Raw genomic sequence first — 253,515 nt, forward strand, 5'->3', positions numbered from 1 at the left:
CTCTAGAATCGGGAAATGCCATCGCGATTGGAGATTTTTCGGAAAACTATTCCTATGTAGTTCAAGACGAGGTTCAAGGCTTTCATTGGGAAAATTCCCAGGCTACTCTCCTAATTTTCAAAATGTTATCTATTTTTCTGATGGTTGCGCCGGGCAGTACAAAAATAAATTTAATTTTTCTAATCTGAGTCATCACAAAGAAGATTTCGGGATAAATGCAGAGTGGCATTTTTTTGCAACCTCCCACGGTAAAGGCCCGTGTGATGGTATTGGGGGAACGGTGAAGAGGCTAACAGCTAAAACTAGCCTTCAACGCCCGGTAACAGGTCAAATATTAACACCGAAGGACATGTTTGATTTCTGCGTTTCTGCATTTGAAAACATTTCTTTTTTCTACGTTTCCAATGAGGAAATAACTGATAAGGGGATATTTTTGGAAGAAAGGTTTTCCAGGGCAGTAACAATTAAAGGTACCCGTCGTTTCCATAAATTTGTTCCTTTAAACAAAACCCAAATTCAAGCTGCACCCTTATCTTTGATGGACGAAATGAAAACTTTCAATATTTTGTGTTCTGTGGATGAATCTAGCGAAGCTGAAGAGGAAATAACAAAGGACACATTTATTGCTTGCTCATATGGGAGGAAATGTTATATTGCAATAGTGAAGGAATGATCTAATGAATGTGGAGACTATTTTATTTAATTTATGTACCCACCATTTAATTCCTCGAATTATTATTGGCCACATATTACAGACGAATGCTGGGTTTTACCAGAAAACATACTATGTAAAATAGAAAACCCTAAATTATCACTATTATCTAGGTTAAAATACTCAATAAAACACGCCGATGTAGTGAAAGTAGAGTTAGCATTTGGAAAAAAGTCAGTTTGATTAATTTCTATTAAAAACCAAAATTAAAAAATTATTTTTTTGAGTAAATTTTACATTTCAGGGGCTATACATATTTATTAATATCTCAAGAACTAGAAATAATACTTTGTGTTTTCATAATTTTCGGGTAAATAAGTAAAATCTAATTTAAAACCGCAGTTAAGAGCAAAGGTCAAAGGTCAATTTATATGATCGTTATAATTTCACTTTTAGAAATAAATATTTTAATGTTTGGCCCTGGTTTCAGATTCTATACGCATTTCTCTTTAAAATGGTTCTACAATTATGAAAATCGAACCATAATTGAGCAAGTTATGCTCTGGTCAAGTTTAGGGGTCAAGGTCATTTCTGAAAATGGCGATGGTCAGTATCTCTGAAACCGCTGGTCCGATTTACAAATAAATCGAGAAATCTGTTTGTAGGATATTGAAAACCCCCTACACCAAATTCCATTGAAATCGGCCGAGATTGGGTTGGCAAGGGGGGTCCATTTGTCATGGAATGACCCCCTAAGTACATTTTTACGCCAAAAGGTATTTTTTCACGTTTTTATAGATTAAATATGATATAATAAATATCAGTTGATAGTTTTTATTGAATTAAAAAACCAAAAATTAGAAATTATTAAATTATAAAGCACAAAAAATTACGTAACAATATCAACCCAATTAGATTGCCATTTTGAAATTTTAAGATCACGTGGTACAAACGACCTTGCAAGACTCCCTCGGAGTCTCTCGAGCTGATTGATACGCGGGGAGAAATAAAATGCACTGTGGAAGGGTATCGAAAACCTGTCCTCTTAATTTACTGTCCATGGGCTACTGCTACCAAAGTGTTTTTCCCCGGAACAGGAGACATTTTAGAGTGTTTATATTCCGACAACTCCGTAAACTATTGACAGCTTCAATAGAAGCAGTGGTTGTTTATTCCGTTTGAATGTGTTTGCCACATTGTGTTCTTTGCTTAAATTTTCTGTTTTCATAGGCTTGAAATTTTAAACAATTCTCATATATTGTCATATTTTTGGTAAGCAAGAGGTTTTTTTAATAAACCAGTTATCGCAATACATTTGTGCTTTGATAATAGAAGTTTGCCTTTTTTTCAAAAAAATTAGTTTGTTACCTGGATAAAGCTTATTTTGGATTGTAATTACCGATTTCTTGGGGACGAACAGTGTTCCAAATTATGGTTTTGTTATTTTTAAACGTAAACGTTACATCTTTCAAAAACAATGAATCTTCTTTTCGTTGTTGACTTACGGAAAAGTAAGTGATCTATTAATAATAAAAAAAAATAATCAGCTATGCTAATTCCCAAGGCACCACCTTAGGCCTAAGTCATCAATCAAATATGAATTGGCATCACTAAAAAGCAAATAGAAATGACCTTAAAAATGTAGCTTGAGTTTTTGATATGTTGATTGCCTTATGACTGAAGACTTTATTTAAGTGACTTGAAATGCATTCTTTCCAGTAAAGTTAACTTACCACTATTTAAAACCATGTACATTTACGGTTTAAAGCCACCTTTTCAATTGGAATGGTGAAAAATATTGAACTACTACTTTTAATATTAAGGTTTGTTATTTTTTTCTAGCGCTTTCGCCTCGCAGCTAGAGGAGCCGAGTTCGATCCCAGCTTGTGGCACTGGGTGAAAACTCGGAACTACTCCTTCTGCGTTGAGTTTGCAAGTTCTCCCCCCAGTGGTTAAAGGGGTTTTTCCCCGAGTTCTTCGGTTTACTCTTTCCATAAAAACTTGTAGAGGTTAACGTTAATCGTTAGTATAGGGAGCTGTTGGCTCGCGTGGCATGAAGGGCTTGCCACCACCCTCGTACGCATTGTAACCCGGCCACCTGAATTAATAGGAATTAAAAGTGGCTAGATGACTTAGGCCTAAGGTGGTGCCTTGGGTATTAGCCTAGCTGATTATTATTATTAACCAATTTTTTTAATTTTACAAATTTGGGAGTTTTGATAAGTCTATAGAATTAAAGAGGTGAATTCCTTTATAAAAATAGAGTTTAGTTTGTCATTTGTACGAGGTAATGTTGTTTTGGCTATTTCCAAGAATAGCACCATTCAAATAATTTTTGCACTGATTGTTTTTTTTTTATATCTTTACGATGCCAGAAATTTATCGGCGTTAAAATTTTTCTACACATAGTAATTATTATTTTTGTATAATTTTTAAAATTTTACCAGTAGTAACCCGTTTTGAACGAAATGAAGTTGTTTCTTTTGTTGTCGCTTGTCCGGTTGCATCGGAGAAATAAATTTTACCATCGGATCTTTCCATGTCAATTGCTACGATTTCACTAGCTACGATGTCAGTTAGTGGGGTTTTTATATGCACCTACGATGATTATAGAGAATAGATTTGAGGGCGCCTCTCGCTTTGGTTCCTATATTTTCTCTGTGAAGTCCGTTTTTAACGGAAAAATACCGGTTTTGTTGTAGTCGCGTGTCCGGCTGCATCGTAAATGTTTCGACTTTCGTGTTTGTGCCGCATCCGGTTCAGAGTTGGCAGGTTACATTAAGTTAGAAAATTTAAAGAAGTTATTAAAAAATAACCATTAGTTTCCGCCGAAAAAATTTCGTACCAATCAATTCTTGGCATCGTAAAGATATCAAAAAAATTAACGGAACAAAAATTATTCGTACGACGCTATTCTTGGAAATTTCCGTTGGTTTATAACCTTTTTTAAGGAAATCGTCATACAATTGATGGACGAAAATATTCCTAGCCCTTGCTCAAAGATATTAATTCACCAAGGCGGAGGGAATATGGCGACAAAATGCGAGTCGTGGCCTTTCGTGGCGTGAATTAAATCCGAGAGAAGGGGTTACATACGGGGAGAAGAAATAAAAGAAAAATGGGAGGGAGATTCGAATTCAGAATGGAAACCCTTTGTCCTTAATCAATCACAAAATCTTTATTTAACACTTATAACCAAAACCCTACCTAACCTTTCCTCGGACAATAGCGAGGGCTGCACCTTTCTTAGGCACCTTTCTTAGACATTTTCTCTCTACGTTTAAACAGTTATTACAGACTTGACCCTGGGTATTCTACAAAGGGGGGGAAACGAAATTTGGTACTTAACACTTGATTTTCTTCGTGGCTGCTCTTCGATTTACGGGATTCCGGGTTACGGGGTTCCGGATAACGCAAGACACACGCACACGCGTTTTCTTGGAGGGGCTCGACGGGGGACTTTTTGTTTCGCGATGACAGTTCCAAACTGTCAGTTCGTCTCGCTTACGGCACGGATGCCCGGATTACGGTAACTAACGAGCCGGATTACGGTAGGGATGTCCGGATGACGACGACGAACTTCTTACAAGCGGCGTAGGTACTTCGGGTTTCGATCTAGAACATCTGGCTAGGCGAGGGGTTGGATCTCATATCGTCGGATGCTGACTCTCGGAATCATCGGAAGATCGGTGATCATCGGCGCATTAACTCGTTCGAGGGGACTCATAAAACGGCTCTGGTTGTCTGTACGAAGATTTAGTTTCATCGGAATTAACTTTTTGTGATATAGAGGGGTCTGACGGTCGAGACCACGCATAGATTTAGCGGACGGTCATTACGGACTTGGGCTCCGGAAGTTCATCCAGGATCCTGGAGTGTTCTGTCGAGATAATCCAAACTTCTTCCGAGAATCTAAAATTCTCTCTGAGAGTATCCAAACTCTTCCTTTTTGGGGCTCTGTCTCTTGGTTTTGTTCCGCGGATTGTGGGCGGAATTGCAACTAAAATCAACTGGTGACCTCCCATTTTACGTGGGTCATTGGTGTACTTAAGACTCGTGTCTAGTCATGTGGTGGTGACGTTGTCCGATTTACGAAAGGTCGCTTGGGATTGCGGGGGGGGTGATGCTAGAGAGTCTCGATGTGTATGATTTTCTGTCTCCAAGCGGAAACGTCCGGGCGCCCTCTCGACCCTGTGGCGACGGCCTTGGAAAACGAGCACTTTTTGTTGGGTTATCGCTACCTGGTAGTGGGTCAGAGGCTCGCGAACTTGACAAGTTTCCCATGAGATCGCTGTTAGCTGAGGGGATATTATTGGTCTAGTTTGGAAAGTTGTTGGGAAAAAATCTGGTTCGAGATGGCTCGGAAGGTATTGCACCACGGTAATACGACGAAGGGAAATACGCCAATTAGCTCTATAATGCGAGGGCTCTAATCTTAGTATTGCTGAAGGCGGGAACTTCGTTTATAATTTATTTTAAGAGAACGGTTTAATTGATTAACTTAATTTTTATATTTAAGGGTAGGTTAGACCAGATCCTATGAGCTATGTAAATTATACAGGATTCCTATGTACCAATCATAAATTATTTAAGTTCTTAAGTTTAGGTTAATTTTAATCATTTCTAACTCGCGGGGGTTATTATTATGTATTAGATCTTAATATTATAAGACGTTTGGTATATTGTACGTTATGAGGGGTTAAGAATATCCATTAAAATTTATTAAATTAATACAAAACACTATGTTCAAGACAAGATTGGTCTGACGCGGGGGCTTTGAGAATCGGTAGTCAGAGTGCGGGGGAAAATGTAATAACAAAAGTAAATAACACACAGAAAAATAAAAAAGATATATAAGTATGCAAGGGAAAATTAAACTGAAGGGTTACAGCTTTTAATAGTTTTTGATTTGGAAGACCGTATACAAAATCATATTATACTGGAATACATCAAATAGTGGTTTTTAGAGATTTATATAAAAATAATAACATGTTATAGTTAAATATTTTTTCGACTTTTAACAGATTAAATTTTTGGAAAATAGGCGCTGTGTGTGCCAAGTATGGAGCTCTGTCTAAAATTCGAATTGCTACTACCTTCTTTATATTTTAGTGATTATTAATGACGCGTAATACTATAGAAAATCATCCATGATTTTGCCCCAAAATATAAATACTTAAGGATATTTTATTGGACAGAAAATTGACCGTATTGAGTTGTATGTTCCAAGTTAGATGCTCGTATTTAGCTTCCGATACGTTTTTACGATCAACACTATCTATATTGATATTTTGAGCAATTAATATGCTTATTTTGGGTTGTAATTAACATGTATACAGTTTTTTCTGTGTTGATTTGTTCTCGCGTATAATATTTCAAGAATCAAGATTTTTATCCGATTGGAGAGTGTCCTCTGTGTAGAAGGGTAAATGATTTTCTGTGTCTACATATGCCAAGTCATTTATAAAAAGATTAAATAACAGCGGGGATAAAATCGACCCTTCTGGTACTCCACAAGTTACAATTCGCTTAAATGAGTTAAAGGTATTATTAAAACTTTGCACGGAGATGTGCAAAGTTTTCTAGTCCATCTGAAAACATTGTGTGGTTGTACAATTTACGTTAGTTACAGCCGAAAATGACGTGTAGGCACAAACAAGTCACTTACTCCAGTACTCATTCAGGCCAATTTCGGTCCGTCACAAATTAAGATCTAACTGCTTTTTAAAAAACACCGATTTGCTCTTTTTGGTGGATAAATTGTTTTCTCAGAATTTGTGAATTTTTAAAAAAGTCCAACATTTTAAAAATCTTTGAATTTTTATTTTGGGATTCGTTTCGAGAATTTGGAAGATTTGTGTAAAATTTAGAATTAAAAAAATTAACAGAACCTTTTTGTGGATTTTGTATTTTTGTATGTATTGTTCATTGTGATATCCTCGGCATATATAACGATCAGTGGCATGAGAAGAAAGAATGTTTTAGTCTCTTCTGCAATCTAAGATATACCACAAACGTGCTTACAACCTACTCTCGATTTACATATACCACGCCAGTAGATGATTTCATTTCTCTCCCTCCCCCCCCCCCAACATCCTATTTTGTCTGAAAGGAAACTTTGCTTTTAATGTACGATTCCATTTATTTTATTTATTATTATTTCATTTCCAGGTTCATCTGTTAAAAATACTTAAGCATACGGTAACCAAATGTAATGATGCCGGGTAATTGCATTTTCTTGCTTGTGAGAGGTGTAGAATAGGCGCTGCTCCACGTCCTCTGCATACTAGCCATGTTATAGCTAGTTTAGTTTTTCACTCGAAGATCTATTTGGTCAGAGTTTCCGTTTCGCGTCTTTTTGTTCGCTCGAAGACCTATCGGTACGAGCTATTAGTAGAGTTTTTAAATTTCTTCAAATTTGTTTAGGGTTTAGCTTTTTTATCCCTTTTCATAATGGACTAATCTACTTATTCGCGAATTATATAATCCTTTACAATGCAGTCCATAGTGGTTCCTTTTAACTTAACAATGTTATAGCTCATACAATGTTTGCACTTGAGATCCAACCTTCCCCTTGGACGTTTCTATGCCAGTACTATATTTTAACCTCTCCTCGAACACTTCGGGTTCACTTTATCACAATGCAAAGGCTTAGTTTATTTTTTCTTCAAAAACTTTAATAGGGAAGTTTTTAGCGAATTGGTAGGCCACGTTGCTACTGCCATCTATCAGCGAATTCCTCAAAAAGTATACCCTCTTATAAATAATTTATTATTTAAACGTAATTTAACTCGAAGAAAATAACACTTTTTAAATGTATAATCTAATCCAAACTAATTTACCTATATTTTAAAAGATTGTATTTTATAAGAAAAATTCAAATATTTTAAAAAAATCACAACCGTTTTTATTGAAAAGAAATTATGTTTATTATTATGTAATTTAAATTTTTCAAATTAAGAACGGTATTTAAAACAAGTAACGGCTCTTAGAAAACCCCGTAGGTGCTTTAACTTAGTACACCAAAAACACCATCAAGAGAAGGACCCTGTCGTAATTGAATTGGGAATAGTACCGCTAGAATGACAATTCCAATCTGCCTTACGCGAAACAAATTTTTCAAAATTGAGAACTCTATCATTTGTCGTTGGCGCCATCCGCTGTTAGCGGTGGGAACTGTATACTATACAATTGAATTAATAGTACTAATGTACTTTGAAAGTGATAGAAGGCGCCACCCGTATAATGATAGAATTGACGGCTGAGTGCGCCGACTCGAAATTTCAGAATTTGTTTCGTGAAACCACGACTCCCGAACGCGCTTATGTCATTCTAGCGGTACTATTCCCAATTCAATGATCGTGACATTTAGGAGCAACAAACACAAGGAGAACGCAGCTAGCCTTCAAACACGCTAACGAAGGGTTGTGTACGAATTTCATTGGACGAGCGTCACGAGCCTTTACGCTGAACGTTTTACGGGCGGGGGTTGAGACAATTTCAGAATTTTCCCCTTCCGACGGCAGCAGGCGCTAAAGCGTCTAGCCAATGAAAACTGTACACAAGAAAATCCACGACTTTTGACGGCTTGCGTTCTCCTTGTGTGGGGTGTTGTGTTTGTTGCTCCTAGGTGACATATTTTAAAGCTCCGTCGATTTCTTTTAACTTTAAAAAATACTTAATCCACTACAACCTCTGTTGATAAATCCAAAGTAGGTTTGCACCTTTTCAAATTACAAATTTGTTCGACAGGAAAAATGTTTCAAAAACTTACGATTAAAGTTTGACGTTAAGCCTTAGTCATAAGACTACGAACGTGTTAAATACGAGAGACTAGTATTTGAACAGCGACGACGACTGCCCCGCTGAAAATATGCCACTTTTATTTAGTCCACGTTCGTAAACTTTCAGCGAATCGGGCCTAATAGACTAGGCCAGACGCAGCGTCGAAAACGACATCTATCGTACCATCCTGGTACTACACTAGAACCGCCACTTGCTTTGAAGTAAAATAGGTTGTAAAGGACCAAAACAAAAGGATTTTTAATTATACATTTATTATTAATTCGAACAAGAGGTCTTTAATCTTCTGACTAGTTTATATTCCACAGCCTCTAGTGTATTTTGACAAGATTTTACCTTTACATTTGTTTTCCCATCCGACCCTGAAAAGAATTACACCGGTTAAGTGGTCGCAGTTCAAATTTGACTAGTTTCCCGCTCGAGCTCCAGGAATATTAAAGAATATGATTGTCTGGATAGCAGGAGATGGTCGGTTTTCAATCAGATTTTTGCATCGCCGGTGTCACCTTTTAAGAGTCTTGGTATTTTAGCTTTTAATGAAGCTATCGGTTGTGTACCTAACGCCAAGAGCTTTTGAAGGGGTAAGACTACTTAAGAATCATATTACTACCTGTTAATGACGTCTCTAAAGACTAAAATATGATACTTAAACTCAAGCTAATAGAATGGTCTATGCTTACGACCTTACCCAGTTTTGCAACTGACCTATGACGTCAGTCATCTCCTATCAACCCTTCCCTAATTCTTTATTTTGTTAATCTTATGTTTTCGCCCTCCTCTGATGTACTGTATCACCTATCCTACATTTTTATTACCATTTTTCATCATTTTTATTACTCATTTTTTCTTTTCTTATTATCCTGTATAACTGCCTACAAGCAGTAAATAAATAAATAAATAAATTTAGACTTCTTTCTCGTGAAAAGTAGTACGCATATAGTTATTTTACAAGCCGATAGATGGTGGTGCGGTTACTTAAACCCACTTCAAAATGAGAAAATTGCGCCGGTTTTGATGTGAAAATAAAGCAAGAAAAAATAGTATGGCACTGAAAAATAACATACCAAGCAGATAGGCCTTGTTGTTTCCCAACCAATCTGACGCATCGGACATCATCCGCTATGTTGTCGTCAGTCAATTCTAATGGTAAAACCAATTGCAATTTAATATATTAATTTTTTAAAAGCGATATTACTTCGGCAATTAATGCGGCATCCCTTTCCGGTTCCAGAGGTAGAACACCAATATCGGTCATTTATCTGCAAAATATCGAAACCACGACTCTTTTTCTAATTAACGTTGTTGCAGAGATTAAAATTGTAAACAAACATTTGGACAATTAATCACTAATTCAGTTAGTTAAGGAGCTAAAAAGGATTAATAGCTATTTAGAAACGCTCCACTGCGCGTGATAATGGAAACCAAGAGTAGGTGATCAAACTTTTTTGCGTCGACGCGTGTTTGCCCTATATGGAAAAGCAGCCATTGCACTGTCTTCAGCCCAAATGGCAGAAACCACATAAATAGTTCAGGCTCTGCGGATTAATACTACCTAGAGAATAACTGTACCGTTGTTTAAACTGAATTCTAGAGTAAAACTAAACACTTGCTACATGTAGATGGAAGCATAATTTTCTACTAAGAGAAGTTCCCCCAAATCATCTAACACCCAAGTCCTAACGTTAAAAGTAGAAGTACACCTTCAATGGCTATTAATAAATAGTTTATAAATAATTAAGAAATAAACTAGCTTATTTAATTCGTGAAATTCGACCAAAACTCTGTTTATGATAATAAGTAGTAACTAAGGTTTCCAAGCTTATCAAGATTATTCAACTATCCTATAAGATTGGATATCGGACACTTTTGGCCGCCGTCGCCGCCACAAATTAAGATACGACTCTCCCTCCCTTCCACCACTTTTATCGTTCTTGCATGCAAGCGCCATCTAGGTGATTCAAATTGTTAGATAATTAAATTAAAAAATATAGTTATACGATTTATTTAAAGAATGTTCGATTTTTATTTTGGGTTATAAAAGTACATTAAAAGTACATTAATTTGATAAATTACTTTCGGGATTAATAGACCTCACTAGGAGCCGCTAGAGGTGGAGGACTATAAAGATCTTATTCCGCTATAAAAAAAAATGTTATCCTTGGTTTTTCCTAAAGTTTTTTTATTTGGTTGATCGAAACATTTTTTCCCTGATATTTGTTAGTTTTTCAAACTTTTCAATCTTATTCACAGTTGGGAAAGCGATTTAAAAATGTTCCTGATCCTGATCAATATCCAACCTTATAGTTGAATAATATTTTTATTTTCATAAGTAACATAATAACAATAAGTTTGACACTTCCTATTGCTTTAATGCTAATTTTCTAACCGAACCTTTTTTCGGCACTGATACTCTCTTCAAGCTGTGACTTGGACTCGCGACTTACCGTTTTGGAGAGCACGTTCTGGAGTGGCGAGGGGCTTTGGCTTTGTTTAGAAGCGCGCGCGCGAATCATGGGTGATAAAAAAACCATGAGCGTCGAGTAAAACATTTTAGCCTAATATTCCGCATATCTATTGGATATTTCGGCTTAGCGGAAATCTCGCATATTTTAGACACTAGATGGCTCTGTGCTGAGAAAACATCTTGATTACGCAATAACTAAGAAAATCAGTTTGGTTGTAAATCTCGATAATTGTCATACTTATTGTTTTTATGTTACTTATGGTATTATATTATTAGAATTTAATTATCACAATTTATCTATACTTCGAAAGAACGACTGTGTTGAGACGATTTCGATCGTGGCTCCCATTCCCCCTCATGCTCGAAGAGTAAGCCCCTCCCCCGCTAACCAAAATAAAATGTCATTGGTTACTTCAAACGGACGTCTTTCAACGCGATTAAAACGCACCAGCGTTGCTAGATCGAAAATCTGAAATTATCGCACATTTCTTTTTGGCGATAAATTTTCAATTTATACATAAATGCTTTGAATTTAGATGATTTTTTTTTAAAGCACAATAGGAGTTTTATTTCAGGGAAATAAACAAAATGCCTATTATCAATATTAACTGAACTTAATATGTTTAAAAATGTATAGGAAAATGTGGTAATAGCTAGGAGTAATAAACTCACACTCTGGACTACGCAGCATATTAATTAATAATAATAATAATAATAATATTATTAATTTTTAAGTAGAAGTTACATAAATTAATAATACAATTTAAATCGTTCGTAAGGTTTTCAAAAAATCTAAAAATTATCGTACGTTGAGGCAGAATTATCGAAATAATGCTACGATATCCGTTTATTCCCATTCGACCGAAATCCCATTCGACCGAATCCCATTCGACCGAAAGAATTTTAAAATGTAGCCCAATTGGCGGGGTGATTTGGTATTTTATTTATAAGGTATGTACTATCGAAGATCTATGTTAAGGTTAGGTTAGGTTAGGTTAGGTTAGGTTAGAGTTGGTTAAGTTTACTATTTCAGTTTTGGTTCAGTTACTTTTCTTGACTAGGTGAAGATAAAAATATAATTCATGCTCATTCCAAAAGCCAATTTATATAGCAACGTTCGTTCGAATGGGACACATAAAAACGCACGTTTCGGCGGAATTCGGTCGAATGGTACACCTCAAAAACCGCCTTCGGTCGAATGGGATTTCGGTCGAATGAGACTAAAGCACGATATCGGCCTAAAAATGTCGATGAAATTATCGCACTGTGCTATAATTGCCGTACGTCTGGCAACGCCGAAACGCACGCGTGTGACGTTATTTTCTTCCCCCATCTCGTGGCGGCAGTAAATTAGACCATGATACCTGTTGATAATCGCCACATATTCATTCTCCCGACAGTAGATATAAAACCAAATTTAGAGAGGTTAATCAGGGCGCTCTTGAAGGTCAGGAGTATCTAGACGAACGTGAATTTAATTCCTTTAAAATCTATTAAACCTGCTTTCACTTTGACTGCTAAAGAAAACATTTTTAACACATTTTAGAAATATTTGTTAAATCCGAACACATGACAAAAATAAAAAAGTGTTTAACCAACACTAAGACGTGATCATTCTCTAAAGACAAACATTTGTTTTCGTGTACCCTGTTTTACTTCAAATGTATTTACGATTGCTAAAACGCACGTTGCTAAAAAAGGAACAATATGCCATAATTATTTATCGATTTGATGAGCAGAAAAGTTGTATTATTCAGTATTTTTATTTAAACGCTTTAGATATTATTATTTAAACAGTGGCGTAGACAAGGTGGGGGGGGGTTCTAGTCCTAACCCCCCTTGGGCGTAACTTTGGTTGTACTAAAAATTCACCCCATTCTCGACCCGTCTCAGGTACTTAACATAGTTTGAATCCCTCCCTTGGAGGATTTCTGGCTGCGCCACTGTATGTAAACGCAGGAATCCATAACGCTACTTGGAATGAGTATCTCCCCATATCCCCTGTGGTATTTTGTGGCGGAACATTGTGGGAGGGGCTAAAAACGCTTATACCGCCTTAAATGACGTCAAATTCAGTGACAAACAAAGGCTTATAAGCTCCGCCTACTATGTTCCGCCACAACGGCGGGGAGTCGAAGCCGTTATTCATTCCAAGTAGCGTTATGGATTCCTGGTAAACGCTATAGGTATTATGCTAAGTGTCACATTAGCTCGACAGAAATATGGCATCTTGAAGTTGTAGAAGGTGCCGACTCCAAAGTATAAACGTGAAAAGAACACTGAACGTTGTCGTTCAAACTTCTAGAGCGCTCTGCTCAACCTCTCTAAATTATTAGTTATCATCTGTTATAATTATCACCTGAAAGAGTCCGTGATCACGGCTGCCATCATAGTTTGGTTTCCCAGTAAGGCCGGAATTGAAAGTACTCTCAGCGTATGCGAGACACACCACTAAGTAAATACATAGATAACACTTAGTAAACAAGAAATTTTCCTACGAGGAACATTTGAAACTAGATCTGAACGATTCAAATTCGCTCAAATGATACCAATAACAAAAACGTTTTGACTTACAATTTGCTACAGTTTTCCTGTTGAACCCATACTTGTTAACGAGTTCTTTAGCCAGTTCACATCTTTTGTAAACTTTGCAATCCATTGATCCAAGCGCAAATATTAGAAGAAGACACGAGGTGTAACGCGTGTGTTTCATAGTTCTCTCGCTCATAAACTGGTTGATAAATCACCATGCTAACACTTTTTTATATATAGACGCTAGTAATGATATATTTGATAATGACAATCAGATGCTATCGTCAGAAAATGGTTTTTCCTATTGGGTAAATATAAATACTCTCATTTCGTATTGTACTCACCTCTTGACAACTAGTGTCATTCAGTTTGCAGACAATACAAATACCGCATTGCCATTTTCCATCAGCGAAGAGTAATCGAACTATAAAAATCCATTATCCCTGGGGTAAATTGCTCGCCTATTCCATAATTTTTGGCCTACCCACTTTACCTATCATTGCGTGGTTTCAATTGAAGAATTGTAATTGTTTTGTCAACTGTCCGTCCATTGAAAAATACCAAATAAAAATTGTAATGTTTGAAAATATTTCGAAAATTATCAACGTTCAAATAAATTTTAAGACAGCTAGGATAGCTTCCAAAACAATTCAATTTAACAATATACTTTTTAATATTAAAAATACACACTACAATATTAGTCAACATAGTATGTCAATAGAATATGATGCCAAATGTTTAACGAAAATGTCAACGTATTATTACACAATTTATTTAAAGTGATGTTCATAAATTTTCGGCAGCTCAAGCTTTATTATACCATCAATACAATACAATTTCGAATGAGCACATATTACTTATTATTATTACATATTAAAATAAGTGTACTTTTACGAAACATTTTAAGTAATTAGAAAAAGATGTGAAGGAGTTTCTGTACTTATATATTTAAATGCGACATGTTCTAGAAAAATAAAGTCCACAGTATACTTTTCGATATTAAAACTATGTGCCGCGTGCTGACCTGAAACGTACAGCGTCATCTAAATTTAAATTATAAATCACAGTCTTGTAATGATACATGTCTAATTTACGGTCGTCGTACCGGATCGAAACATTTTCCAATTACTCTGCTTAAGTAAAGGGCAGATGAAAATTACCAAAATGAAGTTAAATACTTCAAGCGAGATCAACCTCGCAAAATTCAGTTTCACGGGTCCAGGGTAAATATAGAACAGGTAGTGCGGAGATTCCATTCGTTAAAATACGTAATGGCGCTCACGTTCAGTGTTGATGAAAAGGCTCTGTTGTTGTAGTCCTTTAAATAACGGAGCTTAGTTCATTATGGATCTTAAGCATTAACAACCATAATCACCCGGTCAATGTTTTATGAAAAATAATTCAATCAACCTGTACATTAAATTATTAAGCGCACTATTACAACCTAAGTGTAAATTTTACAAAAATATCAACCACCTTGTACAATTACTCACTCAATTACCCTGTCCTTCAACATAATCCGGGAAGTAATTCTTTACAGCCAAAGAGTAACTTTACCACAAATAAATTATTACAACGTTATAACAATCATCCTGTTCATTAGGAACAATTTTTCAATCACATTGTACATTAACTTGATAATATGAAGCGAAAAGAGAACCGATACACTTAATTCGATACGTTAAGCAAATAAGAAAAGAGGTTTTAAAATCGAAATCATCATATACAGGCCATTTTGATGCTGATTCCCAAATAAATCCAGTGCCCAAAGAATTTCTATCGTTAGTGAATATGAAAATTTATGGTCCAATTATAATAGATCCAACTAATAATGAACCTCATCAATAAGTTATGGGAATATCTCAGAGCCCTGCTTGGTTTCAATATCGTAAAAAATACACCAGAGGGAACTTCCACTAGACATGAACGAAACCGTGAAACGCCAATAACTAATTACTTACCACTGATGCTTCATTGGGCCGCTAGAAAAAGAAAGCTAGTCGACAAGATTCATAAACTAGGACTTGGAATATCATACGACCGAGTTCTGCAGATCTCATCTGAATTCAGCGAAGAAGCGTCGTGCGTCAACAATCCACCAACGAAAGTGGCCCTCAAACGACACGCCAACCGTGGCCTTTAACAGGCTGTCATACATGGAGCAAGAGCTCTTCCTCGAGGCCAAACCTACCTTCCCTGAAGAGAATGGCTGGCAAAAGTTCTCCCAAGGGAAATAGATCCCAGTATGGTCAGCTCTTCCAGAGCATCCAAAATTGGCTGTGAAATTTTACACTGTTAGTGTAAAACTTGTTGACTACGAAAACACTGATGAATAAATTGTATTTGTTGTACTTTTTTTATATTATTTTACCTCTGATTTTGTGCTGTGGGGCTCACTTAAAATGTATGGCGTATTACTATGCAACAATTACTGAAATGCTTGTTGACGTCTAAGACTTAAAAATTCTTTGAAATTTTAACCTTAGCTCAGTTGGATTTTCAAAAGACTAAAATTAACCTATAACATAATGAAATAGTAACCATCTTGGATTCAAGATGGTGGATGATCGAGATAAGAGTTTTTCTTGTGGGTTGTGAAAGCAACTAGCAATTAAACCTCTACTTGAGCTGTTAAAAGGAAGAAAATGGAATTTTCAACGGATTTTCCGTGCAGGGGTTAAATTTAAAATACGCCATCTTGGATTCAATATGGTGGACGTAAACGAAAAAATATGCAATGCATCTTAACACTTAAGAATGTAAAAACCGCAACAATTTTGTCGAAAGCTTAATTTACAGTTCCAAAAGAAATTAAAATGTGAATTTTCGCACATAAAATGGGCGACATCTTGGATTCAAGATGGCGGACATTTGACCATGCAGGCTAAAAAGTATCTCCTATATTTATAGTACATATGTGGAAAGTTTCATGCTTTTATCACAAAGTGAAGTATTCTGCATATGGAGATATCCGTCCTACTAATATTGATAATAGATCTTTTTACATACAATCCCTAGTCGGATATTTTATCAGAATACTTCACTCGGTGATAAAAGCATGAAACTTTCCACATATGTGCTAATAATATAGGAGATAACTTTTAGCCTGTATATCCAACTGTCCGCCATCATGAATCCAAGATGGCTGCCATTTTAAGTGGAAAAATCAACATTTTATTTTTTTAGGAAATATAAATTAAGCTTTCGACAAAGTTATAGCAGTATATACATTTTTAAGTGTTAAGATACATTGAATATTTTTCCGTTTTCGTCCGCCATATTGAATCCATTTTCTTACTCTGAACAGCTGAAGTAGAGATTTAACTGCTAAATGTAGTTTCTTTCACAAATCACAAGAAAAACTCCTAACTCGATCATAAAACATTTCATAAATATAAGGAACTAAGCCTTAGTTTGAAACTTCTCCGCACTCGAAAATCTCGTATATCACGCTGGGTTGGTACAATTTTGCCAATGGTCGAAAAAACCGCGGTTTTTTTCTAGGAAAAAACCGGGTGGAAAACACTAGATTTTTCCGCGGTTTTTCCACCTATTGTTTTCCTGTTAAAAACCGTGTGGAAAATCGTACTTCCATGGTTTTTTCCACCTCTAGTGGCAAAATTCAATAAAAAATAAATAATAAAAGCAGTATATTCTTCTATTCTATTAACTCTTCTTCTGGCTTTTCTTCATATCTCTTATTTGCAATGACCAAATTAGTCACTTAATAGATATATCAATGATTAATTTAGCACGAAAAGAGTTTTTTCCGGTTTTTTCCAGATTTTCCCACATGTCCCGGCAAAAAAGGTTTTTGCCAACCCTGATAACACGGTTCAGGTCAGATGACGCCTAGCGAATAGTTGAACATAATTCTTGGGGAGCTTCGTATTTAAGCCACGCCTACCGTGTCAAAATAAAGGAATAGTGAGTCCTCTTAGATTCTTTGGTATTTATATTAATATAAAATTGCTATATAACTATTTTGGAGCGTACAAACGTACTTGGTAGTTTAATCGGTTTCTCCTCCTTATTTGGGCCTTCTTCAACTTTTAAAACGAAAATAATCCGATACTCGGAAAACCAAGTCGCTTCCCCTTTATCATTTAATGAGAAGTATCGCCGTTCGCGTGCAAGTACTAAAGCTGAAGAGACAGAGTTCGACATTAAAAAACTCACTTGACCCCACCGAGATCGACGTTTGCGGGGCGGCCACTGCGAGCACATAGCGAAGCTTCTCTCTCTTCCTTTTTTGAAATGCTCTTAAGTAATTGTAAACCCATTTAGTCACCAACGATTTATGACTGAGTGTCCCAAGTGAGAACCATTTCCATTATTATTTTATTTTAAGCGTTGTTTGATTGTTGTATCCCCTCTTCGGCAAGTGTTTGTGTTCCCCATCGGTGATGTTTGTGCGCGGCGTTGACATCCAATAGCGCACCAAGGATCCAACAAAGACCAAATAGTGCCACTATACACATAGTTTGTATAAAGGACTCATAAACGCGGGGTGAGATGCGGACTCGGTTCTTTAAAAATTAAAAAAGATGCGTGGGTGATTTGTGAGTGGCTAACTTGGAAATGGTGGCGTGACTGCAGGGTTACTAGAAAAAGGATCCAAATTGGTGCAAAAAGAGAGAAGGTCGTGGCGCAACGAGAGAGTGGAGACCCCGTGAAACTCTGCCTCTCTTAACGAAGACGAATGTGAGCGGACTGAATGGCAGACGCCGATTCTAGAAAGAAACTAGCAAAAGTCGCGTGTGACGCGCAAAAGTAACGAGGAGTGTGGTCTTGAGTTCAAGTGCAGGTGTGCGTAAAATGCAACCTTTCCCTTAAAAAGGGCATCGCCTCAGCGCCCCATCAGTTGGAAGATCATGAATGTTCCACCATCACAATAGTCGAACTGGACAAAGGACTAATATGTTGTAAATATAATGTCAATAATCACTAATGTCCCATTACCTGTATGTTATACATATTGCATGATCAATAGTGTATTTAAGCCACGATGGGAAGTACTTCCAATTATGTTTGTTTACGCAACGTTTAATTTCAATTTTAACTTTAATTTTTATTATTAAATACTTCGGTAATCTCATATCCTCGTTTTCAGTTTATTCCTCCCTCTAGACTAAAACTGACCCATGCTTAAGTTTACTTCGCTAACTTCAATACCAGTGGTGGTAACGCCAATGGTAACCTGGGATTAAATATAAACAGTGTGTAACGCTTTTTGTAAATGATATTTAGTGTCGGCTTGAAAGAGAGTTCCCGTATGTTTGATTGGTTGGGACACGCTCGCAGTGGCGTAGCTAGGGGGGGTGGTCCGCCCCGGGTGCCACCCGTTTGGGCGTGATTTGGGGGTAACACCAACCGTGAAAAAAATAAAAATTTACCCAAACTAGAGACTAGTAAGTAGCACACCATGATATCCACCCTGGGTGTCACCCATGCTAGCTACGCCACTGCACGCTCGCAGTCTATAGGTTATGAGTCGGTATTAAAATCGTCACCATATTTAGCGTACTCGAGTATGAATATCTCGCTCATTTAACGAAATATGTAGATATCGTTCATAGTAAAAAATAAGATTACCTATGATATATATTGTTCTCCCAACGCAATTTTTGAATGATAGTTTCTTTCGCAAATGACCGTAGAATTTATAACGTGGTTAAAAATTGATAAATTTCAGCCAAGTGCTTTTAGTCTTAGGAAGTGTTTAGTAAATAGAATTTGTCTTTTGGAAATAATTGGCGATAAGCAACTCTCAACTGGAATGTGTTGCCAATGGGGTCCTGATTTTGAAAGAAAGAGTTTTCCGCGAACATATGAGTTGATCATGTCTTAAAATGGCCACCATTTGGTCTATTCTTGTGTTTTTGGGAATAGCTCTACTCCAAAGTTCATCAAGTCATTTCCGCAATTAATAAAAGCATCTATTTTTCGACAGTTGCTCCACAATGGCTCGGTATAGCACGTTTTGATTTACTAATGTTGTAGACCTTACAATTTCAAAAAGAATGGTATATGGCATGTTATAGAACGACAGCGCCATCCAGCGGCGGTAAAATTATAATTCTTCAAAATTTTACATATTTTTAGAAACAAATTGCGTATAACAGCATTATTTGTTTTGCTCATTAAACATCAATATATACATGATTAGTTTAATAATGTTCTAGTGTTATTTTTGTTATTATAAAACAACTTTTTAACAAGTGAACACTTGATGGAAAATTTAGTTTCTTAATACTACCAGAAGTACATGAACCAAAGTTATCGAATAGCTAACTTAGGTTCATATACTTCTGATACAACTTTATTCAAGGTCAACGATTTTGGATTCCTTTTTTTGGTTAAATTTTATTTATTCCCAGAAGAAGGTTCCAAAAGCGTTTCAAACTTGCTGGCAGATAATTATATCCTCCAATTAGAATATCTTCTACAGATGGATAAGACTCGTAGTTGGATACTTGAAGTTTGATGTGGACCTCTATTATAATTTTTCTCGCTGTTTCAACTATCCTTAGTCGTCCTTCGTTCTGGTCAAGCTTTTTGTCTTTGTACCATTGATCGTTGACGATGGTCTCCATCGTACCTTTAAATCAGAGTATGCTTCCTTTTCCGCGTGCTCCAGTGATAACAATGCTATTGCCGAAATTTTCAATTAATTTGTTTTTAAAATGTTTCTCAGTCATATTATTTACATTATCTGGAAAGTAGGAATTAAATTGACTGTAGATCTCCGTACAAAAATTGACCGACATCAGTAGATTCTACAAGCTAAGTACAAAGCTTCTGAAATGCTTCGGTCAGGCCATTTTACAAAGGTCTTCTCGGACGTCCTTTCGCTTCTCGCGGAAGCCGGGAAGCATGCTGTATGCTATCTTGCTTCTTCGGATATTGTAGAACCCACTCTACGGTAAACTTCTTCGCTCCATTGGATCCGTACACCTTTTTTTTTCAATCGACTCTTTTATTTCAAGAGTTGCTACCAGTCGGGCTGATAGAGTTCTTGAATTTGTTTTTTTTTATTTCACACTTTTTCGTGCCAAAAAGGCAGTCTTCCTAGAAACTGAAAGTGGTTTTTACTGCTCTTGCTATCTTTTTCACTTTCCTGGGCCTCTCAAAATTAAGCTAATCTTTATTTATTTTTATAAGTACGGCGACAATTAGAATGTACACGAATTTAAGTTTTACCATTTAAAATCTCCTCTACTTTTGCTGTCACTGATAATACCTTAAATGCCTTTTTGGTGACTTTAATAACATCGTCATCTACCAGAGGTTCATTACATAATATACACGACACGTTCATGATTAGTCATTCGCGAAAAATCAACATTTATTATAACAAAAATGTTTACTTTATTCGGTCGACTTTATACAGAATACTGGCTGTTTCTTTTGTCAGTGGGAGCCATTTTTCATTACGCATGGTTTTAAACCATACGAATAACTGCTCAAATGCTAACATTTCGTTAAATATGGTTAAAAGTTATAATTCAAAACATTAAAAACCAAGAACGCGATACGTTTATTTGAAAGTTACAAAAACTATACCGATAAATTTAAGAACAATTTCATCCACGTGACTTTGGTTTGGAGGACTCAACGTAAATGGAATGTCCTATTAGATGCCTCAGGAGCAATTTCACCGCGAACTTTACATCAACGATCCCTCAAATAAAGCCTTACAATCAGGTACATAATATTATTACTAAAATTTGTTTAATAAAATCGTGGTATTTAAAAAAATATATTACATTTCGCACGGAATAATAATAATAAAAGTTTTGTTTACGATGTATATTGATATCATAAACTATATGTTATAGACTGAAAGACGCGCTCCTTTTTAAATATATATATATGCCGGAATCGTGACATAGATACCGCCACGGTCTCGGTCAAAGGAACCTCTATTTTTATATAGATAGGCGAGGCTCGATGAGTCAAATCTGAAAGTAAAACTTTGTCTCTCCTCTCTGTTATAAAGTTTATCTCCCTTCAGTCTTTGTTGTAAATAAAAGCATTCTGTTATATCGTAACTCGCTCTTTCAAACTTTCATTTAACTCATGTAGTTTTCTAACAATAAACTATATATATTGATATCGTAAACTATATATATTGATATCGTAAACTATATATATTGATATCATAAACTATATATATTGATATCGTAAACTATATATATATTGATATCGTAAACTATATATATTGATATCATAAACTATATATATTGATATCGTAAACTGTATATATATTGATATCGTAAACTATATATATTGATATCGTAAACCATATATATTGATATCGTAAACTATATATATTGATATCGTAAACTATATATATTGATATCGTAAACTATATATTTGATATCGTAAACTATATATATTGATATCGTAAACTATATATATTGATATCGTAAACTATATATATTGATATCGTAAACTATATATATTGATATCGTAAACTATATATATTGATATCGTAAACTATATATATTGATATCGTAAACTATATATATTGATATCGTAAACTATATATATTGATATCGTAAACTATATATATTGATATCGTAAACTATATATATTGATATCGTAAACTATATATATTGATATCGTAAACTATATATATTGATATCGTAAACTATATATATTGATATCGTAAACTATATATATTGATATCGTAAACTATATATATTGATATCGTAAACTATATATATTGATATCGTAAACTATATATATTGATATCGTAAACTATATATATTGATATCGTAAACTATATATATTGATATCGTAAACTATATATATTGATATCGTAAACTATATATATTGATATCGTAAACTATATATATTGATATCGTAAACTATATATATTGATATCGTAAACTATATATATTGATATCGTAAACTATATATATTGATATCGTAAACTATATATATTGATATCGTAAACTATATATATTGATATCGTAAACTATATATATTCATATCGCAAACTATATATATTGATATCGTAAACTATATATATTGATATCATAAACTATATATATATATATTCATATCGTAAACTATATATATTGATATCGTAAACTATATATATTGATATCGTAAACTATATATATTGATATCGTAAACTATATATATATTGATATCGTAAACTATATAATTTGATATCGTAAACTATATATATATTGATATCGTAAACTATATATATTGATATCGTAAACTATATATATTGATATCGTAAACTATATATATTGATATCGTAAACTATATATATTGATATCGTAAACTATATATATTGATATCGTAAACTATATATATTGATATCGTAAACTATATATATTGATATCGTAAACTATATATATTGATATCGTAAACTATATATATCGATATCGTAAACTATATATATCGATATCGTAAACTATATATATTGATATCGTAAACTATATATATTGATATCGTAAACTATATATATTGATATCGTAAACTATATATATTGATATCGTAAACTATATATATTGATATCGTAAACTATATATATTGATATCGTAAACTATATATATTGATATCGTAAACTATATATATTGATATCGTAAACTATATATATTGATATCGTAAACTATATATTTTGATATCGTAAACTATATATATATTGATATCGTAAACTATATATTTTGATATCGTAAACTATATATATTGATATCGTAAACTATATATATATTGATATCGTAAACTATATATATTGATATCGTAAACTCGTAAACTATATATATTGATATCGTAAACTATATATATTGATATCGTAAACTATATATATTGATATCGTAAACTATATATATTCATATCGCAAACTATATATATTGATATCGTAAACTATATATATTGATATCATAAACTATATATATATATTCATATCGTAAACTATATATATTGATATCGTAAACTATATATATTGATATCGTAAACTATATAATTTGATATCGTAAACTATATATATATTGATATCGTAAACTATATATTTTGATATCGTAAACTATATATATTGATTTCGTTAACTATATATATTGATATCGTAAACTATATATATTGATATCGTAAACTATATATATTGATATCGTAAACTATATATATTGATATCGTAAACTATATATATTGATATCATAAACTATATATATTGATATCGGAAACTATATATATTGATGTTTAATGAACAAAATAAATATTGCTTAAATGAATATGCTATTTGTTTTCTAAAAATGTGTTCATCAATTTTGCAGAATTATAATTTTAATAATTAGGCCTAAGTAATCAAGCAACAATAACGTTTACTTTGTTAAAAAAAAACAATTAATAATTGAATCGGAATATAAAATTGACTATTATAAACATTATCTTCGTTTCTGAAGGTAATTATTTTCGGATTTGAGATCTAAATGTTTTTTTTTTATTTATCGCCATCACACTGGCCTGACAGTAGTTTTTTAGTTTTACTAACGATTAAAGTATAATAATAATAATAATAACGATTTATTGAACATACTAGGAGAAAGTATTACATCATTCAACGAAAATTCTTGACAACAAAATACTAGAAAAAAATTCATACAAAATAAAAAGTCACCCAAAAAAATAAAGTAACGACATTTTAATTTAGCCACACCTTTATTCAGTTTAGTGAGTCTCGTTTTGAAGGTTATCTTTGAGGAAAGCACTTTAATGGACGAAAATAAATCATTCCAAGCGTTTATAACTCGTTGAGTGAAAAATCCAAGTCGGGTGCTGCTAAACACCGTTCCTTGAATATTTCACGAGAGTTTCCTTGAAAAACTGAGATGTATTAATACCATAGAGACCATGAACCATCTTGCAAACTTCAGGCAAGTCGTTAACTAATCTCTGGTTCATTGATCATCTTTGTGGCTTAACGTTGTATTCTTTCGAGTTTTTCAATGTCTTTCACGAAATTTGAATTCCAAAAGATTTGAATTAAGATGGAGAATGAGCGCCTCAGTCGAAATAACATGTGGTTGGTGCGAGCTGCAATAGCTGAACAGTGGCCAGGAAAATTAAGCTCCTTAGAAATTTAAACGCAAAGATCCCTCGTGGTCAATTTACTATGAATAGCTTTCCCAAGAGACGTATGAATATCACCAAGTTTTATAGTTCCCAAGTGCGAGAGACCCGCCTTTTCTTGGTGAAATGACATGGAATTCTAGATGGAACACTTTTTAGCGCCGTAGTGTCTTCTTGTCCGCAATGAGTTTTAAAAAACGAATTTTTGAAGTTCAAAGGCAATTCATTGATATAATCAAAAACAGCAGGGACCCCAGAACGGAGCCCCGGGGAACTCCACTTTTCACTGATCACCATTCAGAGTACGCTCCATATACGTAAATTAGCGATCCAGTTTATCAGTAGAGCTAGAAGCCCAATGTGGCGTAATTTTACATACAACAACGAATGAGATACGAAGTCGAAAGCCTTTTGGAAGTCTAAGAAGACCACATCGAAACCATGTCCGTTATCAATCGCCTAAACTACCTCCTCGTAAAACATCAAGAGATTCGTGAAACAACACCTCCTAGCTAGAAAGCCGTGTTGATCATCTGATAATAAAAAATTCACACAGGATACACAGGGCCGGCGTTACTGCGAGGCAAGTGAGGCGCCTAGCAGAGATGGGGAAAAAAATATTTGTTGAATAACGAATAAAATAAATCTTTTTTAGTTGTTGTTTATAAATAACATTGCAATTAATGTAATCGAATAAAAGTATTTGAAATAAATTTACTAAAATATTTTTTTTAAACAGTTTATAAATAAAAAGTTCAAAATAACTGTTTAATCATTTCAAATAAATTTATTTTGGAAATAAAACAGGACTTAAATATTTTTTCATCAAATATTTTCGGTTTGCGTAGCTTACAAATAGATCGTCGAAAATAACATTTAACGCGAATTAATCAATCCATCTTGTTATAAATATTTGTTCAATATTCTTCATAATTAATACTCTTAATAATGAGTTGATTTTTACGCCAAGCTTTAATGTCTCTTCTTGTAATCTAGAAGACATAAAAGAAAAAACACAAATAGTTTTACGTTATTCCATATGAATATACGAAGTTTGAATAAAAATTTTGAAGAATTAATTGTTCTGCTAGAAGGTCTACAATTTGGTCCTGATGTTATTATACTGAAACTTTTAAGATAGAAAATATTAATAAATTTAATTTATATGGCTATTGTGTTGTATGTTCAGATACGTATTTGAATAGGAATGACGGAGTTGTCATTTATGTAAAAGATGACCTTAAATTCGAAAAAAGATATACAAATCTCGTGTGCAACAGCCTTGTGTGTAAATATTAATTTACCGAATAATCAAATGTATAAAATAGTTGCAGTATACAGATCTCACAACAATAATATTGATAATTTTATTAATGACATTAGTGTTAAATTACCACCATTGGCAAACAATAATAATCTAATCTGGATAGGTGATATAAATATTGACATTCTGTCTGATGATAGAGTGACTCTGGATTATATGACATCATTATATGAACGGGGTCTACAATTATATATAAATAAACCTACTAGAGTTACAGAAACCACTAGTTCGTGTATAGACCATTTATTTGTGAAAAAAGAGACAATATAGAAATTCAAACGGTGGTTAACGAAACTAAAATGACCGACCACTATCCTATTCTCGCAAATATACCTCTCGTGGAAAGTCTGAGATAAAATTAACCAAGTATTGGGAAACTACCCACGTTAATTACGAAAAATTATTAGATGATGTAAAAAAAGAAAATTGGTCTACGATTTTTCAAGAAAATGATGTGAATGAAGCAGCTGATAAATTTATATCCCTTTTTAGAAAATATGTTGAGATATGTACTAAAAAATTAAAAACTAAATGTACTCATAAAAAAATTAAAATTAAACCATGGATTACTCTGGGTTTAATTACCGCTATAAAAGAAAGAGACAATATGGCTAAAAAATTAAAAATTGAACCGTTTAATGAAGGGTTAAGAAGAAACTATAAATAAAATTACATCACTGATAAAAACGGTAAAATTCAACTATTTTAAAAATAAAATTGAAACAAATAATGGTGACTCTAAGCTAATATGGAGAACGATAAATGATGCTACCATAAAAAAAACCCAAGAAGCAATAGTTAAGGAGGCAGCGAATTTATTTAATGAATATTTTTCATCGGTGGGTCCAACTCTCGCGAAGAAAATACTAGACAAGAATCAAAATATTAATGTCAACGGAAATGAAAATAATAATTCCGCTATTATAAATCCCCAAAGTCTATTTTTGAAACCTTTTATTCCGAAAGATATTGTAAATATAATTACTATGCTGAAAATACCCATTCAAATGGTATAGATAATATAGATGTTAAAACATTAAAATTATGTAAAGATTTAATAGCGCCACCTCTTTCATACATTTGGAATTTATCTATGTTAAATGGAATACTCCCCGATATACAGGGTGTCTTCCTTTGATCGGCCCAGGCATTTTTCTAAAAAAATATACCTTCTAGAAATGTGAAATTTTCAGTATGTACTCACTCGGTGGAGATCGTTGTTATTTGCATGACGGTGCACCTCCTCGCCAGGAACGACATGTGGTGCAATACCTCAATACCGAGTTCCATGAGCGTTGGATTGAGAAGAATGGTCCAGTTCGATGGCCTCCTAGGTCCCCAGATTTGACACCGCTGGACCTGTGGTGATTCGTCAAGGAGGAAGTATACAAGACGCCAGTCACTAGCGAAGACGGCATTGCCGTGCAATGGGGTAACGCGGCCGCGGTAATGAACACTTTCCCGCCTGGCTCCTCCCATGAAGACAATTTATACAATCTTTAAGTGTTTTTTTTACTTTTGTGTTTAAATTTTTGTAAAGAATATTTGTCCGGTTTGATCTCGACAGTAAACTTAATTTCGTGATGCAAAGACGCGTTGTAATGTAATAACTGTAAAAATTCAATGTTTTAAAATAATAAATAATCCAACATTTAGAAGTATCATTGGTGACGAAAGAAGAAATTTTATAGAGAGAAGTTTCGCTACAAAGATTTTATATTGAAAATTTAAAAAAAAAGATGTGGGGAAAATAAAATTTTACACCGGTTTTCAATCTGATGAAGACTTTCAGGATATATAAAAATTCTAAGAGAATGATCTTAAAAACTTGCAGTTTTATAACAGTGCAAAAAAGTATTAACGTAAGAAACCTAGGAATTATTTAAATCAGGGTTTATCAGGATTTTAAAAACCAACTGTGTTTAGAATTGTGCCGAATTATAGCCGGAGGAAGACTAGGGTATAGCTTTGGTATTAGTTATATCAGGGTTTGTGGAGAGAGGGTTGATAGACTCCGATTTTTTCCCATAGTATAGCTTTGATAACGCCATTGGAAAATATAGATGGCGCTGTCATCGCTATGTAGCCCCTTTGAAATGTCGACCACTTCTCTGCAGCACATAGAAGTATAGCGGTGAAGCTCATTCGCTATCTTATTTCCAAAACCACGTATCTTTGCACAAATTGTTTTAAAAGATACGTGGTTTTGGAAATAAAGTAGCGCACTGATGTTTTGTAGCTATAATTGCGAGTTTACAGATTAGATTTTTAAAGTTAAATTAGAATATTGATTTGAATTTATGGAAAAATGTTATGTAAGAAAACTTAAAAAAACTTATTTGAAATTTCCGATGTCATTTTACCACTATTTAAAGACAACTAAATTAAAAAACTAAAGCACAGCACCGATAAAAATCATTGTTCATAAAACTATTTACCGCCTGCAAATTCGTAAAATTTATAAAAAAAAAAAGTATCGCTTACTGATAAAATGGAGTAGAGTCGAAGACGCAAAAAATCTTTCTTGATATGACGAAAGCAGAGAGCTGATGTCGAGCCCCTAAACATAGCGCTCGCTGCGCCTTCTGGCGCAGACTAAGAATATTAAAGAGTACAAAAATCGGAGTCTATCAACCATCTCTCCACAAACCCCGGTTATATGTGGGTCACTTGTATGGATTTTCTACACAATAGAATGACACGTATACCAATCTGGAATTATCGTATTATTTTTTATGAGTTTATGCCTGAAAGCTTTCGTCTATTGTATCCAACAATTAGGTGTCTTATTGACTGTACCGAGTTATTCATTGAAAAGCCTAATCATTACACAATCCAGTGTGATCGACAGTGAGTCCTTTTGATCGAAGTGCTTTGATCGACATTCAAAAGTCGGTTCCTATATGATCGAATTAAATTAAATTAAAACTCGTTGATTGTTTAAAGAACATTTATAATTGGCGCCTATAACGCCGACGCTCCTCAAACCCCATTCTCTATAATCACGATGATTGTATACAAAAATCCCACCTACTTACATTGTAACTTTAGAGATCCCACCTACTGACATCTTAACTAGTTAAATCCCACCTACGGACATCTTTTTTAGTGAAATCTCACCTACGGACATAGTAACTCGTGAAATCCCACAAACTTACATCGTAACTTAAGAGATCCCACCTACGGACATAGTAACTCGTGAAATCCCACAAACTTACATCGTAACTTAAGAGATCCCACCTACTGACATCTTAACTAGTTAAATCCCACCTACGGACATCGTATCTAGTGAAATCTCACCTACGGACATAGTAACTAGTGAAATCCCCCAAACTTACATCGTAACTTAAGAGATCCCACCTACGGACATAGTAACTCGTGAAATCCCACAAACTTACATCGTAACTTAAGAGATCCCACCTACTGACATCTTAACTAGTTAAATCCCACCTACGGACATCGTATCTAGTGAAATCTCACCTACGGACATAGTAACTAGTGAAATCCCCCAAACTTACATCGTAACTTAAGAGATCCCACCTACTGACATCGTAACTAGTGAACTCCCAACTACGGACATCAAGTCTAGTGAAATCTCACCTACGGACATAGTAACTCGTGAAATCCCCCAAACTTACATCGTAACTTAAGAGATCCCACCTACTGACATCGTAACTAGTGAAATCCCACCTACGGACATCTTTTTTAGTGAAATTCCACCTACGGACATCGTGTCTAGTGAAATCCCACCTACAGACATCGTATTTAGTAAAATCTCACCTACGGACATCGTAACTCGTGAAATCCCACCTACTTATATCGTAACTTAAGAGATCCCACCTACAGACATCGTAACTTAAGAGATCCCACCTACAGACATCGTAACTTGTGAAATCCCACCTAATGACATCGTATTTAGTGAAATCCCATCTACGGACATCGCATTTAGTAAAATTTCACCTACGAACATCGTAGCTCGTGAAATCCCACCTACTTATATCGTAACTTTAGATCCTACCTACTGACATCGTAACTAGTGAAATCCCACCTACTGACATCGTAACTAGTGAAATCCCAACTACGGACATCGTGTCTAGTGAAATCCCACCTACGGACATCGTATTTAGTAAAATCTCACCTACGGACATCGTAACTCGTGAAATCCCACCTACTTATATCGTAACTTAGGAGATCCCACCTACTTACATCGTAACTTAAGAGATCCCAACTACTGACATCGTAACTAGTGAACTCCCAACTACGGACATCAAGTCTAGTGAAATCCCACCTACGGACATCGTGTCTAGTGAAATCCCACCTACGGACATCGTATTTAGTAAAATCCCACCTACGGACATCGTAACTCGTGAAATCCCACCTACTTACATCGTAACTTAAGAGATCCCACCTACTGACATCGTAACTAGTGAAATCCCACCTACTAACATCGTAACTAGTGAAATCCCACCTACTAACATCGTAACTAGTGAAATCCCACCTACGGACATCGTGTCTAGTGAAATCCCACCTACGGACATCGTAACTAGTGAACTCCCAACTACGGACATCGTGTCTAGTGAAATCCCACCTACGGACATCGTAACTAGTGAACTCCCAACTACGGACATCGTGTCTAGTGAAATCCCACCTACGGACATCGTATTTAGTAAAATCCCACCTACGGACATCGTATTTAGTAAAATCCCACCTACGGACATCGTAACTCGTGAAATCCCACCTACTTACATCGTATCTAGTGAAATCCCTCATACTAACATCGTAACTAGTGAAATCCCACCTACTGACATCGTCACTAGTGGTATCCCACCTACGGGCATCGTAACTAGTGAAATCCAACCTATTGACATCGTATATAGTGAAATCTCAGCTACTGACATCCACACCATTAAACTTAAACACTTAAAAAATGGTTTTAAAATTGTTTTTACCTAACCTAACTTAACCTAACCTTACCTGCAACTTTTGAACTTTTCTCAAACATGTCGGTAAGAAAATGATATTGATAAGAAAGGTCTACTACGGACAATATTGCTTTTGTCGATTAAATAATCACGCTTAAAAAAACGTTTCGATCAAATATGAAACTCAATTTTGATCAAAAGGACCCTCTGTCGATCATTTGGTACTCGATCAAATGTAATAATAATCTAATAATCAGCTAGGCTAATACCAAAGGCATGACGTTAGGCCTAGGTCATCGAGCGTCTTTTAAAGCCATTAATTCAGGTGGCCGGGTTAAAATGCGTAGGAGGGTGGTGGCAAGTTCAACTAAACAAAAATTTTATCATTAATGTAAATGGCGATTTAATAGATAATTTGAAAAATTGGAGCAGTCAATACATTTGCACCCAGGACGACCTGATACCGTTCATGCTGTCCAGTGAATTTGTCTCCCCTGCAGGTTCTCTTATCATTAGTTTTCGGAGATTTTCGACTACGGAAAACATTTTTATAATGTGTTTTACGGGGGAGTCTAAAAATGTACCTAACGATATAAAATGTCAGCGGGAAGCCTGCATAGATACATGTTTTAAGCGAATACCATTAGTAGTATAGTTAGGGATACTTGTCTCGTAAGCGATATGCTATATATTTCTCATTGAAGTTCAGTTTTCATATTTACTTTCCTGAGAAAACTACCAAGGTTGATCGGATCCATATTGCTCATTGGCTTTTCCAAATCGCCATGCACAAAATTGCGTTAATGGTCAGCCTGCAACTGATGTTTTATATCAGGGCTGCCCAGTATTCCGTTTTTAGTGATCCCCATTTTCAAGGTCGAGTGTAGTTTGATTAGTTGTTATGGGATATCCTTCGGTCGTTATTCTATGCTGAACCTATTGCGGATAATATAAAATTTCAACAAAATCCCCAGTTTTGATGACCCCCGGAAGAGCCAGCAATCGTTCTAAAGAGTCTTCCCTCTTACCGCAAAAAAAAACCAAAAGTGTTACGCAGGGGAAGGCGAACCATAAACTCTCCGTTCAGCTAAAAGCATTCTTGATTGTTAATTTGTTATACCGTGAGCAACATCCAGGTAATAGCAATCACACCTAAAGGTTCCACTGAGCCAAGGAAAGCTTATAGAAGAGAAGTCAACGATTAACATAGTTAAAGCGTTGAACCTCACCGTAGGAAATCTTTGTTTTGAATTCATTTGATGGTGTGTAATATCATTTAACATTATGTAAAAGGAAGTATGCTAAGAGTCATTTTAATCAATATTAAAGCCTTTATTACAAAACTACCGACTCTAACTCATTATCACTACACTTTAGCTTTGGCACAATTTTAAAAGTTGAAGTTTATTACTACTACTCTTATACACCAGTGCTATTAATTAATACAGTTTACAGTTTGTATGATTTGAAGTATTACATAACAGTACATAGTTCATTTCATTACCGCAAAAAAAACATAATCACATTGGAATAAACTTCGACTTTTTTCTGAATTCATTATTTAAGAGGTACATGTAGTCCAATTATAAAGGAATCGAGGAAAATCCGTAATTTTATTCTTAGCTCTGGCAACCCTAATGGCTTCCTCGTATTTAGCGAAAACACCGCGGTATGCCTGACAAATAATAAAAACGGTCACGTTTTATCGCCAAATTCATTGCGATATGAATGAATAGACGTACCACAAAAATGTCATTAATATTTTATTGGAAAACCCTTTATTTTGTGATGTGGCCAGAAGTATTTTTAAACTATTAAACTAATGACAACAAAAAATATTTAACCAAATTCCGCGAGTTAATTAGAAACCAGATATAATAAATTTCACTATCCCCGGGCCAGGAATAGATAATGACACCTTTGAGTTACTTCGTTTCAGCGTCTTGCTTAGAGGTTTTGATTAAAAAATATCATGTTTCTTACGACACTGGCTCTTCGATTTAAGTTTAAAAAGACTTCATGATGGAATCGTGACAAACTAAAACTTAATAGAAATAATTTAAAAATCAAATATAACTATTGCACAATTTAGTGTTGTTAATTTTCCGGAAAAATAAAATGCGGAAAAATTTCCGGAAAATTTTCCGCAAATCGGAAAAATAAAAAAATAAAACTGAAATTACATTTCAAGGATATTTAATGTTTTTAACTTTTTATCGATATAAAATGTCTAATATCAGTAAACCTACTACAAAACATTAATAGTGTTACATTGTTAATCAGTTTAAACTAGTCTATATGTTTAATTTTACTTTCAGATTCGAAAAAATGAGGAGAAAAAGCCGCTTCATTTAAATTTGCAAACAATATATTAGACTAATCATAGGATGAAACCTTTTTTATTTTTTTCGGAAAAATGTGGAAAATTTTCCGGAAAAAAGGCCTCGGTCATTTTCTGGAAAATTTTCCGAGCGGGAAATTTTCCGACTTACAACACTAGCACAATTTAATTTGAAAATGTATTTAACTGTGTAATAGTGGTGTCTAATTTAAAATTATTGCAACTCTGTACAAGTGAGCCGGTAAAATTCGTCGAAGAACTATAAACGTATAAAATTTAAAATATCATCAAGTACTTAGGTAGCTTCGTTAATAGCATTTAATTACTGGTGTTTAATGCTATTTTTACAAACATTACTGTACAAGTGATGTTTGTATACAAAAATTTATGATTTCCACTTTTTCCCTAAATTTGGAATTAAACATATTTTAATAGGCAAAACGTTTCTAACGGGCAAAAGAATACCTATGAAAAAAATAATGGGCATTAATGAATATATTGCTAATTAAATTTTAAGATTTTCGCTAAGCTGAATTTCGATAAATATGTTTTAAAATTATAGCCTTTGCGAAGAAAAACCACGCCACATGGGACCATAGTTTGAGCCCCGGTTAAAATACAAATTATTTCGAGCTCGAGTTGGTCCCATTTCATGATTCACATTACTTGGAGCTCGAGCCCGAGCCCATACTAAAAATTAACGTACTAAGAGCTCAACCTTGAGCCCGACATCATACTTGAACTCGAACTCGAAACTGATTTTGGTAGTTTTCATATCTGAGGTGAGCGATTACGATTGAGCCCGAGCCCGAGACCGATTTGAATAGTGTTTTCGTATCCGAGGATGAGCACGATCTCCTTCCAATTCGCGATATTGTTTAGCCCTAACCCCACGTTCAAAATTTATTTTGGCAAAAAAAGAGTTAGAAGCTAACGCGGCATGACCTCCTACACTGAGAGAAAAATTCGTAGTTTTAACTGGAAAATAATACAGAAACGTCTTGTAAACTATTTATTCAGGAAAGTGCTGTAAAATCTACAATTTTTCTGTAGTGTTGACATGAAAGAATAGCATGAGTTACATGTTTTTACGAAACACTGGTTTCTTCGGTACATATTGCAGGAAATTCCAGTAAGATTACTTTACACGTTGTCAAACTGTATTTATTACGGGTTTTAGTCATGTAAATCGAACCTGTAAAAATCACAGGTGTGCCCGTTTATTCAAAACACTGGAAGCTTCAGTATATATTGCAGTGGATTACAGTAAGATTGTTTAGCAGGTTTTCAAACTGTATTTATTACGGGTTTTAGGTTTGTATATGGAACCTGTAACAATAACAGGTCCGCCCGTATATTCAAAACACCGGAAGCTTCAGTAAATATTGCAGTGAATTCCAGTAAGATTAATTTACAGGTTGTGAAACTGTAATTAATAACGGTTTTTATTGTATCTTAGAACCTGAAAAAATTACAAGAGTGTTCATTTCCCAAAAACAGTGCTCTCGATTCTACATATATTCCAGTAAATTACATTAATTCAGTTTCTCAGGTTGGAAGACTAAAAAACAAGCATTAATTTATTAAGTGCAGTGGCGATATAGCTTTGACTCCTAGTAATCGTAGCACGGGTTTTGAAGGAGTTAATAATCAGCTAAGCTAATACCCTATAGGCACCACTACAGGCCTAAGTCATCTAGCGACTTATAAGGCCTTTTGACCAGTGGCCGGGTTATATTACGTAGGAGGGTGGTGGCAGGCCCTTCAAGCCACGCGAGCTAACCGTCAGCTCCCTACACGTACTATTATACCGTTAACCTCGGCAAGTTTTTATGGAAAGGGGAATCCGAAGATCTCGGTGGAAAACCCCTTAAACCAGTAGGGAGAGAACTTGCAAACTCTACGCGGAAGGAATGCACTTTGGTTCCGGATTTTCACCCAGTGCCACAAGTTGGGATCGAACCCGGCTGCGAGGTGAAAGTGCTAACCACTCAGCCACCCAATAGAGTTGCGTATCTCTCTTCGCTATACCTAAAAACTACCTCTGTGCCTCATTTCGACGGTCGTCAGAAACATCGAGTGGGTACAAATAGGTAATGCTGTTAAAGCTACGAGAGCAAAAGTTCTAGCAGACGATTGATACACAGTTTACCCTCTTAGCAGACGCTAAGACTTGAGCATCGCTGCACTACCATAGACTCGTTTCAATGGTGAATAAAAAAGCGACTTCATACTCTATGTTATTATAGTGTTACAAGCACGTGTCGCAATCACGAATATTCGTTTTTTCACCACTTCTTACGTGTGTAGCTTCTTCTAGAGTCGAATTTACTTAATTCTGAAAGTCTTTACTGTTCTGTGATGTAATGTAATACGAAAGAAAGTAACTTCAAAGGGAGAAATATATTTCCATAAATTTCCGCATTGGTTTTAAAACTTGTATTGTCAGTAACGTCTGCTTGAACGCCACCTTTTACTATTTGCGCCTGCCGCTAAAAGAGGGCGTAGCCCTAGTTTTCATTTGCAATTGTTAAATAAATTTATGTTTGTGACGTCAAGAATAACGAAAAATATCAGAAAAAGTATCAGATTACCTTTCGGTCCTAAGTTAAACAACGGGATTCAACAGACTGTAGATTTTATATAGCAGCTCGCCCGTTATCAGTTTTATTTTTTAGCCAGTTCAAAAAAATCCTTATTTTAGCTCCTGATTGCGTGGTTTCCAGCATTAAGTCGGCAACACAGACCTTACTTGGCTGCAGGGTTTGAAATAAACACAGGGCAAAAAGCATTGGACTAGTCTGATAACTTTTCAAAATCTTAGGGGGTCATTGAACATTTGTCTGATAACCTTTTCGATAAACTGGGAACATTTTTTTTTACAAAATAAAATTATTAACAATTATAGGCATGTAGATAGGAGTCGCCAGTCAAGTAGGAGTTCTGTTAAACTCGAGTTTTTTATTCCCACCCTCCAACACAGCCTCCCCGGGCCGCCATCCCTCTCTCTTTAGCACAGACTCACAGAGAGGATAGACTGACAAAACTATCAACTCGGTACTTCCTCATTATTTTGGTAAATAATTATATTATTATTATTTAATATTTTTGGTTTTATAGAAAAAAAAGGTTCCCAGTTTATCGAAAAGTTATCGTACAAATGTCCAATGACTCCCTTAAGATTTTGAAAAGATATCGGACATTTGCGAAATGTGACAAGTGAGTGTGCTTATTTCATGCCCTGCGCCTTATCAAAGGTTCAAATGTTTTTTATTTTGCCCATAGAGATAGAAAAGAAATAGAGGGAAGATTACCGCGTTAAGGCACCCCTGTTTTTGACCGGGAAAATTCATCCCCCCCCCCCCCACGCGCATGAATGAAAGCGGAGATGCGCAGAATTTGCAACGCCATCTATCCTTCCTTTGTTTACATCAAAGACAGTTGATTTTCCAAAAGGCATATGTATTTCATTTCACCGCGCGTCGATGGCGCCACGTAATCTGCCCATCTCATGGCTTCCTACTTTGGAGAAAAGTGGGTCGGCACTCGCGGTCAACTTCGCCATATACATTAGGGCCTCTATTTATTTATTATCTATGATTTTGCCTAATAAAATACACCTTTTTGAAACAGGGTGGCTCCAGTGGCAGCGCAGCAACTCAATTATAACTTTACAAAAAATTTTAAAAAAATTTGAAAAAAGGAATTTACATGGGAAATTAGTAATGGAATCGTGAAGGATTTTTCATGCCACGGTCAACTAATTTCTGTTCTCGCTGCACTCGCACGTGCAGCTAGAGCAGATCTAAGTTTTCCGAGGCCATGCACAAATTCATCCACGCTTTTGAAGTTGGCTGTGGCCATGCACAAATCATAGCCGTCTGTAATACAGGCCATATTATGAACATTTATTTTTTTTTTCCAATCTGGCTCTTGGCTTCCGCATTTTATAACCGCCAGATGTCGGTAATATGGAGAAAAAACCATCCGCGTGACGTTAGCTTGCTAGTCAACAACTGCATTTAAACGGTGGCGCGTGTGATTTTTCAAACGTTTTAATTCATCAAGCTAAGGCTTATTTGTTCACTTTCTATGATAACGTTACGCGTGTAATGAAATTGATCTGCTTTTATTTAGTTCCCCCATGGTTCATTATTGTTTGATAAAAAATTGCTTGTCGACTAAAAAGCAAACTGACGCCGATTTAACTAAAGTTAGTTTCACAAATTTCCTTAAAATGAAAAACTTCGACGGAAATGGGAACCGACAATTTTCGAGAAGATTCCTAATGACAATGCAAATAAACCAGTTACCTTGAATTTAGACGAACCTCAGCGTATTTGTAGTAAGCATTTCTTAGTTAAAATTTTGTACAAGCATGCGCTGGGATATATTGTGATAATACTCACTCTATTAACTTGTTTAATATTGTTAAAATCAAACATGTTAACTGATACAGTATTTTGTGATGTATTCACAATCAAAAATGTTTTAAATGATAAAGTACTTGGTTATATTTTCATAATTACATGATATTTTAAGGCTTAGGGTGAAACAAAATGTTAACTTTTAAAATTCCCGCTTCTTATTTTCCCCATATTACCGCCATTTGTTGGGTTTCAAAAAATCGTAATGTCGTGAAATATACTAACATCATCCTGTAGAATTTTCAGCTTTATATTTGGTTAAAAAATCAGCTTTTAGTGCTAAAATTGCCATTTCAGTTTAGTAGAAATTACAAGAGGTTTTCCTATAAAAACCAACAAAAGGTTTTCGGTGAAATATAATATCACCGTCCTGTAGAATTTTCAGCTTCATATTTGGTTAAAAAATCAGCTTTTAGTGCTAAAATTGCAATTTCAGTTTAGTAGAAATTACAAGAGGTTTTCCTATAAAAACCACCAGATGTTTTCGGTGAAATATAATATCACCGTCCTGTAGAATTTACAGCTTTATATTTGGTTAAAAAACAGCTTTTAGTGCTAAAATTGTAATTTCGGTTTAGTAGAAATTACAAGAGGTTTTCCTATAAAAACCACCAGATGTTTTCGGTGAAATATAATATCACCGTCCGGTAGAATTTGCAGCTTTATATTTAGTTAAAAAAACAGTTTTTAATGCTAAAATTACAATTTTGTTTTATTGGAAATTACAATTGTAAAAATTATCAGATATAATCGATAAAGCAATTTTACAGGATAATACTTCAAATATACAGTACAATCCTGGCTACTCCAGTTGCCAGGATTTCCTGTAGTTTCAACTAGACAAATTTCTCTCAGTGTACGACTGTCTTCCAGGTGTGCCAGTGATGCTGGAATGGAGCTCGAAAACCCTAATTGGGCTATTTGATAAATAAAATGTGCGAAGAAAAATCGGGTTGAGCAACTCTATAGAGTTCAGAGCTGTCGAAAGGTTTTAATTATATCGTGTTTAGCAGAGCTACAATATAGTGATCCCGAGCTTGAGCTTGTCTGAGAATTTTGATCGCCGGTCAGATCGGGGCCAACTCAAATTGAGGGCCAAAGTGGGAAAATTTGGCATTAATGGGAAATGAGGCCAACACGATTGCATAGCCGGTGGGGCCAACTACTAGCCAGTCCCGGTCCGGCCCGGTTCATGATGATGACTACAAAAGGGATCTTGAAGGCGAACTATTAGCATTGGAGTTGAAGCGCAAATTGTTAGCAAGATGCGGTCCCTAAGCTAATATTGGATATCGCTTCCAAGAAAATGAAAATAGTGTTGAAAGAAAAGCACTTGAAAGAAAAATGGTAGTCAATGATCTTCTAAAACCCACGCCTTTAAGCGAAATAAGAAACTTTAATCAAGCTAAATCCATACTACGTATTGGAAATTAAAATGAAAGTACCGTTCTCAATGAAAAATCCGAGGAAAAACCCAGTCATGAGAGTATCCCAACAACAATTTTCAAATCTAATTGCACTCTATAACTTTAAAAAATTACCCAAACTACCTATCCAAAGTGCTCCACTGCTTAGTAATGATATTGAGGAAACCCGCGCAAGGAATTAGAAAGAGTAAAGAGAGAGACAAGAGAGTTGGAATCTCATTATTCTCATGTGAGGAAAACACCATCAATTGTAAATTGATATTAAAGATGCAAATGTTAAAGAAATCAAGGTGCTGGTTAAAGAATTGAAGAAAAAAACTATTCTTACCGTGCGAACCATTTTCACCAAACATCAATGAAGAAAAAGGTACGATGGACAAACGAATTACTCTCTATATGGCATTCACATTGCGATATTTTGGCCTAAGGGCATATGTCTTCCTGAAGGATATCTTGAAATTTCCCTTGCCATCCATTACTACTTTACAGAAGTAGGTATCATCTATTGATTTAACTCAGGGTACCTCGAATGATGTATTAAGAATTATGAAGAAAGGTTGACGGAAAATGAGAAGGTATGAGCATTAGCTTTGATGAAGTAAAATTCAAGACAATGTACGAATATGACCTGAAGAAAGCTAAAATTGTAGGACCCTTTTCCCAAATGCAAGTTGTACTCGCTCGTGATCTTTTTGGGAAATGGATGCAACTAATTTACTTGTAATTTAACCAAAACAATTCGAAAAACATTATTTTCTCACTTATACAGATCTTTTCAACGTTGGCTACAGACTCTTTTTCGCGTATTTTCTCATCCTTCGCACAGTCCATAGGTGGTTTCTTCTAACTTAACTTACAGCAGGGTCTTTGGAGGGAACTTGGCCTCCGGGTTGAATCATCGAGATTAAAAACCTTGATAACTATCCACCAACAGTCAATCCTGAATCAAAGATTATTTTTTTTGCTAATGTTACCCACTTACTGAGTAACTCATGATACTCACGACGACGCAGTAAAACTATTCAGAAAAATATCAGGCATTAAACAACCTACCACCAAGCAACAATATATCCAACTACAATACAATTTACACCTAGTCATATAACAAATTCTCAAATGTTAACTCAAAAAAATGAACTCATAGGATTGGAATTTGTTGCAGGATTGGGGGAAAAAATTTCTTTCAAAATATCCTGAACAATCTTAGGCTGATCACATTTATTGCGTTCCTTCTTGAATTAGTCAGCTGTCCTCCGGAGGCTTAACTCAACCTTCCGCTTATTTCTCGAGTTTAAAGCGTATCATCAAGATAACATATGAAAAAAATCTAATGTCAAAACTCACAAATTTAATTCAATTTGAAATTCCAGAGTTCCATAAAGAAATTATTCATAGCAACATTTAAGTCCGTACATTTAATCAAATTAAATATCCCAATAAGATTTCAATTGCTAAAAAGAGTGAAACAAACAATCACAAAGAAACTGATGAAGGCAGGATGAGATTTAAGAAAATGAAGAAGATTGTAACGTAGAAGTGTGCAAACCTTAATTAGAGTTCATTTCTCAAATGTTCCTACTAGTAAAATTTTATAATGTTTATTTATCTTGCAAATGTATTTTAACTTGTGATATTTTGGCAAAAGAGTTTCTCTTTCGTCCATATATATAATATATATATATATTTCATTCTTATAAAAAATATATTACTTTTACAAAATATATTATATATTAAAATAAAAATTATATATTAAAGTATATCATGTATTAAAATATACAGGGTGTTTCAAAAGGTTATACAAAAATTTTAAGGAGTTGTAGGGGTGAATTGAGAAGTATGCCTGTTTTTTTCCCATTTTCCTAGGATGAGTTAAAGAGCGCCAGAGAGCTTCAAAGTGTGGCCCCTGGAAGTAGGCTGTAACAAGCGCAAAACCAAGCAGCAGGGAAATGCGAACATTGAGGTTTGAGTTCGTGTGATATGTAAAAAGGACATTGTAAACAAATCGAGGTAGCCAGCGTAAAAACGAAAACTTAAACAGTATTTAAAGTCGTGATGGATCGGGATTTCTCATCACTTTCAAACTGGCGGCTATTCATTTCGTGTATGGACTAGCGGATGGCCATGCTTTGGCTGCTCAACGTATCTACCAGGACAGGTACCCGAACCGGCGCATCCCCGTGCTTGTTGCAGCCTACTTCCACGGGCTAGTAGGCCCCACTTTGAAGCTCTGGCGCTCTTTTAACTCATCGTGGGAAAATGGAAAAAACAGGTATAATTCTCAACTCACCCTGTATATTATGTATTTAAATATATATTATATATTAAAAAATAAATTAAATATTTAAAATATATTAATTTTCCTTAATGTGTTTCAATAGAAAACTTTGTGTGCTTCCGATCTTTTTCCGAACCGAGTGACGTCACATTTCCTCTAGAGTAACAGCCAATCGCTAAGCATTTGGCATAATAGACCCCTCACATTTTCTCACTTTCAGCGCGTGCACATGCACGTTTTAATTTAAAAATCATTGTTAGTCTTATCTTCGCCTCGAACGCATCTGTGCCAAAGAAACGCCGCCTATTTTCAATACAAAACGTTACATTTCACCTTTTCGTTCGTTGTCTACGCTAGAGTAATTATGAAGCTGATCAATTACACATCTATTTATGAATTATGGCCATGGTTGTGAAAATTTAAATCCTAAATTTGGATAATTTAAAATATTTTTTAAAAAAGAAGTATTATCGAAAGAACTTTGATTGACTTGTCTACTGCGATTATATATTTTTTGCCCTTAAGCCACTCAATAGAAATATCATTCCATAATCTTGAAAATTATATTTCTTCTTTGATTTAATGAAGGACGCTACTAATTAGCAAATACGCTTAAGTAAAACATTCACGTACAAAAAGAGGTAATTTAGTACATTTTCCCGAAAACATCCTGTTAGAATTAAACGGCTTTAAAATATTATTTCAAACTAATGGTTTTAGTCTCTGCACGTTAAAATTGCACCTATATACTTTCTTAAACTAATAAATTTAATGTTAAAGAAAATTACGCAATAGCCAAAATTTTCTATAAGTTTAAAATGTTTCGGGGCCCCTTAGAATGATGCAATTTAAAGACCATTTCAGCCTCCGTCACAATAGGGGTACAAAGTTTTACCAGATGGAACTAAAAGTCTGAAACCTAGAAATTTGTCGAATTTTCCATGAGTTGAAAGTTTGTTTACAGACTTTGATCTTAAAATAATACCTGTCAAATAAAGGTACAAGGAAATAGCAGACGAATTTTGAACTTTACTGTTTTTATTTCAACTATTGCACAAACATAATTTTGAATGAGCAGACAGCTTTAACGCTTTCACGCTTTTCCTTTAAGACTCAGTTGGTATGTGGCGATACGTCATGGTTTAAATGGAACTGGAATGAGGTCTGTTCGATACCGTTCCAGTAAACTACGAACGCACAGCCGACAAGGGAATCGATCTTCGACCCGTCGGTGTAGAGTTCGTAGAAGGTATTAGTAGGGTCGCTAGTATTGCATGGATGACCTAGCCGGCTAGCTATATCGTATCGAAGAGCTCGAACTTTGCTTCTTTGAGCAGTTAGCTGTGGGTTACACCACGGGACAGATTTGAACCGGCGACCAGTTTTTGGACACATATGCAAGTCACGAACCTGACGCGCGGTGGTGGTATAAGTAGATACGAAAGATTCCAAATCCACCGTAGAAGAGAGAGGAAGAGTATCTAGCGGAAGGAAAGCCTCCTTGGCCGAAGCCTCAAAGGCAACCCAATCCACTCCTTTTAGGTTATACTGGTGTTTACGGTATTTGTCATCCAGCGGAGGAACGGTAGAAGTTCCTATTGACCATGATAAATAGCGGGGGTCACTGAGCGAAGGCTCCACCAAAACCGCCCATTTAGTAATAAGTGGGGCGAGGTCGTTGGATACTATAGTTAGGTCGATCCAGCTGGAATGATCATTGTGGAAAAAGATTGGATTAGAGTTTTATTCGTTTTGTATATAAAAGGTCCGTTTGATTTAGAAATTCTACAACGGTATCCCCACGGTTATCAGTCGTCGGGGAGCCCCAAAGATCATGTTTGGCGTTAAAATCTCCACAAATGCATTGTTTAGAGGTTTTATAAGTGCGGATTAGCTCGGTTACTCTGTTCAAAATCGGACCAATATATTAATATCACTGTAGAGGACCACTAAGTCAAAAATAAGGTTAATTATAGCTATACCACGTTTAGTTTCTGCTTCGTGACAGAGGCGACAGGTTAGGGGAAATCCCATAACCTTCGAATCTCTGACCATTGGTTCCGGGAAGACCAGAATATCGATTTTATGATTAAGGACGCACTCCCGAGCTGCAGCTGTGGCAGCCCGGCAATGCGCCAGATTAATCTGGGCGCAAGAAATCATAGAAAGTACCTAAGAAAAGATTGATGGAGAACCTCCTATACAGTTGGTTGATCATAATCAGTGCGTAATTTTCGCAGTTCGACTTCTCGTTTAAAGAGTGGGCAGTTCGAATCTATGGATTGATGGGTGGTTCGGTATTTCGTACCATTGGTTTTGTTGTGTTCCGCGCAAGCACGGCAACACTTTGTTTTGGACTGACAGTCCTTGTAGGAGTGTTCCTCTAAATAGTTAGTGCAAAATTGGGTCGCGGAACCCTTCAGGGGACAGTCTTTCTGTTGGTGACCGACCAAACAACATTTAAAGCATTTGGGTACGTAAAAATATTCCTTAATTGGATAGTTGGTCCATCCAATAAAGAGTTTCCCCTTGTCCATGAGGACCTTGTAGACCTCCGGAGTAACTTCGAGTACCCAATTTGTTGATTTTTTACAATTTCCGTAGAGAGGGTACTTGGCTGCAAGATCCAGTGGATCTAAATCTGCTTTATACCGAGTATTAAACGTTATCAGTGTTAGCGGTTTATTTTTTGGAACGTGCTAGTGTGAAATTAAATGCATTTATCAAGTCAAGGCCATAGATAACGATTTGTTTACTAGAACATCATTTACGCGATTTATGTATAACATAATTAATATTTTTCACTTTCACCATATAATGACCAACGGCCAATGCTTCGATGGTATATCCTAATAACGAAGAGATTTTCAAGTATACAGTCTATTTTAGCGCCTTTTTCCTCAAATGAAATGTACTTAATAATATAAGCAAGCCATTTTTATTTATGTTATTGAGATTTAGATCTATTTGGGTGGGGTGGTGACGTGAAGTAATAATATTATAAACTACAAATTCCACTATTTAATTTTGTTCCGTTTTAATTTAATAGTTGTTTAAAACATGACTGATACTTCATGGTATTCTTGATTTTATTAAAAACAGTTAAAATTTACATGTTTCCGAAGCTTTCGGGTTCGAGACCCCTCGTCAAGCGGTATTTTGAAAACTGAATAATTTTACAGATTGAATTACAAATTGTGGAATTTTCGATACAGAGATTAACATTTCTCATACAAATAAGTTTTTTATGATTTAATTTTTAGGTCTCCCCAATTTTTAATACAAATTTTACCCTTGTCTAAATTTAATTCTCCCATATTTTTAATTGCTACTGCCTCTTTAAAATCTCTTTTAAAATAATGTTGTTCTTTAAAAAAAATATCACCGTTATCAAAATCCATATTATGCCCTTTTGTCGCCCATATATGGATTTTGATAACGGTGATATTGTTTTTAAAGAACAACATTATTTTAAAAGAGATTTTAAAGAGGCAGTAGCAATTAAAAATATGGGAGAATTAAATTTAGACAAGGGTAAAATTTGTATTAAAAATTGGGGAGACCTAAAAATTAAATCATAAAAAACTTATTTGTATGAGAAATGTTAATCTCTGTATCGAAAATTCCACAATTTGTAATTCAATCTGTAAAATTATTCAGTTTTCAAAATACCGCTTGACGAGGGGTCTCGAACCCGAAAGCTTCGGAAACATGTAAATTTTAACTGTTTTTAATAAAATCAAGAATACCATGAAGTATCAGTCATGTTTTAAACAACTATTAAATTAATATTTTAAACCATGGTAAATAAAAATTTTAACTTATACGATTGTTCCGTTTTAGTTAAATATTAAGCGGTAATTATATACAAAGAAGGGGTTCTCGAACAAGGAGTAATCGAAATTATGAATCATACATTAAATTTAAATATGGCACCCCAAAAGAGGGTTATTTATGTCCTCTTTTTTGCCATGCCGACTATTTTAATTGGCATTTTAGACTATTATATATAGTGCTGTTTAAATGGCACGTATAAAATTTGTACTGCCGCGCAAATTATGCCGTAATACAAGTTCTTTAACTGTTTGAAATTTACAAGTCAATTTTTAAAGCTTTATTATCAACACCCAACTGTCCGTTGATTGAAAGTGCGCGCGAATCGCGGTATTTTTCTTCGTTCTGAGATTTTTCGACGGCCTTCTGGGGTTTCCCCTCGCTTCCTCTCCTCAACCACGAACAGAAGACGCGTTCCAACTCGATGCAGGGTGCTTCGTAGAACAGCCTCAAAAACACGGACAGTATGTGACTGGCGATCATTGTCCCGAAAAAACCCCACACCTGAAAATAATATGGCATTACGTTATAAAAGGTATTGAAATCGTCCGCTCAAAAAGCAGGGTCGACCCATTAGTAACGCGTAGGAAAAATGTTAGTGCTTACCCGTTGGCTGTTCGTAAAATCTTCGTTTCCCAATCTGGTCAAGCCATAAACTTGGTAAATTAAAGGATGAACCACGTATATCAAGTAGGAAATTTTGACCAGTGGCTGGAATCCTGGCCATGAAAGTAATTCGTTCACGTAACCTGATATTAAGAGATTTAATTAGGAAAATCTAATTTAAATCTTAATTTTTCATTAATATCGTACTTCCTTTTCCGACGTAGCAAGAGAAGACAACCCAGGCCAGACAAACACCCCAAACTGTCCTCTGGGATGCTGAGAACATTATGGCTTCGACCATGCTGTACGGAACGTCGTTGTTCCACGGATAGACTGCGTAAACTACCGTAACACCGATAGCAAAAGCCGCAATCCATCCCAATACAGCGTAACACTGCCAGAAAATATATGCACCAAAATTATCTTAGTTATCTAATTATCAATATTAACAATAATTAGAAATCAAACCGGAGCCGTATTATCTCCTTAAAAGAATTCAAAACTCGATAAACTGAAGACGAGACGAACACGACTCATACGCTTTTGTTATAATAGGCAATATTGGGCTTTGCTTGTAGTGCTGATATTGTACCATGCTCAGCAATTCTTAATCTTAAGTCCTATTCACGGATCGAGCTGCTCCGTCTGAATGCACAAACAAACGCTTTTGTTGGCTAAGGTTTAAACGATTCTCGATTTTTATGGTCTTGGCAAGCAACTAATATTAAACTAAAATTAAATGATAATACCAATTTGGAATACCGTTATTAATGTAAATTGACATATATGTAATAGAAAATAAACTTTTAAACAATTCTTCGCCCATACATAAACCAAAATTATTTTAGTTATAATTTCCAAGGTTTTATTACTAATCCTAATTTTAAATAAGAAGAACGAGTAGGAACCTTGAGACATTGTAGGCTGAAACAACCACAAAACCAAGCAGCAGGGAAACGCGAACATTAAGGTTTGGTTCCGTGGGATAGGTAAAAAAGGACTTTGTAAACAAATCGAGGTAACTAGCGTAAAAAAAGTAAACTTAAACAGTATTCAAAGTCCCTGCTGCCTGGTTTTGCGCTTGTTGCAGCCTACTTCTAGGGGCTAGTAGGCCACACTTTGAAGCTCTCTGGCGCTCTTTTAACTCATCGTAGGAAAATGGGGAAAAAACAGGCATACTTATCAACTCACCCCTACAACTCCTTAAAATGTTTACATATCCTTTTGAAACACCCTGTATATATAGATACAATGGAAATATATTTACGTTTGATAAAGTGACCTTTTTGTTCCGAGCAAGATACGTTCCCAGGAACAGTCCGACGGCGTATATTCCCAGATGGACGTGCGGTTTGACGTATACGTAACTGCCGTACTCTAAGAAAGCCCTGCGTCAGAAACGAAAACCTTTATCCGTCAATTTGTTCGAGCCACACGTGAACTGTGAACTTACTCCACGTCCACAAATGCCAAAACCGCCCCCGGAGGGAACTCTTTGATGTAAGTGATTAGTCCACTAGAAAATACACACCCGAACATCATGAGACCGAGAAACACCATTCCGTACGTCGACTTCCTGCAAAGATCCGTCACGATTATTTGAGGATGATTTGCAATATTTCAGGTGATTATTTCTTCATGATTTTATGATAAACGTTGCGTGAGATTACAGTAATTCATAGACTCCCGCTCGATGGAGTCATAATAGAATCCTATTTGCCTGCTCTAGGGTGTGCTGACTTACACCCCTTACCAACGTTTTACATCACGTTGTAAATTGTAATTTAAAATTTGTCGAAATTAAATTGCAGGGAAATATTGAACCGAGCTGCGATTGTGAACTTTAAAGATAACTTTGTTAAGGCTAATTTAGCCTTGAATCGTGACATCTAATTACCTAATCAACTTACCAAAACAATTTTAAGCATTAGTTAAAGATAAATATATAAATCAAAGACGCTTGCTTGGAAATATAAATCCAAATTTGAAGAAGCGATTTCCAAACCAATTTAGCGTGTTGGCTTTCTTCGCGATAATTTTTTTTATTCTTGAGCAAAAGGTCGATTAGTTGATGAAAATTAATATTGAATCCAGAAGAACGCTGTGGTTACTCGTCATATCGACATGGAGCCTTGGAGGGTGAGTTTAAAAAAAGAGGATTACTTGAATAGTATAAAGAAGTAAATAAGTGCGATGATGAAACACTGCATGTCGACTGCCAGATACCAAAAATGTCCCAGGCACTGAAATAGAAGAAGATGTAAGAAAAAATAAATGTTAATGTTTAGTCTTCTAAAGCTACAACTGGTACAATTTAAGCTTCTAAGAACGTTCCAGTCTTCCAAGCAGACGGTCACGAACTAACATTTTTTTATAAAGAACGTTTTGGCAGCGTTCTTACATGTTGGGTCGATGGCATCCAATTATTGATGAATAAAAAGTTCCACCACGAATGCCTTATACACATATCAACTTTATCTCCTATGATTTCTTTGTAGTCTGGCCCGCTGCCCACCAGTGGAAGCACAATCACTATTCCGGTCGCAACAACCATCATTGGTAGAAACCTTAAATTTTTGCGCAATATTAAAAAAAATATTTAATAGTTTAATAATCTCAATATCTCGTAAAAACTAGTCTTTTCCTATTGGAGCCTGCTAAATTAGTTTTAGTAGGAAACTATACAGGGTCTTTTTTTTTGCTCGGAAAAGTGTTTTTTTTCAAAAACTATTTATAGTACCGATTTCAAATTTGGAAGGTCAATTCTCTATACCGGGGGACATCAGTTTGAGAAATTTGAGCGTTTTCGGTAATGTTTTTCACCAATTTTGAAAAATTATTTTTCGACCACTAGGTGCGAGATAAAAAATTTCTATTATAAAGTTGTAGGCCGTCATCGAAAACCCTTAAAAATTGTTCACTCGACGAAAAACAACTTATTTATCAGTGAAAATTCGAGCTTGAAAAATTTACAAGTTGGTGAAACCAAATTACGATTGTTTGAAACGATAATTGAAAAGGGAACAAGTCTAATACAAACGTAGTAGAGTTTTCACACTTGAAAAAATGTACACGTTTGGTTTTTAAATGCAGATATTTTATTCACATAAATTTTTACAAAACATTTTCAATAATATCACCATTCGCTGCAACACAGGTTTGTGCGCGGACAATTAAGTTCTCAAACGCTTTCTCTACCATTTCTGGTGTGACGTCTCGGCAAGCACTGATTATTCGTCTAATGAGTTCCTCCCTAGTTTCAATGGGCGTGGCGTATACCTTTGCTTTAACGAATCCCCAGAGAAAATAATCCAGCGGTGTTAGGTCAGGTGACCTTGCTGGCCAATGCACTGGACCATTTCTCCCTATCCACCTTTCAGGAAACTCGTTGTTGAGGTGCTCAGTTACTTGCCGGGAAAAATGCGGAGGGGCGCCATCTTGCTGAAACCACAACTGACGTCTTTCAGCCAATGGAAGGTCGTCGATTGCGTCACTCAGTTCGTTCTGTAGAAAATGTAAATACCTTTGGCCGTTGAGGTTCGTCGGCAGGAAAAAGGGACCAATCAAACGGTTTCCAACAAGTCCAACCCAAACATTGACCCGTTCAAATTGAACCTGGTGATGATATTCAAAACCCCAATGTGGGTTGATGTCAGACCAAAGATGGCTGTTTTGATGATTAAAGGGCCCATCTCTAGAAAATGACGCTTCGTCGGCGAACAAAACATGGCGCAAAAATTGTCTATCTTCTTGGACAGCATTTAGTAACCAGTTGCTAAATTCATAACGTCTTTGATGGTCTCCGTCAATTAGTCCTTGGTGGAGCGTAGCTCTGTATGGGTGATAGCGATTCTTACGAAGAATTTTCCACACACGATTTGCAGAACAACCCAAATCAGCAGCGGCGTTAGCGCAACTGTGACGAGGATATGCCACAAAGTACGCGAGTACATTGTTCTCGAAGTCTAAATCCGGTTGACCCAATCCGCGAAACCTAGGTTGCAAGTTACCAAATTGATTGATATCGTGAATTGCTCGTCTTACTGTATTTACAGATGGTGCTCCATTTGGATGTCTTTCTGCGAAGATTTCAGTCACTCTTCTAAGGTTTTGCGCTGCTTCTCCATAGTAAATGGCAACTATCTCGGTACGCTCAGCTACTGAATAACGAGGCATTGTTCGAAATATTATCAAACACTGATAATAATCTCCCAAAGTTTTCGTTTAAATACCCAATGCATGTTTAGGATTGACCTATAGCCTCGTGTTTTTTAAATCCGGTCGTTTTTTTAACCAAAGTTTCAACTGGATTAGGTAATTCGGTTTCAATTATCGTTTCAAACAATCGTAATTTGGCTTCACCAACTTGTAAATTTTTCAAGCTCGAATTTTCACTGATAAATAAATTGTTTTTCGTCGAGTGAACAATTTTTAAGGGTTTTCGATGACGGCCTACAACTTTATAATAGAAATTTTTTATCTCGCACCTAGTGGTCGAAAAATAATTTTTCAAAATTGGTGAAAAACATTACCGAAAACGCTCAAATTTCTCAAACTGATGTCCCCCGGTATAGAGAATTGACCTTCCAAATTTGAAATCGGTACTATAAATAGTTTTTGAAAAAAAACACTTTTCCGAGCAAAAAAAAAGACCCTGTATATACGAATGCACTTGGACTGTGTATGATGATTATCATCGAAACGGTCTTGGTTTATACTAAACTAGGGTCGATTCAGCATTACACCTTGTTTAAGTACTTATTAACCATGGAAATTTCTAATGGCTGAACTAGACTAGTTTCCTTAAGAACTTGAAAAATTTTCCAAAATCTTCAGTGATAGCTAATCGTGGTTTCTTAAATTCATTTTCTGGTAAGTCTATTTTCCAAATATATGCCTTCATTTTCTTTCCGTGGCGCGGTTTCTTAGTCAATGAATTAGAAAAAACGCGCAACGTCATACAATCACGTTGTTTAAATTCTCACCGTTTTCCCAGAAGCATTCCTGGTAACGGATATGCAGGTATTCCAAGTGGATACCAGGGATCGAAGCTAGCTTTGGCCTCGGCATCGGCCTCGGTGCCAAGTCGAACATTTTTAAACCCTCAAGATTTTAGACCCTTGTTCGATCCTTTTAGGGCCCAGGATCGAACCGAACCTCGGACTCGGCCTCGGCCCGAGTGAGTTTCAGCTAATCAGCTAACTAGGCTAATACCCAAGGCACCACCTTAGGCCTAAGTCATCAAGCGACTTTTAAAGCCATTAATTCAGGTGGGCGGGTTATAATGAGTAGGAGGGTGGTGGAAAGCCTTTCAACAGCTCCCTACACTAACTAACCTCAACAAGGTTTTGGACTCTTGTTTGATATTAGGTCACCTGCATTATATTAGTCTCGCTCGTGTAAGCATTGTTACAGAAAACGGCTCTTTTTACAACTTCATTTGGAAGAAATTTAACCAATAGGCGGTGCTTTGCAAATCACTTTTACCTATCCCAACCGGGGATTGAATGCCCACGTAAATTAATTTCCTCCCATGACTTAAAAATAATGGTATTTTTCAAACAAACAGTCAAGAAACCCGAGAGTGTAATTTGGTTAATAGCCCGTCGCTTTCACCGGATGTACCACCAAAACGAGTAGCTATCAAAACACACATTGTGTTAAGAATCATTGTTTATCATACCTCCATATCCTGCGCAGAAGTACCATAAAGGGATTGTACGATCGATTCTGGTCGAATTTCGTGACTAGTTGGTACGCTATCAAGGTGCCCCTAAAAATAGTTTTAAAATTAAAATATTTAGAGCTTGATACAGGTACTAAAGTGAGTGAGTGCAATATTGGCCAAATAAATTATTGAACCCGAGTCATACGCAAAAACTTGCATCACCCGCCAGCGGTCCTACCGAGAAAATCACGAAATTCTTCTACCCAAATAAAGGCACGTACGTAAAATTACTAGGTTTTATTAATATATGGGTGGTAATCTTTGCAATACGGAACACGGTGGCGCTGCTCTAAAAGAGGCAAGCGCACATCTTAGATTCGGGTCCATTTGTTTATTTGTCAAAGCCACAAAGATCTTACGTAATAAAGAAAAATGATTCCAAGGACATGAAGGCCCCCGCAATGGCAGAGAAGAAGAAATCCTTCCTCATGGTCAGTACATTAATCGGTTCCCCTGATAAAGAACAATGCGCATAAAAACGGGATAAAGAAGACACGCACCATCCACAAATTTACACAGACTACACTCATAAAGAATCGAGAACAAACGTTTTGCACGTTGGGGTCTTTGAACCCTATTTCTAACGAGGGCAACAACCAAGCCTTGGCTGAAATGGCAATACTACGCCTCTAGGTTAAATGGGGGTATTCTCGTTATGTCTTCAATCTCATTCGTCTTTATTAAACCATTCCTAGCGTTAGAGAAATGGCTGCCCCATTTTCTAAATTTCTCGTGAATAACACCTATGCAGCAAGTGCATCGCGGATCTTGGTAGCGCCTCTAGATGGTAAACTTGTAACTTCTAAGTTCTGGAAATATTCCATCTTTCTACCCCCCTACCCTCTGTTGCGTTTCTTTTTTTAAAATCGTAATACCCTTAAGTACACCAATAGGCCATTTATTATTTGCCCTTGCCACCGTAACTTTCTACTGATAAATTAGCAGAGAAATTTTAGATAATCTATAAATTGCAAGTTTATTATTCTGTGTGTAATTCATTAGTCAGCCAAATTTAGATCCATCCAATTCAAGAATGCACGAAGAATGTCGGTTGGTGGCGGTTAATTCCTTACCAAACGTGTTTAGATGTCAAATTCTTAAAGCAAGTGTCGGCTCGAAGTGAAATAACTCTTTTTTCAACATATGTCACTAACGTCCAAATCAAAAGAAGATAGTTTAGCTACATTTTGACCCAAAGGGCGGGACATAAAAGTACCCCTCGCGTTGATTGGCTCGTTTGTAAATTTGACAGTACTTCAATTATTGTAATATTTAACAATATATTTTATACGGGATAAATAATTTAGGTTAAAGTCCACCAAGTGTAGTATAAGTTGTCTAATTATAATACTCCACAATGATTTTGTGACGACGTTATTTTCCGCTATTTTGAGTTAAGCTTCCTCTGCCAGTAAAGTCGGTTTTCGAAGAATCTGATAGATTCATTGCCTTCTCTAATAAAATGGGCCTTTTCATAATACAGGTGGCAATAGAAGAGCCGGCAGGTGCTTTAAAATTTGCCTCTATAGAAGAACTGAGAAATTACTATAATCGATTTTGCTTTCCCATTCAAAATTGTATCATTCTTTTTTCAAAGTTTTTTTTAAGTTTCGCTAAACGTCAGCTTCGATATGTATAATAAATTATTATTGTAATATAGTTGGGCTTCAAAATGTAAAATAACTTATTATTGTAATATAGTTGGGCTTCAAAATGTAAAATAAATTATTATTGTAATATAGTTGGGCTTCAAAATGTAAAATAAATTATTATTGTAATATAGTTGGGCTTCAAAATGTAAAATAAATTATTATTGTAATATAGTTGGGCTTCAAAATGTAAAATAAATTATTATTGTAATATAGTTGGGCTTCAAAATGTAAAATAAATTATTATTCTAATAAAGTTGGCCTCCAAAATGTATAATAAATTATTATTGTAATATAGTTGGGCTTCAAATTGTAAAATAAATTATTATTGTAATATAGTGGGGCTTCAAAATGTAAAATAAATTATTAAATTGTATTATAGTTGGGCTTCAAAATGTAAAATAAATTATTATAGTAATATGCTTAAGTATATAGTTGGTCAACTTACGGACGAAGTTTTTGTTGATAATGGCATAACCATGTCCAAGGACAACCCAAGTCATGGATAAGTATCTGATGCCGTTCATGCAGTCGAAGGAATGTTCCTCCGCCGGTTTAGTGTTCATTAATTTTCGGAAATTTGTAACTATTGAAAACGATTCCAGAAAGCCTTGCATGTAGGTCTCTAAAAATTAAAATGCAATATTTTAAATTTTTTTTTAATTTTTAACGTAACGAAAGAGTTGGAAGCAAACTCTTACTTTTTTGTTTTTGGGTCTCTTCGTCAGAACAGTGTGCTTGGATTTCACATATTACAGTTGCCACAACGCACACCAAAATTATTGACAAAAATATAGCTCTGCAACGAGTAATTTACAAGTTATATTTCCTCTACTTATTCGTCGCCATTACCGCCATTTCCCCTCACAATAGCAGCAATTCTCTTTTGAATATTAGAGTACGACAGTTTAATAAAACTCATTTATCAGATACATTTTTAAACAAACCATTGTATGCAGTGGAATAACGATATCTTATTTGATTTTGTAAATTTTCCATTGACAATTTTACTATATTTTGAAATCTACTTTCTTAGCTATACATACAAAAAACAATGCTATTGAAAATAATATGCCAATGTACAATCAACTAGGTGTAAAATCATAGTGGTGGCCATATTTTGAAGCGAAATAAAATCCATACACTTACAAAATGACTTTCTGTAAAAAGTTCACTTGAAGGGGCTCAAGCACTTCGCATCCATCTACGACGATGTTCGTTTTCAGCTTGGTTGCAGCTGAATAAATTACAAAAATAAATACGCGTACAAAATATTAAAACTTGACATCGGAATCTGACGATGATTTTACACTCGACAGAGAATTTACCAAAAGCGATTAATCAAATGCACGGCCTTTTACGTCTTGATTCAATTCAAACCTGAACTATTAAACCAGGCAATATAGTCTAAATATCAGCCAAATTCGAAAAACAATTTGAGCATTTCCAGGAATGTAATTTGGACGTTAAGTGGTGAACCATTGTGTCCAGCCAGAGCATTCGCCGCCATCTTGGAAAATGACCGACAAATCCTTAGGTTTAAGTATGTTTCACCTTATATTTTTCTATCCATTTACCGTGATGATCAATGATCATCAGGGTACCTGAAACATTTGTTTCAATTAAAACTATCTATTTGATCTGTCAATTATTGCTGAACCCATTATCTGAAATTATGGGACACCCAAATATGAACTATGAAACCGCCTTCAAGCAAAAAGGAATTCATTGTGGCATATTCTAAATCTTATTTAAAATCTTTTCTAATTTTTCCGAGCTTTTTATATAAAGTCTGAGCAATATTAACAAATAAAGAATCTCTAACGCTTATATAAAATGCATTGGACAAAAGCTATTTTGTAAACCGTAATTTATATTAAACGTTGTTAGGAACTAGAATAGTAAGGTTTCTTATTAAATAATTACTGCGAGAAAAATTCAAAATTAACTTTGTGCATTTGCAAAAAAGTTATTTCTTACCGAAATCAATCATTAGAGTAAAATCCTCCAGCGTGCATCCTGATGGAATGCACACTCCGTATTTCACTCCAGATGCATACGCACCAAACAAGTACTTGTTAATCTCTTGCATCACCTGTAACATGTTAATTATTAATTACCAATAAATTACTCAGCAATTTTAATTATATTAAGTTATTATAAACAATAAAGGACAATTAAGTAATGCGGAATCTCATAAATGTTGACTACAAGTATTTCAGATGAAAATTGCCATAAGTTTCTACATTAAAAAGCCACAGAACCATTTGAATGTTGATAGGGAAGCTTCATAATCACATGTTTTGAGATGCCTGAAGGTATGCGTGAGTCACGTGACGGAAGGGGAGGAGTAACCTGCATTCGACAAGAATTTTCAAAAGATTCTGTGACCCTTTAAGGTTTTCTTCGACAAATCCCTAATTTTACTTTACATTTATAATAATGCTAAATGTTTTTAAAAGATACTCGCTTCACGCAGGTCACCCTTTTGATTGGCTATTTAGAAAATGCCGAATTAAATGGTACTACAAGCCTTCATAAGCACAACCATAATAGCCACTGCTTGCACAAAATGGCGGTGCTCCCAATGTCTATACTTGCATTGCCGATTCACCTACATTCAAGTTTTGTAATATGTGTGGATGTATAATTCTTGGTAACAATCCCGAAAATATTTCCTTACCTCGGTTTTAAAGGTTGCGTTAATGTTTCTGAAGACCGTCTCGAAAATCTTTAACTTTTTAGGCTTGGGCGGCAGCGGAGGTGACATAAGAATCATGCAGTAGCGACCAGTTTGAGGTGGACGTCTACCGTTGCTATTATCGGGTATTTTCACTCCGAGGCATTGGTGATACGATCCCAACTGGTTCGCTGTTCCCGAGAGCATACCAGCCCCGGGTTTCCCGGTGGCATCCAGCACTAATGAAAAATTGGAATACATTTTATAAAGTTAAAATACGTAAAAGAAGGCAGATTTATTATTGGAGCACAAAGTTTACGTACTGCCAGGCAGGGCCGTAACCAGGGGGGGGGGGGGCACGGCCCATTATTGGAGCACAAAGTTTACGTACTGCCAGGCAGGGCCGTAACCAGGGGGGGGGGCACGGCCCATTATTGGAGCACAAAGTTTACGTACTGCCAGGCAGGGCCGTAACCAGGGGGGGGGGCACGGCCCATTATTGGAGCACAAGGTTTACGTACTGCCAGGCAGGGGGGGCGGGCCGTGCCCCCCCTGAAACGTATGGTTGTATGTACAATTTATTTTTATTTTTTTGTTTACATTGCGTGCCCTCCCCCCCCCCCCCTGATATCAAATCCTGGTTACGGTGCTGCTGCCAGGTAAGAAAATTTCTGACACCCCTCAAAAACATTTACTATAAAGTACTTGAAGATTCCTAATTCTCTCTTCCGTAGTAGCGCTACTGTAAGCGGCAGTGGCGACAGAATAGGAAGTACAGAGGTACGTTCCCCCCCCCCCTAATTGTACTACCAAAAATTTCATCAATCATATTTTCATTTAAATTTTCTAATACATTCGAATTATAGAAAAAATTCGGTAAAGGTGAGAACATAAAGAATAAATGTCTGAACAAAGCCATTTCACCGATTTAAGTTGTTGTGTGGTAAAACAGAGTACGCGACGAGAGTCACAGAGTAACTGTTTGGACAATAGTAAGAAATAATTTTAGATTTTTTACAGCGCTGGGTGCTCTCTCGAGCTTTAACTTTTGTACCCTACCAAATATTTGCAGACTGCCGCCACTGGTAAGCAGCAAAGATTTTACTCCAACCTATTCCGTAAATTAATCCTGAAGTATGAAAATCCGCACTATTCATGCCATTACAGTATCTACTATAGATTTGACAGAAGGTAATTTAAAATCCCGTCATTTCTTCCTCATTTCTTGGTCGGAGGTTTACTATTAGACTCGTAACACAAGGGTGTCATTGCTCTCTATTCGGTGGGACTATTATTTCCCGAAGAGTCTCGAGATTGGCCGCATCGGATTATAAGCCGCAATTTCAGTTTAATAGAAGGCCAGGCGTATTTACTCGAAACATACAACAAATGGGGAGAACTACAGGACCTTTACGCCAGTGCGGCGACATTATTTTCCAACTTGATATTAATGAGGAGCTAATCAGACTAGGAGTTCGATAGCTGTTTCGTTGTAAACCAAAGGGTTACGTCGTGTTGATTGTGTGTTGAGTAGAAGCGTGGCAGGCAAAAGGAAACTTCCTGTGTTAAAATAACTAACATACTTTTCAAAGCAATGATCAAATTTGCTGTCACTTTAATTAAGTTCGTTAATCTTATTAATGGTAGTATAATCTGTATTGAAACCTGAAGGTAGTAATTTTGGTGCCAATAACTTAATTTCAAATACATATTTCACACACTTCAATCATCTACAGTATGACTACAGACATTTTTCCCAAGTTTACGCAGTAATTTGTTCAGGAGAATCAAATTTGGACGGATTTAGGAGGAGAGCCTGTCGAAAAGGCACAGGTGTCCGAACTTCACACCAGGCAGTAGAATTAAGAGTCTCCTACATATTTTCAACCCTAGTGTACCATCACCAACGGACCAAGTGGCAGAAAACGTGAAATTCGTTAATGCCTCATCAAAAGGTGATCTACAAATCGTATGGAAATTCAAACCTTCAAGTACAATAAGTCGGACTAACATAGTCGAAAACGTAAAACAGGGACCTTCAAAGTTTACTCACAAATGGGTTATAACCATGTTCATGTATGTATGACATTTTTATTACTCCACGCGCATTATCTAAATAAATTACGTTCCTGTGGTCAGATTTTCTCTTTAATTTTCTGCCCTGGCTTTGAGAACTCAATCATTTAAAGTCTGTTCACAAAATTTTTGCCCAACACAAGCTGTTCCGTGTTGGCAAACGTTTCAGAGCTGACGTCTATCGACGCGATTGAATCAGACATCATATTGCAATTTCAAATTCCACTACATAGCTAAACTAATAAAGGACAGTTCTTGTACATAATTAAGAGATTAAAATAATTAAAAACCACTACTGTATTGTATATTAGCCTGACGACGACGCTGGTGTTGGCGTCGAAACGGCCGTTGCTGTTTGTAATAAAACCTTTAAATTGTACAATAGTCGTTTTTACCCCTAGGAGGGGTTATACAATCACCGTGTCTGTCTGTCTGTCTGTCAACCTGCGAACGCGTTCGCATTTTCGGGGCAAAGGGTAATCATTGCGTACGCAGTTTTTCGAAGGGTTGGCAAAACCACCGTGTGACGGTGAGCGTTAACGGATCGATTTGCGGCTGGGTTTGGTTAGGTTAGTCGTTTTTCGTCAACGGTCACCGGATATTTCGTTATTGTTATGTTAATGTGTAGGTCGTGAATTTTGAGTTCGTATTGTGAATGTGGTGGGTGTTGAGTTTGTGTTATGATTGTTGTGGATGTTGAGCTCGTGTTATGACGATTGTGGGTGTTGAGTCTGCTGTGTTTGTATGGGCGTTTTCTCTCCAACTTCCTCTTAACGACTTTGCGACGGACCGAGTGCTGAGTGTTATGCCAGGGTTTCAACTAGTTGTACACGGTATTCAGCTTAGTTTCAATTTGCGATTTTTTGGTGCAGGCCGGGAATCGAACCCGGGTCTGCCTCGTGCAAGAGATGTACTCTAACCACCCAGCCACCAACGCTTGTAAACTTACGGTGTTTTTCTAAAAAACAGCTTTGGCGAATGTCCTTTACAAAGTTATAACGTTAGGTACTATAATTTATTGTACATCTTATATTTAATTAAATATTTATAAATTATATTAATCTTATATTTAATTAAATATTTATAAATTATATTAATCTTATATTTAATTAAATATTTATAAATTATATTATTCTTATATTTAATGAAATATTTATGAATTATATTAATCTTATATTTAATGAAATATTTTAGTATTTTAATGTAAAATTTGATCGTGATCAGGAATTGATCTCGGGTCGCATTGTAACAATGCGGATAGTTTACCGCCGAGCCATTGACTTCCTTGGAAAACATATTAAAGTAAAGGAACAATTATGATAAGGCGGGTTTTTTTTACTAAACGGATTAATACAATATCTGTATATATTGTTTATTGAACTTTGTTTGTTTATTCTTTGGTACGGTTTTTTGTTTTGTTTTAAATTTTTGTTAAATTCTTAACAAAATTTCGTTAAAACCCAAAAAGTAGTTCATTGTTACCTTTTAATAACGCTTAGAAAAAGGATAATTATTCAAAACTCCCACGGAAACTATATCAAAGTAATAATATAGCGCCACCGTGTGGGGAACTATCAATTAAACCGGTTAAAAAATATAATCTCTTCAATTTTTCGAACTTTAGTCAAATCTCGACGGGTCAAAAAATACCCAAAATAAAGGTATATAAAGCCGTTGCCGTCAATATAGAAGAAATAGTCTTTCTTTGTTCTTGGCTGTCAGACGAACTACTACAGGACGGGGTCCTGGTGTCGGTAAAACGTTATGAGGTAACTTTGCGGTTTTAATTAGTATGTTCGGTCTTCGGTCAAGAAAAGAGTTAAATTGTGTTTCGCGTTTGGAACGTGAGTGAATGGACTTAAGTGTATGAACAGTGCGTGTTTAAGACTGAAAGTGTTAAAGTAATTGTGAACTAACTCAAGTCAGCTGTAAGATAAAATTGATTGTTATTATTTTTTGAATTGGAATAACCTAATTATACCCTTGTAATTATCAACTCAACCTGTGAGGGTAATTAAGTAGATTGGAAGTAATTAGTAGATAACAGCTCTCAGCTGTTAATTTAGACAGAGTTTATAGTTAGGTAGTTTGAATTTAGTTAAAATTACTCAGTATAATTTATGATATTTACTTAAGTGTAAGTGTGTTTTGGTTTATGTTTCAATCACGATGAACTAAGACAAATCTAGTCTTAGACACTTGAGTACCAGTTCTGTACAATTTCGTAGAAGTGATATATATTGTTGTGTCATTGATGAAAGTTAAATCTAGAACGTTCCATAGAATGTTCTGAATAAAAATAAACATTTATAATTTTGCATAATTATGGTTGCCATTTTATTTTCTAATCACTCGCCCACAACATTACAGTTCTGACAATCCCGAAACAAATAAATTTTCGATATAACGGCGACGGGAAATTATTCTCGTAAATTTATCGCGCGGCCTTAGGGAATATTCTTTTAACAAAATATCGATAATCTATCGTTTAATTTAAATCGGCCCGATTCCGTTAAAATTATAAACCAAAAAGCGAACGGTCGTTATAATACCCTCTGTAGATATTTCTTTCATTAAAATTTGCTTTGTATTATATCAACTGATAAACTTGTACTGTAAAAAGGGTTTAATTCAATTGTGCATTGTTATAGTACGTCTAACTCACTGTTGTAACTAATTAACTTATGATATTCTGAATAAATTAAAATTGGTCGTTTCGTCTCAACTATTTTAATTATAATTAAAATTTTATACCGGGCGGGATAGAACTGGGGTAACATTTTTAACAAAACTCTAAATTGCGGAGATATATCTTTAAGGGTTATCTCGAAATTAATACCACTAGGGGCAATTCTTCCGAGGAGAGGTATATTTTGGCTTGCCAACTTGTTAATTATTTTAATCTCCACTGAATACGAAAATGGTGTCCCTTATGTTTATTTTAAAATAATGTAAAAAAAATTGCAGATCCAAATTTGACCGAAAATTACAATCCAAAATGTGTGGCATTTTGCCTAACTACAATGTATGATAATAATAATTATAATCAGCTAGGCTAATACCCTTGGCACCACCTTAGGCCCAAGTCATCTAGCAACGTTTAATACGTTAAACAGGTGGCCCGGCAGTGGCGTAGCGTACACGGGGTTTGCCAGACAGGTTTCCCTGGGCCCCGACCTTTTGGGGGCCCCACCGTGATCGCGAACAAGGGGTACGTTCAGTAACGCTCATCAGAAACATCGATGAGTAATCGATGCCAACATTTTGTTACTGTACGATTTTTCGCGTTTCCGATTTGACGTCACGATGGGCATCCGATGCTCATCAAAAAAACCATCTCGGAGATAAAGTTTTTTTGATGTCTTGACGTCAAACGCGTCGGTGTTTACAGTTTAGCTGGCGGAGGAGTTAAAATTATACAACTGTAGTTTTAATCAACAATTCTACTGGTTTGGTCAAAGGCCTATCTTTTAATAGGAATGCCTCAGCTACTGCAATGACCGTTTTCACTTTTTTAATAAAAGGCTGATCGTTGCAACAATAAAGAATATTATCGTCAACAATTTCGTCATTTACCAACTCATTAATTATTGAAAATAATATTTTTCACTTCCTCTGATTTTTGGGCCTCGTAACATTTATAGCCGGCATCTTTTAGGCAGCGCTGACTAGAAATAACACCGTTCAGTAACTTCGTACGTCACTATGACGACAAGCGCTCATCAAGTTAATAACGAATTTTGCCAGATTCGCGTTACTGAACGTACCCAAGAAGGGGTGGCCGGGTGGGAATCGCTGCCAGTGGCAAAAAAAATTAGGGTAAAAATAATTATTTCAATTATTCCATAATTTCATTTAAAATAAAAGCTTATAATTAAAATAAATGGCTTCAACGGCCTATGAATTTCAAGGCAGTAGGTTTAGCCATTGAGTTGGGAATATTAATCTAGAGATCCAATCAAATCTACTCCACACGAAACAAGTTTTGAAAAATTAAGAATGTGCCGTTTGCTATAAAATGACGGGAAAACTTTATCATTCGACCCGTGGCGTCATCCGCTTTTTATGTGGGGATCTTAAATCTTTTTGCCGGCAAACGCGATAGATGGCCACACGGGCTTGCTCGTAATTTTAGAGCAGACGGCAGTCACGGCACATTCGAATTTTTCCAAAACTTGTTTCGCGAAATACCGAAATCCGAAGTCCTGATTGGACCTCTAGATTAATATTCCCAACCAGGCTTGGCAATAAGCGGTGGTCACTGGGTCAAAGACCAGTTTATTAATTGCTCGGACCAGTTTTTTTATTCAAAAACTAGGGGTTCACTGGTTCTTAGGACCATTTTATGAATTCCACCTTAGAATTATGAAAATTGAACTTGGACCAGTTTAATAATTGCTAGTCAATCGGAGACTGGAAGTTCAGTAACTTATCAACCTGAAAGTTCAAAGCAAATCTGATTGTACTGTGATATTTTTCAATTTTTGTGATGTTAAATTAAAGTTAACTATTTTTAACAATTAAGTAAAAATATTTACTAATACTTACGACGTTAGATTAAGCCTGGGAGGGCCTTGTGTTACTGTGTAAACAATTTCTTCTAATATTGGGACAAACGCATTGAGCTAGTAAAAAACAAGAGCATGGGGTCACTGGCCCAAGGACCACTTAAATAATGGTTAAAGTAGGGGTCCGAAGGTCACAAGGGCCAGTGTAGAAAAAACCTTATTTTCAAGAATGTTCCCAACTCAATGGGTTTAGCAGACGTAAAATTTTCATCGCCATCCAAACTTATTTCGAAATATAAATATCCTAGTTCTTTCGATGTAATCATAATTTTAACCAAATTACCTAAAATATGAAACGTTTAGAATTTAGTAATAGTCTGAACTTGTTTAAGTTGACCTTTATGGGTGTGTTTTAAAAACACGTAGGGTGGGGGCCTACTTTTCACGTTCAACCCTGGGCCCCACGTCAGTTCGCTACACACTGCTACATACAAATATCGTGGCAATAATGTGAACCATTTGCTGTAAATTGTATCAGGTGGTCCACTTTATTCCTTAGTTCGCTGTCTATATTACTTTTTTGAATAATACGTAGAAAAATGGTTCATTATGAAAAATGTAAAATTGAAATTAAGACTTATACCTCAATGTTGCTAAAAAAAATACACCTTGCCTTTTACTGTCGGAAATCATAGGTTTAATATCTTTCGCCGCTGAGGTTTCGGGCTAAATTGGAGAGTTACTTTCGGTTGGGGAGGAATTTGATAATGACGTAGCCGCCGGCCACTTAACGAAGCCGATTTCTTTTATCCTACATTACGAGATATTATTTGTACCGACTTACTGGAAAATAAAACTGATCTTCGTAAAAATATTTTATATTAGCTTCTTTATTTTCAAGAGTTACTTTATGAACAAAATTTAAGGAAACACTACCCTTGTTACGAAAAAGTAAATTCATTACAACAAATAAAGTAAAATAAGTAAATAAAGATAAAGTAAGTTAGTATAGAAAAGTAAGTATTTAAAGTAAAGGAAAGTAACTAAATATATATATTGAAAGAAGTAAGAAAATTAGTTCCTACAAATAGCTCTTGGGAAACCCATTCAAGGTCTATTTTTCTAGCGTAACCGTATGGACAACTTTCTCATCATGACTCATTTGGTTAATTTTCGGGCAACACATAGTAACCATTACCTAGCATTTCATGTGATGTATTTCCATTTCCCAGCCAAAAGTGAGCCCTTGTAAAGGGATACCGGAAGGCCATTTTGGTATTATTGAGAAGCAACTATTTCAATTTCCAACGCGAGAAGCTCGTTAGTTGAAAAAAATGTCTTCTGCTAGCGTTAAAATGGGAAACGGTTGATTCTTCTGTATGAGTAAAACAATTAGCTGAAACTAATGGGTAGTTTCAATGTGACGTATTGATTACGAAATAAACAAAAAGACGCGTTTTCCTATTTCTAAGGTAAGAGCGAAAGCAAAGGTCAATTGGACGTCCGAGGCCACAGCTTCTATCTCTTGGAGTTGATTCCTGCCCGAGGTAATGCCACTTTTCACGTCTTCTACGAAAACGCAGAAAGGTAGCCTTGACTTAAAAAACGAATTAGTCTTTTGATGAGGCATTATGTAAATACGAAGTTTAAAAGGCATAGCCAGAAAAAGCCTTGATTAAAAAAGCGTAATTTCTCTAATGTGGCATAAAAAAAATTCCACTTCCAGTCTCAAACATAATTATTTAAAGAAAACGATTTAACTTTTGAAATATATTTTTAACGATTAAAATATATCTCGAATTAAGAGTTCTTATTTTAGGAAAGGGAGTGTCAATTTCCCCCTTTAATGATGATATATTAAATAAATGAAATAAATAATACCCAAGGCACCACCTTAGGCCTAAGTCATCAAGAGACTTCTAAAGCCATTTATTCAGGTGGCCGGGTTACAATACGTAGGAAAGTGATGGCAAGCCCTTCATGTCACGCGAGCCAACAGCTCACTACACTTACTATTACCGTTAACCTCTACAAATTTTTATGAAATGGGGAAAACCCCTTCTTCTACCAGTGGGGAGAGAACTTCCAAACTCAACGCGGCAGGAATTGTTCCACGTTTTCACCCACGATCATAGGCTCTGTCATACATATAGAAGAGCAATAATAATTATTTAAAATACAAGCCCCGTAGTTGGCAAAGAACATTTCGGGATAAGAAATTTGTTGACGAATAATTTTAAAGTTAGTTACGGAAAATGTATCAATAATTTAGGAACATTTATTCGCGGTAAGTTAACTTCACTGTGCATGTTACGAGAGATATTTCTGTTCCAGTGGTATAATTGCTTTGGTTTCTCTGGAAATGTGTGCTGTAAAAATACCTGGGTCATTTATTTTAATAAGAATTGTTCTTATATTTTCCGATCTGGATTCCAACAAAGAGGGTGATTAATATGTTATTCTAGGTTGTAGCCAGCCCTGCCGCAGTAGCCAATCCTCATCGACCCTAGCATGACTATCACATTTTCCCTTTGCAAGTTTTCATAGAAATGGGAACCATATTTCAGAGTAGTAAACCCCGACAGGGAGAGCTCTTACAAACACTTCACGAAAGCAGTAGTTCGGGATTTTTACCCAGTGCCACACTGGAGCAAGGGTTTTGTGATGACCATACAGCTTCTGTGTCTCAATCAGCGTTAAAAATAAACATAGTTTAATCGAACTAATACACTGGTTTCAATTTTTTCGTAAAAAAGGGGTTATTGTATGCAATTTTAATCTATTTCTAACGCGCCAGTGTATTCTGTCTTAGAAGGATACGGTACAAATACAAAAACTGTAACAATGTTATTGTTAATTTGAGAATATAGTTAATGTTACCAAAGGTAAATAGAGAATGAAAGCCTGAGACTGATCGCGCATTCAATCTTTAACTAAGGTTGACATGTTCTAATGAGCTTAAGAAAATTTTCCATTTTATCCCAAAAGGTAAGAAGGACAGCCAATGCGAAATGTTTCGACCCAAAATATAGACAGCAACAGCCAGCCATGTATCATTTTCTCTTTCATTTTTACAATGACAACGAGTATACATTTATCAACTATCGAGTTTCATCTAATTTTCTTTCTATAGCTATGCCTTTGATTGAAGATCTTTTCGATGATAATTTTTAGGATCAAAGATCGAATGTTTGGGGATAAATGGCGTTTGTTTCTAGTTTTCAAATAGTTCTAAATTCAAATATCACAATAGCGCATACGGCGGTTGTGCATTAAGATTTTTTAATCATAATGCTTCCAAAAATGAAGTGGGAAATTGACGAGGACTAACTAAAATATAGTATTAGAACTTAATTTAAGAAATGTGAAGATTTCAAGCAATAAAATGGGCAAATAACCAGCTTGTGGTTCACCGATCGCCGAAATTAACTTGCCGCTCGCCGTTGGCGTAAAGGAAAACGCTCATTACCAATTGAGATTTCATCTAATTAAGGTAAATTTCCGAGACATTGCGTGTCTATGTCTCGCTAGAGGATTCAGTACCCCAAAACTTTGCAGAATTGTTCTCAATGTACAAAGTGCACGAATCGGTATAATGATTTGCCCTCTTCCCTATTATTATTATTATTATTATTTTGGTCCGAGGACCACTGATGTTTTCGTATATTTTATAGGTTTTTTTATTTTCTTTCTGTTTTTCCTCGGATCGCTGAAACAATAAATATAAAAATGTTCGCGTATATGCGTGGAATCAGTCGCATTCGCGAATTCTATAAGTTGAAATAATCCATATCAAGAACAAGGTTAAGTTATTTAATTTTTATATCTCGGGGAATTTCATAATGGAGAAGTAGCAGCGCCAGCAACAGGCCGGGGTAGGCCTGGGCCTACTTGAAATTTTGATAGGGGCCTCCAAAAGTCATCTTGAGGGGCCTCCAAAATTTAATAAATGGGCCTCCAAATTATTTAATATCAGAAAATTCTGTAATTTGTTTGAGAAATAATTTATTTATTTATTAATTTTCCAATATTCAACGCGAGGGATTCGCTTAACGACACTGCTGTTTTTATTCCTTTCAAAGGTACGAGTAACTTTTCTTTGACAGTAGTTTATTTTTTAGTTTTAATTTTTGGCGAGCGCTACTATATCCAAATTGTATCTTTAATTTTCTATTTACAAAAAAATGGTTCTTAAACTTACTTTACTTACAAGGAGAGTACCCGAGGTGTTTATTGCCGATTTAGTTCAAAGTCGGCCGTAATGTGGACCTATATGAGATATGAAATTTGCCAAAAGGAGACGTTGCACTACCCATTCGATTTACCATGGCAACCAAAATAAGATTTTACCCTTATTTTATTCAAAAAATGTTTCAATTTACCCAAACTTGATGAAATTTACCTAAATGTGGTCCAAATTACACATTTCGGGATTTTAAAATTTTTTCAAAATTTTCGTGAAACCGAGAAAATCCCATGCTTTTTTAAATGGAGATTTTATTGTTTTAAGTGATCAAAAACATTTTCGGTTGCTATAGCAAAACGAATGGGTAGTGCAACGTCTCCTTTTGGGAAATTTCATATCTCATATAGGTCTACACTACGCCCGACTTTGAACAAAATCGGCAATAAACACCTCGGGTACTCTCCTTGTTAGTGTACCTATGCACATTCATTTTCGTAAAGTTGTAAGTGCTTATGTAAGGGATGTACATGCGAAGTACCGAAGGAATTAATGTAATTTGATAGACTTGAATTCAGTCATAGAAATAAGTTAAATAACCACTCATTTGTTAAGTGTTATTGGTCCTAATTTTTTCGTCGCGTACCCATTTTACCCAAATATTGCACCACTTGCTTAAAATAAATTAAATAATCCACGTGGACGGATTTAAAATAATTGTGGTGGGGGGACCTCCATAATTTTGGGCGGCCTCCAAGTGATTGGCCTACCTCCCCCAAAATCCTGGCGCCGCTACTGAATGGGTGCGTTTAGTGTGTGCCTTAACCAACGAGAGGGAGAGAGGGGGCTTATTGGAGGCCCCCTACGACAGAGGGCCCCCCCCCCCCCCACGTACTTCATTGCACGGCTGCGGAGATACAGTGAAGGCCCGTCCACACTATCCTTTTTCTGCGCGGCTCGCTGCTTAGCTTGAAACGGGAGAATAGCATGTTAGTTTCGCAACTCGTCCACACTTAAATTCGTTCGATTTTAGCTCGAAAAATTTCACCCAATAAGCGTCTAGCCTATGCTCACGTGTCTCACGTGGTACTTTTTGACGTCACTAATCCTTTCTGGAATGTATAGACGTCGGCTTTTTGGCTGTTTTACTATCGTGTAATATAAAGATGGACAAAAATTGCAATTAATGAGGAAAATTTAATAAATGAAGTGAAAGGGTTCTCCGAACTTTGGAACACCAACTTCTGAGCGTACTGCAAACCGGCGCCATTTTGGATCCGTGGTCGACACCAAAAATAGTGACGTCATTGTGGAGCGATGTAATTGGATAATTGGACGCGTACCATGCAAAAATGTTTGACTAGCCAAAGATTTCGAGTGAGATCGTGACGACTAGCGAAGTTGCTTCTATTGTGTATAAAGACTATAAAAAAATGTTTGATGCGTAAGAAACGTGAGAAGCTGCTGAAGCACGCGCGCGATCTTAGATGCGATTTCCTCATAGTGTGGACGGGCCTTGAGAGGGAACGCCTTCACCCGTGTTGAATCGGGGGGGGGGGTGCAATCGGATTGCGGATAATTATAGAAATAAATAATTCAAAAATTTTATAATCTTACTTTCGAAAGGCCACAATTTCATATCTCTGATGGCGAATAACGCCTTCATGAGCGAAGACATACAGTCGACGCTCAAATCAATATCCCCACTTTGCCTGATGGCCATTGGAATGGCCCATTTTATGCCAGCTTCGATGGTGTCTTTCATATTTTTTTCAATGTCTAGTAACTTTCGATAGGCGACCTCTTCGGACACTTCCGTTTTAGGCTTGGGCAGCTGACTGAGTCTCTCGCCATTGATAAAGATCACGCAATACGCGCATAGAAAACACAGAAAAGGCGCTAACTTCGCGAACGACATTTTGCTGGTGCAAACCGACTCGCGGTTTCTAAATTGAAATAAACCGAGAGTTGGGTTACGTCAATTTTTATGTTTCCTATGAAAGGGACTACTCTTAAACGTCTTCAACGAAGAGCTTTGATTGGTTCCTTACTTTGATGTAGTTTTAACTCTTTCGGGGCTGTTACCTCGCCTCCGATTTTTTACATGTTTAATATTCGGTGGAAGTATCAAGTTCGTCAATTTGTCATTTTCAAGGACAACTTCAATTCCGAATAATTTAGTTCTTCGATACGTAATGGAGATAGTGCTTCAAATTGGCATTCGCTTCTAATTGTCAAAGGTACCGTCGAGAAGAAAATCAATTCGTTACATTTACGTTTTCAACTCTTTTGATGTAAGTTATTTTAGAAACAAAATTAGTAAAGTAGTTCGTCTCCCGGTTATGCTAACCCAAACAGCCCCGCGAGAAGGAAAACTATAATCGGGAACAATTATCAAAATTCATATTAACAATTTAACCTTCGATAACAAGTCTGGTTTGGCGTTAAATGTTTAAAACTTCCATTAAGATAGTGCACTCTTAGAAATTACCATAAATTTAACGGTCAAATTACTGGCAGCTAGCATAATGCATTCAATTTCCAACCAAACCGTAGATTTCACATTCATAATGCAGTCAATTTCCAATAAAAACGTAGATTTTACTTTTATAATGCCTTTAATTTCCAATCAAATCGTAGATTTCACATTCATAATGCATTTAATTTCCAATCAAACCGTAGATTTCACATTCATTATGCATATAATTTCCAATCGAACCGTAGATTTCACATTCAAAATGCATTTAATTTCCAATCAAACCGTATATTTCACATTCATAATGCATTTAATTTCCAATCAAACAGTAGATTTCACATTAATAATGAATTCAATTCCCAATACAACCGTATATAGATTTCACATTCATAATGCATTCAATTTCCAATCAAACCGTAGATTTCACATTCATAATGCATTTATTTTTCCAATCAAACCGTAGATTTCACATTCATAATGCATTTAATTTCCAATCAAACAGTAGATTTCACATTCATAATGCATTCAATTACCAATACAACCGTAAATTTCACATTCATAATGCATTAAATATCCAATCAAACCGCTTAAATAAAAACTATAAACCCGTGAATTTGGTTTTTTATGAAACAATTTTCAATCAAACAGCCGTTTCTGATTAGTTTCCACCTTGGCCCATACGTTTTGGGATAGTTACCTTCCTTACCTTCATATGTTTTCGTTTCGAGTCAGTCTAGCTCTGGACAAGATGTCCACCCCTGCGAAGACTCTTGGTAAATCCTTCTCTGATTGAACCGTTTATTAATTATTTACGGTAAAGTGGATTTTAAACTATCTTTTATAGAAAGTGGGATTTACTGTAGTTTCAATTGACAATTAAATCAACTGTACCAATCTGTTACATATTTCAAATATGAACCTTATTCTCTAAATTGCCTCGTATATAACAAATAAAACCAGTATGTCAACTATGATATTTCCAAAACATAAAAAAATGAGAGCCAAGACTGTCGGCAGAAGCAAATAGCCACAGTTACAGAAGAAGTTTAGTCTGAAAATAAAATAATTGTTTTATTTTTCACAGAGGGTCTCGTAATAATTACCAGATCTCTACTTTTAACAATAAGCCCTTTTAATCTCCAATCGTTCATTTAATAGACTAACCTCTTATTTAAAAACATATCTACCTTAGTTCCTAGTACTTCAAATAATTAAATTAGAGAAAAAGTAAAAAGGACAGACAAATGAAGAGAATGGGGTCGGGGGGGGGGGGGCAATTATATTGCCGCATCTGGTGAAGCAATGTTGTTTGGCGGAAATGTATATTTAATTTTTTTAAATTAAAAACTAATGAGGGCTTAGCACTACAAAACGGGCATCCCAGCCCCATAATTATATTACATCGTTGGGCCATCTTAAATCATTCCTAGTAACATAGTAACTAGTGAAATAGTAATTATTGACCACGTGATCCCAAATAGCAGCAGATATTCTACGCTACCCGTAAGCCTCACAAAACTAAATTTTATTTTATTTTTAATATTATGTTTCATTTCCACCACAATTTTATTTATATTTATTACAGTACTGAAATATATAATATTGGGCAAAATTGAACTACAGCGGCCTCAAGTATTTTGTTTTTTTTTGGCGGATAATGTAGCACTTGACGCGTAGATTACGAAGTGATTTTTTTGGACCGCAAATGATAATTTTTTTAATTAACTTAATTTTAAAAAAGTAGTAATTTTAGGGGATTAGTAACATTTTTCTTAAAAATAGTTCCATCGTTTATCCGCCGACACCCCTTTTTAGGCGCACCAGCCCCATACTGAGCATTGACGGCGCCGCGCACTCACTTCGCTCAAGCGCTGGGGGCGTGCGGCGCCTCCCCAACCCCATACTAAAAAAACCGATGGGCCATCTATAACGCAACCTAGAGGACAGTATCAAGCCTTACACATCAAGTATTTAATTTTAAATAGTCAATTCAATTCAATTCAAAGTATTTTATTTTTATGAGTTAAGTAGTAGTCTTAGTCGATAATTCAAAATAACGGTCAAAAACGCCGCCGATCAGTTTAGTAAAATATTTTCGGCGGCATAATAGTCGGCCATTTTCGGTATCGAGATACAGGACGGAAGGCAGGCAAGGCTGCCAGATTTCGATAGACCGAAAACGGCCAACTCTCTCAAATGTTTTCGTTTTCAAAACGAAAAGGAAAAACGTGAAAAGGCCCAAAAAAGTGCAAGCTTAAATTAAAACCTGAAAATAAGCGTTTGTGGCCCAAAAATATAAAACACCTAGAAAATGTACAAAATTTTAAAAGATTTTATAAACTACTGGAATATCACGTGGAAATTATTAGGACACCGAAACTGTGGTGTCGGCGAACACACGACGGAAATAAATACAACGAAACACGTGAAAATGCCCAAAAATGTTAAATTTTTTAAATTAAATTAAAAAATTAAATAATCATTTGCGGCCAAAATAAAAAATACCCTCAGCATCTACGTGACAAGGTCTATCAGGTGCAACCAAAATGATTTAATATTCAATGAGGCCGCTGTAGGGGTCGGAGTGTGCAATAACTGGTGGCTTTACCGGGGAGTCGGGGTCCGGCTCTTGTAACCCGTAAGGCCGGTGGCGCACTGGGAGATGTTAGCTCCGTCCAAAGGGTCCTATCTCCAACCTCCGACTTCGGTCAGGTGTGGGCTGGATACTGGGCTTCGGCCCAGGCTAATGGAGAGGGGCCGGGCAAACTGGCCACCTCGGCGGATTGCGTGGCCTGCTGTGGGGCTGCGGGCCTCCGTATGAGGGCACGGCGGACCCATCTCCTGGCCTTTTGGGTTCCCACCGGGATCTCCGGTGCCAGCTGTGCCGGGTTATGCGGGCTGCTGTGTGCCCGCCGTTCCCCTTTAGGAGCTCTTTCCAATGGGCTTGGCTCCCTGCCTTTCTAGGTGGGGTGTCGGCCGGCGTTGCTAGAGCATCCGTTCTCTATCCCACTGCTGTGTGCGAAGTGGCGAGCTGGTCGTCCCATTGTTGCCCCTTCTGCTGGGTTGAGCGGCTTGCGTCGAAGGTGCGACCATCAGTAGTGGGGTTCTGCTACCCATGCTGGTTTTGTCACCTGTCCGGGCTTGTGGACGCTGGCGTAGGGCATTCTGATCATAGGCCTCCGGTGGTGTGGTTCTTTTCTTACCGGTACACCGGGCTATAAATTCTGACAACATGTAGTTCACTTCACCCTAATATTGAACCAATATATTACCGGGAGCTATTATTTCATTTGGCAAAATAAATATGTATTCAGCCATTGTAGTAAATAAAATACATCTTCAGTAGTTTTACGTTACTTTATTTTCCGTTGTCCTAGTTAGTAAAGAATAGACAATTAATTATAAGAACATATATGATTCTGCCGGCGCTTGAAAATTGTCAAAACTGAATATCTAGGCGCTAAAATGAATATCCGGCCTTTCTATTAATAGGCTTAACTTAAAATTACATACCACCACTTTCCTTCCACTCCTGTTCAAAAGTTCACTTTGTTTAGAACTATAGGCGCCCTAAATTAAAGTTAAATTAGTATGGAAATGTATTTTAAAATAATAATCACAATAATTACATACATTTTCCAAATCCACACTGCGAAGACCGCACAGTGAAGTAATCCAATTATCCAACGTGTTGTGTAAAACTGTAAATAGTACCGGAAATGGGAAATGAAGATATATATCAGGCATAGAGATTGAAAATAAGTAGAGGCCCAGCCAGGGGAAAAAAAGAGCTTCGTTCTGTTATGGAAAGATTTCGTCCAACTTCAATAGAACTGTTTAATTTTTTACACCAAACTGGATTGAAGAATTAAAAAAATAGCAATACCCTCAGTTACTAAATTTTGCCATGACAGTTTTTGCATACGATTTCTTGAGTCTTACCACATCCCAACCCTCTCCAAGAATGGATAAACAAAATCGGTCCAATCTGGCTTCACAGCTGAAAGTTTTAACTACATTGAAAATGAGAGTGACAAATCAGATCATCAACTTTTAATAGCATTAGCTATTGATGAACGGTCAATCAAGAAACATACTGAATGGACAGGAAATGAGTTTTCCGGATTCGTAAACTCAAGACACTGACGAAATTGCAAAATCAGCCCTTGCATTTATGACTCTGGCTATTAACGACCATTGGAAAGTCCCCATAGGATACTTGTAAATATAAGACTAAGAAAAATCAGCAGATACATCAACGATAGTCAAAAGAAGCAGTTCGAATAAAACTTTCCACAAGAATCCTTTTCCAAGGACAATTTTGTATGCAATGCCAGTCTATCAGAAATATATTATTACGATTGATAGTTGTATTTAATCTTGAAAAATAGCGGTAAATTTATCCTTTTTCTCTCGAAATATCGACGTTGTTTACATTCTGCAAGGACGTCATAGAGCCCAGCTGGTTGCCATAAAGGGAGTTTAGTTTCTTAGATGGCCGTTTGTGGCGCCACGTGTTTTCTTCCCTATAACGCATAGCTCGCGAAGGGGGATAGCACCGCGGAACAAACCATCAGATTTCATTGGGCCTCTACTTATTTTCTATCTCTATGATATCAGGCATTGCCATTTTTTTCGAGCAGTGTTGCTAGGTTTAGAGGTCGGCAGTCGACTAATTTTTATCCATGAATAAAATAAGGTCGGCTATATTTAAATAATATTTATTTAAATAACCAATATATTGAATAAAAATTGTAAAATGTTTAAATAATCGAAATTGAATAAGCCTATTATTTAAATTAAACAAACAATTATTTAAATAAATACCACTTTTATTCAAATAAATGCTTGGTTGCGTAAAAAAACATAATTAAATAAATTAAAATGATATTCTTTTTACCAACGTTTTTTAAATAAATCGGAAAATTTGTGGATAATGAATAAACAATTCCGAACACTAGGTAGGTTACAATGTTAGATTGGCAGTGCTGTTCAAGCTCGATTTAGAAACTTTCAGTCGTGTTCTAAATGAATTTTAGAAGTTTGGAACGTAATTTTTGTATTTTAGAGAGCGCTGCACGCGTCAACTGTAGCAGAGCATGTATTAAATAGTTTCTAGAACAATCCTAAATGGACAAACTAAAATTAGAACTGCCCAAAATGACAGTGCACTTATAGATTTCTATATAGGCTTCGGGCTTAGAAAAGATAGCGTGATCTACTTTATTACAGGTCAACTATTTGTTAAAGAAACTATAGCAGACGACTTTTGAATATGAATATTCTTAAGCTGAGACGTTCAGCTTTTATATCAAGATAATTTTGAATGAGCAGGCAGCTTTCACATATTCGATTTAAAACTCAGTCGGTAATCGGCGATACTTCTGACCAAAGTTTAAACTACGCACGAAGCCTATAGTAAAGCCCAGTTTTATCAACATAAATACGGTAGAACTACAAACTAAAAGGGCCAAGAGATTTGTTACGAAAATACCGATTAATTTCTAGAATATAAACGTTGGCAGCTATAGCTGTAAAGTTTATTTGTCGTAAAAACTGAAAAACATAACTTTTGATTTAAGCGCAAAAAATCTGTCACTATTATAAACTTGGTCTTGTGTCAGGATTGATTCTGGCGAGCCTAATTATGAGCTAGAGTTATTCAATGGTTATCTAAGAACAAACTATTTGCCGCGATTGGCGTGGCCGTGCTAAGGGTTATTCATTTTAAAACACGCGCCGTCAAGACTACCAATAAAATAAGCACGCGTTGTTAAGGCTACCAGAGGAATAAACATCCGTCGTCTGCTTAGAGGACCCCTAGCTGGGTCACGCATTCGTGGCGAAAAGAGAATTCTTTGATCCCCATTCTACCATTATCATAATAAGTTTGAGAACGTTGATTATGAGGTCACTAACCTCCCCTTTTTGGATGGCGTCACCATTTTGTTTATATCAAAATATTTGAGATTTTTTTGGCACTAGTAAGCCAAATGTTTTCTATAAAATACGGCAGGTCACGTGTAAATGTTTTCTACGTTTATAGTTATTGAAGATAGAGAGCGCGCGCTCGACTTGATAAAGATTTTGATGCTTGAAGTCCACGTGCGAAACGGGCCAATTATGTATTAAAAAGCTTAAGCCCTTGACGTAGAGAAAAAATGTTTTATACTTTATTTTTTTTATGGTTTTATTATATGGAAACGCCTATTGAAACATAAATTGTTATTTCAATAGATGTTTCTATAAAATAAAATGAAGACAAGACACAGCCTTAATAGTATGTTCTTCGCACGTGCGATTTCACGCGCCCTAGAAAAACCTACATTCCTCGGGTCTGAAGCGCGCACTCTTAGACTTGTCAAACTAAGAGACTGTGACGTACGAGTCACATTTAAACAAGAAGGCCACGTTATTTTATAAAAATATCTATTAATGTTCTTACAAAACATAAGCTTATAGTTTCCTTTAAACCATTTTGCTCGACGTTTGAGTGTTTTATTTAATGTGGCGTTACCGTAGAAAAACAGTTTCCCACCACACTGAGAGAAATTTGTCTAGTTGAAACTACAGGAAATCCTGGCAACTGGAGTAGCCAGGATTGTACTGTATATTCGAAGTATTATCTTGTAAAATTGCGTTATCGATTATATCTGATAATTTTTACAGGACAACCTCTTGTAATTTCCAATAAAAGAAAATTGTAATTTTAGCACTAAAATCTGGTTTTTTTTTAACCAAATATTAAGCTGCAAATTCTACAGGACGGTGATATTATATTTCACCGAAAACATCTGGTGGTTTTTATAGGAAAACATCTCGTAATTTCCACTAAACTGAAATTGCAATTTTAGCACTAAAAGCTGTTTCTTTAACCAAATATAAAGCTACAAATTCTACAGGACGGTGTTAGTATATTTCACGGCATTACGATTTTATGAAACCCAACAGATGGCGGTAATATGGGGAAAATAAGAAGCGGGAATTTTACAAAATAATATTTTGTTTCACCGTAAGCCTTGAAATGTCATGTAATTATGAAAATATAACCAAGTACTTTATCATTTAAAACATTTTTAATTGTGAAAATATCACAAAATACTTTGTCAATTAACATATTTGATTTTAACAATTTTAATCAAGTGAATAAAGTGAGTATTATCACAATATAACACAGCGCATGCTTGTACAAAATTTTAACTAGGAAATGCTTACTACAAATACGCTGAGGTTCGTCTAAATTAAAGGTAACTGGTTTATTTGCATTGTCATTAGGAATCTTCTTCAAAATTGTCGGTTCCCATTTCCGTCGAAGTTTTTCATTTTAAGGAAATTTGTGAAACAAACTTTAGTTAAAGCAGCGTCAGTTTGCTTTTTAGTCGACAAGCAATTTTTGATCAAATGAAAGAAGCACACTCACTTATCACTGACAGGACACTTGACTTTCTCCAATAAATTTCGCAAAAGTCCCATATCTTTTCAAAATCTTAAGGGAGTCATTGGACATTTGTACGATAACTTTTCGATAAACTGGGAACCTTTTTTTTCTATAAAACCAAAAATATTAAACAATTATTTACCAAAATACTGAGGAAGTACCGAGTTGATAGTTTTGTCAGTCTATCCTCTCTGTGAGTCTGTGCTAAAGAGAGATGGATGGCGGCCCGGGGAGGCTGTGTTGGAGGGTGGGAATAAAAAAACTCGAGTTTAACAGAACTATTATTTGACTTAAAAAGGTTCCCAGTTTATCGAAAAGGTTATCAGAAAAATGTTCCATGACCCCCTAAGATTTTGAATAGTTATCAGACTAGTCCAATGCTTTTGCCCTGTGTTTATTTCAAACCCTGCAGAAAAGTAAGGTCACTAGGTCTGTGTTGCCAACTTAATGCTGGAAACCACGGAATCAGGAACTAAAATAAGGATTTTTTTGAACTGGCTTAAAAATAAAACTGATAACGGGCGAGCCGCTATATAAAATCTACAGTCTGTTGAATCCCGTTGTTTAACTTAGGACCGAAAGGTAATCTGAAAACTAGGGCTACGCCCTCTTTTAGCGGCAGACGCAAATAGTAAAAGGTGGCGTTTAAGCAGACGTTACTGACCATACAAGTTTTAAAACCAATGCGGAAATTTATGGAAATATATTTTTTTCCCTCTGAAGTTACTTTCTTTAGTATTACATTACATCACAGAACAGTAAAGACTTTCAGAATTAAGTATTTTCGACTCTAGCAGAAGCTACACACGTAAGAAGTGGCGAAAAAACGAATATTCGTGATTCCGACACGTGCTTGTAACACTATAATAACATAGAGTATGAAGTCGCAATTTATTCACTATCGAAACGAGTCTAGGTTGTGCAGCGATGTTCAAGTCGTAGCGTCTGCTAAGAGGGTAAACTGTGTATCAATCGTCTGCTAGGACTTTTGCTCTCGTAGCATTAACTGCATAACCTATTTGTACCCACTCGATGTTTCTGACGACCGTCGAAATGAGGCACAGAGGTAGTTTTTAGGTATAGCGAAAAGAGATACGCAACTCTGTGGGGTGGCTGAGTGGTTAGCACTTTCACCTCGCAGCCGGGTTCAATCCCAGCTTGTTGCACTGGGTGAAAATCCGGGACCAAAGTGCACTCCTTCCGCGTAGAGTTTGCAAGTTCTCTCCCTACTGGTTTAAGGGGTTTTCCACCGAGATCTTCGGATTCCCCTTTCCATAAAAACTTGCCGAGGTTAACGGTATAATAGTACGTGTAGGGAGCTGACGGTTAGCTCGCGTGGCTTGAAGGGCCTGCCACCACCCTCCTACGTAATATAACCCGGCCACTGGTCAAAAGGCCTTATAAGTCGCTAGATGACTTAGGCCTGTAGTGGTGCCTATAGGGTATTAGCTTAGCTGATTATTAACTCCTTCAAAACCCGTGCTACGATTACTAGGAGTCAAAGCTAATTTCCACTGCACTTAATAAATTAATGCTTGTTTTTTAGTCGTCCAACCTGTAAAACTGAATTAATGTAATTTACTGGAATATATGTAGAATCGAGAGCACTGTTTTTGGGAAATGAACACTTGTAATTTTTTCAGGTTCTAAGATACAATAAAAACCGGTATTAATTTCAGTTTCACAACCTGTAAAATAATCTTACTGGAATTCACTGCAATATTTACTGAAGCTTCCGGTGTTTTGAATAAACGGGCGCACCTGTGATTTTTACAGGTTCGATTTACATGACTAAAACCCGTAATAAATACAGTTTGACAACCTGTAAAGCAATCTTACGGGAATTTCCTGCAATATGTACCGAAGAAACCAGTGTTTCGTAAAAACATGTAACTCCTGCTATTCTTTCATGTTAACACTACAGAAAAACTATACATTTTACAGCACTTTCCTGAATAAATAGTTTACAAGACGTTTCTGTATTATTTTCCAGTTAAAACTACGAATTTTTCTCTCAGTGCAGCTCTAAGATTTAAAATTTATTTCAATGGTGAACACTTTTATTTAATGTTGCGTTATTGTAAAGTTAAACAAGTTGGCAAGCCAAAATATATCTATTCTCGGAAGAATTGTCCCTAGTGGTATTAATTTCTCGAGACGACCCTTAAAGATATCTCCGCAATTCAGAGTTATTTACTAATTTTAAAATTTTAAATTTAATTAAAATAATTGAGACGAAACAACAGAGTTTAGTTTATTCAGAATAATATAAATTAAGTAGTTACAACAGCGAGTTAGACGTACTAAAACAATGTACAATTGAATTTAACCCTATTTACCGAACAAGTTTATCAGTTAAATATAATACGAAGCAAATTTTAATGAAAGAAATATCTACAGAGGGTATTTGTATTTTTCTCGCTTACGAAACGCTCATTTTATTTCAACACTCGCACTTGATGAAGATACCGTAGAGTAGCTATATTCGACATCCGGTAGTGGACGACTCTTGACACATACCGCATGAAAAAGACCAATACCGTCCAATTTCCAATATCATATAATGACTCGCACACCCAGGAAATCAATGACTGCATTAGGAATCGTAGATGTCCAAATATCCACACCAATAAAAAATGTATTAACAAGAAGCGAAAAACTTACCATTCATTCACAAAGCACAGAAAGCCACTTGACTAAAGGACAGCTCGTATATCAATAAATGACCGTAGACGGAATAGTTAGGGCTATTTATAAATAAAAACAAACGAACCCAATTAAAGAACTGCATTAAACATCTTAATCAGTCGAGAAAACGTTTAAATTAAATTACAAAGTAATGACGACCCAGTTAAAAACCAGACCAACATAAGTGTAAGAGCACGATGTATATACAACTCGATATTTTCTTCATAAATGAACCATTACGCTAAACACACAATATATAATAATATATAATATTAACTCCATCGATCAGGCTTCAAAGAAAAAATAACCGGCAGAAAAATATAACGCAATCAAGCCACAAATTCCTTCAAAAATTTAGAAACCAAACAATAGAAAATGTAATTATGGCAAGAAGTGCGACACCTTACCATTAACTAACAGGAATTTTCGACGTTATTATAATGAAACCGGATAAGCTAAAGAACACGACGTACACACTATAAAGTTTCTTCCAAAACGGGACGTTTTCGTGGGAATAAATCTCAAAAAACAAAAGATAAAAATATAAAATCAAAGAATAGACAAAAAAAAACATTATATCGATCAGTAAAAATAACATACGACCATATTTTATTAAAAAAAAGCGTATCCGAAAAAATAAACCTACTGACAATAAAAGAGTTTAACAACGTCATTGAATAATATATTACAGATTTATACCACAACGTAAAGGGAATCAATAACACAGCGGCAACGAATCAAAGTCCTAAAACCGCGCTCCCGGTTCAATTCCCGACGAAATAAAAACAAGTTCACAAAAATTAAAAAACAAAGTTCAATAAACAATATCCACAGATATTGTATTCATCATACATGGGCAAAACTCCGGAGGGACACTCCGGAGTCCCGGAGGGAATTGAAAACCCTCCGATATATGTCGGAGGTTAGAGGGTAGAAGCCATCCCTCTTGTAATAAGAATAGAGGGCGGAGGTCAGAAAATGGAGGGGCTGCATTTTATTGAGGAGGGTTGAGGGTATAAGAGAGAAGGGTGTCTATCCGGTGATTGAGAATTTCATTCTCAATCACCGGATAGACACAAAGAGCTTGGCTCCCGCCGTTCACCCGCGCCTATCCCGTTCCTCCCCCACCCGCGCCTCTCTCTCAATCACCAGAATTTCCAATCACCAGAATTTCTAATCACCAGAATTTCTATTCACCAGATTCTCCCGTTCACGGGTTGCTTTCCCCCAACCCCCCATTCACTGGATACTTTATCTCTCGTTCACCAGCTCCTTTCCCCCATTGCGTTCACCCCTTCTAATCACCAGTTGCTTTCCCCCATCTCTAGGCAATAAAAACAACCATAATTGTTATCTCTCATACTATCGAACCCAATCGCTAGAAATTGGCTTTTTCCCCATTCGCTATAAATCGCAGCAGTTTGCCAGAATTAGTTTTATCTCTCCGAAATAATTAATGTACCCAAAATTGGACCGCCAGTTTATTATTCTTTTTAGGGGAATCTCTATGGGAGTTTAACATTACAATAAAGCTAAAAGGTCCAGTTTGGGGTACATTTGGTCCGAAATGGGGTACATAGGGCCGAAAATGGTGACTTTGGTCGTTTTTGGGGTACATTTGGTCCATTTTGGTCCATTTTTGGGTACATCCCTGCTTTCCCCCATCCCCATTCTCCAAAATTAGTTTTCCTCGCGCAGATATCTGGAGATTAGATTTTTACCCGTTTGCTTATCGCTTCAGAACTCCTTAATTTTCTAATCTCTAGGCAATAAAAACAAGTTATTTACATTTAATTTTTTATTTTAGAACTTTGTTTTACATGTTAGTAGGTACTATCAGATATTCCATTAGATGGTTATCTTGTACATTACACAATTAAAACAAATTAAAGTAGTTAAGTTTACAGGCATTTAAATGGGGTGAAACGATCTCCTGCAACTTAATTTAATTAAAAGTTCTAACTCACGTATTTGTAGTGTTTAGCAGCAGTATCGTCTTCTTCTTCTTCTTCAGGTACAGGTGAGATGTATTTGTCAGCGACCGTAGTTGCTTTTGGCGTCGGTGGAATGTCCCATTCTAGCGAGATGTACTTTTTTTCCGATGGTGAATTATCCCTCGACGGACAGTGTGGAAAGAATCTGGCATGTTCCCATTCTGGTACGTCTCCTGATTCCCATCCTTCTAATACGCCGTGGCATTTGTAACATCGTACTTCATCGCCCCGCTGAATATAGTAGAATCCAGCCTTCGCTAGTTGCTCCTTAGTAACGTGGGGATTTTTCCAGTGACGAAAAGTTTCAAGTCGATACACTTCGATGTCCATAGCTGATCTAGACCAAATACGTTCTATAGTTTCAAATGATACATTCTCTAAGCCTACATTTACCCCTAAGTCTACTAAACCTAATTTTATCAATATGGTTTAATTTCTACGCTAAAATTCTCAATATAAACGCTTTTTTCAATATGCAAATTGTTTTAAATATGTCTAAAAATATAGTCTATTACAAAGAAAAAAATAGTTACTTACTTACTTTACGGGTAGAAATCCATTGTCGAGCTGTAGAAAAGACTGAGCGATCCGTCAGCAGGTCTTTACTCGTCAATGCGCCGTAGAGAAATGACGCATGGAAAATTAATTTATTCCTATCTTGTTGAGAATAATTCATCACGTGATCTAAACTTCAAATAACCCTCAAATTCTATTGGCTGTCTCTCTCTGACAGTTTAAACTGCCTCTAATGATTGACGACACATATTAACCCACTTGAGTATTTGGAAAAAACCCTTTGCTACTCGAAGGAGAGTTTTGGAAATACCACGTTGACGATATCAAAATCGAGCTCTCACTTGAAAATGTTTACGGAAAACAATCCTCTTGGAAAATTGAGTTACGTAGAAGATTGCTAAAAAATGGCTAAGTGTTATGTTTTTTTCAATAACGAGTCTTATTTTTACATTTTAAAGTATTTATTAAGAGTGAAAAATCCCATGACTACACTGACGGCATATCTTAAGTGCCGGTGGAAAAAAATCCATTGCTCAAAGTTCAGTTATCTTATTAAACGTGCGCGTGCACAGAAAAATGAACGAGTCACGTGATAGTAACTTAATTTCTACGCTAATCTTACCCCTACTAGGCCTAATTTCTGTCTAATACATTTCCAATATATATATATATAAAAGAATGCCTAAAAATTTCATTTTAAATATAATAAAATAGCCTAGCTGATTATTATTATTATTATTATAACTTACTTTTCAGCGTGACCTTCAATGACTATTCCCAATGCTAAGACTCTTTATTGAGATAACGAAAACTTTTAGTATACTATTAATACCATTTTGTGAACTACAGTGAAAAAAGTTACAATTTTACGGTAGAAACGTTTTCAAAATACCATTCTCATTTTAAACGCTTTTTCAATAACTTAATTGTCTAAAATATATACTCTACAACAAAAACAAAATAGTAAATTACTTTCTACGCTAATCTTGGCCTAAAAAAAAAGCAAAATACTAAATTTAATTTTTAACTCTAATTCAGATTCCTACCTGGTAAGCCTAAATTTGATATACTAAGTATAATATGCCTTAAAGTTCAAATACTGTCTAATACAATAAATATTCATGAAAAATTCTTACTTTGTATGTACAATGAACGCTCCAAAAGGCTGAAAATGTAACATGGGACAAGACAGAATTTCTACACAAACCTTTCCGATTGTATCGTCAAATAAAACAAAGTTCAGCTATCTTATCAATGGTACGCGCGCGCTCGCTCGGAAAAATGAACAAGTCACGTGAGAATCGGTACGTCACGAGCCCCTATGCATAAATGTTAGGGCGTCTTACTACCATTAGATCTAATCGCACTAGCACATTCTCGAAAAATAAACCAGTTCTTGGGAATAAGAGACGGTTTTTTTTATCAAAGATAAGCCAATTTATAGTTTATTGTATGAAAATATTAATTAATTCGGAAATATATTCGATGCTTACTGTTTTTTTATAAGAATACGCTGAAATACATTTTCCAATACGTCAAAAATTAAAGCTAGACCTAAAAACCTGTAAAGTGTAAATAGTTAAGACTAAATTTCTAACCCTAACCCATGAAAGTACATTTTCCATAAATCATATCCTAACATGAATGCATTTGTTAAGAATACATGGTTTTTTTTAAAAAAATACGCTAATTAATTTCGTAAAACAAGCATAGATTTTAGTTAGCCCTTCCTCCAAAATGTCCAATAGAGCTAGTACATTCTCGATAAATATACATGTTCTTGTGGGAATAAGAGACGTTTTTTATCAAAGTAAGCCAAGTTTAAAGCTTATTGTCATTGGTTCCATAACAAAAACCATATTGTAACGTGATAATGGCTGCTCACTAATCCCAATTCCATGTGAAACTCTTCCAGTTTCTTTAAGTTCCTTTTGAGTTACAAAATAGGGTTTTAGAAATAGATTTTTCCTATTTCATTAAATATAAGTATTAAAATTAGAATTGCTTCATTAAATTATGCATTTGTACTGTACTGTACACAATACCTGCATTTGAAATTGTATAACATAAAAACACAGTTTTTAAAAAAAATATATCAAGGTTTTCAATTCAGTTAAAAATAATTAAATTAGTTGTATTGTGTTTATATTTTTAACTTAATTGCATTGATGTTTTAAAAGCAAACCTCGGGCCTAAGAAACAGGCAAAGTGTAAATTGCTAAGACTAAATTTCTAACTCTAATAATGTGTAAATCAATTATACAATTATCTATTCATAAGTGTTAGAGACTTTATTACAATGAAATAAAACCATGTAGAAATGTATATGTTATAAATTTAAGAAAACTCAAACATTCTGTTTTAAATCAACAATTTTATTATTCTTTCTTATCATTTTTTTTATACAACCATTTGTTTTTATATAGATAACCTGAGGACGGCTATAATATGAACATATACCTAAAAAAAATCGGGAATTAAACAAAAACAACCTTAAGTTTACTATTTTTATATATTCACACGTCCTCAATTATGCAAATTTTATATAAACATTTCGACTATACATATTTCATAATTAATATTTACATAAATAATTATTTTTTATATAAAATCGTACAATTCTATCAGAACTTAAACCGGAAGATTCAGGCATATAATTTCCAAAAACACAAACTACATTTGGAGTACTAATATTTATACTCACACAATTATATTTCGTACTAACAATTTCACCATCTTTTAAACTTTCAAATACTGCCAAGTGTTCGTCGCATATTTTTGTACTTCTCAAGGTGTTAAAGAAAAAGTGGTTCACACCAGAGCAAACTTTTTTCAATTGAAAAAGCATTTCACTCCCCGAAACTGTCACTTGCTGACAATGTACAAAATTGGGCTTACGGGATTTCAAGTAATTTAACATCCACGATTTTCCTTCATTTCCATCTTTTCCTATTACAAATATTATTTTTCTGTCTGAGAGAATTAAATGTTCCAATAAACTTTTTTGCCATGGTCTAAGTTCTATATCTTTGTTTATTCGTTTAGGGGTTTTCATTTGTTCCACCCAAGCACTTGTCAAATTTCCAAAGAGATGCGATGGTAGTCCAGATCGAGCAACGGCTTCTGCGCGGACTCGTTGTTTATCAATTTCCGCTTCTACTTTGCCTAAGTTTACTTTGTGTGGGCTTATACTGCAACGTCTAATATGTCGACTCAGTTGTGATTTAAACGATTTATTGCACGTTGTACACGATGTACGTTTACATTTATGGGTTCTTAATCTATAGCTACGTATTCGTTTCTCGCAACTTGGACACTGAATATATTTGTTTCGACCCATTTTGAATATATTCAAAGGAGACAAACACGTACGTTTTACTCGAACCGAGTTTATTCATAAACTGTTATCGATTTTTGTGGGATCTCCGTATATAAAGTATAAAATGTGGGTTCTGAGGGTAGAAATAATATCAGCCCTATTTTGATTTTCTTCCAAATTAAGTGTTTCAGATAACGTTTACTTATTCAACACCTTCATTCCATTTTTTTTACATTAATTTGATATAACCTTGTATCTTCCAACAATTCAGTTTTATGCTATGTACAATTCCCTTATTCATTACATCATTCCAAATTTAGCCTAATTCATACACTGGCGTTGATCTTCTGAAATGGATATTCCAATAAAAACCTTTTCTTATATCATCGCTTCTAATTAATCTGAATGTTGTCAATATAAAAAACATCATATGCTTTATTTAAATATAAAGAATAAACACTGGTTAGGTTAAGGTTAGAGTGAAATGGAATAATTAAGTAAATAAGCATAAATTTTAGATCGCCTTTCCTCCAAAATATCTAATAGCTCTAGTACATTCTCGATAAATATACAAGTTCTTGTGAATAAGAGACGTTTTTTATCAAATAATCATAGACTAAAAACTTTGCTCAACGAAAAACTAAATAACGATAAATAATGTACAATTAATTTATTAAATAACGAGAAAATGTCTTATGGTAATAAAAAAAATAAAACAAGCGATTAATTAAAAGTAAATTATTATCAATTTGATGATTGTTTAAGGATATCGATTATGATCAATGTTTGTACTACAGTGTTCATATCCGAAATGAAGTTAAATGAAATAATTTCGTAAACAAGCATAAATGTTAGATCGCCCTTCCTCCAAAATGTCCAATAGAGCTAGTACATTCTCGATAAATATACATGTTCTTGGAGGAATAAGAGACGTTTTTTTTTCAAAGTAAGCCAAGTTTAAAGCTTATTGTCATTGGTTCCATAACAAAAACCACATTATAACGTAATAATGGTTACCTCTATCTGTAAACTTATCAAGATAAGAAATGGCATATAACTAGATAATTATGTATTAATTTTTTAATTAGTTAAGAATCATTAATTTTAGTTGGTCTATATTTATTATGCAATAATAAAATATATTTATTTATTTTTCAAATTATTAAGTATATATTTAATCATAGACTAATGTTGACTTATAACCCTAACTTAATAATTTAAGCAATTCTTTCTCTCTCTCTCTCTCTCTCTTAAAGAAATCTTATTGTAATAAGCTTAAAAATTTAGGAATAAACTTATATTATAGGATGAAGAAAAGTCAATAGACATTTATTTGTAAATTATTCGCAATTTTATTTATTTATTTATTTATAAAACGAACTACAGTTCGGTCTCTGGGAGGCTTAGGGTAATGACAGCATCCCATGAAATCGAACTCCACGCACTCCTCCTGTCGTCGGCTGCTCTTTAGCCCTCTTCTTCCACAGTACGTACAACGAAGATGGGGCGGGAAATCCGTTATCAGATGCCCGGGGATGTGTTTGGAATAGACATTACCATGACGAAAAATTACACTCCTTTGATAATGCTAGCACTCTCTGCCCCAGCAAAGGAAGAGTCCTCCGCCTCTTACAGTCAATTCTTCTGTACATTCGTCACAATGAAAGCAAATCATAGATTCAGTTGTCGTACCGACGTACTCTTCTCCGGATGCCAATTTTATGGAAATATGGTCCATTTACTATACAAATAGAAAAAATAAAATATAGAAAAAAGGCAAATTTTACATATATGGAAATATGGTCCATTTAATATACAAATAGAAAAAAGGCAAATTTTACATAAATTAATTCAAATTTAAATTCATGGTATTAATTTTTAATTCTACCATAAATTATACTGCCAAGAAAAAAGAGAGAGATAAAAGTATATTTACCAAGTTTTGTTTCTACGTTTCTAGAGAGACTAGAAGAATGAATAAATTTGGAGAGCAGTATCGGTTTTTATACTAATTCATAAACACATTTCGTAACTTGAGAAATATATTTAAAAATAAAACTGGTATTGAGATGATTGGAAACTTTTTTTAAATATATTTCTCAAGTTACGAAATGTGTTTATGAATTAGTATAAAAACCGATACTGCTCTCCAAATTTATTCATTCTTCTAGTCTCTCTAGAAACGTAGAAACAAAACTTGGTAAATATACTTTTATCTCTCTCTTTTTTCTTGGCAGTATAATTTATGGTAGAATTAAAAATTAATACCATGAATTTAAATTTGAATTAATTTATGTAAAATTTGCCTTTTTTCTATTTGTATATTAAATGGACCATATTTCCATATATGTAAAATTTGCCTTTTTTCTATATTTTATTTTTTCTATTTGTATAGTAAATGGACCATATTTCCATAAAATTGGCATCCGGAGAAGAGTACGTCGGTACGACAACTGAATCTATGATTTGCTTTCATTGTGACGAATGTACAGAAGAATTGACTGTAAGAGGCGGAGGACTCTTCCTTTGCTGGGGCAGAGAGTGCTAGCATTATCAAAGGAGTGTAATTTTTCGTCATGGTAATGTCTATTCCAAACACATCCCCGGGCATCTGATAACGGATTTCCCGCCCCATCTTCGTTGTACGTACTGTGGAAGAAGAGGGCTAAAGAGCAGCCGACGACAGGAGTAGTGCGTGGAGTTCGATTTCATGGGATGCTGTCATTACCCTAAGCCTCCCAGAGACCGAACTGTAGTTCGTTTTATAAATAAATAAATAAATAAAATTGCGAATAATTTACAAATAAATGTCTATTGACTTTTCTTCATCCTATAATATAAGTTTATTCCTAAATTTTTAAGCTTATTACAATAAGATTTCTTTAAGAGAGAGAGAGAGAGAGAGAAAGAATTGCTTAAATTATTAAGTTAGGGTTATAAGTCAACATTAGTCTATGATTAAATATATCCTTAATAATTTGAAAAATAAATAAATATATTTTATTATTGCATAATAAATATAGACCAACTAAAATTAATGATTCTTAACTAATTAAAAAATTAATACATAATTATCTAGTTATATGCCATTTCTTATCTTGATAAGTTTACAGATAGAGGTAACCATTATTACGTTATAATGTGGTTTTTGTTATGGAACCAATGACAATAAGCTTTAAACTTGGCTTACTTTGAAAAAAAACGTCTCTTATTCCTCCAAGAACATGTATATTTATCGAGAATGTACTAGCTCTATTGGACATTTTGGAGGAAGGGCGATCTAACATTTATGCTTGTTTACGAAATTATTTCATTTAACTTCATTTCGGATATGAACACTGTAGTACAAACATTGATCATAATCGATATCCTTAAACAATCATCAAATTGATAATAATTTACTTTTAATTAATCGCTTGTTTTATTTTTTTTATTACCATAAGACATTTTCTCGTTATTTAATAAATTAATTGTACATTATTTATCGTTATTTAGTTTTTCGTTGAGCAAAGTTTTTAGTCTATGATTATTTGATAAAAAACGTCTCTTATTCACAAGAACTTGTATATTTATCGAGAATGTACTAGAGCTATTAGATATTTTGGAGGAAAGGCGATCTAAAATTTATGCTTATTTACTTAATTATTCCATTTCACTCTAACCTTAACCTAACCAGTGTTTATTCTTTATATTTAAATAAAGCATATGATGTTTTTTATATTGACAACATTCAGATTAATTAGAAGCGATGATATAAGAAAAGGTTTTTATTGGAATATCCATTTCAGAAGATCAACGCCAGTGTATGAATTAGGCTAAATTTGGAATGATGTAATGAATAAGGGAATTGTACATAGCATAAAACTGAATTGTTGGAAGATACAAGGTTATATCAAATTAATGTAAAAAAAATGGAATGAAGGTGTTGAATAAGTAAACGTTATCTGAAACACTTAATTTGGAAGAAAATCAAAATAGGGCTGATATTATTTCTACCCTCAGAACCCACATTTTATACTTTATATACGGAGATCCCACAAAAATCGATAACAGTTTATGAATAAACTCGGTTCGAGTAAAACGTACGTGTTTGTCTCCTTTGAATATATTCAAAATGGGTCGAAACAAATATATTCAGTGTCCAAGTTGCGAGAAACGAATACGTAGCTATAGATTAAGAACCCATAAATGTAAACGTACATCGTGTACAACGTGCAATAAATCGTTTAAATCACAACTGAGTCGACATATTAGACGTTGCAGTATAAGCCCACACAAAGTAAACTTAGGCAAAGTAGAAGCGGAAATTGATAAACAACGAGTCCGCGCAGAAGCCGTTGCTCGATCTGGACTACCATCGCATCTCTTTGGAAATTTGACAAGTGCTTGGGTGGAACAAATGAAAACCCCTAAACGAATAAACAAAGATATAGAACTTAGACCATGGCAAAAAAGTTTATTGGAACATTTAATTCTCTCAGACAGAAAAATAATATTTGTAATAGGAAAAGATGGAAATGAAGGAAAATCGTGGATGTTAAATTACTTGAAATCCCGTAAGCCCAATTTTGTACATTGTCAGCAAGTGACAGTTTCGGGGAGTGAAATGCTTTTTCAATTGAAAAAAGTTTGCTCTGGTGTGAACCACTTTTTCTTTAACACCTTGAGAAGTACAAAAATATGCGACGAACACTTGGCAGTATTTGAAAGTTTAAAAGATGGTGAAATTGTTAGTACGAAATATAATTGTGTGAGTATAAATATTAGTACTCCAAATGTAGTTTGTGTTTTTGGAAATTATATGCCTGAATCTTCCGGTTTAAGTTCTGATAGAATTGTACGATTTTATATAAAAAATAATTATTTATGTAAATATTAATTATGAAATATGTATAGTCGAAATGTTTATATAAAATTTGCATAATTGAGGACGTGTGAATATATAAAAATAGTAAACTTAAGGTTGTTTTTGTTTAATTCCCGATTTTTTTTAGGTATATGTTCATATTATAGCCGTCCTCAGGTTATCTATATAAAAACAAATGGTTGTATAAAAAAAATGATAAGAAAGAATAATAAAATTGTTGATTTAAAACAGAATGTTTGAGTTTTCTTAAATTTATAACATATACATTTCTACATGGTTTTATTTCATTGTAATAAAGTCTCTAACACTTATGAATAGATAATTGTATAATTGATTTACACATTATTAGAGTTAGAAATTTAGTCTTAGCAATTTACACTTTGCCTGTTTCTTAGGCCCGAGGTTTGCTTTTAAAACATCAATGCAATTAAGTTAAAAATATAAACACAATACAACTAATTTAATTATTTTTAACTGAATTGAAAACCTTGATATATTTTTTTTAAAAACTGTGTTTTTATGTTATACAATTTCAAATGCAGGTATTGTGTACAGTACAGTACAAATGCATAATTTAATGAAGCAATTCTAATTTTAATACTTATATTTAATGAAATAGGAAAAATCTATTTCTAAAACCCTATTTTGTAACTCAAAAGGAACTTAAAGAAACTGGAAGAGTTTCACATGGAATTGGGATTAGTGAGCAGCCATTATCACGTTACAATATGGTTTTTGTTATGGAACCAATGACAATAAGCTTTAAACTTGGCTTACTTTGATAAAAAACGTCTCTTATTCCCACAAGAACATGTATATTTATCGAGAATGTACTAGCTCTATTGGACATTTTGGAGGAAGGGCTAACTAAAATCTATGCTTGTTTTACGAAATTAATTAGCGTATTTTTTTAAAAAAAACCATGTATTCTTAACAAATGCATTCATGTTAGGATATGATTTATGGAAAATGTACTTTCATGGGTTAGGGTTAGAAATTTAGTCTTAACTATTTACACTTTACAGGTTTTTAGGTCTAGCTTTAATTTTTGACGTATTGGAAAATGTATTTCAGCGTATTCTTATAAAAAAACAGTAAGCATCGAATATATTTCCGAATTAATTAATATTTTCATACAATAAACTATAAATTGGCTTATCTTTGATAAAAAAAACCGTCTCTTATTCCCAAGAACTGGTTTATTTTTCGAGAATGTGCTAGTGCGATTAGATCTAATGGTAGTAAGACGCCCTAACATTTATGCATAGGGGCTCGTGACGTACCGATTCTCACGTGACTTGTTCATTTTTCCGAGCGAGCGCGCGCGTACCATTGATAAGATAGCTGAACTTTGTTTTATTTGACGATACAATCGGAAAGGTTTGTGTAGAAATTCTGTCTTGTCCCATGTTACATTTTCAGCCTTTTGGAGCGTTCATTGTACATACAAAGTAAGAATTTTTCATGAATATTTATTGTATTAGACAGTATTTGAACTTTAAGGCATATTATACTTAGTATATCAAATTTAGGCTTACCAGGTAGGAATCTGAATTAGAGTTAAAAATTAAATTTAGTATTTTGCTTTTTTTTTTAGGCCAAGATTAGCGTAGAAAGTAATTTACTATTTTGTTTTTGTTGTAGAGTATATATTTTAGACAATTAAGTTATTGAAAAAGCGTTTAAAATGAGAATGGTATTTTGAAAACGTTTCTACCGTAAAATTGTAACTTTTTTCACTGTAGTTCACAAAATGGTATTAATAGTATACTAAAAGTTTTCGTTATCTCAATAAAGAGTCTTAGCATTGGGAATAGTCATTGAAGGTCACGCTGAAAAGTAAGTTATAATAATAATAATAATAATCAGCTAGGCTATTTTATTATATTTAAAATGAAATTTTTAGGCATTCTTTTATATATATATATATTGGAAATGTATTAGACAGAAATTAGGCCTAGTAGGGGTAAGATTAGCGTAGAAATTAAGTTACTATCACGTGACTCGTTCATTTTTCTGTGCACGCGCACGTTTAATAAGATAACTGAACTTTGAGCAATGGATTTTTTTCCACCGGCACTTAAGATATGCCGTCAGTGTAGTCATGGGATTTTTCACTCTTAATAAATACTTTAAAATGTAAAAATAAGACTCGTTATTGAAAAAAACATAACACTTAGCCATTTTTTAGCAATCTTCTACGTAACTCAATTTTCCAAGAGGATTGTTTTCCGTAAACATTTTCAAGTGAGAGCTCGATTTTGATATCGTCAACGTGGTATTTCCAAAACTCTCCTTCGAGTAGCAAAGGGTTTTTTCCAAATACTCAAGTGGGTTAATATGTGTCGTCAATCATTAGAGGCAGTTTAAACTGTCAGAGAGAGACAGCCAATAGAATTTGAGGGTTATTTGAAGTTTAGATCACGTGATGAATTATTCTCAACAAGATAGGAATAAATTAATTTTCCATGCGTCATTTCTCTACGGCGCATTGACGAGTAAAGACCTGCTGACGGATCGCTCAGTCTTTTCTACAGCTCGACAATGGATTTCTACCCGTAAAGTAAGTAAGTAACTATTTTTTTCTTTGTAATAGACTATATTTTTAGACATATTTAAAACAATTTGCATATTGAAAAAAGCGTTTATATTGAGAATTTTAGCGTAGAAATTAAACCATATTGATAAAATTAGGTTTAGTAGACTTAGGGGTAAATGTAGGCTTAGAGAATGTATCATTTGAAACTATAGAACGTATTTGGTCTAGATCAGCTATGGACATCGAAGTGTATCGACTTGAAACTTTTCGTCACTGGAAAAATCCCCACGTTACTAAGGAGCAACTAGCGAAGGCTGGATTCTACTATATTCAGCGGGGCGATGAAGTACGATGTTACAAATGCCACGGCGTATTAGAAGGATGGGAATCAGGAGACGTACCAGAATGGGAACATGCCAGATTCTTTCCACACTGTCCGTCGAGGGATAATTCACCATCGGAAAAAAAGTACATCTCGCTAGAATGGGACATTCCACCGACGCCAAAAGCAACTACGGTCGCTGACAAATACATCTCACCTGTACCTGAAGAAGAAGAAGAAGACGATACTGCTGCTAAACACTACAAATACGTGAGTTAGAACTTTTAATTAAATTAAGTTGCAGGAGATCGTTTCACCCCATTTAAATGCCTGTAAACTTAACTACTTTAATTTGTTTTAATTGTGTAATGTACAAGATAACCATCTAATGGAATATCTGATAGTACCTACTAACATGTAAAACAAAGTTCTAAAATAAAAAATTAAATGTAAATAACTTGTTTTTATTGCCTAGAGATTAGAAAATTAAGGAGTTCTGAAGCGATAAGCAAACGGGTAAAAATCTAATCTCCAGATATCTGCGCGAGGAAAACTAATTTTGGAGAATGGGGATGGGGGAAAGCAGGGATGTACCCAAAAATGGACCAAAATGGACCAAATGTACCCCAAAAACGACCAAAGTCACCATTTTCGGCCCTATGTACCCCATTTCGGACCAAATGTACCCCAAACTGGACCTTTTAGCTTTATTGTAATGTTAAACTCCCATAGAGATTCCCCTAAAAAGAATAATAAACTGGCGGTCCAATTTTGGGTACATTAATTATTTCGGAGAGATAAAACTAATTCTGGCAAACTGCTGCGATTTATAGCGAATGGGGAAAAAGCCAATTTCTAGCGATTGGGTTCGATAGTATGAGAGATAACAATTATGGTTGTTTTTATTGCCTAGAGATGGGGGAAAGCAACTGGTGATTAGAAGGGGTGAACGCAATGGGGGAAAGGAGCTGGTGAACGAGAGATAAAGTATCCAGTGAATGGGGGGTTGGGGGAAAGCAACCCGTGAACGGGAGAATCTGGTGAATAGAAATTCTGGTGATTAGAAATTCTGGTGATTGGAAATTCTGGTGATTGAGAGAGAGGCGCGGGTGGGGGAGGAACGGGATAGGCGCGGGTGAACGGCGGGAGCCAAGCTCTTTGTGTCTATCCGGTGATTGAGAATGAAATTCTCAATCACCGGATAGACACCCTTCTCTCTGGTATAAAACGGAAGGGTTAAATCATGTTTGGGAGGGTGGAGGGTCGAAAACGGAGGGGTTAAATCGTATTCGGGAGGGTGGAGGAGAGAATATGGATTGCTCAAGGTTTCAATGGAGGGTGGAGGGTTGAAAACGCCGGGTTTAAATCGTATTCGGGAGGGTGGAGGGTAGAATATGGAGGGCTATATTTTAATATGGAGGGCTATATTTTAATATGGAGGACGGAGGGTAAAGGCGGAGGGATTATTGCGTAATAGGGAGGATGGACGGGAGAACACGGATGGGCTGGGGTGTGCTTTGTGCTTGTTATGTTCTGATTATGATCTCTAGATGGCGCCATCGCCGCTATTTCTAAACGCCCGTGTACTTACACCTGTGACCCCTAATGCGCGCGAATATCTCATTATTACCTCGCTGTAACAATGCTCGAGGTAAATGTTAATCTCTTTCGTTAATAGCCTTATTAAATCATTAGTTTATGTAATACTGTTTGACTCTCATTTAATTCATTTAGTCACTGTTAAACTCAGGCTCAAGAGTAATTAGATTAACGCAATTATAACAGTGCTCACCTAGATAGTCCATTTTCACAGAGGTTAACAGGGCTTTTTAATAAGGGTGTACAATTTGGCTGAAGGATAGACGTTATGAAGTTGCATTTTTTGATAATTCATGTGATATTGACCAGCAAAAATTGATCTGAATGGCTCAAAGAATGCCTATAACATGTCGCTTTTACATGCTTTTATAACATACTTTTACTTTAGCGTTATGCTTGTTTATACTTCTACATTGGCCCTAACCGAGCCAAATTCACCGGTTAAGTCGTTCAATTAAGTTTTATACGTTTAAATCTGTTTTCCCTATACACTCTTTTACTCGCGTGTTTCCCACCATCAAGGACCCTCCCACGATTTGCTCCACAGGCAGCTGCCATAGACGTACTGCACGTAGCAGTAGAAGGAAAGTGAGGGTGTGGCGTCGATCCCAGGTTCAGGTTTAGGTTCGGGATCGAGATCCGGGATTTAAGGGGTGAAATGGGGGTAAAACCGTCGAAACGTTAATGTATTTAATATATTCCTCGCGACGATTTGTTTTCCCGTATATCAACATATTGTGTCCAGGCCAACTTGTTCATTTATCTACGCTTATCTCGAAAGATACTTGAACGTATATCTTATCAAGTGTTATCGTACGGAATAAGTTGAAATGATGTAAAAATTGATAACCTAGGCGACGCGTGCGCAGATTACCCCGGGGGACGCGGTTAATTTGAATTTAAGAGTGTTTTGACGTCATGGAATATTCGTTGTTAAAGTAGAATGGAAATATTTTTAAACTTCATTTTAATATCATTGTAGTACTTAAATATGCTTGACACTTGAACCAATCTCACGAGTATTTCTTAAAACGAATATCTCGATCGCGTTTTATCGTACGAAATAAGTGGAAATTATGTAAGTTGTATGATACTTGATAACCTAGGCAGGAAGATAGCGCGCGCGTGCGCGGATTACCTGGGAGGCGCGGATTGCCCGGGCGCGCGGTTAATTTGAATTTAAAACATGGATTCCCTCTCCGAAATAATTCATGTACCCAAAATTGGACCGCAAGTTTTTTTCTTTTAGGGGAATCTCTATGAGAGTTTAACATTACAATAAAGCTAATAGGTCCAGTTTGGGGTACTTTTGGTCCGAAATGGGGTACATAGGGCCGAAAATGGTGACTTTGGTCGTTTTAAGGGTACTTTTGGTCTATTTTGGTCCATTTTTGGGTACATCAGAAAAGCAGTTGGAAAAACGAAGAGCCTTATTTTTTTTTCCACCCATCTCCAAACTCCAAAAATTTATTGCTATAATTTATTTATCCCTTCCGTAGGTATAAAATAAGATAAAAACCACTTACCTATATTTTAATAACGGTAAATTAAAAATACTTAATTAGTGTACTAAGTTACGTTTAAAAGAACCTTTTGTAACAATTCCAATATGTAAATATAGGTATAAGGATTGAAAAAATACTTAAAGTGGTTTTACTGATAAACTCTAAAGGAATTTAACTTTAAAGGGTATCTTAGATTATTGTTTTTAATTTTATTCAAGTTGAAAACTTATTAAGAGTCCTTCAAAGTACTATAAAAGGATTTTATTTACGAACTTAATTCATATTTTCTTCAAACTTTCAATTCGCTTTTATTACTATTTAAATACGGTAAAATATAATTCTTATATACACAAATATAGTCAGAAAGATACTATAAAACACAAAAATTAAAATTAAATTAAATTTGTGTGGATAAGATTTGTAAATATCATTTTGAAACTAATAACTTTCACGCTTTATTTAAGTCAAGCCAATAAAAACAATTACCTATATTTTAAATACGGTAAAATATAAATACATTTCCGATATGTAAATAGGTAGAATAACACTATGAAAAGTTCCTTTTTCTTCTTTTAATACGACAACACACAACTCTGATACGCAAATATATAAAGAAAATAAAAAACAATTTACTCTACGTTCGATACGTTAAAATACATTTCCGATACACAAATATAGATAAAGAAATACTATAAAATGTAAAAAGGTAGAAAAATACTACACATTAACCATTATGAATTTAAGCTTACAACATCCTTCACGTATAGAGCATAACATATATGTTCAGAGTTAACTTGTTTCCTCGTTATCTTTATCGCATGTGTTTTAAATAGCGTATGGAATAAGTTAAGAATGTACTGAAATGGTGTATGTTTACACCTCGTAGAATAAAGAGTAAAACATATGTTCAGAGTCGGCTTGATTACTAAAGCGAATAACACAGAGACGTTTCCGGTGTAGTCACGTAGGAAGAAAAATACTACAACACTCTCTATACTCTACATTCAACACGTTAAAATATACTTCCGAAATGCCAATATAGGTAGTAAAATACTACAAAATCTCTATACTTTACCTTCAATACGTTAAATTACATTCCAATATGTAAATATAGGAGGAAAAATACTACAAAAGCCTCTTTTCTTGGCGTTCAATATGTTAAAATAGATTTCTGAAATGCAAATGTAGGTAGTAAATACTACAAAATCTCTATACTCTACCTTCAATACGTTAAATTACATTCCAATATGTAAATATAGGTAGTAAATACTACAAAAGCCTCTTTTCTTGGCGTTCAATATGTTAAAATAGATTTATGAAATGCAAATATAGGTAGTAAATACTACAAAAGTCTCTTTTCTTGGCGTTCAATATGTTAAAATAGATTTCTGAAATGCAAATATAGGTAGTAATTACTACAAAAGTCTCTTACTCTACGTTCAATACGTTAAATTAATGATATGCCTCCGATCGAATCGTTCATTTTTTCCTATTTAAATATACGCATTTAAATTTGTGTTCGGCAGTCGATTAATTTTTATCCACAAATTTTCCGATTTATTTAAAAAACGTTGGTAAAAAGAATATCATTTTAACTTATTTAATTGTGTTTTTTACCCAACCAAGCATTTATTTGAATAAAAGTGGTATTTATTTCAATAACCAATAGTTAAATAAAAATTGTTAAATGTTTAAATAATCGAAAGTGAACAAGCCTATTTTTTAAATAAAACAAACAGACTTTAGAGTTGATAAGATTTGTAAATATCATTTGAAACTAATAATTTTCACGCTTTATTTAAGTCAAGCAATTACATTTTTAAAAATGAAAGAAGTTAAACAATATAAAAATTTGTAAATATTGTAAATATTTTTAGGTAATAAAGAAATTAAGAAATGTTTTAATTAAAATATCTTTCATTTTCTACTACATTTTTAAAAATGAAAGAAGTTTAACAATATAATTATTCTAATATAATTTCCAAATCAGGTATTATTTAAAGTACAAATGCATAATTTAGTGAAGCAATTCTTATTTAAATACTTTTATTTAATTAATTTGTGTATCTGGAATGTATTAATTGAAAAATAAGTGGGTTTTACTATTTATCACGGTTTTATATATATATATATATTGGAATTGTTACAAAAGGTTCTTTTAAACGTAACTTAGTACATTAATTTATTTTGGAAGTTCAAAACGTATTAAGAGCCCTTCAGAGTACTATAAAAGGATTTCATTTACAAACTAAATTAATATTTTCTTCAAACTTTCAATTCGTTATAATTTGAATTTAAATGAAAACATCATGGATTATAGGTGCGTAATCTACTATTAGACCGAACTAATTAAAAAAATACTTAAAGTAAGTGGTTTTACTGATAAACTCTAAAGGAATTTTGGAATTTTCTAGAATAGCAAAGTAAAACTAAAACGTAAACCAAGTTTAAAACGAAACTAATAACTGGGAGAAAGGTTGAAGTAAGTAATTTTTTTGATTTTTCGTTTTTTAATTTTTGAGTTCCCTATATTATTATAAACTAAATTAAATATAATTTTTGAAAATTTGCGATAAAAGATCTGCTCCTTCGTGTTTTATATATTTAAAAACTCGAGATTTTAATGAATTGTTTTCAAAGCATGAAAAATATAGCAGATCCTTTGATTTTAATTGTAGTTAGTAGTTACTTAAAAAAAAGTCGCTAGCTGACTTGGAGCTGGTGTAGTTAAATTTTAAAAATGTGTATTTTAAATTTTGTTTGTAAAAGATTTTTTTGAAAAAGTTTAGTATTATAGTTTAAATTTATTAAATAAAATAAAATATAAATTATACATTTGGTTTAGTATTTTACTATTGCAAGTAAAATTAATAGTAATTTCAATTACTTTTTTAGTTTTTTTTAATCCGTTCGGTCTAATAGTAGATTACGCACCTATAATCCATGATGTTTTCATTTAAATTCAAATTATAACGAATTGAAAGTTTGAAGAAAATATTAATTTAGTTTGTAAATGAAATCCTTTTATAGTACTCTGAAGGGCTATTCATACGTTTTGAACTTCCAAAATAATTTAATGTACTAAGTTACGTTTAAAAGAACCTTTTGTAACAATTCCAATATATATATATATAAAAAACCGTGATAAATAGTAAAACCCACTTATTTTTCAATTAATACATTTCAGATACACAAATTAATTAAATAAAAGTATTTAAATAAAAATTGCTTCACTAAATTATGCATTTGTACTTTAAATAATACCTGATTTTGAAATTATATTAGAATAATTATATTGTTAAACTTCTTTCATTTTTAAAAATGTAGTAGAAAATGAAAGATATTTTAATTAAAACATTTCTTAATTTCTTTATTACCTAAAAATATTTACAATATTTACAAATTTTTATATTGTTTAACTTCTTTCATTTTTAAAAATGTAATTGCTTGACTTAAATAAAGCGTGAAAATTATTAGTTTCAAATGATATTTACAAATCTTATCAACTCTAAAGTCCATTTTTCAGGTATTAGTAAGTATTTCATACAAACTAACTTCTAAAATATGGATTTAGTTCGTAAATAAAATTCTTTTAAATTACTTTGAAGGACTCTTTATACGTTTTGAACTTGAATAATATTAAAAACAATAATCTAAGATACCCTTTAAAGTTAAATTCCTTTAGTTTATCAGTAAAACCACTTACTTTAAGTATTTTTTAATCCGTTCGGTCTAATAGTAGATTACGTACCTATAATCCATGATGTTTTCATTTAAATTCAAATTATAACGAATTGAAAGTTTGAAGAAAATATTAATTTAGTTTGTAAATGAAATACTTTTATAGTACTCTGAAGGGCTATTAATACGTTTTGAACTTCCAAAATAACTTTTTGTAACAATTCCAATATATATATATATATATATATATATATATATATATATATATATATATAAAACCGTGATAAATAGTAAAACCCACTTATTTTTCAATAAATACATTTCAGATACACAAATTAATTAAATAAAAGTATTTAAATAAGAAAATGAAAGATATTTTAATTAAAACATTTCTTAATTTCTTTATTACCTAAAAATATTTACAATATTTACAAATTTTTATATTGTTTAACTTCTTTCATTTTTAAAAATGTAATTGCTTGACTTAAATAAAGCGTGAAAATTATTAGTTTCAAATGATATTTACAAATCTTATCAACTCTAAAGTCTGTTTGTTTTATTTAAAAAATAGGCTTGTTCACTTTCGATTATTTAAACATTTAACAATTTTTATTTAACTATTGGTTATTTAAATAAATACCACTTTTATTCAAATAAATGCTTGGTTGGGTAAAAAACACAATTAAATAAGTTAAAATGATATTCTTTTTACCAACATTTTTTAAATAAATCGGAAAATTTGTGGATAATAATTAATCGACTGCCGAACACTAAAAGCAATTCTAATTTAAATGCGTATATTTAAATAGGAAAAAATGAACGATTCGATCGGAGGCATATCATTAATTTAACGTATTGAACGTAGAGTAAGAGGCTTTTGTAGTAATTACTACCTATATTTGCATTTCAGAAATCTATTTTAACATATTGAACGCCAAGAAAAGAGGCTTTTGTAGTATTTACTACCTATATTTGCATCTCAGAAATCTATTTTAACATATTGAACGCCAAGAAAAGAGGCTTTTGTAGTATTTACTACCTATATTTACATATTGGAATGTAATTTAACGTATTGAAGGTAGAGTATAGAGATTTTGTAGTATTTACTACCTACATTTGCATTTCAGAAATCTATTTTAACATATTGAACGCCAAGAAAAGAGGCTTTTGTAGTATTTTTCCTCCTATATTTACATATTGGAATGTAATTTAACGTATTGAAGGTAAAGTATAGAGATTTTGTAGTATTTTACTACCTATATTGGCATTTCGGAAGTATATTTTAACGTGTTGAATGTAGAGTATAGAGAGTGTTGTAGTATTTTTCTTCCTACGTGACTACACCGGAAACGTCTCTGTGTTATTCGCTTTAGTAATCAAGCCGACTCTGAACATATGTTTTACTCTTTATTCTACGAGGTTTAAACATACACCATTCCAGTACATTCTTAACTTATTCCATAGGCTATTTAAAACACATGCGATAAAGATAACGAGGAAACAAGTTAACTCTGAACATATATGTTATGCTCTATACGTGAAGGATGTTGTAAGCTTAAATTCATAATGGTTAATGTGTAGTATTTTTCTACCTTTTTACATTTTGTAGTATTTCTTTATCTATATTTGTGTATCGGAAATGTATTTTAACGTATCGAACGTAGAGTAAATTTTTTTTTATATTTTCTTTATATATTTGCGTATCAGACTTGTGTGTTGTCGTATTAAAAGAAGAAAAAGGAACTTTTCATAGTGTTATTCTACCTATTTACATATCGGAAATGTACTTATATTTTACCGTATTTAAAATATATGTAATTGTTTTTATTGGCTTGACTTAAATAAAGCGTGAAAGTTATTAGTTTCAAAATGATATTTACAAATCTTATCCACACAAATTTAATTTAATTTTAATTTTTGTGTTTTATAGTATCTTTCTGACTATATTTGTGTATATAAGAATTATATTTTACCGTATTTAAATAGTAATAAAAGCGAATTGAAAGTTTGAAGAAAATATGAATTAAGTTCGTAAATAAAATCCTTTTATAGTACTTTGAAGGACTCTTAATACGTTTTCAACTTGAATAAAATTAAAAACAATAATCTAAGATACCCTTTAAAGTTAAATTCCTTTAGAGTTTATCAGTAAAACCACTTTAAGTATTTTTTTCAATCCTTATACCTATATTTACATATTGGAATTGTTACAAAAGGTTCTTTTAAACGTAACTTAGTACACTAATTAAGTATTTTTAATTTACCGTAATTAAAATATAGGTAAGTGGTTTTTATCTTATTTTATACCTACGGAAGGGATAAATAAATTATAGCAATAAATTTTTGGAGTTTGGAGATGGGTGGAAAAAAAATAAGGCTCTTCGTTTTTCCAACTGCATTTCTGATGTACCCAAAAATGGACCAAAATAGACCAAAAGTACCCTTAAAACGACCAAAGTCACCATTTTCGGCCCTATGTACCCCATTTCGGACCAAAAGTACCCCAAACTGGACCTATTAGCTTTATTGTAATGTTAAACTCCCATAGAGATTCCCCTAAAAGAAAAATATTTGCGGTCCAATTTTGGGTACATGAATTATTTCGGAGAGGGAATCCATGTTTTAAATTCAAATTAACCGCGCGCCCGGGCAATCCGCGCCTCCCAGGTAATCCGCGCACGCGCGCGCTATCTTCCTGCCTAGGTTATCAAGTATCATACAACTTACATAATTTCCACTTATTTCGTACGATAAAACGCGATCGAGATATTCGTTTTAAGAAATACTCGTGAGATTGGTTCAAGTGTCAAGCATATTTAAGTACTACAATGATATTAAAATGAAGTTTAAAAATATTTCCATTCTACTTTAACAACGAATATTCCATGACGTCAAAACACTCTTAAATTCAAATTAACCGCGTCCCCCGGGGTAATCTGCGCACGCGTCGCCTAGGTTATCAATTTTTACATCATTTCAACTTATTCCGTACGATAACACTTGATAAGATATACGTTCAAGTATCTTTCGAGATAAGCGTAGATAAATGAACAAGTTGGCCTGGACACAATATGTTGATATACGGGAAAACAAATCGTCGCGAGGAATATATTAAATACATTAACGTTTCGACGGTTTTACCCCCATTTCACCCCTTAAATCCCGGATCTCGATCCCGAACCTAAACCTGAACCTGGGATCGACGCCACACCCTCACTTTCCTTCTACTGCTACGTGCAGTACGTCTATGGCAGCTGCCTGTGGAGCAAATCGTGGGAGGGTCCTTGATGGTGGGAAACACGCGAGTAAAAGAGTGTATAGGGAAAACAGATTTAAACGTATAAAACTTAATTGAACGACTTAACCGGTGAATTTGGCTCGGTTAGGGCCAATGTAGAAGTATAAACAAGCATAACGCTAAAGTAAAAGTATGTTATAAAAGCATGTAAAAGCGACATGTTATAGGCATTCTTTGAGCCATTCAGATCAATTTTTGCTGGTCAATAACACATGAATTATCAAAAAATGCAACTTCATAACGTCTATCCTTCAGCCAAATTGTACACCCTTATTAAAAAGCCCTGTTAACCTCTGTGAAAATGGACTATCTAGGTGAGCACTGTTATAATTGCGTTAATCTAATTACTCTTGAGCCTGAGTTTAACAGTGACTAAATGAATTAAATGAGAGTCAAACAGTATTACATAAACTAATGATTTAATAAGGCTATTAACGAAAGAGATTAACATTTACCTCGAGCATTGTTACAGCGAGGTAATAATGAGATATTCGCGCGCATTAGGGGTCACAGGTGTAAATACACGGGCGTTTAGAAATAGCGGCGATGGCGCCATCTAGAGATCATAATCAGAACATAACAAGCACAAAGCACACCCCAGCCCATCCGTGTTCTCCCGTCCATCCTCCCTATTACGCAATAATCCCTCCGCCTTTACCCTCCGTCCTCCATATTAAAATATAGCCCTCCATATTAAAATATAGCCCTCCATATTCTACCCTCCACCCTCCCGAATACGATTTAAACCCGGCGTTTTCTACCCTCCACCCTCCATTGAAACCTTGAGCAATCCATATTCTCTCCTCCACCCTCCCGAATACGATTTAACCCCTCCGTTTTCGACCCTCCACCCTCCCAAACATGATTTAACCCTTCCGTTTTATACCCTCAACCCTCCTCAATAAAATGCAGCCCCTCCATTTTCTGACCTCCGCCCTCTATTCTTATTACAAGAGGGATGGCTTCTACCCTCTAACCTCCGACATATATCGGAGGGTTTTCAATTCCCTCCGGGACTCCGGAGTGTCCCTCCGGAGTTTTGCCCATGTATGATGAATACAATATCTGTGGATATTGTTTATTGAACTTTGTTTTTTAATTTTTGTGAACTTGTTTTTATTTCGTCGGGAATTGAACCGGGAGCGCGGTTTTAGGACTTTGATTCGTTGCCGCTGTGTTATTGATTCCCTTTACGTTGTGGTATAAATCTGTAATATATTATTCAATGACGTTGTTAAACTCTTTTATTGGGATCGACGCCACACCCTCACTTTCCTTCTACTCGTAGCTTTACCGTGGAAAGTTCCTTCCCCCAAAACCCGTTCTCTCGCGTGTAGCACGGTAATGGCGACTCCCATGAAATACGCGCGTAAAAGAATCTATAGTCAATTGCAGGCTAAGAAAGACAAAATATATAGTACAATCGGCGCAAGGATGCCTCATATCGTTTCCGGTCATTCCACCGCGTTAAATTTGAAATTAGCCATTTTACGGTCAAATTCAAATTTTGCTCTTTTCATCGTCTTTTAGCGTCATCTAGAAACCAAAATTGGAATCTTTATTTTTAAATTTCATAATTGTGGGGGCGAGCAAATTTAAAAGATAAGGCATTCCTATCATTCTTAAATTTAAAATAGTATGTAGAAATATTTAATTTTGTAAATTTATTTCTCCGACTTACCAGTTAAATTGGCAGTTTCTTTTAAAATAGTTACCACGCTTTCTTGGGGCTAATGTTGTCTTAAACGTTTAAAATTATGTATTTCTCTTTACTTCTTAACAATAAACCTTAATCATGCTTTTTATAATAACCTCTTGGGCTATTTAAAATATTTGGAGCTTCCAATATCGAACTTTCTTTAACAAAATAATTCGGCTGTATTCAGTAATTAATCTCATGACAACATGAAATTAAAAAACAGATTCCAATTTCTGTTCCTAGATGGCGCGAAAAGACGATGAAAATCACGAAATTTGAAATCAGACAAAATATTTTTGTTCCAAATGGTTCCAAAGCGACGCATTTAACTAAATTTCATTAAATTTCAACCATTTTAGTAAATTTAGGCAACATCGTGTGATTTGTGGAATTTCAAAAAAGCAGTGAAATTTCAATCGCAATTTCATAATTTTACTGAGATTTAGCATTATTTACTTGATTTTAGTTAATTACAAAGTTTTGAAACAATTTGGAGCAAAAACAATTTTGTCTGAATTTTTTAAAAATTTCAAAGAGGGGGGGGGGGGGGAACCCATACATTCTGTTGATTTCCCATGTAAAATCCCCTATGAAATTTTTGTTGTTGAAAATGTTTTTGGTTGCCATGGTGAAAAACCCGCACTCCGGCCAGTAAGACAAACATTTCTTGGTTACCCTTCGTAATGGTAATTCAAAGACTACCGTGTACTGTATCAGTCACTTATTTTGTCAAGGGCTCTTGGACTATTCGTGTTACGCCTTGTAATGTGTAAAGTTTACGAACGGAGATGTTCTCTCACCGTGTTCGTTAAAAAAAGTGCCTTAAATACAGCTTAAAGGCCTAGAATAGTAACAAAGTTTTCTCGTGCGCGAATTTCAACCGCTCCCATCCTACTCATGCCAACCTTTTGACCACAGACAGCTTGACTACCTTTAGTTGCAGTATGGTCTCTTGCCAAAAAAAATTGGCATGTGTAGGACGCGCACGAGAAAATGTAGTCTGTTCTCGGCCCTTAAGCCATTATTTATAAAACGCTTACTCCTTAATGTAGTAAACGTCAAACCGACCAATTGAACTGTGTGTTTGGAAGAACTACAATATACACTTTAGGTTTTAGTAGAAATCAATTGAAGATTAACTCGTAATAACGAAGTGCAGATCTACTCTCTCGAGGGTGGAGGGTGGAGGGCAAATCTTAGCTTTGGAGGGCATAGGATGGATCTTCGCTCCGGAGGGTGGAGGGGAATTTGACGGAGTGTATTTCTAGACTCTGGAGGAAAGAGGTATGATTGACGGAGTGCGTATCTTCGCTCTGGAGGGTGGAGGGGTGGAGGATGGAGGGCAGATTTAGCTACGGAGGGCGGAGGGATATATGACGGAGTGTAGCTCTACTCACTGGAGTACTGAGGGTATTAGACGGAGTGTAGATCTACCCTCTGGAGGGCGGAGGGGTAGAGGATGGAGGGCAGAAGGGCAGATATTAGTTATGGAGGGCGGATGGATGAATGAAGGAGAACGTACGTTCACTCCGGAGGGCCGAGGGATGGAGGGTGGCGGGCAGCTATTTTGCCCATGTGTGGTATTCAACCGTTTAGTAAAAAAATCCGCCGTATCATAATGGTTCCTTTAATTTAACGTTGTTCCTAAGGAAGTCAATGGCTCGGCGGTGAACTATCCGCATAGTAACAATGCGACCCGAGTTCAATTCCTGATCGCGATCAAATTTTACATTAAAATACTTAAATATTTAATTAAATATAAGATTAATATAATTTATAAATATTTAATTAAATATAAGATTAATATAATTTATAAATATTTAATTAAATATAAGATTAATATAATTTATAAATATTTAATTAAATATAAGATTAATATAATTTATAAATAATTAATTAAATATAGGATTAATATAATTTATAAATATTTAATTAAATATAAGATTAATATAATTTATAAATATTTAATTAAATATAGGATTAATATAATTTATAAATATTTAATTAAATATAAGATTAATATAATTTATAAATATTTAATTAAATATAAGATTAATATAATTTACAAATATTTAATTAAATATAAGATTAATATAATTTATAAATATTTAATTAAATATAAGATTAATATAATTTATAAATATTTAATTAAATATAGGATTAATATAATTTATAAATATTTAATTAAATATAAGATTAATATAATTTATAAATATTTAATTAAATATAGGATTAATATAATTTATAAATATTTAATTAAATATAAGATTAATATAATTTATAAATATTTAATTAAATATAAGATTAATATAATTTATAAATATTTAATTAAATATAAGATTAATATAATTTATAAATATTTAATTAAATATAAGATTAATATAATTTATAATTATTTAATTAAATATAAGATTAATATAATTTATAATTATTTAATTAAATATAATATTAATATAATTTATAAATATTTAATTAAATATAAGATTAATATAATTTATAAATATTTAATTAAATATAAGATTAATATAATTTATAAATATTTAATTAAATATAAGATTAATATAATTTATAATTATTTAATTAAATATAAGATTAATATAATTTATAAATATTTAATTAAATATAAAATTAATATAATTTATAATTATTTAATTAAATATAAGATTAATATAATTTATAAATATTTAATTAAATATAAGATTAATATAATTTATAAATATTTAATTAAATATAAGATTAATATAATTTATAAATATTTAATTAAATATAAGATTAATATAATTTATAAATATTTAATTAAATATAAGATTAATATAATTTATAAATATTTAATTAAATATAAGATAATTATAATTTATAAATATTTAATTAAATATAAGATTAATATAATTTATAGATATTTAATTAAATATAAGATTAATATAATTTATAAATATTTAATTAAATATAAGATTATTATAATTTATAAATATTTAATTAAATATAAGATTAATATATTTTATAAATATAAGATTAATATAAGATTAATATAATTTATAAATATTTAATTAAATATAAGATTAAAATAATTTATAAATATTTAATTAAATATAAGATTAAAATAATTTATAAATATTTAATTAAATATAAGATTAATATAATTTATAAATATTTAATTAAATATAAGATTAATATAATTTATAAATATTTAATTACATATAAGATTAATATAATTTATAAATATTTAATTAAATATAAGATTAATATAATTTATAAATATTTAATTACATATAAGATTAATATAATTTATAAATATTTAATTAAATATAAGATTAATATAATTTATAAATATTTAATTAATAATAAGATTAATATAATTTATAAATATTTATTTAAATATAAGATAATTATAATTTATAAATATTTAAATCAATATAAGATTAATATAATTTATAAATATTTAATTATATATAAGATTAATATAATTTATAAATATTTAATTAAATATAAGATTAATATAATTAATAAATATTTAATTAAATATAAGATTAATATAATTAGTAAATATTTAATTAAATATAAGATTAATATAATTTATAAATATTTAATTACATATAAGATTAATATAATTTATAAATATTTAATTAAATATAAGATTAATATAATTTATAAATATTTAATTAAATATAAGATTAATATAATTTATTAATATTTAAAATGATGTAGTAAAAATTGTAGTACCTAACGTTATAACTTCGTAAAGGACATTCGCCAAAGCTGTTTTCGAAAAACACCGCGGCTTAGCAAGCGTCGGTGGCTCAGTGGTTAGAGTAAATCTCATGCACGCAGCAGACCCGGGTTCGATTCCCGGCCGGCGCCAATGAATCGCAAGTCGGTACCAAGATGAATACCGTGAACAAATGGTGGAAACCCTGCCCTTGGGCGTTGGGAGGTTTCCAGAACACTCAGCACTTGGTCCAAAAGTCTATAAGATAAAGTTGTAGAGAAAACGCCCGTACTTACACAACAAACACATACACGATAGACTCAACACCCGCAACCGTCATAACACAAACTCAACATTCACACCCTACACGTAAATATTGCAATAACGAAATATCCAATCAAACTGAGTTAAAACTGTCGCGACGGTGAACGTTAACGAAAAAAACCATCCAAATCAAATCCAACCGCAAATTAATCCGTTAATGCTCTCCGTCGCACGGTGGTATTCGACTGCGTTACCTAATTCCTAGCAACTGAGAACGCAGAGATTTCCAGAAACTGCGTACGCAATGATTAACCTTTGTACGGAGAAACTGCGTACGCATTGATTAACCTTTGCGCGGAACGCATTCGCAGGACAGACAGACAGACTGACACGGTGATTGTATAACCCCTCCTCGGAGAGTTAAAAATATATTATCACAGTTTATTTAACGGTCAAAATTTTCAAGTTCCATTTCACCATAGCTTTAAATATTAGATTACCGTTAAGTAACATAAAACACTAATTTGACCTTTAATTTTACGGCCAAAATTGTATACGTTCATATGGCTGTAAATTTTTGGGTTAAATTACCGTTCGGTTATGGTTATTTCTTAGAGTGTGATTGTTTTGTAACTGAGCATTTATTTAAGCAGGGTCTTCGAATTTCCTGGGTGGTTACTACTAGATTTGAAAAATATTTGACACGACAAATTAGCTAAATTTTGTTAAAATGCTGTAACACTAAGTCTTTATACAACCAACCTGATTAGATTTTGGTATTTATCTGTTGTGAAACCCCATAACCAATTGAAATGTTAGAGATTAAATCTTTCTTTTATCACAAAACCCCTAAAATTTGGAGTGAAAAAACCAGCAGTTGATAGACCGCTTTTCGAATATAGGCTCCGCAGTTGATAGACAAGTGAGATTCACGACCGCTTTTCGAATCTAAGCTCCGCAGTTGTTAGACAAGTGAGATTCACGACTGCTCTTCGAATCTAAGCTCCACAGTTGATAGACAGGTGAAATTCACGACCGCTCTTCGAATCTAAGCTCCGCAGTTGATAGACAAGTGAGATTCACGACCGCTCTTCGAATCTAAGCTCCGCAGTTGATAGACAAGTGAGATTCACGACCGCTCTTCGAATCTAAGCTCCGCAGTTGATAGACAAGTGAGATTCACGACCGATTTTCGAATATAGGCTCCGCAGTTGATAGACAAGTGAGATTCACGACCGCTTTTCGAATCTAAGCTCCGCAGTTGTTAGACAAGTAAGATTCACGACTGCTCTTCGAATCTAAGCTCCACAGTTGATAGACAGGTGAGATTCACGACCGCTCTTCGAATCTAAGCTCCGCAGTTGATAGACAAGTGAGATTCACGACCGCTCTTCGAATCTAAGCTCCGCAGTTGATAGACAAGTGAGATTCTCGCGAAACTTTCAGGCCGACTACCTTCGTTACTGTGGGAGCGTTTTCTTATTTAAAAAAATGAATTCAAAATCTGAACAAAGAATATATGAGCAGCACCCTATCCGCCACTTGATTCCGGAAGAAAAGCCAGGCTTCTACACTTTTCCCCTATTACCCGCGCGAATTGAACCTAATATTGCAAGCTGTACAATTAATTGGGAAATAAATGTTACGTACTTCAAACTGGATTCAACGTAAAAACATGACACTGAATTCGAAAAAATCCTTTAACGAATGCTTATCCGGGAATATAGCCACGGAAGAGCGTTCATGGACAAAATGGTCGATTCAAGAGAAACACGGTCAAGCGCTTTAAAACGTGAAAGGAAGTATTGATCTTATTCAATTGCAATCCTTTCACCAGGATGAGGGTATGGCTTCCCATTTCTCACTGTTAAGAAAAACCCGTGAAAGCTCTTATTGCGGGTAAATTCTTCATTATGATATTCTTATGGATAAGGTCGACGCGTCAATACAGAATATGGTATGGTTATTACATTCTTATGGTAAGGTCAATGCGTCGAGGGTAATCCTTAGATGTAACTCTTTGTTTTATTGGCGTCGAGGGTAATCCTTAGATGTAACTCTTTGTTTTGTTGGCGTCGAGGGTAATCCTTAGATGTTACTCTTTATTTTGTTGGCATCCTTATCTTTGTTTTTGTTTTATTTGTTTGGTAATCTTTATCTCAACCACAGTGTTGGAAATAGAATTAAAATTGTGGAAATTTTTTGTCTGTAATTTGTTTAATGGCTGATGTGGCAAATAGGGGACAACTATTCGTATTCTGAAACAATTCAAATATACTCTGATCCAGATTAAAGACCTGATTATTTTTGGTCTATTCTTGCTAATTGAAGAAAGTAGTTGAAAAATTGTCATCTACCTACATTATTCCTTTATTAGCCATTATTGCCCCCACAACAATCGAGGGGCAGATCACTAATTCACTATCATGATTATTAGAACACCCTCCAAAGAGTAAATCAGGATTAAATGCATTAAATCGTGAATGAAATGATTAATTCGTTATTGAAATGATTAAATATTGATTGAAATGATTAAATCGTGATTGAAATGATTAAATCGTGATTGAAATGATTAAATCTTGATTGAAATGATTAAATCGTTATTGAAATGATTAAATCGTGATTTAAATTATTAAATCTTGATTGAAATGATTAAATCTTGATTGAAATGATTAAATCATGATTTAAATTATTAAATCTTGATTGAAATGATTAAATCCTGGTTGAAATTATTAAATCGTGATTGAAATGACTACATCCCGATTGAAATGATTAAATTGTGATTAAATTTTTAATCGTATTATCATTATTATTAAGACACCCTGCTCCTCGACTACAATTCGCTTTTTACCATATTTCCAACTTTTTACCATAATTGTTTCCCGCGCAAGCACTAGAAAAAGGACTGAAAAATTAAAAATAAAAACATGATTGGCCAGATACGGAAGAGAAGAAGCTACTTGGTTTCAAGCAGTTTTGTCAAACGCCGATGCAGTCCTTTTTTCTTTTTTCATTTTAGTTTAATAACTTTCGTCCTATTTATTGATAAATGAAGTGGATACTCAACTTAGCCCATACCTTCAGAAACACAACTCTTATTTCTAATAGTCAGTTTTAGGTTCTGATGAATCATTTTGCAAAGATAAGTGTTAATTTTAAGTTTTAAAGCGATAAAGCTGTGAATTAGTCTTGGCAACGGTGCTAAGGTCTGGCGGCGGAGATTTCTTACGCGTGGTTCTATGTTTAACAAGACGTACGACGGTCGGAATACACACAATCCTTCTAATGTGTTAAGTTTGTTTGAGCAACCTGCAACGCCGGTATCACAACCAATATTGTATTTAAACTTATTTGTTACGTCTAGTCATACTTTGAAAGCATCGAAGATTCCTTCGATCAGTGTCACTCTTATTTTTATTTCTGCATATCACACTTATTTGTTACTACTAGTCAGCCGTTGAGTGTCATACTTATTTTTTTCTGGTTATATGACCAAGACTAGTTCGATCAGTTTCATACTTATTTGTTACTTCTGATCACACTTATTTGTTACGTTGAGTGTCAGACTTATTATTTCTGGTCATACTCCGAAGACTAGGTCGATCAGAGTCATACTTAATTGTTACTTCTGGTCATACGTGGAAAGCGCGGCGCACTCTGAACGGCCTTGAAAAACGCTAGAGGGAAACGCGGATTTACAATGTTGGAAATTGCGGGGGTCCGTATACGTTGCGCAAAAAACCTTACTTAGAATTTAAATTAAAGAACGTATTTGCAACTCTAGGTTATATGTAAACCACAGCTACTCAAAAATATAACTTTCATGAAAATTGGACTTAAATTAAGGAACTGTATGTAGATTTTTAGGCGAAAATATAAAACCACGAAAATTGAGTTCCCGTAAATTACCCTGAAAACTATACTTAAATGTAATATTTACTGATATAACCGAAGTTGTAGGTCCGCTGAATTCTAACCTATCCATTAATTTTTTTAAGTTATCGGACTTAATTTTAAATAAAATATCTACCACACAAAGCGAAACCACCGAAAATAGTAAATTGGGCAAATGCCCAACTTCTTGGGAACCGATTTGAAAACTTTATGAAAGGCTATAAATGGCGATGTATGTACATTCGAACGAGATATCATTGACTCTTCTAGCCCTAGGCCTCTAACCGTTGAAGAGATATGCGCGACGTATTAGTACGTGAGACTAATACACACAAATCCTTAGGATTGTGTGTTAAAACGTTCGAGCACGGCTTGTGCGTAATCATAATGCATTTCGCGAAATTTATTTCAGAAATTTATAGTTGAGGACGTAGCCACTATGAGGTGCAGATTTTGAATACCTACCTCTTAATAACGGGTATACGTATTTGATCGTCAACAATTCGTCTTAGACATTTGCTTATGGGAACCTTATGATAGGCTTATGCCCATACCTAACGAGGAGTGTACCCGAGGAGTTAATCACCGATTTTGATGAAACTAGGGTGTATGTAGACCTTATGTTAACATGAAAATTCACCAAGGGAAAAGTTACGCTGGGCCTCCGTTTTTTTATGGCAACCAAAAACGTTTTTGGCCCCTCAAAACGAAAAAAGCATATGATTTTCTCGGTACCAGTGAAGATTTTCAAAAATTCGGAAAAAATTAAGTTTACTCAAATTCACCAATTGGGGCAACGCGCGTATTAGAAAGGAAAATGAGATTTTAGAAAGTACATGTAGGTTGTAATTCTAAGCGATATTAATACTTTTCACGAATTTTGTCATCAGTGAATTATAAATATGACTTGTTTATTTAAAAGCTAGTGTCATAACTTTTCATCCATTGGTTCGTTCACAATGTTAAAGTAGACGGTTTAATCTACCGCGTATTTTGAAACGGAAAAACCCGATTACTATCTTAAATGAGGGCGAACGCTAATTGTAATACGAAACAAATAACAAAATACATGTACGTAGGATTTTTGGCGATAAATGGACTTATTAATATTTTAGAGAATCTACGTATAGAAAAGGTCAAGCTCTTTTGGTAGGTCAATCGTATATTGAACGTTAGGGAAACACTGGACGAAGACAGCTCAGTAGTTCAAGGGCAATGCATACGAGAGACGTCGGTGACTAAAAAAGTCTACGATATAACAATTAATGTAAGAAATTTAATTTAAATTTTCATATAATTTCTATAAAATAATACTCTAGGTTGTACAAGATAGAAGTATTTAAAATATCATCGATCTCTCCCTAAATGTATATCTAGGCATACGCGTGAACTTTGAGCCCGCCTATTTCGAAAATAAAACGATATATATCTTAAAGGCTTTCTTTTGTGTTTCTTTTAAATTCATTTATTACGGAAAAATGTTAATCAAATATTTTTTCTAAAAACGATTTGTTAATTTACTTTAAATCATCGCTACATTTACATTAGTGTCAATGGCAATTGTAGTTTATTTTTAAACAAGTTACTCGCGAGCTCGCCCGTAGAGGCGCTGCGCGTCAATCGCTCGTACTCTATATTTAAAAAATATATATTGCATTTCTGATCTGGTGGTCACTATAATTGCAATATACCGTATAGTTAATTAATTTAATTTATATTAATCTCCCAAGTAGGGTATCATTTAAAAAGTTAATTTTAATTTTAAGTTGAAGTTTGTTAGTTGGACGTTTAAAAGATATCGTTTAGTTTCGTTTAAAGTTCATTTTGTCTCGACACGTATCCTGCTTTACCTCAATTTCGAAGACATTTTAAATGAGGCTTAGTTTTAATGGTGCCACATTAGTATTGCTCCTTGGAGAATAGAACTTATCTATTATAAGTTCTATTCTCCAAGATTGCTCTACACCGAAATGGAGATAAAATAAATCACACGAATAAACTTCGATATGGTTGGGACAATACATTGCAACCGAAGTATATGTTATCCAAAAGTTTAAGGTACGTGCGGGCTAGGTTAGGCTTCGATAGCCGCTGGTCCTGCGGCAGCGTATCAAACCCTAATCTATCCAACAATACAATAAAGAATTTTCTTCATTTGTCCAAACAATAAAGACATTTATATCCATGTCGATGGAGAGCTTTAACTGAATTGTGTCCGTTTTTGTTACTGTTCCTTCTCTACATAAATAAATAGTACTAAATAACTACAACTATCGTACTATATAGTAATTATTTCTGAAATCGACAGGGTTTGTTGCTCGATAGTGGCGGATTTCAACCTTCACTTTTTTTGTGGGTTTATATAGCACTCGTATGGAAATGTATGAAGCACGCGGGCCCTAATTGAAAAATTTCAAAATTTATGAACTTTTCAAATTTGACTTTTTTGAATAGATTTTGCGCACTGTCTTCATATTATATTGAATATCTCAATTGGTATTGGTTTTTTAAATACGAAATTTGGTATCCCAGGCTAAAAGGACCATCTAAAGGCGATATTGAGGTCAATTTTTTTTATAGATGTTATAGTTTTTGCAATATGAGCTCATTTGGGGGGTAGTACTTGATGTTTGATTCAGAAAAAGGGTCAACTGGAAATTCATTAAATATTTTAGCTAAAAGCCTACTTATAGAGAGAAAATATTCGTTAAAATAAAATTGATGGTATCTCGATTATTAAGGTCAAAATATTTTTTTTTTAATTTTAAGGTTTATTCATTTTCACACAAAATATTGCTAATAAATTAAACACAAGGTAGGACTTATCATTTATTTACACAAAAAGGGTGTGCTCCAAAATTGATGAAATTTTATATTAAACATCTTGGCGCACGTATATTGCTTACCGAAAAATGTTGTGGAGGTGAAATAAAAATTACTGAAAAATTATTAAAGGTGAAACAATACATTCAATAAATATTTTTTTAAGATAGTAAAAAACTAAAGTTTTTTTTTTGAGAAAACCGATAAGACTTTCTTCGAACATTCTTCATCAAAATAATAGTGTCTTCCCCTAGGGCACGTTGGACGTTTAACCTCGCACAGAATTTGACTCTTTGGAATATAGTGTTCGTCTTTTCTATTTGGCCAAAAATAGGAACTTTGAAACCCATCGGGGTGAAAAAATTGCACCAGAGACACTTCGTATTCTTCATTGGTTTCCAGAATTAACCCAAAATATAACTTATCGTCTAAAGTAGTCGCGACATACTGCCCAGGGAGGAAGTCTGGTCGTACATCTGATTCGAAGATTTCATCGGAAACCTGAACTATAACACGGAATTCATCGCCAGAGAGACGTGATATTTTTTGTTCTGTTTTACTAATTGGAATGAAAGAGTGATGGCGACGTGTTCCTTGAACAGTTTTAGCCTTCTCCATTCGGGTTTTAATTTTTTCTGCATGTAAATCGATGTCAGCTTTTGAAACGAAAAATAATGTCATTCCCGTTATATTTTTATTAGGATCTGTTCGGTGACAGCTTTTTGTAAACTTGCACGAGCAGCCAGTCGTTTCAGAGTTCCTCCTACAACGTCACAAGCGCTTTTACCATGACTGGTGGCGAAAAAGTTCCATTCAGCTTTGATGTGGAAATCCTCTTCGTGGTAGCAGAGGTTTAGGAAGTTCTTGTAGTTTTTATATTGCGCAGCGCATCCATCACTGAAGTAGTGAATCTTTCGAAGTTGTGGAAGAACATTTTTTAAATAGATAATTAATTGCAGTGCGACATGAAGAAACCGTACGCATATTTCCATAAATCGTAATATTAGGCTTATCTAATAAAATATACATGTAGCGCGTGACAACAGCTCGGGCGCGAAGATTATCGTAAAATTTCATCAATTTTGGAGCACAGCCTTTTTGTGTAAATAAATGATAAGTCCTACCTTGTGTTTAATTTATTAGCAATATTTTGTGTGAAAATGAATAAACCTTAAAATTTAAAAAAATTATTTTGACCTTAATAATCGAGATACCATCAATTTTATTTTAACGTATATTTTCTCTCTATAAGTAGGCTTTTAGCTAAAATATTTAATGAATTTCCAGTTGACCCTTTTTCTGAATCAAACATCATACATTTCCATACGAGTGCTATATAAACCCACAAAAAAAGTTTGGTTGAAATCCGCCACTATCGAGCAACAAACCCTGTCGATTTCAGAAATAATATAGTATTTGGAAAAATATCAATTTATGTAATAAAATATTTTCAGTGTAATTTGAAAGTGTAAAGGTGGTAGAGACGATTCGGGCTGACTATTTTTAGGCCCGGCCCGAAAAGGAATAAATTAATTTGGCTTAATCCGACCCGACCCGACCCGAAAAAAAAACAAAATAAATTTTACCCGACCCGAATCAACCCGGCCCGATCCGACTGAAATAATAGAACCATTAAATGCTTGCCATGTTGCCAATGCCGATGCCATCGGTAAATTCTACAAAATTTTCCCACAGATATATCTATAAGGTCAATCAACAGAAAATAATATTCCATCAGTAGCCCATTCGGAATTTTTAAGAAGGGCTTAAGTCAATTCGAGGGACAGTCGGCGTACGCATTGTTGTGATGTTTGAATTAGTACCAATTCAATATGAATAATTCAGCGCTATTGAAATCAACTTTTTTATCTCCTACCTAGGAATCTTCAACTGAAATTTCTACCATTAATTCCACGGCACTTAAGCAGCTAGTCGCCACTGTCGCTGTATCAATTTGGGCTCTACGGGTGCAACTATTGGCCACTACGTGGTGCCCAAATAGGGGTGGTTCATGAGTGGTCTCGATATCCTTAGCGGCGGGGATTGTGTATACTTAACTGTCCGTGACAACGTTAGAAAGGCTAGAAGGCGAAAACGTTATGGGAAGGTATTTCTTAAAGCTTGGAAATCTGTATGAACTTGTTTAAGTGAACCATTCTATATTCGATTTAAAGGGAAAACTAATGTACCCCCGCTTTGAATTCAATTCTTCAAAGTAAGAAAGTTCCTGTTGGTTATAATTTTTGAGGACAGGTGCCCATTTGTTGTCCGTTGCACCGTTAAGGATGGAAATGAAAATGATACCGCAATCCATAAGTGATATCATGCGCTCGCCAAAGCTGAGGCAATTTTGGGCATTTGGGCCCATTAATTGGAAGTAAGCTGTTTCTCAAACCATTACGGATAGAATGGAAAATGGAGAACTAATTACCATTTTCAAGGTATACAAAAATGTCCAAAAATGTAACTAAAGTAAATTTTTGTTAAAAAAATAATTATCTTCAATTTTAAATTTACTTGCACGTTTAGATTTTTTTGGAAAAATGGTGAAATACAACAAATTGTTTATTTTAATAGGGGAATTTTCGGGCCGATAGTTGGCGAAAATCCCGGCGGTTGGATGGAAACAGTCGAATATCGGAAGTAAAACTAAAATAAGCAATCCCCGAGTTACGATGTCCGACGAATCAGACGTTCTTGATAATCAATTACTCAAAATAGAAAATTTTACCTCTACACGGTTTTCTAAACGAAAACTTTTACCGGGTAGAGTCGGGTCGGGCCGAAACTTCCTGCTCTACCCGATTTAAAATGAGCAGGACCCGACCGGTCCCAATTTCTTTTAACGAAAAAAAGACAGGCCCTCAAAAAACATTTTTTTTTGGGCCGGGCTCGAAACGGGTTCGGGTCGGGCCGACTAAATCAGGTACCCGACTCGTCTCTAGTATGTGGGGTGGCGGAGTGGTTAGTATACTTTCGCCTGGTAGCAAGAGGAACCGAGTTCGATCTCAGCTTGTGGCACTGAGTGTAAACTCGGAACAACTCCTTCTGCGTTGAGTTTGCAAGTTATCTTTCCACGGGTTAAACAGGTTTTACCCGACAACTTCGGTTTCCTATTTCCATAAAACTGGTAGGGGTTCACGATAATAGTAAATATAGGGAGCTGTCGGTTCGCGTGACATGAAGGGATTGTCACCACCCTCGTACGCAATTTAACCTAGCCACCTGAATTAAGGCAATAAAAGTCGCTAGATGACTTGGGCCTAGGGTGGTAAATTACGCTATTAGTTATTTTAATTATTTTTTATTACGTTTAAGGGAAGCTCCAAATTTAATATTCAAACTGTACACCCCCTAAAATCGGAAACGCTAAGTTTACGTAATAATCATCAGTGAACTAAAAAAACCACCCTTGGGAAATTAGGGCTCGGGTCACCATTAGCGTTATTTAAAGCATTACATGCTACAATTCGTAAAAGATTTCAAACAGAACGAGGAAAGAATGAGTATAGCGGTTACCCGGGAGAAGAGTAGGCCTATATGAAAAACAAAGCGCATTCTAGCCTTTGGCGGTACTATTAAGGGATACGTAATTGACTTCTAGTCGGTTTTAGTGATGAAAATGGAGCCTATCAATCCTATGGTAATACTGTGAAGTTAGCGTGTTGTCGATCCTGTTCAACTTGGTATTATGTGATTAATAATGTATTATTTTTAAGGTCCGTTATTGAGTATTCACATTTCACTCTTATACGGTTCAATAGACCGTCGTCTTGATTGATGGCTATTGTTTATTATAATTATTATAATTATAACTAGAAGTTTTATTTATTTATTACGAGAGTGGGATTTGCCTTACACTTTATAGCGTTAAATTATTAAGGCTTTAAATTTTAGCATGGCAGATTTGACATATTAATAATGGTGTCACAGGTAAAATATTTCAATGTCAAAAAAGCGCAATTAGATAAATGGCCAAAGTTTAAAGACCATTTTTTATATAACCTTACATCATAAGGTCTTTAAATTTAAAAATATAAAATTCATGTTCACAGCTTTGAAAGATGTAATATTTTTTGTGTTATTTTATGAAGATTATAATTAATTGTCATTATAGAAGTAGCAGTTCATCAATTTGATATTTTAGGCCATGTTGGAACAAATCGCCGCCGTTAAAACAAAACCACGTATCTTTTAGAAAAATGGATTTTTTAATTTTGCAGGGACTTGTGAAATCGCGTGTTAGGTTTTTAAAGGTGAGTTAATTTTATAGTTAAATAATTTCGTTTCAATATTGACTCTTTATGAGGATTTTAATTTTAAAATATTTTGCTAAAGGGGAATTTATAGAGATACGTGATTTTGCGTCATGAAGTGAGATAGGAGCTGAAAATAAGCGAGATACGTGCTTTTGCGTGAAATAATAATAATAATAAAACGTTTAAATGTTTTATCTATTTAAAAAAATAAATCCAATTGCAACTTATTAATGTTTTTAATGTTATAAACGTAAATTGGGGTGTAGAATCTAAATATGCCAATTTTGACAGAACCACGTATCTCAAGTTACGTGGTTTTGTTTTAACGGCGACGAAATGTGATTATTACATTTTAGAGTCATTCCTCGTGAAATCATATTTAGTTATTACAACAACTTTAACAATAACACAAGTTTGTTTATTTTAAACAATGTTTGGATTTTCTAAATCTTTCAGAATTTATTGGTTCTATAAAATGATATAAATTAATATTGGTCCAAGGTTATTAATATTTCTGTAAAGATTATATAGTGAAGCACTTTTTAAGACAAAACATTTCTTAATACTTATAGTTAGGATTGGTGGTCCTTATTTTAATTTTTTCTTAAACATTGAAGTTTAATAAATCACTAAATTATCTATAGAAGTTTCATTTCAAATCAAGGAATACCTCTGCGTATTGTTCCATACCAGAGTGACTGAGAAAAATCATTTCACCTCGGGCAGGAATCGAACCTACGACCTTTGGGTTACCGTCCCAACGCCACTACCATTGGACTACCGAGGCCACGAATAATCAGGCCTCGGACATCCAATTTAAGAATGACTCGATCTGGTTCACATTATTGACGGGATACATTTAACCCGTTGTTGACGGTGCCGTAGCATTTTACGTCAACTAATTTATAACAGGACCTTGATAGCCTGTAGTCATAACATTGAGAATTTATTATTTATAATTACGCAGGAATTAATATATATAGAAGTTTCATTTCAAATCAAGGAATACCTCTGCGTATTGTTCCATACCAGAGTGACTGAGAAAAATCATTTCACCTCGGGCAGGAATCGAACCTACGACCTTTGGGTTACCGTCCCAACGCCACTACCATTGGACTACCGAGGCCACGAATAATCAGGCCTCGGACATCCAATTTAAGAATGACTCGATCTGGCCTGATTATTCGTGGCCTCGGTAGTCCAATGGTAGTGGCGTTGGGACGGTAACCCAAAGGTCGTAGGTTCGATTCCTGCCCGAGGTGAAATGATTTTTCTCAGTCACTCTGGTATGGAACAATACGCAGAGGTATTCCTTGATTTGAAATGAAACTTCTATATATATTAATTCCTGCGTAATTATAAATAATAAATTCTCAATGTTATGACTACAGGCTATCAAGGTCCTGTTATAAATTAGTTGACGTAAAATGCTACGGCATCGTCAACAACGGGTTAAATGTATCCCGTCAATAATGTGAACCAGATCGAGTCATTCTTAAATTGGATGTCCGAGGCCTGATTATTCGTGGCCTCGGTAGTCCAATGGTAGTGGCGTTGGGACGGTAACCCAAAGGTCGTAGGTTCGATTCCTGCCCGAGGTGAAATGATTTTTCTCAGTCACTCTGGTATGGAACAATACGCAGAGGTATTCCTTGATTTGAAATGAAACTTCTATATATATTAATTCCTGCGTAATTATAAATAATAAATTCTCAACTAAATTATCTAGTTTCAATCTGCCTTATGCATCTTTCTTCTATATCACTACATATTTAAAGCCAGTCTATTGGACCCATTATCATACGTAAAAAACCTGTTTGAAATTAGTGATATATTAAATTACTTGGAATATATCAGTTTTAGATAAAGTAGCCAAAACCCCTCACTTTCTCGCAAAATATTTATAAGATTGAAAAATCATTATTTCTTCTATTGCTAAAATATAGGGAATTTTCAAGCTCGTTGAGCTACCTCTAAATTTTGATTAATTTAACCCCAATTTCTCAAGAAGTTTATTTATATACATTAAAACAAATTTAGAGGATACTACTTCAATATTTAAGAAACAAATAAAATAAGGACCACCCTATGATTGAATATAAAACAAAGGATTATTAATTAAATGTTTATTGGTGAATATCTGTTCCAAATACAGTTCATCGCGAAGCACTTTCGACGGTTTTCCATTATAATTACTTTGCCGTCGCGTTTTTCAAAAATTATAGTTGTGTCTTTATAAATTCTAAAGACCCCCTATCAGATGAGAATATCTATCAAAATATTAAAATCAAGCATGAGTACTTTTCGAGTTATTAGCCCTTCATACATATTGTGACGTCGGATTTAGTTTACAAGTTATTTATTTAAAATTCAATATGTACATGGGAATAGTTAGGCGCGACTCTACGGCGGTTCAAGTAACGGCTACCTTGGCGGCGGCTTCTCGGCTGCTTGGTCGGCGGTCGGCAGGACTGCTTGGTCGGCGGTCGGCAGGTTCTGGACTTTGACGTAGGGCGGCTCCGTGAGCGACGCGTCTACGTCTGAGACTGGTTTTCGTCTCTCTTCTCTCGGCCGCAGCTCTTCTATTTCTATCCAGAGCGCGGACCTCGTAGAGAGGAGTGTCGCACAATCCTCTCACCGTTTGCGGATCTGGATAGATGTGATGTGTTCCTTTGGGGGACGTTATAATATATATATACACCTTTATATATATATGTATATACATATATATATATATACACATTTATATATATGTATATATATATATACAGGGTGTTAACTAAAAAACGATATAAGGCAAATAATTCCAAATGTATTTTGAAACTTTCTTCCTCCGAGGAGCCGGCAGCATCCACCGCGTCGGGACCATATCGTCAAACATTTTATCTTCCATTTATGTTTTATATTTTGTATCGTTTATTATACTTGGCCGCCGGGTTTTTCGCGTGATGACGGAAAACGCCCAGACGGATTAAGCCTGGTCCCTTGGTTGGGCGGGAAATCCCTCGTCTGGGACTTCACCCGTACCGACCCTCCAGCGTCCTCGTGTTTGGCCTCTTCTTCCTCAGCCCCTCTCTGGGCGGCTACCCAGGCTGAACAAAAGAAGAAAGTCAAATACGAGGGCCTCGAGAGTCGATACATGTTTAAGGCCGTCGCCATCGAAACCCTCGGCTCCTTCGGTCGGGACGGTTTGGCGTTGATACACGCCATCGGGCGTCGAATTCGTGAGGTTACCGGCGAGCCGCGATCGGTGAAATTTCTCACGCAAAGAATTTCTATTGCGGTTCAAAGAGGGAACGCAGCATCAGTTCTTAACACGTTCCCCCCGGGTGCTTCGCTTGCCGATCACCTGGCAACCTTGTGCTAATTTCTTTTATTTTATATTGGTTCACCATAACATTCTATGTAACTTTGTTTAAGTGCTTAAAGTGAATAAAACTCATATTACTTTTATTAAATGTTTTGTTTTACTTGGCAAACGTCCACCATATCGTTATTTTAGAGTAAGCATAACCCTAGACATAAAACTAACTTCAAATCCCCGAAACAACTTTATTTATCTCGCTCAGCCCAGAACTAAGTTTGACCAATGTAGTGCTGATTTACTTTGAATTAGGACTAGCCAACCTCTTAATCGCTTCTCGTGTTAATGAATACGTTCATGTCCAGTATATGTTCGCTTCAAATTGAGCGATGAACCTAGGGATGGCATGACGTTTGCCGCTGCCACGCTGCTCCGTGATAGGGTGCTGAGAATAGTTTATTGTAGTATTGATTTATTATCGCAGTTATAGATAAAGTTTTTAATTAAACCAGACTTCCATGTTCACCCCCTTTTATTAAGTTCAACAATAAAAAATAATTAACATTTTCAGTGTACATAGACCAATTGTTTTGTCGAACTGTAGATTTTTCATCCGGAAAAGCTCGTTATTTATGTTAACCAACTGGACCAGGCCATGGCATATATAGAAGAGGAACCATAAATTTCAGCATTTATGGTCTCAGGGTCATGTGCTACGAGTCTTCATAGTACGTCAGCCATTTTGCCCGTCATCTAGGATATCAAGGGTCAGCGCTCCAACCATGTTGATGATTTTGTTGGGCCAACAAAGCAAACTTGGTTAGGTAGAGTTCGAATTAAAAAGCTAATCATATTTTAAGGAATCTAGATAAATAATTCATAGGTTAAAGAGGTAATTTAATACCTAAAATAGCACACCAGGTCTGTGTATAACAACAAATAGTTTTAATGATGATTCCTTACAGAATAGAGTTGTAAGTCAGAAAATTTTCCGATGAAAATTTCCGGAAAATTACCGAGAATTTTTTTTCCAGGTTTTCATTCCATAATAAGACTAATTTATTTAAAATTTCGCAGCATTTTCGTCTCATTTTGTTAAATCCAAAAGGAAAACTAAACCGTTAGACTAGTCTAGAATAAAAGCCCTAAAAAGTATAATGTTTCAGTTTTTTCATTTTTCCGCACTTAATTCTGGCCAAAAATTAACAACTTCACAACGGAACAACACAAGAGAGAAGAAAAATAGAAAACAAAAAATAACCAAGATAAATCTTCCAGTGCTACAGTAAAGACCGGGTATATTAAATAAGTTTTCTTTGTTAAATAGTGTTGCTTGAATTTCATTAAAAGATTGAGTGATTGACAGAATAAATGTTCATATTTTAGCTTAAACGTAAATATATTATGCATAATGTACCTAATGTACTATCAACGCTATAGGCTTGTGCGTGTACAATGAATACGGAGAGTAATCAGACCCTCGGATTTTACTATGAAAAGTAGAGATTATTTAAGTAAATTAAATAAATATTGTAATCCACCAAATGCACTGTGGCATATTTATCCCTTTTAAAGGTTCTTTTAGTGTGTGCAATTTATAGATCAATGTCCTTTTTTTAAATTATAGGTCAATTTTGAAGGCCTGTTTATTAACACCCAAATCTCCGTTGAGATAAATTCTACGCGACACCGTGTACGTTTCTTCTTTCTGTAGTTCTACGACGGCTTTCTGGGCTTTACCTCTCCTCAGCCACGAGCAGAAGACTCGTTCCAGCTCGATGAAGGGTGCTTCGTAGAACAACCTCAAAAATACGGCCAGAATGTGACTCGCGAGCAGCACCGCGAAAAAGTTGAATACCTGGAAGTAACACATACATTAAATCGTAAATCGATGTGCATTCTAAGCTAATTGGTTCTTTTATCAATAAACATTACCATAAGTCTATAATATTGTTCCATAAGTTTGTCAAATATTTTACTGATAGTTAGTAGCGAAATGACGTCCTCACATGAAGAAAATCTCCTCCTAACGGGGCGCTGTCAAGGCAACGTGTGACGCGTTAGCAAGGTTGTAGAGAGATGGTTTGATCACTTAGTTTCTTTATTTGGCGAAATATATGACGCTTTGTAGACCCTACATATATTCTGTGCGCTTTACCTCATAACACTTTAGTACCTAGGGAAAGGGAACCCTACCAAGTTTTCGTGTCGTTCGAACTCGGTCCATTATGATCTCTAAATTAACAATTTATTTTTTGGAAATTGCAAATAATCTAAGCAAACCTAAACTTATTAAAAGCCAAAAGGCAAAACTATTGTCAGTGATATTTCTTTATCAATTCTGGGGAAAATTTTGTATTTCAGTTCAAATAAATATTTGAGAAACCAAAATCAAATGTTCGCTAATGAATTATAAATATTTAAAAATTGATTTCTATCAAATTCGCACGTGTAAAAACGAAACAAAATCCCAGTTAGCTTGTAATAATTTATTTTTCCGCTATCTCCTATAAACTAGGCTGCACCTCAGTACTTCTATGTATTGGGGGAAAGGCCATAAGTATCTTAAGGGGCTACACAGTGTCGGGTGCGCCATCTATTGCCACTTTTTCTTTAGCCAAACTCTCCTATGGTAGAATTTGTAAGTGATCGAACCATCTTTCTACAACCCTGGCATAAGCAAGCTGACACCAAACACCGACGAAGCCGATAATGCAGTCTGTTTTGTGAATAGCTCTCACAATTTGTCAGTAAAACTTTTTCATGAGTAGAATAGGAAGTGTCACCCTGATGTTACAATATTATGCACTTATGGTGCTACCAAGAACTTATTCAAGTGAACGGAGTAAATCTGCGCAGTACCCTGATCCTAGACGAAAACACACAGCCCTTCCGCGTCAACTTTCCGGCTTAATCAAGTGGATAGACAATCCTGTAAGATCACAGGTTGTCTCCGGGTAGGCGGATAATATCTCTCGGGAATCATGAAGACAGATAAGCCGCGTTCACACTAGACACTTTGGAACCGTTTTCAAATGGTTTCGAAAGATAAAATTGAACATTTTCGGTGTCAACTGTATTAATAGCCATACGATAAATACATTCGATAGCAAAATTTTACCGTTTGATCTTTCGAAACTGTTTTAAAACGATTCCAAAGTGTCTAGTGTGAACGCGGCTATACTGTTGTTAGTTTGTTACCTGAATACATTCTCGGTGCTACGTGGAGCTCAACTAAAAAGTAAATTCTTCTTGAAGCTTACGATTTGGCTGTTGGTCATATCTTGGTTTCCCAATCTCGTCAATCCAAAGCATCCTAAGATCTGAGGATGGATTATATACACGATGAAAGAAATCTTCACAAGAGGCTGGTATCCTGGCCATGAGAGGAACTCATTCACGTAACCTGAAAACCATTGAGGTAGGGTTCGAAAACTTAAACAACGTTCTACATTTAAGGATGGTAGTATCGTACCTCCTTTGCCAACGAAGCAGGCGAAGACAACCCAGGCCAAAGAAACGCCGAAGACTGTCCTCTGGAATGCTGAGAATATTACGGCCTCCAACATGGTATATGGAACACCGTTGTACCATATAAAAAGTGCGTAAACTACCGTAAGTCCAATACACGTTGATACTATCCATCCAATTATAGCTGAAGCCTATGATGAACGTGAACCAGAATTAGCTCGTTTACGGTTTACGCCTTATTCCCTGTTCTTAAATATGGTTCAATGGAAAATGTCAAATATTAGGCTGAAGAGGTCTCAAATAAGCTTTATTATATGGTTTGCTTAATATCACACAAATATAGGACCTGCCATTTATAAGCACGAATCAAGAATGTATTTATTAATACTTAGGGAGATTGACCTTGCTGTGATGTTTCTCAGCATTTTTACCAAGTCCCAATGCACCTTACGTTTTGCCATTTTGTTTCTCCTCTTAAACACCAATCAAATAAGTCCAATAATTCCATGTTTTCCTACAAAGTGGGTCTTCCGACGTGATTGGTTAACACGTGTTTCAGCTTCAATAAGTAAGTACCACACTTATATATTACTTCTGGCCATACACGGCTTCAATAAGTAAGTACCACCTTATATATTACTTCTGGCCATACACGGCTTCAATAAGTAAGTACCACACTTATGTATTATTTCTGGCCATACACGGCTTCAATAAGTAACTACCACACTTATGTATTTCTTCTGGCCATACACGACTTCAATAAGTAACTACCACACTTATGTATTACTTCTGGCCATAAATGGCTTCGACTATGTCACACTTAATTATTACATTCTAATATTGACAAACTAGCGAGGCAAACTTATTCTAAATTGTAACACACGCTTCAAAAGCAAAACTATTCCGAAATGAAACTATTTGCTGATGATGAGAGTTCTGAATAACGAAAGTAACTCAGCGTTGACAGACCACAAAAATTATATTAAATTATAGTACATAAGTACGGGCAACTTTGATTAATCGCTATAGTGTGGTAGCAATTGGCCATAGTAGGCCGTGACTCACATTAATTTTGGCGCAAATTTTAAATTTATACATTTATAGCCCCCTATTTTCATTCTTAACTTAACAAAAAGTTACGTTCTAAAACTTCTTAATTATCGCCCAAATATTGGAAATATATTTAAGTTATCGCAAAAGCGTACTATACTGAAATTAAAATTCGAAGAAAATCGAAAGGTTTATCGAATTGTACGATAATAATAACACGATTGGCAACGCTAAACGAAAGAGTAATTTTGCCTCGCCAAAAAAGGGGCTACAGAGAGTGATGCGATATCTCTTTGCAATGAACTTTTGTCGTTCCGAGCAGATCGCCCTCTTTTATCGCGCCAAGCTGTCTCCATGACCCAGCAGGCGGCCCGACACAGCATGGTCATCGAAATAAAATGTGGGTTTTGTCAAAAGTAAACAACGCCGCTTTTGGTACATGCTAACCTGCACACTTCGGCCTTATAACCACCAAATTTTTGAAAAATTAGATTTTTACGCATCAGTTTTACTAAGGCATGTACAAAAGTATTGTAAACGTTTCAGGTAAAAGTCATAAATGTTTAACTATTTATGACTTAAAAAATGGTTTTGGATTTTATAATTTTCGCATTAAAAACCACGTTAAAATCTTATAACTTAGGTTTTGAAAAAGTCAAATATCTCAAAACTACGATCGTGGTGGTTAAAAGGTTTTGCCATGGGACAGCCGACTTATTTATTAATTCTGGCCATAAACAGCTTTTGCAGTCGACATATTATTACTTCGTCACACTTATTTAGGATAGTTTGGATTAGAGGTAATAAAAATCGAAATATAATCCACCCCTTCCCCCATACACTTATTTATTACTTCGTCACACTTATTTATTACTTCTAAGCGCGCCGCGTGGATTCCTGCGTGGGGAAACGGAGTTATGCCAGATTAATTTTAAGGACTCCACACACTAAAAAACACTAACAATTGGGAAACTAGCCCAAAATCTTGCCCAAACAAAAATTGTTTTCTCTTCGATACAGCCCAATTCCAGTCCATGGAAATCGCTGTTACCTGATAATTAAAGCAATGAACTACGAAGGCATAAAAACCTTATAGCAGTAAGAATATTTATCGTCGCACATAATATGGTATTACGAACCATAAATTTGACATAGTCGTACATTGCCCAACACTTTTTTTCCCCGCAATAGCGTTCCCAAAGTAGCCCAATTTTGGCGGGAATCCGCCCATCTGGCAGCATCCCAATCCCTCTTCAATATTTCTTGCCGGAGCTGCCCTGAGACATTTTGATACAATGACAAAAACTATTGTCAAAAGCGTTATAAAGCTAAAAGTGCAGAATTTGATGACCGATTTTTTACACTATCTTCTACTTTCTCTTTTCAATTTGCGAAAACCTCCCTTACGAAAATGACTTGATTTAATGTCCCATTTTGGAACTAACAGGAACTAAGACACATCCAGTTTGAATCAAATTGTGTGGATCAAATAAGTCTGATCATATCGAAATAAAGTTTAATTTCATACATTGTAATTGGATCAAATGTAACGAATTTTTATTTGTAACTATCAATCAAAGACGATTTATGACCCACTATTTTCGTAAAGTGAAAAATATATTGTTCTCACACGCTTTTATTTTTAATGTTGCTTTTGTTATTCTGTATTCCGTCTCTCGTTTAATGACATTAAAATTTCGCCTCGCAGCAAGAGGAGCTGGGTTCGATCCCAGCTTGTGGCACTGGGTGAAAACTCGGTACAACTCCTGCCGCGTTGAGTTTGCAAGTTCCCTCCCCACTGGTTTAAGGGCAACTCTTAGGTTTCCCCTTCCATAAAAACTTGTCGAGGTTAACAGGGAGCTGTTGGTTCGCGTAGCATTAAGGGCTTGCCACCACCCTCCTACGCATTATAACCCGGACACCGGAATTAAAGGCTTTAAAAGTCACTTGATGACTTAGGCCTAAGGTGGTGCCTTGGGTATTAGCCTAACATATTATTATTATTATTATTATTATTATTATTATATCTTTACTTTGGACAGAGAAGCATTTTTGTTCCGAGAAATGTACGTCCCAAGAAAGAGTCCGATGCTGTATACGCCCAGATGAACGTGCAGCGCGTTGTGTTGGTCTCTTAAGAATTCCATCATATATCTGTTAAAAATAAACATATTTCGCCTTCAATTTGGTGGAGACTCAAATGGATGGGGTTGACTTACCCAAAATCTACGTTGGTTATTATCAAAGCTGGTGGATACTCCTTGAGGTAAGTGACCAATCCAGTAGAAACGACGCATACGATCGTTGTAAAACCAAGAAATGACATCCCAAACACGGAATTCCTAAGTAAGAGGTTTAGATAATTATAAGATGGTCTGATTTATAATTTTATTCGTAACTGCATAAAAGACATAAGGTTCTTTATATTCCAATAATAAAACGTTTGTTTACAGTATTTTTATGATAAATAACCCAATTAAGAAGGCGGTTTTATTTATCGAATTAAGATGGAAATTTTCGCCCGCCCTCCTTGGACAAATATTCGAAAATCCCTTCTAAATGGTAGCCTACTACTTAAGTTACTATAATTTACTTCTGCACGACGAGAGAGGTAATATTCCCTTTCATGAAAAATCCGAGCTGTTAGTCTTATGTGGAGTTCATAAGGGAGTTTTAACGTTCGAAGCGACATCTGATGCAATTAATGTAAAGTAAAAATTTGAAATCCGGATCTTTACCATGGATCTACCTATCGCGCAAAGACTAAATTAAATGGGCGTTTTCAATGAAAATTTTGCTAGATTAAAAAACTAAATCAAAGCGATTTTTATGCTTTAAATATTCTATCCTGAAACCTATGAAACAATTGGTTTGGAAACACATATCTGATTAAACTTTTTGATTCCCAGGCCCCTTATTTACATTTTAAATTCAAAGTTCAATGCTCCTTTCACGATGATCTCATGGTCTAAAGTAACAATGATTTACAGTATAGTCAGACTCTATGTACCGAATGTCTTAAAAAATAAAAAATAAATATTACTTGAATAGTAAAAAGAAATAGATGATTGCGATGATTAAACACTGCATGTCAACCGCCAGATACCAAAATTGCGCCTGGCACTGAAATTAAAGACAAGCTTATTTAGACTCTTATGTCATGAGGGAAAGTTACAAAAGTAGTGTAGCTATCATTTCCTCAATGTTCCAGATTATTTTAAATATCAGAAAATGATAATTCATATAATTAAGTACTGTCAAATGTTCACCCAAGCGAAACCCTTCCTCTCTGTTTACCCATCAAAATTTAAACCCGATTTGGTGGAGATAATTTTGAGTATCGTTTATTTCCAAAATGGCGGATTGGGCGCCAGTTAGGGAAACTAAATATGGCTAGTCTAGTTTGATCAAAATAATTTCAGAAAATGATACGGTTTGGAATAAATTGTAAAATCTCAAGTATTAGCCGAAATATGGTTTAAAAAAGTTGAATACTTCCACGCTTGACACGTGACCCTTTCCTGTGTTTACCGAGTTTTCTTCGTTCATAACAATGTAACCTAGACTTAGACCTGATGACGCTTCTGAAGAGAGCGCGAAACTACATTTTAGTTGTCCACTTTTTATTTTTTTTAGTTAAAAAGTTTTTATTACTTAATTAAATGGGTTTTATTTTATTTCAAACTACTAAACCTCAAGTACCCTATGTAGTTTTCCAAAAGCTCCGACTGCTCAAATTATTTCACGGTCCTTGTGCCGGAGCAATGGGATCAATATTTATTTCAGAAAAAAATATTTATGGAGAAAATGGAGGTGATCAGAAACATCCCTTGTGTTTTATTATCCTGTAATCATTATCAGCATTGTGACAGCTCAGAAGCAGAAATTGTGGAATTTAGGAAATTCAAAATTGATGGATTTTATGGCAAATGAAGTTAATAGATTTTTGGATAAAGTATTTCCAGAAGAAAATAGGGGGAAGTACGCTTCTAGTCAGCTTTGGAAAGGCGTCACTTTTCACGAATTTTCGCGCCAAAACGGTTTGGCGGGAAATCGCGGATGAATACATCGTTTAAAAAATCAATTTTTCTTAAATAGAACAATTGTAACATAATGTCCTTCTCATTCTCTGCTAATTGAGCTAAGGCGTATTTGCTTTCGTCGTTTATAGCCGAGTTGAATCAAAACAAAAGTGGAACTACTTTTTCAGTTTGGTTTATTATGCGTAAAAAGGCATTTTCGTGGGTCACACGACGACTTCTATGGCTCAAAGCTACAGATACGTACTTCCCCTATTTTCTTCTGGTATTTCGTATTGGATAAATCTTGATATATCTGAGGGGAAAATGTAATACCTTAATTGAAATTTACGCTTAAATGTGTCCGAAATACTGCTCCTACAAATATGGCATTTTACATTGGGAATTATGTTATCACGCGTAAAATTTACTTGCAAAAAAACTCCATTAGTAACAATTTTATAGGATAAACCTCCCATCGAGATGGCTGGGGTCATTTCAGTCCACAAACTTATCACTTGACATTGAAATAAAGACTTACCACTTGACATTGAAATAAAGACTTAACACTTGACATTGAAATGACAACTTACCATTTGGTTACCCAAAATAAAATTATTGATGAATAAGAAGTTCATCCACCATTTCTGTCTGCACATGTCGGATTGATCTCCCATCACTTCTTTATAGTCCGGTCCGGAACCCAGCAGCGGAAGAAGAATTACGATTCCGACCATGAGGCCCATCATTGGATAAAATCTGAATAGAACTTATATTAACAACAGTGACGTAATAACCTTAAGTATGACATTAAATAAAATCGGTTAATGAGAGTTTGTAGGGATGCAATTTCATCATCGGAAGTTTCGGAAAAGGAAACGAGTCACTATTTATTATTAGAATCGCTGCCAGGTTAGTTAGATGAAGATTAATGACTCCGAAACCCCTCAAGGTACCATATTCGAAAATAACTACCATCAGAAACGAAGCGTGGTTGTAATAGTGAACTTTATGCTCTGTTTCGATCGTTCATTTTAATCCCCATTTGACAAATTTTGAATTTGAATAACAAATCTATTTTATCCCACCAAATAATATCAAACGGATTGTGTCTAGCTAAAGCTGATTGTTCTATTTTTAATTGTTGACATCTCTTATGTGTTCATTGAGACGAACCGACAGTCAATATGGCCTAATACATCCCTTTTGTCTTTTAAATTAAGCAGGAAGTTAATGGATTTACTTATCGGTTTGATTGAATTGCCTATTATTGGTGAAATACCTGGATAATATGGTAACGTTTAGGGCTTCTAACGATAATCTGAATAAGGCAATCTGATTACTATTTATCATATAAGATATATCGCCGATAAAAAACCTGAATTAACTGGCTACCTGTTCCTTTTTTAATCTGACCCGCGGCAATCTAGTTTTGTTATCTCGTTTCGGTAACCGACGAGGCCACAGATATAGAAAGCAGTTATTTTCTCTGATAAGCGCGTAGATATCTGTCTATATGATGTCTACTTTCCGACATCTAGTTGAATTTCTTTTATTCTTTTAAATTTTTGTATAGCAACCAAAAAATGGCTTAGTTCCAAGAAGTCAATATAAAGATATACTAAAAAAGTATATCCGCCGTTATCGCGGGTTAAAGATACAATTTAAAAAACAGATCAACCCGTGAAAGTCATATAGGCTTGTCAGACAAGCGCAAAAGCGTATCCGCGTACTGCCGTTAGAGTAAAAAATCTGTTATCCGCTAAAGGTATCGGATTAAAAATAATCCAGTTCATTTGTGAAAGCATCAGACACCAGATCAGCGTTAGAAGCCCTAGTAACGTTATTCTACTAAAGTGATAGATAGCGTTGTTGAATTAAGTAGTTTATTTCTGACGAACCTTTACGCTGCAAGTTTTACGGGCGGGGGGGGGGGGGGAACAATTTATGAATATCCACCTTCCGACGGCAGCAGGTGCTAAAGCGTCTAACCAATGAAAACTGAAAACAAGAAAATGCACGACTTTGGACGAGTAGTGTTCTCCTTGTGTGGGTTGCTGTTTGTTGCTCCTAGATAACACTCAGTTTTAAATTTTTAGTTTTTATTAAAAACTTTAAAGTGTACTTTTAATCGTTGTTTAAATTTTCATCCATTTATTTATATTATACGGTATTAATTTGAAAAAGCACTCAAAATTCTTCTAAAAACGTTACTATCGCAATTTCCGCTATTCAAAATAATACTTAAAATAGGTCAGTACATTAAAAACCACCGTTATAATACGTCACTTAACGGTCGGTCACCGCTAAAGCGTATCTCGTTCCGTTAGATATTTACAATGCCCATAGTTTTATCAGAAGCACTCGTTCGAAAAAGAGGGTGGAATTTGACCGTCTTTGGTACTAATGATAAAACACTTGAAAAGGTAGAAAAGTCGATAGTGAAACCGTAAAATAATTTATAGAAATGATAAAACTTGTGCATTGTTCGTACCATATAAGTCTTCGAGCATAAAATGAAGACGCGAAACTCGGACCAAATTGATCTTCGAGTCAAAAACGAATTAAAATGTAATTCAAATAGTCAAAATTTCCCAAATTTAATGTAATCCGGTTTCGCCCTATATTTGCAGCTCATCAGTACCGCGCGAGGAATCTGCACGCACCTAACTAAAGCAAAAAGGGAAGCTAAGCCTAATCAGTAAAATGTTCAAAACTCATTATGTAGCAACGGAGAGCCAAAAAGGGGGATAGTTGTGGAGAATAAAATATACGAAAAGTTAGGTTTATCCCTTTTTAACCATGGGTGGTTCTTATGAACTTAACTTATCGTATATATTATTTTCCAACACTATCCCCCTATTCTGATTTCCGTTCGAATGCCCGGATCGGGTGCTAGTGGATACTCTTTCAAAAGTCCTACGAGCAGTTTGAAAATCATAGTATTCGGAATTTTATCATACCTCCACACTCTTCTCAAAAATGTCATAATGGGGTTGTACGTTCGGTTCTGGTCGAAGTTCGTGACTATCTGGTACGCTATTAAGGTGCCCCTGAAAACGGATTTGAGATTGTTATTTAGTCATTGACTAGGGTATCAACAAGTTCTCCTTACGTAACGAAGAGAAATGAGTCTACGTTCAGAGCTGCGGCCGTAATGGGTGACAGTGTCCAGTCCTCTCGCAATGACTTCAGTAAATGCAATGGCTCTCCTGAGTAAACAAAATGTATTTCAGAAAAAAAGTGTACAATGTATCCACAGCGCTAATGAAGAATACATATATTATGTTGAGTGACATATTCTAATTTCCTCGAGTGGGCTGAAGTCAGTTTTAGGGAACCAAAAAGATAGCAGGTAATTGGTAATTAAAAGGGGAGTAGCGTACCTCAGCGGTGGATTATGCTCCTTTGAGGCCCTAGGGTCCCTTTGGTTATAAGGTACTATGTGAAAGTGTTTTTTATTTTATTTTTATTTTTATTTTTATTTTTATTTTTATTTTTATTTTTATTTTTATTTTTATTTTTATTTTTATTTTTATTTTTATTGATTTTATTTTTTTATTTTCTTAGGTGGTTTTGGAGAAACGATAAATATAATCTTAACATAGTCATTCTTTCGAAGTATAAATAAATGCTTCTAGGAAATACTACAAATAGTAAATAATGCTTATCAGAGCTAGAGGTCGGCGTTTGAATAAGAAATTAAACGATTGTTTATATTTATCCATAACCGAGAATTCTTCAGAAATATTCGAAAAAATGATTAATTTTTCATGTTAAATCGTTGTTTAATCGTATAATTTATTCGTATAAAACAAATAATACAAATTTTAATGATTAATTGAAATTTTGTCGGTTAATTTATTTGTTCCGCCGACCTCTAATCAGAGCTATTTATACAATTAAATCAGAAGTCTATAATGAATCTCAAACACCAAAACGCCAGCATCACGGCTAAAAATTTACCTCCTGTATTACATCTGCTGAGATCGTATCATGTAAAAATTACACTTCGTAGACATATCTACTTATGTATAAATCAGATTTTTCCTCTGCAATAGTTTTAAAAACTCACTGAATAATGTATTTCACCTTGCACTATTTCTAATTTCGGAACGTATTTCGAAATCTAAGTGGTAGCCTGTGAATGGTACGGGTCTCTTGCAAAAAAACTTTGTTTCGCGCCAAAATGTGGGAGCCGCAAATTTTACTTCGGATGATAAATGATAATAAGAAAAGTACAATTTAATTTTAATTTTCAAACTGGCCAGAAGCTGATATCTTTATATTGGTAATGTCACTAACGTTAATAAAAGTATTTTTCCAATTATTGGAAAATTATAAATTTAATATTAACCCAAAATTGAGATATCGTTATTTCATTAAATACAAAGATTTGTATTAGTAGCAGAAGTAGCGCTAGGAAGGAGGAATTCTCTACAGCTACAATTAATCACTGCTCGGTGAGTGGCACCCATGTTTTTATCGCAATTTTGGTCCTTCTCTCGTAAGTGTTATAATATACTATTGGTCAGCCAAAGACGACAAAATTAAAATTATTATTTCAAGCGCTTTGATTGGCACTATATGGTTTTGCGTAGCTGAAAACCAAACTATTCCTCTGATATGCTAAATGTTTATAACGATGCAAGCTACTTATGCAACGTTCTTCTATAATACCAAGCTTGTTTTTCCAAACGTTCACTTTTTTCGAAACCATTCTTGAACGTGATAGCAGCTTTGTGACACATTTATGTATGAATTAATTTCAGGTTTAATACAGAGGGGTGTTGATACCAATAGAAGGTCCCTAGGCGTGAAAATCGCCCATGGATGTATCAGTAATTATTCTATTAGTTCTATGTGTTAATTAATCTGTATGAACTTGGACTACTTGCAAATAACAAAAGCCTATCATAAATTCCCCAAAAGATAATTGTTTTCGCCGATCGCGCAATCTTTGTTTAGTGGTAGGTATTATAAATCAGCATGTCCTGGTGGCTTAGTCCTCAACTTTAATTTCTAATAACATATTTCCCTCAATAGGCATCATGATCGAGCACAAAGCATGCGCGAAGGTCTTACAACTTGCAACGCTGGACCTTCTAGTCATTCCCCATTTCCCCCTTGTAAATATTTGAATTCGTTTTATATTATTGTATAGTGTGTTGTACTATTTACCGCTTAATCTCTTTAGCTTCCCCAATTCACCTGTTCTTGTATGTACAAAATTTTTATACTGTTCCGCTTAGTTTTCTTACTATCCGTATTATTTCCCGTCTCATCAATCCCTTGCCCCCTTTGTTTATTTTTTATCTATATATCTGTCTTGTGTTGGTAATCTTGTTTTGTATTATTTTGTTTTATGTTAATATTGTTTTTGAATGCTTGGTGTACGTAATATAAGTGCGTACTCAGGAGCCCAATAAGTGTATTTCACTTTCTCTATCCTGACAATAAAGTATTATTATTATAAACGAATTTAACGCTGTGTCTAACCTCCACGTAACGTTCGTCTGAAATCTGCTCACGTCCGTCTGTCAGTTTTTAATTAATTCAGATTAATTTCGGTTTGAAACTTTTTGGATTGCATTTTGACCCTTATCAACTAATCTGATTGAACATAAATCTAGATAAAGTAAATTATTTTAGCTGTTCAGATATCGCAGCTGTTATCTGAGATTTGGTTGGAAGTATACTGAATCAATTTCAGTATATTTTATATTTAAAATTTCTAAATAAGTACGTTGCACGCGTGATTGTATTTATAGGAAAAATATTTGATTTTTTTAAAATTTTCCAGTAAATTTTATCTACTTACGGAAAAAGTTTTTGTTCTGGATCATGTAAGCGTGTCCCAGGATGACCCAAGCCATTGACAAGTATCTGATGCCATTCATGCAGTCCAAGGAATTTTTCTTGGCTGGTTTAGTTATCATTAATTTTCGGAAATTTGTAACTAGTGAAAATGACTCCAGAATTCGTTGTACGTAGGGCTCTAAAAATGTGAATGTAATATTAGGAAAAGTCAAATTGCCAGTTTTACATGAATAGGCTTACTGTTTAATTACATTAAACGATTTCCTTTTAATTTAAAAAATAAAACATGATCAGAAGGGCGTGTTTAAGTATGGTTTTCATTTTCGTGTTCATATAACTAATTGGTTTATTTATTTTTGTAATACCATGACGCTGCGACATATTGCGTGAAATCGAAAGTATTGATAATGGCCACAAATACCAAATGAAAACAATCTAACGATAACGATTAATATAAACTGAGTACCTTTTTATGCTATTAATTACTTATGATTAAAATTACATTATGTATAAAAGTATAAAACTCCAAAATAATATTAAATATAATTATATAATATTAATTTTTCAAAAGTTATGAAATAAATAATATATAAATAATAATAGTAATAAATAGTAAATAATATATAAATAATAATAGTAATAAATAGTAAATAATATATAAATAATAATAGTAATAAATAGTAAATAATATATAAATAATAATAGTAATAAATAGTAAATAATATATAAATAATAATAGTAATAAATAGTAAATAATATATAAATAATAATAGTAATAAATAGTAAATAAATATAAATTTATTTATTTATAAAAATAATATATTAATAATAAATGCTTTCGGGAGATGGCGGTCTAGACCTAAATTCAAGATGGGAACCTGAAATGGGGCGGGGCCTCGGAATAACAGCGTAACACCGGAGATATATGCTGCAGTCCCAGGGTTTTCCTTATGTAAATTAGTTCGGCTATGAATACACTAATAAAGGTTAGAAGATTCCTCCCATGGCCTATAGTCCAATTTGCAACAATGATTCTTTTATAAACATCGGAAACCCTAGAAATTTAGAAAAATATTTCCAAGTAATATTTTCTAGCTATTGGACGTTTTCTATTTAATTTTAACTCTTTACTCCGAAGAAATGATTGAAGTCAAAAATTCAGTGAATTCTTATCTATACATATAATTAAAAGATAATGTTTGTATGTATGTGTGCTTGTTTATTCGGATACTCTTTATACGTTCTTACACTTTCTGTCCTAGTTCTACAAAATTGGGCCGGGCTTATCAGCTTGTATATAGTGATAAAACACAACATAATATAATATAATACAACATAATATAATTTAGTATAACATATTATAATATCAAATAATATAATGTAATTTAATAAATATTTTTGTAGAAAAATACTTGCTTTCTTGCTGTTTAGTCTCTTCTTTTGCAAAGTGAATTTGTATTTCCGAGATAACAGTTGCTACCAGACACACCAATATCATTACCAAAAGGATGGTTCTGAAATGAATGATTTTTAGATGGTTCTGTTTTTGGTTTATTTTAGCGATGATCTTACGAAATGACAATCTGCAAAACGTCCATTTGAAATGGCTCTGGAACTTCGCAACCGTCAACTTCGATGTTGACTCCAAGCTTGGATTCAGCTGGAAATTCGAGTTCGTGTTCAGTTCTCAAAATATTCACATTTTAGATCAACAAATTAAAGTAAGTATTTTCTTGTCGGGGTTCATCTTTGCTCCATTAAGCCTAAAATACATTAACAGCCATCGAGACAAGATAATTTAAATTATCCTACTTAAGTTATTTCGATACTTGAAAAAAGGGCACCTTTACTATACACGTCTAATTTTGAAATTCTGGTAAGACCTCAGACTCTAGTTTCGGTAGAAAATTAATTCTAATCTCTCGATAAAGTTCTAACAGTCGTCCACGTTGACCTAACATGGGGAACTTTGACACGAAAAATCTCGATCACAGATCGAACGTTATAGTTATGTCTTCTCCACGGCCTAAAATGATGCAATAAATGTAGATACAAATCTGACAATATTGAACTTTGTAGTTAGAGGGGGTGAACTGGGTGGCACCCAGGGCCACTAAAATTTTGGTTTGAGTCTATTTGATCGATTCCCAAATGATCGAACAGGTCCCATTTGATCGAATTGCATTTGATCGAATGGCATTTGGTCGAATGGCATTTGATCGAACGAAATTTGATCGAAAGCTACTGTAGGGTAAAACTACTAGTTTTTGGGAGTAAATCGAAAAGGAAACGGTGCAAACGCGCCTAGGGCGCGCGTACATCAACCTAACCTAACCTGACCCAATTTATATATATCAAAAACAACGGGCCGTTATCGTCGATGTCATAAAAAATTCCATCATATAGTGTATAAAGTAAAAATATCTTCATCTTTGTGGCTTAATACAGTTAAAGCAATGAATAATTCCATCATTATTCCTTCTGCACTTAAGCAATGAATTATTCCATCATTATTCCTTCTGCACTTCATATTGACATTCGGTAAAATAAAAACATACCAACTGGTACTATAAATACTTTGGAATTCGATCAAATAGTATTCGATCATTTGAAGGTTCGATCTTATGAAACAAATGACAAATGGGATTCGATCAAATGGAATTTCGATCAATTGCAACGTATAATGATCGACTGTCGATCACATACTTTTCGATCGAATGGACCAACACCAAAATTTTACCGTATGGATTAATATACACGAGGGCCGCTACACTCACAACTGTCAGTTTCGGCCATTCATTTCAACTGAGCCGCGGACGTCCAAGCACGGCTCTGTGTATTTTGTGTTAAATGAATAATTTTCGCCTTTTGTACTGTCAAGAATGTATTAATTTCTACTTAGGGATAATGACATCATGGTCTAGTTTTCAACCGGCACGCGGGTAGGGGTTGGGAAAACTTCACCGGCGTCCGATGCAAACACGTCGGAAGATGTATCTTTTAGGGACGCAATGAGTTACCTTTCCGCTTTAAATTTTATGGGGGAAAAGTTTACTCTTCGAGCATAAGGTAAATTTGGAGTAGCTCAAAAAATCGACTCATTATCCTCGAGTATAAACAAATCTATTCCTGGTGCTGGTATTAACGAAAAATTAAGTTAGCTTTCGACCCTAATTTCGAAGCTACAACTACTACGCAGTTGAACTATTGACTTCCTAAATCTCTTACCGAAGTCAATCATAGCGGCGAAATCTTCTTTCGAGCACGCGGATGGAATGCACAGTCCGTATTTCGCCCCACTTGAATAGGTAGCAAAGAAGAACCGACTCAGTTCATTCATCACCTGCAATATAATATTATGTCAACGTGTATTTTAATAGCAAATCCCTCCTAATGTAGAAACCCTCGAGGGTTTTATTTAGAATTTCATTCAACTTGTTTGACATTGGCTCTCAGTTAGAGATTTGTACTTAAAAAACCATGTTCTTGAAAATTAACAAAAGTACTTGTCATTGTTTTTTCTCTTTAAAGGACAATTTGTTTTTGATTTTTTGAAACTGAATTTTACGAAAAGATAAATTCGTTTAATTACCTCCGTTTTAAAAGTGGCGTTAATGTTCTTGAAGACTGATTTGAAGAGCAGTAATTTCTTTGGTTTGGGTGGCAGCGGAGGTCGTATGATGATCATGCAGTAGCGTCCAGTTTGAGGAGCACGTTTTCCATTGGGGATCTTTACATGGAGACATTGGTGGTAGGATCCCAACTGACTCACCGTTCCAAGTAGGATACCAGCTCCCGGTTTTCCAATGGCGTCCAACACTATTGGAAAGCACGAGTTGAAATTAGGTTCATACTTTTCAACAAAATAAGTAAAATGTTAACCAGAAGTACGACAGATGGTGTTCATGTCACTGCTAAACACGGGCTCCCTTATACGCTTATTATTTAGTAACCGAAGTACTCCGGGAAAAACACCTTTTACAGACCGGGAGAAAATCCATAAAATGTTTCTTAAAAGGGTTCGAACCCAGGACCCTCACCCGGTGCCACCTGGACGCTATAGCCGCGAAGAAAGACTGAAAATCCCACTGTCGCACCATAGTTCGATACAAGGTGTCCCAAGCATCCACTCTAGTCAGTTACGAATCTCTTTCATTCATAATCAAACCAACTTCCAATACGGATAGAGTATTTGAACAAACTTATACGTACATAATTTGCATTTAACAGATCCCAGAATGCATATTTTAGTTTTAGTTAGGAAAATGAAAACTATTCCATCATAAACCAAACTTCCCTAAACCCAATATAATCGAAATTGTCAGAATATGTCTTTTTCATAAGGTGTCCTTTAAACTTTTTTCTCAAATTTGTTGGTATTTTGTTACCTTTTAGGGTGTTTTTGTATTAATGTAATACTTAGGGAAAATGGCTATGTTGAGGTTCCAGTTTAACTGGGATTCCTTTCCGACTTTTCTCTAGACTCGTCTGGGGCTGCCCCAACTTCTTTCCATGCATCTGTTCATCGCAATTGCCTCTAAGCCAGCACTCGGCACTTAACGATTTTCCCAATATTATTTCCTTAATTAAAATTGATAGCGAGGTCTTTTATAGCGTAAAAATCTTAAGGTTCAATTTTCTTTACTAGCGTACTTTCATTTTTATTGTCATTGAAAAGGTCATATAATTATCATAGAACCTGGAATTACCGACTTGACAAAAATATTCGGAAGAACGATATTGTAATCTGTTTCCTCATATCAAAAATTAAATGCGTAAGTCTATCTAATAAAACCAAATTTCGAAATACTATTATCCTCTCGCTCTAATGAATGAAGAGATCTGGAAATATTTGCGAAATTGAGGTCGACAAATTACTTCCTTGTTTACTCTCACTCCATTCTGTTCGGCTACTAAAGCGAGTGTCACCAAGGCAGCGTTTAAAAAATAAGAATTTTAAAGTTTGGATATAACTTTTAAACTTCTTGAAATGATACTGAAATTAGTTAGCGCATAATCTTGAAATTTTGAGGATCAAATATCATCTTTTCTAGCTTTAGGAAATTAAAAAGGGGCCCCACTACTTGGCTTACGTTACCCCTACTCCTGGTGATGCCGCTGTATTGAAGGACCCAATTTTAGATACATTTCGATGGTGGTTTCTTAATTCGTATTATGTATTTTAAAAGTAGGTTGTTTCTGATATACTACGCGATACTGAAAATTCTGTGTCTTTTAATTTAAATTGTTTTCCATTTAATTTCATGGTGCACTTTGACTTCGTGCAACCAGAAGTTTACAATATATCTCTTAGATCAGAAAAATGAAACATGTATAAGCTCGCTATATCATGAATTTCGAACTATGTTTTCTACCAAAAAGCGTTTTGAAAAATCAGCGGGAGCTTGCGAAGTACACATTTCAAGCGAAAATCATTGACAGGTTATCTCTCTCGTAAGATACGTACAATATTGCAATTAATTTCTTGAATTGTTCAAACTCCAGGATATAGCAATTTCGTTATGGTTGTTATCTCAATTCCCACGCATTCGCAAATTCATCGTACCCCTGAAATCGCATTTCCCTGCTGCCTGGTTTTTCGCTTGTTGCAAAATACTTCCAGGGGCTAGTAGGCCACACTTTGAAGCTCTCTGACGCTCTTTTAACTGATCTTAGGAAAATGGGGAAAAACAAGCATACTTATCAACTCACCTCCTACCGCTCCTTAAAATTTTTGCATAACCTTTTTAAACACCCTGTATAATATAAACTGTTAGAGAGGTAAAATGTAGTTAATTAATTAGAAAATACCTCTACGTAGTATAATTTTTACACTTTACATCCTCAATGGGAGTATTACCCGCGTTGATTTTAAGTACGCATCCCGTTAAATAGCAACCACTTGAAACTGCCTCGACAAGTTTCATTCATGTAGCCTAGTTGGATAAGATTCTCGTGTGGTACGATTTTTCTCATGAGGTAAGATTTTTCTTATAAGGTACGATTTTTCTCTTGAGGTAAGAGTTATCACGCGAAAAGTGAAAATAATGGAGTGTCTTACTTTCGAACGGCCACAATTCCATATCTCTGATGGCGAATAAAGTCTTCATGAGTGAGGACATACAGTCGACGCTTAAATCAATCTCCCCACTTTGCCTGATGGCCATCGGAATGGCCCATTTTATTCCAGCTTCGATGGTGTCTTTCATATTTTTTTCAATGTCTAGTAACTTTCGATAGGCGACCTCCTCGGACACTTCCGTTTTAGCCAAGTAAAACTCGCTCAGTTTTTCGCCATGATTAACGGTCACGCAATGCGCGCAAAATATGAAAAGTAACACTGTTATCTTCCCGATCGACATCTTCGCCGCGTTCAAGTCAAACAAATTTAAATCCCAAAACACTCATTTTGTTTAAATGTAATCGTTTTTATTATTTGAAATCAAGGGTACCCGCGAAAAGTTACATTTGATTGGTTTGTAATACTCCAGGGCTGTTGTTTTGTCTCTTACTTGAAAACTGAGCAGATATTTCGACTTTTCTCTTTTCATTTGAAGGGCGCCCCAATTTCGAAATTTCTAACATCTACTCTGTTCACCTTCCACAAGAAGTTACCATGTCAATAGCTCTTTATATAAAATACGAGAGGTCACGTGATTACGTTAGGTTCATCGTGCAGTTAAAGTTAGAGAGCTTGCGCATATTTTTGTTTTTGTTGAGCTCGCGCGAAAACGCACGAGACCCTCTACACGGAAATATTAGGAAGTGCGCGCTCCAAAAAATAACACTTTTTATACATGTATGCGTATATATTATTTTATAGAAAGAGCAGCTATTACAAAACTATTTAGTTATAGATTATAAAAAACAGCCATTAGAGGGAAACCTTCTTTAATTAAATAAGCTTAGCGAAACACCAGTAGCGTAGCCAGGATTTAGTTTCAGGGGGGTGACACGCAACTGAAATAATTAAAAAAAAATGTACATACAATCATATGTTTCGGGGTGGCACGTGCCGACGCCACTTGGTTACAATTGAATAATTTGCTGTTTTTGGGCCTATTTTAGAAAATCAATTAAAACTAAAAAATTTATTTTTATTATTAGTAATAAAATTTTTAATTTAATTTTCTAGAAGATGTTTGGGACATTTCTACTTGATACTAAGGCTTTTTAAAAATGCCCATGGAAATTGTCGAAAATGAGCTTTTTGACGAGGGGCTAGTCACTCCGCGTAATCGTGTACACTCCCGTTCTTTGACTGTACTAATGAGATTACGCGTACTCTTTAGAGTCTCTACCTGTATCAGTGTTGAGTACGTGTAATCGGTGTAATCTGACAGTGGCTAGCCCCTCGCTTTTTCACTATAGTCTTTGGAAATAATTTGAAGATATGAGAGGATGAAAGCCAAAATCGACAGTTGTCATGGATAGTAATCGTGACAAATTTACCTACAGAAGTTAGTTTAACCGCTAGGGCTAACAACTCTGAAGTTATAACTTAATGTTAAATCGTAAGTGCACTGATACAAAATTCGTCAAATCTACTTCTGGATTTCCAGAACATTCAGAGAAATGGGGTGAGTGCGTACTGATACAGTTAGTACCGAGTGTCACCCTCAGGGAAAATTACCACAACAAAAAATTGTTTTTCGTTTCGAAAATGTTTCAAAATTTCTTCTTCATTCGTATTTCATTTCATATTTGATCATAAACGCAATAGATCAATTACGAAAGTCAGTGGATGAAGACTCACTTCCTCTACTCCATAACGTCTTAAATTCAAATGACTATTAGTAGAAAGTCAAACGATGATGGTTTCATCATCAAATTTTAAACGGAACGTTTTACGCTGATCAAAGTCGTCCACGTGGAAATTAATCATGTATGGTTCCTCAATTTGTTTGCGCTAGAATGCCGTTAAATATCTTTATTTATCCTATTTCATGACAGGAAGTTTTGAAACCTACCAAAGGCAACAAGCGATGTCAGAGTGCAGTTTTGCTTTTTGTTGAAAACTTGTCTTTTAATTATTATGAAAATTTTAATAATTATGCCTGTGATATTAAAACAAAGCCAGAAAATGGGATATTAAACGTATGTCATTATGGACACACATTTTATATTAATTTTTGGTTTGTATAATAAAGATAAAAGATAATAAAATTAGTATATTTATATTAAAAAGATCAATTTTATTTATCCGTGGAAATCATCAACTATTTTACTTCAGGTGCAATACAGTCAGCTCCAACGAGCTGCAGGAGGGCTTCGTCACTGCCAACTTCTTCCTTATACCCTGAAGCAAAAAAAATTGATTGAAGTTACCCCAAAACCTCAACCGGCGAATAGGTTCCACCTCGGACGAAATTATTAGAGACTACAACGCGCCCTTTTTCAAATGTCTAGATTAGAGATACGAATCGGTAATTTACCCTCGTAATTTACGCGGTAAATTACCCTGGTAACAGTAATTTACAATTTTCTCAGGTAAATTACGAAAATGGTAATTACCCTGGTAATTACCATGGTAATTTACTGTGGTAATTTACTGTGGTAAATTACCATCGTACTCGTGTTTCACTTTCTCAATTTTCTTTGATCTTTCGGGCTAAAATGTACCTAAAATACGTCGCACAAGATTACAAAACTCAAAACCTAACGTTATTCGCGTTTTAGTGTTTTTTTGCATCGTTTAATAATGTAATTTAACTCCAGCAAACACTAGGTCATAGGCGTAACGCACTAACTCGAAGAGCTAGACACCGCTGCGCCACCTAGATTCGTTTTGGTTGCGAATTTCCAAGGAGTCGAAGGTCGTGTTAGAATAGTTTGATACGTTTAATAGGAAGAATACTTATGTCTAGCCCTGTTTAAGAAAAATCACATTCATGAATGATTCATCTGTCGTCTGCTAAAATGTTAGTTTTATTTTTACTTGGTTATTCCGAGCATCAGCGTTGGTTTAGCGTTACTTCGAAGTAGTCTAGCGAAAGAATATAGTATTCTTTCTATAATTTCATATCATTTAAATAAGTAAATAAAGTTTTATTGGTAAAAAAAAGAGAGTAGACCTAGTTATTCAGAAATATTTTGAGCAACAAACGGTTTCTTCTTTTTATTCCTTGTTTTAATTGTAAAAAACAATTACGGTAATTTACCGCAACATGGTAAATTACGCGGTAAATTACCGCGTAATTTACTGATTTCCTAAATTACCGTAATTTAAGAACTCTAGTCTAGATATGCACAGATCCCGCCACGGTCTCGGACAAAGGACCCTCTCTTTTTATAGGCGGGACTCGATGAATCAATACCGAAAGTAAAACTTTCTCTCGTCACTGTATTATTGGTTCATCATGTATCAGTTCGTTGTTGTACTTAAAAGCATTCTGTTATATCGTAACTCGCTTGTTAAAACTTGAATGTAACTCGTGTAGGTTTCTAAAAGAAATCTACTACCGAAAAACCTTAATTTGAAATAAATTATTAAAGGGACTCCAAAGTTCGGTGGCAAAAAAAAAGAAAATTGAGCGTGCTTTTCATTCCCCCCAACCCCTCACTCGGCCTTGGCAGTGGCGGGCAGAGTCAACCGTAAATTTCTCACTTTACTGACTTTACACACATTTTGCCACAGGACTTTGGAGCCCCTTTAAGAGAAAGACCGAGGCTTCCATAGTGTCCTGGAGTGTGTGTGAACTTGAGTTTTTTCAAATTATTTTAACTATATTTCTTTATAACTTCTTTAAAGCGCTGCTTAACATGTTCAGTGTCCAATAATTATCGAGGCACCTTGATTTCTTTTCTATAATAACAATAATATTCGGAGGGAGACATTTTCTCAACCCAATAATGGAAAAGGTTTTCGTATAAGGAAACCAATTGCAATACTTTCTGCTCTGTCTCTAATGTTAGAAGAGATAAATAATTATCCCGCCCAAATTGAGGTCGCGCCATTTGTAGAAATTACTTCCTGGTTTAGAAATTAAGAAAATTATTTCGTAACTGTTTAACCTTACGGGATATGTTACAAGGGACGGAAACAAAGGGCGAATTCTGTCTCTTTTTGCCACCATTGGTTTGGTTCGAACTGCTTCACGCTTTCTTTGACTATAAGGACTAGATACATACCTGAATTTAGTAGAAATGATTGTTATAACATTTGCAGACCGGCGTTGCAACGCTTTATTTATTAAAAGAAACAAAGAGGGTTTTTGAATGGCAGCAATAAATTTACTATAGCTTGTTCAAAATTGATATTATCGAAGAAGTTTTTTACACGGGATTTGATATACTCACAACGTTATTCAAAGCTCAAAAATTTATTTTCCAAAATACTTCATTTCAGATATCAGTTGACATATTTTGAATTTGAAAAATATTAAAATTTACAAATGTTCCTACATACACACGCAAATCAAATCACCTTTTGAAACTAGTTAAACCATAAGTATCATAATATTACTAAGTATGAAACATCCAATTCTCAGAACGATATTTTTTTATTAATAATCTATTTTGCTAATGACTTTTTAAAATAAAAACTGGGTAAGGACTGACAACTTTCTGCTGGTCCTTACAAGTCTTTGGAACTGTCATATAACGATGGCCTTTTAAGCGGATCGAAAAGCTCAAGGAAAATTTAAACGCTTTTAAATCTAAAAACAAGTTGGCAAGCCAAAATATACCCCTCCTCGGAAGAGTTTTTAATTTTCAGTGAAGCGTAACTGTATCCGTGGTTCTGCAGTAGAACGCTCACCTGTCGTGCAAGAGGGCTCTGGTTCGAATCCCGGCCGAATAAAAAATTATACTTCACCCAATGACAAAAGAGGGCGCTTTTGGAAAAACCTTTTCGCTGATTCTAAGAAACTGGGTACGCAGTGATTACCCTTTGCCCCGAAAATGCGAACGCAGGCAGACAGACAGACACGGTGGTTGTATAACCCCTCCTAGGGTACAAAGTCCCCTCGGAGAGGTAATAATGAATACTTTTGCTTAACATGGTTATTTACCCAAAATATAAATAAATACATTCTTGGTATTATTAAACAAGTTGGCAAGCCAAAATATACCTCTCCTCGGAAGAATTGTCCCTAGCGGTATTAATTTCTCGAGATGATTCTTAAAGATAGATCTCCGCAATTCAGAGTTATTTCCTAAAAACGTAATCCAAGTTCAATCCCGCCCAGTATAAAATTTTAATTATAATTAAAATAATTGAGACGAAACAACCGAGTATAATTAATTCAGAATATTATAAATTAAGTAGTTACAACAGTGAGTTAGACGTACTAAAACAATGCACAATTGAATTTAACCCTATTTACGGTACAAGTTTATCAGTTAAATATAATACGAAGCCAATTTTAATGAAAGAAATATCTCCAGAGGGTATTTGTATTTTTCTCATTTACGAAATACTTGCCGCATATTTAACGCTCATTTTATTTCAAATTAAACATCTTAATCAGTCGAGTAAACGTTTAAAATAAATTACGAAGTAATGATGACCCAGTTTCAAACCAGACCAACGTATGTGTAAGCGCACGATGTATACAACTCGATAAAAATATACGACTGAAAAAACGAAATAAAATACAAATAAGACGAAAGATATTTAAAAATAAAAAAAAACTGATCCTAATAAAACGTGAAAATACCCTCCACGTCACGCACATTCTAAGTACGTTATACTATATCCAGTTTAAAATATTAGAGTATCAAAAAATAAAAGTAACGAATAGAAAAATACACAATAACAACCCAATCCATCAGACTTCAGAAAAAAACTCATGGAAATATATTATAACGCAGTCAAGCAATAAATTAGTTCAAATACTTAGAAATCAAGCAATAGAAAATATAATATCAAGAAGCGCAACACCTTACCATTCACAAATACGATTTTTCACGTTATTATAATGAAACCGGATAAGCTTTTGGCATGACTTACGCTCTTAAAGGTTCTTCTAAGACTGGACGATTTTGCGGGAAAAAGGAAATAAACTAAAAAAATAGTAGTTACAAATATAAGACAGAAAAAACCAAAAAAGAACGTAATCTCGATCAGTTAAAAAACACAACAAAAAAGCATATCCGAAAAAATAAACCTACTGACAATTAAAGAGTTTAACAATGTCATTGAATAATATATTACAGATTTATAACACAACGTAAAAGGAAACAATAGGTGAAAACTATTCGCTAGTTTTGGAGTAATTTTTTAGGAAATAGCGAGCAACTTCAAAATACAGTTTGGCTGTTATACTATGGAAGAAGTTGGTAGTTTGGGGTAAAAGGTCTACTCTTTCCATCCCAAAGCGAGCGAATAATTTTGACCTAATAACACAGCGGCACCGAATCAAAAACACAGCGGCAACGAATCAAAGTCCTAAAACCGCGCTCCCGATTCAATTCCCGACGAAATAAAAACAAGTTCAAAAAATTAAAAAAACCAAGTTCAATAAAAAATATCCACAGATATTGTATTAATCCGTTTAGTAAAAAAAACCGCCTTATCATAATGGTTCCTTTACTTTAACATTTTCCCTAAGGAAGTCAATGATCACGATCAACTTTTACATTAAAATACTTAATTATTTAATAAAATATAAGATTAATATAATTTATAAATATTTAATTAAATATAAGATTAATATAATTTATTAATATTTAATAAAATATAAGATTAATATAATTTATTAATATTTAATAAAATATAAGATTAATATAATTTATAAATATTTAATTAAATATAAGATTAATATAATTTATTAATATTTAATAAAATATAAGATTAATATAATTTATTAATATTTAATAAAATATAAGATTAATATAATTTATAAATATTTAAAATGATGTAGAATAAATTGTAGTACCTAACGTTATAACTTTGTAAAGGACATTCGCCAAAGCTGTGGTTAGAGTAAATCTCTTGCACGAGGCAGACCCGGGTTCGATTCCCGGCCAGCGCCAATAAATCGCAAATTGATACTAAGACGAATACCGTGTACAATTGGTGGAAACCCTGCCATTGGATGTTGAGAGGTTGCATAACACTCAGCACTCAGCCCGTCCCAAAGTCATTAAGAAGTTGGAGAAACAACAGACTCAACGTCCACAACCATCATAACACAAACACCACAAACTCAATACCCACAACCGTCATAACACGAACTCAACATTCACAACCTACGCATAAACATTACAATAACTAAGTACCCAATCAAACTGAGTTAAAACCGTCACGACGGTGAGCGTTAACGAAAAAACACCATCCGCAAAATAATCCGTTAACGCTCACCGTCACACAGTGGTTTTGCCAACCCTACGAGAAACTGCGAACGCAGAGATTTCAAGACATTGCAATCATTAACCTTTGCACGGAAAATGCGAACGCGTTCGCAGCCCGGACAGACCCACACACAGACACGGTAATTGTAATACCCCTCCAGGGTACAAAGTACCCTCGGAGAGGTAAAAATTATTTATCTCTTGGAATATTTTCTTTCCTACGAGTCATTCACAAAGTACGTAACACAGCAAGGGGGATAATATATTACACGAGGTGAATGGATGAATAGCTCCAATCATAAGTAGAAGAACGTAGTTCTATACCTGATCATAAATTATTCCTTATTCTAACTTGCAGTACTAATTTCGCCGTGGTTCTCATTTCTAAAGATATAAAACAATTTATAAATAGGTTGGATTTTGAAAGACATTTTATAATTTTAAGGCATATTGTGCTAATATAATGAAAGGGTGATTTGTATATTTGTGATATAATTTAAAAGGGCTGTCGACTTTGCAATTGTTACTCCCCGTTATAGTCTGCGGCGTTAGCTCAAAAATGTTTCGCTTCCGGTTACCAGTACCAAATTTCAAACATTGCTTATATACCCCCCTAATGTTTCAAAACCACCTGGAGGCAGTGTCTCAGGGGTTGCTGACCCCCTGATGACGTCATCAAGACCTTTGTATCATCCAAGGGATAATGAAAAGCCTAAATAACCTATAATTTATCAATTTCTAATCCAAAAAAGTACGACAATGATAATCTCAATTTTTTATCGATCAAACTCAATTTTTAAATTATTAAAAACTTTCGAAAAAACGTGCCTTTGCGATTTAGACCTCTTACAGTTGTATTTGCCACGAACTCCGCTAAGCAACAGACAACCATGCACCACGAAGCTAACAGTTGGAACTCTCGTCCAATGAGAGAGCGCATCTCGTTTGGAAAGCGAGAAAAATCGTCTACAAGGTTTTAATGAATCGTGTACTCTAGTAAACGAGTCATTATAGGCTGGTGGGTGGGTGTGATCGGGTATGATTGGGAACGCGAAAAATCGTAGCCAAGCCGGGAAAATTCCTCTTAGTTTGCGTTGTGTAGATCATCAAGAGCCCTATACAACGGCAAATTGACGTGGTATATTCGTTTCACGGCTGCGCGCATGCGTTTTTCGGCTTCCCGGCTAGAAATGAAATATAACAAATATGGCTGAACGACGTCGAGAAAATACGAGCATTCAGGCAAAACGGGTTTAATTTCTAGTCAAATATAAAGGTAATTCATAAATAATACAAAATCTAGTTTCAAATTGAGTTTGTGCAATAAAATAATTAGCGATTTGACCTGTATGTAATTGTAATTTTATTATTTATGGCTATTTCGTTCTCAATAGGCGTTTAAATAAAAGATCATCCATCGCCGATTGTAGAGTTTGTGCTGCTGCGACTGGACTTCTAACGGGGTGGTCTATGGTTTCTCTTTATACTGCCAAAGCTGAGAATTTTCTATGCATGGATCTGGCAGCATTTTTCAACAGGGGGGCAAGACAGTCAGAGAGGGGTTTATTTAACCGCCTATTCATCGTTAAGACTTGGAGGCTTTTGTATATATACGTATTTTGCTTTTCGAACCGGTGTTGTAGAGGAAAGGCCGATGTAATGGTTAAGGACCCGCGCTAAAAAGCCTTCAGACGTGCGTTCGAGTCTCGCTTACACAAATGTATTTTATAATAATTTTTTCATATTAATTTTACTTTCAGTTTGAACATTATATCTGCTTTTTATATCAAATAATTTATATTACTGAAATTCCTCGAATTCATTCTCTTGTCATTTTAATTCAATTTGGGCTCCCAACGCCATCTTGTTACAAAAAATAACTAAGAATTATTTATAATAGTATTTAATTTCTGTATTATTTCCAAAAATATTGTTAAAAATATTAAATTACACTCCTTAAACAAAAATAACTACTTACAATAAACAATCTGAGAAAACCAGCACCTACACACGGGTACACGATTCATATTACAAAAATGTATTTTTGTTTCCTTGTTTAAGGAATATATTGGATTGTTAATTTCGTGTTTTACACAATTACCGTAGCAGTTTCATATTCAGTTCTCCGGTAAGTATATTTATCGAAATAATTTCAATATTTAAACATCATTAAAATTTTGGAGACATTGGTTTCAGATTAAACTTAATTTTGAAAGATGCCTGGTGGATATAAATGTGCAGTTTTTAACTGTGACAATACTCGCCGGTATACTACCGATAAGGATATAAAGTATCACTGTATTCCAAAGAATTTGTAGCTCACTTCTGTGTGTTAATTACAACAGAATTTGTCGAAGGTCATATTTTTAAATGGGAAAGTCATCTAAAATTTGGATAAAAATTAACCATTTATTTTAATTTTATCCATAACCTACAATTATCCAAAAATATAAATTATTTTTTGCATGTTAAATCGTTATTTATTTATTTTTCTTTGTGCATCCATGGTTTAGGAAGAAGAAACCAAAGGAACATTGCTGAACTTGTGCTTGGATCGAAGGGCAGATAGTCCCAGTATTTTTCATGAATTAATTATATTTTCCGAGTCTTTGGATTAATAATCTTCCATTTATTCATTTAGGGCTCTCAGCTAAATACGGATATTACCACTTTATGAGGGGTGAATCTTATAAAATTATACGTGTTGAACTTGTACAGGTAATTTTCTTCCAGAAAAATATAAACTAAAGTTAGAATTAATTTTTTTAAAACAGTCAACCGAAGGTAAAAGCTCCAACCCAATGGAAATGGAAGGCCTTATCAGAGGCTTAAAAAATTCATGAGCAAGGTATAAAAATTAATATTTTTGTTACGGACCATCATATAGGAATTACTGCACATATGAGAAAGAAACATCCAGAAATAGTTCACGATTTTGACAACTGGCATGTAGTTAAAAGTAGGACATGATTTTACTTTAATTTTTAAACCCTTTTTGTAAAAATTATAAAACAAAATAGGTATAAAGAAGAAACTTCGGGCAGTAGCGACCACAAAAGGTTGTGAAGACATTGAGTGTTGGATGCAGTCTATTATCAATCACCTCTATTGGGTGGCTCGTTCATCCAAAACTTAAAAAGAATGCATTGGAAAATGGACCTCGTTGATGAACCACATATATGCAATATTCATCAGGGTCATAGCGAATAATTCCCAAATTGTCTCCATAACGATATTCCAGCTGGAAATTATTTTAAACCTGTTGATTTATATATTAACTAGCTTTAATACCCGGCTTCACCCGGGGTCATAGTTGTAATGAATTAGATCTGATTTGTACGTAAGAAAGGTAAACGCTGTAACAAAAACGCAACACGCGTAGCAAAAACGTAACACACGTAGCAAAAAGTCCTGAACTACCTAAAAATCCCAACTAAACCTCACCTTCTACGAAGTCCCTTTCTTTCACACTAACTCCCCTTCTACGAATTTCACACTAACCCGTTAAAAACGTTGAAAGGTCGGGACGGGCGCAAGGAACTCAAGAGAGGAGATAAGGAAAGTAAAGGGCCGGCACGGGAGATAGGGGGAGCCCTATCCCCATCCCCCCCCTCGACACCCACCGGAAAATAGATAAGGGAAACTAAGAGGCGAAAAGCCAAAGTCTAATAAAATAAAATTGAATTATGAGTACAATTAAATTAGATTAATAATCATGTCAGTTATTTGGAATTAGGCGCGTTTAGTTGGAAATCAGGACCTGAATATTGAGTTAAAATTTCAAAGCTCTAGAGCTAACCGTTCTCGAGTTTTTAGGAACGTGACATACAAATAAATAAATAAATAAAAGGACAAACTTTAAGACTTATAGTTATAGATTCAATGGAACCGAATCTTTAGTGTATGAAAAACTAGCACCAATTATTCATGCCCCTCACACTTTTGCTGCAGTAAGTCAACTTTCTCAGAAATTTCAAACTTATTCGCTGGAGGTATTTCATTCTGTGCTAAATTCATTTGTGCCAAAGACGATACATTTTTAAAAAGAATTCATGCTATCTAGGTCGACCGTAGAGATTGTAGGTCCAATTTGATAGTGGTGTGCGAATAGTGAACCTGTGTTAGTAATTTCCCGTTATAACTGTTTCCTAGTTTAAAAATAAGTAATTATTTTTTAAATGATAACCAGAATTGTTTTCCGAATAACTGTTTTAAAATTCAGTTGGTCTCTTTCTTTGAAATGTAATATTAGGCATTTGATTCATTTAATCGTTTCAAATATTATTCGAACATTCAGTTATTTGCACACCCTTACAATATGATATGATTTGAACACATTTATTTTAAAGAACTTATTTAGCAATCCTCCATTTCAATGAAAATGGCCAAAAGGCAAAGCGAATAAATGAGCAATGTGAAGAAGAGTATTGTTTAGCTTATCCAAATTTCAAAGCTGGAGAACCAACTACGAAAGCTATACTAGAAGAAAACACTTGCGGTGTGTGGAATATAATATATAAATAATATTTACATCCACCATTAGTAACAGTTTAAACATAAGTATTACGCTGAACAATTTTGGTTAAAGGTAATCTGTCTTAGAGCAAAGCAACTAAAATGTTAGTTTGGTGGCGATAAATACATGCAACAACAAACTTATATAGTTATTTTATAAATTAAGTACCGGCAGAAATGAAGGTAATGTTTATTATATTCAAAGTGAGCCTTAATTTTCATTTTCAAAGAGTTTAAAATGGCAATATTCCTTGGCTACATGTATTCTTGGAAAATATTGGTGCCAGATCAAATGGGAAAATTTAGAAGCGTCATACGTAAGTTACTTTGCCTCCACTAACGAAACTGATTTATTCCCAGAGTATATTGATAAATTTATAAACATGGTATATGAAAATGCTTTGGCGAATACCAAAGGTGTTTATTTAATGGCACCAGCTTGTAAAGTTGAAACCCTAGCATCCGAATATTCATTAGGAGTAGAAAAAAGTGAAATTGTATCGAAAAAACGAAGCAGATTAAATACTTATAATATAAATATATATAATATAATATATCAGATGGTTTATTGAAGCAAAGGGTTATAAGTAAACATTGGTTTTATTTATAAAAAGTATACGGAAAAAATTATTTACAAGATATGAAAAAAGAGTGCATAAACTTCAGAGATTCTTGTGCGGATTCGTTGAATGATATGGTAACCTCAGGAGGGGTGGAACTCGGAAGATGAGACCCCCAAAAAGCAGTACCGCAACGCCACTGAGATGATCATTTTCGTACTTTTTTTGGATTAGAAATCGATATAGGTTCTTCAGGCTTTTCAATATCCCTTTAAAGAAGAAAACTGGATTTGCTTAGGAGTCCCAATGGTCTTTGACTGCGGATATCACAATGGAAAAGTGTCAGGAACTGATATCTTGCAAGTTTGTATATTATTTTTGAAACGCATCTTATATAAGATTAATTTTTTATGTTATTTTCTTTACTATAAAATGTATATTCTTAATTTGTTTCTTAAAAAAAACTTAATTATCTCGTAACTTTTTGGGAAATTATGAAAATTTGCTTTTATATTTAATTGGATAGAGGTTCAGCCCATCGTGCACCACTGGAATTTTATTCTGTATTACCCGTGGAAGCATAGTTTGTTTTGTAATATTTCCATGGTTTTTATTTCTATGGTTTCATCCCGTTTTGGCTGGATATATAACAATACGCCTATATTTAAAGGTGGGTAAAAATGTCGATCAACCCAGTGAAATTTGAATTTATATGAAGAGGAATTTCCTGTCTTGCTTAGTTTCGTGTTTGTAAAATCATCTGCGTATCAGACGACGTGTAACGAAATAGCAGTTGCTTATTGGCCTTTCATAAAAATTAAAATTTTTACAGGCGTATAACTTTAAAACCGTTAGTCCTAGCCAAAACATGCATAGGAGAAATGTTAATCAGTAATTTATAAATGAGATACGGTCGTTTAGAGATACAAATATCACGTCATCACGGGGTCAGCAACCACTGAGAAAGTGTCTCCCGGCAGTTTTTAAACATTAAGTGGTATAGAAGCACTGTGCGAAATTTCTTACTGGTTACCGGAAGTGTAGCAATATTATTATTTAGTTACTTGTATCGGCGCTAGGTGACGCCACCTCAAGCAATTGCTTGGTAATAAAAAACTGTATGATTTCTGAGACTGTCTAGCAGTCGGACATAGACAATGATTAAACAATGTAGTTAGAAAACCCACTTGTCTTTATTTAACTGTTTGAGTATTAAGTTAAGCACTAAATGCAATAATAACAATTAGATAAACTACATTATTGATACAGGAAGTTAAATATTTTGACCAAAACTTAAGCTAACGCCACGGGCAATTACGAGGAATAGGGGAGCAAGAACAAAAGTGGAAATTCTATCCCTACAGGGACGGTTTGAAAGGGAAGTAAACCAGAATATAATCAACATATAATCAGCTAGGCTAAAAAAGATGACTTGATTTATTCAAAATATTTTGTTTTAAATACAAAACTATTTGGCGAGAAAACTTTGTGGCGGAAGAAGATATTATAATTGGTTCATTCTACACGAGGGTAATAGAATTATTTAGAATTGTAAGTCGGTTCCCGTTCGGAATATTTTCCGGAATTTTACTGAGGCCTTTTTCCGTATTTTCCAGAAAACGAAAAAAAAAGGATTTCATTTCACGATTAGCTTAACATTCGCAAATTAAACCAGATTTAAATTTCACGGAAGTTTCGGCTAATTTTTTTGAATCAAAAAGAAACACTAAACCTCTAGACAAGTCTAGAAACTAGAAATTTCAAGGTAGAGTCTTTCTCGGGGTACGTAAATAAATTTTACCGATCTGCTTAAATTTTTCTGCATTTTATTTTTCCGGAAAATAAACGAGACGTACGACGTTCAGAATACACACAATCCTTCTAATGTGTTAAGTTTGTTTGAGCTACATATATTCACAGCAACCTGTAACGCCGGTATCACAACCAATATATATCCACGGCCACACATAATTTTATTTACACTTATTTGTAGTACTGCTCCGATAAGTGTCACACTTATTTGTTACTTCTGGTCATACGTTGCAAGCATCGCGTACTGCTCCGATAAGTGTCACACTTATTTGTTACTTAAAGTCATACGTTTTAAGCATCGCGTATTACTCTGATAAGTGTCACACTTATTTGTTACTTCAGGTCATACGCAGTAAGCATCGCGTATTACTCCGATAAGTGTCACACTTATTTGTTACTTCAGGTCATACGGTGTAAGCATCGCGTATTAGTCCGATAAGTGACACACTTATTTGTTTCTTCAGGTCATACGTTGTAAGCATCGCGTATAGTCTCTATAACCACGCGTATTTCCAATGTTGGAAGTTGAGGGGGTAGGTGTACGCTGCCCAAAAAACCTTACTTAGAATTAAAATTAAGCAACGTAATTGCAATTCTAGGTTATATGGAAACCACAGCTATTCAAAAATAAAACTGTCATGAAAATCGGATTTAAATTAAGGAACGTTATATCGACGAAAATTGGGGTCCCGTAAATTACCCTGAAAACTATACTTAAATTTAATATTTACTGATATAACCGAACGGTAAATTGGGCAAATGCCCAACTTCTTGGGCTTCGATTTCAAAACTTTATGAAAGGCTATCAATGGCGAGATATGTACACTCGAACGAGATATCATTGACTCTTCTAGCCCTAACCGTTTAAGAGATATGCGCGACACGGCGGCATCGGCGGCATCAGCATCGGATACACTGTATGTGAGACTAATACACACAAATCCTTAGAATTCTGGTTTAATATGGATATTTAATTCTCAGATAACTTTGATATCTGCAGATGGTCAATGTGAATCATAACTCGCTAGTGCACGAAAAATAATTTGGAAAATTCCTTTTTATAACTGTTATATCTGTAAGTTTTAATTTTGATCCCATAAATTACCTTTCAATATTATCCGATTATCCGCTACCTTTCAATATAATCCTATTATCCGGTTACCTTTCAATATAATCCGATTATCCGGTTACCTTTCAATATAATCCGATTATCCGGTTACCTTTCAATATAATCCGATTATCCGGTTACCTTTCACTATAATCCGAAAATACGGTTACCTTTCAATATAATCCGAGAATACGGTTAACTTTCAATATAAACCGATTATCCGGTTACTTTTCAATATAATCCGAAAATACGGTTAACTTTCAATATAATCCGATTATCCGGTTACTTTTCAATATAATCCGATTACCCGGTTACTTTTCAATATAATCCAATTTTCCGGTTACCTTTCAATATAATCCAATTAAACGGTTACCTTTCAGTATAGTCCGATTATCCGGTTACTTTTCAATATAATCCGAAAATACGGTTAACTTTCAATATAATCCGATTATCCGGTTACTTTTCAATATAATCCGAAAATACGGTTAACTTTCAATATAATCCGATTATCCGGTTACTTTTCAATATAATCCGATTACCCGGTTACTTTTCTATATAATCCAATTTTCCGGTTACCTTTCAATATAATCCAATTAAACGGTTACCTTTCAGTATAGTGCGATTATCCGGTTACTTTTCAATATAATCCGAAAATACGGTTAACTTTCAATATAATCCGATTATCCGGTTACTTTTCAATATAATCCGATTACCCGGTTACTTTTCAATATAATCCAATTTTCCGGTTACCTTTCAATAGAATCCGATTAAACGGTTACCTTTCAGTATAGTCCGATTATCCGGTTACCTTTCAATGCCTGTAATACCAATGTAAATAACAAAAGTTTTTTCTAATAAATTTTAATTTTAATTTCTAATCCCATTATTCGGTTACCTTTTGGCCCATGTTTAAAATACAACTCTGAGCTAAATGCTTAAGAGGCGGGGATAAAGACTGTTTATTGTGAATCCACCCAAAAACCATTCGGTTAAAAATTGCAAGGTCCTTTAAACAAAAACGTCACGTCCTATATTACTCCAGGCCATAAAAGTAGTGAAATCAAATAACGGGCAAGATCGGTAATTATTTTCCCATAAACGTCATAAACTGGACTTATTTATTGAGAAGTGATGTGCTCCGAAGTAATATGCTAGACCTTGCGGGTCCTAAGTGTTTTACTGAGTTAAAATCCTTTGTACAACCATAAAACATTTCAAAGAGAATGGCTAATATTAGAAGAGACAAGTTTTCTTAGCTTAGCTGTAACGATTCTAATGATCAGTTAAATAATTTACCAAGTTAATTAAAGAAAAAGGTCAATATAAGATAAAACGTTTTCTTAAGAATGTATAAAGAGTGAACAAATCATAAAATTTACAACGTAGCGGAAGAAAGGCAAGCATAAATATCAAGAATTAGTTCGTAAAAACGATGTAGATGGCAGCATTACCTAATCACGGAACCATTTCAACCTCCCGACTTTAAAGTTTTCTTTCGTTCTCGCAAAACGTGGCCTGGCTTGTTTATTTTATTTATAGGGGCATATATTGTTTAGATCGAAATGTATTATCTACTCTGTTTAGATTTACTCTTTTACCTTAAAAGCATAGTAAACGAGTTTCAATAATCAGAGTCAACATAACTTGACAGTGAAATAAACGTTGGCACGTGTTTAATTCTTGTCTCGCTCAAAGTACCAACTTGGCCAACCGAGACAAATTAAAAACACTCGATAAAATTACTGAAACTGTCCGTACTAGTGGTACTCGAACATTTCTGTACATTATCGATAGGTGGCGGTGCGACTATTGAAACTGGCAAATTACTGAAAGCAGACAAGTTGTTGACTGCAGTGACGTAATTACTGCAGTCAACAACTTGTCTGCTTTATTTAATTATGGTTTTAAGGTAAAAGAATAAATTTAAACAAAGTAGATAGGCCTTATATATTTCGATCTAAATAATATATTTGATACAATGCGATTCTAATATTAGCCATTCTCTTTGAAATGTTTTATGGTTGTACAAAGGATTTTAACTCAGTAAAACACTTAGGACGCGCAAGGTCTAGCATAATACGTCAGAGCACATCACTTGTCGATAAATAAGTCGAGTTTATGACGTTTATGGGAAAATAATTACCGATCTTGCCCGTTATTTGATTTCACTACTTTTATGGCCTGGAGTAATATAGGACGTGACGTTTTTGTTTAAAGGGCCTTGCAATTTTTAACCGAATGGTTTTTGGGTGGATTTTACGCCTTTTTGTTTATAACAATAGAAGTTAAGTTATTATAATACCTTTAAACGTAACATAGCAGAAATAATATTTATAAACAAAATTGGAAAGTGAACTTTCACCTATTTGGAATATTGAGAACTGCCTAGCTCTTTCGCCAACATTGTGTACGTTTAGATGTTGTTTACTTTAATTTTTTTTAAATGTGACGTCATTATGCTCTTTAATTTTTTTTTTAATGTTAATAAATAAGCTTGTACGATTGTTATTAAACTTTACACGTTTTGTACTGTGTTTATTACTCATTGACATCGATAACCACCCTCTGGTGGCACACTGCCCACCCTTACACTGGCGAGACACTTCGAACTCACTGCACCTCTTTCACTTAGAAACCACCTATAAATCAGTAGCATTCGAATGTTTAATCTATTTCCCTAGGACACGATCTGTAATTATATTCTTATAAACGTCATAAACTAGACTTATTTATCGACAAGCCCTATGGCCGGCAACCCAAACCCTGACACTCGCAAGACTATTGTTGTCGAACTCAGCGCCCATTTTTACCTACAACCCACCTATAAATATGTTGCATACATAGTTTCCAAGTATATACGTCATAGCGAACTATTTTTTCGAACACAGCGCCACTTTTTCACCTAGAATCAACCCTCAAACTTTTTGCATTTTTTTTTAAATCGCTGGTCGCTCCGGTATGTGTTTTTTACTCCATGGTTTCGTTACCGACTCGCTGAACTGTACATTTGTCGCCATAGCTCAAGAACTATACCAGATATGACCTTCTCCTTTGGAAGGACACCATGGGAGCTTAATTTAAAACTGTATACCATTTAAATCGGTTCAGTAGTTTTTGCTGTAGAGCGGTCTGCGAGGAGAAGATGGAAGAAGAAGAAGAAAAATTAAGCCTTACTTTGCCCCATTACTACGAAACGTCGTCTCAACCCTGTTCGATGGAATTCGTATATGTTTGTCGCGTTTCTGGAACCTTTCAAAAGATACCTCACTTGTTTTGATACGACCTATAGTTTTTGAGATACGAGGGGGTAAAATCGGCTTCGTTCTGACTCGAGATAATATAGCAAGTGCTCGGGTAGGTGCTCTACGCTATACCCGGACCTTGCATAGGGATTACCGTCCCTTTTGATATAGCGCAACAGGATACAATTAATTTTCTTGTGCAGACGAATATTACGAACGACACATTCCAGTTCAGTTTTTGATTAATATTATTCACCACCATTTATTTTCTTTTACAAATTTTGTAATTTCCGAAATAAACGTTAAATTCAATAAAGAAGCATCAAATAGACTCATCTATTTTTCTTTTTATAAATAAGTTGGGCAAGCGCCCAAACTACCCTTAAGTTAGAACCTTATATTTCGTTAACTATTAATATTAGAATTATCAAGATTATTTTAAGCACTAGGTTCAGCCTAATAAGAAACATATAATTCAATTGTGTAATTGTTAAAACAGAAACGTTCAGCTTGAACGAAAAAGAGGCTTTTAGTCTATTATTCCCCCTTAAATGAACTAGAAACATTTTAACGATCAATATATTGTACTGCCGTAGAAATTATTCCATATTAAAACTACTTCAGCGTTTAAAATTTACAAATTGATTTTCAAATCTTTGTTATCAACCCCCAAATGCCCGTTTAGAGAATATCTGCGGGACTCCGTGTAGTTTTCTTCCTTCTGTGATTCTTCGACGGCCTTCTGGGGTTTCCCCTCGCTTCCTCTCCTCAACCACGAACAGAAGACGCGTTCCAACTCGATGCAGGGTGCTTCGTAGAACAGCCTCAAAAACACGGACAGTATGTGACTGGTGAACATTGTCCCGAAAAAGCCCCACACCTGAAAACAATATGGCATACGGTATATTATAACATAATAACCAAAAGTATGACATTTCCTATTGTTTTAATGCTAATTGCCTGACCGAACTGGGTATTAGCCTAGCTGATTATTATTATTATTATTAACCGTTTTTCGACACTGACATTCTCGCCAAGCTCCAACTTGTCCTCGCACTCGAACTGAGTAGCGTTTTATCGTCCTTGGTAGACTTAGTATATTTCGTTTCAGACATATTTAGACACGAGAGGGCTCTGGGCTGGGAAATAAAGTTAGATTGCGCAATAGCTGCGAATATAAGTTTGGTTATAATTTTTCCTAACTGACATACATATTGTTCTTATGGTAGCCGCGACTATACATAAATGCATTCTTAGTTAAGGCTATTCATTGAATGGGCAAGTAAAAACTTCGTCCTACGCAATGCTGTAGCCTTACCTGTTGGCTGTTTGTTAAATCCTGGTTTCCCAGTCTGGTCAACCCATAAATGTAGTAAATCAAAGGGTGGACGACGTATATCGAGAAGGAAATCTTGACCAGTGGCTGGAATCCTGGCCACGAAAGTAATTCGTTCACGTAACCTGATATTAAGAGATTTAATTAGAAAATTCTAAACTAAATCATAATTTTTAATTATATCGTACTTCCTTTTCCGACGTAGCAAGAGAAGACAACCCAGGCCAGACAAACACCCCAAACTGTCCTTTGGGATGCTGAGAACATTATGGCTTCGACCATGCTGTACGGAACGTCGTTGTTCCACGGATAGACTGCGTAAACTACCGTAACACCGATAGCAAAAGCCACCATCCATCCCAATACAGCGTAACACTGCCAGATAATATATGCACCAAAATTATCTTAGTTATCTAATTATCAATATTAACAATAATTAGAAATCAAACAGGAGCCGTATTCTCTCTTTAAAAGATGTTAAAAACTCGGCAAACTGAAGACGAGACGAACACGACTCATACGCTTTTGTTATAATAGGCAATATTGGGCTTTGCTTGTAGTGCTGATATTGTACCATGCTCAGCAAATTTCTTAATCTTAAGTCCTATTCACAGATCGAGTTGCTCCGTCTGAATGGAGAAACAATTCCTACAAAGTGTTGGCCACACAAACGCTTTTGTTGGCTAAGGTTTAAACGATTCTCGATTTTTATGGTCAAGCTAAACAACTAATATTAAACTAAAATTAAATGATAATATCAATTTGGAATACCGTTAATAATGTAAAATTACATATATGTAATATAGAAGTAACGTTTAAACAATTCTTCGCCCATACATAAACCAAAATTATTTAAGTTATCTTTTCCAAGGTTTTATTACTAATCTTAATTTTAAATAAGAAGAACGAGTGGGAACATTGAGACATTGTAGGCTGAAACAACCACAAAACCATGCAGCAGGGAAACGCGAACATTAAGGTTTGGGTTCGTGTGATAGGTAAAAAAGGACTTTGTAAACAAATCGAGGTAACTAGCGTAAAAAAAGTAAACTTAAACAGTATTCAAAGTCCCTGCTGCCTGGTTTTTCGCTTGTTGCAAAATACTTCCAGGGGCTAGTAGGCCACACTTTGAAGCTCTCTGGCGCTCTTTTAACTCATCGTAGGAAAATGGGGAAAAACAGGCATACCTATCAACTCACCCCCTACAACTTTTTAATTTTTTTGCATATCCTTTTGAAACACCCTGTATATATAGATACAGTGGAAATATATTTACGTTTGATATAGCGGACTTTTTGTTCCGAGCAAGATACGTTCCCAGGAACAGTCCGACGGCGTATATTCCCAGATGGACGTGCGGTTTGACGTATACGTAACTGCCGTACTCTAAGAAAGCCCTGCGTCAGAAACGAAAACCATTAACCGTCAATTGGTTCGAGCCACACGTGAACTGTGAACTTACTCCACGTCCACAAATGCCAAAACCGCCCCCGGAGGGAACTCTTTGATGTAAGTGATCAGTCCACTAGAAAATACACATCCGAACATCATGAGACCGAGAAACACCATTCCGTACGTCGCCTTCCTGCAAAGATCCGTCACAATTATTTGTGGGCCATTTGTAATATTTTAGGAGATTATTTGTTCGTGATTTCATGACCAAAGTAATATAAAAATAATAATAACCCGCAAGTCTAATACCCGAGGCACAACGTTAGACCAAAGTCTTCTAGCGACTTTTAATGCCTTTAATTCCGGTTGTCGGGATTAAGTGTAGTGCGTTTCAGTGGCGTAGCGTGGGAGGGGCGGTGATTGGCCTGTAAAATTGAAAGGAACGCTGCCGGCCGTGATCATGGATCGGAAAAGTGCTAACCAATTATTTAAGGTCTACAATGTGCGCTTTGAGATTAACAAAACTGGGTATATTGGCAATCGAACAAGAGGTACAAATTAATATTGACCATTGCATTAAAGAGTTTGCGTTGCAAAAAACACGCAGAATAAAATTTTAATTTTTAAACAACTTGAATCCTTTTGCAATCAAAAGAGCAACAGCTAGAGTATCACAGAATTTTCACCGACTTTTTGCTTAGTTGCGAAAATAACGGGGGGGGGGCGGAAAATTTAGGGTTTGCCCCGGGTGGAAGAAATACACGCTACGCCAGTAATTCAAAGACTCCCCGCACAATGGAGCCACAACACTCGCATATAAATAGATGTTTAAAGAGTCCAACAGATGAAAACTATTCGCCTGCCCTAAGCTGCGCGAGTTACACCACTACCAGTAATTGTGCAAATTGTCCATTACCCGCTCGAGGGTAAGCCATAGAGTATTAGTTTAGATTTATATTTAGAAACTTTAAATAACAACGAACTATTGAACTGAACTGCTAATGTGAACGGTTCAAAGATAAAACTTTATTACGTCAAACTATCCTTATAACAATACCTAATTCAATCATATTTTACTATATTTTCGAATGAAACCTTTTTACCGTCAAAATCGCCAGTTTGGAGGTTACTAAAGATTGCCAATTTGGAATCCCAGCAATAAATAATTACACTTAAATCACCAAAAGAGTTTTAAGCATAAGATAAACATTTTTTGGTGTAAAAATCCAATAAATTGTGAATCCAGAAGCCCACTATAGTTACTAGTCATGTCGTCATAAAAAAGATTTCAAACATTAGTTAAAGATTTCAACTATACGTAGACAAATATTTATATCAAAGAAGCTTGATTGGAAATAGAAAACCAAATTTGAAGAAGCCATTTCCAAACCAATTTAGCGTGTTATCTTTCTTCACGATAATTTTTTTTATTCTTGACCTAACGATCGATTAGTTAATGAAAATTAATATTGAATCCAGAAGTACTCTGTGGTTACTGGTCTTATCGTCATGGAGCCTTGTAGGGTCCCTTAAGAATTAAAAATGAAATTACTTGAATAGAAGAAAGAAGTAGATAAGTGCGATGACGAAACACTGCATGTCGACTGCCAGATACCAAAAATGTCCCAGACACTGAAATAAAAGAAGTTCAAATTCAAAACGAGTCGACAATTTTCTTCGCCAAAAAAACCAAATCGTTTAGATTCGAAAAACAATTAAGTAAAAAAATTACATTCGATACTAAACGGTTTCCAATTTAAGGTCCTTTGTCAAATTGAACTACATTTTTTCAACTTTATAGCGCCTTCTAGTAGCGGTCGCAAAAACGTGTCTTTTATCTAGTTTCGTTCGAGCGACATAAAGGAAGCTAAATTTTAAATTTTAATTAATTTACCGTTTACAAAGCATATCGCATTTTAGCATTCGTTGTTTATAAAACTCCAATATCAAAAAACACGTAAAATAAACGTTTAACTAATTTTTTGCCGGAAATATGATGTACATTTTGTAGTGATATTTATATGGAAAAAGAACAACATTAAGTGTTACTTTTCTGTAAGAAACGTGAAGTTTGATCTTCTCAGAAGTAATTTAAATATCACAAAAGCGTTCCAAGGGTCTTAAATGAAAACGGCATTTTGTGCTTTGCACGACGGGCAGGTTTCTTTGTTATAGGGTGTCCAAATAATTATGATTGAATTATTAAAAATGCAATGTCGTAATAATCTGAACGCTGTGCATTATTTTTGAAATAGTATAAAAACCAGCGTTTTGCTAGCGAGAAAAATAAAAAATCGAGTTAGGATTTAAATTCCGCGCCCTCAAAATAATACTTTTTTGCTTTGTAGGACATTCTTGTGAACTTTCTAAGATTGCTTGCAACCTAGTTTTCAACAACACTTTCACAAAACATTTACGTTGAAAAATGGCTATCAAAGTATTAAAAAAAATATGGATACATTAAAATTAGCTGTACGTGTTTCAGATCGTATTCCGGTTTGTTTGATTGTTACTGTTGTCAACTAGATACTATTAGCAAATAATAATTGTTCTTAGAAACATTCTCGTCGCTCTAATGAAACCATGATCTAGTGGGCACACATAGCTAGTTGAATTCGGGTAACGCTTAATATTATCTAGCCCACAGCTATCTTGGTTTTTGCAAAGCTTCGTTTGAGGGTACAGCATTGTTACGTCAATGTACAATTATCTCTCAAACCGTACAAGCAGGGGTTCATCAAGTTAGATATATTCAACTTTAAACAGAGTTTAAATGTTATCGATAAAAATACAAAATATGGAAATAAGAGCACGCGTATTGAAAGGGAGTCACACTTGTGCTTGCGACCGGTTTTGTTCGATTCTGTTCCATTGGTTTGTGGATAAAATTAAAAAACCAGGATAAAATTTATTAGAGCATAGTAGTCGCTCTGTCCGGTTTAATTGTATCTTAATTATCATTGCTTTCCATAAGCTTTCTCATGTTCATATATTTTCGTATTTACACTATAGGGAGCGCTTTGGTAAAGGGTTTTTTTTATGAAATTTTAGATTTACAGCAATCGCCCTTTCTATAAAGTAGCATTGGCCTTCTTGTTTTGATGTTGCTCCTGCGTTACGGGTGACGTATCGGTGACGTTTTACTACGAAAAGCCCCGGACGTAAGAGTAAATTCGACGAGGCACCCTGCTTTTAAGCATAAACTGAACTGAACTTCTACGTATTTCGTGACGAATGAGCGAAGCTTATTTTATAGAAAGGCCTATTGAGCTTCTGTTGTTCGAGATTTTTAAGTTGGCTGGAACTGGAGCTTTCACACCTCCCCGAAAAGGGGATCTTATATACTTCTGACACGACGTATCAGCGTAGGTCTAGAACCTAGACTGAAAGATATCCCTTTCTTCTGAGGTTGGCGGCTACTAGCGGAGTTGTCCTTGAGTACCCCAAACTCATCGTTTGAATTTGGAGGGTGGGGCGGAAAGCGGAAAGCTGCATCCGAGTCATTTGACGCAAACAGAAGAGCTGTCTGAAATTCGGCCCGATCTTTTAAGAACCTTTGAATTAAATTTGTGATCAGAATCCAGAGGGTGGTTCAATCTGTAGGAGAATTTCGCGAGACTTTTTATCTCTCTCCGTTTGTGTGTGATATTTGTTTTCGAATACTTTAGATTCACCAGTGTTTATTGGGGTAATTTCTAAGAATGGATTCCGAAATGTAATGGTTTCGATTAACTTGGATGAGGACCCTTATAAGTTTGGTGAACTTTATTTCTTGTCTTGCCGCAGCTCTTATGACATCATAAGATGAATAATCACCATTTTCTGATATAAAAGTTTAAATCTTTTGGAGAATTTTATTTCCTCATAATTTAGTTCTAGCAACATTATTGTAATAAAAGAGCACCTTGGAAAAATTAACGCATAGGGATCTTCCAGTTTAGCAAAAACCCGGAAACCTGGGCTAATGGCACTCTAGCGGTGAGAAAACGCAATGCTATATCTGCGCAAGCGTGAAAAATGGGGCACAGAATAAATTCAGAAATGAGAGACGCCTGGCGTTTAATTTTCGAACTAATTTTTGTGTCCAATTTGAAAGTAGATTAACTGGTGGCGTAATTTACGTAGAAACAAGTGGGTCCTGTTTTTTCGCGCATGCGCAGATGTTGTTACGCCTATCTTTCTCGATAGAGCTCCCTTAGCAAACGATTTTCCGCCAGCGAAGGAAATTTCTACGAAACCGAAATATCCTTATGCGTCAATTAATCCCAGAAAGCACCGTTTTTACCTGTTGGTTCATTGGCAACCAATTATTGATGAAAACGAAGTTCCACCACGAATGCTTCATACACATATCGACTTGATCTCCAACCATTCCTTTGTAGTCTGGTCCGGTGCCCACCAGTGGAAGCAGAAAAACAATTCCGGTCGTAACAAGCATCATTGGGAGAAACCTAAAATTTATGTGCAATATTAAAAAATAATTCCAATCAATATTTAAGAAACTCAAATAAAGAATTTATGGGCATTATTAAAAACAAAAAGAACTTTTGTAATTCTTTTCTTTCTTTCTAGTTGCAGTCGCGAACTTTTGACCCTGCTAACTTAGTTTTCGCACGTCATCCGCTTCATTTTCCCAAAGTCGGTTCTTTGGTCAGCGCCAGAAAATGTTCAGAAAACGTGTAGAGGGTGCAGGCTGTACACACAATCCTACAAATTCCCCCTACACGTTAAAATAATAATAATAATCAGCTAGGCTAATACCCAAGGCACCACCTTAAGTAGGCCTAAGTCATCAAGTGACTTTTAGAGCCATTAATGGCATTTAAGCTACAATGCGTAGGAGGGTGGTGGCAAGCCCTTCATGCCAAGCGAACCAACAGCTCCCTACACTTACTATTACCGTTAACCTCTACAAGTTTTTATGGAAAGGGGAAACCGAAGAACACTTTAACGAGTGGGGAGAGAACTTGCAAACTCAACGCAAAAGAAGGAGTTCCGAGTTTTCACTCACAATTGTCAGTGCCACAAGTTGGGATCAAACCCGGCATCTCTTGCTACGATACGAAAGCGCTAACCACTTCGCCAGCCCACTATTTTCGGGAGATGGCTTAATCTGTCTATTAAGAGGGCCTTATGAAAAACCTTAACCAAGTCACCTCTACCGATATTAGTACCAACCGCAGATAAATGTGCCAAAAGAATAGGTAGCTCTGGTAAGTGGCGCCTTACTTACGAGCACTCGCTGTTAAACGTCTCTAATTTTTTGTTTATGTTGGGCATATAGGTCCTTATTGGGTACGGAACCCTCTTTAATTCTACCAAAACCAATTGGCCCAAAATGCCCAAACTAATTTGATTTGGGAACACTGCTAGGGAAAACTTTGACTTCGAATATATATACATCGATAAATGAAGTGCTTAATTCAACCTCACGTTTATCTTACCTCCATAACCTGCGCAGAAAGGCGATAATAGGATTGAACGTTCTGTTCTGGTCAAAGGTCGTGACGAGCTGGTACGCTATTAAAGTGCCCCTGAAAAATAGTTTCAAAAATTAAAATTTTAAGAACCGGTTATTCGGATAAAGTGAGTGACTGCAATGATCTTACGTAATAAAGAAAAATGATTCCAAGGACATGAAGGCCCCCGCAATGGCAGAGAAGAAGAAATCCTTCCTCATGGTCAGTACATTAATCGGTTCCCCTGATAAAGAACAATGCGCATAAAAACGGGATAAAGAAGACACGCACCATCCACAAATTTACACAGACTACATTTATCGAGCGTAGGCGTACCGAGGATATATGGTGCCCGGTTCAAATTTTTGGAACTAAGCCATTTTTTTTTGGCTGCTATACAAAAATTTAAAAGAATAAAAAAAATTCAACTAGATGTCGGAAAGTAGACATCATATAGACAGATATCTACGCGCTTATCAGAGAAAATAACTGCTTTCTATATCTGTGGCCTCGTCGGTTACCGAAACGAGATAACAAAACTAGATTGCCGCAGGTCAGATTAAAAAAGGAACAGGTAGCCAGTTAATTCAGGTTTTTTATCGGCGATATATCTTATATGATAAATAGTAATCAGATTGCCTTATTCAGATCATCGTTAGAAGCCCTAGTGCTGAGGGTTACGGTAAACGTATCAACGTCCAAATGGCCGGGTTTCCACCAAATGTTCACGGTATACGTCTTATTATCAATTTGCGTCACAACGTCAACAGGAAGTCTACGACGCGTCCACTACCAGATGTCGAATATAGCTATTCTACGGTATCTTCATCGTGGGCGAGTGTTGAAATAACATGAGCGTTAAAGATGCGGCAAGTATTTCGTAAGCGAGAAAAATACAAATACCCTCTGTAGATATTTCTTTCATTAAAATTTGCTTCGTTTTATATTTAACTGATAAACTTGTACTGTAAATAGGGGTAAATTCAATTGTGCATTGTTTTAGTACGTCTAACTCACTGTTGTAACTACTTAATATATAATATTCTGAATAAATTAAACTCAGTTGTTTCGTCTCAATTATTTTAATTATAATTAAAAATTTATACCGGGCGGGATTGAACCGGGATAACGTTTTTAGTAAATAACTCTGAATTGCGGAGATATATCTTTAAGGATCATCTCGAGAAATTAATACCACTAGGGACGATTCTTCCCGGGAGAGGTATATTTTGGCTTGCAAACTTGTTGTCTTTAAAATAGTTTCTCGCACGTATAAATTTTACGTTTCGTGAGCGTTCTAATAAATGTTAATTTTATATTTAATATTTCTAATTTTTGTTACTTTGTTAATTTAATAACATTTTTGTACTAAAGTTGGTTTTTTTTGTTCTATTGATATTTGAAATTTGTTTAAAGCAATAACATTTGTAATATTTATTTGGGATAGGACCGGGTTCAAGCTTTTAGGTGGACGGTCTGAATATTGCGAAATATCGTTAAGTGCCGTGTCCAGTAGTTAATACGCCGAAGGGCAAACTCTTCCTAGGAGAGGTATATTTTGGTGAACTTACGGATAAAGTTTTTGTTGATAAGGGCATAACCGTGTCCCAGGACTACCCAAGTCATGGATAAGTATCTAATGCCGTTCATGCAGTCGAAGGAACGTTTCTCAGCCGGTTTAGTGTTCATTAATTTTCGGAAATTTGTAACTATCGAAAACGATTCCAGAAAGCGTTGCATGTAGGTCTCTAAAAATGAAAATACAATATTTATTTTTATTAACGTGAAGAATAGCAATATTCTGTAAATTTATTAACGAAAGTCTAACTTTTAACGTCTTTTTTTTCTTCGTCAGAACAGTGTGCTTGGAATTCACATATTACAGTTGCCACCACGCACACCAAAATGATTGACAAAAATATAGCTCTGCAACGAGTAATTTACAAGTTATATTTCCTCTAATTATTTGTTTATAGACTGTTTCACGCCAAGATCCAAAAGGATTTCCCCTTTTTGAATTTGAAAGTTCAACAGTTTGGCCAAATTTTAAATCTGAAGATATGAGTGCCGAAGCTTACAGATGTGTGTAAAATGTTTTAAGCAAACCATTGTATTTAGTGAAATAACCATATCTCGATGATAGTATAAATTTTCCATTTCAAATAAATTAGAAGCGAAATAAAACTTATTCACTTACAAAACGATCTTCTGTAAAAAGTTCACATGAAGGGGCTCAGGCACTTCGCATCCATCTACGATGATGTTCGTTTTTAGCTTTGTTGCAGCTGAAAAAATTACAAAAATAAATACGCGTGCAAAATATTAAAACTTGACACCTGAATCTGACTGTAATTCCACGCTCGACAAATAATAGGCGTACCAATAAAACCGTTTATGGAAATGTAAATTTACAGAGTCTGAACATGCCAGCTACCCTTTATGTGGTCCTTACCGGTTGGGATAAAAGTGGTGCCACAAATAAGAGTTGTTTTTCAAAAGGGCAAAAAAGACAAGAAAGTGAACGTCGACGCCAACACATTGTTTTAGATCTAGTGCTACGGCTCCCAACCGGCTCGGGGTCCAGCCAATTTAGCTCCGGCTCCAGGATTTTTCGAAATCAGATCTAGAGCTATAGCTATCAACAGCGTTTCCAAAGACATAATAAATAATCTTAGCTTCTGCTGGTGCGCTTCTGTGGCCTTTTGAAATTCCCATCGACTAATTTCGGCTACCGCGAAAAGCCAACCTTTTTTTCTATGTTCAAGGGCCTTTGAAAACCTATCTTTATATCGAGTGGAAAACTGCTTACGGTTTAATTATCAGATCCCATAAACAGATCTATAAACATTTAGACTAGCGACAACAGAGATCCGATATAGCTACGCTAAGGGAGATATGCAATTTTTTTGGGAGGCCGTACACCCTTCTCGTGGGGCCATCTAGTGGAATGCGTGTAAACTAACCAGAAACACTGTCTGTTTTGGGAAAGAAATGTTATTATTCCATGCCACTGAGGCGCTGGCGTAGCAAAGGGGATAAAAGGGGGCTACGTGATTTTACCATTGCTCTAGCGTAGTGTTTCGTACTTCCTTAGCGTAGCTATATAGGATGTCTGGCGAGAGTAAATTGAACTTAAATTCGGTGAAGGAGTTTAATTCTTCTTCAACAATATTATCTCAAAAATATTATCGTCATAGCCCCCCCCCCCACACCCCACTATCGATATTCCGTCCAAATCTAACAACAGCTTTTTCCGTCCGTCTAAAACATTCAGTTAACAAATTTACTTCTAACGATGTTGCTTAATTAATAGCATAGCATTACATCCCTTCTCACGCGTACGATAAATGGTAATAATAAAAATAATAATGGAGTAATATCAGTTCGTAACTTTGACCGTAGCCGACATTTAACGGGCATTTTTTTAATCTATGGCGAAAAGCAAGGGTTACGTTGATACTACTCTTTAAACTAAGCTTAAACCCAACACACCACTAAACGCATAAGCGATTTATTTCAGGTGGTCGGGTTTTATTTCGTAGGAGGGTGTTGGAAAAAACTTCATGCCACGTGAGTCAACAGCTCCCTACACGCACTATCATCGTCAATCTTTCATGTAAAGGAGATACCGAAGAACTGGGGGAATTTCTTTTTTACCAGTTTGGAGGAAACTTGCAAACTTAACGAAGAACGAGTGCTGTGTAATCACTTGACAACCCGAAGCCACAAAAAATCCAAACTATACGCGGAGCCGGCTCCGGCTTCTGGCCGGATCTGCGGAGCACTAATTACACCTTTTATTTCTTTATTAGTGGAATCGACAAATTCTCCATTTTTAAAAGAAAATAAAGAGCCTATTCTTCTTAATCAAATTAGGGTTCTGAGCCCTATGGACCATATTCCCTAAATACATTAGAGGGCTACTTCGGTGAGAACATTATTATTTCCACCAAAAAGGGTACGCTTTGAAGAAAACGCTTCTTAAAGATTCCTTTATTTAAGGCGGTTCTGGGGAGAGCTACAATTTAGTCTGAGAACCGGACTGAAACAGTTCCCAGATAACTACGGGATTATTACGGACGGTACTAGAACTAGGAAAAAATACAATGAATCATAGCTTCTTACTGAGTTTTATTGAAGCCTTAATATGGTTACTAAATTTATTTTAAGTTTTGTTTCATTTGGAAACTTCTAAATTCTGCATCCGGCAGAGGCTGATTTTCTCGCTAGTTTAGGCGAGCTTCTTTATGTTCTGACAGACTGACTAGCCTCTCTCGAGGTCCGGTCAGTTATATGGAAAATTTATCCCTCCCCTTCTGCCGTTGGAAAGTTTTTGGCGATGATGTGGCCAGATTCCCCAGTGCTCTATTTCCCCGCACTTATCATAAGTTGATTGGCAGGGCCCGTGGAGATAGGAATTTACGAAACTTGCCAACGACATCCAAGGAGGGTTTTTCCCAAATATACAATACAGTGGTTAAATAAAATACATACCACGAAAATAGGAAAGGGAATATATACAATTAGATTTACACACACTAAAAGTTAAACTTAAACTATACAATGAAATGAAATTTATACACTATTTATACACTATTTAATATTAACATAAAGGAGGAAAACGCTTTTTACATTTTTAACACGCTTAATACAATTACTCATGGGAGAGAAAAAAAATTGAACACTGTGATAAAGAGAAATTTCGTTTTATAGAAACAGCGGCTAAACGTATCCAAACTGACACTACAATTGCTTCTAAAAGAGAATGCTTATTAGCCATCCGCCTCCGAAATTGAATCTGTCCACTATTAAGAAATAATAAGATGAAAAGATAATCAAGCTGTTGATATTTCATCTTAAGCAAGTGTCCCGATGTTAGCGTGCAACGCCGTAATATGAAATTATATTTAAGAGCCTACAAAGCAACCCCATTGACTTGCTTTGGATATCACCAAAGCTAAAAAAACCACCGCCGGGTTGTCAGAATATTTGGAGAAAAGAGTCTTAGGCGACCATGGAGGAATCTGTACTACAAAGTTTTGGCCAATTATGAAACTAAACCTGTTACCCGACGTCTTTAGCTGTCTTTACAGCACTTTAAATTTATTGTTAGCGAGGCTCGCAGACTTGAAATTGTAGTGCCAATTGTAGCATTTGACCAGTGTTTATGGATAAAAGCAATTGAAGTTATTAACACAAAACCAGAAGAGTTTCCAAATTTGGTTTTTCGATTGGGCGGATTCCACACTCTAATGTCGCATCTTGGAAGCGTTGGCGGGTTAGTGGGTGGCTTAGGCATGGACGACATGAAATAATTTATGCAGCTAATCACACATTTAACCGCGTAGAACGACCGTACTATATGTAGATCAGTGGCAGGGGTAAAGATAGGATACACATTGATAGGAATTTAGGGGTCTGCGGTGGGTCGTCTTACGCCACTGATATTAATCCATTGTGTAAACGAGACTGGACTTAATTCCAGTTTTATAAAAATATTGATACTAACGGACTCACGAAAAAATATTTAGACTAAACTCAATACGCGCAAGCTCACATCAAAATATAAGAATATTAATACTATTGTGTTCACAGGTTTAAAACACGTTATTATTTTTGAAATAATTATGTAGAAACCCTGAAAATATTTAGTGGAACAACGATATTCGATGGTACACAGTTTCGGAACCACTGGTTAAATAATTACGACGAGCGGAATTCATGATTAACTTTGTTCATTGCTGAAACATTAATTCTTACCGAAATCAATCATTAGGGAAAAATCCTCCAGCGTGCATCCTGATGGGATACATACTCCGTATTTCACTCCAGACGCATACGCAGCAAACAAGTACTTGTTCAGTTCTTGCATCACCTGTAACATGTTAATTACCAATAAATTAAGATAACAATATCGGTTAGTTAAGTAATTTGGAATCCCATAAATGGTGATTAACATTAAAACTAAATATCAGCACTTAAATCAATATTTTGATAATTTTGCTAATTAAGGTACTATTCAAAGTATCCATAACAATGTATTTATTTATTTCAGATCAAATCAATTTTTTATTGGCAGATTCAGGTTTTACATTTAATTGGGGGATGGGCTAAGTCAGCCTTGTGACTTGTGAGAATATGCATGTTGAGACAAATTATAGAGTTGCTTAAACCCCCCCCCCCAATCAAACTAGCCCGGTATCTCATTGGTTCCCTACAACTGACGTCTTTTGACGTGATTGAAGCGTTCCCTGGTACCCTGGTGACGTTTTCCTTCCCCCCACTTGTGCCGCGGGGGGGGATTCAACCATGATGCCCTCGCATCGTCTCAACATATAGTAATACATTCTTGGATTACCTAATGGTACCGTTCTTGTTGAAAACAGTGGGTTGTCTTTGATACTTTTTCCTCATATTGATGCCCAAGAAGACATACAATAGTACAGTGAGTTTCGCGAAGACAAAAATGTGAAAATATTCGAGTTTTTTCGGTTACGACGTGCATCAATTCCAGTGTGTAAAAATGTTCCTCTTAGTATTGCAGTTTTTCTTTTCAGGTTATCGTACCTGCCTTAGTGGCATCCCCTGATATCGTACTGAGTGACATTACCTTAGGGACATAGTGCCTAATCCTTTTCCCTAAATAGTGACATACCCCTTCTTGACATCGTAATAGTTGATTTTATAAAATGTCTTTACGCTGGCCCAACTTGTTGAAATGTTGCCCTGGAATAGTTCAGCCAATGCCTAAGAATGAGTTCATAAACTCTTTAGTGGGGGAGAGAAAACGGATCCACAGCTGAAGCGGGGAGGCAACATTTCAACAAGATGGCCAAGGTTATTTTATAAAAAGAACTATGGTGATATCCAACTTATAAGGAGAGTACCTGAGGTGTTTATTGCCAATTTTGTTCAAAGCCGGCCGTAATGTATAACTATATGAGATATGAAATTTCCCAAAAGGAGACGTCGCACTACCCATTCGATTTGCCATGGCAACCGAAAATGTTTTTGACGACTTAAAACAAAAATAAGATTTTTTCCTTATTTTACCCAAAAATTGTTCCAATTTACCCAAACTTGATGAAATTTACCTAAATGTGGTCCAAATTTCGTGAGTGTCAATTTTTTTTAACCGAGAAAAACCCATGCTTTTTTAAATTGAGATTTTTTTGTTTTAAGTGGGTAAAAACATTTTCGATTGCCATGGCAAATCGAATGGGTAGTGCAACGCTTCCTTTTGGAAGATTTCATATCTTATATAGGTCTACATTACACCCGACTTTGAACAAAATCGGCAATAAACACCTCGGGTACTCCCCTTGCTATTGATTGTAATAATTGGCTTGGCTAATACCCAAGACACCACCTTTGGCCAAACTCATCGAGTGACTTTTAAAGCCATTAAATCAGGTAGCTAATGAGGGTAGTGGAAAGCCCTTCATACGTACTTAATTACTTCTTCCTTTAAAACTATCGTACCTAGTGACACCCTCTTAAGGACATTGTACCTAGAAACATTCACCATAGTGATAACGTAATAAGTGACATCCACCTTAGTTATATAGTAGCTAGTAACAGCCCCTTAGGCGCACGATACTGATGAGCTCCAAAAATTGCGAAACCGGTATACAGAGGGAAATTTCTGCTATTTTAATTTACTCTTTGATTCGTGGCCGATGAAGAATCCCGACGACGGTTTCGAGGTACGGGGGGGGGATTTTATTTTTCTTAACTAAACTGTGAATATAATTAAATGATTAAAGACACGATGACTTTTAACTAACAATAACAAATTTATTCAAAGTAACTATTAATTTGCAATACTTCGCGATACAATTCGAAATTTTAAACATGGTTCTCTTTGTGGAGAGAGCTAACTATAAAAAATGGTCTCTATTTTGCCCGCACTAAACTTGATCTGATTCTGATCTTTTCTGTTCTGGTCCCTGCGGCGACCCTTCCCTTGCTCGGGAAATCCTCTACGTCACGGGTTATCCCGGGTTTCTAGAAAAACCAAGGATCCTTTATGTTAGAAGGATATGAGGCGAGGGACTAAAAATGGCAGCGCCGTCGGTGGGTCATGCGCGATAGAGAATCCGTCTTTAGATTCCGTCAAGGACAAAACATGGAGGAAGCGCCTCTAAAATTTGTCCTTGAGGGAATAGAAACAAGACGTCCCACGTTTAGAGGCTCTCTTAATATCGATGGCGCTGCCGGCGTTTTGAAAACACGGGCTGGCCGGAGGGCTACCTATCCTTCTAACATATTGGATCCTTGGAAAAACGTACATTCTGGAAACTTTTCAAGAAATCCCTTCTCAACTAATCATTTGCCAAAATTCTTGGGCTTTGTGGCGCTATGCTGCGGCCTTGAAGCTATATTTGACAATACTTTATCCTTTTTAAAATAACATGTTGGAAATAATTTCAAACTGACAAATTAGTTGAATATATACATGAGCACAATACAATGAAACTAACCAAATTACGAAATACATTTACACGTTAAAAGTTACAGTAAATCAATTACAACTACACTGTTAAATACAACTTCATTCAAAAAATCAAAAATTGAAAATACAAGAAAAATACACAATTAAATTTTACACTATTTAGAAGCTAATTAACCTAATATATACAAAGGGGGGTGAAAGTGGGGTGCGTAATAAACTATTTTACAGCCGACTCGAAGATCTTTGGTCCGAGTTTCGCGTCTTTATTTAATTCTCGGAGACCTATGGGTTCGAGTAATTCTTTATTATTATTAATTACTTTACGTCAAGTGTAAGACGTAACACGAAATTTCAAATTTATTGGCTCGAGGTCTGACGTGAAAAGAATGCGTCGTCATGGTAACAAATAGGCGATCTTTCCGCTCAAAATAGGCTTATAAAACAATGGATTTAAAAACTTCAATTTGTTATCGTACTAAATATTTTAAAGTAATTATAATGTTCTTCGCGAAAGAAGTGTAGTGATACCTAATTTCAGGTATTTGTATGGTTATAAAAGAGATAATCAGGTAAGCTTAATATAATAACCATGACTAGGCTTAATGACGAGTTTTCGTCGAATGAGGGTAGCGAGGCGCCAGAGTTTTTCTCGTGAGTTTTCCCGCTTTAAGACACGCCCATTTCTACGAGCTTCATCACGGCCGTAAAAATCTTCCTTAGACATTCCAAGTGTATAGCTATATATTTTCCTGATAATATCCACAAATAGGCTAATACCCAAGGCACCATCTTAGGCCCAAGTCATCTAACGACTTATAAGGCCTTAAACAGGTGGCCGGGTTACAATGCGTAGGAGGGTGGTGGCAAGCCCTTCACGCCACGCGAGCCAACCCTTACCAAAATTATGGTTCGAAAATAAAACCTTAAAAAAGACCTATTAAAAGCGCCTAATAAATCCCGAATAAGTCTCCCACAGTCCAAAACTCAGACTAAAAATAGACTTAAAAGTAGATACAATCAAGTTTTACTCGGGTTACTTTAAGCTAGCTTTAAAGAAGACTCGTTTATAGCTCTATTTAAGGTCCTGCTTTGAGACTCGTTTCAATTTATTTTCATAAGACCTAATTTAGACTTGTTTCTTGCGATTTGTTAGAGACTTGATTTAACCACTATTTCTGAGATTTCTAGGATATTTGGTTTAAGCCCATATTTTTAAATTTGTGGGAGACCCAATTAAGACTTAATTTTTGCGATTTAAAAGACACTTAATTAATATTCGCTTTCTGGGAATTGTTGGAGATTCCTTTTAAGCCCATATTTTTTTCTAGGAGACTCAATTTAGACCTGTGTTTTACGATTTGTAGGAAACTCTTTTTAGACGTATTTTACGCGATTTTTAGGAAACTCGATCTAAACTAGTCTTTTGAGGTTTGAATCAGCTACATAAGATTTTTGGAAATTTTTCAGACATACTAGAAGGAAAAACATTTGAGCTATATAAAAAGTCAAAATTTCAGCCAGAGATTCCAACAGCAGACCCGATTCGTTCTTTTAAGGCTTATCAGTTCTGTGTAGGAACTCTAGGTATAAATGGAAATCTGCCGATATCAGTAAAACTAATTTACATCCAGGTGCCCTGTATGTGAGCAGTCCACTGAAATCTATAGTGAAATTCTTCGCCAATGATTGCATGGCGGTCGCTATACAGCAGGTAGCTTTTACGCTCGGGCGCCTTTGAAAAAACCAAATTATATTTTAAATAACAAATTTTATAATGACCCTCTAGCTGGCTACTCAGATACTGAATCAAAAATGACTACTTTGTTCAGCTGCCACGCTTGATTGCTATTTTGGACCCAGTTCAGTTGTTTTACACACTCATAATTATAATTAATTTTACTTGAAATGAAATATCCTATTTTAAAAATTACAAGTTTATTATTTAGTAAATTGACTTAAAAATTTTTAAACTGTTATTTTATTACAAAAATTTTAATTCTAAGTATGAGAGGGTTTCAAGTAAGTTTAGCTTAACCAAATATAGCCAGCCAATCCCGTGTGGCCATTTTGTAACCAAGCTTTAAGATTCAAGTTGCAATCCATTACCTGTTTAATATTCATCTTAAGGGGTCATTATAGTTGAACTCATGATGAGTTCCATTTTTGGACTTTACTACAATAATTTTAAAAGTATAATTTAAAAAAATAGTACAGTAGATCATATAAAATATTTGGTGTATTGTTTGGACAAATTTACATATTTTTATATAAAATGCGCCGCACGTAAGCGAAACTTATTTTAGATAACACAACAAAGAGAGCTAGATAAGAGGATCCAGTCGAAAGTATAACATTAAATTTAGAAAATACTTTTATTTTAACTTCAAATTGTAACCTCTAAGCAACTCTCAATTATGTATCTTTCAAGTCCCCAGAAATGAATCTCCCCATATGAGACTTAAGTGAAGTCTTAAATGACTCATTTTTATCTAAAATTCTAACCCATAGTAAACTCTCAATTAAGTCTCTTTCAAGTTACACAAAAAATGAGTCTTTAAATATGAGATTAAAGTGAAGCCTTGAAGGACTCTTATTTTTATCTAATATTGTAACCCATAATCAACTCTCAATTAGGCCTCTCTCAAGTCCCTAAAAATTAGTCTCCCCATATGATACTAAAGTGAAGTTTTAAATAACTCTTATTTTAAAATAATATTGTAACCCATAATCAACTCTCAATTAAGCTTCTTTCAAGTCCCAAATGATATTAAAATGAGTTTCATTTTAATATATAATAATAAAACTCTTTAGTGAGACTAAAATAGTTTTTATTAAGGACCCAAAATTCGGGTCTCAGTTTTTTATGCTTACATCCCAAGTAGCAAAAACACGTGTATTTATGGTGGAATTTTCGTATTTTTCGTGGATAATACGTGTTTGAAAATTACACACGTGTAGAAAACGTGGAATTTAGGATTAATAGCTCACGAAACACAGTTCGTGTAATTTAACACGTGATCTCCTGGTGTCTTAAAGGTTTTTAACTCACGATGCTTTTTGGTGTGAATTTACACGTGCCCTGAAGGTGTTTTTTAAAAGTTCAATTACACGAAAATCAGTTCGTGTAATTTAACACGTGATCTCCTGGTGTCTTAAAGGTTTTTAACTCACGATGATTTTTGGTGTGAATTTACACGTGCCCTGAAGGTGTTTTTTAAAAGTTCAATTACACGAAAATCAGTTCGTGTAATTTCACACGTGATCTCCTGGTGTCTTAAAGGTTTTTAACTCACGATGGTTTTTTGGTGTGAATTTACACGTGCCCTGAAGGTGTTTTTTAAAAGTTCAATTACACGAAAATCAGTTCGTGTAATTTCACACGTGATCTCCTGGTGTCTTAAAGGTTTTTAACTCACGATGGTTTTTTGGTGTGAATTTACACGTGCCCTGAAGGTGTTTTTTAAAAGTTCAATTACACGAAAATCAGTTCGTGTAATTTAACACGTGATCTCCTGGTGTCTTAAAGGTTTTTAACTCACGATGGTTTTTTGGTGTTAATTTACACGTGGCCTGAAGGTGTTTTTTTATGTTAAATTACACGAAATCGGTTCGTCGTATAACCAGAAGAAATAAGTGTGACACTCAACGGTTGACTAGTAGTAACAAATAAGTGTGATCAGAAGTAAAATATAACAGTGATACTGATCGAAGGAATCTTCGATGCTTTCAAAGTATGATTAGAAGTAACAAATAAGTGTAAATATGTATATATGTGTGACCGTGGATATATTTTGGTTGTGATACTGGCGTTGCAGGCTGCTGTGAATAGCTCAAACAAACCTAACACATTAGAAGGATTGTGTGTATTCTGACCGTCGTACGTCCTGTTCTTGTCTACTGTAGGAATCTCTGGCCTAAAATTTTTGACCTTTGATATAAATATCTTAACGTTAGAATTCAACGGAAGCCCGAGCGTAAAAGATGTCTGTTGAATAGGGCCCGCCATGCAATCATTGGTGAAGAATTTCACTATAAGTTGCAATGGACTGCTCACTTATAGGGCACTCTGATTGTTTATTAGTTATACTGATATCGGCAGATTTCCAAAGATAGCAAGAGTTCCTACACAGCACTGATGAGCCCCAAAAGGGCGTAACCGGTCTACTTTTGGAAACTCTGGCCTAAAAATTTTGACTTTTGTTCATATTGCTTTTTTATTGAAAAATTAACTTCATTAAAAAATTTTGAAAATATTGTTTTAATCGGAAGTTTATAAATAATATTGGACATAAAATTTATTAATCGTATCTAAAATTTAATTTTAGGCGGGTATGTTAAAAAGTTGGAAAATGAAAGAGTTGTGGGTGTTTTTAATTAACAATAATGCAATATTTCATTTATGGATGTAGGAGAATTACTAGGGTTAAAGAATGGAAGTTAGATGTTCGTTTAATGTTACTACGGTGTTTGAACACGTACAATTAAAGGTGTTATACCGGAACAAATTATGTGTTCGAACACGTGTATTGAATGGTGCCCTAAACGTAAATAACCGGTGTTAAAACACGTGGACGATCAGTATATGATCACGTGAACGATTCGTGTTTAAACACGTAAAAATGGGTGTGTAAGCACGTGCATGGTATGTATTTACACACGTAGCGATTGATGAATATACACGTGGACGGTTGGTTTATGCACAAGTGGACGGTCGGTGTATGCACACATGCGAAAAACGTTATAAAATCGTGCGGAAACACGTGTTTGAGGGTGACAAGCTCGTCGTTTTCCCCACGTGAACTCCACACGTGTACCGCACTATCATATTACTCGTGTTTAACACGTGTTTTTGCTACCTGGGATAATACTTCAAAATCCTTGATCCTACATTGAGACTAATTGGTGCCTAAAGTAAGACTCCCATTTTGGTTAGTTAACAGCTCCCTGCACTAACTATTACCGATAACCTACACAAGTTTTTATGGAGAGGGAAAACCGAAGAACTCAGGTGAAACCCCTTTAACCAGCGAGGAGAGAACTTGCAAACTAAACGCAGAAGGAGTGATTCCGAATTTTCAACCACTGCCACAAGTTGGAATCCAACATGGCTCCTCTTGTTGCGAGGCGAAAGTGCTAATCACTCCGCTACCCCACATTAGTGTATTTTTTCATTTACTTATATAATTCACAAAGAATTTTCATTTAAATATTTTATTATCTTTTTTTATCTAGGACGTAATGACGAGGCTCTGATCGAAATACGTAGGATAAGGGTAATTGGAAGTCCAATAACAATATGTATTGGGACGACTTAAGCGTACCCCTAATAGACTATGCAGTTGCCAGCACAACTTTAATTTCATTGTAACAATTGTTACAACTAGTATTATTGTTCTAACGGATTAATAATAAAATACGTTTCCTTACCTCGGTTTTAAAGGTCGCGTTAATGTTTCTGAAGACCGTCTGAAAGAGTTTTAACTTTTTAGGTTTGGGTGGCAGCGGAGGTGACATTATGATCATGCAGTAGCGACCAGTTTGAGGTGGACGTCTACCGTTGCTATTATCGGGTATTTTCACTCCGAGGCATTGGTGATACGATCCCAACTGGTTCGCTGTTCCCGAGAGCATACCAGCCCCGGGTTTTCCAGTGGCATCCAGCACTAATGAAAAGTACAATTATATTAAATTATGTTAGGAGGAATATTTATCTTGTTGAAAGAAAAGACCTTTTGCTTCGGGTACCCTAAATTCCGATCAACAGGCCGCATCGAAGTCTCGCCTTTCAAAAATAGACTCTAATAACTATAGTTTTCTCAAAAGAAACACGTCGATCCCAACCTCCTAACTAATCCTACTGTGTAGCACGAAATCTTACAGCCTATCCCGTTAATTTTATACTTCAGTATAGAAACCCACACCATGCATTCCATTATAGCATTTGGGGTATTGGAAAGGAACGAAGCATAAGACTAAACTTTTTCCAGTCCTTGTGGTTAAGGTATAAAAAGGTTACGTTCCTTAAATTGAGTTCTTTTGAATACCCATTTAATTCCCTTAAATAAAGAAAATACATTACATGGACCAATTTCGAGATTAGTATTTGAATACTGCGTAATTTCCTTTTTGAATATTTTCTTTAAAATATCATAATGCGAAGAAATTCCAATCACCAGGAATATTTAACGGCAATTAAATCTTTGAAAGTTGGATTACAGATTTCAAATATAGGGGATTTTGAATAAGGCGTCACACTATAGGTACCGAAAAAGAAACGTCTAAAAACTTATTATACATCTATTTTAAATACCGAAATACTTGTATAGTTTTACGTGTTGAAACCCCCCTTTGGTTCGCGAGCTCTATGAATTATTGCCCCACGCGAAAACCAGCTTAATCTGGCAATGTAAATGGTTATTACATTGCGTCATATTGAAAAATAAAAAATGGAAGTAATTAAGGACCTATGAAGGACTAAATTAAGAATTTAAAGGGTCTAACTTCTTACTGTCTATCAAGTAAAATTGATAAAATAAGTACTTCAACACTCCGCAAAAGGACTGAATATGGAGAGCAGAAGATGCAAATAAGCAAATCCAGCTGTCAATAAAAAATCCTTAAATTTGTATTTTTAAGGGATTTTTAGATTTTTCCCTGGATTTGTAGATTTTAAAAAATTAACGGATTTGCATTTTCGTTATATTTGTGGATTTGTTTCGAGATTTTTTAAGTTTTACTTTTGTGGATTGGTTATAATTCCCGGATTTTTTTTTTTTTAAATACAAAATCATTGCCGTATTTTTTCGTGGCTTTTACATTTTTCTGTGAGGTTACGGGATTTTTCGTATTGTACGACCCCTCGAAATGCGCTTCAATGGGGGTCGCGTTGTTTATGGGGGCCCAAAAGCCCAGCTATCCACCGCGGCAAATGAACTGAATATATCGAGACTGGCCTGTTTTCCTATTTTATACTAGGGTACGATTTTTACCTCTCCGAGGGGACTATCAGGCCCGGACTGGTCAGCGATCACCGAAGGCCCCCGGCTCAAGGGGGCCTCAAATTGCTTATAATAAATGTTTCCTAAGGTCCTTTAAACGCGTTTGGTGTTTCAAATTAATGTGCACGGCCACCTGAATTAATGGCTTTAAACGTCGCTTGATGACTTAGGCCTAAGGTGGTGCCTTTGGTATTAGCCTAGCTGATTATTATTATTATCTATTACACTTTAAACGTTATTTGTTTTCCTATAAATAAGCATTTAGATTTTTATTCCATACACCCTTACCACCCTGTAAGGGGGCCCCTCTTCGATCCCTAGCCGAGGACCCCCAAAGGAGCCAGTCCGGGCCTGGGGACTATGTTTTACAATCACCGGGTCTGTACGCATTTTCGGGGCAAAGTGTAATGACTGCGTTCGCAGTTTCTTGGAATTAGGGAAAAGCTTTTTCCAAAAAACCCCCTTTTTGTCATTGGGTAAAGTTTAATTTTTTTTCAATTTGCGTTAGTATCGGGCGGAATTCGAACCCGAGCCTTCCTGCACGACAGGTGAGCGTTCTACCACAGAACCACGGAGACCCTATACGATTCACTGAAAATTAGAAACTCTTCCGAGGAGAGGTATATTTTGGCTTGCCAACTTGAGCTGGGCAAAACAGATAAATTAACTGCTAAAATATCGATTAAACATAAAAATTGCGGTTAACTGTTTATTTATAGATATTATCCACGGATAGAAAGGGATTTAAGATGCTAAAAATAATTTAATTTTTCGGATAATCGTCGGTTGTGCATAAAAAAGATAAAGTGATTAATTCTTATCCAAACGTCGACCTCTAGTTCTAACTACGTCCCTCGATAGACTGTTGTTCAAAATAATTATTTGCCGAAACTATCGCGATATACATTAGTGTCATAATGGAAAATAAAAATCACGTTTCCATTTTGGAATTGGGGGTCTTTTTTATCGGCCTTTGAATGACTTTCCAGCCCGAGGCAATGTCACAGTCTCAATTTAAAGATAATCATTTGTGGAAAACAATTTGGTTTTTTCGCGGTTCAAATATATTTTGATGAAGGTTTCCTTCACAGGAATGGGAGTGGCGGCTTTCTTTTCCTTATTATAAAGGTACATTATAATAACGCTTTAATCTACAAGCTAAGTAATTTTCAGGGATAGCGAAGAACACAATCAAATCCGGTAAAAAATCTCCCGCAATAAAATGGATAAATGCATTTAAACAAATCCACTTGAAAAATATCCATATGCATTTAAATATCATTATTACTTTTGACCAGGGCCTTCAACTGTTAAATTCCGGCTTCAATCTCTTTGTACTTCTTAATAAGATATTGATTAAATTGAACCTTTTCATAACCAAGTCAGTTAAAGAAATTTATTCAATAAGTTTAGTAAATTATTTCTTGTTTATTTAACCTAACTCGACATCTCTTTTTGGAATCTACTTTTCCGTTCCCCCGTGATAGCAATGCTATGGTAGGAACCGTTTCGTGCATTCTTTGACTATTTGAACCGAACAAAACCCAGGTCTGTTATTTTAATATAAATAAGAAATGTTCTAATATTCTCCGAAAGGCAACTTTCCAAGGCAGCGCTTTTAATAGCAGCAAACGGCTGTTTGTTTCAGTGAACAAAAAAAGCAGTTTTTGTTGGCGTACGTAAAATGCGCTTTTATAACTGAAATAGATCACCCTAGCTAGTTGCTTTAGTTAAGAGATCGGAAAATTACCAAGTCCGGTGCGAACTCACGGGCAAACAAACCACGAATTCTAAACCCCAGATTTTTTGCCAGCAAAAGGATGCATAACACCACTTGTGTATTTTTCCATCATCCGCTTTATCGCACAATTAAACTTTGACGTAAAGAATATATTTCTTACGATAATAAAAATTGCGTAGGTTTCAATCCTACTAATAGCCCCAAGGTATAATCTACATATGTTACTAGTCCATTAAAGGTTCTCTTCATATAAGTATGCACCTATTTTTTCCAAGTACATTTCCATAAGCCGAATGCATTCATCACGTCTGGTCCATTTCCTGACAGCAAAGATCCGCGCTGGATCCTCCCCGTCCGCGTCATCCAAAACGACGTTTGTTCATTTAACCCTATTCAGCCAGTGGCGGAATAACGAATAGGCTAAGTAGGCTTAAGCCTAGGGGCCCGTGACTCTCGAAAAGGTAAGGTAGCGCCAGGTCATATTGGTCACGCCTAGGGCCGCGAGTGCTAGTTATTCCGACACTGTATTCAGGGCCGTGCTTAGAGGTCTCACGGCCCCGGGTGAAATGCGTTGGCGAAACTGACGAGGAGACGACCCGAGGTGTAACCCACAGACTTAGCTCAAACTCGGTGAATTAGTAGACCTTAACGTAACTTCAAAGTTCCCAAAAGGGAAAATTTACGCTGGGCTTTCGTTTCGCCATGGCAACCGAAAAGGTTTATGACAACACCAAACCCAAATTTCTCTATGTGATTTAACATGGGAATATCACATATTTCAAAGGTCCCCCCCCCCCCCCCCAAGAAATTTCAAAAAATTAAAATTTAAAAAAAATATGTAAATTGGGAAATTTTTGTATTTTTGGGTAAGAGAGACTATTTTTGGGTGATTTGGTACGTCGTTGGATAAAAGCGAGCGAGGTAGGGTAAATTGAGGTAAGTTCAAATATTTGTGAATAATTGCTAATTAAACTAAAAAAATAGAAATTTATTTAGATAAATTCGACTAAATTGGACCAATTTAAAAAAATTGGGTAAACCCGAAAAACCCAATAAATTTTGGTATATTTGTGTTAAATACGATAAATATTCGGCAATATAAGTAATAACGTGTAAATTTTAATTAATTTGAGTTAATTCGTCTGTATTGGACAAAGTCGATTAAATTGGGTAAATACTGATAATTTAAGGTAATGTTAATATATCACGGAAAATCCGAGTTAAATTCAGTAAGAGATAGTAAAGTTCGGTAAGTTACGACTAATTTGAGTAAATTCATCTAAATTGGACAAAGTCGATTAAATTGGGTAAAAACTAATAAATTAAAAAAATTATTGAGGAAAATGCCAGTTTAATACGATAAGATGAAAACCTAAAAATATATAAATTGGGAACATTTTAGTATTTTTCGGTTAGAGATTATTGGGTGAATTCTTCTGCGTAAATGCGAGCGAGTAAATGCTCATAAATGGAGGTAAGTAGAAGTAGTTGTGAATAAATTAAAAAAATATAAGATATATAGATAAATTCGACTAAATTGGGTAAAGCCAAAAAATACAATAAATTTTGGTAAATTTGAGGTAAATACGAGTAAAATTTAGCAATATGAGTAATAAAGGGTAAAGGGCATTCTGATGAACGATCTCAATAAATAAATAGTTCAATATTGAGTTTCAACTGTCGTGTGACCGTGACTTTAGACGCCTGTGTGACTTAAATCGATAAATATGTGTTTGATCGTTTGCGTCAGCGAGTGTTGAATGTGGGATTCAACGAAACGGTTAATCATATATATTCTGATTTCTTAAGAATTAGTCGTAACTTACCGAACTTTACTATCTCTTACCGAATTTCACTCATATTTTCCGTAATATATTATCATTTACCTTAAATTATCAGTATTTACCCAAATTAATCGACTTTGTCCAATTTAGACTATTTAAACCAAATTAATTAAAATTTACCCTTTAATACTTATATTGTCGAATATTTCTCGTATTTCACTCAAATTTACCAAATTTTACTGAATTTTTCGGTTCACCCAATTTATTGAAATTGATACAATTTAGTCAAATATATCTGAATTAAGTTATATTTTGTTCATATATTCACAAATACTTCAACTTACCTCAATTTATGAGCATTTACCCTAGCTCGCTCGCATTTACCCAACGACAGAATAATTCACCCAAAAATACTAAAATGTTCCCAATTTATATATTTTTAGTTATTCATCTTATCGTATTTAACTCGCATTTACCTAAAGTAATATTTTTTAATTTAATAGTATTTACCCAATTTAATCGTCTTTGTCCAATTTAGACAAATTTACTTAAATTAGTCGTAACTTACCGAACTTTACTATACCAATTTGGTCGAATTGATCTAAATAAATTTTTATTTTGTTAGTTTAATTAGCAATTATTCACAAATATTTGAACTTACCTCAATTTACCCTACCTCGCTCGCTTTTACCCAACGACGTACCAATTCAACCAAAAATAGTCTCTCTTACCCAAAAATACAAACATTTTCCCAATTTATATATACTTTTATTGAAATATGTGATTTTCCCATGTTAAATCTGGATTTGGTGTTGTCAAAAACCTTTTCGGTTGCCATGGCAAAACGAAAGCCCAGCGTAACTTTTCCCTTTCGGAATTTTGAAGTTACGTTAAGGTCTACTAATACCCCGAGTTTAAGCAAAATCGGTGGGTTACACCTCGGGTCGTCTCCTTGTGAGTGTAGCGGCCCTCCGGTATATACATCCCTATGGTAAAATTTTAGAGGCCCTGGGGCACTGCCCGGCTCGCCCCCCCCCCCTTAAGCACGGCCCTGACTGTATTCAACAAATATGATTCATTTGTTTGTGGTGTAATTGGTCTAGATTTAATTTCAAAAATGAAGTGTCTTACTTTCAAACGCCCACAATTTCATATCTCTGATGGCGAACAAAGTCTTCATGAGTGAGGACATACAGTCGACGCTCAAATCAATATCCCCATTTTGCCTGATGGCCATCGGCATTGCCCATTTTATGCCAGCTTCGATGGTCTCTTTCAGATTTTTTTCAATGTCTAGTAGCTTTTGATAGGCGGCTTCTTCGGACACTTCCGTTTTAGGCTGGGTCAACTGACTGAGTTTCTCACCATTGTTAAACGTCACGCAATAAACAATCAAAATTAAAAGCGACACCGTTCTCTTCACGAAAGACATTTTCGGGGTGCGAGCTGTCACGCGGTTTTTACGTTTAACTAAAGTCAGATATTACTGACGCTTATTTTATGGCTTCGTTCCAATCTCCCCTTTTGCTCTTGCTACGTTTGAATGTTTTCAACGCGGAGCTTTGATTGGTTGCGTACTCAATGTCGAATATTATTTCCCTGAATATTAAGTGAAAATGTCAAGCTCGAGAATAGTCTCTTTCTCTTCATTTTCAAGGACACCACCGATTAAACATTTTAAAACAATTAATTGTTACGATAGCCAAACTGGCCCTGCTACGAGGAAACTGCGAATTAAATAAAGAGTTCGTTAAATTAACATCGCCGATGGTGGTAAAATTGAAGCGCGTTTTTTAAATTAATTTTGATTTTGGAAATTTCAAGTAGTTAACTTCAACATAGAAAATTTTTTGGCAATTTTCGATTAAAATAAATGGAATAAAAAGCTAAATGAGAAAAAATTAAAAATGGCCTTGAAGATAGTTAAGAACTAATTCAAGATCATTTTTTAATTTAAAGATTTTATTTTAATGCAGAAAGAATGTTTTAAAAAGTACAGTGTGTCATCAAAAGCACTAAAATTTAACTTTTAATTTTTTTATTTTAGATTTTAAAATTGTAATAAGAATGAAATCTCTGTAGAAAGGAAAACGTTTAAACATAATTCATTTATTTGATTTGTGAAAGTTTCAATTTAACTTGTATAGTTAACTTAAATAATCGTTTACGTGTTGGGATGGTAGACTTAATCTGAAAAAAATAATAGTAATAATAATAAGAGTGTTAATAATAAGAGTAATAATAGTAATAGTAATAATTACAATAGTAATAATAATAAAAGTAAGAAGATGTATAGTCACTATAGTGTAGCGGTAGGTAGAAGTGTAAATACACATTGTAAATAGCATTCCTTTTCAAGTGAATTTGTATGTAAATTTTATATTTTTTAAATAAATGCCTGTCTGTTTATCAGATCTGTGGTAGAACGCTCACCTGTCGTGCAAGAGGGCTCGGGTTCAAATCCCGGCCGATTAAAAAATTATACTACACCCAATGACAAAAAGAGGGTGCTTTTGGAAAAACCTTTTCCCTGAGTCTAAGAAACTGGGTACGCAGTGATTACATTTTGCCCCGAAAAGGCGAACGCGTTCGCAGGCCTGACAGACAGACCCACCCACAGACATACAGACAGACACGGTGGTTATATAACCCCTCCTAGGGTACAAAGTCCCCTCGGAGAGGTAAAAATAATAAGAGTAATAATACTAATAGTAATGAAAGGAAATTTTAATGTGTGCCAAAACAACCCTTTTTACAGTGCCATCTAGTTGGAACACAGTGTAATTCGTGCATATACATATTTACATATCACAGTAGTTATACCGGATACATTATCACAATGAAAAAGTAATACTTAAATTCGATGATGAGATTAGCCTCGGTTAAATATATTAAGTGAATTGTTACTAAACTGTTCATATACTATTACAATGCTTTGATTACAGATATTTTACAGTTATGCAAATCTAACTTTTAAGACAAGTTATAAACAAGTCCCCAAAAAGAGGCATAAAAGTAAAAAAACAATAAATTAAAAAGGGTTTCCATTATCATCTAGCCGCGCCGTAAACTGATTTTATTTTCTAATAGAGTGTAACTTTAGATGATCAAAAATACCGATGGTCATAGACTATCAAGATGGCGGACAATTAAAAATGGCGGCATTCGGCTAATTGAAAAAGACCATATCTCGGCCGCTCCTACACCTATGCGGTTGTTCTATATATCATTCGCTAGATATGATTACTAGCACCATCTAGCGGGAATAAGTTAACATTCGGTTTTGCTTAGCAGAAACCAGTTTATAGAGCCTCACCTCAAAGTTCCCGACTACATCAAAAACTTTTAACCTACGCTGCTAGCAGGATTGGACATAAGGCACTAGTCAATAGTCATGGCATTTGATTACTAAAATAAATGCTCTGACAACTAAAATTAACCAAAATTTGGGGGCTCACTAGTCAATTTGACTAGTGAAAAATTTACCAAAATATTAATAAATAATGGTGAATATGGCGTATCATAAATTCATCATTCACAATCCCATTTTATTTAAAAAATAACGTCATGTAACTCAAGTGTTAAATGGGCTCCAAAGTTCGGTGGCAAAATGTGTGTAAAGTCAGTAAAGTGCGAAATTTACGGTTGACTCTGCCCGCCTCTGCCAAGGCCGACAGAGGGGTTTGGCTGGCTGAAAAGCATGCTCAATTTTCTTTCTTTTTTTGCCACCGAACTTTGGATCCCCTTTAATAAACTTTTATTTTAATTCTGACGGGTAAAGCAAAATGTTGGCTGTCCTTATTGTTTCTATAGCCCCATTTTTACCCCCAATAGTCAGTGGCTGTTAAAATATATTGAGGTAGGAGGCTCACTAGTCGGACTGACTATTTAAAAAATATCCTTATGCCCAACCCTGGCTGATATTGCTCTCAGGTTGAGAGATTTTCTAAGCTGGGTAAAACGCGCACCCAAAAACCATCGGGACATGGCGGCGTGCGTTAGAAGGAAGCATTTCGTCATTTTTTTTAAAGATTCTTGTGGTAAGTCCCTGTTTATTTTTTTATCCGTGATTTCCTTTTTCAATTTCGGTTCCAGCGACGGAGTGAGGGATGACGTCGGCGTCCACTCTGTTGAGGACAACCTCCTTCTGCTCTGTAGTAGAATGAGTGGATCCTCAACGCTGTCCACGGCTGAGTTTTTATCCAGAACTAAAGCGTCGAGTTGATTTCTGGCGTTAGTGACGCTGGTTTGGGCACTCTTTAACGGACTTGTCTTTTAGTAGCTCGTTGAGGCGTACGACTTCTGCGGCTGATTGTTCTTTTGATGTTGAAATTTCCCGATAGGCAGTCCTGCGCGCAGATTTTGGCGTAGTTTGCGGCTGGAAGGTTGCGGTTGTTAGTCTGACTCTTTGTCTTGTGTGCCGCCGTAGTGCCCAGCGGAACGGCGGGGTACAAATACATAACTTTATGTTAGTCCGGCGCACTTGGCGTAGATTCCTGCGAAATGGTTTACCTCCGGCGCACTGAGTTCGGCGTAGTGTCCGGCAGGAAAGATTTATGATTTTTGTCGGCGCACTGAGTTGGGCGTCAATTTCGGAAATATGGTAAAGTCCCGGGTTTTGGCACCATGTCGCGAAACACTGCTCGGGAGTTGATATTAGTTTGTTAAATATTTGGGAGAGCTAATGGTTCATTGGAGTTGGATTTTTAGTTTTGGTTTTTCCTCAATATTTCCGGAACCACTTGTCCGATTTTAAAACCGAAACCGGTTTTGAAAAGGAAACAATTCCGCGCGTCGATTGGTGTTGGTCGTGTGCGAATTTATATTGGTTGAAAAGCGATGTTTTAGTTTTTTAAGCTTCGGTCGAATATTTCTTCAAATTTTAAAAATTGAAAATAGCCAAAAGTTTCTCCGTTTTTGGAATCTTTCTACTATAGACGGTTTTAGAAAAAATTTAAAAACAAAGTGTCCAGAAACTTTTGTCCGAGACTGTACGTCACTGCTCAAACTTCGCCTGGTCTTCTTGATTAAAAGAATTAGAGCTACTTTTACGTGACAGAGATAATACAGGTGCCATCGAACTCGTTCGCGTTTCGCTACCTTATTTCCAAAACCAGGTAACTCGAAAAATTCAATTTTTTTAAATTTTAATTGAATTTAGCGTGTTCGCGTTTTGCTTCCTTATTTCAAAAACCAGGTAACTCGAAAAAATCGGCTAGTATGAAAATTATTGTAAATTAACGCGTTCACGTTTCGCCTCTTTATTTCCAAAACCAGGTAACTCAAAAAATTAAATTTCAGTAAAATTCATCTTTCGTTTATGAAGTTAATGTACAAGATGAAAGTTGGTGCAAATATAAATTTAATATTTAATATATAAAATCGGGAAATCTTCAAAGTATATCTTAAAAATCAGGTTGTTATCGAAATCTGTTGTAATCAAAAGAAATCAGCAAAATCTTTGTTGAATAGTGAAAAATCAAGACAATATGGTATTTCCGAATAAATTTTTCTACCGCTATTTAGAAGGTACTTTTCAGAGTTTAGACGATACTTCTGGATATAATTAATTAAATAAAATCCTTGGGGAAAGAATCGGGGTTACAGTTATTTCTCGTTCTTTAATTGATTTTAATTTAAAGGGAATATAACCTCAGTTTTTAGGTGTGGAGCACCAAACTTCGACCATTTCCCGCTCCCTCCTATGACTTTAGATATTTTTGGCGCTATTTAATGACTTCCCGCCAAAATTGCTTACATAAAAAAAACATAAAAAACGACTTGAGGTTATATTCCCTTTAATCCGATAAATTAATTTACGAATCGTAACAAGGCTAAACTGTATTAGAAATATGGTTGCCATTATCGCAGATTTTAGTACAGACGAGCTAAAATTTTACGAGTTTAATGAATGGCGTACCGCAGAAATTGTTTTAAAAACAATACAATGAATCTACATCACACAGCCGACACGCGATTACCGGACAAACGAAGCGAACGCCACGAAGAAAATCGCTCGCTTCAAATACCTTCCCAGAAGCCTCTAGAGGAGTACTATTTTTTGAGAAAATTTCTCGAATTTTTAGCAATCCTACTGGCTCTCTGATTCAAACCACAGTGGAAGCAACAAGAAGGGGGCAGTGCAAGACTTTCTTCCCAATATTTACTTTTGATATAAATCTATCAGCGCATTTATTGAAAATCTCTGGTATAATCCGGTTTGAAGAATTATTTATGCATATTTTTATTATCGCCATTAGATTCATTATTAAAAAATATTCTCAGTCAAATATACGAGGAAAAAATATTTATTTCCTTATATTAATATTTTTTTAATTATGAAAATATTAGAAATTCTACGTCTCAAGTGAATTTCGATTAAAATTGCCCTTCACTTTCATCCAGCACGAATAGATTACTTGTTTTGGACCGCCGGGAGGCTATATAATTACAGAAAAGCGATAGTTTCCTGTTCTAGGGATACCTGACGAAACAAAAGAAAATTTAGATTTGACTAAATAATTCATTATAAATTGTATTAGAAGTATAGTAAAGTGTCGGTTCTATTTTTTAACTCAACTAAACAATTTCGAACTTAGTCCCGTGGCCTTTATGCATCAGCCATTGGATACCGGGGGTTTAAAGGGGTACAGGGGGGGTTTGGTACGACTGCGAGTTTGAGTTATTTTTGCAGGGGAAAAGGGTACCACGGTAATTCTCGCATTGGAAGTGGGGAGGGGAGTACTACGGAAATTCTCGCATGGAGAAAAGGGGGAGAGGGTACCACGGTAATTATCACATGGGAAAAAGGGGGAGGTGGGTACCACGGTAATTATAACATGGGGAGAAGGGGAAGGTGGGTACCACGGTAATTATCACACGGGAAAAAGGGGGGAGGTGGGTACCACGGTAATTATCACATGGGGAAAAGGGGAAGGTGGGTACCACGGTAATTATCACATGGGAAAAAGGGGAAGGTGGGTACCACGGTAATTATCACATGGGGAAAAGGGGGAGGTGGGTACCACGGTAATTATCACATGGGGAAAAGGGGGAGGTGGGTACCACGGTAATTATCACATGGGAAAAGGGGGAAGGTGGGTACCACCCTAATTATCACATGGAAAAAGGGGGAGGTGGGTACCACGATAATTATCACAATGGAAAAAGGGGGTGGTGGGTACCACGGTAATTATCACATGGGAAAAAGGTGGAGGAAGGGCCTTACTGGGGTACCCCGGTAATTATCACATGGGGAAAAGGGGGAGGTGGGTTCCACGGTAATTATCACATGGGGAAAAGGGGGAGGTTGGTACCACGGTAATTATCACATGGGAAAAAGGGGGATGTGGGTACCCCGGTAATTATCACATGGGGAAAAAGGGGAGGAAGGGCCTTACTGGGGTGGTTCGACTATGGGGAAAAGGGTGGCACGGAAATTATCCCATGGGAAAAAAGGGTTGGGGGGCGTACAGGGGTGGAGTGCCTCGAAACACACAACTAGCTGAGGGCCCGCCTGTAAGGCGGGCTTCTCGGCTAGTTTAGTCATACGCGTGTTAAGATGGGAGGAACATAAAGCTGGGGGGCCTTCTAGTGCGAGTAGCAGTTAATCTAAGTTGGCCGTGACCGGAGGTAGTCATCGCACTCACCGGGTGGCTTTGGGGCTTTAAAAATAAAATGGCGTTTTTAGACCGAGCTGGAGGTCACAATTATAAATTGATTTACTGTTTTTCCTTATAAATTACTTTACAAGGTAATGTTATGCAATTTTTACGTAAAAGGTTGTTTAACTAATTAAGTTAAATAATAAATAAAATAATAAAAACTTGAGCCTCCAGACTTGAGGATAAAGTATGTAATTTTTTAGCTGTGGCTGCATGTATTATATTACTAATTTTAACTGGTTTTTATTTAAAGAAATGCGATAAATTTACAATTTAGAAAGCTACTAAAAAGCAAACCAGCATACTTCGCATACCTAGCATACCAGTTAGTCCAGATAGAAGCGAGCTTGGCTAATCGCAAACCAACAAGCCGTCGTGTGGAACTCGTCTCGATTCGAAATGTGTTTCAATTTCTTTTTAACGTGGTGTTTTAAATATTTACTCATTATAGATTACTTTAATAATTAAAAATTAAGTTTAATTTACTTGTATTAGGGTTTATTTGGTTTCCAGCCAACGTTAGCTTTAATTCGTATCGTTTTCACGAGTTAAGAGGGAAAATCCAAATCGCATACCTGCCGAGAGAAATCGCATAGCAACAAGCCGTCGCGTGAAACTCGTCTCAAAGTTAGGCCAGCCAATTTTTAATAGTTTTTAGTCTTATTTTTTGTAATTTAATTTAATTTAATTGTGACGGACTCCATTGTAAACCAGAGCTTTATTGATCTGAATTGGAATATTCATTAAAAGCTTTTTATTATTATTATTATTATTATTATTATTATTATATGCTGTATTAATTTTGGAGAGACACAAAACTGTCTAGTTGAGTGTTTGTCCATAATAAATAAATAATTATTTGGCGCAATGGGAGAGGTTAGCTCTGATCAAATGGTCCTATCTCCACCTCCGACTTTGTATCGTTATTCTTTATTTACCGTGTTTTTAATAATTATAACTTACATTAAATAACAAATTAACAATTATAATCAGGAGCAGCATACATTAACTAACTCTTTATTTGTCTCCCTGGTGGTCTGGTCATGTCTATGACTCAGTTCGGTGGCTCCGAAATTAATAGAGGCCGGTGCGCGCTTAATAAAAATATTTTATTACTGGCATTTTAATGTGCGACGTTTCACCGCTGGCGCGTTATTTCCCAAAACGGAAACTGATGTCTGTGACGTAATTTTTTAAATTTGGTTTCCGGTTTTCGTTGTTACACTGCTTTATTTCCGTTGTTGTTTGTGCCGGTACTGGCGAGTAGCGATACGTAATGAAACTTTTTACTATTATGGTAAGTTTTATTATTTCTTTTTAAAGTTATATTGCTAAGTTACCTTTTTATATTAGATATACTCCTTTATTAACAATCTTTCAATAATCTGAACTTAAAAATTAGACATTAATCGGAGTTTAGGAAGAACTTGTAGACTACCTTTAAGCCTTTGTTCTTTTTGGCCAAAGTTATGAACCGAATTAATTTATAATGTATTAATTTTGATTCCTCGTTAATACATACAGACAGTTAGATTGTAATTTGCGTAGTGCCTCATTGCTTCCAAACTGATCGCCCAAGAAAAATGAATACCACTATTCCTGATCAAACTGAACATGTTAGTTTCTAATATCCCTCAAGATTGTTAATTTCACTACTTGTTTTAGTGACTGATTTTGTGCAATATTCCAAGGAATAAGGTTCTTTTATCGTATATGGAAGTAATACTTCCACATTTTAGTGTTCCTTTACAATGTAATTGCGGCGACAATAATCTTCCTAAAATATTATTAGAAAGGTTTTTGAGACCGTTGTTAAATAACCACGCTAAAGATGCGACAGATCGCAAAGAATTAATAAAAAGCCCTTATCCCGTAAAGTATTAAAATTTAAATATTCTCAATTTCAAATAATGTCCTGGAGATATTTTTAGCTGGATCCTATTGATCATAGTTTATATATGCATATGAAAACTTGATAATATTTTTATGAAATATTGCTATCTGTATTATTGTAAAAAATACATCTGAATTGTAAAAAATACATCTGAATGGTAAAAAATGCATCTGTATTGTAAAAAATGCATCTGTATTGTAAAAAATGCATCTGCATTGTAAAAGATGCATTTGCATTGTAAAAAATGCATCTGCATTGTAAAAAATTCATCTGTATTATTAAAAATACCGAAATTGGTTTCGAAAAACTCTTTAAAAATATATGTTACGTGTAAAGATGGCTAAGTTTGCCGAATTTCTTGCTTGTGCGAACAAAACCAAAATCTTGAAAACTTTACGAGAAGTAGCGCCATCTCTCACGAAATATCCGAACTAGAGGTTGGAAATTTACCCCACCCGTGAATAAGCGCGCACCGGCCTCTATTAATTTCGGAGGCACCGCTCAGTTTTAAAACTACAACAACATTATACAAATATAGAGATGGTATCGCCATCTATCTAACATATCAGAGGCGCGTAATACGAATTGTATTATCGATACAAACTTCGTTCAGGTTTGGGCTGGAAACTGAGCTTCGGCTCATGCTAACGCAGAGGGTCCTTGCAAACTGGCCGCCTCGGCGGATTGGGTAGCCTGCTGTGGGGCGGTGGGCTTCCGTATGAGGGCACGGTGATCCTGTTTCCCGGCCTTTTTGGGCACACCGGGATCTCTGGTGCCAGCTGTGCCGGGTTACGTGGACCGCTGTGTGCCCTTCGTTCCCCTTTAGGGGCTCTTTCTGAAAGATAGGTACGGTGTCGGCTGGAGTTGCTATAGCATCGACTCTTAATCCCACAGCTGTGTGCGAAGTGGGGGCTGGTCGTCCCATTGCTGCACCTTCTGCTGGGTTGAGTGGCTTGCGTCTGAGGCGCGGCCATCAGTGGTAGGGTATTTACTACAGTCGTTCTAGCGAAAAAAGGAGGTGTACCCGGAACTCTTTGCAACATAAATTATTTTTTGATTTTTAGGTAGATATAGTATAGTTTATTATACATAAATTATTTGCGTGCGTAAGTTCGTAACTTAAAGCAATTTTTTACGTGCGAAAAACGATTCGCCGTTTTCCCTATTTTTAGGCATATCTGGGATTGCGGTTATTCAACTATTGCGGTGAATCTACTTGCCGTATTGGCGAAATATTTTGAACTGACATAGAATACAGTATGTTGGACATGCGTAACATGAAACACGCGTAAAAAATATAACGATAACGTCATAGACTCAAAATGGCGGACCACAAAAGTACCAATTTCATGTGTTTTACCGCTAATTTTCATGTTTACTGTTACACTGCGATACGTATATAAAACAATATGTTTTAACGAAAAAATTTAAACTAGAATGATTATTAGTTTGGAACCTTTTTCATTTTTATTTAAATTTTATACACACCAATTAAAAAGTCCTCACTTTCTGCCGCGTCACATTTGGTACTCTTGTTAGAACAATCAACACCAGAACAGTTTTTACAAATTGTTGAACATTCCACTCCGAATTTTCTACAAGAACATCTTAATCCACATGGTTCTTCAACAGTTACCTTGCACGAGCACCTTATCATATTAAATAATTTTTCAGGAGCTGGTCCAATATCTGTGGCAATAGGAAGCAGTTCTTCGTTGTTTTTAGACCAACCCCACACAACGGGGTCAAGCACTCGTTCATTAAGCGTATTCCACGTGACACATTGCCATTGCACACGTAGTAAATGAAAAATGGCGGCGTTTTTTGTCCATCTCGTTTTTCGCAGTTGCAATTTTCTTTATGCAAATTTCGTAACGTAAGGTATTCAAACTTTGTGTTTCGGGATTACCACCGTAAATCAAAATTAAAGCTTTCAGACCGAGGTTTTTCATTATTTCCAAGTCGCTGCTTGCGTATCCGAACGTGGATATAATAGCGTCTAACAGGTCGGATTTAGCAAGTAGTTTAGAAACCGCGGATTTACTTTTTCCGTATAAAGCGCTAGTTGAAAACTTGAATCGCACCAGGTCAAAGCATGGGCAAAAAAAGTAATTTGTACGTTTTATCCCCTACTTTTTCTTTTTTCGTGCATTTAATATCACGAACGTTATCATGATTTATAAACGATTGTAAAAATATGTTTTCCATTGTGTGGTAAAGAAGGACAACCAAAATATCTGTGTCATTGGCCACCACAGTGACACTCATTGTTTCAGTCATTTCTAAGGCCGTTTTTACAAGAACCGTATCAGCGTCAGAAGGCGCGTGTATGACCGTTTTTCAGATGGTTACCAAGATAGTGTAGAAATCTTTCTTTGTTGATTTTGTTGGACAAAAAGGGTGCTTTACTAATTTGTAACTGAGAATTATCGTTAAAAATAACAGTAACAGAGGACTGTTTCGATCTTCTGTTATGTTCCATATCTTTTGTATTGGACTGACTATACCCATCGAAAACTACCGTGACATCGCCGTAATACATTTTTACGTAACTTTCGTAGAGCTTAAATATTTCTTCGAAACGACAGCATTTTGGCCATGGTACTTTATGAAGTAGAGCACCGCCATCCAGAATGTAATTAGTACATTCATTTGTCTCCGAATTTTGAGTTCCAGCAATATTATCCAATGTTTTTGCTAAAGTAGACTGGTCGGCTTTGCGCGTAAATTGACTTGATGGGTCAAATAATGAAGTGGGAAAAGTACTTAATTCGAACTTAAAGCTCTCCTTACATTCATTGACATTAGTGTCAACGGACAAACACACTATCACGCGTTGCGTCATTAGACGGGGGTCAACATGGTGATTTACCCCGCCTAAGACAATACCTTTTTTAAGAACTTTCATTGTGATAACTTGGTTGGACTTAGATAGCACGACATCTTAAAACGATTTCCCTGTTAGACTATTTTGAATTTTCTTGCCTTTTAATTCGGACTCTTCAATGTTGACTTTATTTTGACTGTCAGTAATCGCAGTCCATTTATCGAGGGTTCGAAAGGGTTGTGACTTAAAAAAAATCAAAACTTTGAAAAATCCTTTAAAGTCTCTCGATATTCTAGAATCTGACAATTCAACACGCTGCTCAGATCCACCGCGTGAACACCAGTAAGATTGCTTAAAGCAAAAGAAAGTTAGCTACAGGCAGGGTGGCTCATAATCCAAGTAGCTCGTTGACTTTCGTAAAAAAGATAAAAGAAATGGTTGAAAACAATCAAACGCCAGGAATGATAAGACTGGAGATGGCTGGCGAAATAAGGAATTTCGGAGATGTAGTGCCATGTATCATACCGTCGGCGGAAGCTCATAAATTGGCGGTTTACAAGATGATGGGAATATCAATTTACCAAGGAGTTATGAGATTTGGGTTTCTTTAAATTTCGAGCGATCTATTGGACCCACACGCAGATGCACGTTTAAAACGCCTATTGTGAAAATAATTTAAGTAATTCTAATATAAACATTGACGCCACTGGGTTTGTAGTTAAAAATCTGGAGTGACCAAGCGGTAAAAGTGGACACGTGTTTTTGAAAAAAAAATCATAAAATTAGCCAAACGTATTCCTCTTTGGACTGGACTAATGAGGTCAATTTACATATTAGAGAGATCAGTGCAGTGGCTACTAGCGCTGGTGTTGAGAGAAGTTTTAATGACTTTAAAAACAGAGTTTTTAAAAACCATTCGCTCCCAATTAGAATTGATGAATCTCTCTAAATACACATAAAGTCACTCGTTGGTCGGATGAACCTAATTGAATCGATTTCGCGCACAGGGAAAGAATCAACTAGTGTCATCTCAGAAGTAACATTTGCAAGGTAAGTGAAACAATTTGAAATATATTTTTAAATATTATTATAGCATTGGTAAGTAGTGTAAGACTTGTTTGATAATATTAAAGACAGATTTGGCAAATACGGTACATCACTATCGAAATTTGAACAAGATATAGGTTTGATCGGTGTTAATAATAATCTATGGAACAATAAATAGGAACAAAACTATATATGATTTAGAAAGTATTTTAAGTGGTATGATTTATAGCGATGATCCCTAACTTATGTTAAATATGGCGACCACAAATATTGAACTTCCTATTTTCTTTAAAATATGTTCTTTTTTTGGTTTGGTGCCCATAGTAACCTTAATTTAATTTAACTCCTTCTGCGTTGAGTTTGCAAGTTCTCTCCCCACTAGTTTAAGGGGTTTTCCCCCGAGTTCTTCGGTTTCCCCTTCCATAAAAACTTGTCTAGATTAACGGTAATAGTTAGTGTAGGGAGCTGTTGGCTCGATCTCCACCACCCTTCAACGCATTGTAACCCGGCCACCTGAATTAAGGGCTTCAAAAGTCGCATGATGACTTAGGCCTAAGGTGGTGCCTTGGGTATTAGCCTAGCTGATTATTATTATTATTTTAATTATTATTGGAATTAAATATTAACGAAAATATTTTAAATCCGTAACATGAAAATGAAAATATTTCTATGGGACGGTAACAGTTTGTAATTTTAATATGCTTATCATTCAATATATCACAATAAAAACCATAAGTTAAGTTAGAAGAAACCACCTATGGACTGTGAGAAGGATGATAAAATACGAGAATTTCTGGCTATTTTATTTATTTTTAATTTAGTTTATTACTCGAAGATCTATTTGATCCGAGTTTCGCGTTTTTGTTTGTTCGAAGACCTATTGGTACGAGTTATTAGTAAGTTTTTTAATTTCTTCAAATTTGTTTAGGATTTAGCTATATTATCCCTTTTAATTATGGACTAACCAATTTTTTCGCGTATTTTATCATCACAATAATAACCAGTTCGTAAGTAATTCTTTCAAATATAATTCTATGAAATATTTTATTATGAAAAATTTAGTCAAGCCAAACGAACCAGTAATTCAATCCAAGCTACAGTCTGCTGATGGTAACGCCTATATGAAAGTGGCGTTGATGAGAGACTTACGAGTTAGTGTCACTTTCGCGAGGTAATACTTAAAACGTTGCTACTTTATTATCAAGGCCTCTAAAGGGTTACATTGCTATGACGACTTATTTCGTTATGTTATATTTAATATGAGACAGTGATTGAAAAACATTTTAAATAAGGGTAACGGATAAAGGGTGTTTTTTTTTGCTCGATGATGCTCTACAAGTTTGCCATTGACAAATTAATTCCAGCACCTAGCGGTGAAAAATTAAGTTTTGGAAAAACGTGAAAATAATTTCCGAAATCGATGACATTTTGTCAGCGAGTGTCCCTCGGCATATATAACGTACCATAAACTTTCTAGAAAACATATTGTTTTAAAAAATAAATTTTTCGAGCAAAAAAAACCCCTGTATAAATCAATTTCACAAGGGATAACTTTAAAATGTCTGGTTGTAATAAAATATAATAATGAATTAATAACAATTATTAAGTACAAAAATAATAGATATTACTATTTATAAAAAATTTCAGACTATTTTTATGGAAACAGCATTTTAGTTTTTTTTTCAGTAGATAGCGCGGCCTTTAACAATAACGTAAGCAGCGCCTAACAAAGAATGTCTGTTGACATCTTGGGTTAACTAAAGCTGCAAGTATAAGCTTTTTACCTTATGAACTGATATTGAAAGCTAACGAGTAAGACCCAAAGTTTATTTTAAAAGTTACTCCTTTAAATTCCCAATATTCCCATGCATAAACCTTATAACTGTATAATATATATATAATAAAGACGAATATGGAACAATTCTTAAAAAAAAATCGTAAGGAGCGGTAAGAAATGTTTGGATAAAAAGTGGCGCTACAAAAACTAGGAGTATAAGCACGCAATTCCCCTTAAATCGTCTAAAAAACCTGTCTTCGAGACCTGTTCTTCACTCTTCTAGCCGTCCCCATCATCTTCAAGCTTCATCAGTCTATCTTCTTAAAAGAAAAACCAAAACCTTACCTCCGGATCAAAATTTTCCTCCTTTTCAACTACTTACCTTTGAGCTGTCTTCGGAACGTACTCATCAATCTCCTAGTCATCCTCTTCGCCTTCGAGCTTCATCTTTCAATCTTCAAAAAAACATGCCTCTCTCAATAACTATACTTACCTAAGCGCTGTCTTCAAGACCAATTCATTAATCTTCTAGTCGTTCACATCATCTTCGAGCTTCTTCCATCAATCTTTTCCTTCTAATATACACTGTTAAAAAAGGGTGTTTTAATGGTATATTAAGGGTGTAATATCTGTAAAAAAACACTCTTTAATGTTAATTTAAACGCCGTAAAGGGATTTTTATGGTCCCAAATTAAAAACTTTAAAAGGTGTACATGTATAAAGGGTGTTATATTACCCCGTAAATTGAGTGATTTAACACCTCGTAAGGGTGAAGCTCCCTTAAGGCAGTAGTTTGGTACCCTAAAAGGAGTATTTTATCACTTTAAAGGGAGTATTGTAGCACCCTTACTGCAGTAGTTTAGAACCTTAAAGGAAGTAGTTAACAAGTGGGTCACGTGACCCAAATAATAGTCTTACACGAGCTTACTGTATCGAGTTTGTGAGTTAAACTAAGCCCAAAATAAAAAAGCACGACGATTTATTTGAGTGTACATATATCTATTAAACTACTATTCCCCTGCGCCAGTCTAAACGTAGTGACGATTCCCGCGTCCTCTCCTCAGCCATTTTGCGGTACAGCTCTACCCCAGCGCCAGTCTAGACGTAGTGACGATTCCCACGTCCTCTCTTGTGTGTCACGTGACTCTCCCGTGTCTCTTTCTCTAAGAGTTGTAGGAAGATTCTTCTAGCTTTTGATTGTTACTTCTAGAGGCTGATTTCCTCGCGTGGCTGTTATTCGCAATCACGTGCGAGGATTCTTCTAAGTTTAGTATGATTTCTACCGTGCCGTGTCATGCCTACGGCGGCGGCGGCGGCGGCGGCGGCGGCGGACGCCGGACAACGGAGCGAGACCAGGCGTCTTACTAAGAGCCTATACGGTTCATGTAAGACTAAAACTTTAAAGGGAGTATTATAGAACCCTTAAGGGAGTATTGTAGAACCATGAAGGGGGTAGTGTAACACCCTGAAGGGAGTCGTTTGGTACCCTAAAAGGAGTGGTCTTGTACCATAGAGGGAGTAGATATAAACCCTGAAGGGAATAGTTTTATTCCACAAACTGTTAACAAAGGAACCAAAACGGAGGACATAAGCACCCCAAACAGTGTAAATAAACACCCTAGCAAGAAATCTGCTTTTTAAGGTGTAGAATAACATCCTTTATAAACCTGTTAAGGTGTTAAATATGGGACAAGAAAAAACCTTTAAAGGTTTGAAAATATACCTTTTTTTAAGAGTGTACTTAATGTTGTGCTGTCTCGAATCGTGTTCATCCTCTTCGAGCTTCGTCTGCCAGTTTAAAAAAACAACCTCTATCACTTACCTTCGCGCTGTCTTCGAGACCTATTCATCAATCTTCTAGCCATCATATATGGGCAAAACTCCGGAGGGAAACTCCAATTTCGGAGGGAACAAGAGGGAACGTGGAGGAACACATTTTCCCTCTACACTCCATTATCACCTCTCCGGAGTGAAAAAATTAACTCCGTTAGCCCTCCACGGCATAAATGTCCCACTCCGCTATTTTCCCTCCAATCTCATAAACATAAATGTCTCCTCCATGCTTTATCCCTCCACACTCCGGAGTGAAAATATCTTTCGGCTTACATCCCTCCAGAGGTATGGTTACGAGTAAGATCTTAAAACGAAGATTTCTTGCCCTAATTTACGCTTATTTATTGTGTTTTTTAACGTGAATTATTAATTTTCCGTTTAGTATTTAAAGGTTTCACATTTCAAAGTTAAAACAATATCTTAGCTTGGCCGATTGTTGTCAGTTATGCCTCTTTACACTCGAGATCAGCGCGCTCATATGCTAGAGAAGGCTGTCGTAACGCTACTCTAGCAAGTTGGCTATTTTGACGTCAATTTTCCAATTGCTGACCAAGTTATACGATGGTTCTTAGAGTGGTCCGCGACTTCTACAACTGGGGTAATATCAATCCGAGGTTTCGTGGTCGTGGTCTCCAGGACATCGCCATGGAAAACACCTTCCTTGCCTACTACGTCACCTTTACTCGAGAGAGCGTCAGAACTGCTTGCTTCGACTTAGGGCTGGAATGAATTGATCTTTGTTTATTTTCGAAATCGTATAACTGAAATGCACATGTTTCATGCAATTTATTAAAGGCTATTGCTTCCTAGTACAACTTGTTTTTTTCACGGCCTCTAAACTCAGTGAAAAAATGGGTCTTTTTCGACCGAACGAAATTTATTGTAAAATTTTCGTTTATACTTTACAATTTTTCCATTGGACCATTTTGCGTGACACCTACCGGTGAAAAATTAATTTTTCCAAAACCACGAACATTTTTTCTGAAATTAAGCAAATAGAGCCTTCCATACCTAAACAATATACCCTGAAAATTTCAGAACCCTAGGATAAACACTTTTTGAGAAAAATGGCCTGATCGATCAAATTGAGACACCCTGAATATAGTATTATTATTGCCATATATATAGTACCATATAATTATATTATATTGATAATATAAGTAATATTTTATTCAGAGTGTTCCAAAGTACATGTATCAAACAGTGGCGTAGCTACAAATCTTGGGCCTCCACGCAATCCGTGGCAAAAGTCCCCTCCCTTCGCTGTGGTTCTTTAGAAATGCATTTTAACTGGGGATCGTGGGGGGACCAAGAAATTGCCGCGATACCTTTGGGAAACCCGAGTCTCCATCCCCAAGTCGGATTTTCTCTAAATGTATTATTAAATGCATTGATACTGCTTCTAAAACTAGCCACTTTTCCCACACTGCTAGCTCGGCCCTGTTAACGGTAACGCTTGAGCAAGTCTCATACCAGGATCAGGGGCTAGTTCGTAGATTCGGTCTGACATACTCGACAGCCTTTACTAGGCGGAAATTTTTAACTTACATCGGGACAAAACGTTTACACTTTTTACACCTTTGTAAATTATTCGCTTCTCAGTTTTAATTCAATTTTATTACACCGTAAAGTATTGGTAAGCCCCGGTTTAATTGGAAACTGATCAAAACCTACTTTGAAAGACGGTGAAAGGTGTAATTATGTCAAAATGGTTTTGTGCTCTTTGACAAGTGAATCTAGTGTTCAAATAATTGTAGCCGAAAGATAAGTGTAAGCCACGGTCACACGATCACTCGAAACCTGGTTTCATGGCGAGATTTTCGCAATTTCATTGTTAAAACTGGCAACCAAACCTAGAGGTCGGGGACGGTTGATCATTAACCAAGTTTAAATTGATTTTTTTCGGGGAAAAATGTAAACAAAGACATTTACCGGTTAATATGTATTATTCGTAAAATGTGAGCTTTTTATCGAAAAAAAACGTCGTATTTCCGATTAATTTTACAAATTTATCAAAAAATTAATGCAGAAATATAAATTACTTGATCAAAACGTTTTACGAATAATTTTGAGAGCTTTATCTATTGAATAAAAGTTAACCATCCCCGACCTCTGACCAAACCGACTTAAAAGGGGTTTTACGGCCTGGTGTGACAGTGGCTTTTGATTTGTTGTGTTACACAGTGGCGGACTGGCCATAGAGTAAACCTGCCCTATGGCAGGTGGGCCCCACGGACCGTTTACGAAGTGGGCCCCTCAAACATGATAGCGTTATAGTTGTTAAAGCTGGGGCCCTTTGTCTTCTGGCAGCCCAAAATATTAGACCCAGTCCGCCACTGGTTGTGTACACCCTACACCTGGCATTAGTGAGAAGGTAGAAGAACTACGTTCTGGGCGTAACTTCCATCGTCACGGACAACGACTGCTACAATTGACATTATTTATTTGCGGACTACGAAGTTTGAGTTTAAAAAAGAAAACTAAATCATGATAATACCACTAAAAACGTAGATAGGAAATTTGTAGCTCTGTAGAAGTAGCTTTGTTTTCACGAATAAAACCAAATCTTATAAAAACAAGTCGGTCAAGCCCGTAATATTACCTCTCCTCGGAGGGGTTTAAGTTCATTCCCCACGCGTTATAACGACGCTAAAGTAAACTGTATTAACTATTATGCTTACGATGAGTGTCTTATTTGCAGTACAGCTAAGGAGTTATCGTTGGTTCTGTGGTAGAGCGCTCAACTGCCTAACTGAACGGCCCGGGTTCGAAACCTGGGTGGCGCAATTGTTTTTAATCAATAGAGAAATCGCCAAATTAGAATTTCTTCGATGCAATAATTTAAATCTTTCACGAAATCTTGTTCTATATCAATTAAACCAAAATTTCATATTCTATTAAATACGCTTCCGATAAAGCTGAAGGTCTAAAAAGTGTTGGTGGTTCTGTGGTAGAACGTCCGCCTGTCAAGCAGGCGGTCTCGGGTTCGAAACCCGCCCGATGCGATCGCAAATTGATACTATGACGAATACCGTGAACAATTGGTGGAAACCCTGCCATTGGACGTTGAGAGGTTGCCATAACACTCAGCATTCGGTCCGTCCCAAAAGGCAATAAGAAGGAGTTGTAAAAAACACACGATAGGTGTTAACGAAAAAGAACCAACCAACCAAACTCAACGCAATCACAGATTTATCCGTTAACGCTTACCGTCACACGGTGGTTTTGCCATCCTTTAAACTGCTAAAACGGTTATTCGACTGTACGCAGTGAGCCAAGAAACTACGTACGCAGTGATTACACTTTGCCCCGAAAATGCGAACGCGTTCGCAGGCCTGACAGACAGACCCACAGACAGACACGGTGGTTGTATAACCCCTCCTAGGGTACAAAGTCCCCTCGGAGAGGTAAAAACATTACACAAAATGTTTGAGGTTACATTTGAGACTTTCCACAAAACTTGTCAAATCTGAAACGGGTTCATATTATGTTAATATTTTTTGACTATTTTAAAGTTTATATTGCACCGAAACAATACCAAACAAGTTGGCAAGCCAAAATATACCTCTCCTCGGAAGAATTGTCCCTAGTGGTATTGATTTCTCGAGACGACCGCAATTCAGAGTTATTTACTTAACACGTAATCCCGGTTCAATCCCGCCCGGTATAAAATATTAATTTTAACTAAAATAATTGAGACGAAACCACGGAGTTTAATTCATTTATAATAATATAAACAAGTTCACCAAAATAAAAAAATCGCCGTATCATAACGGTTCCTTTACTTCAATATTTTGCCTGTGATGTGTTTTGTTTTCAGGGAAAACCGTAGCTCGGCGGTAAAACATCTGCTAAGTAAGGGTTCGATTCTTCGTCATGATCGTATTTTACAATTAAATTATTAATTCATAAATTAGTTATAAAATTATATATTTAATATAAACTTAGTTCATAAATATTTACAAGATTAAATCAACATAATTGCATTCGTAAAAAAAAACAGATTAGGCCTTCCTAAATTCATTAATAAAAAATTTCAAGACTTTATTACCTATTATGCTTACGATGAGTGTCTTATTTTCAGTGAAGCTAAGCAGCTATCGGTGGTTCTGTGGTAGAGCGCTCGACTGCCAAGCCGAATTGCCTGGGTTCGAAACCTGAGTGGCGCATTTGTTTTTAATCAATATAGAAAACGCTAAATTAGAATTTCTTCGATGCAATAATTTCAATTCTATTTCAATTAAACCAAAATTTCGTACTCTATTAAATACGCTTCCGATAAAGCTGAAGGTCTAATTTTCAATGAAGCGTAACAAGTGTCGGTGGTTCTGTGGTAGACCGTCCGCCTGTCAAGCAGGAGGTCTCGGGCTCAAATCCCGCCCGATGCGATCGCAGTTGGTGGAAACCCTGCCATTGGAAGTTGCCGTAACACTCAGCTTTCGGTCCGTCCCACAAGTCAATAAGAAAGAGTTGGAGAATACGCACCAATAACAAACTTAGCGACGGTGGGCGTTAACGAAAGAAGAAAAAAAAATCTCAATGCAATCGCAAATTTATCCGTTAACGCTTACCGTCACACGGTGGTTTTGCCAACCTTTAAACTGCTAAAACGGTTGTTCGACTGCGTACGCAGTGATTACCCTTTGCCCCGAAAATGCGAACGCCACACACACACACCCACCCACAACCACAGACGGAGAGGTAAAAAGTGTAATAGACTTAGAAAAATTATCACTTTAATATTCGATTTCGTAAGTAATATAACTATGTCTCGAGTATAAACCATATTTTTGATAAACGGATATCAGAGCCCAGGATTTTCGAAGGGTGATGTTGATCACCTTTCCCCCAAAGGCGATATTTCATAATTGTTATTGTAGCCAAAGGGTTCTAACACATACAATTTTCTACATATGCCTACCTGAAACCATGCAGATACTCCTATCTATTTACATACATACATACATACACCCACCCATACATACATACATACATACACACTTACCTACCTACATACTTACGTACCTACCTACCTACATACATAAATACATACATTTACACAAATAGCTGCAAAAAATACAACCGTACATTTTCGCTACTATCTACACACCTACCGACATCCATCTACATCCGTACCTACCCACCTACGTATAAACATATTTACACACAAAAAAAAACACAAATTCATTGAATATTCTCGAACGTGATAGAATGTTTCACACCATTCCCCATACATTTAGTACTTAACAATACCTCATTTATAACCCAATCTTAACGTGAGATAATTGAGTCTAAAACAAACTAGTGAAATTAACAATCTTGAGGGATATCATAAACTAACAAGTAACATGTTCAGTTTGATCAGGAATAGTGGTATTCTTTTTTCTTGGGCGATCAGTTTGGAAGCAATCAGGCACTACGCAAATTACCATCTTACTGTCTGTATGTATTAACGAGGAATCAAAATTAATACATTATAAATTAATTCGGTTCATAACTTTGGCAAAAAAGAACAAAGGCTTAAAGGTAGTCTACAAGTTCTTCCTAAACTCCGATTAATGTCTAATTTTTAAGTTCAGATTATTGAAAGATTGTTAATAAAGGAGAATCGGCCGTATTCTGCATGACCCCGCAAGTAAAAAGGGAAACGCCTATCTTGCTTCGGCCCTACCATTCGACGAGAGCTCACTGATTTCCCTCTTCTTTCCCCTCTTGCTTGGCCAATTGAAGGGCTGCTTTAGTGTGACGTTTTACTTGTTTTGAATTCCAAACTTCCGGTTAAAATTTTCCGACATTTTTAATATCATTTGTAAAGTGAATTTTGCCGAAACTGCAATGGGAGTTATTGCTGCTGTCTTGGGAATTGAAGCGATAGGCTTAGCGGAAGAAGTAGAAATTTTTAAGGAAGGTAGCATGGAATTGAGAATGTTGAGCTAAGCGCATCATTGGAGAAGCAGGTATTTAATATGTACGTTACAATCGTTGAACATAAGGTTTTAATTTGGCGTTTTTTTTACAGTTAAGGATCTTTTCAACGTGTTTTTTTCTAGTAACCACGAAACTGGGCTACGTTCAGTAACGCTCATCAACACATGCGGCTTTCCGGTACCAAATTATAAAATTGAAGAGCCAATGGTACAATACTCTTTGCAAATTATGATTACATTATTAATTTGGAAATACAAATATTTTTATTTGCAGATGCGTACTACCGAATGAACTCTGCGCACATCAATAATACACATTCGCATGTATATTTGGGTGATATCTTTGCACGTTGGCTTAGTGTCCTAACCCACAAGGGCTGGGGCTTAAAAATACGTCAATACGAATGATATTTACCGTAATGTTTTTTATTTACTGTTAGGGCCGATGTGTCGATGGAATATAATTTTATCCTGCTGTCTCTTGCATAATTTTTCGAACTTTGAAAAATTTCGCCCGTCCTGTTACAATTGGCAAGAATATTTTTCAATCAAGAGCACTAAACTCAGTTAATTCATTAGCATTATACTTAAAGGTAATATTTATTTTATCACAATTGCTTTTTACTTAAATGTTTTTCCCTACTCCAGAAGCTTCATTAATCTTCCGAATGTCTCACTCTCTCTGGATGCAGTTAGACTGAAAAGGCTGAATGTAACAATTAACAATTATCTCATCGCATCATTACCACTCTTTATATATTGCAGATTTTTCACAGAAAGCCCCTATTCAGATGTAAATACTACCAGGTACTCCTCCATACGACAATTATGCAATAATATGTACAAGTGTTTTCTTTAAAGTGGTTCATTTCTAAGTATGTCTGGATATTATCCGCCACCAGTATTGTTATTTCTTGCATCAGTTTTTAGGTTGTTCCATTTTTGTAAAATCAGATGACGAAATTTTGTGGTCTAGCAAAGCAGATTAACCACGAGTGCAACTGTTTCCCATCGATTATTCTGCCTATAGTTATGAGCACTGCTTTTATGCCGCTGAAGCTCTTCACATTTGGGTTCCTTAAGATGGGGAATAGAGGCTTCCACTTCCTCCACAGTATAAGAAGGGTCTTCATCACCCATTTTTAAACAATTGCTTAGTGCTTACGAAAATATCTCACAAAACCGAACTGAGTCAAATATTTATTTCACAAATTTCTACACATTTTCCAAACAATACTAAAAAACAATTTATTTTTGTGATTGGGAGAAAAAAACCTGTAGGGATGGCGAATGGGTGAGCAGTTATTTCCATAAGTAGATTTAAGAGCCATCCCTATTTGAATACAGCCAATTATAGTAACATAAAAGGTGTAATTATCACCACCGCCTACATTTGGCTGCTGGAAAAGAGCTCCAGCCGCTTAGTAACTACTGATAATACAATCACTAGTTCGTTACTCCTACAGGTTCCTATTTTGATATGGCTTATAGGTGCATAATTTTATATGGCCTACAGGTTCATAATTCTTGCTAGAATATAATTCCATAAAGTAAACGAACTAAAGAATATTCGTCACTTGTTGGTAACTTCACGAAGCTCTTCTTCCGTTTTCCCCGCGCAACTGAGTGCTCAAAGTTTCCTGTAAATGTATGTAAATTTTATTCAATAAATTGTACACTAAAGCTGAATATGTAATAAAAATATTGTCAAAATAATTATATTTTTATTCTGTTTAAATTTCAAACAAGATTACCATGGAAGGCTATTTTTAATTATTGTTATTATTCTAAAAGATGTTGTTCTAAAGTTAATGAAATTTAAAATAGATGGCATTGTTTTAGGGCTATTACTTTTTGTTTGTAAGAAGATGGCATTACAAAAGTTTGGAATAAAAAATGAAAAATAGATGGCATTGGAAATTTTCTTCCCTAAAATAACACTAGATGACACTGTACGCTTAATTTTGGAGTAGAGGGCGTTTTAACGTTATTTCCGGCACATGGGTCATCAAGAGTCACGTCACACTAGTGACGTCGCTGCAGCCCTTCAATTGGCCAAGCAAGAGGGGAAGAAGAGGGAAATCAGTGAGCTCTCGTCGAATGGTAGGGCCGAAGCAAGTAGGCGTTTCCCTTCTTACTTGCGGGGTCATGCAGAATACGGCCGTATATCTAATATAAAAAGGTAACTTAGCAATATAACTTTAAAAAGAAGTAATAAAACTTACCATAATAGTAAAAAGTTTCATTGCGTATCGGCACTCGCCAGTACCCGCACAAACAACAACGAAAATAAAGCAGTAACAACGAAAGCCGGAAACCAAATTTAAAAAATTACGTCACAGACATCAGTTTCCGTTTTGGGAAATAACGCGCCAGCGGTGAAATGTCGCACATTAAAATGCCAGTAATAAAATATTTTTATTAAGCGCGCACCGGCCTCTATTAATTTCGGAGCCACCGAACTGAGTCATAGACAGACCACCAGGGAGACAAATAAAGAGTTAGTTAATGTATGCTGCTCCTGATTATAGTTGTTAATTTGTTATTTAATGTAAGTTATAATGATTAAGAACACGGTAAATAAAGAATACCGATACAAAGTCGGAGGTGGAGATAGGACCATTTGATTAGAGCTAACATTATTTATTTATTATGGACAAACACTCAACTTGACAGTTTTGTGTCGATAATAATTCGCCGTCTCTCGAAAATTAATACAGCATATGATTTTATATGAAGTTAAAAATATAAAAAATTGGCTGGCCTAACTTTGAAACGAGTTTCACGCGACGGCTTGTTGCTATGCGATTTCTCTCGGCAGGTATGCGATTTGGATTTTCCCTCTTAACTCGTGAAAACGATACGAATTAAAGCTAACGTTGGCTGGAAACCAAATAAATCCTAATACAAGTAAATTAAACTTAATTTTTAATTATTATTGTAATCTATAATGAGTAAATATTTAAAACACCACGTGAAAAACCAATTGAAACACATTTCGAATCGAGACGAGTTCCACACGACGCAGTGTAACAGTAAACATGAAAATTAGCGGAAAGAACATGAAATTGGTACTTTTGTGGTCCGCCATCTTGAATATATGACGTCATCGTTATATTTTTACGCGTGTTTCATGTCACGCATGTCCAACATACAGTATTCTATGTCAGTTCCAAATATTTCGCCAATGCGGCAAGTAGTTTCACCGCAATAGTTGAAAAACCGCAATCCCAATTATCCCTAAAAAGAGGGAAAACGGCGAATCGTTTTTCGCGCGTCAAAAAAATTTGCATAAAGTTACGCACGTAAATAATTTATGTATAATTAATTTTTCTATATCTACCTAAAAATAAAAAAATAATTACCCTAGAACGACTGTAGTTACTACTCCGATGCTGGATTTGTCACCTGTCCGGGATTGGGGACGCTGGCGTAGTGCACTATGATGATAGGCCTCCGGAGGTATGGGCCATGTTGCTAGGTACACCGGGCTATAAATTCTGACACACTGAAGGTGGGGCCCTAGGAATAATATTTCACTTTTTTAAATTTTCCAGTAAATTTTATCTACTTACGGAAAAAGTTTTTGTTCTGGAACATGTAAGCGTGTCCCAGGATGACCCAAGCCATTGACAAGTATCTGTTGGCTGGTTTAGTTATCATTAATTTTCGGAAATTTGTAACTAGTGACAATGACTCCAGAATTCGTTGTACGTAGGGCTCTAAAAATGTTAATGTAATATTTAGAAAAGTCAAATTTCAAGTTTTACATGAACAGGCTTACTGTTTAATTACATTAAACGATTTCCTTTTAATTTTAAAAATAAAACATGATCAGAAGGGCGTGTTTAAGTATGGTTTTCATTTTCGTGTTCATATAACTAATTGGTTTATTTATTTTTGTAATACCATGACGCTGCGACATATTGCGTGAAATCGAAAGTATTGATAATGGCCACAAATACCAAATGAAAACCCTCTAACGATAACGATTAATATAAAATGAGTACCTTTTTATGCTATTAATTACTTATGATTAAAATTACATTATGTATAAAAGTATAAAACTCCAAAATAATATTAAATGTAATTATATAATATTAATTTTTCAAAGGATATGAAATAAATAATATATAAATAATAATAGTAATAAATAGTAAATAAATATATATTTATTTATTTCTAAAAATAATATATTAATAATAAATGCTTTCGGGAGATGGCGGTCTAGACCTAAATTCAAGATGGAACCTGAAATGGGGCGGGGCCTCGGAATAACAGCGTAACACCGGAGATATATGCTGCAGTCCCAGGGTTTTCCTTATGTAAATTAGTTCGGCTATGAATACACTAATAAAGGTTAGAAGATTCCTCCCATGGCCTATAGTCCAATTTGCAAACTCCTTAAAATATTACAATGATTCTTTTATAAACATCGGAAACCCTAGAAATTTAGAAAAATATTTCCAAGTAATATTTTCTAGCTATTGGACGTTTTCTATTTAATTTTAACTCTGAAGAGATAGTTGAAGTCTAAAATTAATGGACTTCTTATCTATACATTTTTTTTCGTGTTTTACAAATTTATTTATTAAAACATTTTATTAAAACATTTTATCTATACATATAATTAAAAGATAATGTTTGTTTATATGTGTGCTTGTTTGTTGGGTACTCTTTATACGTTCTTACACTTTCTGTCCAAGTTCTACAAAATTGAGTTTGTGGTTCCGTGGTGCTTATCAGCTTGTATATACTAATATAATATAATACAACATAAAATAATATAATACAACATAATATAATATAATACAACATAATATAATATAATATAATACAACATAATATAATATAATACAACATAATATAATATAATACAACATAATATAATATAATACAACATAATATAATATAATACAACATAATATAATATAGTATAACATATTATAATATCAAATATTATAATGTAATTTCATAAATATTTTAGTAGAAAATAACTTGCTTTCTTGCTGTTTAGTCTCTTCTTTTGAACAGTGAATTTGTATTTCCGAGAGAACAGTTGCTACCAGACACACCAATATCATTACCAAAAGGATGGTTCTGAAATGAATGATTTTTAAGATGGTTCTGTTTTTGGTTTATTTTAGCGATGATCTTACGAAATGACAATCTGCAAAACGTCCATTTGAAATGGCTCTGGAACTTCGCAACCGTCAACTTCGATGTTGACTCCAAGCTTGGATTCAGCTGGCAATTCGAGTTCGTGTTCAGTTCTCAAAATATTCACATTTTAGATCAACAAGTTTAAGTAAGTATTTTCTTGTCGGGGTTCATCTTTGCTCCATTAAGCCTAAAATACATTAACGGCCATAGAGACATGATAATTTAAATTATCCTACTTTAGTTATTTCGATACTTGAAAAAGGGCACCTGTACTATACGCGTCTAATTTTGAAATTCTGGTAAGACCTCAGACTCAGTGGTCCACGTTGACCTAACACGAAAAATCTCGATCACAGATCGAACGTTAAAATGATTTCTTCTCCACGGCCTAACATGATGCAATAAATATAGATACAAATCTGACAATATTGAACTTTGTAGCTAGGGTTGGGTGAACTGGGTAGCCACCCAGGGCCGCTAAAATTTCACCGTATGAATTAATGTACCCGAGAGCCGCTACACTCACAACAGTCAGTTTCGGCCATTCATTTCAGCCAGTGGCGCGGACCTCTAAGCACGTCCCTGTGTATTTTGTGTTAAATGAATAATTTCCGCCTTTTGTACTGTCAAGAGTGTATTAATTTCAACTTAGGTAGAATGACATCATGGTCTAGTTTACAACCGGCACTAGGGTAGGGGCAGGGGCGGACTAGCCAGGTGGCAGGTGTGCAACAGCTCACGGTGCCGCGCTGAAATTTAACTTTAGGGGGTCGGTCACCTTACTAAGTTTTAGTGAGTAAATGTCTAGTAGCCGCCAGCCTATAGCTAAGCCTAAGTCGAAACTATTTTAAGGGCTGCAATCAGTGGCGTAGATATCGCCAATGCAGACTCCGCAATGCAGATGGTCCTAGGCGTTATGGGTGTTTGGAGTAGATGACCCTCTATTTTGTGCTGTAATTAGTTCTCTACATTTTATAATTAAATCATAGAAATTCGATCCACAATGTACCTCCGAAGCTAGTTCTCTTCTGCACATGCTTTGTGATTTCAAAATAATTTTGACGGCTCACGTGTTCTTTTCAATTTTCGAGAAAGCTGGACCAGTCGCAAAATACTTGCAAACCAAGAATTTGGATTTTCTTACCGCGTGGAATATGGTTGAGCACCTAAAACACCAAATAACTCAGCTTGATTATATAAAAATTGTTGAAAAGGATACGAAATTTGCGAATATTTCTAACCTTAACCTTAACTTCTACGAGTTGCCAGATGACATTTTAGTGGCAAATGAAATTAAGGTTCGACGTATTTCACGAAAGAAAAAACAACACGATGAAATATGCGATGATGAGAAGCTTGACAAATCAACTGATCTCTACAGAGTTGAAGCGCGACTAAGAATTGCCCACCAGTCAAAACCCTCGCCAGTCCACCCCTGCGTAGGGGTTGGGAAAACTTCACCGGCGTCCGCTGCAAACACGTTGGAAGATGTATCTTTTAGGGAAGCAATGAGATACCTTTCTGCTTTAAATTTTATGGGGGAAAAGCTTAATCTTCGAGCATAAGGTGGATTGGGAGTAGCTCTAAAAATCGACTCATTATCCTTGAGTAGAAACAAATCTATTCCTGGTGCTAGTATTAACGAAAAATTAAGTTCACTTTCGACCCTAATTTCGAAGCTACAACTACTACGCAGTTGAACTATTGACTTCCTAAATCTCTTACTGAAGTCAATCATAGCGGCGAAATCTTCTTTCAATCACGCGGATGGAATACACACTCCGTATTTCGCCCCACTTGAATAGGTAGCAAAGAAGAACCGACTCAGTTCATTCATCACCTGCAATATAATATTATGTCAACGTGTATTTTAATAGCAAAACCCTCCTAATGTAGAAACCCTCGAGGGTTTTATTTTGAATTTCATTCAACTTGTTTGACATTGGCTCTCAGTTAGAGATTTGTACTTAAAAAACAAGGTTCTTGAAAATTTATCAAAAGTACTTGTCATTGTTTTTGCTCTTTAATGGACAATTTGTTTTTGATTTTTGGAAACTGAATTTTACGAAAAGAGAAATTAGTTTAATTACCTCCGTTTTAAAAGTGGCGTTAATGTTCTTGAAGACTGATTTGAAGAACAGTAATTTCTTTGGTTTGGGTGGCAGCGGAGGTCGTATGATGATCATGCAGTAGCGTCCAGTTTGAGGAGCACGTTTTCCATTGGGGATCTTTACATTGAGACATTGGTGGTAGGATCCCAACTGACTCACCGTTCCAAGTAGGATACCAGCTCCCGGTTTTCCAATGGCGTCCAACACTATTGGAAAGCACGAGTTGAAATTAGGTTCATACTTTTCAACAAAATAAGTAAAATGTTAACCAGAAGTACGACAGATGGTGTTCATGTCACTGCTAAACATAGGCTCCTTTATACGCTTACTATTTAGTAACCGAAGTACTCCGGGAAACACACCCTAACAGACCGGGAGAAAATCCATAAAATGTTTATTAAAAGGGTTCGAACTCAGGACCCTCACCCGGTGCCACCCGGGCGCTAAAGCCACGAAGCAAGACTGAAAATCCCACTGTCGCACCATCGTTCGATACAAGGTGTCCCAAGCATCCACTCTAGTCAGTTACGAATCTCTTTCATTCATAATCAAACCAACTTCCAATACGGATAGAGTATTTGAACAAACTTATACGTACATAATTTGCATTTAACAGATCCCAGAATGCATATTTTAGTTTTAGTTAGGAAAATGAAAACTATTCCATAATGAATCAAACTTCCCGAAACACAATAGAATCGAAATTGTCAGAATATTTCAGTTTCTTAAAGGCCGAGAACAGAGATTCCATTTTCTCGTGCAAATTTAGACCCCCACAAAATTGAGTGACAGCGTCGACAGCTTGACCGACGGCTTTCTGTTTTTGAATAGAATATATACAATGAAAATCAAAAAAAGAGGTAAGCTACAATACATGCAATTGTCCAGGCGGTCGCTCAAGCTGTCAGAGCTTTCAATTAAGTTGTCAGAGATGTCAATCAGTTGTCGCTCGTCAAAAAATTAAGGATAAGAGGGGTGGAAATTCGCTCTTTAACTGGGATTCCTTTCCGACTTTTCTCTAGACTCGTCTGGGGCTGCCCCAACTTTTTTCCATACATCTGTACATCGCAATTGCCTCTAAGCCAGCACTCGGCACTTAACGATTTTCCCAATATTATTTCCTTAATTAAAATTGATAGCGAGGTCTTTTAAAGCGTAAAAATCTTAAGGTTCAATTTTCTTTACTAGCGTACTTTCATTTTTATTGTTATTGAAAAGGTCATATAATTATCATCGAACCTGGAATTACCGAAATTGACAAAAATATTCGGAAGAACGATATTGTAATCTGTTTCCTCATATCAAAAATTAAATGCGTAAGTCTGTCTAATAAAACCAAATTTTGAAATACTATTATCATCTCGCTCTAATGAATGAAGAGATCTTGAAATATTTGCGAAATTGAGGTCGACAAATTATTTCCTTGTTTAGTCTCACTCCATTCTGTTCGGCTACTAAAGCGAGTGTCACCAAGGCAGCGTTTCAAAAATAAGAAAAATAAGAATTTTAAAGTTTTGATGTAACTTTTAAACTTCTTAAAATGCTACTGAAATTAGTTAGCACATAAACTTGAAATTTTGAGGATCAAATATAATTTTTTTCTAGCTATCGGAAATTAAAAAGGGGCCCCACTACTTGGCTTAAGCTACCCCTACTCCTGGTGGTGCCGCTGTATTGAAGGACCCAATTTTAGATACATTTCGATGGTGGTTTCTTAATTCGTATTATGTTTTTTAAACGTAAGTTGTTTCTGATATACTACGCGATACAGAAAATTCTGTGTCATTTAATTTCATGGTGAATTTTACTTCGTGCAACCACAAGTTTACAATAGATCTCTTACGATAAAAGTATCCATTTAGATCAGATAAATGAAACACGTATAATCTCGCTATATCATGAATTTCGAACTATGTTTTCTACCAAAAAGCATTTTGAAAGATAAAATCATTAACAGGTTCTCTCTCTCTCTCTCGTATGATACGTACAATATTGCAATTCATTTCTTGAAATTGTTCTAACTCCAGGATATAGCAATTTCGTTATGGTTGTTATTTTAAAAAATTTCATTCAAAACGATTGAAGTCTAATATCAGAAGTATTACTTACGAAAGCAATGTACCAAGAGCATAAGTTTCAAATGCGTAATGGAAGCAATAATCACGTAACTTGAGTAAGTGGTTTTATGCCTTAAATGGGTAAATTCAAATTTAAATAAATTCTTATACCTGAAGTGAAAGTTTATTAACACGCATCTTCTCAGACTCTCGTTGATTTCTCAAAATACGATTACGAAGAAAAAATAATGCAGATGAAATAATCAAAAGGTTATGCAAAAATTTTAAGGAGCTGTAGGGGGTGAGTTGAGAAGTATGCCTGCTTTTTCCACATTTACCAGGGAGCTTCACAGTGTGCCCTACAAGCCCCTGGAAGTAGGCTGCAACAAGTAAAGCGCTCTACTAGTGTTTACAGTGAGCGTAATAAGTGAGAGACGTCGTCTTCGTTTCGCAATGATCGTGGAAAGAGTAGAGTGCTGTACTAGTGTTTACAGTGAGCGTAATAAGTGAGAGACGTCGTCTTCGTTTCGCAATGATCGTGGAAAGAGTAGAGCGCTGTACTAGTGTTTACAATGAGCGGAATAAGTGAGAGCCGTCGTCTTCGTTTCGCAATGATCGTGAAAAGAGTAGAGCGCTGTACTAGTGTTTACAATGAGCGTAATAAGTGAGAGACGTCATCTTCGTTTCGCAATGATAGTGGAAAGAGTAGAGCGCTGTACTACTGTTTACAATGAAAGGAATAAGTGAGAGACGTCGTCTTCGTTTCGCAATGATCGTGAAAAGAGTAGAGCGCTGTACTAGTGTTTAAAATGAGCGTAATAGGTGAGAGACGCCGTATTCGTTTCGCACTGATCGTGCAAAGAGTAGAGCGCTGTACTAGTGTTTACAGTGAGCGTAATAAGTGAGAGACGTCGTCTTCGTTTCGCAATGATCGTGGAAAGAGTAGAGCGCTGTACTAGTGTTTACAATGAGCGGAATAAGTGAGAGCCGTCGTCTTCGTTTCGCAATGATCATGAAAAGAGTAGAGCGCTGTACTAGTGTTTACAATGACGTAATAAGTGAGAGACGTCGTCTTCATTTCGCAATGATCGTGGAAAGAGTAGAGCGCTGTACTAGTGTTTACAATGAGCGTAATAAGTGAGAGACGTCATCTTCGTTTCGCAATGATAGTGGAAAGAGTAGAGCGCTGTACTAGTGTTTACAATGAGCGTAATAGGTGAGAGACGTCGTCTTCGTTTCGCAATGATCGTGCAAAGAGTAGAGCGCTGTACTAGTGTTTAAAATGAGCGTAATAAGTGAGAGACGTCGTCTTCTTTTCACAATGATCGTGGAAAGAGTAGAGCGTTGTACTAGTGTTTACAAAGAGCGTAATAAGTGAGAGACGTCGTCTTCTTTTCACAATGATCGTGGAAAGAGTAGAGCGTTGTACTAGTGTTTACAAAGAGCGTAATAAGTGAGAGACGCCGTCTTCGTTTCGCAATGATAGTGGAAAGAGTAGAGCGCTGTACTACTGTTTACAATGAAAGGAATAAGTGAGAGACGTCGTCTTCGTTTCTCAATGATCGTGGAAAGAGTAGAGCGCTGTACTAGTGTTGAAAATGAGCGCAGTAAGAGATAGGCTTCATCCAGGGCCGCCGAGAGCGGGCCCGAGCCAGGGCAAAACAATACTTTCGGGCCCCAAAGAGCTACCTTATTTTTCTAATTAACAATAATTCGCGAAAGAAGTATAGTAGAAGGGCTCAAACGCGGGGTCCCAAAGCTTGTACGCGCCCCGGTAATTTGTACCGGCTTCCCCCTCTCTTGTCTTAGTTTCGCAATGATCGTGCAAAGAGTAGAGCGCTGTACTAGTGTTTAAAATGAGCGTAATAAGTGAGAGACGTCGTCTTCTTCTCACAATGACCGTGGAAAGAGTAGAGCGTTGTACTAGTGTTTACAAAGAGCGTAATAGGTGAGAGACGTCGTCTTCGTTTCGCAATGATCGTGGAAAGAGTAGAGCGTTGTACTAGTGTTTACAAAGAGCGTAATAGGTGAGAGACGTCGTCTTCGTTTCGCAATGATCGTGCAAAGAGTAGAGCGCTGTACTAGTGTTTAAAATGAGCGTAATAAGTGAGAGACATCGTCTTCTTTTCACAATGATCGTGGAAAGAGTAGAGCGTTGTACTAGTGTTTACAAAGAGCGTAATAGGTGAGAGACGTCGTCTTCGTTTCGCAATGATCGTGCAAAGAGTAGAGCGCTGTACAAGTGTTTAAAATGAGCGTAATAAGTGAGAGACGTCGTCTTCTTTTCACAATGATCGTGGAAAGAGTAGAGCGTTGTACTAGTGTTTACAAAGAGCGTAATAGGTGAGAGACGTCGTCTTCGTTTCTCAATGATCGTGCAAAGAGTAGAGCGCTGTACTAGTGTTTAAAATGAGCGTAATAAGTGAGAGACGTCGTCTTCTTTTCACAATGATCGTGGAAAGAGTAGAGCGTTGTACTAGTGTTTACAAAGAGCGTAATAGGTGAGAGACGCCGTCTTCGTTTCGCAATGATAGTGGAAAGAGTAGAGCGCTGTACTACTGTTTACAATGAAAGGAATAAGTGAGAGACGTCGTCTTCGTTTCTCAATGATCGTGGAAAGAGTAGAGCGCTGTACTAGTGTTTACAAAGAGCGTAATAGGTGAGAGACGCCGTCTTCGTTTCGCAATGATAGTGAAAAGAGTAGAGCGCTGTACTACTGTTTACAATGAAAGGAATAAGTGAGAGACGTCGTCTTCGTTTCGCAATGATCGTGCAAAGAGTAGAGCGCTGTACTAGTGTTTAAAATGAGCGTAATAAGTGAGAGACGTCGTCTTCTTTTCACAATGATCGTGGAAAGAGTAGAGCGTTGTACTAGTGTTTACAAAGAGCGTAATAGGTGAGAGACGTCGTCTTCGTTTCTCAATGATCGTGCAAAGAGTAGAGCGCTGTACTAGTGTTTAAAATGAGCGTAATAAGTGAGAGACGTCGTCTTCTTTTCACAATGATCGTGGAAAGAGTAGAGCGCTGTACTACTGTTTACAATGAAAGGAATAAGTGAGAGACGTCGTCTTCGTTTCGCAATGATCGTGAAAAGAGTAGAGCGCTGTACTAGTGTTTAAAATGAGCGTAATAAGTGAGAGACGTCGTCTTCTTTTCACAATGATCGTGGAAAGAGTAGAGCGTTGTACTAGTGTTTACAAAATGCGTAATAGGTGAGAGACGCCGTCTTCGTTTCGCAATGATAGTGGAAAGAGTAGAGCGCTGTACTACTGTTTACAAGGAAAGGAATAAGTGAGAGACGTCGTCTTCGTTTCGCAATGATCGTGAAAAGAGTAGAGCGCTGTACTAGTGTTTAAAATGAGCGTAATAAGTGAGAGACGTCGTCTTCTTTTCACAATGATCGTGGAAAGAGTAGAGCGTTGTACTAGTGTTTACAAAGAGCGTAATAGGTGAGAGACGCCGTCTTCGTTTCGCAATGATAGTGGAAAGAGTAGAGCGCTGTACTACTGTTTACAATGAAAGGAATAAGTGAGAGACGTCGTCTTCGTTTCGCAATGATCGTGGAAAGAGTAGAGCGTTGTACTAGTGTTTACAAAGAGCGTAATAGGTGAGAGACGTCGTCTTCTTTTCACAATGATCGTGGAAAGAGTAGAGCGTTGTACTAGTGTTTACAAAGAGCGTAATAGGTGAGAGACGCCGTCTTCGTTTCGCAATGATAGTGGAAATAGTAGAGCGCTGTACTACTGTTTACAATGAAAGGAATAAGTGAGAGACGTCGTCTTCGTTTCTCAATGATCGTGGAAAGAGTAGAGCGCTGTACTAGTGTTTACAAAGAGCGTAATAGGTGAGAGACGCCGTCTTCGTTTCTCAATGATCGTGCAAAGAGTAGAGCGCTGTACTAGTGTTTAAAATGAGCGTAATAAGTGAGAGACGTCGTCTTCTTTTCACAATGATCGTGGAAAGAGTAGAGCGTTGTACTAGTGTTTACAAAGAGCGTAATAGGTGAGAGACGCCGTCTTCGTTTCGCAATGATAGTGGAAAGAGTAGAGCGCTGTACTACTGTTTACAATGAAAGGAATAAGTGAGAGACGTCGTCTTCGTTTCGCAATGATCGTGAAAAGAGTAGAGCGCTGTACTAGTGTTTAAAATGAGCGTAATAAGTGAGAGACGTCGTCTTCTTTTCACAATGATCGTGGAAAGAGTAGAGCGTTGTACTAGTGTTTACAAAATGCGTAATAGGTGAGAGACGCCGTCTTCGTTTCGCAATGATAGTGGAAAGAGTAGAGCGCTGTACTACTGTTTACAAGGAAAGGAATAAGTGAGAGACGTCGTCTTCGTTTCGCAATGATCGTGAAAAGAGTAGAGCGCTGTACTAGTGTTTAAAATGAGCGTAATAAGTGAGAGACGTCGTCTTCTTTTCACAATGATCGTGGAAAGAGTAGAGCGTTGTACTAGTGTTTACAAAGAGCGTAATAGGTGAGAGACGCCGTCTTCGTTTCGCAATGATAGTGGAAAGAGTAGAGCGCTGTACTACTGTTTACAATGAAAGGAATAAGTGAGAGACGTCGTCTTCGTTTCGCAATGATCGTGGAAAGAGTAGAGCGTTGTACTAGTGTTTACAAAGAGCGTAATAGGTGAGAGACGTCGTCTTCTTTTCACAATGATCGTGGAAAGAGTAGAGCGTTGTACTAGTGTTTACAAAGAGCGTAATAGGTGAGAGACGCCGTCTTCGTTTCGCAATGATAGTGGAAATAGTAGAGCGCTGTACTACTGTTTACAATGAAAGGAATAAGTGAGAGACGTCGTCTTCGTTTCTCAATGATCGTGGAAAGAGTAGAGCGCTGTACTAGTGTTTACAAAGAGCGTAATAGGTGAGAGACGCCGTCTTCGTTTCGCAATGATAGTGGAAAGAGTAGAGCGCTGTTCTACTGTTTACAATGAAAGGAATAAGTGAGAGACGTCGTCTTCGTTTCGCAATGATCGTGAAAAGAGTAGAGCGCTGTACTAGTGTTTAAAATGAGCGTAATAAGTGAGAGACGTCGTCTTCTTTTCACAATGATCGTGGAAAGAGTAGAGCGTTGTACTAGTGTTTACAAAGAGCGTAATAGGTGAGAGACGCCGTCTTCGTTTCGCAATGATAGTGGAAAGAGTAGAGCGTTGTACTACTGTTTACAATGAAAGGAATAAGTGAGAGACGTCGTCTTCGTTTCTCAATGATCGTGGAAAGAGTAGAGCGCTGTACTAGTGTTTAAAATGAGCGTAATAAGTGAGAGACGTCGTCTTCTTTTCACAATGATCGTGGAAAGAGTAGAGCGTTGTACTAGTGTTTACAAAGAGCGTAATAGGTGAGAGACGCCGTCTTCGTTTCGCAATGATAGTGGAAAGAGTAGAGCGCTGTACTACTGTTTACAATGAAAGGAATAAGTGAGAGACGTCGTCTTCGTTTCGCAATGATCGTGAAAAGAGTAGAGCGCTGTACTAGTGTTTAAAATGAGCGTAATAAGTGAGAGACGTCGTCTTCTTTTCACAATGATCGTGGAAAGAGTAGAGCGTTGTACTAGTGTTTACAAAGAGCGTAATAGGTGAGAGACGCCGTCTTCGTTTCGCAATGATAGTGGAAAGAGTAGAGCGCTGTACTACTGTTTACAATGAAAGGAATAAGTGAGAGACGTCGTCTTCGTTTCGCAATGATCGTGAAAAGAGTAGAGCGCTGTACTAGTGTTTAAAATGAGCGTAATAAGTGAGAGACGTCGTCTTCTTTTCACAATGATCGTGGAAAGAGTAGAGCGTTGTACTAGTGTTAACAAAGAGCGTAATAGGTGAGAGACGCCGTCTTCGTTTCGCAATGATAGTGGAAAGAGTAGAGCGCTGTACTACTGTTTACAATGAAAGGAATAAGTGAGAGACGTCGTCTTCGTTTCTCAATGATCGTGGAAAGAGTAGAGCGCTGTACTAGTGTTTACAAAGAGCGTAATAGGTGAGAGACACCGTCTTCGTTTCGCAATGATAGTGGAAAGAGTAGAGCGCTGTACTACTGTTTACAATGAAAGGAATAAGTGAGAGACGTCGTCTTCGTTTCGCAATGATCGTGAAAAGAGTAGAGCGCTGTACTAGTGTTTAAAATGAGCGTAATAAGTGAGAGACGTCGTCTTCTTTTCACAATGATCGTGGAAAGAGCAGAGCGTTGTACTAGTGTTTACAAAGAGCGTAATAGGTGAGAGACGCCGTCTTCGTTTCGCAATGATAGTGGAAAGAGTAGAGCGCTGTACTACTGTTTACAATGAAAGGAATAAGTGAGAGACGTCGTCTTCGTTTCTCAATGATCGTGGAAAGAGTAGAGCGCTGTACTAGTGTTTACAAAGAGCGTAATAGGTGAGAGACGCCGTCTTCGTTTCGCAATGATAGTGGAAAGAGTAGAGCGCTGTACTACTGTTTACAATGAAAGGAATAAGTGAGAGACGTCGTCTTCGTTTCGCAATGATCGTGAAAAGAGTAGAGCGCTGTACTAGTGTTTAAAATGAGCGTAATAAGTGAGAGACGTCGTCTTCTTTTCACAATGATCGTGGAAAGAGTAGAGCGTTGTACTAGTGTTTACAAAGAGCGTAATAGGTGAGAGACGCCGTCTTCGTTTCGCAATGATAGTGGAAAGAGTAGAGCGCTTTACTACTGTTTACAATGAAAGGAATAAGTGAGAGACGTCGTCTTCGTTTCGCAATGATCGTGAAAAGAGTAGAGCGCTGTACTAGTGTTTAAAATGAGCGTAATAAGTGAGAGACGTCGTCTTCTTTTCACAATGATCGTGGAAAGAGTAGAGCGTTGTACTAGTGTTTACAAAGAGCGTAATAGGTGAGAGACGCCGTCTTCGTTTCGCAATGATAGTGGAAAGAGTAGAGCGCTGTACTACTGTTTACAATGAAAGGAATAAGTGAGAGACGTCGTCTTCGTTTCGCAATGATCGTGAAAAGAGTAGAGCGCTGTACTAGTGTTTAAAATGAGCGTAATAAGTGAGAGACGTCGTCTTCTTTTCACAATGATCGTGGAAAGAGTAGAGCGTTGTACTAGTGTTTACAAAGAGCGTAATAGGTGAGAGACGCCGTCTTCGTTTCGCAATGATAGTGGAAAGAGTAGAGCGCTGTACTACTGTTTACAATGAAAGGAATAAGTGAGAGACGTCGTCTTCGTTTCGCAATGATCGTGAAAAGAGTAGAGCGCTGTACTAGTGTTTAAAATGAGCGTAATAAGTGAGAGACGTCGTCTTCTTTTCACAATGATCGTGGAAAGAGTAGAGCGTTGTACTAGTGTTTACAAAGAGCGTAATAGGTGAGAGACGCCGTCTTCGTTTCGCAATGATAGTGGAAAGAGTAGAGCGCTGTACTACTGTTTACAATGAAAGGAATAAGTGAGAGACGTCGTCTTCGTTTCTCAATGATCGTGGAAAGAGTAGAGCGCTGTACTAGTGTTTAAAATGAGCGTAATAAGTGAGAGACGTCGTCTTCTTTTCACAATGATCGTGGAAAGAGTAGAGCGTTGTACTAGTGTTTACAAAGAGCGTAATAGGTGAGAGACGCCGTCTTCGTTTCGCAATGATAGTGGAAAGAGTAGAGCGCTTTACTACTGTTTACAATGAAAGGAATAAGTGAGAGACGTCGTCTTCGTTTCGCAATGATCGTGAAAAGAGTAGAGCGCTGTACTAGTGTTTAAAATGAGCGTAATAAGTGAGAGACGTCGTCTTCTTTTCACAATGATCGTGGAAAGAGTAGAGCGTTGTACTAGTGTTTACAAAGAGCGTAATAGGTGAGAGACGCCGTCTTCGTTTCGCAATGATAGTGGAAAGAGTAGAGCGCTGTACTACTGTTTACAATGAAAGGAATAAGTGAGAGACGTCGTCTTCGTTTCGCAATGATCGTGAAAAGAGTAGAGCGCTGTACTAGTGTTTAAAATGAGCGTAATAAGTGAGAGACGTCGTCTTCTTTTCACAATGATCGTGGAAAGAGTAGAGCGTTGTACTAGTGTTTACAAAGAGCGTAATAGGTGAGAGACGCCGTCTTCGTTTCGCAATGATAGTGGAAAGAGTAGAGCGCTTTACTACTGTTTACAATGAAAGGAATAAGTGAGAGACGTCATCTTCGTTTCTCAATGATCGTGGAAAGAGTAGAGCGCTGTACTAGTGTTTACAAAGAGCGTAAAAGGTGAGAGACGCCGTCTTCGTTTCGCAATGATAGTGGAAAGAGTAGAGCGCTGTACTACTGTTTACAATGAAAGGAATAAGTGAGAGACGTCGTCTTCGTTTCGCAATGATCGTGAAAAGAGTAGAGCGCTGTACTAGTGTTTAAAATGAGCGTAATAAGTGAGAGACGTCGTCTTCTTTTCACAATGATCGTGGAAAGAGTAGAGCGTTGTACTAGTGTTTACAAAGAGCGTAATAGGTGAGAGACGCCGTCTTTGTTTCGCAATGATAGTGGAAAGAGTAGAGCGCTGTACTACTGTTTACAATGAAAGGAATAAGTGAGAGACGTCGTCTTCGTTTCTCAATGATCGTGGAAAGAGTAGAGCACTGTACTAGTGTTTACAAAGAGCGTAATAGGTGAGAGACGCCGTCTTCGTTTCGCAATGATAGTGGAAAGAGTAGAGCGCTGTACTACTGTTTACAATGAAAGGAATAAGTGAGAGACGTCGTCTTCGTTTCGCAATGATCGTGAAAAGAGTAGAGCGCTGTACTAGTGTTTAAAATGAGCGTAATAAGTGAGAGACGTCGTCTTCTTTTGACAATGATCGTGGAAAGAGTAGAGCGTTGTACTAGTGTTTACAAAGAGCGTAATAGGTGAGAGACGCCGTCTTCGTTTCGCAATGATAGTGGAAAGAGTAGAGCGCTGTACTACTGTTTACAATGAAAGGAATAAGTGAGAGACGTCGTCTTCGTTTCGCAATGATCGTGAAAAGAGTAGAGCGCTGTACTAGTGTTTAAAATGAGCGTAATAAGTGAGAGACGTCGTCTTCTTTTCACAATGATCGTGGAAAGAGTAGAGCGTTGTACTAGTGTTTACAAAGAGCGTAATAGGTGAGAGACGCCGTCTTCGTTTCGCAATGATAGTGGAAAGAGTAGAGCGCTGTACTACTGTTTACAATGAAAGGAATAAGTGAGAGACGTCGTCTTCGTTTCGCAATGATCGTGAAAAGAGTAGAGCGCTGTACTAGTGTTTAAAATGAGCGTAATAAGTGAGAGACGTCGTCTTCTTTTCACAATGATCGTGGAAAGAGTAGAGCGTTGTACTAGTGTTTACAAAGAGCGTAATAGGTGAGAGACGCCGTCTTCGTTTCGCAATGATAGTGGAAAGAGTAGAGCGCTGTACTACTGTTTACAATGAAAGGAATAAGTGAGAGACGTCGTCTTCGTTTCGCAATGATCGTGAAAAGAGTAGAGCGCTGTACTAGTGTTTAAAATGAGCGTAATAAGTGAGAGACGTCGTCTTCTTTTCACAATGATCGTGGAAAGAGTAGAGCGTTGTACTAGTGTTTACAAAGAGCGTAATAGGTGAGAGACGCCGTCTTCGTTTCGCAATGATAGTGGAAAGAGTAGAGCGCTGTACTACTGTTTACAATGAAAGGAATAAGTGAGAGACGTCGTCTTCGTTTCGCAATGATCGTGAAAAGAGTAGAGCGCTGTACTCGTGTTTAAAATGAGCGTAATAAGTGAGAGACATCGTCTTCTTTTCACAATGATCGTGGAAAGAGTAGAGCGTTGTACTAGTGTTTACAAAGAGCGTAATAGGTGAGAGACGCCGTCTTCGTTTCGCAATGATAGTGGAAAGAGTAGAGCGCTGTACTACTGTTTACAATGAAAGGAATAAGTGAGAGACGTCGTCTTCGTTTCGCAATGATCGTGAAAAGAGTAGAGCGCTGTACTCGTGTTTAAAATGAGCGTAATAAGTGAGAGACATCGTCTTCTTTTCACAATGATCGTGGAAAGAGTAGAGCGTTGTACTAGTGTTTACAAAGAGCGTAATAGGTGAGAGACGCCGTCTTCGTTTCGCAATGATAGTGGAAAGAGTAGAGCGCTGTACTACTGTTTACAATGAAAGGAATAAGTGAGAGACGTCGTCTTCGATTCGCAATGATCGTGAAAAGAGTAGAGCGCTGTACTCGTGTTTAAAATGAGCGTAATAAGTGAGAGACATCGTCTTCTTTTCACAATGATCGTGGAAAGAGTAGAGCGTTGTACTAGTGTTTACAAAGAGCGTAATAGGTGAGAGACGCCGTCTTCGTTTCGCAATGATAGTGGAAAGAGTAGAGCGCTGTACTACTGTTTACAATGAAAGGAATAAGTGAGAGACGTCGTCTTCGATTCGCAATGATCGTGAAAAGAGTAGAGCGCTGTACTCGTGTTTAAAATGAGCGTAATAAGTGAGAGACATCGTCTTCTTTTCACAATGATCGTGGAAAGAGTAGAGCGTTGTACTAGTGTTTACAAAGAGCGTAATAGGTGAGAGACGCCGTCTTCGTTTCGCAATGATAGTGGAAAGAGTAGAGCGCTTTACTACTGTTTACAATGAAAGGAATAAGTGAGAGACGTCGTCTTCGTTTCGCAATGATCGTGAAAAGAGTAGAGCGCTGTACTAGTGTTTAAAATGAGCGTAATAAGTGAGAGACGTCGTCTTCTTTTCACAATGATCGTGGAAAGAGTAGAGCGTTGTACTAGTGTTTACAAAGAGCGTAATAGGTGAGAGACGCCGTCTTCGTTTCGCAATGATAGTGGAAAGAGTAGAGCGCTGTACTACTGTTTACAATGAAAGGAATAAGTGAGAGACGTCGTCTTCGTTTCTCAATGATCGTGGAAAGAGTAGAGCACTGTACTAGTGTTTACAAAGAGCGTAATAGGTGAGAGACGCCGTCTTCGTTTCGCAATGATAGTGGAAAGAGTAGAGCGCTGTACTACTGTTTACAATGAAAGGAATAAGTGAGAGACGTCGTCTTCGTTTCTCAATGATCGTGGAAAGAGTAGAGCACTGTACTAGTGTTTACAAAGAGCGTAATAGGTGAGAGACGCCGTCTTCGTTTCGCAATGATAGTGGAAAGAGTAGAGCGCTTTACTACTGTTTACAATGAAAGGAATAAGTGAGAGACGTCGTCTTCGTTTCTCAATGATCGTGGAAAGAGTAGAGCACTGTACTAGTGTTTACAAAGAGCGTAATAGGTGAGAGACGCCGTCTTCGTTTCGCAATGATAGTGGAAAGAGTAGAGCGCTTTACTACTGTTTACAATGAAAGGAATAAGTGAGAGACGTCGTCTTCGTTTCGCAATGATCGTGAAAAGAGTAGAGCACTGTACTAGTGTTTACAAAGAGCGTAATAAGTGAGAGACGTCGTCTTCTTTTCACAATGATCGTGGAAAGAGTAGAGCGTTGTACTAGTGTTTACAAAGAGCGTAATAGGTGAGAGACGCCGTCTTCGTTTCGTAATGATAGTGGAAAGAGTAGAGCGCTGTACTACTGTTTACAATGAAAGGAATAAGTGAGAGACGTCGTCTTCGTTTCTCAATGATCGTGGAAAGAGTAGAGCGCTGTACTAGTGTTGAAAATGAGCGCAGTAAGAGATAGGCTTCATCCAGGGCCGCCGAGAGCGGGCCCGAGCCAGGGCAAAACAATACTTTCGGGCCCCAAAGAGCTACCTTATTTTTCTAATTAACAATAATTCGCGAAAGAAGTATAGTAGAAGGGCTCAAACGCGGGGTCCCAAAGCTTGTACGCGCCCCGGTAATTTGTACCGGCTTCCCCCTCTCTTGTCAGGCCTGGCTCCATCTTAGTTTCGCAATGATCGTGCAAAGAGTAGAGCGCTGTACTAGTGTTTACAAAGAGCGTAATAGGTAAGAGACGTCGTCTTCGTTTCGCAATGATCGTGCAAAGAGTAGAGCGCTGTACTAGGGTTTAAAATGAGCGTAATAAGTGAGAGACGTCGTAAACCGAGAACTCAGTACATCGAAGACCCTTTTTTAAATTTTAATAATTAGGTAAGTAACAATTAATATATTTTTTAAAATTTGTATTTTAATTATTTCTTTATACCTGTCAACTGATTCTATGAAACGTATTGTTGCGTCACAACCTTGAAACCTCGGAGTGAAAGTTTCACTGACAAGGAGAGTAGCCGAGGTGTTTATTGCCGATTTGGTTCGAAGTCGGGCGTAATTTAGACCTATATGAGATATGAAATTTCCAAAAAGGAGACGTTGCACTACCCATTCGATTTGGAAGTACAAAAAACATTATCTGAAACAGTTATAAAAATGAGAATAATACTTGTAAAATGATATTTTGTGATATTTGTCATTTGGTGAACGACTTTTGAAATCAGTAACAGCGCAAGTTTTAAGCATTTTCAGAAGTTTAAATTTTCTGTAATTTATTCTTTATTATATGTTAATAAATCATAGTATTGTTGTACATTAGAAAATTCACTTTATTTATGAAAATGAAACCTTGGTTACAACTTGCTTTAAGCCTATAAAGTTTAGTTTTTGAAACATTCAATTTCAATCTCGCGCGATTCTTAGTTTCCCGACTAGCACATGGGTGGCGCCACGTATATTTGTCCTTCTTATAAATACGACGTGGGGATGAATTTTCCGGAACAAGCACGAGCGCGCCCCGATTCTCAATAGTTTCTCTACTTATTTCTATCTCTCTGGTTGGGCATCCAAAATATTGTACCAACGTTTGCTGTTCACATTCGTTAATTCACTGCCAATTTTGTTGGACAAATTTGGAGCTCAAACTAATGGCGTTTTTCTTTGGGCTGCTCTCTCTGCTCCCGGAGTGCTCCGAAAGTCCTTTCGTGTCCCATTGGGCTTTCGAGAGCAGATCCCGCAGAGATTCGTGTTTACCATTGGGACGTTGCTCCGCGAGAGATTGGCTGATTTCTTGCTCTCTGTTGATCCGAGATAAGTGAGGGATCAACGGATTCGGAGCAAGTTTTGTGGAAAATGACGGCGGTCAGGGAAGAAGATTTACGAATTATTTTGTTATTAGAATCTTCATCATCAAGTTCAGAGGAGGAAGATTTTTTTGAACATATTTTTAAGGATATAGCAGAACATCAGAAAATTGAGGGATTTATTAAAAATGTAGTGCATAGATTTTCAAATGAAGAAGTACATAAACTTATTACTACCTCTACTATATTGTAATATAAATGTAGACTGTAGACTAATAAGAAAAAATTATGGTTTAGGGAGAATTTTCGATTTCCAAACAATAAAGGACATGGTGGCCGTAGTGGTATTTCTGCCGAAAATCACCTTTTAACTCATTTTTACAGCGTTCTAGGCCTAATAAAACGCGTCTGATCTCTATACAAGAAAGTTTGAGAAACAATTGTTTCTCATTGGGAAAAGCGCGCCAAAAATACTGATCCGAAAAAAGTTACGTTTATCATTGGAAAAGTACTCTCGTGCGCTCTCTTAAGGATCGATGACGTCACACGTCAATTTTTTTTTATCCGAAAGGGAGTTGAGAGCGTTTTCGGAGCAACCCAAAGAAAAACGCCATAATTTAATTTTAAAAGTTGTATAGTCTGAACAAGAATGGATCTATTTATATTGTCGAAATAAGCTATCATACAAAAAAGGGTCATACTTATGTTTATATCTTTTTTAAGTATTACCAAAAGTGACATAATTACCAAAAGCAAGAATCCATTTAGGTACAGTAAGAATATGGGAGGACCGCGATTCAATACCCGTCCTCGCAAACTTTGTAACGAAAGTTTCCTCTGCTTCGATATTTCGAGTAACTCACTCCTGCCATCTATGATAAACCCGCGCTACTACACGACCTTGACATATTATTTATTTAGTAATTGAAAATGGAGCTGACCAAAAAAGAACTACGCGTAGAAATGTTAAAAAGAAAACGAAATCAAAAGCCATAATTGAAGCAAATACTATTTATTAGAGAAAAACTACCTTCGGAATTATTATTTAATAACAAACTAGTATTAAGATCTTTCAACCCATTGTCGTTAATAAAATTATTTACACCAATTTCCGCCAAGGAAGAGAATAAATCCGATTTAAACCATTTTGGCTTTTTCCGCCATTTTAACGAAATGAAAAAATAAATAAAACGCCAGATTCTAACGCCTGAGTGCTGTGACAATTTTTATGATAAGGGAGAATTAATTTAATTCTTGGTTCGATGTCTAGGGGATTAATTTATATTTAGGTTTAAATTGTCACATTACTAACAAATTAAATTAAAGCACTTTGATTATATATATATAAATGAATTTAATGGCAATGAAAAGCATACTGGTCAAACAATTTAAGACTTAACTCTCTCTCTTAAAGTTAACTAAAAAGGGGGGTGTTTTGACTCTCTGGTAAACGTTTATAAGTTAATACATTTCTTACGAAATTGGTGAATGGCGATGCCGTCGAGGATGTCGGTGATGTCCGATGAACTGGAGGGTCCGCAAGGCACGACGCGAAACATTTTAACGTAGTCACGGTCTTCTTGAAGACTCCGTAGCGAGCGAACGCGAACGGGAAAGCAAAAGACTTGTTGTTGGCTGAATTAGCCCAAAGGAACCGGCCCACTGTCCGAAGACGTCTCTCGTTCAAAACGGTCTGTCCTGAGAAACACGTGTCACCCCTTTTTATCAACTGACCCTGGTCAAAGGCTCTACGGGGTTTCATCGGTTCTCGCATGATGGAATGGAAAGTTTATTTTCAAACATTGGGCAATACCAGAGAGCCAGGGAGTTCCGCGGTTGTACCAGAGAGCGTACTAGGGTAAAACCCAGGGGAAGAGAGAGCCAACACAACAGGGGACATTTATAAAGTTAAGACTAGAGAGAGTTATATTTGTGGGGTCTATTCAAAACGTTACAAACACCCCACGACCAAATTTCGAACGACCTCGTTCGACCAAAATATGACAATAATAAAAAAAATGCAATATCAAAATAGCACTAAAGGTATACAATGTTATGCGGAATTATAAAACAAGAACACTACAGGAACAATAAGATTAGACAAGGTAGCAAAAAGGTCTATGTACAAAATCCGGATATTACTATTTACAATGTTATACAATGGCCATCAGAAAACAACAAAAATTACACTTAAAATTACTCGACATTTAAAAAAAATCATATTAATTTATAGTCAATATAGAAGAGCGTTTCACTTGTTAAGTACGTTTAGAATTAATAGATCTTTTTGTAACAGGATCGCGAGGCCTAAGCCGCCTTAACATGGGAGGTTGGTCACCATCCGTAGAAATAGGGGAACTAGACCGAGAGGGCGATTCTTCGGGTGCTCCTAAATTAATTTGAGCACTGGGGAATTCGTTAGGGACACTCTCAGAGTCGCGAGCTAGGTAAAGTTTCAGTTGCTCTAAGGTATAGGTACCCTTTAACAAACGTTTAGTATTTATGTCGGCTAATTTATAAGTGTGGGAACTTAATTTCTGCCCTATTAGGAAGGGTCCGTCACATTTATCAGCCAATTTTGCCATAAATCTATCCCCAGCGGAAGACTGAAAATGGGTCTTCCTTAAAACAGCCTGTCCTACTTGAAACTCAAAGTTTCTTCGACGGGTATTATAATATTGCGCTTGCCTATTTTGGGCTATTAAAATATTATCCTTCGCTTGATTAATAGCGGACGTTACACGGTCGGATATGCCATTGGCGTGGGAAGTAATATTAGCCTCTGAAAAATTTCGTTCTGGGTTCGATACATTGGATAAATCGTAAGGGGCGCGCAGTTCACGGCCGAAATTCAAGTAAGCGGGGGAGAACCGAGTAGTTTCACTGGGTGCGATGATTGTCTGTAATATATGAAGATATCATTGTTCCGATTGTACGGTTATACCTCTCAACGGGATTACCACGGGGGGAATAATAGGAGGTGAAGCGTTGATGAACACCCATTCGTTTGTAGGCCTCTGTCATAACTTTACTAACAAATTGGCGACCGTTGTCCGAGATAACAGGAGCAGTGGTGCCAAAGCGAGAAATTACATCGTCGACTAGCTTGGTAACTATGGCCTTCGTGGTTGCGCGGCGCAGTGGAAACATTTCCACCCACTTAGTCATGGTATCAACTACGACGAGTAATTGGGTAAAGCCGCGTTTACTTGGTACAAAGGGGCCTTTTAAATCTATCGAAACTACCTGCCAAGGGTCGGAAGGCAAAGATGATTTCATATGGCCGGCTGGCGCCACCTGGGGGTTTTTATTGGTTTGGCACGTAGTGCACGAGCGAACGTAGCGAGTTACCGTGTTGGTCATTCTCTCCCAAAAATAGCGGGATTGGACCCTGCGCAAGGTTTTAAAAATTCCGAGATGACCGGAAATAGGAAGGTCATGACTCAGACGTAAAACTGTGTCAATGAGGGAAGCGGGAACCCAAATGCGAAACGAGCTATCTTCCGAGGTGGGGGGAAGAATATTCCTGTAAACTACGCCATCAATAAGAGAGCAGCGGGGAGCGTTATTCAAAACAAAGTCGCGTAGCTAGGGGTCAAGCTGAGAGAAAGAATTAACTAAATAACCGTTAAGGGCTTTAATTTTTGGGTCAGATAACTGCGCGGCGATTAGAACTTTTTCATCAAATGGAATAGGTGTTATGGAATCTACGCAAGCGGCAGTTGCTAAAATAGGCTCTTCCGGACAATTAGAATCAGATTCGTCCAGCGAATCCGAATCGTCACCATCCGGAAAACGGGATAACGCGTCCGCTATACCGTTGCTTTTTCCGGGAACATGCCGAATGGCCGAAACGTAAGGGTGTATCGCGAGGCGCCAACGTGCAAGCTTCCCTGTAGGGTCACGAGCAGTTCGCAGCCATTGTAAAGCGCTGTGGTCGCTGTAAACTGTTACCTGACCGCCCTCGATGTAAGGTCTGAATTTATCTATGGCCCACTTAATTGCTAGGCATTCACGCTCAGTTACTGAATAGTTTCGTTCAGCCTTACCTAACGCGCGACTAGCGTACTGGATAACTACTGGCTTTCCCTCGATAGATTGACTAAGAATCGCGCCGATACCGGAATTAGAGGCATCGGAGTAAACGTCAAATGACTTAGAGTAATCGGGCTGCGCTAATATAGGGGCGGAAGTAAGAGCGCCTTTTAGGGTATCAAAAGCTGTTTGGTGCGCGGTGGTCCATTGCCAAGCCGCGTCTTTATTTAAAAGTGATTGAAGGGGGTCGGCGATTACTGCGAAATCTTTAATAAATCGCCGATAATAGGAAGCGGCACCTAGGAAACTACGTAATTGTTTTAACGTTTTAGGTGGGGCTCGCTCGCTACACTGAGAGAAATTTCTGTACTTTCTACAGAGTTTTTGTACAGTATTAATGTGTGCGAAATTTTTGCAGTACGTTTCTGTAAGCAAGTAAAACAGTTCAGTCATTTTATTTTTGTACAATATCCTTATGTATATTTTACTTACAGAACTGTTATTTGTACTAAGAACTGTAGAGATTACAGGCCTATTTCTGTAATCAATGATCAACGATTTTGGCTGTTAAAATGACCAAATATGTTTATTTGTGGCACTGTAATTTTCACCAAAAACTGCACAAATTACAGATCTCGTCTTGTAATTTTCCCTACAATTATTTAATGTAAGTTTTACGTGTATATCCGTAGTTGTAATATAAATATTTTATAGAAACGAAATTTTCTAAATTTCTGCGGTTATTACCATAAGCCTATGATAGCCACTGTCGCACCTAACGGAACGCGCCTCTTGCGACCACGATAAAGCGCGGCTCCTATTTGTCGTTTCAAAGGAATCCGGTGCCTCGCTGAACGCGCTTCCTTCTCCGTCTCTGGGTACTCATCTCGACGATAATTCTTTTAGAATCGCCATCGGTCTTCGCTTGGTTGTTCATATCTGCATTCCGCGCATCTGCAACTATGGTGCCCATGTCGAATCATTCGGGACCCATGGTAAAGTTGCAAAAAAAAACGCTGGTCGTCTGTCCCGCCACGCCGCCGTCAACGACATCGTACGGCGCGCTCTCGTGACATGTCCGCCTGTGTGCCCTCCGTCCTCGAGCCCCCGCAGTTTGTCGAGGGACGACGGCAAACGCCCAGATGGCATGACCCTTGTCCCTTGGTCCGGTGGTAAATCATTAGTATGGGATTTCACATGCTCCGACCCCATAGCGCCTTCGTATTTGGCTTCGTCTTCTGGCGCCCCTCTCTGGGCCGCCATCCAGGCTGAATTGAAGAAAAACGCCATATAAATGTGGGCCTCGGTCATCGCTTCCAGTTCTGTGCTTTGGCTGTTGAAACTTTTGGCTTGGCCCTGGAACCCGCAACTGACCGGAAATTTTGGAAAGTAACCGGGTAGCCGCGTTCCGTGGAATACATCAGCCAACGCATAGCCATTGCGGCCGCCGTCTTGAACACGTTCCTACTAGGCTCGTCTCTTGGGGAATTTCTTTACAAACTCCACTAATTTTTACTGTTTCAATTTTGTAAACCAATTTTTTTTAAATAAATTAAAAAGTTAATTCTTGATGATAGGCTTACTTATGTAACATTCATGCTACTGAGAAATAAACCCTATAGCAGTTTAGGTTAAATCCCACACCAAAGATTTGCCACCTAAGCATACGGAGCCTTTGTCATCCGTCAGGTCGTTTTATCGTCGTCGCACAAGCTAGGCACGATTTAAAATGTCGCTCACGGCAGCATGACTGTGCGGGTCGCTACTCGTGTCATGACGCGACAAGCAACTCTCACCTCTTTTATAATAGTTCTTTCTATAAATATTTTACGCTTACCCAACTTGTTAAAAGTAGAAGTATAACATGTTGCTCTTACGTCACAAGACTGAGCTTTGGTGAGCACGCGCGATTTGCACGAGCGTTAGAAAATAGGAAGCTCCTCGTGATGCGAGCGCGCGCTCGTAGTGTTGGAGAAGGTAAATGCAATGACGTAAGAGCTACATTAAAACAAGAAGGCCATGTTACTTTAAAGAAAGAACTATTCAAACCTTTAGTGCAAAAAAAAAGAAATCAACAACGCCACGGCAAAGTATCAACCAAGCACGTGATTATCTTGATGTATCAGAAAAAGAGCGGTCAGTTATCACAACATCAAATAAAATTGCGTTGTTTTTTCTCTACTCTAGACTGTGAGTAGACGAATTAGCAGACGGAAATCCAGTAGTTTAGCGAACTTCTCGCGTTGGCCGCTGGAAAGTTCTATGGTAACCGAATGTCTTATTTTTTAAATTACAGTTTAACAACTTGCGCAAAAATTACCAAAATTAAAATAACGTAGACGACGAATTTTTCCAGTGCACAAGAGTAATTTAAAACATAAATAGTTAATTTATGTAATTAAATTTAGTCATTTTGAGCCCACTACTTTGTTTTTATAAAACATGGTGACCTGTATAAAACAAAATTTTCACGCTTAATTTTCGTTTCTGCTTTCAAATTTCGCGCTTGTCATTTCTTGGCATTTTTTCGAGCTCGATCTTGGAATTTTGTAAATCATAGAGTGGCAACACTGCTCATGACTCCGGACGGAAGTTAGTGTCGAAACTGCAGCGCAGTGTAAGTTAAAGTTATACGATTTTAATGTTCCAGTTTTGATGTTAAGGAATGTAAATAGTGACGTAGACTGGAGCTTAGGTGGTGAGGCACTAATTTAAAAGTAAGCTTAATTAATTTTTATTTATTATTTTATTGAAACACCTATAGAGTACAGGCAGTTGGGGGGGAAAACGAAAGTTCGTCTGCTAAAAGCAACGACTCTACAGCTAGTTGGACGGGTAATATTTAGTCTTTGGGAAAATATTTTCCAGGTTGCTTGAGTCGGCCATTTTGGGCGCGATTGCAAACATGGCGAATATGAATTGTTTTAATGTTGATTTAAATTCAAATTTTAATTCTTCTGAATATTACGATAGTTTAGAGCTTAATGTCAAAAGTAGGTACAGAGAAAAAATATAATTCATTAATGATACTGATCCAAATATAGTCAAACCGAAAGATTGTCATTTAATTAAGCCTGAAGAGATTGAAAGTTTTAGTTATTTGCCCCCAATAAACTTTGCAGATATTTATCTGTATTTAATTGAGGGAATTTCACCTTTCACGAAGAAGAAATTAAAGAACTATAAAAGTTTAAATGCGTATAACCTTTTTGTTTGTGGATTTATAAGAGACGTGATGGTGAAGAACGTTGATGGTTCCATTTATATTCTTGTTAAAGCCACTGTGAGTATCTTCACCAGTATCATTTATATGTAGCGTAACATATATATTTATTCTGTTCGTATTCTTAAGGTAATGCACTCCCAAAGATTAAGGGAAACTCCCTTAAAACCTTGGATTATAACAGAGCAAGATGGCACAATTGAATCTGGACATTGCACTTGCATGGCAGGACTTGACGAGTCCTGCTCACATATTGCAGGGCTGTTATTCTACATTGATTATGTCGTTCGATTTCGAGAAAGGACAACCGTTACAGGTGTCAAGGCTTATTGGTTGGTTCCTATAACCAAAGGAGCAAGCTATGCCCCAATAAGTGAAATGGATGTTTCTTCAATAAAATCCCGAAGAAAGGAATTGGATTCAGTATTAGAAGTAGAAGAAAACGCTAAAACTAAATGCAAAGACAGTGTATTGGTTCAGAAATTTACTCCAAGAATCACGACTGAAGAACACTACCAACTTGCTGATAAAATTTTTAGTCTTGGCTGCAAAAATTCGTATTTTAGCATTGATAGAAAATATCAAGAAAAATATAGACCAAAATATATTAACGATTCATTCCCAATGGTGCTAACTGAGCTGTACGATGACAAATGTGTTGATTTACCATTCCACGAACTACTTAAACATTGTGAAGGAATTAAAGTAGGTTTTACATGCCAGCAAGCCGAAAAAGTAGAAGCTGAAACAAAAAATCAATCAAATAGCAAACTATGGCATTGTTTCCGCGCTGGTCGTATAACAGCGTCAAACTTTAAAGCAGCCTGCCACAGTAATCCAGCAATGCCTTCAGCTTCATTAATCGCTACAATTTGTTATCCAAGTGAAAGAAAGTTTGAAAATGAGGCAACCAAATGGGGTACTCATAATGAAGAAACAGCACGAAAAGTTTACCGCAATGCAATGCTGAAGACTCACAAAAATTTTAAAATTGAAAGATCTGGACTTTGCTTGAATGTCAATCATCCCCATCTCGGAGCCTCACCGGATGGATTTGTTAGTTGCGACTGTTGTGGTAAAGGGGTTATAGAGCTGAAATGCCCTTTTACCATGAAAGATAACGCTCTGAAGGACGGAGATAACAAATTCTATCTTCAAATGAGCGAGAGTGAATTGAAACTGAAGCAAAATCATGCCTATTATTATCAAGTTCAGACGCAGCTATTTGTAACTCAAAGAGTGTATGCGGACTTTTGTGTGTGGACCAAGGTGGACTTCCATATTGAAAGAATATATCCGGATGAGGATTTCTGGGCAATTGCACTTAGTAAATCAAAAGAGTTTTTTTATAATGCTATTTTGCCAGAACTAGTAGGACATTTTTTTAGGAAGGATACGTCCATTAAAGAAAACCCCAGAAAGAAAAAAGTGGAAAGAAAGCGGTTAAGTCATCCACTGAGCTCAATATTTTATCTCCAAATAAGAGGAATAATTCAAACAGAATGTCATCCCCATCAAAAGATTTGAATACCCAATCCAAAGTTCGTATCAATTTCTCTTCACCATCGACATCTAGGATCCCCAACTATTCATCCCCATCGAAAGATTTGAATACCCAATCCAAAGTTACTATAAATTTCACTTCACCATCCACAAAAAATCAGATTACGCCATCCACACCCAGTGCTTCTCAGAATATAGGATCAGCAACTAAAGAACTTGTTCAGTCCCCTTCAGAACCAAATAACTCTAGTCAATGTGAAGTCTGGTGCTATTGCAAACTACCCGAGTCTGGTGATATGATATGCTGTGATAACCAAAATTGTGCTATTGAATGCCTGAAAATAAAACGGATTCCGAAAGGAAAATGGTTTTGTGCTGAATGTTCAAAAGTTAATAGGGAGAACAGATCAAAGAAAAGGAGGCTCCAAATGTGATTTTCCATTTACTGGTCATTGTTCCTATATAAATTCAGAAATTACATTATTTTGATAAATGAAAAAATAAATTTAAGGTCTCAGTTATAAAAATTGATTAATTTATTCAATAGAAACTACTGATGGGGTAAGATTTGTTAACGCACAGCACACGGTAGCAATTTTGTCAATTGTAGCAATATTTTCATCCGGGGCCCGATGTAGCAATTCCACGGGAACTTTAGTATGAAGTATTTTATACTTTTGTCGTAGTTGCCCGATAACTCTTTCAACATGAATTCTGACATTAGCTAATTTACGTGTAGTTTCTACATCATTAGGGGATAGTTGTTTTTTTCCACGGGTAAATGCTGGGTATTTTATGGATGCACAATAAAATCCGACTGAATCGTCAATATCAAACCCCCTATCAGCGAGAACTAAATCTCCAGGAATTAGTTTTTCTAAAAACCCACAATGTTCTGTTAAATGTTTATCCGAAACACGACCACCCCAACCTTTTGAAATATAACTTATGGATCCTTGAGGTGTAATACCAATTAGAAATTTTACAGTGTTATTGTGTTTATAGCTGGACCACGTATTTGCTCGTGTTATAACACTGGATGGTTTGTCTGTGAACACCTCAAAACAATCTATGATCACTGCACATTTTGATCCAAATTGCTCTCTAAAACACATTGGCATTGTTGCCTGTAGTTCGTCTCTTTCAGGCCACTTAATGAATCGGAAAAGGCGATTGTACAATGCATTTAAACAATTGTAGAAAATTTTGCTAACAGTTCTTTCGGAGATAAAAAACCTGTACGCTAATTCCCTATTTGATGAAGCCAATCGTAGTTTCATAACTGTCAGTATAAATTGTTGGAATGGTGTTAGCTTGGAGTTCTTGAATAAGAACGGTGAAATTTCTTCAACTAAAATATCTAAAAGCTCCAAGCGTTCAAGCCCCGTGAAGAAAAGAACTTTTTCATTATCCCCAGCAAAAAAATGATGTACTGAATCGATATTTTTCAATATCCTCAGCTTTAGATTCAATTTCCAACGTTGCTATTGATAATTGATTTCTACAAAGGCTTAGCATTTCCTTTACTTGGTCTAACTGTAAAGTTAGGTTTTCAATTGAATATTTCAATTCTTTTAATTCAAACTGGGCTGCTTCTAGTTCAAACTGAGGACAGACTCTTAAAAATGTTTGGGAAAATCCATCTGTGAAACAGCTATCCGTTTGCGTTGCGTGCTCATCGAAGGTGGTTTCTGTTTGAGTTGAGTGCTCATTGAAGGTGGTTTCTGTTTGAGTTGAATGTTCCACAAAGTTGGGTTCTGTTTGGATGTATTCGTCTGTTAAGCATGGTTGGGTAGTCTGTGTAGATAAATTTGCATATGTTGGATATATATGTTCTTCAAATGTACGATCCATTTCTAGTAAAGAAACGTTTTCACCAAAAGACATCAAATTATTTTCATTAATAATGGAGGAATTATCATCAAGCGACACAGTGTTGAATTCTGCAGCAGTAAGCAGGGTATTAATTTTTGGCGTAGATGTAGCACCTGGCAGATTTGGATTTAAACTATTTCTACACTTCGTAGTTCTGGGGGTATCAAAGTAGTGCAGCTTAGCTCTTTTAAGTCTTCTTTCATAGCGCTCTAGCTTGTGATCATTGTCTTCAATTCCACTAGTTCCGTCTTGAATAACACTAGATTGATCTGTTTTTAGGTAACGACTTGGAAGCCAGTCAGGATGTGTTGCATCGTAGAGCGTTGATGGTTTTCCTTAAACAAAATAGTGTATAGTTTTGTGTTTTAAGCTCTTTTGAGTTAAAAAATTAGAATACCTGAAGCGAAATGCCTTGAACAAATGCGAAGTTTTTCATCGTACCCATTAAGCCTTAGTTTATTGACCCATAGGCGCTGCCTATCAGATGATAATTGTTTTGTTTTATCCCCCTGGTTTTGTATAACGTTTGGAATCCGGTAAAAACTGACCTCCTCCGATGACAATCTTTCCCCTGAACAACCCTCAATACAACAACGCTTACGTTTTTTACCCATTAAAAAGATCAAACCTAAATTGATGATCCAAAATTCCTATCACGAAAACGCGCCCAATATGGCTGACAAACAAGAGAAAAAATAGATAATAGTTATCCAGCTCTTTCATAGATGGCGATACGATCGCTATTTTTATCACCCCCCCCCCCCGTTATTTTAGTTCCCCTATGACGTTTCATATTTCCCCTCTGCCTTTACTCTATTGTATTAAGTAAACCCGTTGGCTAAATTTTACTATATGGAAGTGGGTGCCGTAGAACACATGACGGACATTGACGCAAAGATTGTGCAAACCATACTAAGCTTTCTGGGGACCATAGTTCGACTGTAGTAGAACTCGTGAAGATGACATTGTTTGAATTATTTCTTTTGGACTGTACTACAATAATATTGAATTATTTTCTAATATTTTGGACGTTTTTGACAAATCTGAAACGCGTACTTTGTGAAACTCCTCTCACGCTCCTCTCCCTTTGAAGTTTCGCGCATCTCGCCTGTCAGATTCTGACACTGTTCTCACAGGGGTAGAACAACGACCATCACTGGCCGGTGACCACATTAGATTTACTGTCTTTAACTTCTTTATAGCTTTCTAATGTCAGCATATTATGTGCTCTTGTTCATATTTAATTACCACTTCAAAAGAAGTTATGGGTCCCAGTGGCGTAGCTAGACCTTTTGCAGAGAAATAGTTTTCAAAACTAGTTTAAAATGGAGTATTGACCGTCGCTTCAGTTTCCATGAAGTGAAAAGTGCCGCCCCCCTAGCTACTCTACTGATTGGTCCATGAAAATTGTTTTAGACGGTCAGGGAAAACCTGAAAAAGTTGGGGAATTTTAAAATGAAAACGTTTTGGCAACCCGTATTAACATTAAGAGGGAATAATCTTTCCTTGTATAATAAGTCCTTTCTTTGAATGCGGGCTGACTCTACTACTAAACATAAATTATTGAGGTCAAGGTTTAACTAATTTTCTTTCAATATTATAGATGCATCGCCAAGATAAATCCAGAGAATCCGAAAGAGGTTATTAACGTGAAGATCTTTTTTATATAAACAAAATATCCCAATATGATTGGATATTAATTAAAAATAAAATCCTGTAGTAATTTTGGGAAATTGGCTCATGAATAAATGATTTTTTCGAAATTGTATCCAATATTTTGTAATATTTGCAGAATATAGGTTTTTTATCACAACGGAATGTCCGTTTTTCAAAAGAAGTTTCCTTAAAAAACCGAATTCAAAGTATTTCAGAAAATCTGGGTTAAGTGTTTTTTACCGAAATTATCTGAAATGTTTATAGAATTCCGTTTTTTGCAACACATAAGACGTACTACAGAACTGTATGCCATATTTACAGAAGAACGTTTTATAAAAACACAAGTTGTTCAGTTTGTCCTACAGAACGGTGTCGGTATGCCATATTTACAGAAGTACGTTTTATAAAAACACAGGTTGTTCAGTTTGTTATACAGAAATGTGTGCCATATTTACAGAAGTATGTTTTATAAAAACACAGGTTGTTCAGTTTATCCTACAGAAATGTATGCCATATTTACAGAAGTATGTTTTATAAAAACACAGGTTGTTCAGTTTGTCCTACAGAACGGTATGCCATATTTACAGAATTTCGTTTTATAAAAACAGAGGTTGTTCAGTTTGCCCTACAGAAATTTGTGCCATATTTACAGAAGTACGTTTTATAAAAACACAGGTTGTTCAGTTTGTCCTACAGAAATGTATGCCATATTTACAGAAGTCCGTTTTATAAAAACACAATTTGTTCAGTTTTTGAATAAAACATTCTTTAATATGTACAGAACATTGATTTTTAAAAAAAAAAAGTTACATTTTTATTTAACATATTTGTTCTGTATTATTTACAATACAAATATCTGTAATTTTTATATAATTAATCTGTAAGTGAAAAACATTTTTTTATCTGTTAAAAAAGCAGTTGGTTTCTGTAAACCTTTATTATGGAAATATCTGTAAAGAAATCAGAACATTTCTGGAATGATGGTTTGCCAGATATTTTCTGTAATTTATGCAGTAGAAATTTCTCTCAGTGTAATCGCGGCAGTTTTTGCGGGGTCAACATTTACACCGTGTTCATTAATGACATGACCTAATATAAGGGCTTCGGTTTGACAAAAGTGGGTTTTGCTGGCCTTTATAGTTAAACCGGCGTCGCTAAGTATAGTGAAAACCTTTCGCAGAGTAGTCACGTGCTCGCCTAAAGATGGCGAAATAATTATCAGGTCGTCGAGATAGGCACTCACGCCGTCTCGGCGCAATGGGGCTAATAGCTGGTCAACCATCCTCTGGAAGGTGCCGGGGGCCGTAGTTAACCCAAACATCAGGACTTTGGGGCGAAATAATCCGCGATGGGTTACGAAAGCCGCTTTATCACGACTCTGAGCATCGAGTGGAATTTGCCAATACCCGCTTTTCATGTCAAGAGTCGTAATATACTTGGGACTTTTTAACGAATCTAAAATATCATCGATTCTAGGGAGGGGGTAGGAATCTTTCCTAGTCAATTTGTTTAACGCAAAGACTATATAACGCTTCGCTTACTAGACAGGCGTGTTCTATGGCTCAACTTGCATACCGATTGTGGCTCCATCTCGACGCTGGCCCAAAATTTCCCCTAGCTTGAGCTGTGTTACTAGTGGCGCCTCTAGCCGCGGGTCCAAATATTACCCCAGCTTTAACAGTGCTACAGAGGTGTTAACAGGTTTTTCCTAGGAACACGCCTGTCTAGTAAGCGAAGCGTTATATAGTCTTTGGTTTAACGCCGTGTAGTCTACGCAAAGGCGGGACCCACCATCCTTTTTGGACACAAGGACGCAAGGGGAACACCACGGAGAATTACTAGGTTCAATCAAGTCGTCCTCTAGCATTTGGTCTATAATATTATCAATTAACTCGCGCTTATGGGGAGAGTAGCGGTACGGGGCGCAGGAAACTGGGCACGCGTCACCCGTGTCGATAAAATGCGTAGCCGCGTTTGTTAGGCCGGGGGTTTTCGCAAACAAATGGCGAAATTCGTATACGAGGGGTTCGAGAACGCTAGCGCGCTCGTCGGGGGTAACTTTAGCCAAAGATAGGGCCTTTTTAAGATCATCCTCGTCAATGTCACAATTGACAGCTGAGGCATTAACGGGGGAGGGGGGGCATTCATAAAAATTTCTAAGAAAATGAAACTTGTGTAAGGGGGAATCGCGCCAGGTATAACTCATATCGGAGCAGTTTAAAACCATTCCTAAAGACTGTAGTAAATCCATGCCCAAAATACAGGGAAAAATTAAATTTTTTACAAAGTGTACTGAACAATTAATAACATTACCTGGCAAACTAATCCTGGCATTCCCACTCCCAGTAGAAGTAACACGAGTTTTATTCGCTAACTTGATGCCCAATTTTACACGTTTATTTTTATTAGTGATATCATTTACAATTATGTTTCTAAATTTATCGTTAACTAGGGTATAGGTGGAACCGGGGTCCACAAGGGCAAGACAGGATTTAGAACCATTAATAGAAATTTTTAACTTAGCCAAAGTTGGCAATGTAGAATTATAATTTTGAAAATGAGCCTTTGTGAACCCGGCGCTACACACGTTGGGTATTAAGTCCTGGCTGGAAGGAAGGGGTTTGTGTTTCTGTGGGAGGGTGGCCCTCCCGCGGCCCCGTTTCCCGAAGCGTGCGCTTGAGGGGGGGCAGCCGGAGTACGGTGGCCTTGGGCAGGGGAACTCAACTGAGGGCACCGGGGGCGAATATGGCCGGCCTCTCCGCATTGATGGCAAACAATACCCCTGCCGGGGAGGCGCTGCGAATTATCCCTGGGCCCATGAAAAACATTCGAGGGCTGGTAGGCATTGCTATTGTGAAACGTGCGATTATTTCCCCGATAGTGGGACCTATCCGCGCCATTTTGAGAAGGGGGGTTTGCTACAGCCAAACAATGATTTTGATAGTGGCCGCGGTCGCCACAACGGAGACAAACTATATTTTTATAAACGGATGGGTCAAGGGGTTTCTTCCCGGTTTCTTCCCCCGTGCGGGAGATTTTCGCTTGTTCGACCAAATCAGCCGTAGCTACAAGGTCGCGCACGGTATCAAATTTGGACGTAGCTAAAGCAACCCGAAGGTCAGAATTTAAATTTCGACGAATGCATCTAATTTGAGACTCAATAGGCATGGGGGTAGATAAATTACGTATTATACCGATCATACCCTCAACATATTCGGAAACCGATTCGCCAGGTTTCTGAAATTGGGTATCTAGTTTGTCCAAAAGTCTATCGTCATTGGTGTGGGTGCTAAATTCGGCCTTAAGGGCCACCGAGAAATCTAAGAAAGAAGCGAAATCAGGTTGAGCGCAAAACCACTCGAGAGCCGCACCCGTGAGCATAGTCGGTACCCAGTGTTTAACAAAATAATCCTCGGGACAATTGCGCGAGGCGAGAATTTGGCGGGCTTTTAATAGGAATTCTTTCGTGTTACTATCAGAGAAACTACCCGAAAAACTCGGTAGAGTTACGCAGGGCCGTCTTTACGTGATTGGGGGCCCCTGGGCAAAGCGATACGCGGGGCCCCTAATAATTCCAGACAATTTCTTAAAGGCCTAGGTTTTTTTCTGCTTGTCCCCCTTTAATTTAACTTATTGGAGCACAAATACCCCGGTGGTAGGCCAACCGCTGAACATGTTGGCCTAATTTAAAGGGGGGCAGGCAGAAGAAAAACTAGGCTTTTAACCTCCAATGCAAAGTCCATCGTCGCCCTAATCTTCAAATATTGGTTCAAATAAAAAAATGCGACGGTCTACACCGTCTATATCACGAAAAGACATGTTTTAGATAGTTTAAAAATTTGTAAAATGTAAATAGACAATACTACAATTTAAAAAATGTGAAAAACAATATTTGTAAGATTCATCTTTTTCACCTTACAAAAGTTGAAAATGGGGCCCTCAAGAATCTTGGGGCCCTAGGGCAGTGCCCTATTTGCCCAATGGGAAAGACGGCACTGGAGTTACGGGGGGAGCCCACGCGGCAGGCATAGCCGCTGCGGCAGCGTTAGTTTGATTCGCGAGGAGGGCAGTAAGCTGAGCCACCTGTGCCTGAAGGGCAACAATGGCGGCGTTAGGGTCGGCAGGAGCGAGATTTGAATTAGGCATGTTGGCTAACAAAGGGGAGGGAGTCCGGCGAACTAAAGATGGCGACTGTCTATCACTAAACTGAGTGACCGAATAAATTTCGAAACACACTTGGCAACCAACGGGGGCGCATACAGAACTTTCGCTGGGGAAAATTCGCGTAAAGCTTTTCTCTCGCAGTAGTGACGTCATATGGTTCCACTATTTCGGGAAGGTGAAGGCGTGAGGGGGCCTATACTATTCTTAAACTGGTCTGTCTTTAATAATATATATTAATGTATATATTTTACTATAATTTTATACATTTAAATATATATTTTACTTTAGTTTTTTTGGTTAGGTACGATATATTGCATTATATTTTGTAATATACTATAATGTTGCATATTTAATTTTTTTAAAATAGAAAATAATTATTTCTAATAATACAAATAATTTTTAGTTGCAAATTTTATTCATAAAACTATATTTTGATTACAAACGTTTATAGGGAATTGTCGAGTATTTGAGATCATTGATATCAGAAATTAATATATATCTGTTAATATCACAATATTTTGACACTTTTGAAAAACAGAAACAAAATAAAATTTATAGTATACTCTCTAGATCATTAATATCACTAGCTTATTGAACATCCAAGAAACTCTTTAACAAAACTACATATTCCTATTGAGCCTTTGAGATATCACTCTTAATTAACATATCACAATATTTTGAGACTTCTGTATCTATGAAGTTACAAAACAATGACATAATGAAAGGACAATTTTATACCCATGAAGTTTCAAAACAATGACTTAACTAAAGGAACAAAATTAAATTTAATACTATTATTCAGATCATTAATATCACTAGCTTATTGAACACACAAGAAAAACTCGTAACAAAACTACTTATTCCTGAATAATATTACGAACCTTTTGAGATCTAATATCACAATATTATTCAATATTATACTCGATGATACATTTCTGATTTTCACTAACAAGCCTTTGAGATCATTAACATAAAATTTCTTTAAAACTCATCTTTACGCTATTTTAAAAAGTAATAGTTATCATTAATATTACAATAGCTTATTTTCCATCCAAGAAGCTCTGGTTAGACTTCAGCTACAAACAATTTATTTTAAAAAGGATGTCGCTAAAAATTAGGAAAGTTTGGACTTAAATCGTAACTAATTTCAAGAAATCAAGCAACGTGAGAGGGGCTTCGTTCGTCTCTGTGTGTAACATCTTTGTTGGAACCATATGACGTCAATTTAGAGGGGCGCGCACTCTCTACCCTTCCAAGCTGTCCCTGCTATTTTCCGTTCAAAAAACCGGCTCTAAACGCCAACCTCTTAGTGCCTGCACGATTTACGAACCTTGCTTGGCAACTATAAAAAATACCTAGGTGGGGGGAACAACCACGTGTGTGAATAAGCCTAAAATAACTCATGAACTATGGCAACCAAAAAGATACAAAAAACCCAAAAACACGGTGAGAATGCCCAAAACAAAGAAACTAAATCGAAAATAATTAAGGGGAACCGAGGTGACCAATCAACCAAACAAAAATTCTAAAACCCTCCTAACCATTAAAATTCAACTTACAGTAAAAAAACTAAAATATACGCGAACAAATTTTTTTTTTAAAATTACGGTAAACAAAGCTAAACAGAAAATTAACGGCATTAAAGTTAATTGGGGTTAAAATAAGTAAAAACCGAATTCATAACCGGAATCGGGCCCCCAAAATGTGACAATTTTTATGATAAGGGAGAATTAATTTAATTCTTGGTTCGATGTCTAGGGGATTAATTTATATTTAGGTTTAAATTGTCACATTACTAACAAATTAAATTAAAGCACTTTGATTATATATATATAAATGAATTTAATGGCAATGAAAAGCATACTGGTCAAACAATTTAAGACTTAACTCTCTCTCTTAAAGTTAACTAAAAAGGGGGGTGTTTTGACTCTCTGGTAAACGTTTATAAGTTAATACATTTCTTACGAAATTGGTGAATGGCGATGCCGTCGAGGATGTCGGTGATGTCCGATGAACTGGAGGGTCCGCAAGGCACGACGCGAAACATTTTAACGTAGTCACGGTCTTCTTGAAGACTCCGTAGCGAGCGAACGCGAACGGGAAAGCAAAAGACTTGTTGTTGGCTGAATTAGCCCAAAGGAACCGGCCCACTGTCCGAAGACGTCTCTCGTTCAAAACGGTCTGTCCTGAGAAACACGTGTCACCCCTTTTTATCAACTGACCCTGGTCAAAGGCTCTACGGGGTTTCATCGGTTCTCGCATGATGGAATGGAAAGTTTATTTTCAAACATTGGGCAATACCAGAGAGCCAGGGAGTTCCGCGGTTGTACCAGAGAGCGTACTAGGGTAAAACCCAGGGGAAGAGAGAGCCAACACAACAGGGGACATTTATAAAGTTAAGACTAGAGAGAGTTATATTTGTGGGGTCTATTCAAAACGTTACAGTGCGCTGTGTACGTGGTGTGAAAATTGCAGACGAACTTTCGTTACAAAGTTTCCGAGGACGATACCAGAGGCTAAAGCTATGCTCCCATATTCTTATGGTACCTAAATGGATTCTTGCCAAAAGTGTGTCATTCGGACCAGTGGCGGCGCCAGGAATTTTCGCGAGGGTAGGCAAACCAAATAAATGGGCCCCTGACCCGGTACCCCCCTTTTCTCAACGAAATGCTTCAATAAAATAAAGTAGCGATGTACATGACGAACAAAAAAGTTCTAACAACAGTAAAACGAGTCCAAATATAACATAACTGGGTTTATTTACTAGAAGATACCTGAAAAATTTCTAAATACATTATCGACAATTGTTTCATTGTTATTTATAAATTATTTTATCTCTTGGGACAATTTTGAGACCCTTTCTAGATCAATTTGGGGCCCCTTATAAGGTGATTTTGGGGCCCCTCAAAATTTTAAGGTAGGCAGTGGCCTACCTGGCCTACCCCCTATTTCAAATTAATGTTACGAGCGAAATACAAGTTGGGAAAGTATGCCTTGGGCCGCGTCAAAATTCGGAGAAGGAATTCTTCTCTAAAATGCGTCAAATGTAAAAAGCTTCTTCTAAA

The 253,515-nt window shown here is 35.8% G+C and overlaps 6 protein-coding genes and 4 non-coding genes across 10 annotated transcripts; 2 read left to right on the forward strand and 8 right to left on the reverse strand.

The window, feature by feature from the left end:
- Positions 1-8,750: 8,750 nt before the first annotated feature.
- On the reverse strand, positions 8,751-13,951 carry LOC149933525 (lysozyme C-like). The gene is made up of 6 exons (XM_090157319.1): positions 13,945-13,951; positions 13,796-13,875; positions 13,279-13,413; positions 9,651-9,714; positions 9,520-9,595; positions 8,751-8,817 (listed from the first exon to the last, which is right to left on the reverse strand). The coding sequence occupies exons 1-6, from the start codon at positions 13,949-13,951 to the stop codon at positions 8,751-8,753; spliced, it is 429 nt and encodes a 142-aa protein (XP_090013445.1).
- A 31,372-nt stretch (positions 13,952-45,323) lies between these two features.
- On the reverse strand, positions 45,324-190,200 carry LOC149933526 (nose resistant to fluoxetine protein 6-like). The gene is made up of 15 exons (XM_090157320.1): positions 189,900-190,200; positions 183,673-183,908; positions 175,551-175,665; positions 171,988-172,075; positions 171,619-171,716; positions 171,362-171,538; positions 169,941-170,034; positions 169,776-169,865; positions 168,617-168,782; positions 165,884-165,963; positions 47,149-47,271; positions 46,963-47,083; positions 45,903-46,089; positions 45,696-45,838; positions 45,324-45,593 (listed from the first exon to the last, which is right to left on the reverse strand). The coding sequence occupies exons 1-15, from the start codon at positions 190,198-190,200 to the stop codon at positions 45,348-45,350; spliced, it is 2,265 nt and encodes a 754-aa protein (XP_090013446.1). The 3' UTR covers positions 45,324-45,347.
- Positions 51,308-68,437, reverse strand: LOC149933527 (nose resistant to fluoxetine protein 6-like). Its single transcript, XM_090156454.1, has 9 exons — positions 68,137-68,437; positions 55,756-55,991; positions 55,053-55,167; positions 54,222-54,309; positions 53,774-53,871; positions 53,521-53,697; positions 51,783-51,876; positions 51,379-51,468; positions 51,308-51,335 (listed from the first exon to the last, which is right to left on the reverse strand). The coding sequence occupies exons 1-9, from the start codon at positions 68,435-68,437 to the stop codon at positions 51,308-51,310; spliced, it is 1,227 nt and encodes a 408-aa protein (XP_090012580.1).
- On the reverse strand, positions 120,121-120,193 carry TRNAT-GGU (transfer RNA threonine (anticodon GGU)). The gene has a single exon. It is a non-coding gene; the product is annotated as a tRNA-Thr (tRNA).
- Positions 120,460-120,532, reverse strand: TRNAT-GGU (transfer RNA threonine (anticodon GGU)). The gene has a single exon. It is a non-coding gene; the product is annotated as a tRNA-Thr (tRNA).
- TRNAT-GGU (transfer RNA threonine (anticodon GGU)) lies at positions 120,596-120,668 on the forward strand. Its single transcript has one exon. It is a non-coding gene; the product is annotated as a tRNA-Thr (tRNA).
- TRNAT-GGU (transfer RNA threonine (anticodon GGU)) lies at positions 120,935-121,007 on the forward strand. Its single transcript has one exon. It is a non-coding gene; the product is annotated as a tRNA-Thr (tRNA).
- On the reverse strand, positions 124,332-143,432 carry LOC149933532 (nose resistant to fluoxetine protein 6-like). The gene is made up of 15 exons (XM_090156455.1): positions 143,132-143,432; positions 140,663-140,889; positions 140,299-140,413; positions 138,643-138,730; positions 138,487-138,584; positions 137,072-137,248; positions 134,366-134,462; positions 134,214-134,303; positions 131,844-132,009; positions 130,275-130,354; positions 129,451-129,573; positions 129,265-129,385; positions 126,186-126,372; positions 125,974-126,116; positions 124,332-124,568 (listed from the first exon to the last, which is right to left on the reverse strand). Exons 1-15 carry the CDS (start codon positions 143,430-143,432, stop codon positions 124,332-124,334), a joined length of 2,250 nt encoding a protein of 749 aa, XP_090012581.1.
- On the reverse strand, positions 162,146-164,330 carry LOC149933533 (uncharacterized). Its single transcript, XM_090156655.1, has 4 exons — positions 164,216-164,330; positions 163,128-163,314; positions 162,922-163,064; positions 162,146-162,483 (listed from the first exon to the last, which is right to left on the reverse strand). Exons 2-4 carry the CDS (start codon positions 163,295-163,297, stop codon positions 162,266-162,268), a joined length of 531 nt encoding a protein of 176 aa, XP_090012781.1. The 5' UTR covers positions 163,298-163,314; positions 164,216-164,330; the 3' UTR covers positions 162,146-162,265.
- A 53,069-nt stretch (positions 190,201-243,269) lies between the features above and the next one.
- LOC149933534 (uncharacterized) lies at positions 243,270-245,303 on the reverse strand. Its single transcript, XM_090157321.1, has 3 exons — positions 245,028-245,303; positions 244,283-244,965; positions 243,270-244,215 (listed from the first exon to the last, which is right to left on the reverse strand). Exons 1-3 carry the CDS (start codon positions 245,242-245,244, stop codon positions 243,292-243,294), a joined length of 1,824 nt encoding a protein of 607 aa, XP_090013447.1. The 5' UTR covers positions 245,245-245,303; the 3' UTR covers positions 243,270-243,291.
- Positions 245,304-253,515: the final 8,212 nt, after the last annotated feature.

This window comes from Leiobunum rupestre, chromosome 8 (assembly GCF_980474605.1).
Source record: "Leiobunum rupestre chromosome 8, qqLeiRupe1.1.hap1, whole genome shotgun sequence".
Taxonomy (NCBI): domain Eukaryota; kingdom Metazoa; phylum Arthropoda; class Arachnida; order Opiliones; family Sclerosomatidae; genus Leiobunum; species Leiobunum rupestre.

Bases quoted from the DNA above. Each gene is read 5' to 3' on its own strand.
- LOC149933525 (XM_090157319.1), bottom strand. The intron at 13,414-13,795 runs GTGAGTACAATA...TGTTCCTCGTAG, and splicing joins ATGACACTAGTTGTCAAGAG to GAAAATTTCTTGTTTACTAA. The intron at 8,818-9,519 runs GTATGTTATTTT...AATTCTTTTCAG, and splicing joins CAACAAGGCCTATCTGCTTG to GGTCGGATGGGAAAACAAAT.
- LOC149933527 (XM_090156454.1), bottom strand. From the start codon at position 68,437: ATGTCGTTCGCGAAGTTAGCGCCTTTTCTGTGTTTTCTATGCGCGTAT. The intron at 53,698-53,773 runs GTAAGAGTTTGC...TTTAATTTTTAG, and splicing joins AGAGACCCAAAAACAAAAAA to AGACCTACATGCAAGGCTTT. The intron at 51,469-51,782 runs GTAAGATCTTTG...AACTATTTTTAG, and splicing joins GAATCATTTTTCTTTATTAC to GGGCACCTTGATAGCGTACC.
- LOC149933532 (XM_090156455.1), bottom strand. From the start codon at position 143,432: ATGTCGATCGGGAAGATAACAGTGTTACTTTTCATATTTTGCGCGCAT. The intron at 140,890-143,131 runs GTAAGACACTCC...GCTTTCCAATAG, and splicing joins GGAATTGTGGCCGTTCGAAA to TGTTGGACGCCATTGGAAAA. The intron at 129,386-129,450 runs GTAAGTCAACCC...TATTTTTAACAG, and splicing joins ATAACCAACGTAGATTTTGG to ATATATGATGGAATTCTTAA.
- LOC149933533 (XM_090156655.1), bottom strand. From the start codon at position 163,297: ATGGATGGTGGCTTTTGCTATCGGTGTTACGGTAGTTTACGCAGTCTA. The intron at 163,065-163,127 runs GTACGATATAAT...TCTTAATATCAG, and splicing joins TTGCTACGTCGGAAAAGGAA to GTTACGTGAACGAATTACTT. The intron at 162,484-162,921 runs GTAAGGCTACAG...TATTGTTTTCAG, and splicing joins ATTTAACAAACAGCCAACAG to GTGTGGGGCTTTTTCGGGAC.
- LOC149933526 (XM_090157320.1), bottom strand. From the start codon at position 190,200: ATGTCTTTCGTGAAGAGAACGGTGTCGCTTTTAATTTTGATTGTTTAT. The intron at 183,909-189,899 runs GTAAGACACTTC...ACTTTTCATTAG, and splicing joins GAAATTGTGGGCGTTTGAAA to TGCTGGATGCCACTGGAAAA. The intron at 171,717-171,987 runs GTAAGTGAATAA...TACTCGTTGCAG, and splicing joins TTTTTACAGAAGATCGTTTT to AGCTATATTTTTGTCAATCA.
- LOC149933534 (XM_090157321.1), bottom strand. From the start codon at position 245,244: ATGGGTAAAAAACGTAAGCGTTGTTGTATTGAGGGTTGTTCAGGGGAA. The intron at 244,966-245,027 runs GTATTCTAATTT...ATTTTGTTTAAG, and splicing joins TTCAAGGCATTTCGCTTCAG to GAAAACCATCAACGCTCTAC. The intron at 244,216-244,282 runs GTAAAGGAAATG...TTGAATCTAAAG, and splicing joins TAACTTTACAGTTAGACCAA to CTGAGGATATTGAAAAATAT.